The sequence below is a fragment of the Triplophysa dalaica genome, chromosome 7, assembly GCF_015846415.1.
Source record: "Triplophysa dalaica isolate WHDGS20190420 chromosome 7, ASM1584641v1, whole genome shotgun sequence".
In the NCBI taxonomy this organism is placed as follows: domain Eukaryota; kingdom Metazoa; phylum Chordata; class Actinopteri; order Cypriniformes; family Nemacheilidae; genus Triplophysa; species Triplophysa dalaica.
In genome coordinates this window covers 18809246-19041700 of record NC_079548.1, presented here as the reverse complement: position 1 = coordinate 19041700, position 232455 = coordinate 18809246, and the positions used below count along the sequence as shown (strand labels likewise).

General features: G+C 39.5%; 9 protein-coding genes across 22 annotated transcripts; 3 read left to right on the top strand and 6 right to left on the bottom strand.

Annotated features, from left to right (window-relative positions):
• The first annotated feature begins 8523 nt into the window (after positions 1-8523).
• Positions 8524-25136, top strand: elavl3 (ELAV like neuron-specific RNA binding protein 3). Of its 8 annotated transcripts, none has more exons than XM_056752680.1 (7): positions 8524-9020; positions 14635-14851; positions 14939-15042; positions 17695-17848; positions 18936-19161; positions 19595-19633; positions 20257-25136. In XM_056752680.1, exons 1-7 carry the CDS (start codon positions 9012-9014, stop codon positions 20600-20602), a joined length of 1095 nt encoding a protein of 364 aa, XP_056608658.1. In that variant the 5' UTR covers positions 8524-9011; the 3' UTR covers positions 20603-25136. The 8 variants fall into 8 exon arrangements, with proteins under 8 accessions (XP_056608658.1, XP_056608657.1, XP_056608662.1 ...); XM_056752679.1 differs by having other exon boundaries at positions 18933-19161; XM_056752682.1 differs by having other exon boundaries at positions 8527-9020; positions 20275-25136.
• An 81-nt stretch (positions 25137-25217) lies between these two features.
• Positions 25218-86252, bottom strand: LOC130425875 (cAMP-specific 3',5'-cyclic phosphodiesterase 4A-like). Its single transcript, XM_056752299.1, has 33 exons — positions 85029-86252; positions 52108-52293; positions 51664-51700; positions 51449-51522; positions 50576-50625; positions 48989-49101; positions 41623-41716; positions 41355-41518; positions 40777-40875; positions 37950-38114; positions 37733-37832; positions 36051-36205; positions 35826-35948; positions 35528-35710; positions 34953-35422; positions 32997-33049; positions 30554-30652; positions 29468-29584; positions 29183-29278; positions 29036-29093; positions 28659-28776; positions 28444-28573; positions 28207-28291; positions 28043-28121; positions 27863-27946; positions 27489-27644; positions 26964-27054; positions 26775-26844; positions 26585-26674; positions 26409-26483; positions 26140-26239; positions 25884-26057; positions 25218-25503 (listed from the first exon to the last, which is right to left on the bottom strand). Exons 1-32 carry the CDS (start codon positions 85322-85324, stop codon positions 25911-25913), a joined length of 3957 nt encoding a protein of 1318 aa, XP_056608277.1. The 5' UTR covers positions 85325-86252; the 3' UTR covers positions 25218-25503; positions 25884-25910.
• A 9603-nt stretch (positions 86253-95855) lies between these two features.
• On the bottom strand, positions 95856-110759 carry raver1 (ribonucleoprotein, PTB-binding 1). Of its 2 annotated transcripts, none has more exons than XM_056754040.1 (14): positions 110217-110759; positions 108531-108597; positions 106757-107226; positions 104107-104298; positions 103278-103398; positions 102981-103075; positions 102553-102631; positions 100424-100626; positions 100232-100316; positions 100020-100162; positions 99865-99936; positions 99669-99779; positions 97768-97833; positions 95856-97641 (listed from the first exon to the last, which is right to left on the bottom strand). In XM_056754040.1, the coding sequence occupies exons 1-14, from the start codon at positions 110517-110519 to the stop codon at positions 97495-97497; spliced, it is 2154 nt and encodes a 717-aa protein (XP_056610018.1). In that variant the 5' UTR covers positions 110520-110759; the 3' UTR covers positions 95856-97494. The 2 variants fall into 2 exon arrangements, with proteins under 2 accessions (XP_056610018.1, XP_056610017.1); XM_056754039.1 differs by having other exon boundaries at positions 99669-99782; positions 110217-110757.
• A 1591-nt stretch (positions 110760-112350) lies between these two features.
• On the bottom strand, positions 112351-129813 carry tyk2 (tyrosine kinase 2). Its single transcript, XM_056754038.1, has 24 exons — positions 129017-129813; positions 128407-128600; positions 128194-128317; positions 127972-128110; positions 123545-123708; positions 122915-123269; positions 122669-122818; positions 121356-121513; positions 121160-121274; positions 120581-120764; positions 120303-120421; positions 119928-120095; positions 119754-119841; positions 119482-119609; positions 118774-118909; positions 117380-117531; positions 117157-117307; positions 116921-117015; positions 116642-116834; positions 116432-116550; positions 115456-115628; positions 114497-114614; positions 114037-114147; positions 112351-113954 (listed from the first exon to the last, which is right to left on the bottom strand). The coding sequence occupies exons 2-24, from the start codon at positions 128582-128584 to the stop codon at positions 113811-113813; spliced, it is 3462 nt and encodes a 1153-aa protein (XP_056610016.1). The 5' UTR covers positions 128585-128600; positions 129017-129813; the 3' UTR covers positions 112351-113810.
• A 1626-nt stretch (positions 129814-131439) lies between these two features.
• On the bottom strand, positions 131440-142399 carry LOC130425874 (vascular cell adhesion protein 1-like). The gene is made up of 12 exons (XM_056752298.1): positions 142133-142399; positions 141716-142045; positions 141020-141256; positions 139657-139672; positions 138397-138527; positions 137854-138120; positions 137437-137766; positions 136743-136979; positions 133534-133800; positions 132975-133307; positions 132649-132897; positions 131440-131834 (listed from the first exon to the last, which is right to left on the bottom strand). The coding sequence occupies exons 1-12, from the start codon at positions 142191-142193 to the stop codon at positions 131827-131829; spliced, it is 2466 nt and encodes an 821-aa protein (XP_056608276.1). The 5' UTR covers positions 142194-142399; the 3' UTR covers positions 131440-131826.
• Positions 142400-145327: 2928 nt separating this feature from the next.
• cdip1 (cell death-inducing p53 target 1) lies at positions 145328-152505 on the top strand. Of its 2 annotated transcripts, none has more exons than XM_056753243.1 (5): positions 145328-146673; positions 148081-148219; positions 149185-149358; positions 149460-149730; positions 150130-152505. In XM_056753243.1, exons 2-5 carry the CDS (start codon positions 148135-148137, stop codon positions 150239-150241), a joined length of 642 nt encoding a protein of 213 aa, XP_056609221.1. In that variant the 5' UTR covers positions 145328-146673; positions 148081-148134; the 3' UTR covers positions 150242-152505. The 2 variants fall into 2 exon arrangements, with proteins under 2 accessions (XP_056609221.1, XP_056609220.1); XM_056753242.1 differs by having other exon boundaries at positions 145340-146535.
• Positions 152506-152507: 2 nt separating this feature from the next.
• On the bottom strand, positions 152508-154190 carry polr3k (polymerase (RNA) III (DNA directed) polypeptide K). Its single transcript, XM_056753247.1, has 3 exons — positions 153980-154190; positions 152989-153076; positions 152508-152853 (listed from the first exon to the last, which is right to left on the bottom strand). Exons 1-3 carry the CDS (start codon positions 154088-154090, stop codon positions 152726-152728), a joined length of 327 nt encoding a protein of 108 aa, XP_056609225.1. The 5' UTR covers positions 154091-154190; the 3' UTR covers positions 152508-152725.
• Positions 154191-154378: 188 nt separating this feature from the next.
• Positions 154379-158949, top strand: snrnp25 (small nuclear ribonucleoprotein 25). Of its 3 annotated transcripts, XR_008907184.1 has the most exons (10): positions 154379-154917; positions 155038-155128; positions 155283-155388; positions 155481-155555; positions 155664-156339; positions 156563-156791; positions 157114-157236; positions 157362-157412; positions 157607-157754; positions 157854-158949. XR_008907184.1 is itself a non-coding variant. In XM_056753244.1 (6 exons), exons 2-6 carry the CDS (start codon positions 156647-156649, stop codon positions 157960-157962), a joined length of 576 nt encoding a protein of 191 aa, XP_056609222.1. In that variant the 5' UTR covers positions 155721-156339; positions 156563-156646; the 3' UTR covers positions 157963-158949. The 3 variants fall into 3 exon arrangements, 2 of the variants coding, with proteins under 2 accessions (XP_056609223.1, XP_056609222.1); XM_056753244.1 differs by lacking the exons at positions 154379-154917; positions 155038-155128; positions 155283-155388; positions 155481-155555 and having other exon boundaries at positions 155721-156339; XM_056753245.1 differs by lacking the exons at positions 156563-156791; positions 157114-157236; positions 157362-157412; positions 157607-157754; positions 157854-158949 and having other exon boundaries at positions 155664-156547.
• A 78-nt stretch (positions 158950-159027) lies between these two features.
• Positions 159028-189588, bottom strand: mrtfbb (myocardin related transcription factor Bb). 3 transcript variants are annotated; one of them, XM_056753239.1, is made up of 17 exons: positions 189449-189588; positions 182306-182372; positions 180249-180467; positions 173340-173405; positions 172045-172100; positions 170950-171025; positions 170657-170818; positions 170367-170533; positions 170014-170151; positions 168023-168270; positions 166072-166240; positions 165333-165989; positions 165116-165247; positions 163541-163687; positions 162186-162317; positions 162013-162073; positions 159028-161927 (listed from the first exon to the last, which is right to left on the bottom strand). In XM_056753239.1, exons 3-17 carry the CDS (start codon positions 180391-180393, stop codon positions 161470-161472), a joined length of 2814 nt encoding a protein of 937 aa, XP_056609217.1. In that variant the 5' UTR covers positions 180394-180467; positions 182306-182372; positions 189449-189588; the 3' UTR covers positions 159028-161469. The 3 variants fall into 3 exon arrangements, with proteins under 3 accessions (XP_056609217.1, XP_056609218.1, XP_056609219.1); XM_056753240.1 differs by having other exon boundaries at positions 180249-180464; XM_056753241.1 differs by lacking the exons at positions 180249-180467; positions 182306-182372; positions 189449-189588 and adding an exon at positions 177043-177247.
• Positions 189589-232455: the final 42867 nt, after the last annotated feature.

Sequence of the window (232455 nt, the reverse complement as noted above, 5' to 3'; positions counted from 1 at the left end):
TTAATAAATGTAAGTATACTCTTAAAAATGAAGGTGGTTCACGATGCAATTGATATATCGGCCATCAATCTGTATCAGTCGAAAAAAGCCATTTTTCACACTATCGGATACAGCAGATGATCAGGGCCGATACTTCCTATCAATCAAACAAGGACAGTGTATATTACATGTTAAGGGATGGTTATACTCGACGCAATCGATAGTTCGCCTGGGTGCGCACGCCAAATATGACGTCATCGCGGTGTTCGCGAAGCTCGCTTTGGGTGAGCGTGAGCTCATTTCGTGTGGCGGCATGCACAACATTTTTTGTGACTCAAGCGAACAGTTCGCTCCGCAGTCAACATGAAGACTTTGAAGAGATTTTGGCTGAACAGGTTCGCCTGTGCAGACATCTTTTATGATTTATGTGTCTGTTTTATTTTGTATTCAGAATAAAACAATATTTATCAACATTGCTCTTTTGAACTGTTCATATATCTTCTCATTTTATATGATATAAAGACATCCAATGGGTTAATTTATGGCAATGTACATTTAGCAGTTCCTAACCAACAATATGTAGAAGTGTGTCTGCATTATGCACAGAAATGAAAGAGTGAACAAAAAGTTTGATTTAAAAATGTATTAAATCTACAAACAATATTTTGAAATGCATTTCTCCGCGAAGCGGAGCCAGGCTCGTGTATAAACAGGCCTTTAGGAGACATCACCAGTTTGACGTTCAATATTATTAGTCATTAAATTAATTATTAACATTCCGAAAGTTAAGAAATATTATTTTAACCTTTCAAATTGAATTATTATAACCACCAAACTAATCTCTAATAAAACTATACATAAAAACTACGCACACACAAAAAACAAGAAATCCATTTTGCATATGGCAGTAAAACTATAGAGTTTCGTTGCACTCATGGCAGCAGAATTATCCTCTTTCAACCTTCATTCCAGGACACGTGTAGTTGTTAGACCGTAAGACAAAAAGCAGTAAAGCGCTAAGAATTACTCTGATTTGCATAACTCAGATTTTTTACCCCCTGACCTGCAGGAAATCACCAACCCCCACAGCCTTGCTCACCATCCACGAGAGTTCAAGCAGTCAAATCAATAAGAAGAAAGAGAAGCGGGCCCCGTTCCTCCCTCTGCATCTGTCAAGGAGCCGGCGAGGGAGGGGTTCACTCACGGGATGGGGAAGGGAACAATATCACTCCATCTGTCAAAAACAGCCTCATCTCTGCTAAGATGAAATGTAGCCCCCATGAAAATCAAACAACGTGTTACTCCAGCGCACCGATCAAAGTCGCACGCTGTTCGATTTGAAGAGGCCTTGTGGTGACCGATCCACTTAAATGGCTGCCAGCCAGGGGCGAAACAGAGGCGGAAGGCCTCGGATGTATGGTTTGTTTGAGGAAGCATGCGCTTTGAACATTTAGGCATACGTCCTCACCTTGTTTTGCATTTTATATGATCAAACCTCACGCTTCGGATACACAGCACCATGTAACCAACTCCAGCCTGATGGTTTGTAAGTGGGATATTTACTGTCTCCCTTCCCCCTCCTAGGCCTCATCCTGCGCTCTCAGTGGCAGGTAGAGCCGCAATCTCAGTCATTCATATTTAATTCTAGCAGAGTTTCCGGCCAGACTAATGTGCTATTGATTGCAAGTCTCCCATTACTGTGGGGTGAGAGCAAAGCGGGAACGAAAAGAGAAAGAAAAAGATGAGCGAGTGAATACACGGGACTGCGTAGAGAAATATGAGGTGGTTTGGGACTGAAGATAAATCTGATACCGGTGGGGGTAGGAAGCAATCTGACATTTAAGAAATACGACCGTACTTTTAATAAATCGAAGAGGTTGTGTGTGTGTGTGTGTAACGTTTCAGAGTTTTTCGCTCGGTATGATTTCTACGATTCTCAAGCGCGATTATTTTTAGGCCGGGAACATTGTCGAGGAACTCGAATGCCATCAAGGACGTGAAGGGTTAGTGGAGCATGTGTTGAATACAAAACTATGCAAATGCATTTAAGTGTAATTAAAGGTAAGTACGCTGCTGACGTGCTGTCAGTATCTAGATGTGCTCATTTATGTGTTATGAGCCAGGGCTATAATGCTTGCGAGAGTATGCAAGATGGAAAGAAAGGAAGGAAGAAAGAAAGAAAGAAAGAAAGAAAGAAAGAAAAAAGAAAGAGGACATTTCGGAGGTTTGTGTATTTAAGGTTTTCTCCCTGGATACCGATGCAGACGAGTCTAGATAAAAGATTTATACCAGCATCTCTATATTTAACAAGACTGGGTGTAAAAAACACTCTCCATCAGACATGAGGTATCCACTCCCACCATCACATTAGCAGATCCTTGAGCATAAATGTGAGTGTTGTATAGGCGTAGAACTTGGAAATATCTGACGTGTTTATGCATGTGTTTATTGCGCCTCCCGTCGCATGCCAAAGAGCACAGCTATGCTCACCGAAAGCTGAAGGGAATCAATAAGTAAAAAGATGACAAGAAACGTCGGATTCCTCTTCCCACCAGCCTGTCTGCTCTAATAATAGCCCGAAGAAAACACAGCAAGGCAGAGAATGAAAAATAGAGTGAGGGGGAGAAAATGCCAAATAATGCATGCCGGGACGATTTAGGCCAATATCCATTAGCCTGAAAAGGCCTGGAACTACGTGGAGAACGGCTGTACCAACCCAACATGACTCTCCCGCCTATCCTCCCACAAGCCCTTGCGCCCAAGGGTCCGGCAGTGTTACCCTGGGGCTCAGAGCCCACTAAACGATGGGAGCACAGGCCTAGAGCATCTGTCTCTCACTGCTCTAATCCTATCAGACTTGTTCGCTCGCCTCCTCTCTCCAAAGCAAAATCAGATCAGACAGTGAAACATGCAACACTACTCCGCCCTGTGTAATGCATGTAGTTGGGATGTTTGTGTGTGTTAAATGGAATAAGGATTTTAGATAAAGGATTTGTGCATGGAAAACATGAACAATGTAGTTTATTATTACTTGCAATGTTTATTATGACCATCTAATCCTGTAAGCATTCTTATCACACTTTATCACAGACGTGCTAAAGTGCTCCGCTTAGACTAAGCCAACAAATATGTTCAAATCTTGTTTAGATTTTTTGAGCTCTTACTTGTGAAACTGGCAAATAATTGCGTTTGATCTAACGAGACCTTGGTTATTATTTTAAACGTTATATAATAGGATACAGTAGAGAGACAAAATACATCAGGTGTGACTCAAAGGCGTTTAATCCTGCTTAATTATGACTCCGTTTACATTACATACGCATATTCATTTGACAGCACTTTGACTAGTACATTGTGAACATTTTGCAGTTAATACAAGAACTTAAAAAATTAAAAGAGCCTTTGATAAGATCATGAGCAAGGTCCCTTAATGAAAGACTGTCAAAACAAATGGCAAACAGCGTATTGACTACGATTATATGAGCAGTCATGCTCTGCATAGCTGGTAATAAGATTCTTCTCCATTACGACCTGCGTTACAGTTTTCAGTATGTGATTAGAGCAGCAAATTTTGTGGATATGTTGTTCTCGAGTAGAGAAACTAATAATTCATGAGACGCTTGTAAAAGAAGCAGAATTGATGTTCAAAGAGAAAAAAACAATAAAATAGATTTTCGAGAATACTGAAGTTAAACTAATTCTACAGTGTTTGTGATATTGAAGTGAAGTATGTAAGAGCTAAGCAACTGAAAGATCAAATATGGTGGTTCTGAAGACATATAATAATCAGTTTAGGTTGATAAAAGCAATTTTTCACACTTCAAGCCAATGATCATGGGCCGATATATCCTGTCAACCAAAAGAGGACAGGAAAATGCAATGAATTTGTGCTATGTATATAAAGAAATGTTAAGAAACATCGCCAGTTTAATGTTTAATATTAACAGTTGTTTTATTGATTAATTACCTTCAGAAAGTTAAGAAATATTCATTTAATCTTCAGAATCAGCAGATATCACTCTGAATAATCGGGTGACGGAAAGCTTAGTATTGGAGCACACAACCAACGTCTGTTTACGGAAGTCGTGCAACCGGGTTTGCCATGTTTGCAATGCCTCTGGGCAACTGTTTATGTCATATGAAGTCTACAGTCCTATCTACTTGCATGGGGGAAGGTAGATATTTCTAAAATCGCTGGCGAAAATTTAATTACACATTTCCGATCAATAATAAAGCATAACATGAACGTTATCATATCTTGTGTTTGTTTAACTCTGGGCCATCTTTTGGATTTCCTCTTGAATTTGTCATACCCAATTTTACAAGCACACCATATTATATACATACAGTGGTGTAAATACCACATTTTGGTGTCAATTTTCATAAAACACTGCTGAAAGTGATAAACATTATTATACTGTATGTGATGTCAGTCCTATGAAAAGGTCTGTTTTTGAAAGTGTATTACTCTTGCAGACAATTGTTTGTGATTTCAATAGGTTTCAACAATTGAAATATATTTTTCTCTATCATGTGGTGTTCAATTATTGTTCTAAAGCAACTCAAGTGTCCTTTGTTCGTAATTTCCGCCTGAATTCGCCAAATTTAAACAGACCCCATTACCACATACAGTGGTATAAATGGAATATTTTTGTGTAAATTACAAGTAGCACAGCTGAAAGTGCATGCAACAAGCGAAACTTGGAGTTGAATTTGCTCGTGGTGAACACAAATAGCTACTTGTATTTGGTCCGCCTACCCTGTTACGCATTAACATATCTCAGCCTCTGATTCATCTATTTGGACAAATGAGGGGTCTACATAGAGGTCAGAATCATGCGTTTAATATGTATCTCATGTTGATAGATAGAGGTTCGTGTATTTTACTGAATTTTTATCTATCCTAGCTTTTATGTCCCGTTGCTGACGCAGCACGTTGATGGGAGACATTGGAAGCAGATATTCAACTTTTAAAACAAAACGAAAAAAGGTAGAAATTTATTTATTTTGTAGAAATCAATCTAACGAAAAAGATTATGTATCATTTGTAATGGTGGGATGCAGTTATTAGCGTAGATATTCGATGAATGTGTTGTTTGTTTACAAATATCAATTTCAATGATTCATTCGACTTCAATCTGTGATGAAATGTCAATAAATCCAACTGGAGATCTATATTCGGTAGCATAAGAGCTTTCATTTGATATATAACTCGAACATGTCGGACATATTTGAGTGTTATGAAAAATGTTCATGATCATAAACACACATGATTTTAAAGGGGCTACGACATGGCTAAATGATGAATTTCAGCCTAAATAAGTTATTTTATGTACGATAAATGCACAATTGGTGCACTTCTCCAGAAATTAGAGACTCTAAGCTTTCAAATGATGCCACATTTGATAGTTAGAGTTACAGAAATACATGTTAATATTAAGGGAATACATTTATGACGGAATTGTAGTTTAAAAGGTTTTAAATCGCGCTAAATCACCCTTTTCGAGATCGTCTCATCTACTGCGCCTGCGCGCCTCACGAGAGCCGCACCCCATAGAATTGTCATATTTTACTGATTGACGATTGGCTCATTTTACTGGAAGGCGGGACTTCCTTCGCTAGTGCATATTGAGCGTTGCATTCTTAGCCATTAATTGTAACGGCAGTGGGGCATCTTGTTAATATTAATATCTTTGATATAACACAGTACTTATAATTATTATAAAAGGACGATGTGTGTGTATCTGTTGTGCATATTTTTTAATTTTGCACACTTTAAAGTAACATTAGAATTACACTAGTAGACACATTGCAGATTGTAAATACTTAAAACACTGTAGAAAACCCAAGAGATATCTTCTTCAGCTCAGATCTTTGAGCGGTTATAATCTGAATAACACTAGCTGTAGCAATGGAACACATCTGTTTCACACAATCATATCTCCTGTGCCGGTGATAATAGATTCAGCGCGATCATAACATGCTTCCCATAAATGTAAATTCACGATTTGCGAATGTGAAACACACACTTTTTGTTATGAGATAACCAGTGGACAGCTTCCTGTTTTTGCACCACAAATCTAAACACAACGTCACATTTTGACGGCCAGAAAAAGTGTCTTAAATCAATAATCACTGAAAGAGCAAACAAGAGCCTTAGAGTCTCTTATGCCGAAATGGCATCCGGGACAAAGGCGTCCGTCTCTTAATCGGCTCTTCTAGTGGGGCTCCTGAACATTAAAAATCACCAGTGAAATTACTGAAAGAGCTTCAAGCAACTGCCATCCTTGATCCTCTGAATCAGGGTGGTAAATGGGTGCTTCAGATGCCCTCTTACCCACAGACTGGATTCAGCTGCCCCGCTGCCAGTGAAGACCCCTAATGAGCCTCTGCAATTAAACTGTTTTTTTCAAGTGAAGTGTGAACGGGGTGCGTGTGGAACTGTAGGCAGCCAACAGACCCGGGCTCTTTGTGGCACAAGTGCTGTCTTTATTCGCCTCACAAAGCACAAAACAACACCAGCACCTAATAGCTAAATCTTTCCCTCCTCCGTCTCCGTGACCGGCCTTTGCGCGCACGCAAACGCACATGCATGCAGTCTGAGGAAAGTCAGAACAGAGTGGGCGGGGTTAAGACAGATTGACAGCGGGGCCCATCTCTATCCTCTTATTAACGCTTAACGAGTGCCTTCCTCATGCAATATTCATCGCCGCTAATATCATCCAAGCTCCGAGCAGAGCCGGCTACTTATGTAAGGCAATTATGTAAAATATCAGACAGGGCCCACACTGACTGGGGTAGAGTTGCAGGACAAGGACCAAAAAGAAGAAGTAAAGGCGAAAGAGGGCGTGAGCAAGCAGTTTGACAGGTTGTCGTGCAGAATCTACAGTACGGCCAAGATGAGTCTACGCTCGACCTTCCATGTTAACCTGCATCCTTGAAATGTACAACAACCTTCATTCTGGAAATCGTCGGAAGGTTAATGAGTTTGAACGCAACCACCCACTCGCCCATCTCGGCTGATTTCCTAAGAACTCGGCAGGCAGAACACATATCATTGTGTATATTACCCACTGTAGACGCGCAGAAAAGATGCTGTTTTTCTGATCTGCATTACAGCGCATTTTCAGGCCAACGACAATATCGCCCACTCGGTAACTCTGACTCTTAACGCCTGATACCTGCGCTATGACTGTCTGTCTGCAATCTGCATCGTCGCTGGGGAACATCAGCTGAAGACACAACGGCAGTTGAGATTTCCACAAGGTCATCCAAGGCCAATGCAGATGTAGGAGAGCCACAGCAGCCGGCGGTCTCCGACGCTCACGTAAACACAAAAACAAACACATCTTTGCGAGCTGTAAGCGCGCATTTCCATATGCCTACACGTTCCAGAGCGCTGTCGTCCAACTTACTGGAGGAGACCCGTGTGCGTTCACCGCACACCGCTAACGTAAGAGCTGCCCTGGCCGCCACGCATGCTCCCTCAAGTCAAGGCCCTGTGGGGGTCTGCGCAGAAATAGGTCATTTGTCACACATCAAGTCCTGGGGCAGAAGATGCATTATAGATGAGACCAAACAGCCTGTCTCGATGAGCTCTACCCTCTTGCTGAGATTGGAGGGGGGAAGGGAGCTTAAGATAACAACCACTGCAATCAGCGTGTCGATGTTTAATAACAGCACCACACAATAAGGCCGCAGTCAATGCAACTCATCTACTGCCAAGTGTAATGTGTGTGCTGCATTTCTACCATTTCATGTGTTGCTTGACATTTTGTCATTGTGTGGGATTATGTAACAACAATAACGTGTGACTTCTATGTGACACCCAAGACTGTCTCTTCACAGTCACGGTATGTATTGAATATTGTGCGTTGACATACACTCGCATGCTTCTCCTTTCAGGTATTGCTAGAATATTATGTTATTATGTAATCTATGCTTCCCATCAATGTCTCTTAAGAATGCACCATATGCTCCTGACATCATTTATATCCAAAGAGTGAATAAGTACACACTTTTGTTGTCAGTCAACATATTGAAAGAGTGGGTTTCTTTGTGTCCATAAATGACCTTCACACATTTATGCCTTTGCACTGTCGTCTACACAGCCATTTTACCTTCTCAACGTGGAACAAACGCTGTGCTTCTTTACTCCATTTACTCAGCGTTCTTTACAACTCTTTAGAAAAGCAGCGCGCCACACTGGAGCACAGAATACGGGAGGAACGCAACAGATGAACACGAAAGAGCTGCAGGGGAAGGACAAATAATGTGAAATCAAGGGAAAAAAAGAGCCCCGAGTATGGGGGAAGATGAGAGAGGGGCAAACAGAAGAAGAAAGCATGGCTCCTGTCTTTTTCTGCATCCATCTGTTCTGAGTGCAGGTGGAGCTCTATTCACTCAGCTCTGCATGTGCGTCGAGGGGGCAGGAAGAAAGGGAGGGCAAAAGGAAGAGTGGAGAGACGGGTGGGGGTGCAGGGATGGGGGGGCTCTCGGTGATCTCTCCTGAAGGGGATAATGGGAGAAGAGCGCATTGCAATGGCTGCCATGTAGTACCCTCCCTGCACAATTAGCCAATCAGGAGCGAGCTCTGCCAGGCAGAAGGACACATAAGAGAAGAACATTGCAGCAGAGGCACAGAAGAAGCCTGCGAGGAGCTGGGAAATACACACACAACAGCAGAACCACAACACCCTCCCCTGGACACACCCTACTGGGGATCACTGCTTCTCTTTTTTTCTGTACCAACGCCCACGCCACACGGAGAGAAATCTCTCTCTCATCATCATCCTGAAGAAAACCCCCTTCTCCTCATTTTCACGCTGCTGAGGAAACCTACAATCGCACGGGCTGAGATTTCCTGACCAAGACTGTCTTTTTCCTTTTTCTTTTTTTTTCTTTTCCTTTGGAAATTGACATTTTCCTTTCTCGAGCCACAGCGCAAAAACGCCAGCCGTGTCATAACAGCGAGCCGGCCTGAGACCAGCACATTGAAGGACCTAGATCGCTATCATCTCCGTACGTCAAGAATGGTTACTGTACGTATACCTTTTCGTCTCTCTTACAAGACACTATAACAATGACACAAAATCAATTCGAGCATCTTCCACAATGTGTGGAGATGCTGAATACAGACAGCAAATATATAAGCAACACCATAGCATTTGCATATTTTCGTATTCATCCAAAACACAAGCTAGTTGAAAATGTTAATCTCGCATTAGGTCATAACGCACACGTACTTATAGCGGATTTTGTAAACAAGATTAACGATAAGCCCTGGGTGTAAGTAATGTGATACAGGCATCGCTTAAGCCCAGCTCGCTTCTTCGACGTTTTAAGTGAAGAATCAAAACATTGCTTCCTTCTGCCATTTTAACAGCTCGTCAAAATGCATGCGCCAAAGCATTCGGCATCGGCAATGTACCTCTATTTTTAGCCGAGTCAAAATATAAATACATTCTAGCGGTAATTCGGCATCAAAGCGAGACAGAGAGCCGAGGAATTCCACATCAATAGCTGAGGTGCTGTTAAAGCAGAAGGGCGTAAGAGGACACATGCTTCTGCCCCTCTCTCCTCCTTGCGCAGCAAAAAGGATGCTCAAGACGAATCTCTGAGACAAAACACGATGCCTCGGAGGCTGAGAGCACAGGCAAAGAAAAAAGGTCGAGTCACTCGGAGGGGGAGGGGAGATCATATGCATTGGTTAGGATTGAATCAGACAGGACGACATTCGTAAAGCTCGCGACGAGACATTAGAGATCGCGGCGCAAAGTCTAGGTATAAACATTGCAAATGCAAGAATTTGAGTTACAAATATGTGGAAGATTCAGAGGCCTGATGTCAATCGATTTGGGCGTGTCTTCTCGACAAGACAGCGATGGCACGCGCTCATCACATTCACGTGGAGACGCGATATTTTCTGACAGAACAACGACAAAAGAGCACGTTTAAATATTAACACGTGCTTACAATTTGCGGATGAATATTTAAGACGTCGGGTTCACTTCTGACGTGTAATTCTCCAGGCCTGCTGTGTGCAGGGTGTTGCCAGCTAATCGTCTTTGTCCTTTCAAGAATCAAACTCTCGCAAATATTAGACGCTATATTCGCTTTAATGGCGACCCACATTGTAATTTATCCGTTTAATAATAATTATACGCAAGATAATTACACGTGGCCTGGAAGTCATGTTGACATTTTGCGTTTGAGTTTAGATGTTTTAGGACCTGAAAAATAAGTCACCGGTACCACGAAACGATGCGGTGAAGGACAGCCTGCCTTGGTTTACGGTGGCTTCAAACCAAAGCGTTTCTATCATATTAATTCTCATCAGATTGTGTGACGGGTCTGTGAGATTTGATGAATGAAGGCCCGTCGGCATGTTGTTCCGCAGTCCTCCGTGAGCACGAGCCTCTACCGCAGTGCCAAGCACATAAAACCGTTGAGTCAGATAACCTTCTCCAGGCGCTTTCACGATTCAAGGACAAGGACATCACAACCGATACACAACACGGTCTTCTTTCTGTACGAACACCTCATTATTCGGTGTGCAAACTGAGGAAGTCGCGTCATTTAAAAAGCTTTATAATTGATAGCATCAGCAGGCCTCGTCTATAGCGAATTAAAACGCTTTAAACGAACTATTTTCACAGACAAATGCAACGACTGTGGAAATATTGTGGAGGAATAATATAATGCATTTTAACAGTAACAAATACAAACACAACATTTTAAATATATAAAAAGTATGAGAGAAAGATGTTTTGTGTCATGCAAAAAATAATAGAACCCAATTCACACACTTCTGTTGTTTTTAAACCCTTTTTTTATTTTTTGTACATATTTTTTCCTTCTAAATTATAACTATTATTATCATGAGCTGCAGAATAGAGAGAAAGCGAAGGCAGAAGCAATGCTCATTGTTCCCGGAGAGTCCCGCATGCATCCTCTGGCCTCGACACAAAGCGCTACTGTTTACATTAATATTCATAGTGCTGCCATGGTCTCTGTAGAGGAGGAACGGGTGGCTCTTTTGTTCGCTTGTGTCAATACGTTTATTCAGCAAAAAGGAGCTCGGATTTATGAATGCCCAAAGAGCACACGCGTACTTGTCCAATCAAAGGACGAGGGGATAACGATTTTAAACGACGCGTAATCGGCTGGGCCAAGAGAACGAGTTTATTTATAAAGTCGTCATCAAGAGTTTAATGTGCACTCGATAAAATTGACCCCGCGGCAAAGAAAGATATTTTGAAGTCCGGTTTCATTATTCCACAGAATGAAAGCAAATGCGCCGATTTCAAACGGGATCCCCTCTGAGCCACTCCCGACTTCAGCACTCTGGATAGCGACCAAACCTCAATACTGCTTTTCAAAAAAGCCTTTCGTTTTGCGTAAGCGTTCTTGCAAAAATTATAATTAAATTTTTACCGATACATTTTTAAAAAGGGGGTTGAGACAATGATATAGAAATTTGCGCGATAAACTGATTATCCTTTGCGCTCACCATTTCTGAAGCAAAATTAACCCAAGTTATTTTCCCATAGGCACGGACGAAAATAAATAACAAAGAGGAAGGGTTTATCCGTTCAATGTGCGCTTGTGAATATTGGGCTTTGACTTGTGTCCTGTTGTTTTACAGCTGCCACAGTGATCCTTTAAGCTGCAGTGAGAGTGTAGCTAATGCCTTTTGTTTAGGTTAATCCTGTAATCTGTGTTACTGAAACGCCTTTTTGGCAATCCAGCATTCACATTTCAGACAGGAGCCTGTCTAAGCACTTACATTTACAAATGACGAATTAAAAATTGCAAAATGAAGGTCCACATTAGGCATGTGAGACATGTTACTTGCACAGATTTTGTTACTTTATGAAGAACATTCAGAATATAAAGCAATGTCTGTCCTTACAGATTGAAAAAGTAAGGTTGACGTGTTGCATACAGTTGTAGATTGGATCTGCTTTATGCTTTATTTGTTTACCTCCCCTGATGCTGTGTGAGCCTGTGTTTATTTTAAGAAAATGGCTCCCTTACAACACAGGGACATCAAGGAAGTGACGTGAGGCCGGCCGATTGTCTTTATAACACGCTGCTATCAGGCCTGTCTATATTCAGAATTCTCTGCATAGATTTTAGCGTAATGAAATAAATGAATGAATAATGAAAACTATTTTTTAAAAACATTTGTAAGGTTTATTGCTAAACCACATTCTTAAATGTGTATCCTTTTTATATTTCTCTCAAAAAAGAAAACCGGCTATTTAAATTTCTAAATGCTTTGAGGTTTTACTACACAGCTTTTAGGTATTTTTCTTTTTATTCATTTTTAAATTGTGCAAACCGCAAACACATCTATTTTTAAAAATCAACCTTCAATCCTCCATTTCCCCAACAGTTGACGGTTATTCGCTCCGACTCTAATTGCACAATCACTAAGAGGAATCTTTGCAGTCATTTATCTTTATGAGTGCGGTGGTGGGGAGGTAATAGGTTTTGCGTATGAGATGCAGCGCTCTTGTTTGCGTGCGAGTCTGGGTCCTTGTGTAGGCGATGCTGATGCAGTGCATTAAATATTGAGGGAGAACTCTTCCAGAAATAGAAAAAGGACATGCTGGGACAGGACTGTCCACCCTTCCTACCAAAGCCATGATTTTACTTTTGAGCCTTTTGTTTCATAAGCAGTATTTTTAAAAGTATAAATTCAGGTGTGTGATGTCGAAGGAGCGACAGTGAAAAGAAACGTAGCGCTAAGCAGGCTCTCAGCTGTCTTTGTGAGTCATGTATTTTGAAACTAAGTTCTCCTCCACCTCTGCCAGGCTAGCTTCGGTTTCAGAGCAGTGAGATAGTCTGTGTCGTCCAAAGAGCCTGCGCGTTGTGTAACTCGTTACATTCGTCGCTGAGGATGGGTGGCTTGCCATAGGGTGGTTTACTTCAGTTCATGCATCACATTTGCCCTGATCCTGTCACTTTGTGTAAAGACTTGCTCGGTTTGTGTCAACGCATGGGCAGTTCCTGTCTAACTTGGGTTTACATGCTAAACCCAAGATATTTCTTAAACTGCAGGCTGAGAGACATTTCCAAAGAACAAAGCAAAGGGGCCAGATGCCATTTTATGACAATTTGTGTTGAAAGAAAGCCAAGCTCTTGGCCAAGCATTCTTGTTCAGATGATAGTGAAATTGGTTATAGCCAGCAGTGTTGCCTAAATCCATGTTTTGCAATGCTTTAGTAACTCACTCATCTCTGTCTTTCCGAGTTTTCTCCTTGTCAGTTTCAATTTGGCTGAGATTCCCTATACATTCTGCCGTTAGCGTATTTTATTAATGCTAAACAAAAGCGGTGATAACTGAGAACTAGCTTACATTGTGTTTTTCGCTAACATTGTTCCATCTTATATAAACACACACGCATTCGACATGCACACATACATGCAAGGTTTGCTAAAAGTCAAGAAGCCAGCCAATAGCAACAGTCGTCAAGCTGCTGTTACCTGGGCAACCTGGTTTGAGGTAAGGCTCAAGGCAGGAATAAATCATTCCACTGAAGAGCCAGCGTGTTAGAGAGAGATGAGGCGCAGAGGCGATACTGAAAAGAGAACAAAGAAAAGAAAATCCACAGAACTAAAAAAATGCACCTGTTTACGCTCAAATGGAACTATTGATTTGTGTTTTTAATAATGTGTATAAATTGAAAAATACTTAATTTTAATTACATTTCCAGCTTGATCACAATTTTTATTTATTCGTAAAAACGTATCGTGGCACTTGTGGCATACGACTCTGCCTGTTGATAGTGTGGATCCAACAGAAAGATCACGGATGCATTCTTAATTAAGTTGGTGAGACACCCTGTTCCACCCCAGGGGCCCGTTCAAGGGAAAGAGCCCGTTCAAGAAGGATGACTAATACAGGAACGTACTAACGCATGCCAATTCGTGAATCGTGGAACATATCCAGCAAAAAACATAAAAAATCTACTGCATCATTTTTCAAAAAAATGATAAAAAGCTTATTGTGTAATCCTTTGCGCTGGTTTATGGAAGTTGCGCAAGCCGCTGGAAGATGGCAACGAAAGGGACCATTGAACAAGGTAGTCGAAAGTTGCGTTTACAACCTGCATACAGCTGTTGTTTGAAAATCCCCTATAGGCCAAATTAAGCCTCATGCTGTTCTCCACACAAGCACAGATGAACCAAAGACCCAGACACACACTCACAATTTTCACATATATGAGGTGCCAATAAGAACTTGTCATTTCTAGTTGTCAAGAGCACATTTTTTTGTGTTAGCAGGTGGAAATGAAAACATAATTTATTTATGTGTCTGTCCTCTCCCAACCTCTCAGAGCCTCTAGCAGTGATGTAATGCCGTTTCACCCCACATAGAGAAAATGGGGGCAGGGAAAAAGAGAAAGTACTATGACATCTGTAGACCCAGGGGGAAATCAAAAGAGTTGAAGTGAGGGAGAAAGCGGTCAGATGAGGAGGGGAGGTGGGACATTGTTCTCCTCCAGTGCTCTGGCCCTCAGACACATTGATTTCCAACCTCTCAAAGACGGCGACGTAGCGTGTGTGGTGGAAGATCTTGGATTACACAAATGACGCTTTTGCAACCCAAACACACAGTCTAATTGGACATTTTTCCACCTGCAGATAATTAGCACCATGGAAACTCAGGTGTCCAATGGTCCGAGCGGAACCAGCATGCCCAATGGCCCCGTTATCAGCACCAACGGAGCCACAGACGACAGCAAAACTAACCTGATCGTCAACTACCTGCCTCAGAACATGACCCAGGAAGAGTTCAAGAGCCTCTTCGGCAGCATCGGCGAGATCGAGTCCTGCAAATTAGTCAGAGACAAGATCACAGGTAACACCATTCATTTGACATACGAAATGCAAACTTTAGCATCAAAGCAGAAACGCGTCAAGTGTATTTTCATTTATGTTATTGCAGGTCAGAGTTTGGGCTATGGCTTCGTAAACTACGTTGATCCCAACGATGCAGACAAGGCCATCAACACGCTCAACGGTCTCAAACTGCAGACCAAAACAATCAAGGTAAGAGATGCTCGACCCCACACTCTTCAATCACGCAATGGGGAGGATGTGGGGAATAAAGCAGAAGAGAGGGAGGGACAGGCAGCCCAAGACAGACACGACAGCCGGCGAGGTGGAGAAAAGGGGAAGAGACAGTAGAGTGAACAAAAGGGGCGAAAGAAAAGAAAGAGTTGAGGTCAGAAAGCAAGGGGTTGTGTGCAGAGGTGATTGTGATGGAAATGTAATTAGGGGGACGCAATGTGAGGCTAGGAGGTCAGCAGAGAGAGAGCCCCATCTGCCTCCCATCTTGGCTAATTAGGGCCTTCTTTGTCCCGAATTCAGCTGGGCTGAGGGGTGGAGAAATGTCTGACTGGGATTCTGAAAGCCAGAGATTAAACAGTCCGGTCTGTTCCCCCACCTGATCACCATACATCAAAGACGAACACAAGGCCAAGGCGAGAATCTACGGTTAAGCTGGCTTCCATAGATTTAGCGTGTTTGAGCACACGTGTATTGTGGCTGTGTGTAAATCGCATCAGAGGCAAGGATGATGTTTATGTCAACATTTGAAGAAGTTTTCTACTGTTTTTATAGAAACACTGCCAAGCTACAGTTTAGGTACAGGCCTTTTAGACGGGACTGACTCAACCATGCTCCGATTCAGAGAAAACAGAGATTGTAAATAGCCGTAACTACAAAACAAACTAAAAATAAATAACTCCTAAGCTATTTTTCTCAATCTTGGCATGGTTAATGCATTGTACCGAGGAGAACAAAAGAGTCCACAACATAAATCTAAAAGCACTTTTATTTAGAGCATCCCGAAGCACTGCGATTCTGTAAATAATGACTACAGGCCAGAGACAATCTGCAGAATGACATCACAGGCACAGCTTTTTAAACAACACTGAGTCTTATTGCTATTGTCCTTAATATCCTGTTTGTTTAAAGCGTTCAGTCACTATCACCACTGTTCTGACATTCAGGGTTCGTGTGCCCGCTGCCCTCAGATCCTTAAACCGGGCAAATGTCATAGTTTCCATGTCAATAAGGCATTGTTAGAAAGGTAGAAAGCGGAGAGGGAGACGGGGTGCAGGAGCAAAGGCTAGAATGGAGACGAATGCCAATGACAGGATTAGGGCCATATGGGCTGCAGGGACCATCTGCACTGTGGGAGAGTCAGGGAGAGGGTTAATTATGGGGCAGCATCTCCCCCTCCCATCCCAGTCCCTGCTGTACACTCACCCACCCACAGCACAATTACACCCCTACCTCAACAATACAGCTGCTTAGTCATAGTTGCCTTTGACACGCAAACACACATATGGTGGAAAAACACGCTTGATTATTCCAAGTTCTCACGGCAAAACATAATCTGATTGGGCGGCTTAAAATATCTAGAGCACATTTAAAACATGTTATTTAGGATTAAACATACTTTCTTAATCTTATTATTCATATATTTATGTCAACGGATTGTAATACATCTGTCAATGCTATGAACGACATATTATGTAAGAATAAAATTATAGAAATGATTGAAAAGCTTTAAAAAAGAAGAATTATGAGAGGAGTACTAGTTGTGCAATATATGTTTTGTGTGGAAATGACAAAGAAGGCATTAAAATGTATAAAAAAGCTAAACGTGCAACTACAATATTTATTCTTTAATAAAATTATTTGTAATTGAATGTAAAAGAAAATTATTTAGGTAGTTAAATATTGGGAAAAATATATCACATTATTTTATATAATATATCCGTTTAAATTTAAAAACAAATTTAAAAATAGTTTAAAAGAAAATTCTGTGTTATTTTTTGGGTGCTGCAGAGCATGCTGGGAGTTGTCAGGGACGCTGGGCATCTTGTAATCTGTTTACTTGGTTTGCCGGTTGCCAGAGAAGCAGTTTTCCCTTGAGAAAGAAAACAAAAGAAAGCTGGAGGAGTGTGTGTGTGGGGGGGAGCAATCGCTCTATCTCAAAAAACCACATGCACACTCGCTGACACCATCAATCAAAGTCACTCTCAACCAGAAACTCATAAATATACATATTTTATGAGAGAAATCTGTTCAAATCTCAAACACGAGCAAATAGGCGCGGTGGGGAACTCGAAGGGAATACCGAGGTGATATCAAAATTAGATGCATATTTTAACGTCAAAACAAATGCTTAATTGGACTTGATAATTCATGACACGTCCCAAATGCGTAACAGGCTCTAAATGCTGCTGTCTTCTGGAAAATCACTGGTTAGAATAACAGCCCATGATATCAAATTTTCCTCGCTGCTCCCTTAGGGAGCCGGTCTGAAATCAGTGCAGAGGGTGTCGATATATCTATGGGGTGAGTGTGAATGCGAGAGTGGGCTTGTGTTTCTGCTGTCAGGAGCACTGTGAAGCTGAAGCAGTGTTTAATAAGGGAACCGGGCTTGGTTGGAGCGCATGTAAGAGTGAAGTGCATGTAAGAGATGTGGATTTCAAGGAAGGAGGAATGAGAGCGAGTGGGCGGATGTCTCGCCTTTGAGCGTGGCAGTGCTGTGACATATCTGCTCCGACTACACTTGAAAGTTTGTACTGCTGGGAGTTTTAGTGCTGTCATAGCTGTCTTGATGCATGCTTCTTAATATTTCTATTAAAAGTAACTCTCGACTGTGTGTGTGTGTGTGTGTAATAGGTGTCCTATGCCAGACCCAGCTCGGCTTCCATCCGTGATGCCAACCTCTATGTGAGCGGGCTGCCCAAAACCATGGGTCAGAAGGACATGGAGCAGTTGTTTTCCCAGTATGGAAGGATCATCACCTCACGCATCCTGGTCGACCAGGTCACAGGTAAACCTCACATCACAATCTCACTCACACCATAGACCGCCTGGGGGAGGATTAGAAATCTAATTAAAGATTTGGATGTAATGCTAAAACATGCCATATGCTTGATCATTTCCCCGGGTTTGCTTTATAACACAGATTGTAAAAGAATACAGAGAGTACCGCCACATATAGCTTGATTTAACCCTGTGAACACATGACTTATCTGCTATTTTATTGAACTAACATTGCACTGCAAGATCATATGATCAAAAAATATATCTTTTTTGTTTTAAACATTAAAGATATAAATTGATACCCAGTTAAAGTATTACACTGTCAAATGTGGTAGTTTGATCTGCTCCAACCCCCCAAAATCTTGAATTTAGTGAAACATAATGTTTTTAGGATTCATTTATTCGTTGAAAAAAGTGTATTTAGATGTTAGGGCTTTATTTAACCATGTGAACACATGACATATCTGCCATTTTATTGAACTAACATTCCACTGTAAGATCATATGATCAAAAATATATATTTTTTGTTTTAAACATAAAAGATATAAAGTGATACCCAGTTAAAGTATTACACTGTCAAATGTGGTAACATGCCATTGTTAGCTTTGTTTTGATCTGCTCCAACCCCCCAAAAATATAGAATTTAGAGAAACATGTTTTTAGGATTAATTCATTCGTTGAAAAAAGTGTATTTAGATGTTAGAATTTATAGTTACAAGAATTTTGTTACATTATTTTCTGTCCGTAAAACATTTTTTTTAAACGTTTACATAGTGATACCCAACCAAAATAGACACCTTTAAGCAACCATGGTTATTTTTACTAAAATAAAAGTGTAACAAAAAAATTACAGAGTATTTTAGATTCATAACCCTTTGTATAATCTTAATATCATAAATTAAAATGATTGTGACAGACCACAGTCAATTTGTAGTAAAACGGTTCTTGCTTTTTCTATCCGATTTAACCAAAAATCTATTTTTGAAGAAACATTCTGGTAAATTTGATGATATGAAAGAATATCTTGGCATAATTTAAAGTGTATCACGTCATTTTGAGGGTGCTTACATTGCGTCGCTGTCTGTCCGGAGCAGGTATATCGCGAGGGGTGGGTTTCATTCGGTTCGACAAACGCAACGAAGCTGAGGAGGCCATCAAAGGGCTTAACGGACAGAAGCCCCTGGGCGCCGCCGAACCCATCACCGTCAAGTTCGCCAACAACCCCAGTCAGAAGACGGGACAAGCCCTCTTAACACAGCTCTACCAGACAGCCGCTCGGCGCTACACCGGTCCTCTGCACCACCAGACCCAGCGCTTCAGGTACTGCCCCCGACCGCGGCTCTCAGCGCCGCTGTTTCCTCTGTCTGTGTTCCTCTGCCGGTCTTTCCTTTAAACCGCAGCGCATTCACGGCACCAGGGGGATTTGATGAATCATTACGGGTCCGGAGCTAATTGGGGCGATGTGTAAATTTGCCACAAAGCTCCTTTAACCCATTCATACAGAGTGATTTAAAACAACGGTCTAAAAAGACCTTCTATGAATCAGTCACGGCAGCGACGCTTTCATCGCAGTACTCACAATCCATCGCCTGAGGGCTCTGTGCGCACTGCGTCGTCTGATTGGTGAACGCCGGGCCCGGTAAAGGGCTCCCCCTGGTGGCCGAATGCATGGCTGCGTGCAAACGCTTTTCTCTGGTTGTTGGTTCTTGCGACTAATATCTTCACCTTCGTTACTCTCCCTCTTGCATTGCAGACTCGACAATTTACTAAACGCCAGCTACGGAGTCAAGAGGTAATTTCTAAAAAAGGTGTCCATTTAATATAGCATCCATGCCAAAACAAAGTGACCGGAATACCACCTGCTGACTATAGGCTATAATAGGCTATATAATATGCATTAAAGCTAGATCGACAAAACGCATCATTTATGCACACAGTTTCAGCTCCTTGCAGCAGGACATTCTGGCATGGCTTTGTTTAACCTTTTTATTTTTTATTTTGGTTGATTCCTTGATTGAACTGATTTGTATGTATTTCTGTATTGAACTAACATTATCATTTTTTTCAGTTTTGGTTGCTTTAATGTCCTTTTTTCCACCAGCATGGACATACAAGATTCCGTTTGCGTCTCCTCTGTTTGTTCCAATTTTCCGTTGATTTTTGCCTTCATCCCTATCTAGGTTTCTATGTTTTGCTAAATATTGTGATTTTGTTGGACGTCGTTGTGTTATTTCTGCAGCGGTCGGCAGGGAATTTCACTAGTTCATATAATTAGTTTGGTTGTTATCTGCCCGTTCTTTTATCTGCTTACGGCTGTGGGGATCACTCGAGGGTTTCCAGTCACGTATCAAAATGGCAGGAACGTGTGATGATGTTGAACAAATGTATGGAACTTCAGAATGACACCCATAGTAGCTCTCCTTTCCTCCCCAGATTCTCGCCGATAACCATTGACAGCATGACCAGTCTAGCTGGAGTCAACCTGACCGGGCCCACAGGCGCTGGCTGGTGTATCTTCGTCTACAACCTGTCCCCGGAAGCTGACGAAAGCGTCCTGTGGCAGCTCTTCGGACCGTTCGGTGCCGTCACGAACGTCAAGGTCATCCGTGACTTCACCACCAACAAATGTAAGGGCTTTGGCTTTGTCACCATGACCAACTACGACGAGGCGGCCATGGCCATCGCCAGCCTGAATGGCTATCGCCTGGGCGACCGCGTGTTGCAGGTCTCCTTCAAGACCAGCAAGCAGCACAAAGCTTAAAGGATGGCCTGGTCACTATCGCTCTTTAACATGCAGGGGGAGCCACCGAGCTCCCTGTACATCCACTCTACATGGGCCTGGACTGAGTCTCTCTCTAACACACACACACATTTAGTTTCAAACAAAATTCACAAGTAGAGTTTTTTTTCCTTTTCTCTTTACACAACATGCTAGTCCTTCCCAACATTTGCCTGTATTGAATTAGCAGAAGTGTGAGGAGGGGCTGGGATTGACATGAGGGGAATCCGTGAGGAGGGACAGTCTAATGAATGTGACAGAGAATGTCTGCCGAGAGCTTCGATTTAATTCAGGCAAAATAAGAGAACTGGTCAAGGAAATAGTGCGAGACGAACAAAAAATCGAACATGTGCAATTTTACCCCAAATCTTGCCCAGTAACACTTCTGTCTGGCTTCAGAAGATGTAGTCACTTTTTTACGCTTGGGCATTTTGAATCAGTGATTTTTTAGAGAAAAAGGATCAAAACAGTGTTCTCTTATATATATTATGATATAACTATATATTCAACATTTAAGGTGGTTATAATAGCCAAATATGTAAGCATTTTCTAGAACTTTGATTACGGTTTCCTGGCTCTACATTAGGTTGCAACCTTGCCTTATGGCATCACACACTTTACCTGAGGTCCAACCCGACAGCCGCAGAACAAACGGTGTAGTCGCGAAACGAGAGGTCACCCAGGGTCATCACAATCACCTCAGCACACCCAAAGACAACAGCCATCGCAGAGACACTCGCACACATATGCACACACATGCGAACCTCCACACGAGGACATGAATACATCACGAATAAGGCCACCTTGAATCTCCTCGCATCTTTCCGCTCTGAGTTTTAGAGTTAGAATCGATTCCACCACATGCAGTTGTCTGTGTAACTAGGAGCATTTTCACAGTGTTCCCATGGTGATAGCGTTCGTAATTCTTTCCAACCAATAATGAAGGTCAACAGCGAAATCAAGATGTACGTTCATCATATTGAGCAGGTTTATACGTACGAGTGCTTCTGAAGTTGGAAGGCCTTTCTTGTTAACCTCTCAAGTACACTTTGAGCTATCCGTAAGACGCAGAGAGCAGTTATGGAGGTCAGAGGTCTCCAGGGTCGGTCACCACCAGTTACCCTTGCTCTTCATAACCTCTCTCAGATGCATTTAGCTCCATTCACTAAAGAAGACTTAAACTGACCTCTAAAATCAGTTTTAGAGCCCCCGCATATCCAAAAGTAGCTAACATAAAACCCAGTTTCGTATTCTCATGGCCCTTTCCTGCAGGTCACATGACAGTCAAGAAGCGTATCTCAAAATACTGATCTCACCAACAACATCAAGTTAGGTACAAGCCGTCCATAGCCCTCGAGTGAGTAAACATAAACAAAACTGTTCCATGGGGGGAGACATTGCTGTAAAACTGCAAAGCTTCACGATGTACGAAGAAAAGAACAGAAAGATGTAAATGTGTGTTCAAATCAAGTGACATTTTGCTTTTCTAAATAACGCTGTGTTAGCCAAAGAGGACAATGATCTCTTTGAAAGGATTACATTAGAGATTAATATATTTTTATATCTACAAGAAAAAAAACAAGACCTTGTGCAACATTTTTACAGATTCTTAATCGTGGAAATCTTTGGACACACCGCATGGCTTTTATTTTCAGAGTTTTCAACTTTGGGTAGAGAGAGCCAGTCTGCGGTGTTCGGGAGGGGATTTGGAGGGTTGGGGACTAAGATTTACATGCAGTGAAACCATTTCATTTTCAAAAATGCAAAACGAACAAAAAAAAGAGAAACATACGAAACAGGTTTTTAAAAAAGAATCAGCAGACAGGTAAATGTATGCATTCAGCTTAAAAACTCGAACGTTTCTCTAAAGTGAAACCAAGCGTTGCTTCAGACGGTGCAGTGAAGCTCTGCGGCCTCAAATTGAACATCATCGACTGAGGCGCACGACACCCAAAACAGTGTAACGAGTACACCTTAAGCATGTTCAGCGCACCAAAATAATAGTTAAAAATTGACATAAAATGATGTAGCTGCACTTATCAATGTAATCTAACATTTACACACAATAATCCATAGTAGTGAATTATATTCGCCATTACGTCATCACACAAGGCAAACGTCGATCATTATACTTTTTCTCTCCTTTTGGACATGCACCAGTTTTTCTTTCTGTTGAATTTTTGCTCCGCATGTTACCTGTATACACAGTCAGTTCATATCGTTGACATCTGATTTTGCTTCTTTGCACAAGCACTAACCAACCAAGGGATCTTAGCTTTGTCATTGATGAAGGAAAAAAGTTTAGCAATCGTGTGACCACATACACACACATACACACTTACACAAACACACACACTCACACACACTTCATAGCACATATCAAAGTGTCTCTGAACCCCTCCACATTATACCTGTTGTATCCAAACTGTAATACACCTTAAATTAACCCCCTCAGCTTATACAACCGTAACATTGCAAAACATACAAGCTTTTTCTTTCGCTTGCGCAAATCATCCTGCAACTTCTCGGTGGTGTGCCCTAAAGAGGTTGAAATTCGTATATGTATGTCCACCCTCAAATTTTAGCAACAGGGGGACACCTGGCAACAAGAGGGATATTAAAGTCCCCTTTAGCTCCAGCACATCTAGAGACCTCCCAGCAACTCATACCCTCATAGAGCCAAGGACAATGGCAAGAAAGCAAGACATACTGCACCGCTTGAGCAACAATACAATAATAATCATTAAAAAAAGACAAAAAAACTTTCCTATGGAACAGTAAGTGCAATGTGCTTCGTTTTTATATTGACTGAGAACAAAAGATATATATATTTTTTAAAAAAGAAATTAAACGTCACACTGAAATGGTTTGCAGAATAGTGAAGGATCAAACGTAACGAAACAACGACAAAAAAAGTGTTAACCAACAGATTCATTAAAAGAATCAAACAAGCACCGAGAGCTCTGATCTCTAAAAATGTCCATTATCCTTTCCTCCGCCCCCTATTAGTGCTCTGACCATGCAAGCTAAAACAAACAGGCGTCTATGGTAGAGAAAAGAGCTATTTTTCGAAGACCGTGAAAGGAATACTGTCTAAAATATCATCGGTTTTAGCCCATGTTGATTTCCGAATATCATTTTTCCTGTAATTTATTGATTTACTTTACATATCAGAATCACGATGTTAACTTAGCGTATTTGTGTTGTTGATGTTGCCATAGAGGACACACGTGGGTCGAATATTTCGTTGGTTCCTTTTATCGGGTGCGATTTCTTATATTTGTTTCCATTATTTATGATTAGTTGCTGTTCCTACAGTGTATGCAGGTTTTAGAATTAGTTAGAATTATTTCTTTTCAATCAAAATGTGTTTAATTGTGTTCGTAAAAGTCTGTGGTAGCTTTCGTTGCAACATAAATAATTTAAACTGAAAAAATTTCAATATAGCGCCAATGAACTTGTATTATTTGGGCGACTTTAAGCTTGTAGTTTTAACTTATTGTTAACTTAAAAACTATTTATTATCATTATTATGATTATTATTATTGCCTCGTATGAAAGTATGTTTTGTGTATATTTATGGTTTATTTCATTATATTTGCAAGTTTAAATGCTTTTTATTTTGCCAAAATGTGGTTACACCATTTTGTTTTTCTTTAAAGGGAACAAATAGATTTAAAAAAGAATAAAAAACAGAACAAAAAAACTGCTTTAGAATTACGATTTGGAAAAGTTCTCCATAGGCAAAGAATGCACTGCTATATTAAACTAATTGAAGTGTATAAACATACATGCTGTGTGCTAGATGTTATGCCTTTAATGCCTGTGTTTTGTTTGTCTTGTTAAATGAAAACCTTTTGATTATTTAATCTATTCACAGTCTTGTTTTTCCAGCCACGTTCAGAACCCCATAGTGTGTCAGGGCCCGGGGCAGTGGGGGTGGGCCGAGGTCTACTGGACCTGCAGACAGGCCTGAGGCTCAGTGCACTCGCCAAATACCCTGCTGCCGTCCAACCATGTATCAGACTGAGAGAACATTCAGGAAAATAATAGGGGGTTCAGGGCATAATTATAAGCCGACACTGGCCAAAAAAACCAGGCAGCGGGCGGAAACGGGCGAGGCACTGAGCTGTAGAAAAGGGGTTAGTGGTCACTCTGTTTCTCAACCAGTTGTATTTTGTGTCAATATTAAGTTAGGAGGGACACAGATTTACCTAGAAACGTTCTTCTGAAACCATTTTCCAAGAACAACAGAACATTAAAAGAAACGAACAAAACAAAAAACGATCAAAAGCAGATCTTCTGATCTCAGTGTCTGTGTGTCACGAATAAAAATCTCATACTTCCAAACATGAACAAAGACAACGCATAACAAAAGGGGAAAAAATAAACCTTTCCGTTGAGTTTAGGATATTTATTACTGGGATTTCAGCTGAAGACGCTTGAGGACTTTTTCATGGAATTGTTTAATTATTTGTACTTTACATGCCAGAAAAAATAAAAGATATGAATCTCAGTGTTTCCCTTGTGCTTGTTATTTTTTTCAGTGGGGAATTTTGCATCACACTCACAAAGCACATGACTGAATAAAACACAATAAGGTTAAACTGTTTAATGTTTAACAAGTCACTTTCTACAACAAGCATTTAAGAACGTTACAGTTCATAGTCCAGTGTAAAACATTAACTATCATGTTTTTGCTGAACAAAATCCCAACGCAACAATTCTTCAATGCAAAGCTGAATTTATTTGAACATTATCCACAGAATGTAAGGCAAAATGATTGTACTACATCAATAAAAACAAACATTACAGTAGACCCTAAACTAATGGAGGCGGTTCCTTAACAGCTACCTGGAACTTAAGTGTTCCCACACACCAACCTAAAGATGAAAGAGAAAAACAAGAATGTAATAATATAACAATGCACTTTGTGGGTATAAACTGATGATACGGCACTATGTGTGTCAGTTCATAAACTAATGTTGCTATAGCGACAGGTGGAGGAATGTTACATCGACCTAATGTACAGGTATGAATTCACAATTATATGTATATTGCATAATGCACTCAAAGACACACTGAATCTTTAAACATTCAGCAGGCAGTCTGGCAGAGACCTAATAACCCATCAAAATTGAAAAATGTGTCACATTCCAGGTATTTAGTTAAAAGTCATGTTTTTCTTTAATAGTAATCTAATATGTGTTGAATTTTTTTAGAGACTTTTAAAGACAACATCTGTATGCATCTCATTGCATACCATGCACTGATGAGCAGTAGGTGGAATCTAAAGCTCCACATGAGTGTGTGTCGAGGGGTCAATGTTGGATGTCTCTTGGCACGCTGCAGGTGTGATGAATTCCATTAGGTATTCACAGCGGCTCGGCTCTGAAGTTGAGGTAACCACGGTCTCCTTCCCACAAGTCAGCTTCACCTGACACACAACACCAAACTTTAGCAGACAACATCCAAGTATGAATAACACAGTGGAAGTAATGAAAGACACTGTCACTTACTGTAGTTGATCGGTTTGGACCCTGCCAGCACCCGGTGCCATGTTCGTATTTCATCGTCAAGTATTTATTATTTTCAGGCCCTGACCAAGATCCCCATGTCCTGCGAACATGTGCATCTCCCATTAAGGATGGTCCAAAACATTTACATAATCATATTACACTTAACAGAAAAACTTTCCGTGCTTAACATTTTTGAAAAGAAAAAACATTGATGAATCATCGCGAAAATCAGTCTATGAAAAACAGAGCAGCCAGACTTGGCCTCTTACCCAAGGTTGGTCTCTGAGCCTCCATACTTGGGTTTCTGTGAAACCCGATTGAAAGGACACAGTCTGTAGATGTACCTGAGGCAAACACAGCATACTTGATGAAAAGAAACAACAAACAGCATAGAAACGGTATTAACAACAAAACTATCTCCAAATCCAATGTCATTCTCACTTACTCGCTAGTGGAAAGCTCATAGCACTGGCTGTACATGTAAGTGAACTCAGCATCAGGGCCGAAATCAAAGGACAGCTCCTTCTCAATATTTCTGTGATGCAATAAGAGAGTAACTCAAAACTGTGCTCATCACTACACACCAGAGTTTACACAACGACAGAGAACGCGGCAGATTCACAGATTTTACCAACCCGATCTGATCATCCGCCTCCTTGAGAGCTTTCTCAGCCTCATTAAAGTCATCTCTAGCCATCTGAGCAGCTGTGAACCAAAGAAGCAGTCAGTAAACAAAAAACATTTGAAACTGACTAATAAAAATCCTATTTCTATGCAGCATGTGGTTTAATGGGCTTTCTGTCTGAAATGTCAGTGGAACCAACCATCGATAAGAGCCTGAGTTTCAGCATCATAAGGAGGCATGGCTTCTTCATCCTCCTGACTCTTCTCAGGAGTCCTAATAATGGGCGGAGCCTGAAAACACAGAACAACTCGTATGTAAAGACATATATTCAACGTCTCCACAACATGCCTGACACAAAGATACAATGTTGCAAGCCTTTGTCTTGGTGCCTTATTTAAAGGGACAGTTCGCCCCAAAATGAACATTCTGTCATCATTTTCTCACCCTATTGTCATTTCAAACCTGTATGGCTATCTTTCTTCTGCAGAACAAATTAAGATATTTTGAATAATGTTGGTAACCGAACAACAGCGGTACCATTGACTTGCATTGGTTTTGTGTCCATACAATAGAAGTGAATGGGTACTGCCATTGTTTCGGTTACCACTTTTTTCCATATTTCTAAATGATGACAGAATTTTCATTTTTGGGAGAACTATCCTTTTTTTTTAAGAACACACTTTCTAAAGCGTCATTAGGTTTATTATATAAAACAGACTCTCACTTTATCATCCTCTTCATGATAATCATCTTCATCCTCCTCCTCATCGTCTTCCTCAGAGATGTCTTCCTCTGGATATGGCTCAGAGTCGTTGTCTCCGACTGGCTCCTTCACTTCTTCCACGGGTGTCTCCACTGGGGCAGATTCCACAGGCTGAGACTGGAAGAAATACACATGTTTAAATATTCTTCTTGAAGAATAGGAAATGGCTCTTTAATAAAATAGGCCTTGGAAAAAGAAAAATTAAAAAAATTAAATAAGAGACATGGTCAGAGTAAGTAGGTTCGACTAGCAAAGGACTATAAAATTAAGTACTTTAAATGAAAGTCTATCGCAATCGGAAAACAACACGTTTTGTCTGTTTCTTGTCTACTGACCTCTGATTTGTACTTGTCTTTAATGTTGGTCCAAACACTTTCAAATGCTGATGTGTCCAACTGGTCGGCGCCTCCCATGAGTCCCTGAGTAAAACAAGTCAGTGAACATTTGTCTCAAACAGTGACAAACCGAGGTTTTATATCGAACGCGTGCGTTATTTTAACTTTATGGTTAAGTACCTGAGCCTCAGTTTCACTTAGTGTGCCATCAGCATCTGGGTCCAATTCTGCATGAGACTGAAGCTCAGAAACAGACACCCTGACAGAGAGACAACACAGCATTAGTTCATTCACTCTACATATAAAGAATCAGAGAGATACACATGCCCAAATGCAACACTTACACGCCATCTGCATTGTCATCCAGTTCCAAGAAGGCTTCTGCCATTTTGGCCTTATCTTTCTCTAGACGAATAGCTGCCATTTGCTCTGAAATTGAGAAAATATATACAAGAATTGCACAATAAGCTTTCTAAATATAAAATGTTAATTCTGTTGCTATTATGCAGTGAATATTACTGCAGGAAACATTGAAAAACAGGACATTTGATGTCATAGTAAATGTAAACAGCTGCACCAACCTTCCCAAGCCTTGAGGTGGCGCTCCTTAGCTTCCTTCTCGGGCTGCTCTGCTGTTTCTTTAACTGTCCTCATCGCTTCAACTTTCTCATCTAGCTGTTTCTTGTTGTCCTGCATTCCGGTTAGTTTATCCTTCAGAATAAAATCAAGGCGTATAAGCAAACTCGAACACAATGAGACTCAATATTTTTCAATCATCCGTCTCATCATCTGTTACCTGTTTTTCTTGTTTGCCTTTCTTGGCCTCCTCAATGAGCTGCCGTTTCAGCAAAAAACCCTCTCTGGTGATCTCAGCCATCTTCTGAAGAACCTCCCTTTCTTTACGTCCCAAATCCCTGAGAAGAAATTGCACCCAATTCAGTGTGTTTCCTTATTTTATCCTCTGTGATCGAGAGTAAAACTCAAAGGTGATATATTCATCGCTGTGTTGTTTATCTGCCGGCATAATTTGCGTCACATACTCCATATGAGCTGTGGTCTGGAACATTTATTTATACGTAAGTGAACATTTTCCAGTTTTTCACAGAACATGGCTGTAAAAAGAACGTTATAAGCTTTCCCCTGGTAAGCCATTTCATTAGAATCACTACTCACTTGCAGGTGTTTTCACATTTGGCTCCGCTGTTGTACTCATCAGTAGTGTCGCAGCAATCTGGAAGGAAAACAAGATTTCAAATGCAAAGCCATTTTTAAATCATTGAACACTCCTGAGGAAAATACACAGATGCTTAGTCATCTTACCACAGATGCCATCATTAATACGGGAGGATGGGATAAAGGTGGGCCTGTATCCAGCATTAGTGCAATGAAAGCTACCGTTTGGACAAGCAGGTGTGCCTGGGGACAGACATAAGCAGAAAGTAATATAAATAAACCCTACAGTTTCACACTACACTTCATCACCATATGACCGTTGCCAAGCCTGTGCTGTCGCTAGTTTGTTATAACTACCAGAAAATAACCTTTTGATGTAGATTTTAGATTTATTCATGTTATTTGAGATTACTGATGAGGTGAATTGTGTACCTGGCTCATCAGAACCATCTTTGCAGTCACAGTAGTCATCATTCACTCGGTCAAAAGGAATCGTCTTAGATCCATCTAAACAAGTGAAGGGCTTGTTCTCCTCATAAAACTGCCTCTCTTAATAAAAGACATGAAGAAAACTCAAATTAGATGCGTTTATAACGACTCAAAGCAGATATTTAATATATTATTTAATAAAGGGATAGCGTAAATAAAAATAAATGATAATTAAGAGATAATGATGATTCTTTCATTCATCGTATACACCCTCATGTCATTCTAAACCTGTGTGACTTTATTCTGCAGACCAAAAAAGATGTTTCGAAGAACCAAACAACATTGGACCCGTTGAGATCTTATCACACAAAACCACATTTATCAAAAAATCTTCTTTTGTTTTACACAGAAAAAAAGAGATAAACAGGTTTTAAACCATATGAGAGTGAATAATTGTAAAGGGCTTGAGTGATTTTCAATTGCGAGTGAACTTTCCCTTTAACCTCCGCCCCTAATTTTAATTTTTAATTAATTTTATTAAATCGCAATAACAAGTTCAGAAAATAAATGCAGAGTGTTGTAGCTTTCAAGTGATGCATAGTTTGTGATAGTTGACTTAATAATAATCTAAAACAAAGGTAATCAATATTCAGACACGATATAATACGCTTTTTCAATGGGCTCTGTTCATGTTAAAGGAATAGTTGACCTTCAAATTGAACATTCTGATATTATTTACACACCCTCTTGTCATTTCAATCCTGAATGACTTACTTCTGAATCTGCAGAACGCAAAAGAAGATATTTTGAAAATTGTATGTAACCGAAAACTGTTGGTTCCCTTTGACTTTGGTTCTGTGTCCATTCCATTAGAAGTCAATGGAGACCGACATTTTTCAAAATATCTTTTTTTTGTGTTCTGGAGAAGAAAGAAAGTCACACGTTAAATGGAAACAGAAATTTCATTTTGAAGGTGAACTATTCCTTAGGGGGTTAACAAGATTATTCAGAATCAGAATTAAATGTGTTTTGCCAAGTGTGCTTGCACATCTAAAAATGTTTCTTATGCAATAACTGCTTTTAGTTTACTTGTCAATGGCACTCCTCGAGGCCGATGAATCTCCACAGGTGTTCCCAGGCTGACAGTAAAGACTAAAGTCAATAGCAGATGCACACAAGTCATGATGCCTCAGGTCAATGCAGACTCCCAACACAGGCGGGCGACCTTGGGGCGCAATGAATTCACAATGCTTTGTTAAATTGAGCAGGAATATCGATAAGGTTGACTGAAATAAAACAGATCATATGAATACAAATAAGAGTTGATCAAATACACAAATGCAAAGCTAGTCGATGGTACAACACGCTCTTAAAATGTCTCAAGACACATCATCCTGATTAATTCAATCTGAAATGGCTTCCGCAAAGTCAACTCACTATACTGCTTAAAAAGACACCGATCTTGTACAATGCACAATTAAAACCATTCAGTATCGCGCCAGTAAGTTTACATGTTTCAAAAAAATGCCAAGAAAACAAAATGTGCGATTATTAAAAATGACAAAAACGTAATTAAAAAGGAGCTCGGTACCTACTTCCGCAGTGCGATTGGCAGAGTGTGTGACGTCAGCCAGCAGGCAGACCGGTGTTCTCATATTATTGGAGGATTCAAGTGGTGATATGTGGCTTTGTGGGTAATGTATTTTATGGGAGTAAAACGTATACTTTCATGCAGACATATCAAAGGAGAGTGAAATGAAGGCATGTAAACAGATTGGGAGAGAAGGGGAACCATAAAGATAAGTAATATACAGTTAAACCAAATACTGGATAGTAAGTGTATGATTTACCTCACGGTCGCTTAAACCTGTCATATGTGTTTTTAAGCCGTTATTTCAACCCGAAAATACACTTTCTGTGATAGTTAATTCACTCATTTACTCTGATCATCATCACGCATATATCTAATAGTCTTTTTTTATACAAAAGTCCAAGAAAAACTCACTTTTGATACACAATATACACTTGAATATTGTAAAAACGGATATTTGTCGATATACATTCGGACTGTAGGGGTCAGTAAAGCATCACTGTTTGATCAAACAGTAGACTATATATTTCAAGCATTGCAGTGAAGTTTTTGGTATATGTGATATATGCTTATTATTCTATATGGATTTTCAGATACTGTAACGTATAAAGCCATACGTTTGTGTCAAACTACTCAAAGTAGCGTCATTGCATGCAACACTTTAACACTTAGCGTATACTGCAACACTAGGCTGCATGTGAAAATAAGACCGATACGCATGTATTAGAAAAATCATCCTTTATTTGTATTTTCAACACACTTTACAGTACTGAACAGCGAAAGAAAAAAAATATACTGGTATATATATATCTATATATATATTTGTTTTTTATATATAGCTGTTTGCTTATTAAATGCATTTTATTCACAAAATGACAACTCAGTTCTCTCAGAGGAAAACCTTCCATAAAAATAATATAATATAAAATAACTTGGACACATTATACACATTACAGCAATATAATGTACAAATATTACAATCATTTTCCTGTGTTTTCTTTTCGACTTATATTATTACCATAACTTGTGAACAAGTAACATATTATTTAAAGCCCAGAGAATAACTTCATTGGAGTCTCATGAGGCATGACATTAAAATATAAAGAAAAACGGTTCCCGGATTAAGCCACGTCATCTTTCTGTCTGTCAATTGGTCATTAACCTCACAGAAGCATTAAAAAATCCTATTAAAAGCCATTCCAGTGCAGATTATTAACACAGAGTAGCTGATGTTGCTTAGCAGAAAATGGCATTTAGGACCAAAATAAAGTCGTGCGGACCGAGCCATTTATAGTTTCCACCCTGTTCCACACTATACAGTTCCCTCCAATACAGAAGTCAGTATATACCATACCATCTATACCATATGCGCCCTGATATCAGCCATCTCACAACCTACAGAAAAATAAAGTGCTGGTTAAGACAAGTTTCAGAAATGATGATGAATGATTAGTCTGTTTTCCAGTACAGTTCAAATATACACATTTAACGTAGTTGGGACTGTTACTAAAATACCCCCAAAAGAATGACAGGAGAAAGAAAGACGTGAGTATGAAATTCCACAATTCATCTACAATTCATTTCAACTAAAAGTGACATTGTTTGATTCTGAGTGATTTCAAATTTACAATTCAACATTACATTATATACAAAACAAGCAGTGATTAGTCTACTATCTATATAAGATAGTAGTTTGAACCATCAAACCAGAATGATACAAAAATAAAAACTGTACACAAACTGTTCAAAGAAAACATTTGTTTTTCCTTTTGATATCCAAAAAGAATGGCAGCAAGGAATTAATCGTAATAATCTCTTAATAAGAAACAATTGCTACAGTGTCGTGTTAAAATGGCAAATATTATTTGTTAGCTTAGCGCTCACAAAGTTAACGAAAAGTCTCACAACGAAGCATTTTTAACGTAAAACAGGCGAACGTACATGGGAATATCATCAATTCACACCGATCGATCACGTGACCCCGGTCATCCCTTCTACGACATACAGACAAGTACGGTTTTCACATACACACCGGTATGACCACAAGTTTCTGCTCTCACAGGCACAGGCTTGTGTAAAGCTAAGCTACTGACCAGCAGAAACTAGCTTTGTCATGTTTCAACATGGATGCTCGCCACTGCTGCCCGAAATACAGCAACAAACAGTTCATTCCACTGAAATGAAATCAAACCGAACTTCCGAGAGGTGAGAGAAGAGGCGATATTGCAGTCCTAACCTGAGAACTCGATCTCACTTTCCTCATTTCTCAACGGGCTCCTCTCTCTCCCATTGAAACGCTGACACTTGTGAAAAAAGACAACAATAAAAGATGCTTGACATTAAATACATTAGAGCAACAGTTTCATTTAACAGCATGATCTGCTTGTTCTTTCTCATCTTACAAGACAAATCCATACCTCCACATGCAGATGGTGCTATTGTGAAAGAATGAACATCAATCAAGGCATATAGACATGAAACAAACACTATAATGGGATATAATGTCAACATTAAACCCTGCAGTTGACATTAAGGCAAAAAAGCATTGAACTCAATATGGCTGCGAGTGACTCCCTGCACTTCCAAAATCTTCCTGTCACAGACACTGTTCTTTCTATTCCTTTCTCTGCTCCACCACTTATTGCCTCTCCAACTTATCGTCTCATTCCTTTGGCAAAACTTAACGTAGTGTTTTTGTGGAGTACACCGAGGACGTATTACCGGCGCGAGTGGGTGAAGGTGAGAGAGTCTGTGCGTGCTGCAATTGAGGAGGCTGTGTTGCAAATCTGGCAGGAATGGATTTAACGAAACCGAAAGAAGGCAGAACATATGTTTCCAAGCGTCACATGGCTTATCCTCAGAAAGTGACTATCATTAATTATTCACATGGAAAGTGAGGGCAGTCTGCGAGCTGTGACGGTGATAAATCCTAATCTAGGCCCCAAATGCTCGGTCAGCGTGAAAGCGGCCGAGGAAGACTGACGGATGAGAAGGAATTATCACCACGACGACGGCAAGCATAAACGATGGAGATTGCTTAAAAAGAGACAATCAAAAATGAAGACAAAAGCAGACACTCCTGTCCCACGATGCATTGCTTCACAACAGCTCCAGAGTTGAAGCTGGTGGTTCAGAAAGGCACACGGCCATCTTGCACTGGCAGCACTCCAGGGTAAAGGGTAAGAGGGGGTGGGACCCACAAACAAATCATGCCACCCGTGTCTCCTGCTTTTTTCAGATGCCCTAGTTCCTCAACCGTCCTGGACAGCATCTCTTTGCTTTCTGCAGGTGTGTTCTTTTTATGAACGAAACGTCTCTCAGATTCCACCAATCATGGGATTTTTGAGGATTTAAGTCCCTGTTAAGAATGCTTTTAAACCCATTATTGACAATCCATGTTGAGATGGCTTTTTCCAAAGAAATTTCTTTCAGATCAAAGCCCCCTGAACACATACACAGACGCACAGCTTTGTTTTTGCATGGACGGTGCGGTGTACTTATTTTAGGTTAAAATCTAGATGTGAATAATAAAGTGTGTACTTATTGATTGATGTGTGTGTGTTTGTGATTGTGTGATAATTCCAGAGTGCTACGCTGACTCAATGGCCCATTACAAACCCCGCCGTATATCTGTTTCCCCTTAAAGGCTCGCCCTCTCTTCTGGATAGACTCCAGCATCCACTCGAAATCTACAGTTGCTGTGTTAAATACTTCTCTAATATTGTTTTGTTCCCTTTTTGAAAAATCAAATAAAGTGTCTTATTGGATTGGTACACAAGACTTCTGTTCAAGGTTTAGATATCAGAAACAGAAGAGTCCTGTGTGAATGGTAAAGAGAGTTTTTGAAGTATGGCCCCGTTCTTGGCCCTTTGGGCCAGAAAGTTCCTTGAGTCTTACGTATCATCGGTTGGAGAGGACATTTTCTCTTCCTCCTCCACTGGACTCTCGTCAGACTGTCTCTCATCCTCCTCCTCAACTACTGACTGAACCTGCAGTCGCCTCCGTCCCGACCTCTCTGTCACCTCCTCTCCCTCCTCCATGTTTTCTTCCACCTCCTCAACGTCATCCCCATTCGTCTTTTCCTCGTTGTCGATGTGGTTCTGACTGGCAGGCCCGTGGTTCTGACTGGCAGGCCCATCCTCCTGTCCTGTCTCTCCCTCTAGGGTGAGCTCAAACTGGAATTTGTTTGTGCAGGATTCCACTTCATTGTCTGGGCCATCGGGAGGCGGCGATGGGCTCTGGGGGATGGTGCTCTGGTACCAGTCCCGGTTGTCCTCGAGGGTGTCCAAAATTTCCTGAGCGTCAGGGTGGACCAGGTCCCCCCAGGTCTCCCACAGCGGATGCACAATGTAATCGATAAAACCCACCTGCATGAACAAACCAGACAGTTTAGGAGCTGTCTGTTGGAAATGTCATGAATGCCTGAGAATTGATATCTTTACGATTGTCCGTGTGGGTGTTTGCATGTGTACCTGACTCTTCTCCACAGATGCAGTGTGTTTGTCACACATGGGGCTTATTTCCATCCCACGCTCTCGTTCTTTATCGCCTTGCCGGAAGAACTCCTCCATAATGCGCTCGGTCCACTGTCTATACACCGCCAGAGGCTTGGTTGGGTTACTAAGGTCAGCACAATGCACCATGTTCCTAAGGACCTACACACATTTGTGAATAAGTTTTATCCTTTATTCTGGTCTGATCTTTGGTAATTCGCTGCAATTTCTATTAGGTTAAAATGTTTAGCACACATTCCGGTTTGTTGGTACATACCTGTATCCTGTCATTATAATGATCCAACATCAAAACTCCAGAGCTGGTCACCTTCTTGGTCTCCACCATTGTCTTTAGATCAGCCAGCAAGCTCATGTGCTTTGACATGTCAGTTGCCAAAACCTAAGGAGTCAAGTGGGATGATTTACACTGGAGAAAAGATGCAGGCCTTCCCAAATAAAAATATGAGGTTAGGGGCATAAAACAACGTGTACAGCAGCTCACCATGTCGATGACCAGTTTGCGCAGATTCTGCCGCTGTCGTTTGGTGAGGTTCTGAAAGATGTCACAGTTCTCCTCATGCAGAAGCTTAAAGCCTACAGCCAGGTGATGGTTCTCCAGCACGGACTCATCGTTGTACATCAATGCCAGTTCTGAGTCTGTAAAACACAGCAGATGAGACTCTGTTCTTCTCTCTACCTTTTTTCAAGGTGCACACCAAGCCCAAACAGCACAGGTATGTTTGTAAGATGTCTTCTAAAGATGTGGAAAACATCTGCTGTGTAAAAACATCTGATAAACATCTTAGAAATGTCAGTTTTACATCCATTCTAAATCATAAACATCTTACAGATATCTTCTATTGCAGATGAGCAAACAATCCAAAAATACGTGTTGCAAATGTAAATGCAGACATAGAATAGACGTTTTCCAGATGTATGTGTGCTATCACCGGATTCCAGTGTAGAGAAAGTCTGAACAATAAGTATCAAGCAAAAAATACACATTCTCCAAAAGGCATGCCTGTCAACAATTACACTTTCGTGGGAGCCTCGAAAGTTTCACTTTCCCATCGGCTGCCACCCTCCTGTTTTGTTATTTCTGTGGTGAAACTCCTGTTTTTCCATTATTTCTCCCGGTAGATTCCTGTTAATACAATGACCGCCATTGCTAACCTAAAAGAGTCGGACAAAGAGTGTGATCACGAACGAATGGAGTGGGATGCTTACAGGTCTCCCGGATATTGGTACTGAAATGTTGACAGGTATGCCAAAAGGGGACATGAACTATAAATAAAAATGCTCTGAAAAGCACCCTGCTTCACTCCTTATGAAGGCATAATTTAGATGAAAGACCCCAGGAAGGGCTCACACTCTTTAGTGGGCAGAATATCGCTCAATATTGTGCCGATGAAACCACTCTCAAGCATTTCAAATGATACCAGGCAAGCACGAATGTAAAGATCTGCCGCAATTTTTGGTCTAAGTGAAGAGGATACTGCAACCGCGTCATATTCAATACAAACAGGAAAAGTTTGCCTGAACTGGTCAACAAGAAATCAACAATAAAGCTCTCTGAATTCACCATGTTATTCTACAAAACAGATGTATAAACGTCATTATTTTAATCTCGGTTTTGACAAACATGGGGATCAATCATCTGATTTTTCAAACCAGCAAAACATGACAAGAAACCCTTATTTTAAAGCGGTCAGTTCTGGTCCTTGATTCTGATTTGTTGAGCCGAGTTTTAAGCCATTATAAAATACCTAGATTTATAACCACATAACATAGTCTAAATATCATTTTATTTTATGAAACCTTGCTACTCATTTGGAATAACTGTTTTATAAAAGCAATAAGCCCCTCGAAGCAGTGGGTTAAGTGCAGATTATAACAGCTAAGGGGGTTTTAAGCACTCCGCTTGCGTCGTGCAACAACGCCCTTAGCTGTTATAAAATGCACTGTAACCCACTGCTTAGCGGGGCTTCTTGCTTTAATTAACAGTGAAATTATTTTAGCGTTAGTCTTTATAGACCTCCGGATCAATCTCATTATTTTATCAAACCAGTAAAACATTACAAGAAACCTAATCATTATTCACAAGCTTAACCACATCTGAAAAGACTGCTTTCAAATAAACAGGGACTCCGTGATCAATATAATGATGATCCAGCATAGACTTACTGGTGTTGATGAGGAACTGGTTGGAAACTCCAGGATGATCAACATCATGGATGGCAGCAGCAAACAATGCAGCCAAGATTTCCAGATCAGTAAAAACAGCCTGTTGGGCAGATTGTACAGTATGATAATTATGTTAGAAGTTCAGTGCTGATTTTGCATTTGTGAACTGTTACCACATATGCTCTTTGCTTTTAAACGAGTTAACATATGTACTCACGTCCAGTGCTGATGTGGAGAGAAGGACATGTGTGGACTGTGTGACGTCGGCGGCATGCAGGCTGTTGTGATAGGCCACGTTGGCATGGTAGTGATCTTCCAGTGTCATCACATAGGTGATAAAGGTGTCCACGGGGATACTAAAGGTCTTCATTAGATCCCGTTCCTTTACAACATCATAGAGCGTTTAAGAAAATGATTCAAAACATTATAAATGACACAGACGTTTGCTGTTGTACTAGTAGAAATAAAACTATAAAAATCAACAAGTTAAAAAGTTGAACGATGTTTTGAGGATGTCTTTATCGGCATTTTGATGGGATTCATTCAAAATCCCATCTCAGATTCTTTGTTGATGTAATTCTACAATAAATATTTTGAACTTATTTAGTGATATTAAAACCAAAACACATACAGTTGAAAGAAAAAGTATGTGAACCCTTTGGGCTTACTTGGATTTCTTCATAAATTGGTCATAAAATGTGTTCTGATCTTCATCTAAGTCACAACAATAGAGAAACACAGTCTGCTTAAACTAATACCACACAAACATTATACGTTTTCATGTTTTTATTGAACACAAAATGTAAACATTCATAGTGCAGGGTGGAAAAAGTTTGTGAACCTTTGGGTTTAATAACTGGTTGACGCTCCTTTGGCAGCAATAACCTCAACCAAACGTTTCCTATAGTTGCAGATCAGACCTGCACAACGGTCAGGAGAAATTTTGGACCATTCCTCTTTACAAAAGTGTTTCAGTTCAGCAATATTCTTGGGATGTCTGGTGTGAATCGCTCTCTTGATGTCATGCCACACCATCTCAATCGGGTTGAGGTCAGGACTCTGACTGGACAACTCCAGAAGGCGTATTTTCTTCTGTTGAAGCCCTTCTGTTGTTGATTTACTTCTATGCTTTGGGTCGTTGTCCTGTTGCATCGTCCATCCTCTGTTAAGCTTCAGTTGGCAGACAGATGGTCTTAAGTTTTCCTGCAAAATGTCTTGATAAACTTTGGAATTCATTTTTCCATCGATGACAGTAATCCGTCCAGGGCCTGAGGCAGCAAAGCAGCCCCAAACCATGATGCCCCCTCCACCATATTTCACAGTTGGGATGAGGTTTTGATGTTGGTGTGCTGTGCCTTTTGTTCTTTCCAAACAACTCAATTTTGGTTTCATCTGTCCACAGAATGTTTTGCCAGTAGTGCTGTGGAACATCCAGGTGCTCTTTTGTAAACTTCAAACGTGCTGCAATGGTTTTTTTTGGACAGCAGTGGCTTTCTCCGTGGTGTCCTCCCATGAAGTCCATTCTTGTTTAATGTTTTCCTTATTGTAGATTTGTCAACAAAAATGTTAGCATGTGTCAGAGATTTCTGTAAGTGTTTAGCTGACACTCTAGGATTCTTCTTCACCTCATTGAGCATTCTGCGCTGTGCTCTTGCAGTCATCTTTACAGGACGACCACGCCTAGGGAGTGTAGCAACAGTGCTGAACTTTCTCCATTTGTAGACAATCTGTCTTACCGTGGACACATGGACATCAAGGCTTTTAGATATACTTTTGTAGCCCTTTCCAGCTTTATGTAAGTCAACAATTCTTGATCGTAGGTCTTCTGAGAGCTCTTTTGTGCGAGGCATGGTTCACATCAGACAACGCTTCTTCAGAACAGCAACCTCAAAACTGGTGTGTGTTTTTTATTGGACAGGCCAGCTTTAATCAACACATCCAATCTCATCACATTGATTGGACCCCAGGTTGGCTGACTCCTGGCTCCAATTAGCTCTTGGAGAAGTCATTAGCCTAGGGTTTCACATACTTTTTCCACCCTGAACTATGAATGTTTACATGTTGTGTTCAATAAAAACATGAAAACGTATAATGTTTGTGCGGTATTAGTTTAAGCAGACTGTGTTTCTCTATTGTTGTGACTTAGATGAAGATCAGAACACATTTTATGACCAATTTATGAAGAAATCCAAGTAAGCCCAAAGGCTTCACATACTTTTTCTTTCAACTGTATGGTCGCTTAAATCATATAACGTTGGGAACTTCAACTCTCATTGGCTCTTGTGTGACATGTGATATTTTGTCATGAAGTATGCAAGAACCGATGAGATTTGAAATGATGAATGTTTCTGATGTTATAACTGGTAGGCCTATGTGTTTGTTTTGGTTTTTAATATTGCTGAATAAGCCCAAAATAATATTTCTCACACACACCTATTGATGTACTTTAGAAAACATTTATAAACACATTGAAAGTTGTTTGGATTACATTAATGACAGATGATGGGATTTTGGGGGATTCAACATTTTGGATTCAATAAAAGAGGATAAAATGATGTCATCCAATTTAATCAATTTATGATTTGTTCGTATACATCAGGGATGGCGTGGTGGTGAGTACATTTTCATTTTTGGGTGAACTATTTCATTAGCATCTTTGCAGGCGGATTGTTTCAAGAATCTTGGAGATGTTGCCACCATTTTTATGGTTTTAGGTTATCTCAGTATTTCCGTCTATTCATGTAACTTCATACTGATTGAAAGATGGTGAGATAAGATCTCTGTGTGGGCCATATTGTACTCTTTATACAAAAATCTCACTTGATTATTAGTTAAAGCAAAGAAAATGTTGCCACATTGACCTTGATACACAATACACCAAAAAAGAAACTTGTTAGGCACATTATGTGCAGTATATAAAACACCCTGTCCATTCTGCATGCAAAACAACAAAACCCCTCTGACATTTTACATAAATCCCCGTTTCCACTTGATGTTTCTCAAGAACACAGCGACATTTATAGCAAAACAAAGAGACCAGGTACCTGGAAGATGGCAAACATGATGCAACTCAGAGGTCTGTTATTGGAGACCTCTGCCACACGGAAGATATTAAGGCCCCACTTGTTTAAGTCATTCAGCTCCTGTAAAGATACAATAAATTATAACAAATTCATTCCAAAAACCGCCATTTCTGACACAAGTAATCTGTGACGGTGGGGGAGTGGATGCTGGGAAAATATGGTTGTAGTGAGTAGGCGGGGCGAGACCGTGGTTGAATCACGTAGGAGACCGGGAGCATATAAGAGAACGAGCGACCAGGCCGTCGAAGAGAGAGGACCAGCCAGAACATGTTTGTATTTGTATTTATTGTTTTGTTCGCCGGCGGTCGGCTGTGAGGGGCCCGCCGGCTGTTATTACTTTATTAAATGTTTAAATGTCCTCCGGTTCCCGTCTCCTTCCTACCTTTTAATGAACCTTGTTACAATGGTGTTAATGTGTGACCTTTTTATTTTGTTATCAGCAGACTGGAGATTGTACTGTATGTGTGCAGCATTTTCTACTTCATTATAAATTCTTTTAGCTGAAGCGCTGAGTAAGTTGTGTGTTACTGATGCCCTACCCTGGCCAGCGCGTCTTCTTCCTCGGTCTTGACCCCAAAGCGTGGCAGAGCTGCACTGGTTAGGCTGGAGCTGTGTGTGAGCTTCTTGACACCACTGATGTGAGACATCGGTTTCTCTCGCTCCCGCAGTGTAGGGGATGGAATATCAACTTCGTTCTGCTTGTCTTGAAGACAACAGATATGTGAACATCAACAGATGATGGGAAACCACTGCATCAGTGGAACTGTGGTTCTGCACTTCTGAAAATAGAAATGCTGGTTCACTTACCTAGGAAAGTAGTGGAGATGTATTCAGACACCTGATTCCCAGAGCGACTCATCTCGGATAGATGAGACAGTTCCCTGTTTAACATCCTCTTGAACTAGAGATCATAAAGGGAAAGATGGAGATAGACAGACAGGGGAAAGAAGAGAGGGATGAGTGTTCGAATACACGGATTACGATTAAGGAACGCACTCATTTTGATCTACATGTACAGTATGTGCAAAAAATCATATGTTCTTGTAAACCTTTCACATGTTTGTATTAAAGTGTTTACTTTAATATCACAACTTAAAACAGACATGCAATGCAGGTCTGCACTTTTAACTAAAATGTTATAGTTTGTGTTGCTGCACTATTCTGAAAGATTTCTGCATGACATTCAAACTCACCAAAGGACAGAATCTGTTTCATTGTATATTTGTAGTTTTAATCTAATATGGTGGACCGCTCTCTGAAAAACGTTGCTTTAATGAAATGGAGATTGTGATACAAACGCAAGATGCATCAAATATTTGCCTCGAATGAACAAAGTTGTGCAACTTCAGCATTTAACACAAGCACACAGCACGACGCCGCCAAGACCCCTGGTTTGTCCCACTGACTGGTCCTTCACACGTTACAATCTCCATGGTAACCAGCAGGTTTCCTTAGCAACTGCCTCCTCACAGTCCCTCCTGCAGCACGATGGGAGCGAGGCGATGGGTTGGGTGCCAATCTGAGAGAGTAGGCAGGTGTCTGTCTGTGACCTCCTCCAAGGTCAACACTCTCTGTATCACTCTCCATCTCTACTCCATTCTGTCTTTATCTGTCTCTGTATGCCTGCATTGTCTCTCTTGCTTTCCTTCACATTCCCTTCATATTCTGCTGCTACGTATGTTGCGTCTTTTTCAATCACTTGCATTTTTATTTTTTCTCTTATATTACTTTGACATGCATATCAAACAGATAAGTTAAAAAGATCAGCTTGTTTTATAGCAATGTAACATGAAGACAAAATGTACCATGTTATATAATTAAGCACACGTTCAAATCAGCTAGTCGATCTCCTTTGACATATATTAATCTCCACACTGAATTTACCAACAAGGATCAAAACGGCATGTCTATCTCTCTCCTACAGTCATGTTTGGAGTTTATATAAAGCTTAATTTGCATAATTCCTTTGCATGTGTGTGTTACACACTGTACCAAGTCTCTGTTCACAATGTGCTGAGTCATTATTAAAACGTTCACTGGGTGCCAACTGTTTGGAGCATGTATCCTCTAGAGGACCAGGCTGCTGCCAGACCTTGTGAGGAAAAATGAATACAAATATGTGTTACTAGGAGACCACGATACTATCCATTTCCTTTATTTACTAAGACTGAGCTAGCAGGATGTGTCCATCAAAAATGGCAGGAGCATCACATTTAAATGATTCATTTTATTTGCAATTTTATACAATACTATTGAAACATTGAATATATTATCAATATAATTAATGAATGTAATATAATGAATTATAATACTGTGATATATCTTGGATTTGGTAAAACTAAATGTTGTAATACTGCATTTTAATTAGGGCAAGTCTACAGATCCATTAAAGAGATAGTTCATGCCACAAAAATATTCGGTCATCAACTTGATAACCCTCATATCGTTCAAAACCTGCATACGACTCTTTCTTTCAGAAGATATTTTAAGAAATGTCTCAGTGGTTTTTTGCCATATAATGGAAGTGTTGTTTTGATTCCCAACATTCATCAAAATATCTTTTGAAGCAAAACGTCGCACAGGTTTGGAATGACATGAGGTTGAGTAATTGATGAAAACATTTTCATTTTTCCCCTTCAAGCAACACAGATAAACACATCTATAAATCAGCACTTTACTATAAGCAAATGTATGCATACATCACAGTTCTCTGAAACCACAGAGGAATGCTATCATCACTACCTAAACTTAAGCCTTGTTATTACTGACTGGAATTATACACCTTATTTTTGAACGCTGAAGTAAACAATGTGACGTAGTTCCGTTTTGTATTGAGACTTTCGTTTTATTAGTCGGCTGGTGGAAAACAATGGAAGACATGTTATGGGAGCACGTTCAAAACACTATTGAAACCGCTCTGGTAAATATTTTTTCAGTGGGAGGATGAAGTGGCCTGATATATCATATGAAGTTTTATTCAATTACTTAACTACTTATGTATATTCTCTCGATTGACGGGTCTTCAATGCGTAATTATAAAAGCACAGAGATGTAAGGTTAAGTTACCAGTAACGTTAATGCACAGTGGGAAAGTTGGTCGAAATTTGTACACTACATACACCACGAATTGGTGTTTTTATAAGCAGATGTGAACTTTCTAAAAACAACTTGAAACATACTAAGACAATAACTGTCTGTTTTTATGTCTATTAAATTCATTCATTCTCACCCTTGTTTACTTCAGCTTTAATCCTCATAGTCATATTACCTGGTAAACTAGCTTATCAGTACTGTATAGCGTGTTGACAAAATGTTAAATGTGATTTGCATAAAAGCCAAATTAATTAAAATGTAATGTCCTGTAACTGTTAACTTAGTCATGCAGCTGCGATCCCCTGGCAGGAAGGTTCGCTTTAGTCTGTTTAAACTGCTAAATACATATAAACATGCTTACAGCTCAATCTGAACTGCTGCTGATATTATTATACCACTTTGCATTCTGTTTATTTAGAGGTGCAAAATGTGTTTTGTTTATATATAATCTATGACAGTGTTTCCCAACCCTGGTCCTAGGGGCACACCTTCCAGAATATGATCTATGATATATACAGTAATAATGGTATTTTTCTACATTTAGTGTCACTCTCGCCATAAATGCCTGCCCTTGAACAATCTTTATTAGTTATTGTTGTCAAGTAGGTAAATTGTCCAGAAGAAAGGGCATCCAGTTGGCTAAAATAATAAATTATGGATGCAGATCATAGGGTAAGACATCCAGATTCAGCGCTGGTGCGTGGATTTATGTCAAAACAAATGTTTTATAGATTTTTTGCGTTTGTACCGGCTATTATGGCAAACTAGCCAGTCAAAACTGCACACTCGTCTCACTCGCAATACCACTGCCATTAGCTACAGTGGCTCACAGGAAGTCTAAACACAAACAGCTCAAAGATGGCGGCTCCCACATTTACGTCAAAATTAAAGTGGATACAGGACACATATTAACATCAATGTCAAACAAAAGCACATATGTTAAGGAACTTAAAACCTGGCCCTGCACTAGCACACAATAACCAGATGGAGTATGAGACAAAGCACGGAGCAGTGGAATTTAGTAGGCAGAATATTGCTCAACATTGTGCCGATGAAACCATGCTCAAAGCATTTCAAATGATACCAAGCACTAATGTAAAGTTTTGCTGCAGTTTTGGTTTCTGTGAAGTGGAGACTACAACAGGCTCATACTCAATTCAAAGAGCAAAAGTTTGTCTGAACTGGTCAACAAGAAATCAACAATAAAGCTCCCTGAATTCACTGTGTAATACAAGACAGATGTTTAAATGTAATTATTTTAATCTCAGTTTTGACAAACATTGGGATCAATCATCTGATTTATCAATGGAAAGTGCTGGAGGGAAGGATAGGTGTGGGAGAAAGAGAAAGGTGTCTTGTGACTCAAGCCCAATGTGCCACAGGTTCACTATCCTTCAACACTGAGACAACATAAGCCATGTGCAACAGCGGCTGACATTTTCTTCCTGCTTGTCAAAGTGATCCCAAACAAAGTTGAAAGCTAAGGTGTAAAACCACAATTCATACTCAACAATTACAGGTAATTTAACTCCTTTCTCTATCCTAGTTCTCAATTTGATCATCACGCAGAGCACACAGCCTTCCTATTTATGTTTTGAAATAGAGATTAAATAAACTTTTCATGCGGCCCTACCTGGTCCCACCAGCCAATGAGCCAAGGTTTTGAGCAGGTCTCACAGAACAGATCCATGAAGGGGGTCCTATGTTCAGTGCCCTGACCACCCCCGTCCAGCACTCCATCAGCCGCTGCCCCGAGCTCCAGCTCCAGCTCTGACCCAACCCTCCCCTGCAGGGGGCTGTAGCTGGAGGAGTGAGCCAGCCGGAAGCCTCCGGGCACAGGTGAGGGGCAAGATGAAGGTGACGGGTCAATGGCCTCCATGACGCCCATGCTGAGGGTGACGGATGGCGCGGGCCTTTGGCAAAGGCAAGAGGCGCGAAAGTGCACGGGGGCAGAAGCGCGGCGGGCGCCCCAGCGGCATGTGGGCGTGGTCAGGGTGTGGGCAGAGAGGCCGCAGCCTAGGAGGCCAGGGGTGCTCCAGAGTGGCGGCTGCCCCCGAGAGGAGGGGAGCAAGCGGGGCGGAAGTCCAGCGTCTAGCGCTCGCAAAAGCTGTCTCTCTACATGCAGCGAGCCTTCCCAGAACCGGGCCCTCCTGAAAACAACCCAGTGGGCTCCACGGCGAACTTCTCGCAAGTGTCCCCTGTGAACGGCCCGCCAGGAGCCGTCCAAATCCACAGGCCAGAGGGACTACATCTCATCCCACCAGCTGACCCGGAAAGCGGCGAGAGGTGCGTTGGACAAAGATGGAGGGTCAGAGTCTGAAGGGCACGAAAAGGATGCAGTGGGAACGAGGACACAGACAAACCACGGGAGGTAAGATGGAGGCAGTCAGACAGCTAGCAGAGTGACAGAAACGGAGGGATGACAGGAAGAGGACAACAACAATAGTCAGACAGGTAACAGCAGGAGGAACAGAGAGACAGACAGAAATGTCAACGAGAGACGGCCTGCAGCCACAAGTCAAACTACAAAGAGCGGTGGTCTGGAAAAACATCCTCTTGCTCTGTGTCTCTGCGACGACACCCCTCCCCCACCACACAGCTCCAGGACCGGGGCCCAGCATTCCCAGCAAGTTGTGTTCAGAGCGCACAGTCCATGGTACACAATACTGGTCTTGTCAGCGCAACGTGGCTCTCTTCTTCACCCCTGATGTTTAATCCACACACAGATGCGGCGATGCGGCTCGGCCGATGCTCTGCCTTTTGCTCTGTCTCCCTGGATGCTGTAGACAGTTCTCGCAAGCTAATCAGTCGCTGTGGCAGGAGGCGCGTGCTTGTGGCGTGTGTGTGTGTACACGCGCTCTGAGTGCGCATGTGCAGCAGACGGCATGTACGAGTGTAGAAAAATTGAGAACCGTCTGTGTGTGTGTGTACATATATGTGTGTCTATATAATAGTCTGGGAAGAAGGAGGGGAGGGAATATAGGCTTGTTGCATCAACGCTTATCTCTGCATGAAAGCCTGTGCGTGTGTGTGTGCGTAAGGGTGTCAATGTGTGTGTGTGTGTGTGTTGATGTGTGTCATCTGCATCAGCATACAAGCAAGTACCTCTGCCATCTATTCACACATGGTTGTGTCTCCATTAAGACACTTCTTGTTACACACACTGAAACAAAAGCATGAGTGGGAAACAAGCATACAAAAATACGCATCCACTGGATGCACTTGCAGGGTAAAGAAAAAGGTACTGTCTCTTTAAATGGGGATGCTATGGAAGGGAGCAACCCATTTTTCATTGGCCAGTGTTTAAATCACATGCTTTATGGCCACAGTGAAGAGCCAATGGTTTAACCGGCTGGCTAGACCTTGCTGCTGCTCGATAGCAACCAAGGTTACAGCAGAAACACTGGCATCAGGACCAAACCTCACAACCGCAACCCACCCCCCCTTCCCTATTTTATGCCGTCCCCATCCACAAACCCTCTGCTTTACAATCTGCCCTCTTTTCTTGCTCACTCAACCCTGTTCTCTCTTCTACACCTCACAAACCATTGCAAAACATATATGATCATTAGACATGATTCACTTGAGATACTGGCAAACAAAATGTGTATTTACAAAGTCTAGATGTATAGCCCTTTATGAATGACAACCAGCACAGACAAAGGCAAATCCTCTCATTGGCATCTTTTTGGATTTTATTTTGGTGTGATACATATATTATGTAGTGTGGGTACAGTATAATAGCTTCAATGCAGACTGCATGAACATATAGTATAGTTCGATAAAATATTTGGTATAATAGAGGCCTTTTTGGCACCTGATATTAGGATCCATATTGGGTGGTCAGGTCAGACACAACACTGTTTAAACCTGGCAGTGATGTGTCTACTGTACACCTGTGTTTGGATGATGAAAATGACTGATTTTATAACTGAATACATCATTCAATGCATTATGTTACTGCATATAAAGTGCAAAAGTAGTTTTGTTTGAATTATAGCTCCAAATGTAATGTTTATAGCAGAATTCTCACTACAAGTATTAAGTGTAACTTCATGTGTGTTTTTAGATAATCCGTCACATCAGTGTTTACAACGAAAATCCATTGTGGGCATTGTGGCGTTTTTAGCACATATATAGTTAGGACACATAACATCCATGGTCACAACTGGGAAAACAAAGCTTTGCCTTTGAGTTTTGAATAAACATTTAACATTTAAGTTTTATCCAAAGCTGATTTATAGAGTATTTATAGAGTTGGCGGGGACAATAGACATCATTGTGCATATAAATCTCACAAATAATGAAACATGGGCACAAATCTCTAAAAACGTTGTTGGGGATTCATTCACGGAGTAGTTACCAGGTAACATGTTTTTAATAAAGTTTGAAAGAGTTGTTGGAGGTTTGGAGGGGTGGGACGTTGATATCGAGCGACGATAGTGTACTCTGTTTATAGCATCGTGTTAGCTTTTTACTTCTGCTGATTGTATTTAGGCTTCAAAAAATTTAATAATGTTCTCATGGTTTCGTCCATGTACATTTTATTTAAAATATATATACATAATAGCATGACTTCTACATTATATTATATATTTCATAACTTATTTTTTTTACTTTTGTCGCTATTATTTTTATTTATATGTATTTACTGTAAAACGGCTGTGTGACAATTTAAACTGGTGAAAAGCGGTACCGAAATAAATCTGAACGGAAATTTAAAGTGTTGAACTTGATCCAATTTATGTCAAATATAAATCTTTATTCTAGGTTTAATATTTCCCCCCCACAAACGCCTATTAATAACGTTTAATAAAATATTTAAGTTAAAACATTGTTTGCTGTTTTCTTTTGGGTCTTATTCTTCACTGAGCAACCTGTAAAGTGATTTTCGCTATTCTTTATAACTCCATTTTTTTCCATTCTGACTGTTCATGATGTAAAAATACACATTCATGATTTGCTGAAGAAGGGTTGGGCCGAAATGGGTTAATATCAGATGGAAACAGGACCAGAGAGAGTGAAAACTACTACAGGAAAGAAGCAGACAGCACAGATGCATAAGTGATTTAAGAAACACCTTGTTGGAGGCCATCTCGCCAACAGAGCGGTGGGTCTGAATGGTCTCCAGCTGGTCCAAACACCAGTCGAGTTCCTCCAGAGTCTCCCGGGCCAGCTGCTGGTATGTCTCCTCTACCCGGGACAAGAGACACAGCCATCAGCACCTCATCACATACAGCTGATCTAACACTCACTGTGTGGCGCAGTGTGAACTTTCATTGTGAACAGTGGGATGTGCTTCACTGGCATGAGGAAACAAGCAACTGCCTGAGTGATGTCATGACAGGGAAACTTCCAGGCATGAATATTTCAAGAGCTACATATGGAGAGATCAAATGCCTCATGCATAATGGATTTTCTCTCATTGCAAGATTTCTATTTTCTTAACCCAACAATAATAAGATGACGCATGAGCTAAGATTGAGACGGTCACGTGTATGAAGTGTGACAGGAGTTACACCGATGGGTCTATTTCAAGTAACATAAGGAGATCTGCTAGTGACATTGCAACTGAGAAATTCAATATAAATCATGCAAGAGGTGAGAACATCTGGATGCGAGAGCAAACGATCTGGATCTCAAATGTAAACATATGGTCCAGTATCTATAGATCTCTGAAGCGTGTGAGCAAGCTGGCTAAGTGTCTGAACATTATATGAGTGATGACAACATTCTTTCTAGCTAAAGGCCTATATAATAAACATTTTTCAAAGTTTTATAAATCAGCTTTATTTTATCGTGAAGCATGTTCAACGGTTCACTTTTCTAGCTTCCAAGTGGCAATTTTGGCTGCTTAAGGAATCTAGAAAGCATTCTGTCCCCACAGTCCATATGGCGCCACTATTTCTGATGCTGTAATGCATTTCACTGGCAACAGTGCTTACAACAGGAAGCGTGTGCACAAATGTGAGAGACGCTGTGTGGGAGACAGAGAGCTCACCAATGACTAAGGCCCCGTTTACAATTCTGATTTGTTGCCTATATGGCTTTTTTTCCACCGTCCGTTTACATGTACTTTCAATTGGGACACATATCCGATTTACGTGCTTACACTTGCTAAACCATTTGAAACATCGCGCATACGTGAACGCATGTTATTGAGCCAAGAATACTCTCTAGCCATGATGGACGTACGCGAAATGTGCCTTTGATTTTAGATTTGCGATATATGACAAGTTTGCCAAACATTAAATAGATTTTGAGGCGGAGGGGGGGGGGAAGAGCCATCGCAGGCTGAGCATATGCTTTGATTGTTTAATCGAATTGTTTAATATCTTTGATTAAACCGCATCCACACGTTCTTCCTCCTGATCATACATCATAAAACTGCGGAAAACCAAATCGTCGCCGTTTTAATTACGCTCAGAAAATCCGATCTGCCTTTTTTATGACAGTCACATATCTGATTTATATCTGATCTACCTCCACATATGAATGAGGCCTGAAACTGATCTTGAATATCCAAATCCATGCGTTTTTTTTCCAGTTTACACTATGGTGGGTCATATCCAACCTGTGTCACGTTGGAGGAAAAAATCGAAATTGGGTCACATTTAACTGGCAGTGTAAACGGGCTCTAAGTCACAGTAGCCTACAGTAAACATACCTGAGAGGGTTGCTGGGGGAACGGTGGGTTGGCTTATCACTGGTGACCTCCTGTGGACAAAAAGAGAATTGCATCAGAAGACCTGGTGGAGGTCGCCCTCTTCTGGCGTGAATGCTGATGTTCACATGAATAAATCCTAGTGACATAAGATAAATATGCATAAAGTTTAATATTACGTTACATTGTAGAGTGATTGTGGATGTGATGGTGGGGGAGGTTTGTGAGAAAACGTCACGGAGAGTTCACCCAAAAGTGCTAGTTCTGTCATCATTTACGTTCCCTCTTGTCATTTCAAACGTGCGTGAAAGAAGATATTTTGAAGAATGTTCTGCAGAAGATCATACAGGTCTGAAAAGCCAAGTGGGGGTGTAATTGATGACAGAATTTTCAATTTTGGGTGAAATATCACTTTAATTTAGTCACGCATGAACTCATGACAACCTCAGCCAGACGTTTTTTGTGTGTTTGTGCATATTTTCAAATAGATTTTCAGCTTGTTCGATTATTCAGCTTGTTTTGATTGAGGAACACTTTTTACTGTAGCTGTGCACATTAGTGACGTCTATGTGTGAAAGGGTTTATTAATTTACTTCACAAAATAATACACATTAATTTATTGCATAAATAATGAAAATGTACATTTTTAAAAATGAAAATGTTTTTTATTTACATTTAATTGAAGTCCCCAACATCTTGGTACAGTTTTTTCCGGTACAGGAAAAAATTGTGTCAAATTTTATTCATGAAGTTTGCTTATTTAACACAACATACTTTGACTTGTAAATGCAAAAACATTACAGAAAAAGACACGCTGCTGTCAGAGCACAGCAGAAAAAGAAACAGTTGCACTGAAGCTGAAGGAAGTAAACTGACTTGTTTGTTGTGGGAGTCGTGACATTGGCGAGAATGGTGAAGTTGCTTCTGACAGTTCGTAGACTAGCCAACACCTGGGTGGAGGAGGAGGAAGAGAGAGAGAGAAAGAGCGAGCAGGTGAACAGCAGGACATCAGTCAACTCCACCTCTGCAAGTCATGACAAGCAATTAACACTCATTATATACTGTTTGCCAGTCACAACAGAGGGTCTTACCTGAGCAAAGGGGGTGACTATGAGATCTTCAGCATGACTGCAGAATGAAAGATAAAAGAGCACTTGCAATAAATAGAAAGTAAAAAAACATATTACTTTGGTCAAATTGATTTTATTTGTATACTTCATTTCGGAAATATGAAACAAACTTTGACAACGCTGAGGGAGGGCAATAAATCAGCCGTAAAGGTGTAAGGAAATAGATTCAGCACAACATCAAAAACTGTCATTTTTCATAGCCGTAATCCAGGGGCGACAGTGGCGGCGGTCACTGCTGGGTTTCTGGGAGTGTAACAGTATTATATTGAGGGGCGTAAAGAGGGATTTAGTTGATGTGCTTAATGCTGCACGGTGATTCGGGGATAAAAGAACTTCCTTTAAGGCTTTTAAGATGTGAAGAGTAAAGACGGTAAACAGTAAAGGGGAGTGAGGGAGACGGCTTACCCCTCGCTGTTGACCGAGGAATTTCGGGACATGGTCTTGGGGGACATTTCATAGTCAGAGTCTGATCGGTACAGGAAAGATTCCCTCCTTTGGCTCTGAGGAAATGAGGGATGGACCACCAGCCCCGGACTCGCCTGCGAATCCATAGGGCTGCGGCCAGGAGAGGGCCCATTCTCCCCATCATAGCTGCGGAGAGAGAGGAAGAGAGAGAGAAAGTAAAAACGCATGCCTTGTCATTTAGTTCAAACACAATTACATACGATTTCCGATCTTTGGCCTGCACAGCACAAACAAAGGTGTGCAACACAAACAATCGCGATTGCCTCTTAGTGGAAAGAGAGAAATACTCTCTGAATGATTAAAGAGATGATGAACACTGTGTCGCGCTGAACAGCCATAAAGAAAATCAACCAGTCTAATCACAGAGGAATCCTCAGCCGCCACTTCACAATTTAGATTCTATGGGCGCATTGTGGTTTAAAGGAATAGTTCCTCTAAAAATTTTAATTATGTCATTGCTCACCTAATTTTCTCTCAAACATAAAAGTAGATTTTGCTAAATCTCTTTCATACATGGACATATTTCTCACTCAGGAAAGGAGAAATGAAAAACACTATGAAAATAGTCTAAATATCAGTTAAGATTCACTGGTAGCCTGTTAACAGTCACCCGTTCCGTATACGGGACGCCTAAGTTTGCGTCAATATTATGCATGTAATATCTAATCGGATCATGACAAACTATATATCATTGGAAAGTTCTAAGAGTCTAGAATACAGATTTATTTCTTGTTTTTTTAAATAATTTATGTAGGGAGAGTAATTGATTCTTTTTTATAAAGAATGTGCTTTGATGTTTTGTAATCCTTGTGCGACCCGTATTTTTTAAAAGTAATTTTTAATCAAAGAAAAACATGTTTTTTATTTATTTTTCACAATTTTTTTTGTGTGTGTGTGTGATTCTTTCTTGTTGCAATAATCAGCTACTGGCAGCTGGCAGCTGGGGCGCCAGTAAAATACCGTAAAATAACATTCTTACGTACAATTACATGTTTTTCATGTAATTAGATATAATTTGAAAAATCTGTGAAAAAATCTGTACAATGTTTGAATGTAAACTGCAAATGTAAATTGCAGTTATCTGAAAAGTGTATTATGTGCTTTCAATAGCATAATGTAAAGCATCATGAACATAATTTATGTTTTCAAAGTTTGATTCCCATCTACATTAGGACAAAAAATTCTACATGAAAAATGATTTATATTTTAATTGTAATTTAGGACTATTCCTTTAAGTTTAACACTGAACACTGACATGTGCGGAAGGGCTAATCCATACAGTTTTAGCATTAAACATGTGACTAGTGGAAAAGTACCAGATACAGTGTGTGACCCCATCTGGGGTTATAATACATACTGTATTTGTTTAGTTATCACGGCTCTGTGATAATGAATGAAGACTAGTCATCCGGAGAGCCTAATGACCGCAGAGCTGAAAGTGAGCATGAAGCCGATTGCAGGCCACCCGGCGATAATAAACAAGAGACATAATGCCACCAAATCTGACTGACAGATTGCGTAATAAAGGCCTGAAGACAAGCAGTAAGGGGTGTAAAGTGCACAGATAATCTTTGCCAGATACACACCCATTAACAATCTTGTAACCAGAGGTCAAAATCAAGTCAGAAGAAGTTGCTAGGCTCATGGGCATATTGACAGGGATGTCGCATAGTTCCCACAGCCAGCTCTGGTTCCAGCCTTCTCTGAGTCATCCTAGAAATTATGGGTACGCTGCACCAGCAAAACCTCAAACCAAAGCCTACACTTCAGAGCGAAGCGTCAGAACAAGGTGCCTGCCAAGACTTCAGTCTCTCTCTTTCGCTGTCAGTCACTCGTCCTCCCCCTCACTCCCTCTCTTTCGCAGACAAAATACTAAAACCCCTCTTCCCACACGTAGCCCATGAGGCATTTCAGCTCGTCTCATGCCCCTAACTGCAGAACCCACAGTAGTTTAAGCGTCTGGGTATAGAGAGCTCCTGTCTCTGTGCCGCTGCCGAGAGAGATCACGATTCATTGTGAGAGCTATTCAATATATTTGATAACTGTTAAATCAACCTGCAGTGTTAGTGTAAGTGGGTAGATTCAAACACACGAAATGAATGAATGAAATGATCAAAATTAGCATTTTAAATTGTAAGGTTGACTGCATTTGTCAAGCTGGACTTCACCCCTGATACCCAAATTATTGCTACCCAAATTCCAAACTAATATTTGTGACCCTGTCTGTGAAATCCAGGCTAAAATCTCAAAATCGTATTACGTGATTAGGAGTATCAAAGCAGATTTAAAATATTTTTATTTTAAAAATAAAATAAAGGTTAAGTGTGTTTATTGATGTCAAATTTTCATTGTCAATATGATGAAGACCGAAGTCAATAATTTTAAGGACACTATGTGAATTATTTTTTACAAAATTACTTTAGCTCTTTTTAGTTTTTTTCAGGGTCACATTTATCTTACCTTTTTGCAGAATTTTTTCAGGAAAATTTCAAAATTTTGATAATTTATTATAATCATAACTGGATAGCCCCTAGTAAAAAGATGCATTTTCAACCCTGTTACTTGCAACACTGCCAGCCATTCCGAAATTTCCCAAATATCATGTAACAGGGTTACAAAGAAAATGTATAGAAAATACAACCCAGTCTCAAGGCAGTTGCATAGAAAATATACGAATAATACGAAATATGGAATGTATTATTTCGAGTTCAATGACATGAATTCCCCCATTTTTTCGTGTCACTCAGCACGACTTTCTTTTCGTGTCACTCAGCACGACTTTCTTTTCGTGTCACTCAGCATGACTTTCAATACACAGCTGGCTTGTGTATTCATATTCATATATTAATAACCTGATATCAAAAGTCATACATAATTTAGGATGTGGTTATCCAACACCACACCCCAAACCATAAAATCACAGGCAAATTTTGCTAAAGCAAACGATAAACGGTTACCCTGACCCCGCCCCTTAATCCAACGTCACAGGGGAAAAATCAATTCACAAAAAGTCAGGAATTCACACGAATGAGCCACCTTGAAAAATAGGTATGAATTCCCATCAGATAGTGCTGATATATATCTATAGATATGGAAGATATGGTATAATAACATATGTATCGAATGTCGTGCTGGATAACACGAAAAAAGGGGGAAATTCGTGTCAGTGAACAGGAATGAATAAATTAAAGTTTCTGACAATGTCACGCATTCCCATGAGACATAAAATACCCCAAATATTAAATGTAGTTTGACCTCCTGACATGTTTAGAGGTAATGTGTGTCTATTCATGTTAATGATATATGATACTGTAGCTTACGAGATACAGTACTCAAATTCTCTTTTATAATATGATAGATATTGAGGTTAATAATTTTATGGACACTGTTTTATCATTTTGTGGCAAAAGTATGAAAAGTTGGATTCCAAAACATAGATTTTCATATTTTTAGAAAACGTATCACGAAAATGTAAATATTGAAAAATGTAAAAAAAAAAATGTTACTTGGAACACTGCCACCCATTCAGATCATTCACATCACCCAATATCATGCAACAGGGTTATAAATAATCTACAAGAAAAGGTATAGGAAATAAAATATTATATTATATAGTTTGCAGTGCCGATCCTAGATGTCTGGGGGCCCTATAATAAAGCTGAGACTCACATTAACACTTTATAGTTTTGTGACGGTGTGTCATTCCCTGTAATTGCTATTGGGCTTTAAATAATTGTATATTTTGTGTATGAACCCATTCAGTAGAAATGACGATATTTACATGTCATTTAACAATTTATTGTTATAAATATCTAAAAGGTGTGCATTACAGCTGACACCCACATGAACACTGTACAGTTGGTTGTTGCCTAAGTCATTCCCTTAAAATGCTATTAAAGTAAGAAACATGTATAATAATGTGTATGTAACTTTTGGAGACGGTCCATAAATTAACGATTACAAAACGTCCAACATCAAACCATTTGGCAGAACTAAATAAGACTTTGAAATAGAAAAAAAACACATGCCTTCTTGTTCATTTGCTTCACGTTGTTATAAAAAGTTATAAAAACAGCGTCTGGTTTACATTATAGTGTTTTTGATTCGCTGCTCAAGGGGGCCCCCCAGTGATGCAGGGGCCCTACGCAACTTGCATAGTTTGCGAATAGGAAGGCTCATGTAGTTTGACCTCCTGACATTTCTAAAGGTAAAACTTGTGTTGAAAAAAGTTTCTTTTGTACTGAGCAAAGTTCCAGCTAGGATCAGATCTGTCTTTATGTCCGTTATGAAGGGTGTCTTTATCGCACAGTCCATAGAGTGTTGTAGCACTTCAAACATCCCTGAGCCATCTCTCTCTCCGGCATCTGCTGTCTCCTCTCTCTGGAGATGTTGAGTGATGTGATTCCACAGTAAACAGCCCCTGTCTGTCCTCTCTACAGCCCCCTCAGGACAAACACAGCCCCTGGCACTTGACCTGCGCTTCGCTCCCTCTCCATCTCTCTCTCCTTACAGTCTATCAGTCTGCTTTCCATCTCCGCTAGTCCTTTAGGATGCTTCCCATCCCTTTAACACTTACTCTGCTTGCACTCTATTCTTTTCTTTTCTCTGGCTCCTTATCTCACAGCTAACAGAGTTCCTCTTCCACCAAAAGGAAGAGCATGCAATGTGAGCCACGGATCAGAGCTCTGAAGAAGATGAAGTGCTTGAATACTTGAACACGAGAGAGAAGAGAGCAAAAAGATGAAGGAGGAAAGAAAGAGCAAGAGGGGTGTGACTCATGGCCTATCTAAATATTTACATGCCCTCGGCGCCTGGAGAACGCACGGTTTCTTCAGAAACGTTTTATGTTTCTGGCAACAACTGCAACATGAAAGCATGTTGCTGACCTCAAAGTCACTGTGAACCGCAAGTCACGACCGAGTTAAGTATTTTGGCGTATTTTAAAGTGAAACAGAATATCGAATGAGAAAAATAGAGGGTGTGGATTGTGTTTTTTTTCACTGCGATTTGATTGGATGCGTAAACAAGTAGCTGTTTTATTTAGAAATGGATGTTCCGCTCAAGCTGTCAAACTGATGTCAACAAATTTTCCATTTTCAGATATTAAACAATGGATTTTTAAGGGATAGTTCACCCCAAAATGAAAGTTCTGTCATCGTTTACTCACACTCTTGTCATTTCAAACCTGTGACTTTCTTCTGCAGAACTCAAAAGAAGATATTGTGAAGAATGTTGTTAACCAAACAGTCTGTGCATTGGTTTTGTGTCCATACAATAGAAGTTAATGGGTGAATGGGTCGCTGTTCAGATGCCAAAATATCTTTTTGTGTTTTGTGGAAGAAAAAATCATTCAATTCTGAAATGAAGAGAGCAAATAAATGACAGAATTTTACTATTCCCGTAAAATGCAAAAAAATGTTATTTACTGTTCATAAATAATAAATGAACAACCCCTATTGACAAGATCAGCGTGAAGTTCCAGGTTCTGTGGTGGTCTGCCGGTGGACCAGCACCGTTATAGGATTTACCTTCCAAATTTAATTGGTGAAGCCGGTCAGCCACAGAACAACATATTGAGACTACGAGCCTGATGGGGAAACCAGCATCCAAAACACAACATATGCTGTTTTTCAGCACGCTATCATCACAAGTACAGCAGTCGGTCTTAACTACACAGTTTTCGGTAAATTCATTTCCTATTTTCATGAAGAACAAGCTCATTTTTTCAACATTAACACTGCGCCTTCCCTCAGAGCGTGTTGCTTTTCTTGCACTGTATTCATGTCTTTAGAGGTAGTTTGTGTGTGTGTGTGTGATAGAGAGAGAGAGAGAGTGAGAGAGAGAGAGAGTGTGTGGGCGCCCACGAATGCTCCTGCTTTTCTGTCTGTGCCTTACTTTAATGCCTCCTGTAGTCATGTGACATTTCTGCTACTCAGAGAGCATCCACAAAAGAATCGACAATAAGAAAGGAGACTCCTTGTCAACCAGTTTCCCCCTTCAACCCCCTCTTCTTCTGGTTCACCCTCCATCCATCCCCTTCTTCCCCTCTCTGGCTTTCCACCAGACCCTGTCTTCTGTCTCTCAAACATCTCTTCCTTTCACTGCCTCCTCTGTAATTTGTGTCTGTGGCTGTGACTCAGCCCAGAATGAAAGCGAGCAGAATGCATGCTGGGATATTGGAGTTCTCATTTGTTTATAAGGCACGAGAGACACACTCGCTATAGCCCTCATAGACACACAATCAAAGGGCGATTGTGTGTGCGTGCAAAACTGTCAAGCGTTGCATTGCCAACTCTCAGAAATTCGAACTGAGCTCCAAAAACTAAAAGAATCAGATCTTCACAGTTTAAGAGTTCTTATAAATAGCATTTCCATAAACACGTGTACTCAGTAAAATTTTCAATGTGCAAATGCAGTGTGTTATTAAGCACGCGCACGCGAAAAGCAATGAAGAAGAAGCAATTATCATGCTTCAGTAATCAATGAGGGTGGAAAAATGCATGAAGCTTTCATTTGGAGATAATGTACACGCAAAACGCACTCTCTCGCATGCTGTGATTGCAGGATATAACATTGGGTGCTTTCGTTTTCATTCGGTGATAACAGATTCCCCGGAGAGCATGCGCTTCGGACAATGACACGATGATCACAGGGGGCACAGAGGAAAGGATTTGTGCCAGCTGGGTGATTCTTTCCTATAACAGATAACACGCTAACGTCAGAGCCTCTTGTGCTTTGAAAAAAGACCATGGCGTATTGATTTGGCCATTTATGTATCATCCCTGTCTCTCCAAACGACCTTGGAATAACGGTAAAAATGTTGTAACCTGACAATGATTCCAAGAGACAAGAAAAACAATTACTGGTTCGAAGTCCAAAGGTGCTCCAACTAAGGTCTAAAAATAAAAGAAACGGTTACATGATAAAAGTCCAGGGGGAGGAATTAAAATCCATAACAGCTCAGACGTGTGTCGCCTGAAGGCTTCACACGATGTAGAAAATCTTTCTAACGTCCAAGAGGTTTCCTGCGTGTGACAGCACAATTAAAGTCATTTGATGAACTCTGAACCGTCCTCTAAAAGGTGCAGGACATCAGGAGCGCCCGCATCACTGCCAGGTTTTCGAGGTGGCAGTTTTGAAATTAATTGAATATAAATCTGGCCCTATGAGTAATACAGCGTGTAATTCTCTAAAAGAAGTAGCGTTGAGTCATGGGGATTTGGACTAAAATGCGACTCACTGAATCAAAGTGAACATTAATACTACCATCCACCATTTTCTCAGAGATGGCATTTGTAAGCAGGGGCGTCGTGCGTTCAGAGGGGGCACCAGCTGGCTTGTATATTTTTTCCCTAGGCGAGAGAAGATGTCGATTTTTTACTTTTGTTGGTATGACTTTGGAGCCAAAGGGGAGTAGCTGGGATTAGCACAATCTAAAACTTAGACATGTTTTATTTAACGTACACTGCAATGTAAAAAACGGCTAGTAGGATTCACTTAATTTCTTGTGTTTTTTTTTGCACAAGTTTTGCACCAATCTTTTACAGTAAATTATGATTACAATTTTTTTCAGTTATTTTAGTAAAGTTAACAAATGTGTTCTTGTACAAATAACTTGTACAAATAACACAAAACATTAAGTAGATCCTACTAGTTGTTTTTATAGTCTGTTTGCTGTCTTAAATTAAGTCAATTCAACTTAATATTTTACACTTTGGCCAGTTGTGAGTTGCTGTAACATAAATAAAAATAGGTTGAAATTGCGCAGTTTATTTGATTGACTTGAAAAAATAAATGAAATGAAATTGAATTGAACTGGATTGGATAGAACTGAGTTGAGTTTAATTGAATTTTTACTTCAAGTCATACAAATAAGTTGCGCAATTGAATTAAATATTATTTTAGAAATAAACCATTTAAAATATAAAGCTTTATTATCAATAATATATTTTAAAAAATTGCAAGGAACTTAACACACTACAAATTTGTTTTTATTACGCTCAAAATCTACTTCCACACTCAAAAGTTGGAAAGGTCAACCCACTTGAGCAGAAAAATGAGAGTGGAAACTTTTTCCCTCACGAACGGTTCTGTCTTTATCGCAACCTATTTTATTGCATCCTATTTGTACAACTGATGTCTCATGTCCCGCCTAAAATGCACACGACAGCACTTGCTCCCCATCTGCCGCTATACAAAAGTGCTCGGGCAGCTCATTCTGAACGTTCTCACTTACAGGGTAAAAAGAAAAGAAATTTGATTACGTTCCATTAATACCCAGACTTCTAAAAGGCTTTGAAGTTTGAGTCAAGAAGATGATTGAATTAATTAAAACTTGGTGTATTCGAGGCGCAGCAGAGTAGCTTTACAGGCCGACTCCATCCACTGACCTCCTCATTGATTATTTACTACCAGTAAACACAAGCCTGGATTGTCTGAACTACAATCTCCCGCTGCAAAGGGCTGCGATCCATCAGGACGGTGGAGTGGATTCTTTTTGTGGGAGTCGCAATTTACAAAAAAAACTTCAATCGCTCCCTTCCAGTTAATGATTAACGCCTCCCCGACCCCCGACCGCCACCGCGTTGCCTGAATGGAGATTGACAGTTATTTCCTGCCTCCACTTTCTCCTCTGCCAAGCGCAGATGCTTGTTGCTCGAGCGCCGCACACACACCAACGCCCCCGACAACTGCCTCCCCCCTTCCTCTGTGAGCGGCGCGCCTCAACCGGGCATTTAGCACCTGGTTGATTGCTGCACGTGGGTAGGGGGTCAGAGAAGATGTTGGGGAGTGGGGGCTAATCAAAAAGTCAGCGGAGACGGCATATGATGCTCTCACATGGCCGGCTCTTTCATCAGCGGCTGATGATGTGATGGTGCTTTCTTAGTAGCGCTCCATCCCTCCGGAATCGCATTACGGAAACTGTGATTCATCTGAGATATTTAAAAGTGCATGGTGAGGACACCTCACAACCCCCCCGATGACAGGTGGGTGACCTGTTTCCAGAGTGCAGGTGAGGGCGGGAAGTCGGTTCAGGGTACTGTACAGGCAGCTCAGGCTGAAAGTGGCAGGCTGAGCTTCTCGGCTTGCCGGACACCGCTCTCTCCGGCTGGATGAGTGAGATGGGATTAGAGCAGATTATCTGAGAGACAGGATCAGAAGCATCCTATTGAAAGTGTCCCAACAGTGAGAGTTCTACTATTACATCTGCCCTCATCTTTAAAGCTCCGTTGCATTGATTCAGCCGCACAATCATTTCTCTGAGAGCCATCGACAAGATTGCTTTTACTATCTCTAATATAGCTGGATGCATTTTCAAATTCCATATAAGACTCAGCTTGCGCAAGGAGACACTTACAGGATGTCAGAGTCCCGAGGAGACATGATAGGATGCCACTCACAATGTCATTTCGCCGTCATCCTGTCTTTATCCTGCCGCATCAGTCATGCGAGCTGTTAGTTGTTTTTTATTATCATGCAAATACACATCTGGATACCCATCGGTTTATATTAGGCAATATCTGGAACGCACTGTCAAACCACTCGAGCAGCACCCCGTCTCTGTCTTCTCTATAAATATATCCCAGATCTTTCAAAGGCTTCGCTTGAAATAACATCGCTGTTTTAAATGAAATGTTAAAGGAACAGCTAGAAATGAAAATGTAGTTGCAAACCTGAATGCTGGAATCTGGTTTCCAATGGATTACAGAAAATGTTAAAGGGATGGTTCAGCCCAAAACAAATATTCTATAGCAAAAATGTTGGTAACCGAACTGGCACCCAATGACCTGCATTGGTTTCGTGTCCATACAATAGAAGCGAACGGGTACCGCTGTTGTTCGGTTGCCAACATTCTTCCAAAGATCTTCCATTTGTGTTTTGAGGAAGAAAGAAAGTCATACAGGTTTAAAATGACAAAACGTTGAGTTGACAACGTTCATTTTTGGGTGAACTATCACTTTAAGCTCCTTTTCAACCACTGCGGTTAAAAAGTTATAAAAGTGACCATTTGACTCATGTACAGTGAATTAGGATATTAGTTTGTTTTATACAGAAAAAAACAACGTCTTCAGATTTGGAAAACAAATAAAAGTGACTAAATACTGATAACATTTTTATTTTGGGCGAAACTGTGTCATAAAGATGCCCGGCGGTGCTCTCCTCTGAATTCCGTCCTGCATGGCTGCTACCTCATTACAGCAAAATTCACCCATTGCCCTCCTGATGTGCCACACTAACCAACGTTCAGCAACATTACTCAGTGATGCTGGCGCTGTCCAAGCCAAGCAGCCAACAGCGTGCCGGCTCTCTCCTTAAATACTCAAATCTGACTAATGCCTACTGAGTACAGCCATCAGCGCGCTCTCCTCGACTCTGTGTTCGCTACACTCGCCGTTTTCAGCGCCCGCTAACCTTTCATATGGAAATCGGTCCTGTGAGTCCAGGGGCCATGCGGAGTAATGGGAAACTATTAAAAATCTGGTTTCCAGCATTGGCATCTTTTAACATGCTTTAGTAAGCTGAAATGTCAGGGGGAGCCCTGAACAAGTGTTTGTTTTAATGAGGGTTGCTCGCGATCAGCGTTCAACAACACGCAGGGTCTGTGCTTTGAGATTGAAAGCACGCTTCCATCCTCACCGCCTTGTTTATTTTTGGGTCTTGCAGCCTTTTTGTTTTATAGAACAGTAGAGGCAGAGAAGAAACTGAGGAGGAGAAGGGATAAGGATATGACCCAGGATTTTGCATACAGGCTCATATACAGGCCAACAGCTCATGTATACAGTACTAAAATAGATAAACTACATTGTTAAAGAGATCCACCCCAACAATGTCAAACTCGTATTACTTTCTTTCCTTTACAAAAGGAGATATTTTGAATGATGTTGGTGACCAAACAACTCTGACCCCCCATTGACGGAATACAAAAGACATTCCTCAAAATATCGTCTTTTGTATTCAACATAAGAAAGAGTCACCCACAGGTTTTGAATGAAATAAGGAAGAAGAGAAGATGACAGATTTTTTGGGGGGTGAACTATCCCTTTAAAACTAAAGATAATATTAAGGGTTCATCTTCGGTTCCCCAACAAACCTTTGAGTCAGTGATTCCTAAAAGGGTCATTTCCTTCTTACCTTTTTATAGTCTGAACAATAAAAACCCTTTTATGCAAACTGAAGTCCTCTGTGGCCTTTAATGGTTCTTTATGGAACCATAAAACTTGAGAAGGAACATTTTATAGACATTTACTTTTAAGAGTCGAAGAAAAGAAAAAACGAGTAGGAATATTTTCATTCGGATCTGTGCTTAATTCTCTTGAAAATGCCATGATCTGAGCTCTATTTACATCTAACGCCAGCCAAAATAACCCTATTAGGCGTGCCGTGATGCTCCATTTCACTGAATGACGACGTATTGATTTGTTAATAGCACCAATCGAACATCATTTCCTGGTGTAATGACCGAGACAAAGAAGTTATCGAGGGAAGGAATGCCATAATCAAGAGAACGGTGGTCGGTTGGCACTTTAACAAAAGTCCTCAAGAGACACCATTAGAGTCACCGCTGTTGAACTGGAAACACAATTAACACACACTGATCTCTATGGTGCGCGTCTCGGGGATTTTGACGTCGGCTCATGTCCAGTAAAGGCATAGAGCCCGTCTGTTCAGACAGCGCACAAAAAGTCTGATGCTTCTCACACCAGATCTGAAATGTACAAACCAGCTTCCAGAGCTGCACCCCCGCCCTGATCTCCTACTTCAGCCCACACACGGAGGGGTATTTTTAGCGTATCACCCTGTCTCTGAGATGGAAAGCATAACTCCCCCTCTGCAGGCTGGGACTGCTGGGGCTCTGTTATTTTAATCCAGACTGGAAAGAGAGAGAGAAATAGAAAAAAAGAAGGGAGTGAGTCATCGAGAGCTACCTTTGTGTCACTTTAGAGTCTTCACCACCACCATCCATCTATCTATATGTCTGTCTATTTGTGCTCTCTATCTTCTTTGTGAAAGACAATTTATAAATGAGATTTTATCTAATATGGCAACCTTCACAATTGATTTGTCACGCAAAATTTAGGAGACACACTGATATGAAAAACATTACGAATGCTGACTGGTGTAATGGGAGAAAATTAAATGATGATTCTAATTGAAGGAAACCGGATAGGAAGGTTAGCAATGTTTTACAGCAATTAGGTGATTTTGCTTTATTATTTAGTGACGTACTTTAAAAATCAATAGTCAGGTTACATTGCATGACCTTGCGGAGCGACCCTGACAAACAAACAGCTGGCTTGTGATGTCCACCAGTGGAAAGCAATAAAAGACAAAAGACAAACAAAAACGGGCCAAAGTCTACGAGGGAATATTCACTTACCTAAAATATACAAAGGTCTGTGGGGCTATATTCCTTCCTACATAAGATGAGGGAAATTACATTTACCACACCATACAGTGTAACATTTAATTGTAACATTGTACATTGTAACAAAAAATATTTTGGCAAGATAAGTGAGATTTATCAGGTATTGTTATTAGTATATTTAAAGGTGCTGTGTGTCATTTTTATGGAGAATCTATTGACAAACATGGAATTTAATATACATAACTATGTCTTAAGATGTGTACAAAGACCTTAAATAATGAAGCGTTATGTTTTTATGACCCTAGAATGAGTTATTTCTATCTACATATAGCACGGGTACCCTCACATGGAATTTGCCATGTTTCTACAGTGCCCTAAATGGACAAACTTTTTGTAAAAAAGTTTTCCCCCTCAGGAAAGGGAAAAACATCTTAGTTCTGTGTCAGCCACCATAGTGCTTCGAAGGGGAGGGTTAGGGGTGGAGTAACCCCTTAGTTGCAATTCGCAACCACACCACTAGATTTCGCTAAATGTCATGAACTGGACCTTTAAGGAGTCAATATTACTTGACTTTAAAGGTCTTATTTTGGTTTATGTAGTGTCCAACAACACGTTTACGTACATACAAGCTGTAAAAACACTATTATTTGGTTTTAATAGGCAGTTTTCTTAGCTTGCTTCTTGACTGACTCTCAAATTATTCATTCTGCAAATAAACGGTCTAATCCCCTCCTTGTCGCCACCGAGGTCCAGATTGTGTGTATTATGGTCAAAACAAATCTTTTGTAGACTTTTTTTGCATTTGTACTGGCTATTATGGCAACCTCAAACTGCACACATTATGCTTATACCTTTGGGTTCCATAATAAATATTAACTAGCCAGTCAAAACAGCACACTAGTCTAACTCGCAATACCACTGCCATTAGCTACAGTGGCTCACCGGAAGTTCACAAACAGAATTAAAACAGCTCAAAGATGGCGGCGCTCACATTTACGCCAAAAATAAGCTGGATGGTAGGCAAAAAACAGTAGTCGAACAAATAGTATGTCCGAATTGTTAGTATTCACAAAACAGTAGGCAAAATTTTGACGTACGTATACTTATGTTGCGTCCAAATAAGCCTACTTAACTACTTTGTAGTAGGAGAAAAAAATAGTTGAACAGAGAAGTATGTGTCCGAATCGTCAGTATTCATAAAAGAGTAGGCGAGAAATTCCCTGATGGCGTACTGGTTACGCCCAGATTCTGAAGCACTCAGCATGGATAATTGAGATGGTTCTATATCCCATGAGCCCACGGGACAGAATACCTTGCGCATACCTTGCGCAGTCGCAGCCAACTTCCATGTACAATTAAACATGTTGTTAATTATTGTAAAGCTAATGTAACATTAACATTGACCTTGCTCTGTTCTTAAATTGACCGTGTTTTATATTGTGCATAGATTTAATTCATAGAATTTAAATATAAGGCATTGATATTGACATCAGTTTATTTACGTTTGTGTTTTGTATGTATATTTGCCCTTTACAATATTGTATATTGCTTAAATGATTCTTTAACTCGCAGATATAACAACATACATGATATTAAAAGGGTGATTATTCACAAGGTCATTTTAATCAGGTGGATTTAAAAGATACACTTTTTGCGCAATTCGACTTTTTAATCCTCTTTAAACGAATAATTACAAAATATAAATCCAAACGAAAAATGAAGAGACATGTTAAATGTTGTAGTTTTTTGGACAAGGAAACAAAAGAACAGATGAGGAGAAAGTAAAATTAATACAACAGCGTGGTCGGACGACATTTGGATAGGGTCCATGTTAAAACATACTAAGCACATAAATAAATCTTTTTTTTTCTTAGGTTATTTTTATGATCCTACAATAGAATGCATATTAGAGCAACATGGGTGTATCTACATGAGAGACATCGACCAATAGGCAGAATACAGACAAAACAATAACAAGGAGCAGTTTACAGTCCATAAACATTTTTCTGTTACAGAAAAAACATTCCATTGGCATAATCATTCTTCAAAATGTAAAATGTAAATGGACGTGTTACTGCAGAAATTTTACAGAGAAAACACATCGCAAAATCACAAAAATGTATTCCTTTTAATTTTTTACTTTTATCAATAGCATACAGCTCTACAATAACTTAAGTTGTTGCGCTTGTCATTACATCACATGACTAATCTCTGGCCCACACTCCAGTACAGTAGGTAGCGTGTATGCACCTCAAACGTAAGTTGCAACCCGCAATTAAAGAGGAAAAGAAGAAGAATTACGTCACAAGATCACGTCAATATGGCGGACGAAAGCCGATCGCATTTATACTACACCCATTCTGGCAAAACAGCACGTACCCATTTAGTCCTTGTTAAGTAAGCACTTACTGAAATGAAGTACATACTCATTGAAAATGCCATTTCGGATGCAGCCAAAGTTTTTGGGGTGAAGAGTGAAGTTTTCGTGGGCAGTCCTACAGAAAAGTATGCGGGGACCATATGTAGTGACGTAAATTTGCAGCGGTTAGCGAATCGGACTAGGGCAGGACATGTTTGCGTGGTTCAGATTCGACTCCCTTTTTTCCAAGCCAATAACTTTTGTTATTCATTCACATGCTTACTTTCAAACACTACAACATTACACACAGCATGAAATGTAATTTACATGATCTCATAATATGTACTCTTTAAAGCGGCCGTGCAACGGTGTTTCATGCATTCTTACTTCTTTACAATGTTAAACGTGCTGTCTTCTCATGCTTAACATGATGGATATAATGAACGGTTGATATAATGCTGGATTTGGAGATCATTTGAAACTGATATATGGAGCCGTCCCAGCGCTAAAAGATGCCGGACATGAACCACATGCGGTGAGTGAAACTGATGTCTGTATTTTGTTGACAATGGGTGCGCACGTGCTTTGGTTCAGCCTACCCCTCCCCCCCCCGCACACGCCATATGTTTTCGGAAACAATCATAAAGTATCTATCGTTTATAAATATGATCAAACTAAATACTCTTCGAAGATACGAAGTATGCAATACTATTCTATAGGTACTCAAGATTAATATGAGATTGGCAGGAACCCTGTGTGTCACGCCTGCTTTAAGATAATATACAAAAGAAAATAAGAGCAAACAATTTAATTGGGCAAAACCCAAAAGTAGATTGCAGAAACAAAAACTGCAATAGATTGCAATAGATTACAGTTTTGAAGAACTATTCATCAAACATAAGGAATCATTATTTTATTGCATTGTGGCCATAAATCGACATAATATAGTGGCAGTAGGTGCCTGCTCACTTTCACACTTAGTCCTACATAGGAATTACACCTATATTTCAATGGCTGAATTAACTTAACCTGAGAGGATAATAATTACGCTATTGCTAGGAAAGGCAAAAGCAAAAGCATTCATTAGTAAGAAAGACATTTATTCCATCAAGCGTTTTGTGTTTAAAGTGCATGAACTTCATTTCACCTTACGCTACAAGCTAGTCACGTTGTGTTGTTTTTTAGAAGTCTTTCTGTCAAATCCAAAAAGTCTCAAACGATTTGAGACAGAAAAATATTCAAATCAAGACTTTTTGTAGGATGCGTCAGACCGTTCCTCACAATAGCGAGACGCCGCTGGATGTCTGTCTGTAGGTGAATACGCAGCGCCCGTCCAGCTGTGAAGCCCCCTCTAAATACATTTTCTCTGAATGTTGCAGCCTTGACTTCTTTCTGCAAATAGGCATCAGTGGTCGACACGACTAGCTTTTGCTGGGTAAAGTGACACAGACTCTCTCGCTCGGAGACGCAAGATGTTTCTTATTGAATTCCACTGCTTTTTATTTATAGTGTTTTCAAGCACTTTTATAGTCCGTGTGATTTGATTGCAGTTGACGTGACGGTAGTTTGAGGCAATGGCCCGCATCATGGTGAGAAAGAGGTTTATATGAGTTTGTCATTTTATGTTTAATGATAAAAGTGGCAAGATTATTTCAGACACTCGGGTTCAGGACTGGTAGCACCGAGAGGTTCATTTATGCTGTGCATCTAGACGTATACATTATTCATCATGAACAGCATCTTTGTTTCTGATGCTGCATTTCTCTCTCTCTCTCTCTCTCTTGCTCGCTCTTACTCACACACGCTCTCACTTGCTAACAAACCAAATCACTCTCTTTTAGCTCATCTTACCTTTTCTCGCGTATCTCTTGCTTAATCTTTAACAATTTATTATGTCACTGCTCAATAGACAGAGAGTAAATTTACCTGTCCACATCTGAACACCCTCTGATAGATGACCTTCAGTCAGCGCCCAGCCAACCAATACATTAATGCATGTTCAAACTGATATTTGTAATGGGCAGAGAGCGCAAGACACAAATGGAGAAGAGAGGTTATATACTGTATACTGGGAGCAATTTTCAGATCTGCATCGGGAGGCTGTTATTGATGGAGAGATGAAAAAATATGCCTAGGTGGTAGAAATGTATCAACCGGAATAGATTTCACTTTTCTGTTTATTGTGGTAGATACATTGACGACTGTTACTTCCAAGAGAAATAAAAATCACAAATGAGTTCTCTTCAAATGTTTCTATTCGACAATGAGATCAAATGCTGAATTTTTGCATAAAAGTCTATCGCAACTCACATTCTTCTACTGACAAATGGTGTGAGTCACCCATTGAACAAAGGCTTCGAATGTGGTTCATCCAATTAGAATTTAGAGATTGAGCTACAGACTTCATCTTATAATATTAGTTTTCCTCTTATGAGTCTTGTCTTGTCTGTTTTTAACTGTTACATAATGGCAAGCTGTTTGTGCACTGATGCCAGACGTATTCATATGTTATGAATAATAATCTTCTGGTTTAGATCTATTAAGGTTCAAATGAATAGAGAGAATAAAAAACCTACCTCTGAGTACTTACTGTAATCTGTGCACTAGGTTGTACACAAATTGCGTTCACCATATGTTAATTGAATATATAAACAATTTTGAAGGATTCACAGGAAAAAAATATATATAAGAGAAGACTATACATTTTCATTTAACAGCATTTCTAGATTCCAGAGCCATTCCAGTCCAGTGTCTGTTGAATTCCTATAACATCAAATAAAAAAGTGATAAAAATCTAGATTATTGCATGAAAAAATAATTTTGAACTTCTCCTAAATACATGTAGAAATATAACTGTTGCCTAAATGTGAATATGAACTTGTTTCTTTGCAGTATTAGAGGTCTGAAAAGATCCAGAGCATCTTTTCTGTTTTTTCACATATTTCTTCAATTTATATTTTCTGCAAATAAATGCAAATAGAAAGAATATTTTTATTTGACATTTGGGAGAAATATTGTAAGTAGTTCACAAAATGAAAACAAAGATAATTTTACCTAAACACATACCTATAAATAGTCAAATTTATTTCGAACGGGTCCCTATTTATTGCGGCTGTATATACACAATCTCACAGGAATTTGTACATATTTTGATATTACAGTAGTTGTACATTTTAGTATGATTTGCCGTTTTCCCTGTCACTTTAGAGTTAAAGGCTGATTTCAAATCACCAAAACAGACACACCCCACCCCCATCTTTCGCTTCCGTTCCTGTGCACCTCACTGCTGATTGGCTACAATGTAGTTTTGATACTCGGCCCGACTTTGTCTAAACAAACGTAATTCGGAAATCGGACACCCCGTATTTAAGGGGAGCGTAAGGGGTGGGCCTTCAATATCTGTATTAAAAGTCATGCTGAGTGACACTGAATCAAAAGCGGAAACTTGTGTCCATAAAAACACCAATCAACAGAATATACATTTTGTGACTGGCTTATTTTATCTTAAAATTACTCATACAGCATAATTTCGGTCGTAAAAAAGGCCTGTATGTCACAAACAAAGACCCCAGATGACGCTCTTGGAAGTCTCTTCTACAGCATATGGCAGAGAGCATGTATGGGCTGTCGACCAGCAGTATGGTCAAACAGACTGGTCGTCTCCCACTCTGTCCACAGACACATGTAAAAACTCACTGTGCTCGCACATGGGGACGTATACTCACAAACATGTGACACGTGCTTTTCGCGTCCAAATACATTTCCCTCATGTTATGAGAAGAATCCGCAAATATTGTGGATTCTATACACTGAGTGTATATAGACTACAGAAAGAAACGTGAAAAAGCCAGCATGACAAGCTAATGGCGGCTATTACAGTAAAACATAGGTTACTGAAGGATTTTAAAGGAACTCTGGTGTTAAGTGCAATGCCCTGATAAGGAAGTGATGCCACACCCTTTGGAGAGGTATTGTGAGATAGCACGCATAAACATAATGCTTTTCATGTGCGTTAACATTGACACTTTGGTACACAAACAATTTGGAGGTCACAAAACGTTAGCTGCAGAAAGGTAATGGGTTCAATTTCCGAATGCATTCATGCAAATGTGTGACGTGCACATGGCACTAGATGGACCTCTACCATTTTTGTTGTGTGTGTGATGTGAAATAAAAAAAGCTCAATGTTTTTTTGGACTTAAACTTAGGTTCCTGGAGGCAATACCAATGGCTTTCCAATTCGAAACTGACTTGCCTTAAAGGGACTTTGACACGGTTCGCATGCCTTACCATCCAATTTTTTCTTTTCAAAGCAAAATTCAGAAGTGATGTTCCATTCACACCAGATTCCGATGCGAGTTGGATTTAATCGTATTATAAGTGGAGCCCGAGGCCTCCTATTTATAGCTTTCGCAAAGAGGCGGGCTGGACCCGCGGGGTCATGTTGCTGTGGCCTGAAACATGGGCCAATCACAGCTGGAGCCAACCTCCAATTCGATTCGGCCAAATGGAAAACCGGTGTGAATCTGTTATGACAGCGGCCATCGCTGGCATCACTACTCCTCTCATCTGCCCAACCTTTCCACTCTTTCTCCTGCCCCCGTCGCTCACCCTCATCCATTTTTCCCCTCTGTGTTCTCTGCCTGTTCCTTTCTTCGGTCCACCTGTCTCTCTCTACAAAATGCCCAGACTTCGCGTCGGCTCCCATCACCACAACAGGATTTAAACACAGACGACGACAAGTGCCCTAATCTGTCACGGGCGATAAGCATCTCGGGAGCAGAAGGAGAGGGGGCGGGGCAGAGCACGTCCATGTGTGTGTCAACATCACATTCCACGGAGATCCATTAATTCACGTTGTTTATCATTCGCTTGGCATTCTGTGTCTGCGAGCATAACATAAGTTACACAAATACACAGCTGGGATGAGTTTAGTAGCGTTAGAGGGCCATACAAGGCCTGACCACCAGCACGGCTCACACACGCCCAGACAGACACGTAAACATGAGCAAAAGAGACGGGAGAATTGGGGAAAAGTAGGGCATGCGAGCAAAAGAGCCGACTGCGATAATCTGAATTTAAGAGGGAAAAACAAGGTCTCGCTGTGCTCACTGTTGATGGTAATGAATTACCCTTGTAGGACTTATCATTGGCTCTCAGCCCGTTTCCTATATCACAGGAAAATTTAATTCCTTCTCTTTTCCAGATGTCCAGACCCCAGGTGCCTGTCACAGAGTGGTGGAGCACGGCACTGCCGGTGAAATCTCTCCCCGCCTGCTGCTTCTAACCCGAGAATCCATCCAGAAGAAGAGAAAGAGATCACGGATATAGGGAGAATAAATTCAACCCCCGCATTTAAAGGAAGGCACATGAGGCATTTTAGGCCTTTAAATGCTATGAGCACTGAGATTTCATCCCATCACTATTCCTGTTTGGGACAGGACTGACAGATCAAGCACTAGCTGTGTCAATCCCTGGTATAAAAATGAAGAGACGATTTTAAAATTATTTCAGTTTTTCTGAATTTACGTTATATACTGGACATGCACTGATACTAAATTTCTCCACCGATACCGATAGCCAAACTTTTAGAGCGATGTCTGTAGAATAATTAATTTTAATTTGCATGACCTAAATTCTGAAGATTAAAACAATATTTCTTAACTTTCTGAATGTTATTAATTCATATAATGACTATTAATGTTGAACTTGAAACTGGTGATGTTTCTTAACATTTTCTATGCACAGAGCACAAATTCATTGTATTTTCCTGTCTTCTTTTGCTTGACCGGATATACTGCTCTGATCATCACCTGTTTTTGAACTATTGGTCAAATGCTGTTATTGGTCAATACCGATTACTGGCCGATATAACGGTGCATCTCTAAATGTACATTTATGTGTTTAAGTAAAATTATCATTTTTGTTTCATTCTGTGAAGTATTGAGAACATACTTTCCAAATTCCAAATTAAATATGTTGTTTATATTGTGACCCTGGGCAAAAAAACAGTCTTTTGGGTCAATTTTCAGAAATTTGGATTTTTACGTCATCTGAAAGTTGAATAAACATGCTTTCTTTTGATGTATGGTTTGTTAGGATAGGAGAATATCTGGCAGAGATACAGCCGTTTAAAACTCTTGAATCTGAGCGTGCACAAACATCTAAATATTGAGAAAATTGCTGTGGAAGTTGTTATTCAGAGGCACTGTAGCAAGCCATCCCCTCACAAAAATAAAGTTTTTATATATTTATGGTAGGAAATTTACTGAATATCTTCATGGAATATAATCTTTACTTAATATACTAACGATTTTTTGGAATAAAAGAAAAATCGATATTTTTTTCCTGTGCTACTTAAAGCGGCCCTGCAACGACTTGTCATGCATTCTGACTTCTTTACAGTGTTAAACGTGCCGCCTTCTCATGCTTAACATGGTTGTATTATGTAGTATTTTTGTTTTCGATACACTCCCCCAGCGATCGTACAGGTTTCGGAAAAGTTTTTTTCGAACATATAAAAGTGTTTCGCAACAACTTTTCTTAGTCCCTTATTGGACAATTCTCCCAGAAAAGCGCATTGCCACAGGAGAGCAGGAAAAGGAGCTTGCGCTGACATCACTTTCACTTGTGTTCAGGAGAGAGAGAGAGAGAGAGAGAGAGAGAGAGAGAGAGAGAAAGAGTGAGAGCATACGTTCGCGAAGTTCAGGTGTTTGTTTGTTCACTACATTTGAGTGATGAATGTTCTATAAACGGTGGATATAACGCTGGATTTGGATATTAAAAATTGCCGGAAAGGAACCACATGCGGTGAGTGAACCTGATGTCTGTGTTTTGTTGACAATAGGTGCGCACGTGCTTTGGTTCAGCCTACCCCTCCCCCCCGCACGCGCCATATGTTTTCAGAAACAATCATAAAGCTCATATTTATGCTTTAAAAACATGTAAAACATTGTATTGTGTTTGAGTTAAAAATGAATAAAGGACGAAATAATGCCTTGTTTTATTATTAAATGTGTCTTTGAATTCTTTCAGGCTTTGCTGTCGGATGCCTTTACAGTATGTCATTCTTGAGGTTTGATTTTGTTAAGATTCCACAGACAATGGACTTGAATTACTACAACACATGGAGAAATGGTCTTTTCATTTTTGTAGCTGTAGTATATCATTTTTATCCCCTGCTTAAAACGAATAAATACTTTTAGAGCGCAGACCTTTTCTCTCTAAAGTATATTGGAAATCTAGTTAAAACAACTATATAAAGCAGTGTTTCCATGCATTAAAGTAAATAACACTGTCACTTCGGGGGAAATTGTGACACAATATCAATGGGAATGGAAGCCGTAGCCACTGTTGTTTAGTGCCATAAATTACTTGCTGTTTAGGGCGTGCAGACACAATGACTTATGTCTGGGAGCGACATCATGTCAGGGCGGTAATAACAGCCGATCATTTTTATGACCAGTATTAGCTTTGGCATTTCAAATGACCAGAATTATTCATTGTTACATTGTTACATCGTTCATTATTAAATTATTGATGTAAATGAGTCACGTGGTATTCGTGTTTGTGAATTTGTATCGTAAATCTGTTTCCATCAAGATTTATTCTATTATTGGCGTTTTTATGTGATGGAATTCACATTAAAAATATATGCAGATGTAAACTCATCTACTGAGGTCAAGAGATGAGTAAACGCTCGGGACACTCCAGAGGGAACTAAACAGTGTCCATTACTGTAACTCAGCCCTGTGATGTACTGAACAGATGAGGGTGACATGTCGATAGAAACAGTGCTCCTGCATCAATAATGCAGTGGCTTTCTAAGTTTGTCGTGATTTATCCTCTGTGGTGGGTTTTGTAAGCAACACTTCAGTTGTATTTAAAGCTCAATGGCGATGCAGCATTGTTTTGACTGCGGATGCAAGTACCATTATGAGTATCTCTGGTACCACCCCGAATCTATATTTTTCAGTACAAAATGTTTGTTGTCTGCTGGTTATGTAATGCGAGTGACTCAGAAACAGCCATTTCCGGTTCAGTTCACACACACGACCAGACCACAGTTAACTCCAGCCGAGCAGACCAACACATCTTCTCGGTTTTTCTTTATATAAAATTCATTTTCATTGTTTCGTAGCCAGTTGAAATCTCTTAAACGTGACACGATGGGCCAGGAAATATTAAAAAGAATAAATCCACCAACAAAGCTTTAATTCTATGCGCTTTGTTGTATGGAGCTGTAATGTTGTCTAGATGACTAATGGTTAACATTATCAACTGGACACATACATTTGCAAGCTAATTTGTTGCATGTTAGCAAAAATTAATGTAATATCATCTTGGATCGTGCTTCGGTACGACAGTCAGAGCCATATTCAGCTGATAGTGCAGCCATCTGTGCTTCCCCGGTGAGCAGGATTGCCACTTTCTCATAATTACCCAGTGGGTTGAAGCCAGTCTATCTCCGGCCAGTGCTTCACAAAGTTGACACAGCGACCCGCTTTGCATGTTTAGAATGCAGCAGGATACATATGAAAGGTAGCTAACCTAATAATGGACAAAATGGGATTAGTCTGACTTGTTGATGAAATGTTAACCTTTTTGCTATTTAGATTTGATGGCTGTCACAAAGTGTTTGTCGCATCAGCTCAGGTTATGACTACATATATCAATAACAGCAGCAGGTCCAATTTTCATAAAAGGGATCTAGTACTCTGCTAATGTGAAATTGTTATTAGTTTAGTGACATGAGTCTTTTGTGAGTCCTTTGGTCAATTTGCATGCTGTGAGTTTTTGAGCACAGAACACACATGGGACTCTGCTTAAACAAAATGTTCTTCTGTGTAACTTTTATTTTATTAATATACTATTTTTGTTTGGTTTACCTCCCTTGCATGTAATTCATTTGTTCTGTGTCACTTATTACTAATGCATACATTTTGGACACTGGGTTGTTTACTATCGTTTCCAGATTGGCAAATACTCAAAAGCGCTGACATAACACTAAAAAGTGTCAGTTTTGAGCGATCTTAAACCTGATTGGCAGATTAAACAAAAAAGCGAAGTTTTAGTGAAAGAATGTAATTTAATTAACATTTCATACGGTAGAAATGTTTTAATTTATTTCAGGTTGACAATATTATCATGGTATCTATTTTACTGTTTCTAATGCTACCAGTCAAATTGATCTTCAGCTTTGTTTATTTTGCATTTTTCATACTTGATCAAAGAATTACACTCAAATTAGAAGTGCAAGCAGAGAGAGAGAGAAAGAGAGAGAGAGAGAGAGAGAGAGAGAGAGAGAGAGAGAGAGTGTTTGTATCCATTGTGTCCCCAGGCAAAATGTTGACAGGTGCTAAGTTATTTGTTATAATACTGTCATATGGCTAGAATTAACACAATATTGATACTCTTTCCTTATAAAATAACGATTGTAGTCCATATCGCTATAACGTGACACCCCTGACATGTGTATTGAAAACATTGCTCCATCACATTTTTTCAGCCGAAGCTGTTCTTACATTCTCACAATAGATTTAGTTTGAACCTGATCTAAAGCATACAAGTCCCTTGCGACATTATCAGGTAGATGTCATGATCCTTCATGTGGTTGTTTTTCTAGTTTGGACTGACAGGATCATAACAATCCCGTGTCTTGTGTTTGTAAGCATTGTTTGATTCTATGTGCCATGTGTACTCCTGTCTTGCGTCTTAGCCCCGACCCCTCTTTTCCATATTCATTATTCCATTATCAGTTCATGCCCTCTTCCCTCGTCATGCCTATTTTGTTCCTCTCCTATTTAATGCCCTTGTGTTTTTTGTACTGTGCTGGATCGTTTGTCTTCATCCCCGTCTTGTCCTGTTGCCCGTGGTCTGTTTGTAAGTTAAGTATAAGTAGCGTTTTATTTTGTTAAAGCATGTTTTCCCCCTCAAGGGATTTTGAGTTATCCTCTGTCTTCATGTCTAATAAAGTGTTTTTGTTGAGAGCTGTCTGCATTTGGGATCTGTTTCATGTCAGTTTCATGACAGTGAATCAACATAAGGGAGCGATTCCAAACACATTGAACTCGGGGACTCTTTTCATATCCCTCCATGTTAGCCAATCTCAAACCCCAGGTGTGCTAATGCACTCAGTTGTGCTTTGATTTGTGTGCGGTCCCCAGTCTGATCTAGCCTCTCCCCTGTGTGCTTTCTCCCGCCAGCTTACCCCTCCATTGCTTTGACAACTGTCTTTGTGATGTCCCTGGCGTTGTTATGCGTGTACAATGCAAATGCACATTTTTACGTGAGATCTGTGCGAGTGACATCTTATAGACACAGGTGTCTTTTCTCTCTCAGAACCGCAGCCCACCGAGACCACAGTCCAGAGCACTTACGCACATACACACGCATTCAGACATGCTTACATGCCCCGAAAGAGGGTCCAACATCCCTTGACGGATGTCACTACACAGCTTATCATCAAAAAGTGCGAATGGGACTGAAGGCTGCCGCTGTGGAACAGGTTGATTCGGGTTGTCTGTCTGATAACAGGCTGAATTCAGGACTCTTCACACCTCCGCGCATATCCGACAGGCCCCTTGCGGAATACTGCTGTGCCAACGTATAGCAGAGGCGAAGAGTACTGTGATAACTGACCTCTTTCAGACTACCGGCATGGGAATTGAAAACGCCTCTATAGATTAAGTACATGTATCAATATATAAACTGTTGGAAAGATGTTATGGTTGTACGTTCTCGTATTACAATAGAGGGTATTACACAGTGTAAGAGCACATATTAATGCTGGGCACTTTGTTAATTATATTGGAAGCTATTTAGTGTTTGGTGCTTGTGTCTGGTCTAAACACGATGGGAGTGGTTGTTTTTTAGGGTTGACAACTGACCAGGTGCATTAATTAAATAATAAGCAGATGTGTAGTCAAAGATGTGCATATAATGCCTATTTTAAAATGTCTTTGAATGTGCACACTGCAAAAATGAATTTCTTACTGAGCATTTTGTGTTGTTTTCTATAAAAATTATCTACAAAATTCTTAAATCAAGAGATTTTGTTTTGTTTGATGAAAGAAACTTGCTTATTTTAAACATAAACTTGCTTAAAGTGAAAGTTGCTTATGGTGATAGTTCCCTATAACAAGAAGGAAAGTCACACAGTTTGAAATGACAAGAGGGTGAGTAAATGATGACAGAATTTGTACTTTTGGGTGAACTGTCCCTGTAATTGGTATTATTTCTTCCGTGAAACAAGACTAAATGTGTTAGATCATTTCCTTGTCAAGTCCATGCATCTTGATTTAAGAATCTGTTGACCAAAATGCTTAGAAATAAATTCATTTTTTGAAGTCCAGGAGATTGCTATTTTAAGTCTTTGTTTTTCATTAGTGTTACTTAAAGGAAAGCATGCTATTTTTGCACTACTGTCAGGCTGGTTATTTTCTTAAGATGAATGGTGTTATCGTTTTCTTTGTAAAAATTTTTTTATAAAATAAGTACCTTTTATTTATCAAATATTTAGTTCACAGGATTGTCATTAAACCCCACCGGGCAAAAAAAACAATACAGTGACAAGTACTGTGATATAAAAGTACTCCTGATACATCCTGAAATTAAAGTTTTTTTATGATAAATAGTGAAAATAACGGTTTAATTCACACCACATTTGATTGGTTTCTACACATTAATTCCAATCTTTGACTTTATGAAGATTTAAAGATCATCACCTTTACATTATGTAGGATGATTAGTGTCAAAAATACTAGCTTTAGCAGGAATGTCACAGACTGGCTCGCATATAATACTACTTATCAAAACAAAGTCAATTTGTCTCAATGCAATTATGAAACTACAGTATAAACACAGGCAATTTTGAATACTCTATAAGAAACCGGCGCATTTACTTTAGACTTGAATTCAATCCTTTAATCATATCTGTCACAGTGGCCGTTGTGTGCTGTGGAAAACTCTGGTTTCTCAATCCTCCAGGCTTTAGGAACAGCGATACGGGCAGGTCAAAACAGGGTGAGTGTTTTGCAGCTAAACAGATGTCACTAACCATAATGTCACGTGCCCAAACCTGAGGGCCGACCTTATTCATGATGCTGCAGTGCATGCTTTATATTATAAACTGGATGCATCTTAAGCTTTTTCAACAGTAGGTTGCACCACCGATTTACCAGGTCGACTCCTTTTCACGTTATATCATATCTGAATTTAATTCTATAGCAGTTTATTTGTGAAGATTTGAGATGCATTGTCAACAGGCCTATTATTTAATTGCTTGATTATCAAGTGCATATTGTGAATTGTGACTCCAACCACTCCAAGTTTATCCACTTGTGCAAATTTGCATTTGTAATACAATGAGAGATTGCCAAGCAATAGCTTTTTGCAGGAATTATAATGTGTTCTCCAGGTGATTTTTTGCACAGAAAGATCTGGGCAAGGTCAGTCAGACAAGGTCTCACCCCGCAAGCAAGGAATAATCCCATTAATGATATGTCCCTAGGCTTTAACTTGCTAATGATTGTGTAGATTCCAGATAGCCACGCTAATAACAGGCAGCCAGAGGTGGGTAGTAACGAGTTACATTTACTCCGTTACATTTACTTGAGTAAGTTTTTGAAAAAATTATACTTCTAGGAGTAGTTTTAAATCACTATACTTTTTACTTTTACTTGAGTAGATTTGTGAAGAAGAAACTGTACTCTTACTCCGCTACATTAGGCTACAATAAGCTCGTTACTTTTCTTTTGACCTCTTTAAAATTCTACGCGTCATTGTTTTATTTTGACAGAGAGTGAGACTTCTGCCAAAGGCTCTACCATGTGACTGTGTTTCACCAATCAAACGTAGTTGCGCAGTCTCGTCACGTGACCATACTCAATCTCAGCGGTGTTCGGCGGGACGGGTTAGTTTACAGTCGTAGCAAAACTAAAATGTCACAATCAACCATCGGCAATGCAGACACAGCCGAGGAGGAACACCCCTGTCCTCATATTGAAAGCATGTTTACTTTAATAAAAAGTGCGAAACAGCAGCTACATTATGCGGTGTCTTCTGTGTCTCCCAAAACAAACGGACATTTCAGCATTCAAAAACTCAACATCTAATTTGAGGAAACATGTAGCGGTTTGTGTTCTAAAATCGTTTTTTTTTTTGCTGTGGATAGACGAATGTTTGTCTTTTAGGTAACATATGTTTTAAACATTTCCTATATATATTATGTGTGGAACGGTACATGTATTTGCATTGAACCGAAATGGTATGGGCGTCACGGTTCGGTGCATACATTTAACTTACACAGAAAATAACTTACACGGTATAAAAATAAATAAAACTCGCGTGCAAATTAATTAATATAATGCAGAACTACTGTTAGATACGTGGGTTCTTTAGGGACACTTAATCTGTAGTCCCGCTTTAGCTCTGAAGCGGGCTGCGTTTGCATTGCAATGCTTTAGTATGTTGTGTGAGAGAGAGAGAGAATGACGTGGGCGCTATCGAAAAGTCACAAAGTGTTTAGGCTACTTATATCTGTGTGTGTGTATGAGGCGTGGGCAATATCGAACAGTGGAAACATAAACATTTTCCATCATTTTGTTTATGCAGGACATCATTCAAACTGCAAAGTGTTGAAGTTACTGTTAAATAAAATTTTAAGGAAAACAAATATATTAATCTGAAATGTAGCAAATTAACTTTCAAATTAATTGTTATTTTAATTTAATTTAGACTTTTCAGTCATCAAGGACTCCTGTTCACTGAAAAACGATCACAGCTTCACAGCAAGAACCTTGAGAACCAACTACTGTTGAAGCTTAATAGTGACATCACTGAGTAATTCTTTTGTGAAGTTGTTTGTTTCTGCATTTTTTGTCACAAACACACACACACACACTCTCTCTCTCTCTCTCTCTCTCTCTCTCTCTCTCTCTCTCTCTCTCTCTCTCTCTCTCACACACACACACACACACTGTATTTGTGTCTGTCTGATTGAATGCTTGTTAAAAAATAAATCAGACGTTACTCAACAGTTACTCAGTACTTGAGTAGTTTTTTAACCAAGCACTTTTTTACTCTTACTCAAGTAATTATTTGGATGACTACTTTTTACTTTTACTTGAGTCAAATTATTCTGAAGTAACAGTACTTTTACTTGAGTACAATTTTGGGCTACTCTACCCACCTCTGCAGGCAGCAGAGATGAAGCAACGGAAGCCGCAGGTATCTTGAGAGCCGCCGAACACGTCCGGCATGATCCGAGAGGAGGGTGAGCTAGTGTAAAGCGTGATGGGGAACTGATGGATGACGGCGAGAATGGAAGGGCTTCGGTATCATTTACAGGGCTGTACCCGCAGGGACCGGGAGAAGTAATAAATGATGGCACAAAGTCTCATGGCAGGGGCCTTCATTCAGCCACCGGGGAACGGGACGCATGGGTGAGACCAGTCTGCCCTTGCGCTGAGGATCTCTGCGGACATCCACGAGAGTGGGATGAAATTATAGATTTAAAGATAGCCCGGCAGTGTGATTAACTCGGCGATAGCGCGAGCGAGGGGCACGTGGGCACGGGAGAAGAGAGACGCGCAATGGGGGGGCCTAAAAAGGCAAGCCTGGAAAAGACAAAGCCAAACTCAGATGATAAGGAGGAGAGAAAAGCAGACAGCTGAGATCGAAGTCAGTAATTACCGCACACAAAGAGTCATACGGACTGCGAAAAAAGAGAAACGCAGAGCTGGTGAATGCACATGTGTTCTCAAAGCCAGATGTATTAGAGAGAGACACTCATCTGTCAAAAGAGAAAGGAGGGGCCGGAGACGCCAGACAATAACACAGATACTCAAGCGTCGTGAGCTTCAATAAATCAGAGAGGGATTGGCGGGGCAACAAAGATGACATTTCAAAGAAACAGAAAAAAACACTCAAACACATGATGCGCTGCATGTTAAGTGCTTTGAAGAATAGAAATTAAGAGATTCAAGAGGCAAGCTCGGGCAAATAAATATGGAACCCAGGTAAGCAATAGGCAAGAGCAAAGATTGATTTTATTCATGTATAATGGAGATGCGGTGAGATAAGCAATTATCTAAGATGCTGATCGGAATGTTTGTATTAATTTACAACATCATACAGTTTGACTATAAACTCGAGTATAGGTGAGAGACAAAGCAGACAGAGAAGAGCAAAACAAAAAAATGAACAGGCAAATGAAAGGTGGCCGGTAACCAAATATAAATACTCATAAACAATACAAATACTCATAAATAACAACTAAGAGCAATGTGACGTATGGGAAATCTTTACCATATCACTTTTGGGTTCTCAGAGGTGGCAGGTTATTGAAAGTGTAAATCCACGACGCATTTATCAGCAATAAAGCATTCCCCTCAGCGTAATAAACCAACACAGTGCGCATTACAGAATTAAAGAACTTCCTTTAGCCTTTTTGGGTGAAATGTATCTATTTTACACAACCACAAAATGTAACCATAGCAACAGAACTGCAGGATGAGCTGTTCTTCTGCTCAGCGTCGGTCATTCTCTCCTCAGTGGTAGCATCCAAGAATGCGCCGGGGAAAGGGACGCGTTCAATAACACTACACGAAGGTAAGGTTGTAGAAGGTGCGTATATCGGAGAAGTAATTTCACATGAAGGAAATAAGACCTGCCAAATACTTCGCCATCTGAGGAACCGGCCTCCTATCACGTTTTAATGACTCCTGTGTTTGGGAATACAAGTGACAGACCAAGTTTGATATTTCAGTGGGAGTTATGAGTTAAAAAGCGAACGAGTAAAACAAGCGCCAGCTGGGAGGAAATAAACAGAAGGGTGTGATTAAATCAGGTAAAAAAATACTGACACGGAAATGAACATTTGAGTATGATCAATCATCAGATGGGTTCTGTTATAGCGCTTCATATAAATCTGTCATCACGAGTGGGAAATAAAAGTATAAAAGTATCAAAAGTATTGTCATGGGAGGGTACTGCACGATGGGTTTTTCTTTCCCTCAGAGATTTAGTTTCACTCCCTGAAACAATGTCTGCAGATCCACAGAGAACGAATGACTTCTCTGCTTGGCGAGATTGGTCACATCGGCTCTGGTAATTGAACTGAGGGCAGATACCCCCCTATGGGTTTACTTTCTATTTAACTTACCCTCTTCTTCTGGGAATTCACAGATAAGACTGCACCAACAAACAACAGGCAGTATCCCCAAAAATAACCCAATATCACAGATCACTTACTGTAGGGGTGGATATCTGAGCAGCTGATGTAAGCTTGGCATGAAGGGACATGAACTCATAAGTATTGCGAAACAACATTAATGCAGCGTTGGGAATGCAGCTGTGTATGAGGTTGATATGAGTCTAGCCTCAGGCCCAGAGAAACAGATGACATGAGGGACTCAAACAGAATATTACTTGGTCTCAGTAAGTGCACAGAGGGGGCGAGTGACCCAGCTAACATTACACATTAAACGGCTGACAGGGCGAAGACACGAGATCACCTTAATAAACAAAATAAATATAAAGATTTTTTACCGAGAGCCCACCAAACACACACTTCTGTGATGTGACGGCGCAGGCATATAGTTCATTATCATTCATATCTTCTAAGCCTCCGGCAAACATATCCAGACACACAGGCATGCATCACACGCATAGGGAGACAAACATATTGAATATACATATAGACACACAATAGCTGTTGTCAGGCAGGAATATAGTCTGAGGAATCACTTCCTGTGAATTTAAGCAATGGCACACAGAGGAAGATGCTTTGGTTGCACCACTGGCAGATACAACACACAAAACACATGAGCATTATCAAATTACTGGCGCGAGGAGCGAGACTATCCCAAAAGCCATTGACAGATCATTCTGCTTGTTGTGACATCACACATAAGGGCAACGCACACTGTCCCACCATTTCTCAATCACTCACGCCGTTACGCCCACAACTGAAGCTCAGTCAGTGCAGCTGAACTAATTCTTGGACTGGCTGTGAGCGTGTCCTGGGGATTGGAATACAAATCAGCTTTTACAATACAGTCAGGCTGAGCTGGCCTCTGTCCCGGTTGCCTGCTGCGTAGGCCGTCTGTGACCCAGGCAATACTTGACAGGAAGGAAACCGGGCCTCTGCTTTCGGCCTCCCCCGGGGCTCGTGGCCCTCACTTCACCGGTTTATCACAGTAATAATCACCTAGTTCAATGAGGTGCTACTCAGCTTACATTTCTCTTTTCCAGCGCTCCAGCATCAGTCTGTGTGCACATCTACATACAAGAAGAGCGAGCAACACCCACACTCATCCTTGAGGGTAAAAGCACTGTATTCTACGCAGACCAATGTGGGCTTCAGTGTAAACTAATTCAAGTAGATTATTCATATCTGTGCTACATAGCAAGTGCTTTGTTCGGGTAATTCAAAACCCCTAGGAATACGGTTTGTGTTTTTTTTCTCTGGATGCGTTGGCTTTCGACAGCTCATGTTGACATTTTTGGATGCTTATATTAAGTCAGAAGTGGGAGAGATGGCATTACAAAAAAATGTAAGGACATTTTATTTGTCTGCTGTGGGTCCCAATCATGTAAGTGCACGATTTCTAGATCAAGCAGATTGTCATTGACATGCACATATGGTGTATGCATGTGCCAAGAGCAAGATAGAGCATATGCCATGATCTTAAATTACTGTCTTATTCCCATGTAGTCATTTTTAATACCACTTTAATTAATTAAATGACGCGTAGGATGCGCAACCTGTGGTTTACGCTTTGAACAAAAAAACGGTTATATCACCACAATCGTTAATTTACGCAACTTTACGCATCATTTTCAACCCACTGCGTTTGAACGCAGGCATGGCTTATTAAGACTGTTGGTTGTGGTGGGATGGGTCAACTGGTCATGTTTGGATTAAGGTCACTTTGTAGGGTCACGACATTCAAACGCACGCTCTCGGAGAGAAACATGGCCAGTTACGCATAACGCATCATAGGATGATGCCCACGCGTCCCGCCTCTCCGCACAGAGCATCACTAAACCATCCAACATCAATATCAAAAACCTAACCGAGAAGGAAATAGCTCGTTTGCGTTTGCCCAAACAGCTACTTCTCAATCTTACCGCTTATTCCCAGCACAGTTGCCCATGGGTGCGCTAGGGGTTCCTTGGAGCGACGATGGCCAGGACATGCGGGACTTTTTAAGCCCCGGCCGGTCACTTGTGTCCATGGCATTTGAGCGCTCTATCTGTCGGTGGTGATGCCGGTCGGTGTCAGAGTAGCCGCGATGTTTGATTTTGATGGGGGTCCTTGGCTGTCTCCAAAGATGCTGCGGAGGCTTAAGGGTCGCCTGACCCTCCCGGGGAACCGGCAACGAAAGAGACAGACTCTTTTTCGTGCAAGGTGGTGGTTCCATCATAGTGCAAAATTAAGAGATCTATCGAAAGCGACGTATTAAGAGCAATTAAAAACGATATGGCTATGTATTCTTGCGCGTTAAAAAATAAAACCGTCTGCTGTCCCTGACTGACTGATCTCCATGTTTAACACTGGAATGTATTGAAAACCAGGTCCAAAGGCAATAAAGATTCTGTGCTTTTGTGAAAACTAATCACAGTGTTCATAAAACAGGTGATGGCGTGATGTCGTCCTGTCTTCTTCTCATCTCTCCAGTTATGTCGATAATAAATCCAAAAAGTTCATGTGGATCAGACGGCGTCTTTCGCACGCACTTTAAAACCTTACGAGGCGTTGTAACATCCGCACGGGGTGAGAGACGCTCGCCGGTGATGCTTTCCTCCTGAAGTTTCTCATAACGGGTCACTTACGTTCAGAACGGGTTTATTGCTTTTGTCAACCGCGTGTTGTAGAAATCCACTTTGGTTTCCTGACCGGTGTTGGTATTATTGCTGCTGGAGACCGCACATGTCCCTCAAAGCTCGCCGAAAAGCGCTGGCGTCTCCAACAGGAGCCGAGAACTCTCCGATGAGGAAAAATGTTGGTGTACATCCGGAACTAAAGGCGACTAAAACTCAAACTCGCAGTCAGGAGATTCGCCTTCCACCTCCATTAAAACCTCCAAGCGGACAGTTTCATTACGCGAATAATGTTGAATTTCGCCCGGGGAGCATCGCGCGTGGGATGATGGATGTATCTGAGATCCATACACGCGGGTTTTTCGCGTCCTTGCTTTCTCGAAGCGTTCATTCAGTGTCGCCAAATCATCACTGTAAATCAAAGTTCATCTCCATGTTGTGCTTCGGGTTTATCGTCATAGCTCATTCCTATCATTCACTTGCTGGTAGATGTTAAATTATGGCATTTCAGAAACACTCTAACGCTTCACTCACTCTCTACCATCTCTCTCTCTCTCTCGCTCTCTCTCTCTCTCTCTCGCTCTCTCTATCTCTCAGTATGTGTGCGTGTTAATTTCAGGAGCACGCGTCTCAATGCAGTTTTTTTGCCTTTCAGTTGAAAATAGAAACACCAGAACCGCTCCAACTGTCCCTATTCCTCAATCCTGTTTTAACTCATTTTCGGTTAACAACACAACGCATTATAATTAAACTCTATACATGTGTAACTATTGTCAAACTGTGCGATTGGGGGTTTGTCAGTGTTCTGTGTGAGTATTTCCCTTGATGCTTTCACCATAACTGCTTTTTAAACTGTCAAGGTTGAAACCACCACATTATTCTCAAGAAAATATGTCTTGCCTGAAAGCACAAATGTTGAGCTTTCACATTTGCACAATTTATGGATGCCCTAAGTCATCATGGGCTGGTTAATGTAGCAGGCTAATGGCATGGTAATATCTCCTAGGTCGTGATTTCATTATTTGTTTATTTTATTATTTCCACGCGTTAGATTCGCACTCTCTTATGTATTACAGTGACGAAATGCTTTGCTTTCGTCTCCGCATTGATCCTGCTTACATTAACCCACTGCTGTGATAATGTAATGCTTTTCTTTCTGTTGAACATCTTTAAAGGTGGCACATCTCCCGGCACTGCTGGATACACAAAGGGCTTTATGTGTACATTATGTACGGCCTATACAACAGACCGAGCAGTGTATTATGCAAGTGGGGTGTGTGGGTATATGTATGTCTTTGTTTTGAATTGAATTTGAAGGTCCAACGGTGATAAATATTCCAGAGAACTGAACTGCTGAGGACAAACGGCCCCGCGCATTTATGCACCTTAATTGAAATGTCAAGCACTTTGAATTTATTCCGCCGATTCTAAAGCGGAAAGACAAATATATGGCTCACTAACTCTTCCCTTTCTTGTCTACCCTATAACTCGGACCGAAATATCCCAGCACACACTTGCATGCAGTAATGTATCTTAGTCAAAATAATAAGGCCAGCAACCGGAGTGATCTGACTGCCAGTGTGGAACATCTTCAATAAGCAGTTTGTCTGCTCCAATTTTCACTTTGCAATGAGCGTATGCTACTCCTCAGCCCACTCGTAAGCACACATACGCAGACGAGCGCCGAATCACAAAAGGCAAATTCTAATGTAATGCCAAGAAAAGCTTTCGGTCTGGCCAGTGTCCCAAACTGTAGTCTTATCGTCTGGGATTGGCGCTTCGACGCATTTGGGAGCAGGCCATACAAAATTAATTTCAGCCCCTGTGGAATGGACAAATGGTGGTGAGTGAAGTGATCATGCGTGTTTGTGCGAACGTTCATGCATATGCAGCATCGCGGCAAATTCGCGAATGCACTTTGGCTTGAATGACGCGTTACCGCCTCCTACACCAGGATATGTGGTATATTTTGCAGCTTGGCTCCTGAAGAACCTGAAAATGAATCCGAGGCATGGCTATTCTCAGCCGTCATGCAGTGCTGCACAAGGAAGGAGCACTTAGTTATTGTTGTTTACCACCCTGTTACCTGAGTCTGCCCACTTCCTTAAACATCCGCCTCCCTTGGATTCCCTGCGTGCGTGACCATGATGTGGGGAAAATTCTGAGCTTCAAAACACCAGGAGATGATTTGGAGATATAGTAACGGGCAGATGTTATCAGGAGATGCGAGCGCATTGTGGTTTTCGGGAAGAATGAGCTAAGTACTCTGCATCCCCCTAATTGCACTATAAGTGAATAACTGGTGGAAGCCGGGGAGTGTCAAGATGGGCCCGGAGACAGGGCTGATTGTCATTTAGAGCTCACCGCCGGCCACGGTACCCTCACGCTTAAAGTTCACCGTGAACCGTTAACATCCGTTCTAATTACCTAGAAGTCCATCATCTCAGACACAAGCAGGGAAGGCTAAATTGTCAGCGTTAATATAGCATTGGTAGTCGCACACAAGATTTTTCCATTCCAGCTACTGAGAGGACAACATGTCAAGCCTCGCCAGGTGATTCATTGCTACCCCTACCCCCTTAAAAACACTCATTCCACCAATTCACATCTATTTGGCACAGCTAGAGTTAATGCGACACCATCGCCTCCCGCACGTTGTATTATCCTCGCCTTTCTTCCGTTCAGCATTTTGGGAAATCACAGGTTTCCACAGCACAGTCCACACCAACAGTGCAGGGGGACCGTCTGTGTGGGCGGAAAAATGAAAGGCAGAATTCGAAATGCGCTTGACATATCGTCCACTCTGCGGCTAGGCTTCCCTCCGAGCGCTCTGAGGTAGACGACTCGCAGTCCTGGAAGAATAAGAGACCTTTATAGAAAATGGAAATCGGAGCATAAGTGCACGTACGTCAGAACATAATAACAGGGATCGCTTAAGCACTGTTCCCTATTAACATCTGCAATGACATCATGTATGAAGCGGGGGGATTCGTATAGTTAGAACGTGCTTATTAAAACATGCCGCCGACCATTTGTCGTATCGATCTGCAATATAACAGCATGTTGTCAGTTGCATTAGATCTTCCATTACAGATGTAATTTTGCCTTTTGAAATGCCCTGTGGGTTCTTGAGTGTGTTCAGCTCATTTAAAAGGGCTTGGCATCCCGCAATCTCTAGCTCGGTGCCAAGAAGGCACTTGCATGTAGAACCCAACGGAGAGCCAATCACAGAAGCCTTTAAACCTAATTATTGGGACAGGATCCCAAAGTGGCTTTTGTCCTCCTAGAGCGGTCTAAGGGGTTGAAGGGCACACAAACAAAAGAGACCTCTGAGCATCCAACTAGGTCTTTGGAAAGGAGACAGGAGAGTAAACACAGCACTCTGTTGCTTCCGTGCACCGGGCCAAATACTGTAACTTTTCGACTATTCATTTGAGACGGGAAGCTTGACATTAACTCGCCACAAAGGGAGGAAAAGGTTGACATTCTCATTTCGAAATGATAATGTCAAGCCACCCAATGAGTAGCTGCTTCTCCACAAACCCAATTTAGAGTCTCCCGGTACAGCCGGTTGGAGTTCTCTATTGACATTTCTGCACTCTATGGAGATATAAATCAAGAGATTGTTTGTGTTTATTGATGAGGAATCTTGATCCGTAAATCTTAACCTTTGGTGTTGACAGACTGGGTGCGGAGTGACTTTTTAAGGCAGCCAGGTCCAGCGAAGACGGCCTTTTTCAGCAGCCAAATACAACTCCAGCCTCAGCAGACTGCACAACTACACAGGGCTTTTATTTGATGTGCTTCATTGTTAAAAAATGCCTCCATATCAATATCCTTGGCTTTTTTGAGATTAAAAAAGTAAATTTAACATGAATTAGTGACTATTACAATGTGCAAGTGTGCAAAATAATGGAATCCAAATGACATACATAATATACACTGTACAATCCAATATACATTTATTATGTATATTACTTATTGCTCTTCATTATCAAGTGAGAAAAGAATTTCAGAACTTGAAAATTTTAGTGTATTTTATTTCCTCTCCTGAAAGAACACTTTCTGTAATCCAGGTTCTGCCTAATGGCAATTGCTGCATGGAGGATGATGGGGTGCATTTATTTATATATTTATTTATTATGATATATTTCATTATTATGTGCTTACCAGGAGACATTAGACATGTTTTAAAATTATATAATTATATAACAACTACGTTTCTTGAGCAATTAAAACAAATATCTATTAATTTTACTGTCATTTTTAAAACAAAAACGAGTTTTATATCCATAAAAATGGCAGTCGGTAGATAAATCAACAATATTGCACATGAATGTCTAGCAAGCTGACAGATGCAGCAATAACAAATCATTGCACACTCCGTGCCGCAGTACCTTTACATTTTCGTTCTAGGCAGACACTTTGATGACTTGCATTAAAGTGAACAAATCGAACTTATCAAAATTACCTGACAATTAGCTGAAAATGTGCAATGCATACCAAACTAGGCCCAAAGGGAAAGGTGAGGTGATGGCAAGACAGACAAATCCTTGAAGACAGCTTGAGACAATCAACACAGGGTTTTTGAAGTGGAGGGGGTTATTTAATTTGTAAAAATTAGACTTCCCCTTGAATCAATTTTTGGCAGATTCACAGTGTGGAGATATGAGCAGAGGTGTATCAAGAGAAGGTTAAACAGATTGAGTAACAGCAAAGATGTGCCAAGGGCAAACATTAGTGCGCCAATTAAAACTTGAACAGAGCAGTAGTTGACAAAGGGCTTTATTTCCATCATGTTGTAGAAAATGAAGTGGCAGGACGGTGCTGCCATAATGAGTGCTAGGAGACCTCGTAATCAAGGATGGGAAGTCATTTCTCAAACCAGAATAAGATCTGCTGCATATTGTTGCTTAGCGTGGCCCAGAACTGCCCATTTCACAGAACGGAGCCTCACAGACAGGGAAAAAGACAAATCGCAAATGCTTTTGAGATCACTAATACATTGAGTGATTTCCATGCAGGTAATAAAAAATGTATGCTAACATAATAATAGCTAGATGATGTGCAACAAGGTGGTATTATTCAAATAATAACAGAGCGCTCTGGAACAGCACTCTCTTGTTTCAACTTTAAAAAGCTGAATATTATTAGCACAAAAGAGAAAGAACAACAAATAAAACATACATAAGTAAGCCTATCAAATAGAACAGATTCAAGGCATTGAAATTACATTTCGAGTTTTTAGCTTTCTTCATTTCCTCTTATGTTTTAATGCAAAAGTTCCAAATGTAGTTGTATTATTTTACCACCTGATAACTGTAAATATTTACCAAAAACAAAACATACATTAATTTTGTATTCTATCTATACATCAATTCCATGTATTCTATTCTGTTAGATTCTATCATGGAAGAGCAATAACATCAGCAGTCTCTTTTTATTTGGCAGAGAAATAATTCAATACAAATACAGCTCTGGACAAATTAAGAGACCACTCCAAATTTGCATTTAATCATTTCATTTCAATGTCGGTTGATTTCCAAAAGCACACAGAGGAGTAACAAAAATGTCACCCAACAGTAATATGGAGACTGAGACCATGCTAAGACACATGAACGCTTTCAGTGTTATAACATTTATGTTTTCTACAAAAATAGATTATTCTGTGGTGAAAATCATTTTTTTTAATGTTGTTTATAATTTATGTGGTGTTCTTAATATGCATTAAGACAGACCATGTGCATTTTTTTTTATTTTAAACCATTGCTGAGTATTTTCTCCATAAAACTGTGGTTTTTCAAAGACAGTTAAAAAAATCCAGTTAAAGATGTCAAAAACCTGTAACCAATCACATCGACTTATTTGACCCCTGTGGATAAGCAGTGAGGCATAAATACACAAAGATGGCGTATAGACTTCATTCACACTGCCAGTCTTCAAATTCAGATTTGTTTGCTCAGATCAGATTTTTATGTTTGGCTGTTCACACTATTTTTAAAATGTGGCCAATATCAGATTCCATTGTGAACTCATGAAGGTTAGAAACCGAATTGCATGCGCAAAACAACAATAACGAATAATATGCTGCACGCTGTCATACAGAAATACATGTAAGCAAGGGTCAATTCAGCGGGTGTGTTTGACTTCATGCTTTGCTGAGCAGACCGTTCTCGACGTATCCAGTAGTGAAATGTATTATTATAATGGATTCTATAGTCATTTGTTGCATCGCATCGTGCAGTGTAGACAGTGCAAGGGCAATGTTTATAATCTCATGCTTAATGTTTGGCAACTGAGCTTTAAGGTGCACTTCCGTCATTCTTATTTGATTTCTATTGATGTATGAGTTGTTAGAATATGACAAAATCTGGCTGAGATACAACCATTTAAAACCCAGGAATCTGAGAGTGCTAAAAAATCTAAATATTGTGAAAATGCCTTTGAAGTTGTTTGTGGCAGGACTTCCACTCACAAAAATAAAGTTTTCACATAGTCACGGTGAGCAGTTTACAAAATATCTTAATGGAACGTGTATATTCAAATGATTTTTGGCATAAAATAAAAATCGATAATTTTGCCCCATACAACCTATTTTTGTCTTTTACTAAAAATGTTCCCGTGCTACTTAAGACTGGTTTCGTGATCCAGGGTCACATATGAGCAAAACATGTGATTTGGTGGCAGTGTGAACGTCATATATTCGGGGTAAATGATCAATGCACTACTGTGTCAGCTCTTCAGTTTTAGCAGGATTTTGGAACTCCCAGTGCGATTGAGTGGAGGCGGAGCTAATTTGCATATTCATCTTTATGCCTATACGCAAAGAAGCTGAGGTGTAGAGGTACCTTCAAGCTATTTCAAGAAAGGAAAATTATTTTTCAAAGGAAAGCGTGTTTAAATGTGTAATTTTGATTGTCAAAGATTAGTTTTAAAGGATACAATTATCGACCACAGGAGGACTTTAATTATTATTAAACCGCTTTTTGTTATTTTGACAAGCTTGTCCAATTTATTTTCTGCTAATAATTGCAAATACACCATTTGGGAGAAATAATTGTTTACAGAATGAAACAAAAATTAAAACGCATACATAAACCCAAATAATAAATTCATAGTTTATATTTCAAAGCTTTATGTTTATAAAAAATAAATCATACTTTCAGCACCGGTGTTACAAATCACAAATAAGTAAGGCATAATGTACAGGTAGCTGGTTGTTACCGCAGAAATAAGCCCCGACAGTCATCACACAGTATCACACTGAATTATCACACTGTTTTGCAATAACAGCGGGCTGCTTGTACATTATCCTGCTTATAACATGGCTACTTGGCACATGAGAAAAAAATGGACATGAAATGTGAATTTTAAATATTTAATAAGCTCATTTTACCGATTACAGACCATCTGTGAGGAAAAGCCATTCACTTCAAGGTAGGAAACCACGTTCAAATGTCTGGAAAAGGCAATTTTCTTTGTAAATCAAATCTCATATGTTATTAAAAGACATATTTAACTGGTCAAAATGATTTGCTGCATCCGGGTTACCATCTGTTATATAACGAACCTGCAGATGTCGCAAACTGGCCAATCAGAATCAAGCATTGAAAATGTGTAATAATGTCTTAAATCTTTAAATCTCTGTGAAATGTGCAAAGTTGTAAAGGGTATTTAGACATTGGAGACAGAGCTTCTATATAAGTATCTATAAGTCCTGATCAGTGACCTCTACACACCACAAACAATGTGACAACTTACAGTGGTGTCCTTTACTTGGATCTTCTAAATGACTATGAAGCAAAACCTGAATAAATTTTAAACCTTGATGCCATAACCCTCACATGCTTTCACAAATGCATTTCCTCCTCTGAAGCTTGTTTGTGAACAAAACTTTTTTCAGAATGCTAATGAAAAACTACACCCCCGAACGTCTCATAGCAACCAGGCAACGGTGGATTCCCCCAGTTGACCCATCAAACCATATATTATGCATCAGTAGTTCTGTGAGGCCATCTGAAGCTGAGACTGTTTGACACTAAAACACTTTCACGTAGCTGGAGACAACTGTCGTGTGACCTTCAACTAAGATAGACATTTGGTGAGAGAGGTCATGGCCGGAAGGAAGTGGAGCTCTGCCTTATCACGATCAAGCTTGAGGGGATGGCTGGGCATCCAGTTCAAAATGTCAAAGAGGTGTGCAGAGATATTTCTTCTTATAAAGAAAGATAATGAGTCATTCATTTTTAATGAGATTTAATGGGAGTTTTAACAGTGATGTTCTGTCTGAAACTGTTGAAGGCTGTAGTTTGGTATAACCACACTAGCAGCTGGGAGACTCTGCGACCTTCAGACTCTAAACTGTGAACCACAATACTGAGGTTCCAAAAGAAGATCTGGGTGAAATTGCAAACACCGACTCAGAAAAATGAACAGGCTTGATTCAAAAATGGTTCCTCTTGAATCCATGTAGGGAAGCAATAAAATTTGCAAGGACACTTTCTTGAAAACAATATAAAGTATTTCTAAATGTACCCTCCAGAAATAGGACAGCCAAAGAGAAGGACACTAGATTTAGAAGGCCAGGGGGATCAATCTTAATATCAAAAAGACCAAATGTAAAAGCATATTGATAATTCTGAATTTGGGGGTTTATTGATAATGCAATGAAATCTGCGGCTATAAAGTATTCAGGGACTGAAATTCAAAAGAGGGAGGCATTGTTCTGACAGATTAGACAGAACTGTGACCTAATGGATAACTCTTTTGAACTCCGAAAACATTTTAACAAATATAATGATCACACCAAGTCTAAACATGTGAAGAGATTAAGAGACTGTAGAGACTGAACATGGATTGAAGGTACCAGGACAGATGGGAAGATACACATTGTTTAAAACCACAAATTTGTCTCCATTACACAAAGAGTTGGAAATAATGTTTGTACAACCTGTGCCCTATTTTCTATTGATTACAGAACTGTCAATAAGACTGCCACCCTCTTTGTAAGAAAAACAGCTAACACTAAAAAAAGATTTCATGAGGCTCAGTAAATGTATCAGAACCATAAATTGTTATATGATGGAGGAACATACAATTATTAAAAACCTAACAATTAAAAACGTACATATTTTGAAAAAATAGCAATTTTACTAAATTACATTAACTCATTTTTTATAATTTTGTTGAATCGTTATAGAAATTGTAAATTATTTCACTTAAATCACAAATTCTCTTGATAATGGTTATTCAAAACTAAATTTATAAAAGAAAAAAATGAGGTCGAGTGTGATTTGTGGGTGAATATTCAGGTGGATTATTTGAAACTATGGTGTCTTCTCTTGACCGTCCATAAATAAAGTGGCAAAATGTTTGTTGGCATTGGTTGTGGTGTCTTCAGGGCTCATCCATTTCGATTAGACCCAAGATGAGATGTTTTGGCACAGGCACCTCACTTTTCATCCACCGTGGACTATCAGTTCCAAGACCTCTAATAGAGATCTATTGATGTGTTATAGGATATGAAGTCTGACAGATGTCTTTGGCAGTGATGAACTCTGCTCTGCTGACAATTCGTGGTTCCTTGTTTCCAATGTAAACACAACGGTTCTTAAAGGGACAGTAGACCTAGAACAGTTCACCCATGTCTTTCCAAAGCTGTATGATTTCTATTCTGCTGAACACAAAAGGTTCTTCTGAGAAACGTTGGTAACTAACATAATCAGTCTCCAATGACTTCCATAGTTCATTTTTATTTATTTATATCTTGTATTGTACAGAAGTCGCCATATTCTGGTTTGAATAACATGACCGCAAAATGTTTTGGGGTAAACAATTCATTTAAGTTCCATGAAAAGACATGGTTTGAACCAACAAATAAATATCGGCACAACTTTAATATTATTAATTTCTTCGAAATGTCATTCCAGGATCTACAGCTGTAGAAAAACAATTACTATAAAAATATTACCTCATGAAATTTCCCTTTAAATGAACAGATGCATGAGCCTCTAATCTGTTCAGTTTGGACTATTTGGCAAGTGCTTATGAATTCATTTTAAGAGCATGTTGGCATGCGGTTTTCATGTTCAGTGTAGCATGTGCGCATCTGATTGACCACAAGACTCAAGAGAATGAACTTAAATAACATTTACTTGTTCAAATGTCACAAAACAGAGCAGTAGAGCAAAGGAAAGAATGATTGAAGAGGTCATTTAACAGGTGAATAATCAGAAAGGTCGAGTTCATTTACACAGCAGCAGCACATGCCACGTGTCGCACATGAAAAATCGATTACAAGACACCGCGCAATCTCACTCAGATATACACAAAATGTAAAGCAGCATCGTCGACATCATCGCAGACTAATTGTAACGAGTTCGGGACTCCAGAAAAAAAATAGAAATCAAGCATGAACACAGCAAAATAAAGGTAAATGTTTTTGAGGCTCACAGTGAAGAGAGATTACAGTAAACACAGCCTTGTGCACACGACTAACTCCGGGTACCGTTGTAAGCCGCTGTACGAAGTCAGAGGTAATGCGTTATCACAAATCAAAATGATCAACCAGATAATAATAAAGTTCTACAACAACTAAATCACAAGCTAAATCACATTTCAGTCTGCAGAAGCCGTTCGTCCTCTGGGGCGAGTGGAACTGTAGTCACAATTACTACAGTGAAATGAATGTCACGCTGGGGCACAGGTCCGGCCTGCTTCAGACTGTCGGCTCTCGTTTCATTAAAAAGGAAAAAAAATGGGCGGTCAAGTCTTCAATCATCATGAAGCAGTTTCACCTTAAAAGCGAACTGGCTCCCTCTGTTGGTCCGCAGAGGAAAGGCACTGAAGAATAAACCTGGCATCCTGTGGGGAGTACAGAAGCAACAGCAGGCATACTGTGCTTTCAGCAGTTCACTGCCTGGAGCATGATGTGTGGAGGATACACCCCCCCACACGCCGTCGCCAACCAGCTGGGGCTTCACGTGTGACAGCAGAAATACTAACTCAAGTGAGGTGGGAAAGCAGGCGCAAAAAACAAAAACAGGTGTGAAACCATTAAGAGGTGAGGAACGGACAGGTTATGGAGGATGGATGACGTATATCCTCCAAGTGCAACACTAAACATTCAGCTCGGGAAACCCTGACTCTGTATTAAGATGGAGGGATGGAAAATAGTGAAACAAGAATGGTGCATTGTGGGGGGGGGAATCTTTTGAGACAAGACTAAAACCAACCCGGCATAAGAGCTCCCCATGAACACACAGGTAACGCGTCAATCGTATTTGGGTTGGCACTGGTTTGTGAGTGGAAACGTTTGTAGTGGTGGGGGAGCTATGCTAGACATTGAACAACTATATACACAACTTTCGAGAAGTATCGCTGAAAAAAATTACCGCCCTGCTTAAATCAAATTAAAAACGCTACAAAACAGGACTTTTTAGACCAACAGGGGGGAAGGAGTCCTTACCTTTCATTATCTGTTGCATCTATGGGTGATCAAAAACAAAACTTAAAATAAAATTTAAAAAGCAAATAACATAAAACTATGTACATACACATTGAAATAACACACAAAAAAAACAACCATCCAATCGCTGACATGACTGATCTGAGCTCCAGGGTCTTCCACTTGTTTGCATTTTTTTGCCCAGGTGACCCACTCTCATACCGCCCTCTCTCACACACACACACACACACACACTTAAAAGGTAGTATTAAGTAGGTGCCATCCTCTTTGAAAGCTGGTGTTTTAGAGGAAGTCCCCGATCGATGGTTAAAAGATGCGCTTGCGTTTCAGGTAGGAGTCAGCGTAGTGTCCGCCGAGACCCTGAGAGTGCTGACCGACATAACCGCCCTCCGGACTCGGCTCTGGAGACGGGATGAGACGGGAGAGCAGACGCTTATGCCCTCCTATGGGAGTCTAGAGGGAGAAAAATCGAAAGAGTCGCACTAAGAATACCTGTTGAAAGGTTCCTGGCACACTAATACAATAATTGACAAGGAGTAAATATAGACGCAGCAGACATCAGAGCTGAAGATGGCCTACCTTCATTCCAGCACCAGGTGCAGCAGAAAATAGGCTGGAATGAGTCACTGGAGGCATTCCGACGGCCTGAAGAACCACAAAATGCACTTTAGGAAACTTTCAGGACCATCTTGTGCTTATTCGGTCCAAACAAACACAAAAAGGGTACGAGGATGAACATTGTGTACTGTTGAAAACCTCAGAAGACACTTGGATCATTTCTGAAAATTGAATCAGAGTATTGAAAAATGATCCATGTAAGTGATTCTTGGGCTTATTTCCAGCTGTGGTATAAGGAGTAAGGCTTGTTTGGATCACAGTGCGTTGAAAGGCTTTACAAGATAAACGGCCAATCAATGTGTAGCGTTGAAAACACTTTACACTGGTGGTCTCAATCAAGCTTCCGAAGATTAAAATGTTCAGATACAGCGATACATCAGGCAAAAATTATTTAAATATTAGCACATAGCGCTGTGGGAATTATTGCTTTCACAAGCGACAGCGGTGAATTTTTACTGAGGTCATGGAAAAAGTTAACGTAAAACATGCTAAATGTACCGTCTTTGGCTGCACAGACGGACACAAATCCTTATTTAGTCACAACCTCGGAGGAGGATTTTTAGTTGAAATCCCTCAGAAACCATAAGTAAAACCTGCTTGTTTGCCCAAATTACTTCAAGCCGGAGTGCTTTATCAACCTGGGACATTACATGCAGGATTAGCTTCAAAGTTGTTTCTCAAGAGGGATTGAGACCTACTGAAAGAGACAAAGCTGAACTGGCGTAAATGTACAGGAGGATAACATTAGCATATGATAGCGAAGGGAGCCAAGTCAGTCACAGGCTAAACAGAACATTCAAAGCCACTGTTTAACTTACACAGTGTCTACACCGGACGTGACTCGACAAACTGCTTATTCTTAATGGGTTTGTCGCATCTCGCCAATTTTTTTTTATAATGGGTTCTAATGTCTTTTGTCGTGTCGCGCCTGGACACGTAGACACTGTGTTACTATTTATATGGAGTACTTTGAGTTTGGCTGCATGCATGTTAATAACTTGTGCGTTAATATGTTTAGATGCGGATAGCTGTCACTAGTGTTTCGCTAATTCATCGGGGCGAACACGCAAGTCCGCTGAGATCTGCAGATTCCGTGGATTTTAGGCAAGTATACAGGCACAGCGTAAGCACATTACTAGAATGCGCAGTGACAGAAGTTTTTTTTAGTCTGAGGAATGATTTGAGATGTTTAAAATTAAACTAACCACCGTACTACACGTGAGTTATGTTGAACGCCAGACGGAAAGAGGATGGGATGCGCTCATTATCAATTAAACAGACATGCACCAAAACGGGTTGCTGTGAGCATAGCAAAAAGGGTTTTGTTGACAAAGCCATTGAGTGTTTTTCAAGCAAAATATAGACATTTCATGAAGACCCAAATAAATTATACTAACTTATTAAAAGTGCTTATCCGATGAACCCTTTAAGAATCATCACCAGTTTGATGTTCATTATATAAATTAAAATCATTCAGAAAGTTAAAGAGGCAATTTGTAAAATCCACTGCTTGGGAGCGCACATTGTTCTCACGATTTACAAGTAATTGGAAACATTTGAGATATTGTAAGTACTCAACTGAAGAAAATGTATAAAATGGCCTAGTGGTTATTGGATATTTTATTGCAAAAAGGTTACAATCTGCACCTGGAAGGAAATATTAAATGTTATCTTCAGAATTTGAGTAGTGCAAGTTAATATAACCAAATATTCGGCATAACTATTGCCACTGTAGAGAAATTTAGTAGCACTGATTCTCCAATTCATGGCCCGGAGATCAAATTTTGAATCTACAACAACTTAAACTGTAAAAAGACTCTGAACAAACATCTGGTCAAAAACATTGAGCAAATTGTGATTACCTTATTGAGCTGTGTGGAGGGGACGTTTACAGGAGCTCCAAAACCAAAATAAGATGAGTGAGGAGGGCAGTTGAAAGGAGATCCTGATTCACTGAAACCTGCATGTCTGGACTGCTGCAGGAAAAAATATAATTTCACATGCGTCCAATTTCTAAACTGTCTCTAACTGATGCTTTCGATGGTGGTGATGTCATACCTGCACTCCATAGCTAGAAATTGCTGCATTCTCCAAAGCCTCCTGCTGCTCATACAGGTGAGACAAAGGGTCCTTTGGGTAAGAGGGAGGACAAAGGCATTGGTTGGCAAGGCAGTGACATGGAGTTAAAGGTGGCGATTAAAACACGAGCCTACCTGGTGCAGAGGAGGATACTCTGGCGTGTAGGAGTCCTGGAAGCGCAGGCTGTAATTTGAGTGGATGCTGTGGTTCGCGCGCTGGTTGGATGCGTTGCCAGGCCCTGTCCTCTTCTTGTAGGGATGAGCTCTGGTATTGGCACCTAAAAAAGAAAGTGACTGAGTAACAAGATATTGTGATTTGGCCTAATAAGTGTGACAAGTAGACTCACCTGAAGATGGGAATATGCTGGCAGCAGTGAGAAAGGGGTTCTGGGATACACCAATTTCTTTAGGAGGGTCACCCAATATAGAAACCTTAACAAGAACAGGAAAGTGTAATGAATATACCTGCTTTATGCAGATTTAACAGAGAAAATATGACAAGAGATCACGTGACTATACAGGAAGGTTATCTATCTCACCCCTGGAAGAACCTGCCCGTCTGCTCCTAACATGCCCCTATTGGGTGGTATGTTCATTCCCTGCAAGGAAGGAGAGGGCGTTGGAGGAAAACCAATGGGGGTGGCTGGGGTCTCGGTTTCTCTTCCCAATGTTCGGCCCAGGGATGGTTGTTTGATGGGTCCAATAGGCTCATTCGGCAAGCCCAAACTTGAAGAAATACCACCTGAAATTAAGTGTTCCAACTTTTTTTTTACCAATGTGTGTATTTTGGGGTGTCAGGTTATGGCAATAGTTGATATTTAGCAGATTGAAAGGGACAGTTCACAAAAAAAGTTTCTTCTGTAGAACACCTCCATTCACTGACATCTCACAAAATATTTTATTTTGCCACAGAGTAGCTCGTCATTTACAGGTTTTGAATGACATGAGGGTGAACAAATGACAATTCTCGTTTTTGGTTGAACTGTAGTACACAAATGCACAAATGCCCAAACTTAAAGGGATAGTTCTCCCAAAAATAATTCTGTCATTTACTTTGTGTAATCTTTATACATTTCATTATGCTGAACTCAGAGAAAGATGTTTGGAAGACTGCTTGTAACCAAACAATTCTTGGACTCTATATATATATATATATATATTAGTGGTGGGCCGTTAACGGCGTTAACACCGTTAACGCAGTGAGACTCTTATCGCGCGATAAAAAAAATGTCGGCGTTAATCTATTCTCAAAGTTGGGTTGGGAGCTGGGTCTATACTACGCAAGCTATGATGACTTTCACCTTGATATTTTAGCGCGGATGTATACCAGCTTAACTGCACTGTACGGGGCGAGAACGAGATTTTTCAACTCGCGTGATTCGCGTCATTCGCGGAAGCAGAAGCCGCCTCATCATCTCATAAGCAGGGCTTCATTCGCGCGATTAACGCAGCAAGTAGGTCTATTGGCTCTTTGCATTAACATATAAATCACTCGCGCTTGACACGCCATTCGCGTTTGGTCTGAACACAACATAACGTTACTGTGAAATTACCGCATCAAACGTGACGTGCTAACATGGATGCAGCTATGAAGCCGCCGGGTTTGCTTCAGGGAATATTAATTTTTAAGAAGCTTCCCAATAGAAACATCGACAAGACTAAGGTTGTTTGCACCTTGTGCAATGCGGATTTGGTTTAAAAAAAACACTTTCTCTCAACAGGTAGTGGTCTAGCTTTAGTTGAAACCAGTAACTTTGTATTGAGATCTAATGTATTATGGCTCCTGTATGACATATCGCTTGTTGCTCCCTCTATCTTTGTAAATCGCTTTGGATAAAAGCGTCTGCTAAATGACTAAATGTAAATGTACTGTAGGAGCTCTTCCAGTCTCAAGAACCATCTAAACGCAAATCATCCCTTAGCTAATGCGGAAGTAAACACAAGTTCATCTTATTGAACATAATTTAATTTTCATCACCAATTATCATAGTAGAACAGCTTTCTCAATCAGTTTGTGATGCATTTTGGAAACAGGAGATGAGCCCCTGGTCTAATGCGCCACCTGGCTTGAGAAACCCGTTCTCAAAGACTTACTTTTAGTCATTATTTGAGTAGCACACATATTCTTAATGCCTTCGGCAGAATTCAAATGAGCCATTTTAATCTAGATTAATCTTGGAATTAATCTAGATTAAAAAAAAATAATCTATGCCCACCCCTAATATATATATATATAAATTTCTTTATAATTTCTTTGTTCTGTTGAACACGAAAAACAAACAGTTGTGGGGCACATTTGGCAACCATTGCAAATTATTCCCACTATTGTAGTCAATGTGGTGCGAGAACTTTTTGGTTACAAGCAATGTCCAAATATCATTCTCTGTGTTCAACCAAACAAAGAAATGTAAACCGGCTTGGAACAACTAGAGAGCAAGTAAACCATGACAGAATTTAATCAGTACACTTTCAATGCAATCTGTAGGTAGATGTTTTTTTGCAAAATTTCAAGCCATTGATCTTCCTGTCATTGACAGTTTTACAAATCAGCAAAGAAAGCGAACTTTGAACACGAGTACTTCCCAACTAAGACAACAGGTGCATAACAACAAACTCGGAATGAGATTATTTCCCAAAAAACAAACAACAGGTGTAAACTATGTGATACCTTGATGTTGGTCTCCCAGCAGGTTAATGCCTTGTTGGAGGGAAAGCGAGGCGAGAGGACTGTCACTGAGTAATCCAGCCTGCGGACAAACAGTACCATATTATTACAAAACCCACTTCATACCTTGATAGGTTTGATTTACCAAAAATAAACGGCAAACCCAACGACCCAGATAAATATTCCTTCTTATAACGACAGGGAAACTACCAACCACACAAGTCAATTATTTCTACACAAGCACACACGGCATCTCAAACCCACACTTCTGATCCACTCACACAAGGGAGGAGACTGAACTCTATACTGTGAAGAAGCTGGGCCAATAGAAGAGGGTTCCCTAAAAGTACTTGCTAGGATGGGAAAGAGAGAAAGTGAGGCTGGAAACACATGCAGCTGGGATGTTGGCAGGTATATGGGGTTAATTGTACCTGTTGGACTTGGTTCTGTAGCAGGATCTGCATGAGGGCAGCAGAGAGGGCGGGGTTACCCAGCAGCGGTACGGAGGGTGCGGCTCCCAAAAGACCTACATATTGAGTCAAGAGTGAATTTACATTATGGTTAAACACAACAAATGTGTTAGAGCAGTCCATTTGTTATCTGAAATCAAACTGGTGGTGTTGTTTACGTCATGCTATACTTCAATGACAGGAACAGTGACATTCCCTACCAGTGAACACAAACAATTCACAATTCTTTGCTATTGAAAAACAATGTGGTAGAAGCACCTTGTTTATGTCCAGGGTTGAGAGACGCCAGTAGCATCTTTACGGTTGCAGGGTTACTGAGGCCGGTAAGAATCTGCATAGCATTGGGTTCAGGAAGAAGACCTTTCCCTCTGTTCAAAGCCTGCAGACACACAAGACAGCAGTTTCTACACAGAATACCTGTGAAGTGAGATTCTTCAAGGAGCGCACGTTTCTGTTTGATCCTCGTTGCGATAAAATTTTCAATCTCAGTTTCATTGCATGGGGTGCAAACCTTTCGCTATAAAACATGGCGCAACATCGGATGATGTAAATAACTAGGTTTTTCTGAAAGCAACGTTCCGCCCTTCCCCGAGGGTCGGGTGTTTGAAACAGACAGAAACAAGAACAGGCTGGTGTTCCTTTAGCTCCAGGTAGAAATGGTCAATGATTTTGAACGCCAGTCGCGTTTGTGTCAGTGCCAAATTTATATATGTGCTTCGATGCAAAACCATAAGAACATATTAAAATGCATTTGTCAGTTTCCATTCCAGCCTTAAAACGAAAATTATGTGATTTACACACTAACTTGTCTTCCCAAAACAGTGCAACTTTCTTCTGCAGAACACAAGAGGATATTTTGAAGAATGAACAACAGCGGTACCAATTCAGTTCTATTTTGTGGAAATAAAAAAACAACTGCATGCCAATGGGTGCAGTCATTGTTCCACTACAAACTCAAAGCCACACCCGTTTGAAATCAGTAAATGACAGAGTTTTTGGGTGAACCTTGCCTTTATAAAACCAGATCTATGAACAAAAGGCAGAAATCAATGAATCATGAAAAGAAAGACAGGGTTGAAACGTTTACCATGGTCTGGGCAGCGATGAGTGCCGCTAGCATACTTCTTCCTGGTGGTCCAGGGGCACAGAAGGACACCCGTATGTGCATGCCACCCAAAACTCTTCCGTCGGTCAGACGATGGGCTTCCTCTGCCATCTCGGGTGTGGAGAACTCCAGCATTGCAAACCGGCGAAAACTAGCATCCTGGCCCTGAGCAAGCTTTGACGAGAGAAAATGAAATCGTGTTCATCAGTAGCTGTGACAGTACTGTAATGAGCTCACTCAAAGACACCAGATCAAAAACAATGCAAGCACGGTATTGCACTGAAACACATCCTAACAGCTCTGCCAAAAAAAGTCCATGACTAGGCTAATCTATGGAGAACACATGCATACTTAAACAAAAGGAAGAGAATTGCTTGACATCACCATTAATAACAGTTCCAGTGTTAAAATTCAGCAAATCAAGCTAATAAAGACTACCCATCTCAACATCAGTCTAACTCTAAACCCTGAAAAGGGACCAGAATAGTTTTAAACTCGCCTGACACCTTTCTCAATTCCATAGAGAAGGGATGTGTGATTCCCAACAATGGATTACAGCCAATGGTGCGTGAGGTTAGTGTTTAACACGAAAAAGTCAGGCGCTCATTCCAAAATGACCTGCTGACTGACAGCCCCTGGGGCCAGCCAGATGCTAGTCACCATAGAAACCAAAGCACTCCGCTATGGAGCTCTCAGCATGGCCCCATAGAAAGCAGGTCAAAGGTGAAAGAGCCAAACATTAAAAACAAGGAGCAGGGAAAATTCTACCATCATAAAATTTAAACTCAAATTATTAGTCATCATAGTGTATTGGTCACATTTTCATACAGAATTATGAAATGTCATTCGTTTATGGAAATACAGGTCAGCTTAAAGTCCCAGTGAACAGGAAGGTGTATTTGTCCACATAAATTAGAAATAACAAAAGTATGCAACAGTATAGTAAACTGCAGTTAAATTCCTAGACACACTAGTGTTTACTAACATTTATAAAATTTACTTCAAGGGTAGTTTCCTTTAGCGAATACTATAGTACGCTGCAGTATTTTTTCGGTGAGTGTTCAAGTTAACGGGACTTTTATTTTGACGGGTCCTCAGGATGACGCTTGAGTTTTAGTGTGTTTGACAATAGCTTCCCTCAAACAGTAAAAAGCTTGTAAAATAAACTCTCAGAGCAACTCTGGAGATGAAGTTCACGCGTTTTATATCCTAATACAGTGCAGACGCAGACAAAGTAACGAACATCACTCTTGTAGTATGTTAAACTGTGCTCCACATTCACATTCACAGCCAGATGACGCATTTTTCTAAAATCTCCTTCGGCAAAGAGGCGAAAAAGTGACAACATCTTAGTTCTGTGTCTTCCACCGTAGTACTTGAAAGGGAGATGGAGTGTGCAATTGGTAACCATTCGCAAACTCATCGCGAAATACCGCTTAATTTCATACAGTGGACCTTTAAAGGATAATGTAACTAAAATAAATAAAGGAAAAAGATCAAGATGTTAAAATTGATTTTCTACTGAAGTGCAGAACAACAACCAAGCTGCGGTATTTACCTGCTGCAGTGAATAAATGTCAGTGAGGCAGTAAATAAATGTCAAGTGAAACAATCTTTATAAACAGTGTTGGTGGTGAGAGATTTACCTAAACCAGAGGTTTCTAAAACAACAGAGCAATGAAAGTCTGCATAATCCCTTATGTACAATGATCACTGTCAAGAGCAAGATGTAGGAGCTAAAACACTTATGTACTTCGCAGGGAACAAAAAAACCTACGCAAAAGCATGTTAAGGACTTTAGTAAGCCCAAATCGTAAAATAGAATAACATTTAACTAAAATCACAATGACCGCACACAGATTTTCTAAAAGATGTCCATACATCACACATTTGCCCAGATATTGGTACATCTTGTGCCTCATTAATGAGTTTAAAATAAAATATGAGCAACAGTACGTGATGCCCGCCTTTACAAGGAATGTTTTTTCCACCTCAGTATGTATCTTGCTCGCCCCGATTATAAAGAGCTGGAAACATATTGCACCCTTGGCTGATCAGCCACATTAGCACAATATTGCCAGCAGTTTTTGATTAACTATATTCACAAGTGCTTTAGATTTCATCATCCTGATATTGTAGGAGGCAGATAATGTTCCAGCATATAATGAGGTAAATAAGCATGACCGAAGCATCCAAAAAGAAAAAAATCCTGAAGGGTTGTAAATTAAACATCAAATTAGAATTCAAGCATTAGAGGAATAATTAAACAGACTGTTGATTAAAATCTCACCACTATCACAAACAGGAAATGAAAGTTGACCACGTACATGCACATTCTAATAATAAATGTATCTTTTATAAAAAGGTGGCATTTCTTAAATGACATTTTGAATAAAAGCAACTATAATCCTTAAATATTAAATAGATGGCAATTACAATAAGGGTCCGGCTGCATATCAGTACAGAACGGACTTCATGATTCAACCAAATGGCCACATTTAATCCACTTCATGCCCCGTTGCACTTGAAAAGGTCACTTCACAACTCAAAGCATTGTGAAAGCCATATTAATTTAAATGCAAAGTGAATAAACTGATTAAGAGTTCTCAACTTGGGTCAAGAGTGTACCAACCTGGCAGAAAATGGGCACGTGCGTGTCAGCTAGCAAGTTGCGGAGATCCTGAGCGTTGAGGATGGTTTGAGGTAGACGGTCGACACAGAGACAGCGCGCGTGCAGCATGGGGTAAGTGAGAGAGCCAACTTCAGTCCAGTGAACATATAGCATGCGTGACCCAAGCTGTTTCCCCAGCAGCTCCGACTTGGCCCTCGCGGCAGAGTCCTTCTTCATGTATTCCACAAAGCCATAGCCCTTGGAGTGGCCTGTGGTGGCACTGTGCACCAGGAAGCATCGCTCGATGTTTCCGAAGGGCCGGACGAGCTCTTCGAACTGTTGCTGGGTGAAAGCCCTGGGTAGGTTGGCGATGCATAGCAAAGCGTCCGTCGGCTGCAGCTGTACAGAGATCTCGCGGTCACGGAGCACATATTGATGAAATTCCTTAATCGCGAACTGGGCCTGCTCGCCATTCAGCAGCGTCACAAAGGCTTGAATAGAAAAACAATGTTAACAAACAGATAAGAAACCGCTTAAAGCAACAATGTTATCTTAAAGGGGCCGTATGACACGGCCAAAACAAATATTATCATTTGTTTTAGATCTAATGCAATGTGTATAAACAATTTAAGGTTAAAAACGCAGTATTTTTCACATGCCGTCGAGGTTTGCATCTCCTCTTTGCCCTGCCTCTCTGAAACGTGTGGAATCTTTACAAAGCTAATCACTCTGTGGTGCGTTTCCCAAACATAACATAACATAACTCGCTAGTTGAACACCATAGTACGATGGATTATTTAGGAAATTAAAGATATAGTTACAACTGTTTCCCGAAACCGTATTAACTCTGTCGGGGATCAACAGTTTGAACCAAGTTGGTTCAGTAATCTAGGTGGTGGTGGTGGAGTAATGACATCTACTAATAAATACATTTAAATCGATGATGATGTCAAATTCTTGCCGTTTCAATTGATCGTTGGAAAGATGGTTTTGGGAAACACTTAAATCGTTGAAATATGCTGGAACAACGGAACTTGCGACCATAGTTGTCTAACGATGCTTTTGGGAAACACACCCCTGAAAAGCGAGCTGTGCTATGATTGGACAGTTAACCAGTACGTAGTGATTGGTCGAATACTGCAAGCGTGTGACGGAAATGTAACACTCTTACCATATTTGGAACATCAGGTTCCAAAGCAATTGTACTGACAGGTACAAACACCTTACTTGGGAATACATTTGGGCGGTCTTAATCATATCATGCCACAAACTGATGATTTATGAGGGTGTGGTTACACAAGGCGTTTGAGGCAGGTCTGTGTGAGCATTCGCTTTTAGATAAAATGCATCTTTTGATCGACACGAATTTTTGCAATTTTACGTGTATTATACATGCATAAGCAACTTGTAACACGTATTCGCACCATATGACCCCTTCAAAGATTTTATTAAAGTTTGGAAAAACATGACAAAACTCCTGTTAGATCAATTCAAATGGGTTCAATTCCCTGGAAAACGTCAAATAAAATGGTCAAATGTACAATTGTAATCCCACAAAGAATGTGTCTGCAAAGTGCCAAAAGCATAAGTGTCTTCATTTTTGGTTGAACTATGTTTGCAAAAATAAAATATATAGCCCACACATATTTAAAGTACACAGATTACATTGTAAAACTTGCTATCTGTAAATAAAGTGGTTTCACCCTGCCATCCAAAACTTCTTCAGTTATTGCATTAAATTTATCAAAATAATAAAAAAACTAATTCATATGATAATGTAATGAGTCATACACACCTGTCCCTTTGTACTTGTCCACAAAGCAGTACTTCAAATCATAATTGCTTAACAGCTCATGGACTTCCTAAAGAAAAAATAAATAAACAAAATGTCTAAATATGGAAACAATTATTTATTAATCATATTCATTATAGAAGAAAAAAAAAAATCACAGGGCTGAAAAATCAAAGTAAGAGAGACATGACTTAATTTTAGGGATGCATGATAAATTAACAGCCACATCGGTATCGGCCAATGAATAGCCATTTGTAATGTTATCGGCCGATAATAATAAAAAATGCCTGATAATATAGCCGATAAATCAAATTATTTCCTCTGGATAAACTTCTTCAGCTTCATGCTCCAGTTAAAATCCAGTACAGTACTGGCTTTCTGTCGTGATCATTCGCTTACTGCTCTTAGCAAAACATTGTTGATGTAGATACAGTATGTAGATGAAGTATCAAGGAATGTGTAAATTATAGGAACAGAAAGCAATTTGTTTGAATAAGACTGCTGTCTGTCTTGAGACCTGTAGCTATAAGAAGATTTATCTGTGTCCCTCCGGTAGAACATCCATTATTTGCTCATTAAATTAAAAAGGTTGATGGTTAATGGACCATAAAGTAGACTTGGTAGATTTTCAAAAAAAAAAAAAAAAGAGAACTAATGGTTACCTTGTTTGCGCAGTCAATGTTTTCATCTAAAAGCAGTTGTACACATTTTTTCTTTTGATTCAGTCCTATGGAATTTTATATTAATATTTAGATTCTGTATATCGGATATCGCATTCCAATGTTCAAGAATGGTCGGTTAACGTTATTGGCCAAAATCTACAAATCAGTGCATCTCTAACGTTACTTAATTTGGGAAGCAAAGTAGGCAAAAAACATCGCATTATGCATTCAAGCTAACATTACGTCACCATAATATGAACCAGCACTTTCTTTTGGTGTCAGTGAAAGCAAAATGTTTTGTTTGAGCGCCTTCGGCCTTTTGTCATCCTCGCGGCTCCCATACAATACCAGAGCACACACACACACACACACACACACACACACACACCTGTTTTCCCCACGAATCAAGCATTTTCCTAAGTAAACCACATCAACAAAGAGTCATCTGACCCCTGAACTTATCACAATACAATGAAAGAGCCCGCAAATCTAGATTACAACCCCACGTGACAAACAGGTGATTTCAGTAAACGTCCACCGCTTTTCAAAACATCTACTAAAATCTAGACGTAAAGGACGGAAGTTACGTTAATTATTTAACGCGAAATCAATAGACTTCAAGATGCATCGTGTTGAGGATTATTTGACATTTCCACATTGTTTGCAAACTTTTTGGATGACCGTACAGTGATAAAGATATAGAATCTTTTTTTTTTTAATGTGGGATTTTGAACTGAAGCCCCCATTTAAAATGACTAAAACATAGTTATATCACATGATATAAGCATCCGGATTGATCAAATGAATGGGCAAATGGCCTCCCTCCCACATGAACAACTCAAATCCGTCTACGTTCATTTATGATCAAATGAGTCTGACAAACTATTAAATAATGTAGTGAAATTAAAAATAAATAAAAGGCTGTCATTATCTAAAACTAAAACACCACATATCGTGGCCGCGCTTTACATGTTTGAGGCGCGTGTAAAGTTGACCTGGTTTAACGGATATGAAGTTTTGTACTCACCTGGTTGCTAATATCGGCGGGGAGGTTCTTGATGATGATTTTGCGGCGATTGTAGAACTCTCTTCTGGTTCTTTCCAAACGGCTCGCGATCTCTTCTGGAGTGAGGGCCGTCTCCTCATCATCAGCCCGTCGCACGGAGTCGCTACCTGTCGGTGAACCCACGTCGCCGGTGTCCCCATCGAAACAGTTTTCAGGTTCGGCTACTTGCTCGTAACTTTTGAAGAGCGGATTTCTGACGAAATGAGCACCAGTGTAAGGTTTGTCGTCTCTAGCAGCTGAGCTATCGGACACTGCGGCCGCCATGTCTCGTGTCGAAGTTGGTGCGCTCGGAGTGCTCGTTTGCTTTGGCCAGTTTAAACAATACACACATGCGAGAAACTCGCCCGCTGATTGGTCGAGAGGAAATGCGCTTTTCTTTTTGGCATGAGAGGCGGGGCCAACGAGACTCAAATTTGAACACGCAGCACGTTAGTTGCCAGGTATCATCATAACTACACAAAACGATAAATAAACGGCGCGATTATTGTTTGGGGTTTATTTAACTGGTTTATTTGTAGACGATGAACGGAAGAATTGTCGCGGTGTTGTTATTATACACAAACTTCTATTATTTTTAGTTGCGAGATAACAGTTTCTGTACAATACAAATATGACTGTTGTTTGAAAACTTATATTATATACCTATATATACTATAAACTATAAATCAAAACATTTAGTGTTACCAAAAATATGGAAGCAAATAAAAGACATAATGTTTTGAAATTTAACAGCCTATGAATACTTGATTTTGAATTATTTTACTTTGGAAACCATGTATCTGAATTTATTTCTTTCGAATTTACCTCTATGAAATTTAAATATGAAAATTCTTGATTTCCAATTTAAAAACCTGAATTTAATGCTCACAAATTCAGATACAAAAAAAATCAACTTACAGAATTTCAGATAAAATACATTCAGATTGATCAAATTTGATTGCTCTTATTCAGATCTCAAATTTCAAGTTAATACTTTTCAAATACATATGTCTAATTCGACTGCTCAAATTCAGATCGAAAAATTCAAGTTAAAGATTCACATGATAACATCCGGGCTACCCAGGATAGGAAAAACAGTTGAGCCCAGAGCCCGTCTGCAATTGAACCGAACCAATGAACCGAACCAATGAACCGAACCATTGAACCGAACCAATGAACCGAACCAATGAACCGAACCGACGTCGGTCGAAAAATAATAATAATAATAGTTCCAAAAAATAATTAGCAACAACATACTTTTGTTCTGTAGAGTCTGGTTGTACATAAACAGCAAACTTACCGAGCGCCTTCGTTTTCCCTAGAAGTCATCTTCTTAACAGGTTTAATATCCGTGCCTTGGCCTCTTCTTGGATCATGACAGACAGTCAGGTTGTTGTGCTCTGATAGGCCGCCCGACGTCGGTTCATTGGTTCGGTTCAATGGTTCGGTTCAATTGCAGACGGGCTCTGGGCTCAACTGTTTTTCCTATCCTGGGTAGCCCGGATGTTATCATGTGAATATCTAACTTGATTTTTTCAAGTTAATTCGAATCAAATAAATTCAGATACATGGTTTCCAAAGTAAAATAATTCAAAATCAAGTTTTCATAGGCTGTTAAATTTCAAAACATTATGTCTCCTATTTGCTTCCATACAAAAACCGTTTCATTTCAATTTCATTCGAGTTTTAATTTTGGGGCGTTCTATAAAAAATATATTTAGCTCAAAACTTCCTTTATTTAGCTCAATACTTGATATCAATACTCAATACTTGATATCAATACTCAATATCATTAATTAAACGACGTCTGTCTATTGCATTCATCTTGTTTTAAAACCAACTCTGTCCCTTTAAATTCAGACCAAGGTTGCCAGATTGAATGCCAAATGACGTCACGGTTAAATGTCCTGGGGTCAACAAAGCTTTCGCAAAAGTGCTGTGAGTTTCGCTGTCTTTATAAAACTAATCATGAAGAAGTTATGCATGTTTGTGCTATACATGTTCTTAATTACTGCATGTCTTTTGTTTACCATTATCTTAAAAATGGGAAGAAGGGTATTTTCTATAAAACTAGTTACTACCAATCCATAAAGTTCACATACATTCAAACACTTCATTTAACACACTTTCAATAGTCACATTTATTAAAAGTTTATATTGATACATTCAGTGTGACATTATGGCTGTAGAATTTCATGTAAGTTGTTGTACAAATGCCCATAAAACAAAGAAAGAATTGCACGGTTTACAAAAAAAAGAGGGAAAATAAATAAAAAGCAACATTCAAATCAGACTGTACACATCTAAATCTCATAGTCTTAAGGCTTTCATTTCACAGTAATGAGGCTCTGTTTACACTTGACATTTACATGCGATCACGGTGATCCCATCAAAGGGGATCCTCAACCAATCGGAACACAGCATGTTTACATCGGTCTGCATGAAGTAGCGTCTGTACCCAGATAACTAATTGCAGCTCTTTTTTCTGCATAATATTAAAATTACGTCAGCATCAGTGGAACAAATCGCGCAGATGCAAAGCAAACCTTTATGTAAACTGCCGACTTCTTTTGTACCAATCTAAAAAGTCTAAATATACATCGTAGGCAAATAAAGTTTTGCTTAAAAAACCACATTGCTTCCCTGACTGCCTATTAGGACAAGTTACCGTTTGATCTGTGTTTGGTTATAATAGAACCTTTTATTTTATATAAATATTTAATAGTATATTAATTGTATTTAAATGAAAGCGTCTCAATTATTGATACTTTGCGAGGTCTACCAGAAGTTAAGTTTGGGCCACATAACATGTGTTTTTGTTGTTGCCGGTGAAATCATCTATAGACAACATTTCAGATTCTGGTCCCACATAAATACAAAGTGTAAACAAGTTCTTAAACTCCCAATAAGTACCAGTAGGCTTGGGTAAAGTGTAAGTAAACACAAAACCAAACGCACCTGAAAGTATTTACATACAAAATGTTGGGAAATACATATTTACCATGTATATATACAATGAATGAATAGAGTCCACAGCTGAGCGTTCTTCTGTTATTATGGTTTTAACAGTAAGACACTTGACTTCAGGTTACATGAACCCCTTTTTCACCGACAGAGTGCCTGTGCTAAATCCATAACAGTGTGTTCCAAAACTGGGGATCCAGAACAACGGCCAGGCCCCTGAAACCTCTTCCGAATCATGAATCCGTAACCATGAACGACTAACATCAAAAGCCATGGCATAATAATATCCTCACTATGTACAGTTTTCAAAACAACAACTTAAAACAAACGTAAACATTCCAAAACATTCCAGCCGTTATCAAGGAATATATTACAAGGCACTATGAATTTAAAAGTGGTGCTGGATGTTTGTTAGCATGTTATGTAGTAACACCGTCACAGAGAGAAGTTCACGGGAAAACCAGCTCTCATTAGCACCAGCACTGTTTCAGCAGTTAAAGGCTAAGTGGCTTCACTAGCACATTTAAAAACACACACCTGTGGTCGCACTCAAAACAAAGAGTTTTGTGGTTGGACTCTGTGAGAAGAACAGAGAGAGAGAGAGAGAGCATGTCAGCGATGGTTGATCTGAGCGAGCTGCACAGACGGTTGCTGTTCGTAAGTTCGCCGGAAGTCCATCAAGTCCTTAGCTAACGAACTGAAAGATGGACGCTGTTGAGGGTTTAAATCCCAGCACTGCTCCATCAGCGAATACACCTGTGGAGAGATGAATCAGGCGATGAATCTGCCATCTATGAGATGTGTAAATAAGCAAATGTGAATACGTGTGCAACACTACCTCAGGAGGACAGTCTCCCGGGCGGGGCAGTCTTCTGTTTTCCTCCAGGAGTTTAATGAGTTTGACCACAGTCATCTGACCCTGAACCATTCCAATCATGTCAAATAATTTCTAAGGAACACAAAGTGATATATCCATTACCATACATGAGAAGTTTACCCAAAAATGTAAATTCTGTCGTCATTTATTCACCCTCGTGTCATTCAAAACCTGTCAACCACAAAAGAAGATCTGTGTCTCTGTGATTGTGTTTTTATAAAATAGAAGTTATTGGGGACAGTGTTGTTCGGTTACCAACGTTCTTCAAAATATCATCATTTATGTTGTGCAGAAGAGAGAAAGTCATGCAGGTCTGAGGCGAGTAATTCAAGATTTTTATGTGTCACATACACAGTTATATAAAGAATATACAACCAGCAGTGAAATGTATGTGAATGACAAAAGGATTGTTTAGACTTACTGAAGGTGGGCTCTTGTTATGGTTACAGTGGGTCAAAATCTCATACAGTGTCACAGCAAAGGACCAAACATCAGAAGAAAAGGAAAACTTGCTATCCTTCAGGCACTCTATAGCATACCTAAAAAAAACATAAATTTGTTAGTAAGCCAGAGATAATAATAAAGCAAAATTGAATTTTTATAAGCTTTTCAACGAAGCCTTTATTTGTAATGGAATATTTTTTATTTCTACGCAATCATTAGATTATATCAACGTTTCCTAAATCAATCAACATTAAACAGATTTATGCTTTCAACAGCCCACTTAAATCCAATTATGGTCCATAAATCCATTAAAGAGTACATTACATGAGATCGTGATAATTACATCTCATGCAGTGTGTAATGTTGTCGTGTTTGAAAGTAAGCAGTCTGCCAAATTGTAAATCCGAACGGGGATGAATATCAAAGTTATTGGCTTGGAAAAAGGGAGTCGACTCTAAATCACGCAAACGGGTCGTCCGATTCGCGAACCGCCACTGATTTATGTCACTATATATAGTCCCCGACTATGTTTTGCTAGGACTGCACGCGAAAACTTCACTCTTCTCCCCCAAAGACTGTAGCTCGTGAGCCTCATTCGCGGTAGACAATTCACAGCAGACTAGACCATCTGACCAATCACATCAGACTAGGCTAGCGGAAAGGAGGGGACCAGAAAGATGAATCGCGGAACGAATCATTTGAGAGTCAGTCAAGAAGTAAGGTAAGAATAACTGCCTTTTGTTACAAAATAATCATGTTTTTACACTTTCTATGTACATAAACTTGTTGTCGGACACTCCCATAAACCAAAGTAGGACCCTAAAAATCCCTAGTTATATACTCTTTAACAAACATGAAAGGGTTCAGGTTTTACTCATGTAAGCATACTCAGTGCAGAATATCATCAACATGTCATGTCTCCATCAGTAAACTTACCAGAACACAGGGCTATCTCCATCCTCACGCACACGGTAGTAGATATCTCCTTCAGGAATGTACTTTGTCAGGCCAAAGTCACCGATTTTAACAACGTTTTCATTCTCCACCAAAACATTCCTTGCAGCCAAATCCCTGTGGATGTACCGTTTGGAGTGCAGATAATCCATCCCCTACGGTGCAATGAAACACATGAAGTACCCGATTAGGGACTATTAGATTTGATCACACATTACTGCATTTGCAAAGTGCGTTCATTTGGACGAATTAGGTCCATAACTCCAATGTGTTAAATAAAAAGGTTGAATATTGCTGTAGGTTTTGTTTGCACATATTTTGGGATTTTCGCAATGACTCATTGTCATTATGCAAATTTGATCTGTTTGTTCAGACAGTTTAGTCCATAATTTGTATATCTAAAATGGTTGCTATAGTAACACTGAGTGTCAGCGTCAGCCCAAAGGACTGAGCTTGCATTTGGGGAAATTTTGCTTGTATTTATCTTATCACAGCTCATGAGATCTGTGAAAACCACAAGCAAGAGGCATTTAAAGGACTCTTGTTTGATTTTTCTAGCGGCATCTAGAGGTGAGGTTGCGAATTGCAACCAACGGCTCACTCCACCCCTCCTCCCTTTCGAAGCACTATGGTGGCTGACACAGAACTAAGCTGTTTTCGCAGCAGTTCGTCCGTTTAGGGCTACTGTAGAAACAACATGGTAATTTCCATGTAAGGGGACTTGTGGTGTATTTTGATAGAAAAAGCTAATTCTAAGGTCATAAAACATAACGCTTCATTATGTAAGGTCTTTACACACCTCTGAACACATAGTTATGTATATTATATTTCATTTCTATTTATAGATCATCCAAAAAAATTACAAACTGGACCCTTAACACATTTCCTGTCCAAAATCACATAGTGAACGTCACATAGTTCCTCATATGGGGGAATAGTGAGTGACACGTGAACTCACCATACAGATCTGCTCTGCGAATAGGAGACTTTGTGCAATTCCCAAGCGATGTTTAGGCAGGTAGTCTCTGAGGCTTCCCAGCGGAAGGTATTCCATGATTAACTGAACCACCTGTCCACCTGACACGACACAACATATGCTCATATGAAAGACTTGTTAAACAGATTCAATTTGATTTCATGGTGCCTAAGAAAAAGCAGTTCTGCTTACCCAGCTCAGTACAGCACCCCTTGTACTTGACGATATTTGTGTGGTAAAGTGATTTCAGTATTTCAATCTCCTTCAGCCAGGAATCATGTAGGTTACCACTGCCCTCCTGTTTCAGCGCCTTAATTGCCACATACTCTCCGGTTCCATCATTGTCAGGATCATACACATACAGCATTACTTTTCCAAAGTGCCCCTAAACACAGTATGAGAACTATGAAATGGACATATGAGTGAGCGAGATACCCAAACACAGTCTTTTAAGCAAAATGGAAAACTGACCTCTCCCAGATCTCTGATCTTCTTCAGGTAACGTTTGTAAAAGATACTAGGATCTTTGTGTGAAAGTGACTCGCAATCAGGCAAAATATCTGGATCTTTGAGCAAAGACAAAAACAGTATAAATTTCTCACTGATATAATCACGCTATATAGGCATTTCAAGTCTATCAATTTCTAAAAATGTAGATAGACAAAAACACAGTCATAAACTGGCTTCGTGCATTATAAAGGACACACTTTTTATCTGAATGTCTGTCAGCTCTCTCAGAATCGTCCGGAAGGATGGTCTGGCAGCAGAGTCGTACGTCAGACACCGGCTGATAAAGGTTGCCAGCTCTTGAGACGAGGGCACAGCCAATCGACTCTGTGTCTCATAGAAACGTTCTTTCTGTAAAGAGAGAGGACAGTGAGAGTGTGCAAGCCCACACACACAGACGGAGAGCTGGGGGGGCAGTAGTACCTCTGGTAGCGTGCTGCCACTGATGGGCAGATCTCCGTTGTTGCAGATTTCCAGGAGAGTGGCACCAAAGCTCCACTGGTCGGCAGCAATTCCTAAATGCGCCACATCGGCGATGCACTCAGGAGCGATCCACGGGATGCGCTCTACACGTTCTTCATGTAAAACACCAGCAAAACATGATTTCAAAATATGTTCTGGGAGGTTGCTCTGAAAAAATTAAGTGCTTCTGGACACAGAATGCCTTGGTTTTTTTCATAAGTTTTGAAGCACTACATATGTCGTGTTAGTAGACGTTGCAGGCGAAACGTAGCAAGTTATGTCAACCCCCAGCTTTCCATTCTGTGGAAACGCAGATAACTGAGATAAGTTCCGCTGGGCTGCCGAGCACAATTTTGTTAAAAAAAGTGGCATTTGATATTAGTTGACTCCTTCAGTCTAAGTCCAAGAGTTTTCTCACTCCTTTTATCGTTCAATGCGCAACATATCATCATACAAATAAAGTAACAGGACAGCTTTTTAACAAACGTCACAATTTAAGCGTAATTTATTTGCAATTCTTATGAATTTAGGCTCAAATTTTGTAACAATGTATTCTGGACACCAGCCTCGGGGTTGTCAATAACATTCTCCTGACTTTTATAAATGTACTCGACAGAAGCCATCCTCACCATAAGGAAGTGGTTAGTTCTGCACTTCCTGTTCTATCATGAGAGAATATGATGTAAGTAAACAGTGGTGATGAGTGAAGTGAAGTAAACAGAGTACTGACACAGATAGAGAGGTACAGTACAGGGTGTGCTCTGTAACACCTGTATCATAAACATGATGTAAATCAGGACAGACAGGACGATCAGGAATTTGGGTATATTTAAATTGAAATATATACCACATTTTTGCTGTTCGTGCACAATACTTGTTGTGTAGTGAACCGGCTGGATGTGCATTATCCCACTTATTACATTAATACTTGCCACATGATAATTGACAGCTTGAGAAACAATTACAGCAGCACTGGTCAAAGTATCTCACAGTACTGTATAATGGTCGCATATCCATTTTAGTGGCTGTTTTTTTCACTACATGTGACCCTGGACCACAAAACCAGTTGTAGCACAGGTATATCTATAGCGAAAGCCAACAATATTTTGTAGTTGTTTTTCTTTTATGCTAAAACATTAGGTTAATATGTAAAGATCATCTTCCATGAAGATATTTTGTAAATTTCAGGTTTTCAAATTCAAATTGACCCTTATGACCGGTGTTGTGGTCCAGGGTCACAAATCTCACAGCTGACCAAAAAGAATCAAGCACTCTAGTGAGCTGTGTTGTTCCTTATACTACAGTCACATATATTGTGTACGAGTAAAAAAAAGCAATACAGAGTTCAAAGTTACCTGCGCGAGAAAGAGCCGTGATAGAAATACCCGGGTCACTAAGCTTCACGAAAGGGGACTTCCCGTCTTCCAAACCCTTCCTGACCACTAGAATGTTCTTGCCACAGACATTACCGTGTACCAAACTCTTGGTCTCCTGTGTAGATAAAGAAATGAGGCGTGAATGGGTGAGGCACATAAAGAAATGTTGGTAACATTTTCCTTGAAGCATGTATGTATAATGCATTATAAAGGTAGTTTTAAAGCATTGTAATGCACCATATAATGCATTGTTATGTCTTATGAATAATTGTTATTAGAGTTAATAAATTGTTACAATACACATTTTAATTGGTTTGTTTAAATTGGATCTGTAATATCGTTTTTTGTTCATAACTTTTCTTTGAGATTGAGTTATCCAATGTCAAAACTCTTTATAAATGATATGCGCAATAAAAAGTAAGTTTACTTTACAAATGCATATTACGCAATTATTTGTTTAATCATTTACATAATTGTTTGCTTAATAATTACTACAACATCTCACACACTTCCTTTTTTTTTATTGCATAACATAATTTCTTGTTTTGGTAATAATAACCCTAGAAATAAATTAAAACAACAGTTTTCATAACATATTCTCTCAAATGCAGATAAACGAGACAGAATGAGAGGAGCATCAATAGATTTTTGGACTGATGTAAATGGATGTATTCTTTATTCACTCACAAGATAGCCGAGAGCGCTGGCCAGCTGTTTAGCAACAGTAAATTTCCACGGAGGAGTGACACGAGCTTTCTCTCTGTGCAGGAACTCATCTAAAGGGCCAAACTCCACAAACTCCTCCACCATGATGTCTGTTCAGAAAACCAGCCACAACAGATACATAACCCGTCTGACGTGTCACAAATAGAACATTTTGTGCTTAAAAGGTGAAAAAAACACCGAACAGCTTTGATAACACTCGTGGCCTTTAAAAGAGGAAGTCAAAGGGCACTCACTCTCAGATCCCTTGACTGAAACTCCATGCACAAACACCAGATGACAGTGAGACACCTGACTCATGAGACTCGCCGTCTCAAAGAACGCCTAAAGAAAAATAATCGAGACAGTGAGATTTTGTAAAATACACCAGAACAAGCAATAATCCATAAAGGAGAGAATGTGTAACTCACAAGCGCTATATCCTTGTGGCTCTGGTCGAGAATTTTAAGAACAACTCGGATGACGTTCTTTTCGCTGTGATTGTTATTTGCCTCCTCATTGTCGTCTTCAGTAATGCTTTGGACGTTCAGCCAGCCCGCATAGATGTTAGTCCTGGTGCCACGTCCCAGGTGCTGTTCCTACATGCACCAAAAACATGTCAACACGTTTGAAAAATGACATACTAACATGCATTGTGATTTCGCTTTATCTTATCAGCGCAACCAATCTAGTAAAACCGATCCATATCGATATTTAAAATTTCACCTGATGATGTTGATTGAGTTTGACAAGTTTATCTTGTTTAGGAACCATACAGTATTCCCAATAAGCACACTATCTCCTACCTTTGTAAACTCCTTGTCTTTAATCTGATGGAACCTCAGCTGGCTCAAGTTGAGGGTTTCAGAGATGGGTTTAACACCACTGTTGGCACCTTTTCTCAACACTAGAAGGTTGGACAGCTCTGCAATACAAGCGTAAAATGTTTGAGGGATTAGTCACCGATTGATGTGCATCACAAGCTTTTCAGTGGAATCTGCCATTATCTAAGACAGCTCAGGGTGACTCAGAGGCGTTATTGTGAAAGTCTGCCAAGTGGAAAACACACAAACACAGTGATCACCTCCTGGTCTGGGCAAGCAGCACCTCTTCACAGTGAAACTGTCATCTCCAGACTTCAGTACGAAGGTCTTCAGACTGTCGGTGAGCTGCTTTATGCTGGTGAACTCTTTCCCCCAGCCCTCCAGTATGAACACAAAGCCCTTCTGTGTAATTCTGAACTGCTTGTGTACTGGACTTTCGCCATCCTGCCAAGTCAATTAGCAAACATACTTCAGCAAGATACTTGTAAAATCACTTTTACTCCTTGAGGTGTAAAAATGCATCGATTTGACTCTCATAATTCTAGCCATGCATTTTCTAATGCAATATTCCCCCCCTGAGTCCCCATGATTTGATGTTCTCTCGTTCTTTAATGTCTAACATCAATAATCTGATTGCTTGAAAGAAAAAAAACAGAACCCATTATCTACCGAAACCACAAGTCATTTACTGATGTACACACATCATGTACTTATGAACTACGGTAAAAGCAAGCACCATAAAAATACTGCACGCATTACACATCCAGTTCTTCCTCCAGTCAAACAAACTCATTATCAGTACACATGTTAACAGCCCTACAGCAGAACTAAAGCAGTACCTTTGTCCTACTCAGAGCTGCGAGGATTATGCGATGGTAATCTAACAGACTCCAGCGCACGATAAACGTTCCTTCATCTGCCTCTTTCTTTAGTTTCTGAAGCACAAAATCGTCCCTAAAAGTAGCGAAAAGAGCAAACATATTAGTAAGACCAGAAGAACCATCAGAGTATGAAAATGCAAGTCCGTGCACGTACAGAATGGGACCGTGCAGGCCGTTGACCTCGCTGAGAACCAATCTAGGCGGGGCAACATCACAACACAGATAATGATGTGCGTCGGCTGTAAGTCGAAAGTATCCGTCAAGCAGCGAGACCAGAGAGTGAGCCTCTAGACTGGAGCCCAAGCATACGTCCTGAAAAACACCAGTGTTTGTGAGTCGGTGACATATCAAAACACCAAAGTTGAAATACAAAGCTTTGCGCAAGTATTGTTTAAACCGCTTATACAGGAAGATGAAAACTATTCATTTATACGTTCCTATGAGTGAAGTACTTGTGTTGTGGTGTCTGTGACATGCACAAAAAATGCATGTGCTTCAAAAGATGTTAGAGGAATTGCTTGTGCGAGTGAAAGCTGATATCCAACGTATTTCTCTATCAGCAAATAGTGACATCACCACTTCTACTTAGATCACAAATATGTACTTGTATGGTGAGGGTGGCAGCTCCGCCTGCCACAAATATGTCAACGAACGACTCAAGTGCAACACTAGACAAAAGACTTTTAGGGGAGTGCTGCGTCAACTTCACATGTTTTCTTGTAATCGTATCGTCGCTGTCCTTCCGAAACCTTGTTTGTCCATCATCAACAGTTTTTTTAAATGATCTAATATGGTGTTCTGAAAGTTGACAAGCTCTTTTAATTGATATTTGCAAAATATAGTAACAAACAGAAAGAGTGATTAACTCATTCGACGCCAGCCTTTAAAAAAAAAAGCCTACGCCAGCGTTTTTTGACATTTTCATCCAATTTTAATGGCTCACAGTAAATTTTCTGTAAAGAATATATGGACAAACAATATGTCAAATGAAAGAACTGAGTCTCAGCTTTTAAACAAAAGAAACCGTATTCTGCTATCTTCATTTGTTCGTTTTTATCACTCCGTAGATGTGGGTAGGTTTCTTCAAAACGGCATCACTTTGATTAAACAGCCGAGATAATTTACGTTTTTTGTCAAAGATTCCGCCCAGATTCCACTCTGAACAATCATTAAAAACTGCTAAAACATATACGTTCTAGGTTCTGGGATTCTGTACTTTTTCCCAAAGGTGTGTAATAGCGCCACCTGCTGTACAACAGTTACTGTAGAGTTACTGATTGGCGTAATAACTCGTCTATGGCGGGGAGGCATTTTTTTTAATTGACGAGATAACTCGTCAATGGCAGTGAATGAGTTAATAATAATGATTCATGGCGAAGAATAAAAGACAAAATATGGAGATACAAGGTTTCAGAAGAAAAGCAGCCTATAAACGTACGTGGATGCCCAAATTGAGACAATTCTTACCATTAACATGTTGTCCTGCCGACTAATACAGACATTGACGCCTGTGATGGCAATATGAGAGATCGCCGGGAAGTCACAGAAGGATTTCCAAGTGTCAACACCCTGCTCATCAACCTGTGCATCATTCCTCTGATTGGCAATGTAGTGGTCCTAGAAATTCAACAACGACAATCAAAATGGGAAAAATCTGAGCGCACACTTCAAAACATACAGACACGAGGTCAAATATCAAATCCAGCACCATACCCGAGTCAGCTTCCTCCACCATATCCCCGTCGACCCGGACACCCTGATCTCATGAGTACTTCCGCTGTTCACTGGCTCCTCTGGTATCTTGATGTGGGGCTCACTGTCATCTCCATCGTTTCTTATGTAAAGATGCGACACAGAGAAAGTCTCGATTCCAAACTCGGGTGCCAAGCGTTCCAGAGTGGACAGATACTTGTATAGGACATCCTGCGATCCAAGCTTCCCTAAGCTGACCGTGTGCTGCTGGAAGCGGCGCACAAATTTTGCAAAGACTCTGTGAATCCGGAACTTCGTCAGGACGTTGTTTCGGGCGATGTGTTGGGAAAACGATCGGGGAATGCAACGGAGAAAGCTGAAAGATGGCACACAAGATCTGTCAGTATGCTTGTTGGAATGATCTAATGAAATTAGTTAGGACAATTATGTCCCCTGTGTGCAGATATTTGTCTTAAGGTACTTTGAAGCATTCTTTTCATTCCAAGGGCCGTATAAATGATCATTAAGACAAACTAATAATGCCTAAGCTTACTGAAAAAATGAACAATATGCAAGCATTTTATTTTTCACTTCCCCTTTTAGAAAGTACTCTCTTACACCTTCTCCAGTGAAGGAAGCTAAATTCTGCACCTGGTCTGTTTGGCCACATCCTGTAGAGAGCAGCCAGTCTGCAGGGCCGTATGAGAGAGATGAAGAACTGCCATACCCAGACATTCATTCTTAAAGCGACTGATCTCTTCTTCTCCCCTCACTTTATCCAAACACGCAAAGTCATTCACAAAATCCTGTTTAGCCTGGTGACAGAACAAATATATTAGATTGAATCGTTTTAAATGAACAATTTCAAGACTTTTTGTAATATTATTTATTTTTGAACACTTTCATTTCGGTTAAAACATCTTTTTTATATTAAAATATACTGATATTGATTCTACGTCGATCTTCACACTTCACTTAAACAACAAGTTGTCAATAATACATCAGCATGGTCTTTGTGTAAGCTAGATATCTGAAAAGCAATGCCATAGTGAGTCTTTAACACAGAGCTTAAATGATATGATGACCGGAACATCACTTAGATGCCTAGGCGAAATTGTTCATTTTCTAGTCAATGTTTACTTTGACCATGCGCTGTCATTTTAAATGAGCAGCTCAGTAAATATTCGCCTTTGAACCAAATCAAAAGCATGTTTAGACCATGTACTGTATAGCCTACTTCAAGTCTAGCTTAAGTAAAGGATCAACTTTATTATAAAAAAACTTCATTCTCTCCTGCACCGTTTCATTGAGTGAATCTTACGTATCTCATCCTTTGGAACAACAGATAACGTGCAAGATCTTCTGTGTGTAACTCACACTACAAGACCACAAACAATGAAAACAATGCGGACAAAACAAATAAACGTTTTGATAGCAAAATAAGCCTCTTCATGACTTGTTTTGCTCCTAAATAAATGAAGCCTTTAATGATTTTATGGTTTTGTTGCTCAGCCAATGTTTGTAGGTCTAGTGGACCCAAAGCAGTATCACTTGGGTTGAGATCTGGTGACTGTGGGGGCCATTTTAGTACGGTGAACTCATTCTTATGTTCATGAAACCAATTTGAAATTATTCGAGCTTTGTGTCATGGTGCATTATCCTGCTGGAAGTAGCCATCAGAGTATGGGTACATAGTGTTCATAAAGGTATGGACATGGTCAGAAACAATGCTCAGGTAGGCCGTGGCATTTAAACGATGCCCAATTGGCACTAAGGGGCCTAAAGTGTGCCAAGAAAGCATCCCCCACACCGTTACACCACCACCATAATTACATTAATGTGAAATTGAACAGGTGTTCCTAATAATCCTTTAAGGTGAGTGTATATATGAAGAGTTTGGTTCCAAAATAAGATAACTCCGTTTTTAAAGTTTTTCAAAAATCATGTTCATAAAATATCAATCAAACTGCATGTGGTTTGTTCTGATTTAAGCCATAATAACCAAAAAATACATTTAACTAACACTGTGTCTACACCGAACGTGCCCGGCACCATGCGATACTACAAAAGATATAAGAAACGCATTTGAACACAAATCCAATTTAAATTTTGTCCACACCGGATGTCACGTTGCGCCTGTCGCGTTCGGTGTAGACACGGTGTGACAAAATAAAAACATGAGTTTTGAATTAAAAAAAACAGAGTTATCTCATTTTGGAACATATATATAAAACATATAAAATATGTAGTGTTTCCCTGGTTTTTAAACAGTTGTCTTTGTTGGTAAACCACAAATGTATACTTCACAATAAGAGCCCAACAGCAGAGCTTATCTATGTGGCACTCAAAACGGGATTGAATGCGGTAATATTGCACACCGCGCTAATGAGCCACACAAAATTACTGCACTATCATTAGCCCTAACACTGTCAAACCATTTCCAATACTAAATATTGCAATACCAAACGGGTGCATCCACAACATTTATCAAACCAATACATAAGAGAGTCATCAGGAGTTGCAGGGATCACTTTTGTGTTGCCTGTATCTGTGTTTTGTACTTTCAAAGACGTGGCACCTGCCAAATTGCATTTAATAAATCACCAAGGACCACACTTTGCACTTTTGTTTGAACAAGAAAATATCCAAACATCACAGTTTGTTAAAAAAACACAAACTTTCTTGTACATGGCAGTATTGAAGGGACATTTCAGCCAAGGAACAAAATGTTCCCATGTTTTACTCACCCTCAAGGCATCCTAACTGAATATGACTTCTTGAAGAATATTACAGTCGGAGTTAGAGTATCTCACAGAAGTACACACCTCATATTTTTGTAAATATCTTTTCATGTGACAACACTGAAGAAATGAGTGTAGAGCTTGTATAACAGTGTTTATTTGCTGTCCCCTCAAAATAACTCAACACACAGCATTAATGTATAAACTGCTGGCAACAAAGCGAGTACACCGCTTAGTGAAAATGTCCAAATTGGGCTCAATACACCCTTTTCACAATGTCGTAACTTAACTTCCGCCTTTTCGAAAAGCAGTGTATCATAAAATCCTTCTTACGACAAACAAGGATTTTGCCGTCTCGTGGAATTTAACAACAATGAAAACAAAACTGACAGAACACGTATTCAAGTACTTATCGTAGCACCTTCGCTAACACAAATAGAAAACAAAACACTTACCTTTGTAATCAAACAGGTACTGTTCGACAAATAATTTTTATCCTTTATCTACCTTTGATATTGTCGTAAGCGAAGATTTGTCTGCAAGATGTTGTACATCCTCTAGCCGTATTTGGGGCAGATGTGCGAGGGACTTCGTAAAGTCCATTCTGAGGCGCTAGCGGAAGTAACGCTACACGGCTTCACGGCGGAACGGAAGATGCGTGACGTCATGTGAAAAAGGCCTATTAGCCATTTTCCCTCCCCGGTGTCATGTGATTTGTTAGTGTTAAAAGGTCTCAGGTGTGAATGGGGAGCAGGTGTGTTAAATTTGGTGTTATTGCTCTCACTCTATCATACGGCTCACTGGAAGTTCAACATGGCAAAGAACTCTCTGAGGATCTAAAAAAAATGAATTGTTGCTCTACATAAAGATGGCTTAGGCTCACTGAGCTGCAGCACGGTCACCATGACCATGCAGCGGTTTAGCCGGACAGGTTCCACTCAGAACAGATGATAACAATCCGAAACACAGCTCTAAGACGACCACTGCCGTGCTAAAGAAGCTGAGGGTAAAGGTGAAGACCTAAACCCTATTGAGCCTCTATGGGGCATCAAACGGAAGGTGGAGGAGCGCAAGGTCTCTAATCCACCAGCTCTGTGATGTCGTCATGGAGGAGTTGAAGAGGACTCCAGTGGCATCCTGTGAAGCTCTGGTGAACTCAATGCCCAAGAGGGTTAAGGCAGTGCTGAAAAATAATGATGGCCACACAAAATATTGACAATATTGAAATATTTGGCCCCAATTTGGACATTTTCACTAAGTGTACTCAATTTTGTTGCCAGCAGTTTTGACATTAATGGCTGTGTTTTGAGTTATTTTAAGGGGACAGCAAATAAACACTGTTATACAAGCTGTGCACTCACTACTTGACATTGAAGCAAACGGTCATTTCTTCAGTGCTGTCACATGAAAAGATATAATAAAATATTGCTATAATAAAGCTATGACGATACAGGCATTTTTCCTTTTGTTCCAATAGGAAACCGTCTCCTTTGTGTAAAAAACATATTGACCGGAAAAACACATTCAGTAAGGATGACTTGAGGGTGAGTAAAACATGGGTAAACTTTGTTTCTCGGCTGATATATCCCTTTAAGATAAAATTGAAATAGTCTGAAAATTCAAGAACTAATTTTGGATAATTGAACCTTCGCGTGGAATTTGATTGGTATTTTTAGGTGAAAAGTTTTTGGTATTCATATCTTTTATTATACCCAGTGTTTACAAAAACAATGCAAACTTCAAATGCATTTTCAGAAGACCACTAAAATCTTATCAAATGCATCTCAGATTTAACCAATTGGAGGTAGTTTTTTCTATATCTTGAGACATGACATGTAGATAATTTTACATACAATGTGCATTTTGTTATGTTTTGTCTGATATAGCGAAAACATGTTAATAGTAAATAACTTAACAAAAAAACGACTTTAATCGTTATATTCAAAAACGGAATGCGCATGTTTCGCAGTGCCCTCGTAAACGCGCAACATATACTGAGAAGACAGGGGAGTCAAAGTAAAGTCGATATTTTGGATTGTTTTTCCAACATAAAGTATTGTCATCACTTCAACAAAATTCAATTGAGGCACTATGAGCGGATGGTCCAATTTAATGATGGATGTCACCTAAAATATCTTTATTAGTGTTCCAAAGCCGCCGGGAGGTCTTAAAACATGTTGAACTTCATGTGGGCGAGTAAAAATTTTGATTTTGAGGTGAACTTTTCCTTCAATGCATAATCGTGTCTGCCAAAATGTTGTGCACAGGTGTCGAATAAAGTGGGAATAAATGGCCGTTTGGATTATCATTGGAAAATGAGAGCTCCTTGAAAATCACCTGGGCGAACAGGTACTCCAGAGAGGTCATCTCCAGCAGAGGAGATGTTATCTGTTCCGCCCCATTTCCAGTCCTCAGGGCATGACGCGTCACAGTTGGCTCATTTTCTCCCAAGCCGTGCCAGTTACGGAAGTAAAATCTACAAGAGATAATATCCACAAACATAAGCTGTTTTAACAGTTGAATGTATCTCTACACGAACACACTCACAAACACACTCACCTCATACGAAAATGCAGCAACAGGCTCGACTGGTTTTCTGTGTTAAATCTGTGATTGGGGCTGTACCAACATAAGGAAACGGGGTCGTACAGCGCAAACAAGGCATGACAGACCGGAGTGATATCTGAGAAAAAGAGAAAACACTTCAAACCACTGCCACGAAACAAAAAAATCTAAACAAAAGCATGCATTCTCACTGACACCCAGACCTACCCACAGCTTTTGCTGCATCGATGGTGATATCTTCAGCCGTCACCTCGCCCTCTTGGTAAGACAGGTAGCGCTCGCCTTCTTTGGTCCAGAACAGATATACATGGATGCCAGGACCTTCATGCAGTCCTGTGGACGTCCCTGATTTGGATCTTCTTGAACGTGATCGTCTAGACATCATCCATTGAGTCCCGCACCTACCAAAGTGTGATAAAATAGGGGTTTTCCAGTCCATTTTTGTCCACTTACAGTAACAAGACACTCTTCCTGTTCCCGTCTTTACATTTTTGAGATGTTTGGGAGACTTGTCATGCAAACTATCCACATGAATAACACGCAATGACAGTGAACTACAACATTTGAAATCATTATTATTGACATCCCAATTCTCGGACTACAAAACAAACGAATAAAGTCGACAATAACTGTATCCCATAACACGGATATGCCCACTAATATGCCCAATCATGCGATGTGTAAGTAAACATACCCTGGCGTCCAAACAATACATACTGTATATAAGCTACTTCCTGTTTTTACCACTTGATCGCACGCAAAGATGAAAACGTATTGGTATAAAGTTATGAAAACACATTTTAGGGTCAGTATTTACCTACAAATCGATGAATTGTGCTGTTTATCTCCGACAGTGTTTCGTTGTCCTCTTTTTTTCAGAATAGTTTACATCTCCACTCGTTTAACTGACATTGCGTGTGTCCACACTCGTTACGTGCAGAGTTCCCAGTAGGGAAAAGACAGCATCAGTCTTAAAACCTAGTTCACTCCCTACTTAGACAACACTGTGAGCGCAACTGACGCGCTGTTCTGAACGCGCATGACCTGGTGTCTTGATAGGAAACTGACAAAGTTTGACGCAGGATCGTTCATAGTCAGGTGCTTTCAAATTAAGAGTCCTTAAACGTTTTAGTTTCCCTAAACATGCTGTACAAGGTACAAGATTAAATGAATTACGACTTTAATGTTAGTACACGGTATTACGATCTAATCTTCTGGTAAATTCACGGTATTACGATCTTATCTTCTGTTATATTCACGGTATTACGATCTAATCATCTGTTTAAAGCTGTACACTGTTTTCTTTTATTATGTAAGTTACGTAAAGCCAATTCGTTTAATATAACTTTAATGAAACGAACGTTGTTTTAAGGACGTTTTGGCATTCATGAAAATCCAAAGTATATGTCTGATTTATGTGAAGATACAATAAATAAATATACAGTTTGGCCTAGCTAACTGAGATCTAACGTTTGAAATAAAAATGTACTACGATTCATCAAATAAAAAAAATTTGGACATTCAACATGTTTAGGGTTTATATAGCGCAACACCCATTAGAGTTAAATTACCATTTTCAAAATAGTTCAACATTTAACACTGCCTTTTTACTTCAACGCTTAAAGGATTCAGAAATAACACTGCTCATACTATTAATGTCACCGAACGGCGCTCTTTTAATGTTAACAGATGCTTCTAATGTTTTAATGTACTGAATCATTAGTAGCATGAATGTTTAAAAGTTACTAAATAAATGTTTTTATTTATTTATTTTTATTTCTAAATAAATGTTACTAAATACTTTACTTCCGTGTTTGTGGTAGGAAACATCCCATTTCCGAGGTCTCTTGAACGCAGCCTTTACCTTCCTTGATAATTAGCTTACAAGCAATGATTTATAAAGTTAAATAAAATACAATTATAATGCTATATTATATTACATAAGTACGCAGCTCATATTAACGAATCGACAAGAATTGTTGATTTTTTAAGTACAGCGCCACCTGCAGGATGTTAACGTTGAATTTCATTTTACGAGGTTTTTTGGTAGCAAAATTAACATTTACAAGTCATTTAGCAGACGCTTTTATCCAAAGCGACTTTCAAGTTGGGTAAATAATGGAAGCAATTGTATCAAACATTAGGACAACAAAAAGCATTAGAGCAATAAAAACATGTCTCACAAAGCCTACTGCGGTGAACAGAGCCAAGTTTAGTTGATCTAATCTTAAATAAGCATGTAAATAAATTAAATAAGCATTTTTTTATGCAGCAAAACAGTCTGTTGCACTGACTATTTATTTATTAAAACTGTATTCGTGATTTCCTATCTATATTACTACAATGTAACTGTCTTTGAACGGAATTTTGTTTTATTTTCACATACTGAATGCTGTAAAAGTGTAATGTTAAATAACATAAATAAACTGGGTTGAGTATACTAAAATATACTAAAACTTCCCTTTTTTTAGGCCAACTGTTTTTTCACAAGATTTTTGTTACAGTGTATTCCAAGAGTAGAAAAATGCCCTTTATAATTGTAATGATCGGATACTTATTGATCTTCCTTTTTCGCTACAGTAATTTCTGAGGTAATTTAACTATTGGTATAATCTGTGAATGATTTTTTTAGACACCCTGGGCTCATGTCATGAAACATTAAGTCAAGTTCAGACACCCACTAGATGGAGCCGTCAAATAACCATGCAATAGCTAAAAAGAAGGCCGCCAGGTGGTGCCAAAGTTAAGCACACGTGAAGTGCAAAAGAAAGATAACAGATGCTTCAGTGCTACACTTTATTCAAATCAACACTTTATCTGATCTTGTTGTGCAAAACTTAAAAAAAGAATTGGTACTGTCAGCACGTGAATTTCCTGTAGATAATAGAAGTGTCTGTTCATCATTACTTTAAAAAGATTTATCATTTGACGGGCTATTTTCAGGCAGAAGTGGTATGTTGTAAAGTGTAGCTTTCAGAGATTTAATTCTTCTTTCTTACAGAAGCCCTTGAACTCCGGTTGCTTTTAAAGCTCTAGCTTGCGTACTATGTTAAAACAATCAGTTGTTATTACATAAATTCTGTACTGTATAAAGTGTACAATTTTGGTGGATTCAATCACATGTGAATATGATAAATATAAGTGTATACTAGATATCCTATTTTCTCTAAAAGGATTAGGATTTTGTTCTAGAAATTGCTCTTACTAGTTTTCAAGAACAAATAACACAGTACCCAAGAGTGTAAAATTAAATGTTTATTGGCATTCAGGAACAAAAATTCAGAATCATACTATGTTCATTATATTATTTTATTATTATGTGAATTAATATCTATAAAACAAACATACAATGTTTAAATCATCACAGTTGAAACTGTTAAAATAGCTCTTTCTAGGAAAACTGTTTTTACACCTTACAAATATACTGTATAGGATTGACTCTCACATTTTACAAAACCCCTGAAAAAAGAGAGTCCTAAACATAACGTAAATGTAAATAAGGCATCAGGCAAATAAAAACCTTCTATGTTCTAAAGTCAAGCTAGATTTTGAACCTCCGTGTTCAGAAAGTCCTGAGCACACCGGGTGAATTTGTGCATCTTCCATTTGTTCTGACGGTCTATAGACTTAAACACCTGTGATAAAAACATATTCATGGTCAATGGCAGATATGTAAAGCAAAACTGTCAACTGGTTTACGAAAAGTGATTATGGCCTGTTCTCTTGCAACAGAGGAGGCACCACAGGCCAACTGTTTCATTACAGGAATTCCTGTTCTTCACACATTTTGTTCCTGTTTACACGTTCTGTAATGAAAGTGTGATGCACATCCTATGATCAGCTAATGCTGGTTGATTGTTTTTTTATTTGTGATAGTAATATTATTGGTTAACCAAGACAAGAAGTTATGAACACAAGCTTACAACATGTAATGTGAGAAAAATGAAGTGCTGCCCATTCGAACCCTGTGTGAAGCTTTTTAGACTTTCAATATGTCTACATTTGCAAGATTTGATGGGAATGGGTGAAGAAAAGGAATGTGAATAAATGTTCACAAGGAAAACGAGAAACTTGTTTTGTTGGAATAAGAAATGTGTGGAACGTCTTATCTTCTTGTAGGAGTATCAGTACGATAAGAGCGCCAAACAGCACTCATCTCATTGGATGGTATTTTATTCGCCTGTTAAATCCTGATAAAAGCTCAATTCCATCATTTGATGGGAGTTTCCACAAACTATTGACCACTTTAGCATTTCTACATACCGAGATTTCTGTTAATTCCTGATAAAAGCTAAATCCGATAATTTCAAGGGAGTGTCCACAAACTGTTGACCAATTTCACCCCTTACGCAATTCCACATACTGAGATTCTTTTGTGCAGTCATAGCGATGCTGTTTCCACGAAATTTCTATTTGAGAAAAACAAAAAATGTAATGCACCTTTCTCACCTTTGGATTTGTGCTTGATGATAAATTCTTTGCTCTTTTTCCCGAGGATATTGGATGCGGTGCATGTATAAGCCCCGGGGCCTAAAGTTGTCGCCGTCAAAACTTGTTGATCATGAACCTCCTGAAGGTTTGAGGAGGTCCAGGTGTACTCAGGAGAGGGGTTGCCCACAGCAACACAATTCAGCACTGCTTCTCCACCATCACTGATGTCCAGTATCTCCTCGCCAGGGTTGGGGAAGTCAGGGGGATCTGAGTGAAAGAAAACACGGATGACCTCAAACTTTTTGGACTGAAGCTTTGGTTTATTGTTGCAGATATTCACTCACATTGAACATTAATGCTGAGAACTTCTGATGTCACTGTGGGAGGAGGTTTAGGTCCTTCTGCTCCCAGTTCCAGCTCTGCTTCACATCTGTACTGAACTCCATCTTCACCTCTTGTTGGGACTATCAGTAGGGTGGATGAGACTTGCACTGGTGTAGCAGGTGTTAACTCTGAGAAGGAGTGGTTGTAAACCTCAGTTTGTCCTCTGTACCAGCGTAAAGCAAGGTACTGGACAGGGGCAACGTTGTGCACCTCACACTGTAGCTGGTACTCTCTTCCTTCCACCACTGGACTGGTGTGATTCACTAAACTTATAGAGACGCTGTCTGGTTTCTCTGCGCGGAAATAAAAAATCCACCATCAACTTTTTACCCTTGTGTCATTCAAAACCTGTATAGGACTCATCCACCGTGGAACACAAAAGAAAATATTTAGAGAAATGTCTCATTGGTTTTGTGTCCGTACAATGGAAGTCAATGGTGGCCAGTGCTGTTTGGTAACCAACATTTTTAAAAATATATATTTCATAGAAGAATGCAATAAACAAAGTAATGTACTTACTGTATAGAACGAGGTTTAGTTTTTCTTCACACTGTCTAGGTGCAGTGAAGAACACGCCATAGCAGATCGGTTCCTCAATCCAGTCATTCAAACTATCAACCCGCCACTGAACGCTCTGGTCATGTTGTGTATGCGATGCACCAATGACTGACTCCCATCCCAGCACGCGTACCGGACGAGAAGCCACACAACTCACTGACACTGGATCCCCATATCTCACAACTACTCTCGAGGGAGATATCTCTAGAGAGCAACTGTCACCGGACACTGAAGAAACCCATCATAATATCATCAATATACGACTCATCAAATGTCGTTTTCTATATTATACAAATGTCATATATACACCTAGTAATAATTCAACATATAAACATACATTTGCAAAAGTTCATTTGCAAAAGCAGACAATAGATTTTTTTAAATCATGCTTTTATTGTCTTATCTGCTGAACTCTTCAAATGCATACAATAAATAAATATATAATACATTTTGATACAATTTAGGCATTTTACAAAAATGCTTTGTATAGTTATCCAAAATGGTATTTTTAAACGAACGCATTGATCTTTAACTCTTTTTGGTTCAGAAACCTAGCATCTACTGTAAAATGCCTATTCTTAATAAGAATAATTAATCAAAATGTTTCCAGCTAATCCAGCTAATATCTTAAACAGATAAACAGTACATTGATCATTTAAACTTGAATAGTTTTTTCTCCCAGCTCAAACCAAAATGTTAGACAACAACTTAACATCACATGATTGCCAAAACATTTTACCTGTTTCGAAAATGAACATACCAAGAAACCACACAAGAATGTTTTTCATTTTGTTCGAAATGGTTGAAATCTGCTGTAGTCCAGGCACAGAGGCAAGAGGAATTCCAAGTCAAGTCTTGCTTGGCAACTAAAAACAGTGAACTGTGTCTGCTAACAAAAGCCTTCCCCTGTATTGAAGGGTCCGGAGGGGGGATTGAAACACTGGGCCTCATTAAAATCAGCTTTCCCTTTGCCTGCACTTTAATATTTATTTTCATGAGAATTGATTTGTTTATAAAATAGCTAGGTGATAATGTATGATTGTTTGTTTGTTTGAGTGGACTACATTTATTGTGTAAAACCAATTCTGTGGAAAATAGATCTTGTAGAAAATGTTTGCAACTGTTTGTAGACATTACCAGCGCATAGCATCCTTTAGCCGCTTTATTCTGTTAATTTCATATTGTTTATTTAAACAATTTGCTAATATTTGTTCTTTTATCCCGTTATTGTATGTTTCTATTCCCATATCACGTGTGTTTTTGTGTTCTATATATTTTTCAATACATTTATCTTGGTCAAGAGCTACTGAGTTCCAGCGCAAGCTGTCTTGAAATGCCTCACAGCAGAGAGGTTGCTATGACAACACTCTGTGCTCAGTCACAAATTTCTGGCAGGGGGAAGTCTCACAGGTCACTGTGTTAAACGCACACAAAAGAGACACATAAAGACTTCATTTAAAAATCATTACACTTAATGTTTACCTCTAACGTTTAGTTCTTACAAGAAACATGCACAATGCAGCCTGTTTTCAAAAACTGCAGTAACTTTGAAACCCAACTGCGATGGATTTATAACTCTGTTAATCCAGATTCTCATCTTGTTGAGGTAATGAATGAGTAAAAAAATGACATTGAAAGCTTGAATACATTTTTATTGATTGTTAAACAGCATACCGGATGAAAGATCCAAAAGACTCACAGACTCATTCTGATAAAGTGACCTGATCTACAGGAAATGATAAGTGTGAAAATCAAACATCATTAACACTTTGTATGTGTGATTTGAAACTAGTTGTCAAAGATAAAAAGAGTTTGCACAAGAACATTCACTCCAACAAAAAACAAACACACACACACTAAACATACTGTAAATACGCAATTCAAAATAAAAAGACAATGTTTATTATTCTGCACAAGCATGTAAGCTTTAAAAAAAATCCCTCACATTTATATGTGCAGTGCATATTCAACAACTTCAATCTATGTCACATCACTAAATAAAGACGAGCCTTGAAAGTGTGGCGGCAGAAAAACAGGATTAAAGATGCTACAAATATAAACAATATACAAAGTTTTCTCTTTAGTCCAGTTAATAACATAACTCCATTTAAATCAATCAACAGTGTTTTTTATGTAAATGAAGATCTTATCATAGAGCTTTGTAAGATGTCAAGCAAAAACACTTCCCACAAAGTCTAAATTTGACATAATTAAATTCTAAACATGTTTATTTAACATTCTGATTCAAAATCAAAAGTTATGATGAGTAACATATTTTAATTTTTTCAGAAACTCCACAGACGTTTTCTTTCTGTAGAAACCGTTTACAATGTAAATCAGTGTTCATAAATCAATTGATCAACATCATTCATAATCTTATACGTTTAAATTTTTCCAGCTTTTCACATGCAATGAAGTGCATTGTTACAAAGCAGTTATAAAAAAATCAAAAGCTTAAAAAACAGAAAAAAGAAAAACTATGCAACACATATTGGCTCACAATGTTAAACAATAAGGAGATTTCAACAAGCGACTGTCAGATATTAACATGAATCTTTATCATAAAACCTGCCTCGCGCCATCCAAACAAAACATTTATATCAAACCCATGAGTTACAAAATAATCCATAACAGGTTTTATCAATTTTAAAGAGAGTCACTTTTAAAAACGAAGAGGAATGATAATTCTGGATACATGCTTTTGCATCTTGATTAAAGGCGGGGGTCTGATTTCCAAATTACACTTGTTTAGACAAAGTCAGGCCGAGTACCAAAACAACCTTGTAGCCAATCAGCAGTAAGGTGCACAGTCTACAGGATGGAGATTAGTCGAGCGAAAGATGGGGGTAGGGGTGTGTCTGTTTTGGTGATTTGAACATCAACAACAGCTATGAGAAATCGGCCTTTAAATGATGATCCTTAACGCAACCAGCAGCCAAAGGACCAAAATATAAACTACAACTGTGGAACGGTCACCTGTGGAACAAAAACAAGAAGTGATGATACAGTACAAATATAAACAATCCACAATGCATGTCTACAGCAATATCATGATATCAGCTTCAATGCTTTCAGCTGATGAATGCAATGTGAAAAATGACCAATGATCTTTTAAATATATTAAAGAAACCAAACGTTTATATTTTTTCAGAGATGTTTTAATAACTCACCTGCAGAATTGATGATAAACACTTTACTAGAGTCTCCTAGAAGGTTTTTGGCAGTGCACGTGTAGTTTCCTGGACTCAATGTAGAGGATGAGAGCACTGATGAGGTTCTCGTCTCTTTCAGATGTTTTGAGTTCCAGGTGTATGTAGCAGACGGGTTTGCAGCCACTGAACAATTCAGACTAACCTCTCCATCCTTTTTTTCGATGGTCTGCACTAAACTGTTGTGTTGTGGTGGGTCTGAGGAGGGCAAAAATGAACATCTTGATAAAAAACACCCAGTCATAGAATGAAATTAGCAACTTTTACTGATAAAATACAAGAAATATAAGGTAACTGTTTACAGATGGTAATCATGTGATGGTGAACCAGGCATCCCATTATGATCGTCAGGGCCCTTCTATCAATAACAATTGCAATACTTTTTTCACGACTGGAGTGAATAACATTCGTTTATCATATTCACAGGGTGTGCTTTAGCTGTGTGCTGTAAAGCTCCACAAAAAACAACTGTCAGGCCCTTTTACTCATTAAAAATGACACATTAGTGCAAGCAACCAAAAGGTTGAGGGTTTGATTCCAGGGAACACACATGACGATAAAAGACATGCATGCACTAAATGCACTGTACAGTTACTTTGGATAAAAGCATCTGCCAAATGCATAAATGAAAATGTAAATAATAAATCAGACTTACACATTACTGTCATCTGAATATGTTCTGATGTCACTGCTGGAGGAGGTTGAGGTCCTTCTGCTCCCAGTTCCAGCTCTGCTTCACATCTGTACTGAACTCCATCATCACTTCTGTCTGAAGTGATCTGAAGTATAGATGTTTTATTCACTGGTGTCTTGATGGGGTCTGTGAAGGTCTCATTATGCATCAGAGTTTCTCCTTTATACCATTTCACAATGAGATTCTGAACAGGAGCCACATTCACAACATCACACTGAAGTTTATATGTGAAGCCTTCAGTCATCGGTCCTGTGTGATCAGCTGTGTTGATGGATACGCTATCTGGAGTCTCTGTGAAGCAAGATTTGAACCACAAGTCATGTAGATATTATATTCTGAGAATTAAATCCCATTAATAACAATGACTAGAAAACTTACTGTAAATAGTGATATGAAGATCTCTTTCACATTGTGATCTGTCATAGTTCATATAGCACATTGCTGTTGTGTCCCATCGTGTCAGGCTTGCCACTCTCCAGGTGATCACATTCCGGTCTGTCTTCATGGGCACTGATCCCACACTGGCTTCCCACCCGATCCCATTATGTGTGATATTAGTGCTACAGTTCACTGAAACAGAGCTGCCGTACTTCACAACAACTCGCTGTGGATGGAGCTCGACAGGACATTTAGCATTTGTACCTGCTAAATATGAAGAACAGTAAGCATGGAAAACATCAATCAAATATCAGATAAAAACCAAAAATAAACCTTGCACTGGTCTGCAGGGCCACGCTCTATTTATAGTGCTGTACCAGTGCCATAAACATTTAAGTTATTGAGAATGTTCTTTGCTTGACATTTGGATTAAATAAACATGTTACATTGATCATGAAATAATCTTCAAAACAAATAATTCATGGGTACAACTAGCTGTTAAATGGCATTAGAGAGAATAAATAGGAATTAAAGTCAACATACCTGTTAGACTCACTAAAAGACCAAAGGCTGGGAGACAAAAAAGTCCAAAAAAACATTGAAACATGTTGTATGCGTTCAGAAAACATGTAACAGACGACAATTTTAAAGAAAATAGATCCCTCAACTGATCTCTTCAAGTCTGCACACTTTTATTCTACTGAGATCCGTGAGCTTTACACAAACGAACCCCAACCATATATGGTTTGAGCTTCTTTGACTGCAAGGGGTGTCTTCCACTGAAGTGTCTTGCAATAATTGTACAGTAGCTACAGACAGAGGAAGGGAAACCAAGCTAGCTCAAAAGTAACTAGAAATGAAACAATTATATTGCATTAGGTCTATAGGTAAAAAATTAACCAAAGGCTACGTCATACAAAACTATTGTAAAACCAAACAAGAAATATTGTGTAACATTTTAATTTACTTTTTATCTACAATAAAAAACGAATTTCCTGTTGGTAACCACAGGAAAATAGAGCTGACAATAGAACAATATATGGCAAAAAACTGTACTTTGCTGCACAAGATTAAAGTTGAGACCAATTGTTTCAAAGTTAAAAGATATTGAGAGTTATTGTCTCATTAAATCTAGAAAACATTTCACATTAATGCCTTCTTTGCCTTGGTTATCTCAAAATGATTATGGCTAAATATGCTCAATATGCGGCGCACTGGCGACATCATCTGGTCACTGGGTGTAAAAGCAACGAAAACGATGCAATAACGTCTAATATCTATTCTGTACAAAGTAGACATAATCATCAATATAAACCACTCACCCGATGTACTTTTAAATATGTTTATATAAATATATCACCATCATATGATATAAATAGTAGTGGTAGTACATAAGGGGCTAGGATTAGGCAATCTTTTTATCTGACTTTAACTTTTAGATCATTTGGGATAAGAACATATGTAAACAAAGCAAAGGCCATGGGGTTGATTTCAGGGATCATCAGGGCGCCGGCAGGAATTTTGCGCCCCATGTCAAAAAATCGAATTGAACACGCAGAAAGAGACACATAAAGACTTCATTTAAAAATCATAACAATTAATGTTTTCCTCTAACGTTTAGATCTTACAAGATACATGCACAATGCAGCCTGTTTTCTATAACTGCAGTAACTTTGAAACCCGACTGCCATGAATTTATAACTCTGTTAATCCAGATTCTCATCTTGTTGAAGTAATGAATGAGGAAAAATTACATTAAAAGCTTGAATACATTTTTTATTGATTGTTAAACAGCATACTTACACAGTCTGGCGGCTGCCTTGGGCAAAAAAACAGGATTAAAGATGCTACAAACATAAACAATGTACAAAGTTTTCTCTATAGTCCAGATAATAATATAACTCCATTTAAAAAAAAAAAGGGGTTTTTACATTTTTCTTTGTAAATGAAGATCTCATCATAGAGCTTTGTAAGATGTCAAGCAAAAACACTTCCCACAAAGTCTAAATTTGACATAATTCAATTCTAAACATGTTTATTTAACATTCTGATTCAGTTCTAAATGTTATGTTGGTTGTTGTGTTTGTTGTTGCTGTGTTTAAAATGGAAGTGCTTCTGGACCAGATATGTTTACCTCTTAAAATAGTCTACAGTTTTCTTAAAGCATAACTAATCACTCCACTCCACAATTTTGAAAAAGAAACATCACAAATGTATTAGGTGACAAACATCAAAACCCAAAGTTATGATGAGTAACATATTCTTCATTTTTCAGAAACCCCACAGACGTTTTCTTTCTGTAAAAACCATTTGCAATGTAAATCAGTGTTAACAAATAAATGAAAAATTATTCTTAAGCTTATACGTTTACATTTTTTCCACCTTTTTACATGCAATGAAGTGCATTGTTATAAAGCAGTCGTGATACATCAAAAGCTTTCAAAACAGAATAAAGGAAAACTATGCAACACATATTGGCTCACAATGTTAAACAATAAGGAGATTTCCACAAGCGACTGTCAGATATTAACATGAATTTTTATCATAAAACCTGCCTCGGGCCATCCAGAAAACATTCATATCCAACCCATGAGTTACAAAATAATCCATAACAGTTTTTATCAATTTTAAAGAGAGTCACTTTTAAAAACGAAGAGGAATGATAATTCTGGGTTCATGCTTTTGCATCTTGATTAAAGGCGGGGGTCCTATTTTATTCTGAACAAGTCTGCTTGTTTAGACAAAGTCGGGCCGAGTACCAAAACAACCTTGTAGCCAATCAGCAGTAAGGCACACAGTCTACAGGATGGAGATTAGTCGAGCGAAAGATGAGGGTAGGGGTGTGTCTGTTTTGGTGATTTGAACATCAACAACAGCTATAAGAAATCGGACACCCCGCCTTTAACTGATGATCCTTAACGCAACCAGCAGCCAAAGGACCAAAATATAAACTACAACTGTGGAACGGTCACCTGTGGAACTAAAACACGAAGTGATGATACAGTACAAATATAAACAATCCACAATGCATGTCTACAGCAATATCATGATATCAGCTTCAATGCTTTCAGCTGATGAATGCAATGTGAAAAATGACCAATGATCTTTTAAATATATTAAAGAAACAAAACGTTCATATTTTTTCAGAGATGTTTTAATAACTCACCTGCAGAATTGATGATAAACACTTTACTAGAGTTTCCTAGAAAGTTTCTGGCAGTGCACGTGTAGTTTCCTGTACTCAATGTAGAGGATGAGAGCACTGATGAGGTTCTCGTCTCTTTCAGATGTTTTGAGTTCCAGGTGTATGTAGCAGACGGGTTTGCAGCCACTGAACAATTCAGACTAACCTCTCCATCTTTTTTTTCGATGGTCTGCACTAAACTGATGTGTTCTGGTGAGTCTGATGAGGACAAAAATGAACATCTTAATAAAAAACACCCAGTCATAGAATGAAATTAGCAACTTTTACTAATAAAATACAAGAAATATAAGGTAACTGTCTACAGATGGTAATCATGTGATGGTGAACCAGGCATCCCATTATGATCATCAGGGCCCTTCTATCAATAACAATTGCAATACTTTTTTCACGACTGGAGTGAATAACATTCGTTTTTTATATACACAGGGTGTGCTTTAGCTGTGTGCTGTAAAGCTCCACAAAAAACAACTGTCAGGCCCTTTTACTCATTAAAGATGACACATTAGTGCAAGCAACCCAAAGGTCCAGGGTTTGATTCCAGGGGGAACACACATGACGATAAAAGACATGCATGCACTAAATGCACTGTACAGTTACTTTGGATAAAAGCATCTGCCAAATACATGAATGAAAATGTAAATAATAAATCAGACTTACATATTACTGCCGTCTGAATATGTTCTGATGTCACTGCTGGAGGAGGTTGAGGTCCTTCTGCCCCCAGTTCCAGCTCTGCTTCACATCTGTACTGAACTCCATCATCACTTCTGTCTGCAGTGATCTGAAGTATAGATGTTTTATTCACTGGTGTCTTGATGGGGTCTGTGAAGGTCTCATTATGCATCAGAGTTTCTCCTTTATACCATTTCACAATGAGATTCTGAACAGGAGCCACATTCACAACATCACACTGAAGTTTATATCTGGAGCCTTCAGTCATCGGTCCTGTGTGATCAGCTGTGTTGATGGATACGCTATCTGGAGTCTCTGTGAAGCAAGATTTGAACCACAAGTCATGTAGATATTATATTCTGAGAATTAAATCCCATTATGAACAATGACTAGAAAACTTACTGTAAATAGTGATATGAAGATATCTTTCACATTGTGATCTGTCATAGTTCATATAGCACATTGGCTGTATGTCCCATCGTGTCAGGCTCGGCACTCTCCAGGTGATCAGATTCTGGTCTCTCTTCTTGGACACTGATCCCTCACTGGCTTCCCACCCGATCCTATTATGTGCGACATGAGTGCTACAGTCCACTGAAACAGAGCTGCCGTACTTCACAACAGCTCGCTGTGGGTTGAGCTCAACAAGGCATTTAGCATTTGTACCTGCTAAATATGAAGAACAGTAGAGCATGGAAAACATTAGTCAAAAATCAGAATACAACCAAACACAAAAATAAACCTTGTGATACATTGTAACTGACCACTGGTCTGCAGGGCCACGCTCTATTTATAGTGCTGTACCAGTGCCATTAACATTTAAGTTACCGAGAATGTTCTTTGCTTGACATTTGGAGTAATCTTCAAAACAAAATTTTCACGGATACAACTAGCTGTTAAATGGCATAAAACAGAATCAAAAGGAATTTAAGTTCTAAGTTTTAAACCAAAGGTCGAGGGTTTGAATTCAGGAAACACACATGACGATAAAAGACATGCATGCACTAAATGCACTGTACAGATCGTCTTGGTTACGTATGTAACCTCAGTTCCCTGATGGAGGGAACGAGACGTTGTGTCGAGAACGACAGATGGGGTTCGCCCTTAAGAACCAATCAACTCTGACTACTATAGAAAAGGCTAATGAAATTTGGCGAATTAAATTTGCATGCTGGTCTCCGCCCCGGATGTCCGGTATAAAAGGAAGCCGGCGTGCAGCATTCATTTACCTCTTGTTCTGAAGAGCCTGAGAGCCTCTCACGACTGCAGCAGCATACGATACGTGTTTGTGGCATAAGGGACACAACATCTCGTTCCCTTCATCAGGGAACTTAGGTTGCGTACGTAACCAAGACGTTCCCTTTCTGTCGGTCTCTCAACGTTGTGACAGATGGGATTGCCTATGGAAAACGCCACAATGCTGTATCGCGTCACAATCTCAGCGAAGCGACGGTAAAAAGCCTGGGCGTGTCAGCTCGAAGCTTCCGTGAAACTGTAACCTTCCAGTGTGGTGGTCGGGGGGGTCCCAGAGCTTTCTTGGAGAAAGATGGGTACAGCCCTGACCGGTAATCTTTCACGGACGGGGCCTTAGCTCTCGACTGGCGAGAGGCCGTCCGGCTCGGGTTTACACCAGGTGAGCGCAACTTTTAATCAGAGAAGCGCTGCAGAGGCCACCTCCTACCCATGGGGAGGAATATGGTAGATATAAGTATGGTCTCGTCCTTGGAGGAGAACGCATGGAACGAGCGGACAAGGTAGTTAACCGCAAGGTGGCGGCCCACCTGGGGAAGCTCATGGGTTACCATGTGTGGGAACCGTTGCCATGAGGATATATCAGACGGAACAGCCCACGGGGAGGTGTTACTGCGTCTGATAGCACAAGGTCCGGTAAGAGCTATCTGTGATAGTTCATATGGTATCCCGGCCTAAGGGGGAAGGCTGCTCTGCCCAGCCAACCCCCGGGGGTGCTTGCTTAGTGATGGATGGAATGTCTGTTCTTAACCAGTGTCTGGGTAAGAAGGAAGGTTGGTGAGGTACCAGTTTCTTAACCATGTGTTTGGGTAAGAAGAAAGGTAGATAGCACACTGACCCAACCTCTTGGAGGGTGGGAAGGTGCTTTCGCAGGCATACGCCCCCCCGGATGCCAGTCCTACGTGTTGCCACGCAGGTCGTGGGCTGACACCGGGTTTACGCCAAGGTTGTTAACCCTTGCGAAGGTGTCTGCGCGTGGTCCAGGACACAACACGGATGGGGTTGGGTCTTCCTCCCCAATGGGGAGGGCCTGCAAGTTCACCACTTGGTCCCGAAAGGGAGTAGTGGGAACTTTGGGCACGTATCCGGGCCTGGGTCTCAGGATAACGTGAGAGTTACCAGGGCCGAATTTAAGGCAATCCGGGGACACAGAGAATGCTCGGAGGTCCCCTACCCTCTTGAGCGCCAACAGGGGGGCCGTCTTACTCAGGTTAGGAAGATCGGAACCTCCGAAGGGATCTTGGATCCACGTTAGGGTCCAAGAGGGTATGGAGCGGAGATGAGGCGGATTCCGCCCTCTCGCGCTCCTTAGGAACCTGGTGACCAGCTTGTGTTGCCCTAGAAACTTTCCATCGACTAAGTCGTGATGAGTGGTGATAACGACTCAGCTTCCGCCCGTCAGCTGAGCGCCAGGGCATCCGTGCCGAGGGGGGCCTTGGTCAGGGAGTACCAGAACAGACAATGGGTGGCGTCGCGGGAGGCAAAGAGTTCTATATGTGCCTGTCCGAACAGCACCAAAATGAGCTGGACCGGGGGTGGAGTCGCCACTCTCCGCTAGGCGTATACTGACGAGATAGCGCGGCGGCTGTCTGGTTCAGTTTGCCTGGGATGTGTGTGGCCCGCAAGCAGCGGATCACCTGCTAACTTCACAGGAGGAGGCGTAGGGCAAGTTGTGTTAGCTGCCGTGAGCGTACGCCACCCTGGCGATGTACGCTACGGCTGTCGTGCTGTCCCGGAGGACCAACACGTGCTGGCCCTGCGCTAGAGGCCGTAGCCTTCTCATCGCAAGCCGCACAGCCCACAACTCTAGGCAATTGCATGCCAGCGCAGACGGGGGCCCGTCCAGTGCCCTGCTACTGCATGCCCGTTGCACACTGCACCCCACTTCTGCAGCGAAGCGTCCGTCGTCACCACAACGTGCCTCATAAAACTTCTATAGGTAAAAAATACACCAAAGGCAAAAAAACATACTTTTTGTTTCACAAGCTTAAAGTTGAGACCAATTGTTTCAAAGTTAAAAGATATTGAGAGTTACTGTCTCATTAAATCTAGAAAACATTTCACAACAATGCCTTCTTTGCCTTGGTTATCTCAAAATGATTATGGCTAAATATGCTCAATATGCGGCGCACTGGCGACATCATCTGGTCACAGGGGTGTAAAAGCAACGAAAACGATGCAACCACGTCTAATATCTGTTCTGTACAAAGTAGACATAATCATCAATATAAACCACTCACCCGATGTACTTTTAAATATGTTTATATAAATATATCACCATCATATGATATATATAGTAGTGGTTGTACATAAGGGGTAAGGATTAAGCAATCTTTTTATCTGACTTTAACTTTTAGATCATTTGGGATAAGAACATATGTAAACAACGTAAAGGCCATGGGGTTGATTTAAGGGATCATACTGATAAAATAAAAGGTATAGCTTGTTTGCCTAAAGCTTCTACCAAATGGATACATGTAACCACTTAATGACACGTGGGTATTTCATGTAAAAACAGCATCATGGGGACCACGCCCTGTCATTGTAGAAACAAAAACCATAACAACAGACTTTCTTAGGTTTTAACCATTGTGATCAATTTTGTGTTGCCTCATATTTTCTTGACAGGAAGCCATGACTGGACAATTTCTATACATACTTTGTGACATGAGAAATGTAAATAGGAATGGTATATAAGTGAAATAATTTACTAATCATTTAATACATCGTTACTTCCCATCACTTTCAAGTGGTATACTTCAGTGAAACATTAGATTTTGTGAATTCTTTTAAAGGCGAAGATTACTCAAATTTATAGTTAGGAAATTGTAATTTCTTATAATAAAACTAAACGTTTTTGGATGGTTTACCACTTGTATAGCCGCGGTTTACTACAAATACCACGTTAAACTATTGTTACTGTAATAAAACGATTTCTGTATATGCTATATTAAATCCTTGTATAATTTTCGCAAGTCTTGTCCTCAGTGACAAATCGTGGTAGTCCCTAAAACATTTAGTGTTATCGTCTCAGTAGCATGTTAAATTAAACACTCCACACGCGCCTATAAATTATTTATCGTGTGACTGATACCCACTTTCTCCTGCATTTAGAGATTTAAATGAAAACAAAATACTACTTCACAAATTATTGATAAAATATATTAAACCCTTTGCTCGCACGTTGGCATTTGTGATAAACCACCAAACATTCAAATAAGTCTCACAATTACAATATGCACCCGAGCATCACGAAATTGCCCCACTACCACGAAGGCGTAGCTCATGAATATTAATTACGCAACCACGTCTTTGCTGAAACATCGACTCACGTAACGTAATTAATGTTTATGAACCAATCCCTGGCCATAGTAGGAAACGTGTTATCCACAAATGTGTGCCTCATTCGCCTCCCATCTTCCATGTTTACGTCAAATCCTACCCAGCCAGCAGCGGATGTTAATGGGAAAGTGGGGCCACAAACGCTAACGTATGGTCTGAAAACACTGGAAGAGTTCTTCGACCCGACATCTTTATCAACTTAAGGGATAGAGGTAACGACGCTTTCCCTCCGTGGTCATTACGCGTTTTATAGCGTTGTCGTGGTAACGCTATTGGAGCCATCGGTGTGTTTTTGACTGAGGCCTGTGTTAGAATCAGTGATGTGAGCCAAGGGATTTTTATTGCTTACGGTATTGATCTTTCTATACATATTTCAACCTGTATGATGTACACTCTGACTGCTATATAGCTTTAGATTGGTCATACTTCTGTTATTGTCTTAATGTGCCTAAAAAGCAGTGAACTGTGTAAGCTAATCAGGCTCTTTTACTGGGTTTTACTGGGATGAATGGTGATCGCAACAAAGCGATAGAGACGGTCACACACTACACTTGCGTGCTATATTTGGGCGCAGTGTAGAAGCGTGGGCGTATTTTTAGGTGAACTCCACCCCCAAAGTATGATATATGACAAAGCCAACTATTTATGACACTTAAAGCAATTTAAGTTACGTAAAGGTTGTTCACACACACATAAAGTGACGTAATAGTGACAGTACAGAGTACAGAGAAGTTATGTAACCCGTGCTGCTATCTGGGATGAATCTGAGGTTAGATAATCGCTGCACACCACTCTAGAAAAGACGAGAACAAACACCTCAAATGCCCCAGTGACACACTCGTGTATGAGATGAGATGACGTCAACAACCAAAGCATTATAGATAACGTTAGCTGCCAATCTTGGTTATCGTAAACAACAGAGCTCGTTTATTGGGAATACATGTTACACTCAACACATAAACTGATACGACAGAAGCCACATTTATATGATCTAGATATAGTTGCAATCACGTGCCTGCATTTTTGCATTTCCTGCTTTTTATTGGCTATTGAGGATTATTTTAGTTTAATTACATGCAAATTACATGAAGATGTAATGACACTCGTTCATGTGAGTTGTGAAGGGGTCACACCTATAAATATTAACTTCAGTCTTTTACTAAATTAAAATGACTCTATATATGGGTTGGATGTGTTTTCTTAACTGCTTATGTACACATATATGATTTTACTGTAGTTAAGGATTAATTATTGTCTATGTCAATAAAGTGACAGACTTCTTAGTTATTGTAAAAATAAAGACATACTTTAATTTGGCGTCCAAATAAGATTATCCAGTTTCCTTCACCACCTTGTTTGTTTCTGTCTTTCTTTCTTTCTTTCTTTCTTTTTTTTCTCCCTCCCTCCCTCCCTCCCTCCCTCCCTCCCTCCCTCCCTCCCATCTTTCTTTCTTCCTTCCTTCCTTATTTCCTTCCTTCCTTTCTTTCTGATATGGGTCGAATTATGTACACAGTACATTGTCTGTGGTCTACTGACTCATTTCTGTAGCTGAGAGCCATATGGCTTTCGCCGGTGAAAATTATTTTTTTTAAGTGCAAAGCAAACATGTCATTCATTATTCATTATTAGTGGGCTCAGAAAATGAGGGTGTTGTGTGCATCTGCTCAGTGATATCTGACTGTGCCAGTAGTCATATATGGAGCTCAGGTTACACTGTATGGATACTGAACCATCCGTCATGTTTGTGTTCACCACAGAAACAGGCAGTTTGAGCAGAGCTCTCTTCTCTAGCACCCGTCAAGGGAACTAACATGTCCAGTGACCCCCCTCCTCCTTATCCAGGGGGCCCAAATGCCCCTCTTCTCGAGGAGAAAAATGGACAACCTCCAGTTTCTGGTAAATTCCTACAGTATTTTTCCTCATCTGTTTGGTCTTTTGAAATAATTTTCTTTAATAGTATAGTATACAGTATATACGTATGTTTTCCCATCAACCGTTTCAAAAATGAAGGTATATTGCTTTGAAGAAAACCATTGTGACTATAAAATCCCTCTATTCACATCCTTTCTATAGAGAAGAAATGCATTTTCTTTTAAAGAGCACTCTAATTTCTACTTGCTCACAACATGGCACTGTCAAATGTTGTTGCCAGACTATAATGTATTAACGAAACTGCAGTGTGTAAAATGCTGTTAGACTTAAAGTGGGATGCAAAAGTCTGAGACCAAAGAAAATCTACAATGTTTTCAGTTAAACATGGAAAAAATATTTTCATGGAGCTTGAAGAATGTTTACAATAAACAATATTTAAAGGGACAGTCACCCAAAAATGGAAATTCTGTCATGCTTCAATAACCCTTTTCATTTTAAACCTGTATGACCTTTTTCTGAAGAGCATAAAAGATATTTTGAAGAACGTCGGCAACCAAACTTTCACTTCTGTTCTAAGTCAATGGGTACTACTGTTGCTCAGTTACCAACATTCTTTAAAATATCTTCTTTTGTGTTGTGCAGAAGAAAGAAAGTCATACAGGTTTGAAATGACAAGAGGGTGAGTAAACGCTATTTTTTTAGGTTACAAAATCAATTGCAGCTTTGTGATATTGATCATTTTAACTCATTTACAAAGGCGGACATACTGGTATAACATGGTTTATAAACTTAGAAACAATATTTTATAGACTTTATCGAAAAAAAAATACTTTCTGCTGGGTAAACGAAGTATATACTTAATATTTTGTTTAGAAAATAGAATAGATTGCAAAATATAAGCATTCTCACTAGTGGTCCCTGATTCAGGGTGGGATTCTGGATGTCTGTGATTTCTTTCATTAATTTTGACACATCATGTTTTTCATCAGGAGCCAGTGCTCCAGTAATGACAGGACCGCCGCAGGGCCACCCCCTGCCTCCAGAATACGGACCTCCACCTTATGAAGCCATTCTACAGCCTGGGTTTGTTCCACCGCATGTGCCAGGCGAGAGCGCAACGCCTAAGCCTATGGCTGTACCAATGCACATGCAGCATCCCTATGGTGGGTTTACCTTTCACCTTTTCGTTATTCCAAAGGACAGTTGTTTTCAGCATATATTTTGTGCTTAGAAATTTATTATCGCTATATCTTCCACGCTGCAGGTGGTTACTACGCTCCCCCTGGGCATTTTCCTCATACAGTGGGAGTGGAGCACTATGGTCCGGGGCCCAGTCACTTTGCTCCGGGTCACACAGCCACGGTTCTCACCTCTCCTGGCGCAGCCACCACTGTGACCGTTATGCAGGGGGAGATGTTTCAGTCAGCTCCAGTGGAAACCCTGTGTCCGCACTGCCAGCAGCCCATCGTCACCCGCATCACCCATGACATTGGCCTCATGAATACCCTCTTCTGTCTGTTCTGCTTCTTTGTCGGGTAAGTGTGAATAGAGCGGCAAGGGTATGATTTGATGAACGTCCGTCTTTGTCTCTTTGAGAGAATATGATGTCAGTGTGACATTCTGTAGAATTGAAGGCGATGCGTGCTATTCAATGTTAAAATACTTTCTCTTATCTCAGCTTATTTAGTTCCGTTTTATTTATGTTGGGCTTTGCACAATGTGCATTGTTGGAAATAAGCTGTAAAGAAATTATCTATAAAAATAAAAAATTTGAACAAAATATGCAAAAATATCATCATTTAAATGAGCTGCATTGTCGAAGGGGCTAATCCAAATGCGATTTCTATTCTTTTTTTGTAATGCTATTGGCTAAGAAATTCACCATTTGGATCTCTCACAATTGACAGCATGTTGTTTATTTCTTTGTTTTGCAGTTGTGATCTGGGCTGTTGCTTGATCCCCTGCATGATTGACGAGCTCAAGGATGTGACACATACTTGCCCGAACTGCAAGGGCTATATTTACACATACAAGCGAATATGCTAACATTTATATGCTGACAACAATCGTCCTGTGACCTCAGTCTGGTGGGTTTACAACTTACTTTCTTTTCCGTCCAATACCCATATTTTTCTTTTCCGGCCCATATTTCTTGTCACTTCTCACTTTATATAACTATCAAATCTCACTCTTAATGTACTGAGACTACAATGTAGTTTGAGGCTAAAATCTGTCAAATGAAGCAGCTCTGTCTAGCAGATGATAAAGGAAGGAATGAGAAACATATTATATGCAAAATGATAACATTGAGTCATTAAAGGACTATTATGTTTTTTATTTTAGCAACAAAGTCTACGAGTTTAGAGAATATGTGAAATGATAACTTTTAACAAGCTCGTATGTCAATATTACAGAGTAGTAAAACTGAATTTCACTTCAGGTCAGTATTGTTTTATTGTTACTGTAGGAGCTGTTGTTTTTATGCATTATTTTAACATGTAAAAATGGAGGTCTTTGAATGAGACTATTATTAAAGTCCTAGAGTAACGTTGCTTTTTCCTGTGAAAATAAGTTTTCTCTGTATTTGTCATCTTATGCAAATGTGAACGTTTTTTTCTTTAACCTTTGTTTGTTGGTAATATTTGTTTCCAGTTCACTTGATGTAATATGCATTATTGTGTAGATCTGGTTCATTTAAAACATAGGGTTTCTTTTACTCAATGAGCTTCATTGATAGATCAGTAAAGCTTATAGTGTGTTAATACAATGTAGTTCATGTTAGGGTCAAATACACATTTCCTTTTAAACTGTGAATCAAAATTATAGCTTCAGTGGTTCTTCTTGAACCACTATACTCGCTGTCTGCGTTGTCACTAAGCAACAGAAGATGAAAGCTGTGAGACTTGCAGATAAGCATCATTTGTAATGTTAATTTTGGTCAGGACCGCTGAGGTTTGTTTTTTGCTTTACTTGAACCTAGTGAAGTTGTTTCCTCAAAAGAGAGAGGACGTCTTGGTACAGGTTATTTAAATCTGCTTGCTGTTGGAATTCTCCAGCATGTTGAAGACCGCTGCATGACATCACTGTAATCTTTCACAGTGTTTCATTGGGCCATATGTCCCTCCAGTGCTCTAAGCTCAACGCATCACGCTGTGCTGCCTGCTACACTGAGATTCAGAACTCAAAAGAGATTTACTGTTCACTGTGTGCAACAGGCCACAGGGATATAAAGAGATGATTGTCCCATTTCTCTGGAATGATCGGAATGTTTCATCTTTGGGATTTATCCTTGTCATTTCTGCCAAGTTGTTTCTTATGTGGAAATGTTTTGAAGATGAATATTTTGGGATCATCCAAAAAGTGCTGACCTACACTCTTAGGTGCTTCCTGATGCCATGGCTTTACCATCCATGAAATGGTTCTTCCATGGCATAGCTGTGTAGAACCTTTTGTAGCACCTTTATTTTAAAAGTGCATCAGCTCGATTCACAATAACTGTTTGTCCTGGATGCAGAATACAGTTAAAAATTACAAATATTCCGTCCTGTCTAAAAGATGTTATTCATGGCATTGTTTTTCAAAAGAATCTACATCAGCAGTGCTGAGACACTATATATCTGAATATTGTATTAATGAATGTTGTGTACTGCTTTCAACACGGAGATTCAGACAAGGTCATATTCTGTTTCTCTATCAGACAATCTGACTATTAAAACATCAGACTTCTCCTGTAGTCTTAATCATAAAGAAAAAATAGAGTTCTTTCTGTGTAAATGTGCACAAACCCACTGTGTGACCATATATGATTGTTTTCTTGAACCAGATCTGTTGAGTCAACACCGAATCTTTCAATAGTGTTTAAACCTTTACATATAAACATGTACCTTTGTATGTTTTTTTACCTCATTTTTACTTGCTTCATAGCAACTCTAACCGTAACTAACCCTCAACCTGCAAGCCATGAGCCATAATTTCATAACAGATACATGATCTCTACCTTCTACTTCTACGTCTGATTATTGTAGAATAATCTCCAGTAAATATGTATGCATGTTCATAGGGTTTACTTGCACAATCCAGGCCGGCTCCCTTTAATATGCTCTTGACTAGGTCTACATGCTTTGTGACTTGATGCTGTGCCAGACAGAGTTAATGTCAAGCTTGTGTTACCAGAATGAAGCAACTGTAGATAGATGCCTTGAGAATAATCTGTGGCACATGCAATGCTAAACTGAAATCTCCAATGTATATGTAAAACTAAATATACTGACTGATTATTATTTGAGGAAATAAATGGACAAACTTGACAATCGTGAGTTCTCTTTTTATTTACACACACACACTCACAAAAGCCTCACTGGGTCAGAGCAAACAGTCTGTAAACAATATAGAGACCACAAAACTGATCTATTTTAGGAAACAAATGGCAAAAGCATGTGAAAAGATAACTTGTGTTTTAAGGATCCCAACCTTTATTACAGTATATGGAAACAGAATGCATCGTATTGGATGTATATTCCAAAATCTGATTTAGTCCCTCCACCTATGCCCACATTGTGGACTACAGCACTTGTAGAAAGTTGTCATTGGTTCATCTGCAGATCTGGTTTGTATCTGCATGAAATAAGCCCTTGCATGCCCACATTTTGGACAAGGTTCTAGGAAACATAAAATGAGAACATACATTATGGCTCAAAAACCCAAAAAGTATAGACACAAAGTAGTTTCAAGCTATCATAAAGTATATTACATAAAAACGAACTCTGACATGGCTGTATATTTGGATGCTTTACCTGCTGTGGAATCTACGTTTTCCCAAGCGGCAGAGCCTCCGAGAACATCATCGACCTCTTTCAGTTTGGGATACTTTCTATTGTTTACCTGAGAAATGTTTTTCACAGAATGTTATTTCCATAGATTATGAAAACTGTCATTTAAATGTTGAAACCAAATTGGGAGTGTCGACAAAGTCTTGGGAAACATTTGAATCTAAAAAAGTTTGCTTTATGTACATTTAGGCATTTGGCAGACGCTTTTAACCAAAGCGACTTACATTGCATTAACCTGGGATCGAAATCACAACCCAACACAACTTAACACTGAGCTACAGGGAAGCTTATGAAATGATACTTCAACCAAAAATGAAAATTCTGTCATTATTCACTCGTTCCAAATCAGTTTAAATTTATTTGTTCTGATGAACACAGAAAGATATTTGGAAGAATGGTTATAACCAGACAAATTTTGCCCCCATTGTGTACCATAAAAGTAAAAAATACAATTGTAGTCAAAAGTGCCCCAGAACTGTTCTCTGTCCTACATTCTTCAAAATGTCTTCTTTTGTGTTCAACAAAACTTATGAAGACATTTCGAAGGTGAGTAAACGATGAAAGAATTTTCATTTTAGGGTGAAGTAAAATGTTAAACACACATAAAGCACACATAAGATTTCCTGTAGTTCAGTGTTAAGAGCATTTAAACCAGCGATTTGACACAAGCATGCGTAAATTAATCGAACGATTCAAACCAGAAATGCTCGATTCAATCACACGCGATTTTAAGCTCAGAATTCGAATGATGTGTGTACTGTTACTGTTACTGTGTGTGTTCGAATCACACGCTCGACTTATCTCACGTGTGTATGAAACGAGCGATTAGAAAATGTAATGAATCTTGATTCAGTTAATTTACACACATTTCTTATTAACACATACTTCTAAACGCGCCAACAATACAGTTAACTCAATACTTTTGGAATTGTAACGTCAGTGATCTTCACATTACCTTCCTCGTGATGTTGTGTACATATGGACAAGTATTACACGCGAATCTGTAGCATCTTTGACCCTCTTCAACGATCAGCACATTTCCACACGTTGGACAAAACAAAAGCATTTTCCAACCCGTAAATAAAACAAACGGGAATAAACCTGATCGGTTATTTTCGGCCTTTACTTGACACACATGACAGTCAGTGTGTCACACTGTTTTTGGCTCGGCATGAAACCAAACATAAATACGAATTAAAGTTAGTAATAATGGGCAGAATGTTGCCAACACGGGATAAACCTGGTAGAATATTAACTATTCATTATTAACATGTTAACTATATTTATAATCACAAATAGACTGAAAAAGAAACGGACATCTTTAACACGCGGAACTAAATATTGGTGCATCACCAAAATGTGTCGACAGAGTGTTTGTTGTCAAATGCTTCAGCAGCACAACGCAATTGTTCGTGCTGCAGTTTTATCAGACAAATTATTCACACTTATATCGTGATACTGCGCCCTTTATGAAGTTGTTGTTTTAGTTGAAGGTGTAGTTTCATCTACTGGATTAACTAACGCCGGAAGGCCAGAAAGAATATCGACGCGGAACGTTATCGTTTCTTGACGATACTAACGTTACCGTACAGTAAGTTAGTGACGTAGAGAAAATATCCACATTAACGGTTCTATGGGTTTACAGTCAAAGAGAGTACAGATTTACTTTGTCAGAATATAAGTCTTAAAATGGATGAATGTCCAGATCTACTGAATGTGGAAAAAGGAGAATTGGAGGTGAAAAGTGTCGTAGATGATATTAAAACAGAGGAGGAGGAGGAGGAGGAGGAAGAGGACGAGGAGGCAATGCCACATTCAGAATTTCTCGACATCTTTGAGGAAGGGCTTGCTCTGATGGTGCAGGACCCTTTACTTTGTGACCTGCCGATTCAGGTGTGTCATCAAAAACAGAGTTCATTTTGCTCATTTATTCATTTGTGACATTGGAAATCACAAAACATGGCTTTGATCTTTTAAAGATGTAGGATTGAAGTTTATTATCAAACTGTATAGGTGACATTGGAAGAGGTGAACTCTCAGGTGGCTCTGGAATATGGTCAAGCCATGACTGTTCGAGTTTGTAAGGGCGATGGAGAAGTCATGCGTATGTTTTTACTACAATCATTGCTTATGTTTGTTTTTAGTATTTTGTTATAAATAAAGATGTAAGCTGTTCAAATTAAGTCCATTTTAATTGATCAATGATTGATTGATTTATTATTATGCATTCATTTATTGCAAAACAAATGTACCCGCAGCTATTGTGGTTGTGCAATCTGCCACGGTGCTGGATCTGAAGAAGGCCATTCGTAGATATATAGAGCTCAAACAACAGCGAGAGGGTGGTGTCAAACACATCGGCTGGTGAGACACGACAAATGTGACTTTGAATATACGATAAACTTCATTTATGTTAACATATTTTTCCTCCTGATCAATCCCCTTTATCTCTCAAGGAAATACGTGTGGAGAACATTTCATCTGGTTTTCAATGGAGAAAAATTAGAAGATGACAATGGAAAGCTCAAGGAGTAAGTTCAGATAATAAGTGTCCTTTATAGAAAAGAGTGAAAAGTTACATATTATGTTAGATTATGATTGACCTAATGAAATGTCATTGTGTTCCTCACATTTTTCAGTTATGGAATCAGAAACAGAGATGAAGTGACGTTCTTCAAGACACTGAGGAAGAAATGAGAAGGGACTTGACATTCAATGTCTCGTTTTGTTGAAGGAATTTCTCGTCAAAACTGGAACAATCTATTAAAATAATCTAGAAAGTTGTTGTTAGTTCCCAGGTTATATTTTTATAATATTCAAATCAACTTCAGCCTTTGTTTTCTCTGAAAAGATGCAAATATATGACATGAAAGCATAATTCATGTAATCAACACAAGCACTAATGAAGTATATTAAACATTGTGAACTATTGTTTAAATATTTGTGGAATTTAATGTTGATTTTATCAGATATCAGATAATAAAATCTGGACATAATGAAAATATTGAGTTCCTGCCCATAACGAATGAAATAATAATAGAAAACGAAACAATATAAAACTAAATTTATTTTATTATGGGTCCAGCAGATCTGACAAAGCCTCAACAAGATATTTGTTTAGAAACATTCTCGTGACATGAACTTTTCATGGCTTGCGCTCTGGAAGTAAGAAAATAGTCATACCACATACTTTAAATATTGTAAATATCTTCCTCATTCTGTAACATTTCAGTATGACTAGCCTATTATTTCCTTACCGCTGCATTGTAAATATTGGAACAGTAAGGCTAAATGCACCGACAACGGCAAACACAGGTAACTGTCCTCTTTTATCTTCAATTTTTAATGTGACTTTGTTCACTTTATTATGTCACACTGCAATTTGAAAGTCTTATTTATGTAGAATTATGATCTGGTTTCTTATTATTGTCTAACTTGATGCATTTTAACAGTGTTGTAATTTATGACAATGTTAAATGTTATATTGTATTTAAGTTTCTTTAAATAAACTATGTTATTACCTGTCCTGAAATCACAGTGATATCACGATACCCAAGCATCACTTCAGACATAAGCATGGGCTCTTGGAAGACTTAGAACAAGTGAGCTGTGAATTGTCAACATGCCTGGACAATCTCATGAACAGGAATTGAACATCGCAGAGGAGCTCAACCGGCTGTCCTTAAGCAGAGAGCAGCTCATCGACAGACGCAATGTCGTGGCTTTGCTTATCGATTTCAAGCGAAGTAATGGCCAAAATGAACAACGTTAGTACAATATGTTAATAGCATTAGAAATAAATAGGGACCAATGGTATTCTGTTACCAACCTTTTTAAAAATATCTTCTTTTGTGATCAGGAGAAGAAAGAAAATCTCACAGGTTTAAATCACAAAGGATGAGTAAATAATGACAACTTTTTCAGAATTGAACTTATCCTTTAAACCAAACACATAGAGGAAATTAAGAATAAAGTAAAATTCTGGTTTCTCACATTGCAATTTTTTATATAAATAATAACGTATGTACTTTGTTTTATCTTATATGAGATTAATGTTTGTTAGTTTTTTATCATTGTTGTGACCAAAAGAGTATTGCAGAGAGACTGCAGAACTTCAAGAAATTGATAAGGAGCTCAAAGCTCTGTCTCAGAGGAAGATTCAACTGCAGATGGGACAAGACCGGATAGAAGGAACGCATAACATATTAATTGGTAAAGGAACTTAAAACTTTAGTACATTTTAATCCTAGATACAACCCTAATACACTTTTCATTTGAACTGAAAATTTGACATAAATTTGGGGATATTTTATATATTTTATACATCTTCATCACAGACACATCTGTATCTTCTGCTGTTCTTGTGGGGGATCCACCATCCTTTTCAGGTTAGTGAGTCATGTTTTAACATTACTGTAACTCATCATCATAAACTATTCGAACTTTTCACTAGTTGAGATTGGAAATAATGATTATACTTTCAATTGTAAGGCAGCAGTTTTTTACAATGTATGTGATGTGTACTTAAAAACAACCACACATAAATTTAGCTTCCTGCAAGTAGCTCATTTGTTTATTTCAGCTCCGCAGATTATTCTGGATGTTCAGGAACTTCCTAGACACGCATCCCAGACGCAGTGTCCATTCTGTCACGAATATATAACCACAGACGTCACAAAGACCACCAGCAGTACCTCGTATCTTATGTGTTTTGTTTTCATTATGTTTTGGTAAGTTTGGATGCTGTTTGGATGTTAAACAGTTGTTTCCATGAAAAAGGCACTATTTGTATGGGTAACATAAATTGTTCTCATTTGTTTCTGTTGTAGTTGTGTAGCTGGCTGCTGTCTGTTCCCATTCTGCCTGGATACCTGCAAAGATGTTGTTCATAAGTGTCCAAGATGTCGGAGTCACATACACACGTGCAAAAAGCTCTGAGGGGTGGAACATGTCGAGTGAATTTAACTGAAAGATCAAAAGAGATATCACAGTATCTGTGCTACAGGAAATTTGAGAATATTCATTTCTTTCTTTGATTATATTTCACCTGACTGGGTCATTGGAATGCCTGAAGCACCCTGGGAGTCTGAGACTTGTTTAATGGTGATAGCTCACGGATAGCTGTTTGTGGGGTATGAACCAGCAACCTTCTGGTTATCAGCTCTGAGCTTTCGTCACAACACAGTGAATGGAATATAAGGTTTCAATGTGACCGTCTTGGTCATTTGCTTTGAACGTTCAAAGCTAAAGTTCATATGCATACTTTGAAACTGTTGAATACCTGTACGTCCTAAAGCAGGAAACACTTTTAGGGTGTCCTGGAAGAAAAAATATGGATAGATGGAACACTGTGGTTGAAGTATTGAGGACAGGAATGATAGGTTTCCAAAGTAATTTAATTTAATAACAGTTTGTTTTAGTGTATTTAAGGATTTTAAAGGTGAAAAATATGAGAGTTAGAAATGTCAAATGTAATTTATACATTGGGTTCTGGTTTTTAATGCCGATTTGTGAGTAGCCATGGTTAAATCATGTTTGAACACATCCATGACTTATTTAATGAGCAGCACTTATGGCGTTTTGATGTATAAAAATATTAAGTTACTAGTCAGAGATTATATAGGCCTATTCTTATAGAGATAAATTGCATTTAATACTTATTTGATGTTTAATACATTAATTGGATATGTTTGTTCACTTTGTCTTTATTGTGTGGTAACTTTTTTAAAGTCACTTTGTCGCCTTGTAATTATAATACTATATCTGACATTTTTGTCACAATTTAATTATTCACATATTCTGTGAAGTTTTTTCTTTATGTTGTGTATATTTTGAAAGTCAAAAGGAATTTAAAACTTTGAAGGTCCAAAAATTCTCACCATTTCTTGAATCCCAATAGAACCTTATATATTAAAGGCGATGACTTATAGCTATTCTGAGCCTTTTTCTTTAAAAGAGGTTAGGAGCTGCTGTTGTAAAATGCCACACACGTCATTTTTAAAGTTTCAAATACAGAACCATTTTAATGATAAAAGGCTGTATATACAATAAAGATATGTACAAAGACAACCGCAAAACATTATTTACAGTTGCACAAATATGTCTGTATAAAATGTATAATGTAAAACTATATACACTGTGCAAATATGAGGCATACGATCACTCTCCAAAAGTTCAGTAAGATTTAAAATGTTTTCTTTCTTCATAATCTTCAAAAGACTTGTTCTGCATTACAGATAATTCATTTGCTGAACATGTTGGAAAAGTTACACACCTCTTTATAAATTCATACATTTTGTCAACCATAACCTATGAATACAGATATAGGTCTCCTCCCCTCACACTGAAAAATATATATTCATGCAATTAAAATACACGTGAGCACTGCACAAATGCAGTGAATGGTCTGTTTACATAATCAGGAGCTTTGGATCTCTGGTAGAGACAAAGGTAAATATCCCTTCAGAAATTACGTTTCTAAATATAGAAATACATTCTTTCGTTTTGAAGTTGTGTTTGGATAAGGAACTGATAGTCAATGAGTTAATGTTCCATCCAAAGTCAAGTAAGTGCACTAGTTTTTGGCATGTTTTTACAGAAGGCTGCGATTAAATCTGCCAAACAATGCAGAAAAAAATTCATGAATAAAATGTTACATTTTGAAAGAGTGCAGAAAACAAATTCATGAATAAAATGTTACATCTTAAAAGAGTGCTGTAAAGAAATTCACTCGGCTGTTTGTTTTAACATTTTCCAGCGGGTGGCGCTTCATCTTCATATTTTACAGAAAACAAACTAAACCGACAATCTGACTGAAAACTCATTTCAATCTCACAAATAAACGGTGCTTAGGTTAGTGAGTAAAGTACATTTGGAAAGAATTTAGCCTGTTGCTATTTCAGTGGTTATAAATTAATCTCTAATGCTGTGAGATATTGTAACTTTCGGTTTGAAGAGTTTATATAAGCTACTATGACAACAAATGTAAGTCACACCACAGAGTCTGATATCTATGGTCTGATCAATCAAACTTAACTGATGTCATTCTGGCCCGTATGATAAAGGGACAATTCACCCAAAAATACAAATTCTGTCATCAATTACTAACCCTTGAGTTATTCCAAATGTGTATTCATTTCCTACATCCTTAAAAATATCTTCTTTTGTGTGCAACGGAACAAAGAAATTTATAAAGCAATTTTTCCTACTATGGTAGCCGGTGGTGGCCAAGAACTGTTTGGCTACAAACATTCTCAGTGTTCATCTGAACAAAGAAAAGATTTGGAAAACTTGAGGGCGAATAAATAAAGACAGAATTTTGTGTGAACTGTCCCTTTAAGTTTAACCCGTCTCTCTTGTTCACTATAATAATGGCCACTCTAGCGTTTACACAGGTCATAGAGTTAGTGCCTCTCCCTCTCATTTGCTTTCTGTTTGGCCACCACGCTGGGTTTTGGTAAACAAACTCGCTCCGAGCGTCCACACGCCAGTCATCTGACGAGGATGAATTTGAATGTTTTACAAATCGAGGACAATATGTTTCTAAAGATCACTTCTTAGTCCTCCATGTTATTTAGCTGCCAAATTGAACAGAGTACCCCAAGGAAATTGCTACTTGACCAAATCTAAATGAGCCGCTAGACAGGTTCCTTCAATAAAGATTACATAAGAAACGTTACAATTACCATGGCACCATATTTCCCTCACAAATGTCTGACATTTGAAAACTTCAATCCGTGTTAAAATCTAAAACTAGGTACTGAGCAAGGTAAATGTAAAAACAACAACAATTGTGTGTGTCTTGCTTTCCTAAAATTGTGTGATGAGTCTATAATAAATCTAAAATTATAAAGAGCGGAATTCGTAATATACATTCTATATAACACAGTTCATGTTTTACAGCTTTCGAATATGACAAGCATATGGTGAAAATGACATTTCTTTTTCTTGACAGAGATGTATTCACGTCCCAGATAGCACAGGTACATCTGTAAGATGTCTGCTAAAGATCTGCTAAACATCTTAGAAAGAGCTCTTGTACATTTATTCTAAATCATTCACATCTTACTGACATCTTCTAGAGGTCTATATGAAGCAGATGTCTCTATATGAAAGCAGATGTCTCAGAGATGTAGCTCAGATGAGTAAGCATGATCTGCCAGAAGTCTTGCATTTACACATCTGCATTTATAAGCACAGATGAGTCAGCCGACACGGATCTATCAGTGGTCTCTATATATTTAAATTGAAGTCACACACCGAACGACACCAGATCCTTCGCATCCGAAAAGCTCAGCAAAATCTGAGCAACAAAATTAACAGAATCACTTCTCAAAGTTTTGGAACTGTGCATCACTCATGACCACCACAAATGGTCGCCTCACGGCTAACAAATCCTCTCAGATTCTCCGTAGTCACAGCGATCTCCCTGTCCTTGCATCATCCTCAATCCCAATGTAATTGTAGATCGGACGAGTCCAGAAAATCTGAAGAAAACACAGTAGGAGAGGAAATACCAGCAGTTCCAGGCATGGTCAGGTCTAACCACTCCATGTTGTCGAGGCCGGTGTCCTGCAGATGCAGGGCGGAGGTCGGCGTGTCGGTGAAGGTCAGATCTGTGGTGTCCATTGGAGAGTTTGGCTGATCCAGTAGCTGATTTTTAAGCTCCTCCATCAGTCGCAGGGTCCGTGGTTCGGCTTCCCCCAGCAGGGCCTCCAGCTGGTTATCTGAAGCCAGGGCAACCAGACGTGGTGGAGGCACTTGGGGCTGGTTGAGTGGGCGGGCGACGTGTATCTGTGGCGGAGGGCGTGACAGCACCGTGTTGATGGGTAAGGTGGTGACGTTGGCTGTAACTTGGAGTTGTCTGTCCAGAGATGGATCCTGCCTGGTCAGAGGGGATATTTCTGTGCAAGAAAATGTGCAACGTTATGTAAATACATGTCAGGATCCATTCTTTCCAAACGCAGTACGGTTATTGATTGTTCATACCTCCACTCTCGATCAAAATGTCAAACAAATCATCCATGTGCTGACTTGTAGCAGTGGGAACCTTGGGAAGAAATGTACATTTGGTTAACTGCAAAATGAGAAACAGCCATAAGGAAAGGAGGCACTGTTTTAGCTTTTTGCATATTTTCATGATAGATTTTGCTTGAAATTACCTGCATTGTGGCTTGTAGGCCGCGGGTCTGTTTTACGGCCTCCTCATAGCGGGGCGGGTCTTTACTCTTTGGGCTGTGATGATTGGGGAATGACGGCTGGAGGATATTGTTGAGCTGACAGGGTGAGGGGGGCTGATATAAAATATATGTAACATTAACTGTGTGGATGAGCAAACAGATGCAATAAACAAACATATGTTGTGATGGAGAACTAGACAGACAACAAATCAAAGAATATAAGAATATTAATGACATCGGACACATACCCTACACAAAAACTAACTGCTCACACCAAGTATATGACACTATTAAGCCAAAATTTAAAAGAATAGTGTTGTAACTATTTTGATAACCATTGGGAACGTTTTTACCAGCTTGGACAGTAAAACATTAACTGCAACAAGAACTTCAGAACAGAACAGTTCACCCAAAAATTGATACCCCAAAAAAGGTTTATACGCTGGAATAAAAATGACTTTGGTCAAGTCAATGGGGACCATTTTTGGGTGAACTACTCCTTTAAAATATAAAACTGCAGCACAAGAGCTTAGAACAAAAATATGTGCCCCTTGTGGCAATGCTAAGAACTGCATTATGAATTTCACATAATCCATTTGAACTCTTTGGACCCAGCATTTTGTAAGCGCTAGACTTTTCGATCATTTTCACAAAACTATGATGGCCATCAGAATATTTTCTATTAATATATTAACAAACTACATATTAGATGAAATAACAAGCCTATGCTTTAAAAAAAAAAAAACACCTCTCGAATGTGGGTAGGTTTTTAAAAAATCTGAGATTTACATGGATCGCATCGGATTTGGAAAGCTAATCAAAGAAGTATATATATTTGCTATCCTTCCGAAACCTATGATGTCCACATTCGCTGTTTTTCAGAAGATTCAAAAACAATGTGCTTTTAAAATGATTTCATACAGTACTTTCTTGTCAAAACACTTTTTATTGGTTAGATATTTGCAAAACCCAGTGACAAACACATAGGGTGACTAATAATAATAATAATTAATGGCAATCAAAAAAAAATGGATACGAGGTTTCAGAAGGACAGCAGCAATATGTAGTTTTTGGATCCATAGATGATGTACCCTCTCAGAACAGCAATAATACCGTATTACTGTAAAATAATACTGTATACTGTACATATTCACGGACTGCCGAAAATTCCTGTCAATGGCAGGAAAGCTTGTCTCATAAATTACTAAATATTCAGTTAGTGGATGGGGGAAAATAAATAAAAATGCAAATGTAGAGGTCTGAGCATCAGCCAAACACATTCATGATCCTACATGAAGTATGTTTCAAGCCTTACAGAATTATATAATCTGGCTTACTTTGTTAACGGGTCCATTTGGGGTCGTGTGTCTGGGCGAGACTCTGGGTGAAGTGCTCAGGAAGCACTGGGGCATTTCCACCATGGACTGGTTGTGATTCTGCCTGTACTCAAATCCAGAGCTAGAGCTTCCACATAGAGGAACTGTCTGTGAACACATGAAGCAGATGCTAATATCACTCAAGTGCACTGTGTGTGTAAACAGCAGTCTCTTTCTGACAAATTTTCTTTGACTTCTCTACTTTTGTCAGCTATTTACTCATATCTGCGTTTGATGTTGTCGAGAGGATAATTCATCACCTCAACTGTTATTGCCTTGGCAACATCTGATATGTATAGAACAAACCGCAGGACCTCGCAGAGGCTTTCCATTTGCGCCAAATCCGAGGGATATGCATCTGGGGCTTGTCATCGCAATAGTAAACTGGATTAGATTCATGCGGTGCGTTAACATTCAGAGAGAGTGGAAAGGTCAAGATAAAATCTTCAAGCACTCTAAAACATACCTGAGTAAAAACACACACAGACAGCTCACAGTTTTTATTTCTTTCCAACTGCAAATATTGTTTACGGAGTTAACCGCTTGAGCTGTACGATCACGTATCTGTAACGGGCAAAGCTGCCACCCACAGTGTACAATCCTACATTTGTCCCCAGCTGCTGACAGAGATGCACTGAATTGGCAGTTTTTTATCTAATCAGATTTTTTTTAACACACATTGGGCCTCATTACGCTCACAAATGAGCGTAAAAACAGGCAGAGAAATCTTATAAGGAGGTTACGTGTTATTCATGAAACTCACATTCTGCCAATTCCATCGTACGAAAGATCGTACGTTAATAAGTGTCCATTAATCAATACAGCGCTGTTTTCGGATCTGTAGATAATGTACGATTTCATCAGATGGGTATCAGCGCCCCCTAATGTATAACATTCAAAACATGCATTGGCGGGAATTGACAGAAAAGCTTGTCTCATAAGTCTTTCAATGACGTAATGCCGTTGCATGCTATTTGGAGCAAGGACACTGAACATAAAATGATCTTAAATAACATGTTTGTAATGTATTTTATATAAGAAAATATATTTAAATCTTTTAAAAAAATATTGTAGTATAATCTATTTTGTACTTTATTAAAAAGTGTAGTAAAATACTAGATCCTATAGTGCTTTTTAAACTTACCATAGGAAATATTGAAGTAAACTACAGTATTTTTCATGTGAGGAAATAGGAGAGATGCGCAGAAAACTACATTTCTGCTCTCACAACTAAACAAAAAATCTAGCCTTATTTCTCTTTCTCAATATTTCTTCCAGATGCGATATCAAAACATGAACTCCAAAACAGATTATGAAATGAAATCTGAACATAGGCACCGCTTACGTCCATAGACAAACGGCAAGTTCTGCATGAAAACAACTGTATATCCATTTTGTTTCGTAACGAGTCCCATAGTCTTTATTCATGTCATAGACACCCAAACAATCACAATAGATAGCATATGATACCTATTCTTGTTTAAAATTCTGTAAAAAAAAAGGAAACTAGTAGCACTTATTAAGTTGTCTGCTCACTTGAGGTGCAGACTGCGTCTGGTTGGAGTTTTGTTGTAGAAGTGTACTGTCAGACATCCGTGTTTGCAGAAGTGGAGTTTGTAGGAGGCTTTGATTCACTCTGGGCATCGCTGACTGGAGAATGGTCTGCGCCTGCAAAGCATACAGAAAAAACAAAGTAAGACAAAAAAATCGATTACACATTTCCCCAAAGTGCATTTCCAGAATCCTTAGAGACCTGTGTGGTGATGCAGTTACTGGGCAGTGATATGGGCAGCAGGATCTGTGCAGCAGTCTGAGTTTTGATGTAAAACTGTTGGACTGGGGTGTGGTGCATCTGAACAAGAGACTCTTCCTGTTTCACCCCTACGGTTTGTCGCATGGGACTATGCTTAAAGTTGCAACTGGAGGCGGCGCCGTTTTCCTCTTTGACGTGGATCGGCGAATCAGGTTCGGGCTGTTGACCTCCGCCCTGCTGACCCCTCTTCTCCACCTCCAGCTGCATCTTGAGCTCCTCCACCAGACGCTGCTCCTGCTCCAGCTTCCGCATGAGCTCCTCAATCTGACGCTCCTTGTCGTGGAGGCGCTGGTCTTTCTCTGAAACTTTGTTCCCTGTGATCACTTCTTCAGATTTGAGGGCTGAGGTGCCGAATGCTTTGGTCAGGCTTTCCTTATTTTCCTCCATAGTCTTGCTAGATGCCTCCAATCGTTCGGGTGACACGGGGGGAGTTGTGCTCATGTTGTCAGGTTGCAGGGCACTTTTGGAGACGTTAGTGTCTACGACTGTAATGGGTTGAGAGGTCTCTTGGTGGGCTTTGAGTCGTTCTATGAGGTCTGTTTTAGTGCCAGACACGGGTCGTCCACGCTGTTTCAGCTCCATCTTAAGCTCGGCCACCTAAACGAGAAAGAGTCGTCTTGAATTATTCAATTTTATAGGTATTTTTGACGAGCTGGAAATGGATGGGCATAGTACACACCTTCATCTCATCTAGGTTGGCAGGCAGAGACCCCGGTTTCCAACAGGTCGCATTATTGTTGGGACGTGAAGGGGTTGCGTTTGCCAAAGACACCACAATAGAAGCGGGCAGACTTGAGCTGCTGCTCAGGGCTATGTTAGGGCAGCTGTTCTGACTCTCAGCCGCTGGCCTGCAGAGGAGTACAGGGGATTGTAAATGCAATGAGAACTTCCTGTTCCCTCATCATTCATACCTCTTTCACACACAATAGAAACAGACGTATATCTCACAGAATCAAAAGCCAAAACGAATAAGAATGGGAGGAACAGCCGTGCTAAGGCTGGAGTGTTGACAGGTTTGTTAAACAAGATTAATAGTCAACAACACTATTTAAAGGATATCATTCATTGCACACAATGCCTCCATTCCTCACTTTTTAACAAGGCTCTCTTGCCAAGCAATTAGGTTGATATTAAATTCGTTCAACTGATATAGCAAAGTCGTGAGCAGTTTGTACAGGGCTGAAATCAGTTGAATGTGTGAACAGAATTTGCATTATGTAAGGGTGGAATTCCTTTTCTGAATATTAACAATCATTGTAACAAGTCATGTATCATTGCATATGTATTTCCGGCCAAAATTAAAAGGATGGAAAAGAACTGACCCTGTGCAAACTGAGGTAAAGAGACCATATGAACTCAGAACATACAATATATACATACAACGCAAATTAAAGCGATAGTTCACCAAAAAAGAAAAATTCTGTCATCCTTTATTCACCCTCATGTTGTATAAGGGGCTGTGTCCACTGAGGCGCATTTACGAGGCTAAAAAGGTCGTTGGACGTTCTAATCGAGCAGTTTTCAACTCAGGGTGCCCGGTCGAACGCCGGCGCTGATCGTTGGAAAAAAACGTCAACTGATGGCTTTTTTTTAAAAGCGTGCTGTTACCGTTGAAAACGATTGAAATATGTTCCAATGTTGTTTGGTGGTCAACAATCCATAAAAGATCTTCTATTGCGTTTTGCAGAAGAAAAAAGTAATTCAGGTTTGAAATGAGATGAGATGACTTATCCAAAGCAACTTGCAGTCAATTCATTATGCTTTTTATTCATTTTTCATTCATTTTTAGTGAAATTTGTATTAATATTTAATTCAGTATGCAAGTTCCATTTTCATTAACATTTAGTCAATTAGCTGATGCTTCTGAATGAATGATTTATGTTGTAAGTGTTATCAAACTGGTCTCAGTTAGCCTAACACAGTACACAAAGCTACATTATATACTGTAAATAAATTTTTTAAGGATAGACAAAAATGTGCGAAAGAATTATTGGGTCTGGTGTTGAGGAAAAAGTCTTAAAGTTGGCACATTTCCGAGTGAAAAGGAATTTCAGAAGAGAAAATGATCCGTGGGCATAGCATGCGTTTTTCACTGCGAATTGATTGGATGTGTAAAAACAGCTGTTGCATTTTGAAATGAAACTGGCAGCAGGCTGAAAGTTAAAGGGGAGGAGTTAACGGATACTCCACCCAAACAGTCTAATTTACGTCATTTAAGATGGATAGTCATTTCAGGGCGGAAGTGCATTTTCAGATGCAGATGCAGTATGAGTATGAGGGTACATGAATTTAAAAAAGAAAATGACCCACATTGATAACCATTTACCATAAACGCTGCAGTCTTTCATGAAAAAATAAGAATTGTCATTTTTAATTTCACTGGGAGTTCTACTGCAATACATTCGAGAATCACCAACCCACAGTGAGTTTAAAAGCCATCTTAAAACATATTTTTGTATGATAGCGTTTGATCAAAGATAAGTTTGGAGGTTTTTATTGTTGCATGTGGCTTTTTGTTCTTAGTTAAGATATATATTTTTGTAATATACTGTTGAATGTTTTTCTTAAAATTTGTTATTGTTTGCACGGCTAACACAATGCTCTACCAGTTGAGCTACAGAAACACGTACTTGATGGGCGCCGGCAATATTGCCTGGTAATTGTAGTGCTGTTGCTGTTGGCTGAGGATCTGGAGCTGCAGGAACTGCTGCTGTTGTTGAAGAAGTCTGGCGTACGACGAGTCCATGAGGGCTTCACTGAGTTCTTGCTTCTGGTCTGGTGGGATGTACTGGTGATATTTCAGCTTCCTAACTCTCGGTTTGGGTTCTTTACTCTTCTTGCTACGGCTCTTGTCGTTGGCCTGTTTGTGTTGGCTTTGCTGCATGAAAAGAAGGGCGAGAATCGAGATCATGGGGTCAGATCATTAAAAGTGTCACGTAAATCACACAGCGAACTGTGATTTCAGGAGACTCCCACAATCCTCCCTGTTACAGAGAATACAGCGAATCTGGAGGATTATGGGAGCCCCTCGAAATGAAACATCAGCACTGTGACTAAACCACAAGGTGAAAGATTTGTAGACGAAACGGTCAGCTTGCAACTGTGAATAGGTGTGACATGCTTGCACATCTACCTAAATGGCAGGAAGAGGAAACAGGACATGGAGAGGGCATGACCCTAATTGTTTGAACGTCCAGAGTCACAGGATATATGTGAAATGGTTTGGCTTCTGAGGGAGGGAGTTGAAAGCCATCAGGATGTAATAACACCGTTTTCAAGATGGCTTCAGATTCCCAAAGTTCACGCCCTTCTGTATGATCTCAGCTGGAGGAGAACAACAGTGACCTTCTGTTATGAAGTAAATATGTGGAGTATGCTTTGAAGATTGTGATAAACGCACCAACTATTGCCTGACCCCTGTTTCTTAGTCATCAGTTTTTTTCAGTTTGTTCTTCTCCACATGATGAGGTTAAGTATTTCATTTGACCCTCAACTGTAGACAGAAGGTGCTGCTGGTGTCTTAAACTCTGCATCTGCAGCTCTTTTAAAACGCTTTCGCCTTAAACACCCTTGACAAGTTGTTCTAAACAAACAGTTTAAAATGACAAAGCCCAGCTCTATCTGCTGCTCTCCATTTGTGCACCGTGAGCAGTATTACGTCGGTTCAATCTGGTTTATGCAGGTTAAAGCCATGTTGTTCACCAGAAAGAAAATGCTGATCATACAGGAGGACTGAGAAAGAGAAAGGAGCTGGTTAAACTGGTTAAACGGATAGTTCACCCCAAAATGAACATTCTGTCATCATTCACTAATGCGGTACACAAAACAGATATTTTGAAGAATGTTGGTATTCGAACAACTGTGGTACCCATTCATTTCTATTGTATGGACACAAAACCAATGGGAGGCAATGTTGTTCGGACATTCTTCAAAATATCTTCTGTTGTGCTCTGCAGATAAAACCGTACAGGTTTGAAATGACATGAAGGGGAATAAATGACATTATCGGTTCCAAAGTTTAAGTTAAGCATTATCCTAAACTTGATCTCAGACACTAAAGGTAATGTAGGAAAAAAAGTGGTTCTTTGGGGAGCTCCTTCATGGTTCTTCAGCGGTTCTATATAGCATCTCAGTCATCCCAAAGAACCGCTCAAAAACCAAGATATGGTTCTTTATAGCACTAAAAGTGGTTCCCCAATGATTGTGAGCAAAGAACCTCTTTTGGTGCCATATAGCACTATTTATTTTTAGAGTGTTTGTTGCCTGATGGTATTCTAGCTTCTTGAACGGATGGCCGTGTTTGCATGTTCTCTGAAGGCAAACAACTTGTATGGCATCAGCCCACTGGTCGGTTCTTAGCTAAGTTCTGGGCTTTCTGTGAAATTCTCTGTGAACCACACAGTGACGTGTTGAGAAAAGAGGAAATTCTTTTTATATTCTCTTCTATGAGGGTGTATTTAATGCATTTTATTCTTGGTTCAGTTTTGGCTGGTGAACTTTATCAGAGTTGCTCTTGAGAAATCAGCAAGAGAAATGCAGTGAGTCACTGACCGCTATCTATGATGAGAAAATAAACACAGGCAGGAAATGACATCATGGGGATAGGGCTGTATGGTTTTACCTTCACGAGGGCGGGTGCGGGTTTAATGGGGGCAGCAGCAGCGACTGGCTGAGCGACTGTCACTTCGCGAGTGTTTGTTTGATCATCTACCGATGCTCTGCTGAGGAAGCCTGTGCACTGGTTTGTAGGTGGACAAAACTGAGATAAAAAAAGATCAAAAGTCATATGGCCGTGGTGTTAAGAGAATGAAGAAAAGGCCGGATGTCTGGATGATTTAAAAAAAGTATGTGTCACACTTGGCAAATACATGTTTATATCAAACCTTGCTTTATTAATAGCAAGTGAACAAAGTTTCATGTTGAATTATTAGTCACTATAATGGATGTGAATGGAGGGCTGGCTGAGGGGCTGACCTGCACGCTGGAGCTGGCTGGAGGTGATACAGAGGAAACATCTGACAATCTGACTTCTATAGGGGATGATGCAGAAAATTGAGACTCATGACTAGCCGGCTGCTCTGGAGAAAGAGCATCACTACTGTCTTCATCAAACTTATAAACATCCATTGGGCAGTTCTCGTCTGTATTGTCAAAAAGGCAAAAACAGGACATAACAAAAAACAAAGATTAGGCCAGTGATGTATTTCCCCCCAATTCCAGTAAAGTTGATGATTAACCATGTCATTTCCCTTTTTTTTGTTTACCAGTAATAACTTCATTAACAGTGGGGTCGACAGGCAGGATGTTCTTCTCCACCAGTTCCATTGGTCCAGGCCTCTGTGCAATCTTCTCATTGAGGTCATCAGCCAGACGAGCCCGCTTCAGTTTCAACTGAGTGGCATGTAAAGACGGCTCAGCCAGGGTTTCTGAAATACAAACAGAGAAAATGTCAGAATAGAGAAAAGCTACACTTGTTTCAAAATAAAGTGTGTTGCTCCACAAGACTTTGTCATGAAGTGCTCTCAACTTCACACCGTCCAATTGGTCGGGCACTTGCCTTGTAGAATGTGCATACGGACAAGTTCGGCTCGATCAGGTCTGCTACGAATTTTATGCTTCAGGAAATTCTCGGTCTGTACATAATGGGAAAATGCAAATGTATACTGTGAATTTTAGATATTACACCAGAGCATATTAATGTACTCTAAAAATGGTTGTGTTCAAGACAAAACATTGCTGTGTTTAAAACATCTCTGTGTGTAGGAAATATTAACCTGTTTTGTGTTACTTTAAAGTCAACCTCAGGTTGTCCCTTTTATTTATTTAAAACAGAATCAACACAAAATGACTCATAATGTGTTAAAATCACAAAGTGCTAAGATTCCATATTTTTTTATTCTTATTACTTTACACATCCTTTCTGAGTTTGAGCAGAATTATCAGGTAATGCTAAAAATCTCAAGATGGCCACACACAGTGTAAAAACACACACGACTTTTAAAGGGAAAGTTCATCTAAAAATGATTTTTTTTTTTAATATGCTTGTAACCATACAGTTCTTGGCCACCGTTGACTACCATGGAAGGAAAAATGACAACGGTAGTCAAAAGTGCCCCAGAACTGTTTGCTTTACATTCTTCTAAATATCTTATTTTGTGTTCAACAGAACAAAAAAATTATAAAGCAATTTTGTCTACAATGGTAGTCAATGGGGTCCAAGAACTGTTTTCTTTCAAACATTCTTCCAAATATCTTTCTCTGTGTTCATCTGAAAAAAGAAGTCTATAGTTTTGGATCAACCTTAAACATTCACAGAAACTTTTTGTTTTACACAAAGTTCTTTATAGTGGAAAATGGTTCTTTAGATTATATAATGGTGAGAAAGAAATGGTCTCTACAAGAACCTTTGACTGAATGTTTTTTTGAGGAATAAAAATGGCACTGCTGTGTAGAAACTTTTGTAACACCTTTATTTTTTAGAGTGACTGTGTTAGTCTGGCAGATACACTGATCTATCACATCTATCCAATATGAAGTCATTAGTCTGAACCTTATGTAATCTTACATCCTTAAACCAAAGTAGAACCGTTACAAAATTAAAATACAAAAATCATGGAAAGTGTACGAAAATATCTGAGAAGTGTATATTTACCCGTGCCCTCTCCAGACTTCTGACCTGCCCGTGAAAAACTGCCGGAGTCTTCAATGCTGGAAAGGCAAATAAATTCAAAGCCTTCGTTTAAAAACCAGTTAGGTGACATGCTATCTTAAATCAAAATCTTATATTTCTGTCCAATAAATCTATAATCAATTAAAGCGACATGTATGATTTTAAAGAAATATGTTGACCCACTTCAGAGGCCCAGTTAAAAAAACCCAGACAGGAACAAATATGAGTATTTCTGTGGGTGTTGAGCTGTGATCTATGTGAATGGTCAACAGGAAATGAGAGTTTAACTCATGCACTTACAAACAACGTGGCTTGATTAGCAAATATATTTTTCACTTTTCTTTGATTAGTCATATTAGGAACCACAACTCTCCTCTGCTGTACAAACTACACAAAAGCAATCTTTAAACATCTTTAACGCCCCAATCCTCACATTAGCACTAGGTAATAATTTGTCTCGAGATTTAGAGCCATGGAGCATTGACCATAAAGCCTGGGAGGTAATCGCAGATCTTGCTGACTAGAAGTGCAGGCTCAGTCGCTGACTCACTCTTGGACTTTGGACCGTGACATCAAGGGCTTGTGCAGACGGCCTGTAGTGAGAGTGCACGGCAGCTCCTGCTGTTCCAGACAAACATCAGCCACACCATTGTTCTATCGCTCCCTTCTTATCAGCTTATATCCTCAACAGACTCCTTTTATTAGAACTGCCCTCCTTACCAACACTCATAAGTTAGTTCACACCCACCCCTCTTCCAAAGGAGCAATCTACAAAATAATGGTGCCTGGTGGTCAGTGTATTTCACTTTTAGAATTAGCATTTGATCTGGATTTAGATATGATGAATTGAGGGGATGATTCAACCAAAATTTTTATTTAGTCATTGTTTATTTCTCCTCAAAGCCTGTGTGTGACTTGTTTTTCTGTGGAACACAACAGAAGATGTTTTGAACGGTTTTGTGTTCAAACAATGAAAGTCATTCGGGATCAACGATGTTTGGTTGCTAACAATCCTGAAAATATCTTCTTTTGTGTTCTGCAGAAAGAAGAAAGTCACACACGCTTGAAATGACATGAGAGTGAATAAATGATTTTTCATTTTTGGGTGAACTTTTCCTTGAAGTGATAGTGAATTTGGAGCTATATCAAAGAGACTTTTGGCCGATTTGACTTACATAACGCCATGAAAGTTCATTTTAGGGCAGGAAAAATTTGCCTACACATCGACACAGTTACAATTTAACCATCCTGTTCTTAGGTGAAGCATGGATACTCACGTGGCATAATGCCTTGGTCTATGAGCTGTTCACGCGTGCGCCTCTGCTGTAGTCTTAACTGCAACACTGTAGAAACAAGAAACAGAACACTGTCATTTTTTTACTAAATGTGTTTAAACTACTGACACCAAAGAAAAATCCCATGCACATCGTGACCAACCACAACTAAACAGAAAATCCAAATACCAGATTCTTCATTCAGGGTTCAACCAATGTCACAAGTGGTTGTCAATAACTATCCTAAATATGTGGTTACAGCAAAACAATTTCTGTCATTATTAACACTGTGACATAAATAAAATTATACTTTTATAGTATCTCATAATTCTGGTTTTCCTTTAAAGGGGTCATATGGCGTGAAAACAGGTTTTTCTTGTGTCTTTGGTGTGTTTTATGAGTTGCCCATGCCTGTATTAGACACGCAAAATTGCAAAAATTAAAGTGTCGGAACAAAAGATGCATTTTATCTAAAAGCAAATGCTCACCCATACCTGCCTGAAACGCCACACCCCCACAAATCTACGTCAGTTTGTGGTATGATTTGACTTAGACCGCCCAAATGTATACTCAAGTAAGGTGGGAGTACCTGTCAGTACAATTGCTTTGGAACCTGATTGTCCAAATATAGTAAGAGGCGTTACATTTCTGTCACACGCTTGCAGTATTCGACCAATCACTACGCACTGGTTAACTGGCAAATCATAGCACACCTCGCTTTTCAGAGTGATGAGCTTCGTAAAAATCGGTGCGTTTCAGAGTATCGGGGCAAAGAGGAGATACAAACATGCACGTTATGTGGATAATAATGCATTATTTACCTTTAATCATATATACACATTGCATTACATCTAAAACAAACGATAATATTCGTTTAGGCAGTGTCATATGACCCCTTAAATAAATCACACAGTAACCAAAAAATACCAATAACCCATGAGATTTGTCAATTTAAACCCTGGTCCATTTAAATGCTATGTCCTGAGATTCAGCCTTAATTTTTTATTTGTTGGAATGTAATAAAAGTATCAAAAGGGACCAAAGATTGATAGCATTGACCTCAAAAGCAAACATATAAAAAAGCTGTTTATAATAGAGATCAACAACAGAACAGCCTCCAAAGTTCTAGCGAAAATAATAAACACTGCAGTGGTCCTATCAACCTCTGGAGATGATGTCATCTAAAGTGTTGGCCAAACAGTCTCCTCTGCGTGTGCTGACCATAAAAAGCGAGATGGTTTGTGTTTTGATTTGGTTTAGGAAGCTCTGGTCCATTAAAACCAAGAACACCAAACAGACAACAAATCCAGTGAAATAGTGAAATGTGGGGTACTATGTACTACACCTCAGTCAGTGCTGCTTTACTGTAATAAACTACAGATGGGACTCTGTGTACACATTTATAAACAAACAAGCATGGGCATGTATATTCACGAGAAAACATGACATCTAGAAAAAAAGGGCTGTGAAAAATGACATGGCGCAACGCCGAACATACTCCGTGGACTTAAACCCCCCGTCCCACCATCATCAGCGCTGGGAGCACAGACCGAATCTGATTGGCTGCAGAATGAGGCCTAGCACACCCAGTCCCGTGGAGCTCCCAGGAGAGTGACCACTCTTGTCTGACTCACCCTGTCTAAAATAAACTGAAGCGATGTGAGAACAAGGCCTGGGAAACCGAATGTTTTAGAAATGGCATGGGGGGGGAGGTGGGGGTTAGAGTCGAACAGAACACATCCATTCTTCATACAGCAGATCGAGCCGACTAACGGCAGGCTGGGTGCATGCTCAGCGCCCTCCCAAAACCCAAAAAGCTTGGAACACTCTGTACCGGCTCATGTTTTCCATTGTGTCTTTGTGCCAGAAGGTTATCTAGTGGGTTTCGATAGTAAAACAGTTATCCATCACAAATCCCCTCCTGTGCCACGAGCAAGAAGCTCTTTTTTAAAACGTTGCGAATGAAACTTGATAGAAGAGGGGCATTTCATGTATTGAGAATAATCACAACCATCATTACTTCAGTACTGCGGTACATGACACGCGTGAAGTCATCCCAATGTTTGTTGAGATGACGTCGACCCTGATGATCTGTGGTGAACCGCGACTGACCTCTTCAAGCCCATCTTCAATTTGTACAATAAACAAAAGCGAGCTTAAATCCTTTCAGCTACAGTTCTCTTATATCCTTATAAAGTGATCGAGTGATAAAGTGATTCACTCCAAAATGAAAAGGCTGTCATTACTTATCCCAGATTGTTAAAAACCTGTATACATTTATTTTCTTATGCTAAACACAATGGAAGAGTTTCGTAGAATGTCAGTAACCAAACAGATCTCATCCCCCATTGACTCCCATAGTATTTATTTCCCCTACTATGGCAGTAAATTTGGAGATGAGATCTGTGTGGCTATAAGCAATCTTTCAAATATCTTTCTCTGTGTTCATCAGAACAAATAAATGTGTACAGATTTAAAACAACCTGAGGTTGAGTAAATGATGACAGAATTTTAATTTTTGGGTGAACTTACGCTTTAAGATTTAATCTTAAAGGAACAGTGCGAGTGCACGCTAAATATCTGAATTTCAAAAAGTACAATTCCGTCAACATTTCTCAAATTCTGTCAATGTTCCTCATGCCCTGCAAAACCGGTAGGACATCTGTGTAAATTTTTTAGTGTCCCCTGGAAGAATGTTGACTGACTGATAGCGACATCAACCAGTTGGCACAATCATGTCGAGCTAGTCCCCATTCACTTTAATAGTAAAAAAGACAAGCATTAACATTCTTCAAAATGTCCTTGTCTTCAACGGAAAAAAGTCATACGCTCGAATAAGACACTTGGACGGATGAGTAAATGACATCATCATTTGTGTTTTTGGAGGGTGAAATACACCCTCGACTTCTCAAACCCAGATGCTTACAAGACAAATTTTGTTATGGCTACCGAGTCCCTTACTAAACTGTTTAAAAAACACTTCAACGCTGACTTGTCTTCTGTTAACATTACGGTTTAAAAATATACATCACCAGCTACACACTTCACTGTATCTGTAGCACTGGAAGAACACTGGAGATGAATGCATGTTAGCTCAGGTTTGGGCTTTGATAAATGAACACACTATTTGGTTCACGTATCATTGATGGGCGCTATCTCGACAATCAATAACTCATCCTTAAAACTATAGCCATACATCAAATAGCACAGCGGGCTGCTCAGATATCCTTCATGTGTCTTCCTGCCGAGTAAACGTGTAAAGGTGTTACTCCCACAGGGCTTTAAAAGCAGATACACTTCCTGAAGTGGGACGATAAAGAAGCCAAATAATCAACAGAATGGTGAGGTAATGTTTGGGTGTGAATTTGAATGAAAACATGGGTGTCATTTCAAATGTGATAACTAATATCAGACATCAGAAATTTGCCGTTATTGCGACATTTTAACATGTATCTTCATGTCAGAAAGTGTCCCAACCTGAATTCACCCTTTGTTAAACCACCACCAACCATACAACCATTACAAGACACAAATCTTTACATTTATTTAATGACATTCATAAGTAATAATCTGAAGTTGCTGTAATGTTCTCACAACCCGATTTAATGTCATTCACTCAGGTTTTCTATCAATGAAATACTGTTTACAAGGACGCTGTTACTTCTCTAAATCCACATTGACAATACTTTGAATCGTTTGACTTTACCCCTGCAGACATTCAAGGTCTCCACTTCGAGGCAGGCCATGGAGCTGAGAAACGGATCGTGCCGTGTCTGTGTCTGGAGTCCCATGGATTGCGGCAGGAATTTAGGAGCGCGGCAAAACAGCGAGAAAATCCCCAGCCAGGAGTATCCGACAAGTTTCCTTCGGCAGCTCTGTCTCTAGACGGTTGGTGTGAGCATTTGTGGGTGTGTGTGTGCTCTCTCTGCAGTAGTTCAGCTCTTGCTGTGTTAGTGACTGTCAGGAGGGGCGGGGCTAAGGATCGAAGCTGTTAACCCTCAGAGGCACTGGGTAAATAAATACTGCACTTCATAAGTCAACTTGATTTGTAAACAAACTTCATTTAATTCAAACTAGCTTGATTATAGCTGCAAGAAAAAATATTTTGGGCAAAAGCAGAACATGCTGTCACGGAACAAAAATGACAAAAACAACCTCTGGGATATTTCTGTTAGTGTTTGTAGCTCGCTGTGTGGCAATAAACAGATAAAATCTAGAGTTTACATGAGATTTAACATTTCACTGTTATTTATGTTTAAATGAATGGCTCTAATAAAGCACCACACGTCTCATGTGGTTAAAGGCAAAAATGCCATTCAATTTGATCTTATCTACATTTGGTGTGGTCTCTGTCATAATAACTGGAGATTAATATTGCTAAGAGGAAAAGGAAACATTTAAAAACAAATTCTGATGGAGCTAATAAAAACAACTGGAGCGCCTGTGTGTGTGTGGACTCATCAGCTGAGGCTAATATAAATATGAATAAAAGGCGTTCAGACCTCAAATAAATATGTGTAAAGATTCAACCACCGTTATTATTTTCAATAGGGGAATTTATTGAAACCGCACAATAAGTTTCAATACGGCCAGACTGATTCAGAAGAGAAAGCATGGTATTGTCATGGTAATGCAGTAAAAGCGCAACAAACCCACTCAGAGATCAAAATATCTTAAGGCAAAGGGAGCAGGACTCAATTAGGAGAACACTATTGGCCCCAAAGTAATCCATCCGAAACATATTTTTGGTCGCTCTTTAAATACGCAAGACATGTGTGTTTCTTTATGGGTATTAATTGGTGCAATTGTTCTGGTAAATGACATTTACTCAATGCAGAACTTCTATATAGAATACTTGTCAGTTGTGATTATTCTCTCAACAGGTATCGGCCCAGCTTTAGTTGAAACCAGTAACTTTGTATTGGCACCCAATGTATTATTGCTCCTGTATGACATATCGCTTTTTGCTCCCTAAACTCTTTGTAAGTCGCTTCGGATAAAAGCGTCTGCTAAATGACTAAATATTAATATATTTATGAAAGCTGATAAAGAGGCAAAATCATTTCTTGTTTTGGGACTCATTATTTACGAGTGGGTCTCTTTTATCACTGGATATTTATGAATCGGTTTCTTGTACATTATGTTCTTATTATGACAATGTGCACCAGCGCCATAATCGAATTCATTTTAAACCAAACATAAATTAAAATCTTGCTGTAATATTTTTGGTCTTAATACAGTACCATGCAAGTCCTATACACATCACCAAAAACTTTAGTCATTTACAAACCAAGTTAAACATTTATAGTCATTTACTGTAATAATTAAAGGGTGCAATGTGCAATTTTTTGGAGGATCAGTTGACAGAAATGCAATATAATATACATTTTTCTTTAAGGGTGTATAAAGACTTAACATTTTGAAGCGTTATTTTTTTATTATCTTAGAACGAGCTTTTTCTATCTACATACACCGCGGATCCCCTCACATGGAATTCACCATGTTGTTTCTACAGTAACCCTAAATGGACAAACTGCTCTACAGAGCACATTTCGTAAATACGTTACCTCCTTCGGCAAAGAAACAAAAACGTGACGACATCTTAGTTCTGTGTCAGCCACCGTAATGCTTAAAAAGGGAGGGGTGGAGTGAGACGTTGGTTGCACCATTAGAGGCTGCTAAATTTCACACGCAGTACATCCAAGTAAAACTTATTTAGTCCAGAGAGATTTTTGATCTTCTGGATTTCTTCCGGATTCAGTTTTTCCTGTAATCTCAGACTGAATCGATGATGGTTAAATCAAACAGTTTGTTGTTTACGCTATAGAGCACATTGTTCATCCAAAAATCTCTTTTTACCATTAAAGTTAATCATAAACAATGTTTATAAATAATATATATTTATATTGTATATAATATATATATTCAATATATATATTGTTTTTTCCTCCTGACACACTAAAGTCTTGCATAAGGCTTTATAAGTACAATACAGAGTATCATTTATACCAGAACTCAAAATATCTTGTATAGTTGTTGCAAACAGTAATCACAGAAATAAAATAAAAAATATTAGGGTCAGCAGACAAACGGGGTAAATCCGAGGTCATATTAAATATGAAAGTCTCAGAATCGAAACTGTGACTCACTCAAGATAACCTGTCTGAGAGAACTGCTGATTAATTCAGAAAGTAAAGACGGTTGTATTGTGGGCGCTAAAGTACAAACATGTCTGCTGGTGTCTCGGTTTCCTTCCTTTGTACATTAAATTGCCCAGTGCCCCAGGACACGCTGACATTCTCAAAGGCAGAGATGTCCATGGGGAGTTAGATGAACTCAGACTGTAACAGGACGGATGTAAACGGGTTGTTCGGGAAGGTTCAGTCCCAACTGCCCACATGACCACTCCTTTTGTGCCTTCTCATAAGCATTTACATACCAGTAAAACATTCTCAGACTGAATCTTTTGGCTTTGTTTGTGAGAGCCAGACATATCGACCAGTGAAGGTTAAGGCAAGATGATAAAATCACGAAAATCAGCGGTCGACGTTTATCTGAACCGCTGAGTTCCGACAACAGCAGCAACACAAACCTGAACCTTCCACAGTATCGGACACTTTCGTCAATTATATTTGACGCACAAATTAGTTTACCAGTTGTGTACTCTAAATGTGAGCCAAGAACACTTTGGAAAAGAGTTAAAGAGCGCGTGTAAGCCGTGATTATACGTTGGCTCTCAACATTCAATTCCTGCGTAATTCCCCACATCTTACCACAAACAAATTTCTCAACAGTCTGGCAGTCCTTATTTTCTCAGTGTCAAACTCGGGCGGCAGCTTAATGGATGAGGAGGAAATAGGAGCTTGGGAGCGAAGCTCTGACCTGAGGGCACGACCGATCGGGCTCACTCACCGTTCTTGCGCTCTTTAAGGGGTGGAAGACTCTGAGTGGGCAGCAGGGACAGCTCCTTCATGTCATGGGTCACAGCATCACTCCGTGGGCTTGGCACCAGGACGCCCGAATCCCCCTCCACTCCCAGACTCTCCCGGGGTTCCATATCTCTATGGGGGAGAGTGTCTGTCCCTGGAAACTTCCACGGCGGTACAGGCAACTGGCTGGGACCTCGGTCTGCTAGAAAGAAACAAAAGGCATTAAGTGTTTTGGCAGCTTTTATAAACACAAGAAAGTTGTTGTTGTCGGGGCGTGGTGGCGAATCAAATGTACGTGTAAGGAGACCGACTGTTCATCAACTGGGCTTAGCGGTTCGTGTCTCATATTGCCAAGATCCCAAACAAATCATTTGATAAACCCACAAGAGAAGGATGAAAGCTGGGGATGTAAACCCAAGAAATGCTCTTGTTTCAGAGCTTCCTCGAAACGCTAGACACGAAATGTTGCCAGTCAATCTCCCCCCAATCTTTTCATACTCCCATGTTTTTAATCATATAAGTTTGATGGTACTTCCAGTAATCCCCATGAAAAAAAAAATAAACTACGGCCAATGTTTAAAGTGCAAGTAAGTCGAGATGTGGCTATAATCCAATACACAGTATATGGGAGTATATCCAAGCAGCAAGTCCGGCCAGCTGTTTAATGTGTTATTCTGACAGATGCTCCCTGCGCAATGTGATCTACATTGTGTTGCCGAAGGACCACTTAGGATGCATGGAAGTAATATCTATACGGTCTTATTTAGCAATAAAAATATACACTTAATGGTGAGGCGCTATAAAACGTACTTTGAATGAACAAATGGGTCTATATCATAAATTTGCAAAAAATAATGGCAAGTTTTAAATATCGTATAATCGACAAATCAGGAATGTAGTGATGGTAAGTGGCCATAACTGAAATTGAAAAACCGCCCTGCTGCAATTTACCATTCAGACAGACGCTTCTACATACAATATCAAGTTGCAGACAGCTTCCAAAACAAACACTGAAACATTCTCATAAAACAAATACTCTGTATCATGCGTGATGTTCGTTTCGAAACGAAACTTGGTTCTTCTTCCAGAAGACTGGAATTCAAAACAGAAGACAGATTGACTAATGGAAGAGAGGCAACAGGTATCCTGCAATGCGAGCGCTACTGTCAAAGACAAATCCTGCACTTGGCTGCTTCTCCCTCCATGCCAAGCTGAAGACAAAGTGGATTTGGCTTGGCAAAACCACAGATATGAGCCTGTCTGGAGAGCTTCACAGGGAGGATTTTCTCTTTGTGGAAGGATGGAGATTTGCCTGTGTGCGGCGTGATGGACTGGCCAAATAAAAGGGATTTTACAAAATGTTTTAAATGAATCATATGAATAACCCTGTAGCAATTTCATCTTGTTCTTACTAACTTACAAAAAATAAACATTCCAAACAACATTGGTAACTATTGTTATGAACCTACAATAAAGTGCAAGACAAGTAGCTGTTTTGGTCTTCAGATGGGCTTTAAACGACACGAGAACTAACACAGATACATCCCTTTGGGCCCGTGTTTATATTTTGAGCTGTGTTTCACAATCACAAGCGTTCAAAAACATCTGCCGCCCACTGTTGTAGCTAAGAAAAACTAGCTTCTATATTACTCTCTGTTTATAAATGCTCTCCTTTTACTTCTACATCATTGTAAAATTCAATGCTTACGAATACAAAACATGTTTTATAAGACCAAGTAGTTGAAGAGTTACAGCAATCCTTCAGAAGATGGCGATCTGGTCCTCATTCACGTTAATGATGTGCCTTTGAAACATGCCTGATAATATTCTTAATCTTATTGATAAAAAACAAGTTGGACCATGTATCTGTAAGCATTATGATAACACTCCCTTGGAATTTAATTTTCCTTTTGCTTTCCTTTAAAAAAATCTTGAAGAATCTGTCAACAAGATTAAGCCGATAAAATGCTATCCAACAAATATGAACAAAATGTCTACAGTTGCTGAAACAAAATAACTTTTATTATGATTTGTTTGTACCTGTCAGAGCAGTGCGTCAGGGAGGGCTCGCTGTCTTCCTGTTGAATATCACTAGGTCATGGTGTCTCTAAAAAACAGAGGAAAAGTGTGACTTTAATTAAATTCAACTATATGAGCATTCCCATTTTTACAATTATCCATGGGTGAGAGAAGAATCGTTCATCCTCATACGGCTGTGAAACCGCAGTGAAGCAGGCACGCGAAGGACAGGCTAGTTTGCATCTAATCAATGCAGTTGCTGTGGAAACAGTAATCTGCTTGTGTACTGTTTAATGGCTGAACAATAGCATGAAAGATATTTATGGATGTGTGCCACTCTACAGAAGAGACCATCAAGAGATATTGAAAACAACCTCATGAGGGATCTGATCCCTAGCATTCATATCAATGAAGCACATGACAAATATTTACCTGGTGTCCCTCTCTTCTAAACATCTAAAACACTGTGCGTATCTTTATTTATAGTTTTTGTAAAACCGAGCTACACAATTTAAAAGCTGAAAATGCTGCTTAAAAGCTTGTACGACTTTCTAATGGAACGCATGGAAAATGATGCTGGACGAGAATTTAGGGATCGATACATTCCCCAGGGATCGTACAGTTTTTTTTCCAACATATAAAACTATTTTGTAACAACTTTTCTAAGTCATTATTGGACAATTCTCCCGAAAAAGCATGCTTTGGTTCAGCCTACCCCTCCCCCCTGGACGCATGGTATGTTTTCAGAAACAATCGTAAGGCTGTATCTATCTTTTATAAATGTGTTCAAACTAAATACTCTTCGAAGATACGACGTATGCAATACTACTCTCTATAGGTACTCAAGATTAATATGAGATTGCCAGAAACCCTGTGTGTTACACCCGGTTTAAAGAAATATCAACATATCGACGTCTTCCAAGATAGCAGTAAACACAGCAGCCCCTGCTGATCAAAACATGTATCGCGATTCAATTAAAATCTCAACGAACTTGAATCATCACATATTATAATCGATTTTCAGCAACTGTGAATCATTACTTCCCTACCATGGACAAAAAACCACAGCATCAACAGAATTTGTAACTATTTTATGAGCTGGCTGATTTGTAAGACCGTTTTCATAGGATTTGTTTTCGTACCAGTGACGTTAGGCTTAGGGGTGGGGCTTCAGTATTTTTCTAATAGTATGTTTTTGTATAATGGACTATGCATGATCACTCCGCCGTTTAGCTCTCCTCATGAATCAATAGTTTCTTGTTTTTCACTGACATATCTTTTAAGCGTTGAGGACTAGTGCTGCTTTGAGCCTAAATTATTCAATATAAGTAAAATACTCAAGTACTGCTAAAAGTAGATACACTAAGACTTTTATGACTTGTAACTTGTAATGGAACAATTTTCACTGCAAGGTCTCTGTAGTTTTACTCAAGTATGGATTTCAGGTACTCTTCACACCTCTGACGTTGTGTCCAAATGGATGACGTGTTCACTCAAGATGCACCTTGGATTATGTTCAACGACTAAGTCAAATTATCCACACACTTCATCCTATAACAACAGGGGAAAGGCTTCAACCTATACGTTTCAAGCTACATTGACAAATATAAAAAAAATCTAAGTATACATACTCGAGGCTTGATCACAGAGACACTCAACAATGCTCTGCAGTAGTGCTGTTGGTTGGGTGAAATTCGACCATACCATACATTGCTTGATCAGAAATGACCTCAGTGCCAAGAGAGCCGAAGTGGCTTAGCTGGTTAAGATTTTTGCGGGCATTCGTCACCACACTGTGTGCATATAGTTTATTCACACCATTCAAATTGATATGAATTTATAAGAGATCAGATTTCAAAAATCATGGCTGTCAACTTTTTACATTTTTAGACAGACACTGAATCTGACAATACAAAAGCACCACCAAAAAATGTAAAACTCCAAAAAAGGGCAAAACATTAGAAAGGAATGTGTTTTGTAGTTTTAGTCGTACAAAATTCTTATTTATCCCTTTACGAAATGGACCACATAGACTTCAATTCTTTGGACACAAAACCACAAAGACATTTCTCAAAATATCTTCTTTTGTGTTCCACAGAGGAAAGAGTCATACACAGGTTCTGACCCAACTTCCCAACTTCCTCATTCATTAGAAAATCATTACCGCAGACCCCTTTGCTTATCAAGCCATTTCACAGGGTCTTTAAGTCTTTCACCATCTCCCACATCCACGACTGCTTTTAATTTCCAATAGGAATGGATACAATATGCTACTAAATAACTGAACTAGAAAACTTTATGTTTAATGAGTTAGGCAAAAACCATTTTCTATGGAAAGCATGACAAGCAGATTAAGTGACTCAGTAAGCACTGTGATGTTGTTATCTTCTGCAAATTAAAAACAACAGGCTGATGAATGTCTTGACTCTTCCAGGCACACAAGCCTCCATGACTGACTTAAGCCTTGGATTGCTTTCTTAGCTGCTCGAATTCCCTGCTTTCAATCTTATTCGACAGAGTTTAAAGACTTTCGGCTGTTCTCGCTGAAGATCACCATTAAGCCCCTCTCAGTGACACTGGAAGAATTCATCTTAGTCCAGCACTGTTTCGAAACCTCAAACAGAATTACGTTCACGATTCTGCGAAGGGAAACTTGGGCCAGTCGGGGACACCATCGGAGCGCCTGCTGCAGCTTGACCTGTGTTCATACACACATCATCGCTAGTAGGTACTTTGCGTTGGGACAAATTTACACTCCACCTAGAACAGGAAGTGTAGCTATGCATGATTGACCACTTAGTACAAACAACTTACGTCTCCCTCAGGAAATGGACTGTGACTGCAGGGTTAGGCTCGCAAACATGCACAATCACACATTGTAATACACTTTCAGTTTCAACCCGATCTGAACCACAAATTGCTTAACATGCAGCATTCGACAGTTACGTTAAATGGAAAAATCCCTTGTGTTTGTTTGACTAGTTTGCAATTGTTCCGTAAAGACCAAACGGCGTTTAGAAGAACACATAATAGCCGTATTACAGCATTACTACACAATGAAAACTTCAACCCACACAAACAGTGAATGACTCATCCACTGTGAACTGGAGGGGGTCAGCTGTGCTGCTAAATTTAGCTGTGAGACCAGCCAGAATAAGCATCTGGGATAAAAATGAAACCGCTCCGATGCTTTTCCATGTATTTGCAGAGAGCTCAAGCATCAGGCGTCAGCAGAAAGAAAACACCAGCTTGAGTGAGGAGAGGAGAGAAAGGGGGAAAATTCCTTTGCCATTCCCCAAAATGATCCCACATTTTAACTTTCCCAGAGAGCCAACTGATTCCCAGGGGACCGTCCCGGAGCGGACTGCACAGGCCCTTTGCCCCTCATCCAACTAGCCCAGCAAAATACTCAGCGGGGAGTCAGTATTGAGCACATCACCTAAACCATAAACCAAAACAGCCTATAAGAATCAGCTAGATTTCATTTAAACTAAAGACAAATTCGGAGATATTGAAAAATCACTGATTAATAAATCGCATCCAGAATAAAAGTTTATGTTTACATTATATTTAGATCTATGCATATTTACTTTGTATTCATAAACACATACATGTTTATATTTAGGACATATTTGCATGTATATATCGTATGGCTGTCCAACGATTAATCGCGATTAACTGCATCCAGAAAAGGTTTGCGTTTACATATACACTCACCTAAAGGATTATTAGGAACACCTGTTCAATTTCTCATTAATGCAATTATGGTGGTAGTGTAACGGTGTGGGGGATGTTTTCTTGGCACACTTTAGGCCCCTTAGTGCCAATTGGGCATCGTTTAAATGCCACGGCCTACCTGAGCATTGTTTCTGACCATGTCCATCCCTTTATGAACACTATGTACCCATCCTCTGATGGCTACTTCCAGCAGGATAATGCACCATGTCACAAAGCTCGAATTCGTTTCTTGAACATGACAATGAGTTCACTGTACTAAAATGGCCCCCACAGTCACCAGATCTCAACCCAATAGAGCATCTTTGGGATGTGGTGGAACGGGAGCTTTATGAATCCCACAAATCTCCATCAACTACAAGATGCTATCCTATCAATATGGGCCAACATTTCTAAAGAATGCTTTCAGCACCTTGTTAAATCAATGCCACGTAGAATTAAGGCAGTTCTGAAGGGTGAAAGGGGGTCAAACACAGTATATGGTGTTCCTTATAATCCTTTAGGTGAGTGTATATGTCTGTGTACAGTGCATATAAATGTTGAATGATAAAACATACACATACATGCACATATTTAAGACTGAAAAATGATTCAACATTTAAATAGATAATTAAATATAATAAAAAAACATCCTGTTTATTATTCAAGTAAATAAATATATATTATTAAATTAAATAAATATATATATTAAGGAAATACATGTATATAATTATATGTTTTTCTTTATATATACAAAATGAATATCCACAGTGCACAGACATATATTATGCAAACAGACTTTATTCTTGATGCGATTAATCACGTTTAACCGTTGAATGACACATCTGAGGTATTATTCATTTTAAACACTGCCGTCTCATTTCCTTGCCTATATGCGATTACTTCTCCAAATCAACTTCATGCTTTCACAACAACATAATTCAGCGTGCATTGTGTTTTTAAATAAATTACATTTCCAAGAAACTTGCTATTTAAAAAAAAAAGATTTGCCAGGACAAGAATTTTTTGTAAGTATGATTCATGATCCCATATCATTTTCATGAGGCAACAATGGGGCAAACAATGACCTAAACTTGTTGATCATTTCAAACAATAGCCAAAGTGAAGAAATAAGTGCTTTCATAGTGTTCTCTTTTGTATTGGGATAAATAAAAGAATATTGGAACCAGACGTCAGTGCCACAGAGTTCCTACTCTGGAACAATGACAGCTACTGACATTAAATTCATACCGGCTGGAACTTCAGTCCCATTCTCTAATACACTGAGGAAGATTTAGAAAACTGAGAATATGATCTTGTAAAAGGACCAATGTGCAGCTTCCTAGTACACAAATTTGTTGACTATTAAATCCGGTCGACATGCATCAAGGCCTGTGAGGTCACAACGAATGACGTCTCAGTGGAATGTGACTATGTATGAGCAGTGTAGAATTGTAACCCTTACCAGAAAGTTGTTTAAAACTTTAGAGAGTTTAACGGAAAAGCGATAACAAAAAAAGCAATGATTTCATTCCTGTTTTCGAACTTTCCGAACTTCAGTTCAAATGCACAAAATAACATTTACCCAGTGATTACAGGTAACGATAACAATGTTAAAGACTCAAGCTTTAAATCAAACAGGCGACGCAGCAGACTAAGAAAACAATGTCCAGACCTCCAGGGACTATGCTTAAAGTCACTATAAATACCAGGACCTCAACCTCTCAAGTCCTGCTTGAGCACAGCTGCGGTCTAAAGGTCCTCTCAAAAAAAATTCAACTGTAGAAATGCACTATGGAAGGCAACATCAAAAATACTACATGAAGGTCAAAATTTCATAGATTTTGACTCGCAGAGAACCAGCTCTGATCATTCATCTTTTAAGAATGTACCGGTTGATGTACTGAAATATACGGCAGACATCTGTGGTGAGTAGAACACAGTCTGTCACCAGTAAAGAATGCTTTAGTTTTCCATTCAATATCTAATAATATATGCACTACAGACATTCTGTGAGCTACATTTAGTTAAAACAGACCATTTATCGGACAATACAAAAAGCAGTGTGGTAATTCTCTGAAACTGTATGTCAGTATTATGTTATTAAAACAACCCTAAATCCTGTAAACATGATGTCTTTATAAACGGAGACGCCCAGAGCCTTAGGTGAGAAAACATTACGTTGGCAATTGATGCTATGCAGGCAAACTGGCACAGATAAACAGAGTTAAAACACATGGCTCTGCCCTTTAAAAGATGCATTCAAACATTATACTTCACCATAACATACATTCACTATCTTGGATGGGTTTGTCTGGCACATTATAGTGGAGTTCATTTATAAGAAAATGTGCCAAACTTAAATAATAACAATCGGGTTCCTTCAGCCCCGGGTAGGTGACAGTGTACGTACTTCTTTGGGTGTTACGATGACATATTACAAATGCAGTAAGAAATACAATAACAACACACAGCACGAGTAAAGTGACTTTATAAGCCAATGGAACAAAACCCTATTCAACTGATTTACATAAACCTTGAAGGTATTAAATAGGAAGGTTTTTCATATTGAAAGAAAGACTGGCTCAAGTTCCGACCTTCAGCCAACCATAATAATGCTGCTCTGTATGGTATATAATAATGAGGCAGGCCTCTGGCGGTGAACACAAGCGTGTTTCAACCTTCACAGCATGCCAAAATCACATCAACACCAAAGGTCGCTGCATGGGAGCGCTAAACAATGTTGCCTTGCAGACACACCCGTACTGCCATGTGTGTGTGCATAGTTAACAACATTTTACTGAACTAAAGACCATTTCAGAAGTTCATGCCAACAAAGGACAAGCTCCAACCCAACACCCTCACACCTGTGAATTGAGTGAAGCACAGAATATGCATTCATTACACTGAACTCAAGTCGCTTTTATCCAAAATAATTAACAATAGTATGTTATTAAGGTGTTTATCTTGTTTATGCACTTATAGACAAATATAATCAATACATGTTGCCCTTAGCTGTATATATAGGATATCTTAAACTTGGCGTTTGTAGTGAATTAGAAAAAGTTAACATTATCAAAAGAGTTCCCAGCAGTCCTGTTCAGTCCTTACAACTACAGAAGTATCCACATTATTCTTGAAAATCATTATTATTCATGAAAAACAACTTTCACGGTAAACTTTGATGAAGTCATTAATACTAGTTTACAACACCGGTAATAGTCATCCATACGACGTCGCTAAATATGACGCTAAATTACTAACAGTTGTGAATCTGACATAATAAATCGTGAAATGAATTATCGTTGGGTAAGACTACAGTTTATGACTCATTCTTCTGAATTACAGCGCAGGTATGAAGACTACAATGTATCATTCACTCAATCGCGCGGATTCACGTTCGCTGTACGCTGCACGCACCGGAGAAAACTCAAGATGAGGAAATCTTACCGCTGTTTTTGGCTCCCGAACTAAACGCGTTCACGCGAATGACACATACACAATGATGAAATGAAATTCCGACATTGCAGTTGTTGTGTAAAGATGGCCGCTCTTTATTGTGTTTCGCTGGAGACGATGATGTAATGAAGTTGTGTTAACCCTTCCCAACTTCCTAAATCAGCTGCGGCTGGCATCACAACAACACCGCTGAACTTAAACAATCGATTACTTCTTCATTAAAATAAACTTTTCTTCAAATCAACTTCAATGATTCAAAACGAGATGTCAAGCTACAGAAAAGCAGACACGCACACACTGGCATGTCATGTGATTATTCAAGGTAGACTCTTTGGAATATTTAAATGAGCTATAATGTACACAAACCGTATATGTTGATATTAAACTATGTATATACTGTAACTTATTTGAACGAAGTCATAAATTCATCGAGATAACCTGAGGCATTATAAGCTGATTTTGTCTTACACTGCCATCTGGTGTGCACTGAAAAGCAGTTCATAAAGCAACGAAGAATATTCAAATATACTTAAATACAATAATATTATAAAGAATATATATTATAATAAGTATTATCCTTATTTACTCACACGAAGAAAAAGACTAAAGCCCTTTATTGGCTCTAAACAGATACACGGAGATTGTTGTTATTACTTTAACATTATCATTTGTGTATAAGTGAAAGGGAATGTTTTTAGTTGCTTTGACTCATTTTAAATTAATTTTAAATGGTCCAATAAAACGACAAAAAAAATGTAATTACACGTGGCCGTAAATGTGTATGCATGATACTTATAAAATACTTAAAAATTATCTTCGATAGATCTTTAAAATAACTTTCCAAAAGCATGTGACATCAGCTACCAAAGACAAACAGAAAGCTGAGTATTTAAGTCTTTCAGATATAGGCGATATATTCACAATATCTATGACTAATTTAATACGCAAAAGCCTAGGTGTACATGTGACACTACAGTATGGACAGCCTTTTTATCATGACCTGTGGTCCCTCAATGTAAAGAAAATAACCGAGTAACAAAGTTTGCAAGTAATTCCTTGCAAAATGTTGACACAAACATATATTTGCCATAGAGAGTACCACTTGATTAATCCAAATGTTTACATACAGCACACCAAACTAATGTATGGCCCATGTGTGTGCCCCCTACAACTACATCACACATAATCTGTTAGAATCAGACCAGAGCCAGCAAAACAACGCACTGAAATAAAAAAAGCGTGAGTCATGAAAAAGGCTGCGCTCCTTTCCCCTCTCTTTCTTCTGTTTCTCATGTGTACTCCCACTCGGCTCTCGATGATCATGTCCCACATTGCCCACACTTCTCTGCTGGTGGAGGTGTGAGGCTTAATCATGTCCCAGAATAGTGTATGGTTTAGGGAGGAAAGGGGGGAAGCAGGCTGAAGGCCGCATGCCAGCCGTATCTCTGAGAGTGCTGGCGTGAGATGTGACTCATTGTAGTGCTGTGTGTCTTTATGCTTCACACACAGAGAGATGAGGGCCATGATGGAGCCCCAGCTGCCTGAGAGACTTGGGGGCTCCAACAACTGATTGGTTATTAATTTAGATTAAAACTTGTTTATGGAGCCACAATGCAATCAAACGGCAGAATAAAATCAATGAAACTTGACAGCACTGTATTATTTTGTAATGAAGTTTATATTGTTTGTGTGTGTATTAGCATTGTACGGTGCAGCTGAGGCCTCATGGTCAGTGTACATGCAGTAATGTGGTGTTGGATTTCTGTTTAAATTACTTGTCTTTTATTATTTACCTTTTATCCCCGTAATTTATTGTCTCCTAATTAAACAGCAATTTAATTGCCAAAATACATGTCCAATGTTTTGATAATTTTGAAGAATTGTAATTGCCTTAGCATGTATTTCAAGCATTCCTATATTTTGTAAGTCTAAGTTTGAAATGTTTTTTGTTAAGTGTATTGTGCACTGCTATGTTAATTGTACAAATAATGGGGAAAAAACGATTTGGCTCATTCTAAAAGATGTGTTATTTGGGAATTGGGTGTCACAGAGAGCTGTTAAGTAGTTTGAAAACCTGTTAGCAATACTTCTTGAGTCTAGTGGCTCTTTAGACAATGATAAGATTGAGATTCTGTGTGCATCATTTGGTACTGAATCCCTCGGTGAGAACACAGAAACAGTAATACGCAAAGCAGGTTTCAGTATACAGATAACAAAGCCAAAAAGTAAGATACCTTTAAGCATAATTATTGTTAAACATTTAAATAAAAAGAAGCAATACTTTTCGGACTATAGGCCACTTAAATGCATGACGTCACATAGTAGTTGAGTTGCATTTAATCACATAAAATGTCATACGATAATTGTAAATTGACTATATTTATTTATTTATTTTAACCACAAAGTCTTCTGTGAATACAGAACGTCGTTATCTCAAAGAAAACAATTGTTTGTCTAAGAGTTTATAATATTTTGTTTACTGCTGAAAATGACTTCCGTTTCCACTTACATAAGGCCGCGCGAGCACTTGGTGTTTTGCAACCGTACATGCGGTATGGCTCCAGTCAGGTAGACTTATGTAAGATCTTCTAAACCTTTTACGATCCAAACAATTCTTGAAACCACAGTAAAAGAAACAGGTTGCAGTTTTTAAACCAAAGGTCTGGAGGAACGCGTTAAATTAATTTATTTAGCGGCCTATTTAAGATGTCATGTTAAACACAGCCGCAACTCACTTCCGGTATCGCTTCCCACCGGTAAGTTACGCTTTTATCTAGTTTTAGGTTTAAAAACCTCTGGAATCTACTTAACCCCCATGTTGGGATGTGTACCTCTGATTGGGATTTTTCACACGCACGGCCAGTAGGGGGCAATATGGCATTTCTGTGTTATCACAAACTGGATTATTTATTTGATTTATCTTTTGGGGGGGACATCACAGAATTAGAAATTTTGTTTTGATCCATTAAACCAGAGCAAAATGATTTCTCGAGGAGAATGCATGTCTCACTGCTCAAAGGGGAAATGAAAGGGGAGTGTGGAGACCTTATTTTCTGAGAGAATTACAAACTGCTTGAACATTTCACATTGTGCTCACATTTCGCTCAACACAAAGCATCGGCCGCAAATGACAAATTAGTCTGCATGATGTCTTCTTCTAAATAAAAAGAGTTCTGTAGTCTCATGTCATCATCATAAATCAGCATAATTTAAGGTGAAATGAAGCAGTAATTTCCTATGAGACAATGAGTTTATTATGCCGGCAGTGACCCCTGTTATAAATAGATCATGCTAAATTAAATAGGCCTATATACACACATAGGTGAGCACAACGTATGCAAGAGTGCACATGCACTGGTCTATTTCACTAAGTTTATAAGGATGCCTCATAGACTTCCACTGTTGTACGCTAATGATATTTTCTATTCTCTAAATCTATCCCTTAGACAAACCTGTTGACATGTATATCTTACTATGTTCATATTTTGAAACATTTAGCCAAATCTACAAACATCGAGACTCACAGACGGACACGCACTTATTGTTGTAAGCCTGACAGCTTACATTAGCAGAAAGAGCATCAGTACAGTGAGTATAGGGGAGCTTTTTTTGGCGTGTAATGAAACCCTTTTCAATAGTTGAATGCCGAACGCTGAACATCTGCATCTAATTTAGTGCCCCTCCTATGATGACGTGAGCACGCATCCGTTTATAGCTGGACTGATTGTGGCACCCGTGCATTCTCACACCGCAACAGTTAAAGTCATGCCAGGCTTCAGAATTCACCCTGCATTTTACAAGTGTCCATAATAACATCCCATGGTGAAGCAAAATGTCGCATTGTTAATTGACATTCAGAAGGCCGGGTGTCCCTCATGCCAACCAGACCGGAGGGTACGACCTTGAAGTGAGAGCAGAAATATGACCCGGCCTTTCAAAAGCTTATTTTGGTTTAAATCGTAAAGCATTTTGGTTTTATCAGCATAGATTTAAAGGCAAGATTTTTGTATAACCTGATTGTTTTTCATACCGTACCTTACTGTGAGATCTTGAAAAGAACCATCAGGCAAGTCATTTAAAATGAAAGTCATTGAGTTACACAAAAATGAACATAACAAAGATAATTGAGTTCTACATCATGCAATAAGAGAAATGTTTGAATTATTTTGTATTTTATTGAATTTGCTGCTGGAAATCACATTACCGTAACACATCCAGCTATGGCTGGATAAAATGAAAATATTCTGATAAAAAATTGGATGTTCTAGGAGATATTCTCAAATTACAAAAAATGAAAAAACACAGATGGAATATTTGTGTATTATACAAATGAAGAAATAGTCGGAAAAAGAGGCGTCCATGACCACGCTTATGTTCTGTCAGGACCACTGTCGACAAATATTTTAACAATAGCAATATTTAAGGTTGGTGGAATAAAACTGTTCTGGGCAAACTCTCCGAATGTCCATGCAGCCTTGCACTGACAGAGCGGAGGAGCAGCAATACATGTCCCCCCGCCTGTGGGAAATAGTACAGTTTATGATGCTAAACAGGATTCAAGTTATCCGACAGATACAGGCAGATATGGAGGAGATAGGGATGGAGGTGGGTTTTTTTGTGCGGCATGATTTAGCAGCTGATAAGGAGCAGAGAAAGGCGACTAAAACAGAACGCAGTCTAGTATGTGTTGCATGACTATTTGTTAACGTTGATTAGCTGCACCTGACGTGATTGGCTGATGCAAGCTAGACCTGCCAGTACATGTGTACATGACAAAATTGAACAACATAACCAAAACATTTATAATCTTCTATAAATATATGCTTTACGAATAATGTTTAATGAATATAAATTTACTTGAGTATAATGGCTTCTCTTTTTTAGCAAAAAATTGCTATTCTTTTGACGACATTTTAAATTATTTTTTGAAAAAAGTGTTCAACAACGTGGAAACCAAGATCTCGCTTAGACCTGCATGAGTTTTCATGTTGTTCCAGGCTGGTTTTTCTTGTTAAGTCCTGGTTTGGATCGTTATCTGACTGGTGTACCAGTGTGATGCTGGTTGTTTCCGGCCACGCTGGTTGACTGAGGAAGCGTTGCTGTGTTTAACTGTGTTTTAGACAAATTTCAAACATTTACTTAACACTTATGGGCTTTTTGCCTTCATACAGACACAATTTTGGACCAATGTATTTGGCGAGCTAAAAAAACTTTGCCATTGGGATTGGGAAATTACAGAAATAAGATTCGGTCACATAAAAAGGCATCACTTCACAGTATAAATGGCACGGTCACTAACCCCCAGTGCACAGCTCCAACTAATTCTGAACTTATTTTCCAAAGCAGAGCTCAAAAAGATGAGATCTGAGACCAAGGTGTCCTCAGTGTAGAGGAAAGTAATCACCAGTAAAGATCACATCACAATGTGTGGACCAGTGGCACAGTTTCCAACAGACTATATAAGTCTTTGAATAGTACTATTGTAACAAAATATACTTTTTGATTTGCCTTTTCTTTTTAAATAAGGGAAGGCAAACATAACATATCGGTGTCTGATCATTGTTTAAACGTTTGATTAAACCGCACACTCTCTTCCTTTTTTAGCTGGTTATTTACAAAGTAGCTGAACGTCAAGTATTTATGTGTTTATACAAACTTTTTAAAACACACTTTTAAAGCAAAATAACCAGCTGTACAGTTGATAAATAAAATGTTTAAAAAGGAAGAGACTTCAGTTGAGTGCGATTTTATGTTTTTTTTACTGCTTTGGTAAACATCAGATCAGTTTTTGCAGTCATGTCTTCTTTCAATAATACGTTTAAAAAGCATTACAATATGATATAAAAATTAAAATGGCAAACTAGACACAAGCTTTCCCAATGCTTGACAAGCGATTCAGAGAGATAAATAAAAAGGTTCAGATATAGTGTAACTTGTAAGGCAGGTGAAGTTTGATATTCACGTGTTATAAGTCACAGAGGACTGTTTTCAGCATTTCAGTTATTTGCTATCTTCTCAGAATATAAAAATAATGAACAGAATGCAAGTTTGTTTGTTTCAAATGTTGTGTGAAGTAATACTCAATAACAGGTTTAAATTTGTGCTGTCACTGTATACTTTCCGCACAGAGTAATTTTCTTTTTGACAAGCAGCTGTTAAGGCTCAGAAATGTGTTAAATGGAGCTAAGAGTACTGGACACCAGCTAGCTAAAAGCATAATCAGTTAGCCTGAAATATTAACTAAATTATGTAAAAAAATACACCATGATGAGGATGATTGTTTTTATGCATCATCTCTGCAGGTACAGCTTCATTGCCTTATCCCAGGGCCAGGTGGGACTGGGCGGAAGAGGGGTCTTTTAAGGTCCTAATAGAATAGCCTACCTACTGGGGCTAGAGGAAAGCCCACCTCCGCATAAGCCTCCATGAAAATGAGCAATACTGTATATGCACCAGCAGCTGTAAAATTGAACAGGATCTAAATGGGGTTAAGCACCTTCCTCAATGGCACAGTGGTGATAATGCAGGATTGTGATTTTAAGAGACTCTGGGTCACTCCTGTTTGGAACTGCATGTCCAAGTTTTGTATTAGAACTTAGTGGAGTTTCAATAGGTGCCTGGGGTGCTGTGGGCCTCTGGCTGAAGTAAGCAGACAAGAATTGGCAATAATGAGTGAATAATGCAGCCATCATTCAAATCATTTACATGGTGGTTGCACATTTCTATCTATTAATGGAAGATGGAAGCTCCGCCCCCAGTTAGCTCCGCGGTCTGTTAGAACCATAGCTGAATAAACATTAGGCTGCTGTGACAAAAAAATTACATTGAGGAATGTATAGCAAAGCCTAGTTACAACTGTTGTCCATAGCGTTCCTGTTTTTCATCCTGAAAATGCAAATTTGAATAATTTATTTTCAGATAAACAAACCTCGCACCTGCAATCTTTCATCTGCCATAAAATACACAGTAAGAAAATTCGGTTGTGAATTTAGTTCGTCTCTGAGGTATACGCTGTGGTGTAACAAGCTTGTCAAGTTCGATTCTGCGGAGAAGTCCGGGGCAATAAAACCTCCGAAATATTGGTTGCGGGCAGATTAAGGGAGATATACGACTTGAGAAAGTAAATTTACACAGAGCACATAAAAAGGGGAACACAACAAATAGACTTCTGTGCTGAGATGAAATAGTGCAATAGGTATTTCAGTAGAGACAAGAGTGTGAGAAGAAACTGTTGGAGAAATAAATGGTAATGTCTGGCAGTATTGAGACAGATGGGAAATATTTGAGGGTGCTGACAAACGATGACAGAAGCACTGCTTTGAAATGTAACGCTGGTGTCACAGTCTCATTAAAATAACCCTGATACATCAAGCGTGATGAAATGGGTGCATGTTTTATGCGAATTTCTAAAGTAAACTTTTGACTCCTGATCTTTTGGAACGCATGCTGTAAAGTATGCAGATATAATAAAGCTGGAAATTGATAGACAGTCAGGTCATGTCTATTGCTCTTAAAGGGATAGTTTACCCAAAAATGAAAAATTTGGTCTTTATTTACTCGCCTTTAAAGGAATACTTCACCCAAAAATGAAAATTCTGTCATCATTTACTCTCCTTTGATTTGCTCCAAATCTGTATGCATTTCTTTGTTCTGATGAACACAAAGTAAGATATTTGGAATAATGCTTATAACAAAACAGATCTCAACCCGCATTAACTCCCATAATAGGAAAAAAATAATATAATAGTAATGTACATAATAATGGTAGTCAAAAGTGCCCATGAACTGTTTGCTGTTCTACATTCTTTCAAATATCTTCTTTTGTGTTCAACAGAACAAAAACATGATAAGTCAATGGGGGGCAAGATCTGTTTGATTATAAGCAGCATTATTCCAAATATCTTTCTCTGTGTTCATCAGAACAAAGAAATGTAAACAACTCGAAAGTGAGTAAATGAGGACAGAATTTTCATTTTTGGGTGAAGTATCACTTTAAGCTGTGCAGTGTACATTTCTTTGTTCTGATGACCACAGAGAAAGATATTTGGATGAATGCTTATAACCAAACAGTTCTTGGCCACCATTGACTACCATAGTAGGTAAAAATGCATTGTAAATTTCTTTGTTTGGTTGAACACAAAAGAAGATATTTAAAAGTATATTAATATAGGAAAGCAAACAGTTCTGGAGCATGTTTGACTACCATTGTCATTCTTCCTATAAGCAATTTATTAACTGTTTCCATTTTTATACAAACTCCCCAATTGGTTCTGAAGGAATAATGTTGAGACAGGCTGTAAATAGAAGGGCAGACCGAAGTCATTGTGATTCGTATTACACAGTGAGACCGAGAGCCTTGTGCTCTGTTAGGCAAGTCTTTCCCTTTGATGCCCTCTGAGGATCTCAAGTGTGCTCAGATATCACACACCTGACCTCATTGAGTGCAGCTGTTGAGCTGTTGGTTTGTTTTTATCCGAAAGCACAGGAAAAAGTGTTATGCTTCTGGCCCAAGTAGCGATGCACATGTTATATTAGTATAATAATAATGATCATACATATTTTAAGATGGACTTAAAATAATAAAATTAGTTGATTATTACAACGATTATTACACAGTACAAACATTTGAACCCTTTTTATAGTGTTCATTGAGAGAGTTCAGTGTTAGGCTCCCGTTCGTAAAGCTCCGCTCTCATGACTCATGCCTGCCCGGATAAGTCCCATCGACCTGTCCTGAATGTCAGCACTGTTTTCCATCCACTCTCTCTTTCCTCTCCAACTCTGCTGTCAGACTACACCTGAGGACACTCTTCTCACCTCGACACTGTCATAGTATTTTGAGGGTAGACTGCCATAACAGAGCTTTTTTAGACCTGGGTTACAGCTGTGATGGACATAAACTGTTTAATGCTATCAGCTTTTTGCTGAATTGGGTTGCAAGCTCATTGCGTTATTTATAGAGAATCCTGGCAAATTATAAAGTAATAAAACATAACTATTGGTGGTTTCTGTGTGGGCAGTGAGATACACTTTACTACTGTATGTTGTTCTTTATTTTGCTGCTTTGGGAAAAGGTTTCTGCTAAATTAATACATTTAAGTTAAATTAACATGTTTATGCACTGGGACTGGATATTTTAATGCCATATTCAATGAATTATTAGATAATGGTACTGGACTATGTAATTTATGTGCCACTAACACCAAACATTATTGCATGATAAAGACTTTCTTCCCTTTGAACACACTATGGTCAATCTGCTGTTAAACAGTCTTACCGAGTGGGTCAATTTAACAAAAAGCTTGCAGTTCCATAGGGTGCCACTGGTAATAACACTTAAACAAACATTTCGCACATGAATGAAAATTCTGTCTTCATTTACTCACCCTTGAGTTGTTTCAAATTTATAGACACTTATTTGTTGTGATGAACACAGAGAAAGATATTTGCAAGAATGCTTGTAACCAAACATGTCTTGGCCACCATTGACTAGTAGGAAAAATGACGGTGATGGTAGTCAAATGTGCCCCAGAACTGTTTCCTTTCCTACATTCTTTGCAAATATCTTTCTCGGTGTTCCTCGGAAAACAAAGAAATTTATAAAGATTTGGAATAACTCGAGGGTGAGCGAATGATGACAGAATTTTCGTATTCTTGGGCAAAATAAGAAGTTTATTTAATGCTTTTCATTTAGAGACCTGTCCTAAGTGACATCTGAGAGCTACCAAAAAAAATGTAATCTAATGATGAATTATAAGATTATAACAGGTTAACAGGAAGCATACGGGCAGATCCTCACACAGATTGAGTCTGTAAATGTTACAGCAGGGCTCTGTCGAATAGGAAAACGTGTGTTATATATTCAATTCTGAAGCTGCTGTAAAACAGAAGGTGGAATCCAACAGCTGAGACTTTCTAGGAAATGTCCAGTATAGTCATGATTTATTTACAAAGTTTCAGTTCTGGAACAACACACACCAAAGTTATGGTACAGGATTAATATAAATCAACATTATGTGGTGTCATCTCTGGCTTGTATTGGAATTTAATGGAATACTGAGTTTATCAGATACACAGATGTATTACGGATGGCCTATGTCTTAGATTTAAATGTTACTTGTTGCCCCAGTGTCTTGATTACTCTTGATTTCTCTTGCTGCTGTACGAAAATGAAAAGTGCAAATATGATTCTGAAGCCCTGAAGTGAATATATTGTGATTGGTAACCGCAGCAGGGGAAAAGCAAATCCAGACAAATTTGAATCTTACTTCTCATTTCTTATTCCTAAAACCGATCAAAGTAGCATTATAGCAATACTTTTATAATTAAAAAAACAAAGTTGCAACCGTTAGATTAATATAGTAATTGTGTAATGCCTGTTTGAATTGTAAAAAAGAATCTTAGAAATGAATGGCTATGTTTTGACATTTCATTAAGCCATTTAAGCCCGTGTTCACACTTGACTTCTTTTTTGAAGCTTCTAGCTTCCGTTTTGTATTATAATCCTATTGAGTAAACCGTGTTTTCAAAAAAGACCTGAGCGTTTTATTAAACACCAGTCTCTTGAGGTTGAAAAAAGTTTGCCCTACGTTAAGGACCTTTTTCAAAGCTAGCCAATGACAGAGACCTGTCGTTTCCATAACGACATGCGAGGAACGTGATTAGTTGAGAAGGCTTAAGCTAAAAAAAAAAAAAAATGGCCGCCGAAACACCCGATGGAGCATAGTTTTGTATAAATGTAAGTTTAATATGCACTTTGATTAACTTCTGATTGCATTTCTAGTGAGAGATTAATATTGTACTTTTTAAACATGATTGGTTATTGCAATGAAATATCTACAGTATTGTTCAAAATAATAGCAGTACAATGTGACTAACCAGAATAATCAAGGTTTTTAGTATATTTTTTATTGCTACGTGGCAAACAAGTTACCAGTAGGTTCAGCAGATTCTCAGAAAACAAACAAGACCCAGCATTCATGATATGCACGCTCTTAAGGCTGTGCAATTGGGCAATTAGTTGAAAGGGGTGTGTTCAAAAAAATAGCAGTGTCTACCTTTGACTGTACAAACTCAAAACTATTTTGTACAAACATTTTTTTTCTTCTGGGATTTAGCAATCCTGTGAATCACTTAACTAATATTTAGTTGTATGACCACAGTTTTTTAAAACTGCTTGACATCTGTGTGGCATGGAGTCAACCAACTTGTGGCACCTCTCAGCTGTTATTCCACTCCATGATTCTTTAACAACATTCCACAATTCATTCACATTTCTTGGTTTTGCTTCAGAAACAGCATTTTTGATATCACCCCACAAGTTCTCAATTGGATTAAGGTCTGGAGATTGGGCTGGCCACTCCATAACATTAATTTTGTTGGTTTGGAACCAAGACTTTGCCCGTTTACTAGTGTGTTTTGGGTCATTGTCTTGTTGAAACAACCATTTCAAGGGCATGTCCTCTTCAGCATAGGGCAACATGACCTCTTCAAGTATTTTAACATATGCAAACTGATCCATGATCCCTGGTATGTGATAAATAGGCCCAACACCATAGTAGGAGAAACATGCCCATATCATGATGCTTGCACCTCCATGCTTCACTGTCTTCACTGTGTACTGTGGCTTGAATTCAGAGTTTGGGGGTCGTCTCACAAACTGCCTGTGGCCCTTGGACCCAAAAAGAACAATTTTACTCTCATCAGTCCACAAAATGTTCCTCCATTTCTCTTTAGGCCAGTTGATGTGTTCTTTGGCAAATTGTAACCTCTTCTGCACATGCCTTTTTTTTAACAGAGGGACTTTGCGGGGGATTATTGAAAATAGATTAGCTTCACACAGACGTCTTCTAACTGTCACAGTACTAACAGGTAACTCCAGACTGTCTTTGATCATCCTGGAGGTGATCATTGGCTGAGCCTTTGCCATTCTGGTTATTCTTCTATCCATTTTGATGGTTGTCTTCCGTTTTCTTCCACGTCTCTCTGGTTTTGCTCTCCATTTTAAGGCATTGGAGATCATTTTAGCTGAACAGCCTATCATTTTTTGCACCTCTTTATAGGTTTTCCCATCTCCAATCAACTTTTTAATCAAAGTACGCTGTTCTTCTGAACAATGTCTTGAACGACCCATTTTCCTCAGCTTTCAAATGCATGTTCAACAAGTGTTGGCTTCATTCTTAAATAGGGGCCACCTGATTCACACCTGTTTCTTCACAAAATTGATGACCTCAGTGATTGAATGCCACACTGCTATTTTTTTGAACACACCCCTTTCAACTAATTCAACTAATTGCCCAATTGCACAGCCTTAAGAGCGTGCATATCATGAATGCTGGGTCTCATTTGTTTTCTGAGAATCTACTGAACCTACTGGTAACTTGTTTGCCACGTAGCAATAAAAAATATACTAAAAACCTTGATTATTCTGGTTAGTCACATTGTACTGCTATTATTTTGAACAATACTGTATAATTCAAATTGAATTCCGTTGCGCTGCTTATGAAATATGTCTTTGTGCACAAATGCTATCTGTGAACATTGCCGGCTGCTATTTGCAAGCACAATTTTTACTAAAAAAGCACCATTGTCAAATTTTTCTTGTCAAAATTAAGTTGAGTCTGAACATAGCCTAACACGCCTTTATCAAAAGCAACCTATAAATCATGAACATCAAGCAATTAGAAAAACAAGACCTACAATATATTTTCACACCAATATACGAAGAGTCTGGAGTAAATAATGTTTATGGTGAGTAAAGGTTGTAACTAAGTGCAAATAAAAGAGATGAGTTTTTTGTTCTTTCCTGACCAATGCTATTCCAGCACAGAGGAAGTGAGAAATTAAATGATCTGTGTAGAGACTTTGTGCCTCGCTCACAAAGACGCCGCTCGCTCTGAAAACGGAAGGGAACACGGCTCTGTTGAAGTGCTGATCCAGTGGCTGTCTTGAAGGCCAGAGTCAAAGCCGTCAATTCACATGAAAGTCATCCCTCAGAGTCAGAGTTTTAACTTTCAGTGTTACACTTCACCAAAAAGCTTTTAAACCTAACATCTTTGACATATTAAGACACCAGAAGCCCCACAGCATGCCAAGTGCTGCGTTTCCATTCGGCCCTGATGATTGGAAATCAATTCAGATGCCTGAATACAGGCTTTGGAATGAAAATGGAAAATTGAGAATGGTTTACATCTTTATTGTGATGAGAAGAGATTCATTCATGTCACTTCTGTCTTCAATCCCCTAAAGCACAATTAGGCCATGGAAACCGTCAGAATCAACAGTGTTAGATTAGCTCGACTGCAACTACACATCAGAAGTCTTTTGGCTCTGTTGCTACAAGGCAATACCTTGTTTAGTCTTTTAATAGCATCTTTGTTGAGAACAACTCAAGGGGAATGTGAGTACTTGTGGCAGAAACAAATCTTTACTTCTGTTTTAACAGGCTACCTCTGTAATGATGATTATATCACTTCTGTGACCTTCGAAACGACTGCTTACAGTTCTGTCAGAGCTTTCGAGTGCAAATGAGGACCAACATACATATACACAAATACAACCAGATGGATGACATTTTCAAAATAATGACTGTAAATACATTTAGATTTCAAAGAGGTTCAGTTCATTCACATTAACCAGTATGTGCATAGGTTCAACTCCCTGGAATTCGAACTTGCGATGTTGACCTTGGTGTTTTTTCAAAGAGTCTTCGAGGGTGTGGTCAGATAATGCAGTGTGTCAGGTCAAAGGGGGCATCACATAATGGACTATCTTAATCAGCACCTTTCATTAATGGTCATCTAGTGTGTTTTTCAGCTGTTGTCATGACAACCTCCTTTTTTCTCCTCCTGCATTCTGAGTGTGCCAAATAGCGATATGAAAGGACAAAAAATGGCTTGTCAGCCCATCTGCAGACACCCTACTTCCAATTCCTCTCATTGGAAACAACTCCAATTTGGCAATTTCATGGAAAAAGCATTAGAAAGCCAGAACATCTTGCAGCCCGTCTATTTGGGGGTCTTAGATTGGAAATTCAACCGACGTTTTTGAAGCACTTTGAAACAGCATTGTCATGATTCCACTATCATGTCATGTTTATTCTTGTTGTTTGAGTGGAGTCATGGCATAACCTATGGTTTTGTGTGAGATTGAGTGATCTTTCTCGTGTCTCGTCATTGTTCCCTACATCTCGTTCCTCGTCAGCCTCTCCTTAGTGCTAATCCCCAGCACCTGTTGCTCGTTTCGATCCTCTGTTGTTTCCCCTATAAAGAGTCCTCATGTTTCTTTGTCTCGTTGCTCGTGCATTAATTGCTGTACATGTTCCTGTCTCTGTACCTGTGATTTGCTGTTCCTGAATGTTCTTGTTGTCGTGTCAAAAGTAAGTGTTAGTTTAGTGTTGTTACCAGTGTTTGTTTTATAGTTTAGTTAGTCAGTGTTCTTGTCCTTGTTATATTTATATATATTCCTGTCTTGTTTTACCCCACCGTGGGTCTTTGTTTTGCATTTCTTGTTTAGTGTTTATTTGTTAAATAAATATCTGTTCCATCACTACCGTCTGTGTCTGCCTGCACTTGGGTTCTCACGCCATGTCTCAATCCGAGATTCCTGACAGAATGCACGAGCCCACCACAGAACCCAGTAGGCAGCATGGACGGTACGACGTTGTCCTTGCGGTCTCGCCAGGCCCACTTGATGCTTGGATTCCGCCAGGGGAATTATGGTGACCAGGAGTTCGCCAGGGCATTCTCGGCGGTGGCGGAGGTGACCGAGTTTGGTGAGGCGGAGTTGAAGACGATCTTCAACTGCTGCCTCACCCGGCGCCTCACACCGTCAGAGAAGAGGCTGCTGGCTCCCTTGGGGTTTGCGGACATGGTCAGGTACGTGGCCAACCGTAGCGATCCCGGGGGTGAGGTTCCACATGGGACTTTCACCCCACGGTCGAGCGCTGCGGAGGGTATCGTCCTGGCCGCCGCTGCCCTTGGGGAGTCAGTACCCTCTGGCTCGAGCTCCACGGTCGCCAGCCCTTCTGGTGGAGTCCAGGATGAGTGGGTGGCTAGAGACTCGAGGACAACGTCGCGGGAGACCTCCAACCCAGTACTCCCTCGGTCCCCCACTGGCCCGGCTGAGTCAGCCATGGACCAGACCGACCGTAGAGGGAGGAGAATGTCCTGTGGAGGACGTCCCAGGCCGAAATTGCTGTCCTGTCGCCCAGTTCAGCAACCGGCAACAGTTCCGGGTTCCCCGAGTCCTGTGGTCCCGAGTCCGGTGGTGTCAAACCCCAAATATTTTTTGGGGGGGCGCTGTGGGAAGGTGACGGTCCGTCCGGCACCGAGCCCGGCCCAGCAGCCGCCGGAGGTCGCTGCCCAGCCGCCGTCAGAGAGCGCTGCCCAGCCGCCGTCAGAGAGCGCTGCCCAGCCGCCGTCAGAGAGCGCTGCCCAGCCGCCGTCAGAGAGCGCTGCCCAGCCGCCGTCAGAGAGCGCTGCCCAGCCGCCGTCAGAGAGCGCTGCCCAGCCGCCGTCAGAGAGCGCTGCCCAGCCGCCGTCAGAGAGCGCTGCCCAGCCGCCGTCAGAGAGCGCTGCCCAGCCGCCGTCAGAGAGCGCTGCCCAGCCGCCGTCAGAGAGCGCTGCCCAGCCGCCGTCAGAGAGCGCTGCCCAGCCGCCGTCAGAGAGCGCTGCCCAGCCGCCGTCAGAGAGCGCTGCCCAGCCGCCGTCAGAGAGCGCTGCCCAGCCGCCGTCAGAGAGCGCTGCCCAGCCGCCGTCAGAGAGCGCTGCCCAGCCGCCGTCAGAGAGCGCTGCCCAGCCGCCGTCAGAGAGCGCTGCCCAGCCGCCGCCAGCACCAAGCCCTGTCCAGCCGACGATCCAGTCGGCCTTCCAGCCCTGGTCCAGCCCGGCATTCCAGCCGAGGACTAGCCCAGCAGTCCTGCAGGGGACTAGGACAGTTCCCCCCAGGACTACCCCTGTCAAGCCTCCTGGGGCCCCGCGCCCTGGCGCGTCCCCAAGGGCTGGAACTTCCCCACCCAGCCCTACCCCTTCTGGACTTCCCACGTTTTCTTGTCTGCCACCACCCCCGCTCCCTTGTTTGCTATTTTTGTTGTCTCACCCCAACCCCTTTGTAATCATATCTTGTATGCCCCTTGTCATGTTCACCTTGTCTGTCTGGTTTTTGTCTGTTTCCCAGTCGGTCTTGTCTTGTTAGTTACCCCTTGATGAACACCTGGAGGTGCTCATTAAAGGGGGGGCTTATGTCATGATTCCACTATCATGTCATGTTTATTCTTGTTGTTTGAGTGGAGTCATGGCATAACCTATGGTTTTGTGTGAGATTGAGTGATCTTTCTCGTGTCTCGTCATTGTTCCCTACATCTCGTTCCTCGTCAGCCTCTCCTTAGTGCTAATCCCCAGCACCTGTTGCTCGTTTCGATCCTCTGTTGTTTCCCCTATAAAGAGTCCTCATGTTTCTTTGTCTCGTTGCTCGTGCATTAATTGCTGTACATGTTCCTGTCTCTGTACCTGTGATTTGCTGTTCCTGAATGTTCTTGTTGTCGTGTCAAAAGTAAGTGTTAGTTTAGTGTTGTTACCAGTGTTTGTTTTATAGTTTAGTTAGTCAGTGTTCTTGTCCTTGTTATATTTATATATATTCCTGTCTTGTTTTACCCCACCGTGGGTCTTTCTTTTGCATTTCTTGTTTAGTGTTTATTTGTTAAATAAATATCTGTTCCATCACTACCGTCTGTGTCTGCCTGCACTTGGGTTCTCACGCCATGTCTCAATCCGAGATTCCTGACAGCATAGGTGCCGTTACGGCACTGCCGTAGGTTCAACTGATGTCGACATCAGTTGACACACATCAAAACACAACTTTCTGTAATTTTGCTTTTCCTCATTATTTCTCATGTCATTTCATTCAATTGATAAAATCAACTTTATAGTAAAGAGTCGATTATTTAATTAAAATTCATTCAAATTTGTGTAGCTTCAGTAAACTTATCCCCTCCCTCAATAGATACATCGATTAAAATCTCATTTTGAATCCTATTCAGGATGAATTTTATGCACATATTTAAAAAATGAGCAAAATGCCACATTCTACCCTTTTCTGTGTTTTTCTTTTTGTTTTCTTCCCATAATGCTGCTTTGAAAATCATTTTAAAATGCGCTATGTGAATAAAATTGTAATCGTCACGTAAAATCTACAAATACCAGACTCAACACCAAGCAACTTGTCATTTGCAATACCACCGAAGCCTTTGAAAAAAATATTAACACAATGTTTTTCCCAAAGAGCCTGGTACTTGGAATAACAAAAGCCTGTTGCAGGCTCTCCAATCGTTTTGCCATGTGGGCTGAACACCCACTCCTGTCCAAAATGTGTCATACGTGCTGAACTCTCATCCCTCATCATCACATAAATATTTCAAACAGTCGTCACTGCAACACATTTGCCAGTGTTTCACACATGCACGTCATGCGTTCCAATGCACGCAAAACACATTAAAAAAGGCATCACTGCTTGAAAATGAATATTGACTGCATGGAGACGTAAAAGGAAAAAATATAACATCATATATTCAATACAGTGTAGTCACAGAAGACGAATTCACATTATGTGGTAAGTGGGAATGTCTTAACCTGAGAATTAGAAAGACTTCAATTCAAAGGGAAGCAGTCCCGTCTTTATATTAAGACAGAGGCATTTATAATAAAGCTTTGCAGCTGGCGTTATGTCAGAGATATATGGTGCTTCAAAAGGTGCATGTGGATGAGTACAATAGTGACTTGACACATTCAATCATCCACAGGCCATAGAAAGGTTGAATTATCATTACATATAAAGGATGCTAGTATTTTCCCCCCAAGTGTATTAACTCTAAAATCGAATATGGAGAGAACTACTTCACAAATGGCACATGTGACTCACTAGAAGCAAGCAGTAGAAAGAACTAATGAAAATTCAACATACCCGTCCATATTTTTCACGAAAGGGTGTTGAAAAACCTTTTATTTATTTGCTCTACAATCCAGATTGGTTCATTGCTTGAAAAAAAGGTCTCACAGATAAATCTTCATCAAAATCCAGATGAGCGGGCCGTAGAAGAAAATACACTACACTACTATTATTTCACGTATGATCAGTGAATAATCAAGCAGAAAAAGTGTGTCACTGAGATCTGTGTCAATCTGTGATTCTAGTCTTAGCAAATGACTGCATTACCGTTAACAGTGATGATGTAAATGACACATAATCAAGCTGTTATTATCATCGTCAATTCATTATTTTAATTCAGTGTAATTATCATCACAGCATAGATGCCAATCATTGATCTGAATGTGTCCTTCTAATAACCAATGATATGCATCCCAGTAATATTCCTTATGTGTAATTATCATTAAGCTCTCGAATCTGGCTTTGGTTTAGTTTTTTTTAATGTATGCCTATTCCTGGGAAATTCCATGCAAATCTCAACATTAAGATGAAAAAAGTTTTTGACCATATTTTCAGTATTTGGTGGTTTAAATATTAAATATATCCTAGTTTTTTGTTTTTAAAGCATAGTGTCGTGGTAGAGTCACATTCATAACAATCCATATTGCTAATAAATGTGCACATGAAAAGAAACTGCTTAATGTTCTAGGAAGATTAATCCCTTCTCCATTTGTTGAGGATTTACACTGGTTTACACATTTTAATTCACAGAAATCCTACAAAATACGTTGTCTCTTTTTTTTGTCACGTCATAACATATTACTTTTTTCTCTCATGTAGAGACTGATATTTTTCTGATGTCTATTATCTGGGTTTAAACAAATATAACAGATGATTCAATATACTGGTAATACAGTAAACACATTCTCTGATTTTTTTTTACTGAATTTTTATTTCACGTTTTTACTGAAATTGTCAAATTCATATTTTACACTTGAAAAACAGTAGCAGCTGTGCGTTCATAAATGTCATTGCTTGTCACTTTCTGTCAAGAGGTCTTGGGCTATCAATCACTATAGGTCTCTAGGAACAAAAATATTTTGCCCACTAACCCTGAAATTATAAAAGTGCTACATAAGACTGAAAAAACCCTCCAGGGAAAACAAAAGCAGTTGAGGTGTTATGTTTAAAATTGAAGAAAAAAATACTAAACGAGGTACAAAGATTTTCCCAATAAAGGTATTTTTCCTGAAAACAATGATGTGTTGTTTTGTAGAGTGCGTCCATGTTTTATGCTTATTAAACACATAAGTTTAGCAGTAAAAGGTTCAATTTAGCTATGTATTTTTCTGTGTCTTTGGTGTGTTATATGTTGCCCATGCATGTTATTAGACACGTAAAATTGCAAAAATTTAAGTATCGGGGAAAAAAAGATACCCTAGATTATCTAAGATTTTAGATAGATACCCTATCTAAAATGGAATGCTAACCCAGATCTGCCTGAAACGTCTCTTGTAACCACACCCCCACAAGTCTACGTCAGTTCGTGGTATGATTTGACTAAGACCGCCCAAATGTATACGCAAGTAAGTTGGGCTGCCTGTCAGTACAATTGCTTTTGAACCTGATGTTCCAAATATGGTAAGAGGCGTTACATTTTCGTCACACGCTTGCAGTTTTCGACCTGTCAGTACGCACTGGTTAACTGGCCAATCATACCACACCTCGCTTTTCAGAGAGATGAGTTAAAAAAAAACGTTTGATTCAGAGAGGCTGAGTAAAGAGGAGATACAAACATATGTGGAAAATAAAGTGTTTTTGAACCTTAAATCGTGTAAAGACATTGCATTACATCTAAAACAAACAAGAATATTTGTTTTAGCAGTGTCATATGACCCCTTTAAATACGTTGTTTATTCTAGTTTGAAATTTGACATACATACAAAAGCAACAGGGGAGATTTCAGGCAAAGTATGAATAACCTCATTGGGCCAGGGAGATGGCTTTGAATGCTTTGTCGAAATTGCGCCATAAATATTATGAAAAGGCAGAGGCTCTCTCCAAAAAACAACACAGATATAATAAACTTCTGGATGGTGAAATACAGCTCATTTGAAACTGAGCCAGAGATAAGAAAGTCCAATGAAGCCGCTGAAATAAGAGAGAAAAAAAACAATTTCAAAAGAGAGAAATGGAATGAGAATAGATGACCAAGGGTGAGAATAATTCCAGTACCCCCTGTGATAAGAGACACCATAGTGAACTGAAATGGTCGCCTCCGGGGCTCAATGCAGCGTGCGGATGCGCCTACTACAGCAGGCTTTTTAAAACAGATCCCTTCTGTCATAGGATCAAATCTCATGGTGGAAAATTAAATCTGAGGCTTTCATTACAGCGAGAAAATGATCTCAGCGGGGCTTATTCCAGATTCACATCCCAATGTCCCCAATGCTCAACGTCGGCAATCTGCTACTGTGTTGCAATGGCAGCAAATGTCCGTAAGGAACAGGTTTTTACCGGGTGAGTTTTCTGATTGATGTGCCCGATTTGAGTGTGAAAAGGCAGAGGCCACTCCTTGTGAGAAAGAAAATCCATCAATGTCTCCTGCCGTTAATATAATCTGTCACGAAGCAAAAGTCCCGCGATGGGTTTGGGAAGCCGCGTGCTGAATAGGAGGTGTCACCAGGCAGCTCTTCTCCTCTGAGTCCTGCACATTGGCCGACAAGATAGGTTCATTGTCACAGACTGAGGAGCTTGAAAGGTCAGCAAATACGAGCGGCGAGAGCGATAGAGGGTAACAGAGACTGAGAAGGATGGAAGATGAAGTCACAGAAAGGGAACCATAAGCCATGTGTACAGACGGATAAAGACGTCATGAACTTTGCTGAGAACTTATATGAAATGTGGCACGAAATTTTCGAGATGTTAAAAGTGTCCATCTCTAACATAAAGCTAGGATTCGACCAGGATGTGACGCTTGAATACGAACAGAAGATTGACAAAAAGTGCTTCGGGCCGAATGCTTGATTGATGTGCCTATCTAGGATGTGTTTTGCTTGGGATAAAGTGGGATTAGCATTCAAGCCTTTCAGCGGGAATGCCTTGAAGGTCTGGAATTGAAAAGTCGAAAACTCAAGGTGTGCTGTCGCATCCACCGTCCGGTCCCCCGTGGGCTCGCTGATCCTGCTCAGAAGCAAAACTCAATATGGGAGAGTGAAGTTAAGGTGCGAAACACAGCAATTGTGGGTATTACAGATTATTGGCTGCATGTCAACAAGAAGGGATTTACAATGTGTGGAAGTCAGACAATACTAAATCAAAGCTTAAGCATTAGTTAAAGCACTGGAAAAAGAAGCAACTGTATTAAAACTCATTTTCTGACAGGAATTGTGAAGAAAAATCGGTTTGCTTTCAACGCTAGACATGGTTGATTTCCTCAGGACAACATATTTTGTTAACCTAAGGACAACATTTTCATAAATAAAACCTTAACCCACACCAAATCCCTAACCATAACTTACCTCTAAAATCAGAGGAAAATGATAAGTGAAAAACAATGGTCTAGAAGCACATTATCCTGATTGGAAGATTAAACTTAAAATAAACTGTAAATTTATTTCTTAAATCTGATTGCTTGATTTAAATGTTGTCCCAGGGTCAACATGATGTTGTCCTAAGGATATCAACCACTTTGCCAAAAACAGGAGAGCCTGCTTTCATCAGTGACCTCTGTTGTACACAGCGCACGTAACAGACATGCAATATATAATAATATGCAAATCATATTACAATGCACTGTTAAGGCATCGTAATCACGAGGAGATGAAATAATCACTTGACATGGCTCCAGTGCCTCTAAGTGCACACGCATTTCACACGTTTGCCAAACCCGGCAAAGCTCCTATCGACGTTTCCAGCCCAGCTATCAAAGAAACAGACAAGAATTCCTGGAACAAAAGCTGAAGATTTGAAAGATACAAAAAATCGACAGTGACTAAATGTGTTGCCGTCATTTCAGTTCAAGAATACATCGACATATGATTTACCAGAGGCATTTAAAAAATCTGATTAAACAAGAGATGGACTCTGCCAAATGACAATGTAGCTCAGTGGTAAGAGCATTGCATTAACAATGCAAGGTTGTGGGTTCGATCACAGGAGATTGCACATACCTATGTATAAAAATGTATAGGTTATTGCAATGTAAGTCACTTTGGATAAAAGCGTCTGCCAAATGTATAAATGTAAATGAATAAAGAAAGAGAGTTTAGTAATTGTGTGGTGATTTTTAAAGGTGAGTTGGAATTGAAATAGTGGAGGAGATTTATAGTGTATGAATTTTGATTTACAACTGATTGTCTCGGACACACAAACACTGGGGGCTTTGAGTAACCCACTTCTGCTTTGCTTTTCGCATTCCTGCAACAAAGTGGTGAAGAGTATTGAAGTTAGTTGCTTGTGAACACACCTCATCAATCCACATTACGTTTAAATGCTGTGGATTGAATGCAAGTAGATAAGGTGAAATAAAAGTTTGACTTTGATGTCATATGAAGTGCTCAAACAGATCATTTCCACTAAAATGGTGTCACCTAAATCATTTAGATTGAAAACATTTTCATACAAATTATTCTGTATATGGCAATTCATAAGCTTTTCGAGGCACGTCTCGATTTCTGCAGTGTAGGACACAATTTCAGGTGGATGGCCCACTGGAATTGAAATGATCATAAAATCCTTATCGTGCTTGAAAACATGCCGTCTCTGTAGAATACTGTGGGGAAAAGTCTTCGGAAAGTAGCACATCCCTTACCAAACTTTCCTTTTCACAGCTTATGTTTCTGTGCCTTTTCAATTAGTTTATGTAAAATGAATAAAACGTTATTAAGCCTGATGATTACTTCTGAGTTCTGCTTTAACTGAACAAGTTAGGATGGGATACAATTTTATTAAGCGAGAAGCTTTTCCAATCGTTTTGTTTATTTTATTACCCGGCCACTAGAAAATCGCTAGCGTCAGAAATGAAACCGCACGTTCTGATGTAATACAAGAGAAATTCTTGACCGTGAGAGATGGCTGGTCTTTTTCCACTGATTGTGTGAGGATGTAATGATTTTTCTCAGAGATGCGTTTATACAGTGTACGGGCTTGTTTTACACAGAGTTTTCGGAGATTGCATTAGACTTAGACTTTGGCCGTATCCTTTAAGTAAATGAAAGCTCATGTTTTATAGAGAACAGCTGAAAGGAAGAATCAATCTATAGTTTTCCGCTCATGAAAGACATCTGTTTTCAAGATCACCTTGACACTCAAACCTCATTTACATCTGCTGTCAGGAATCCCACAGTGACCATCATCAATCAGATTTAAAAAAAGAAAAGTGCTGTTATGATGCTGCAACGCACAGACCAGTTCTTGGCTATTTTTGAAATACTTTATCATTTTCCAAGCAGGTCATCTGATGGCTTTTTAGTTATCTGTAACATGTCATTTTGATTCAAGGGGGATGCCGGGTAGTGACCAAGGTGAAGATGATCTTTAGGGTTTCATACCTGTTAGTATTTGTCAGTAGTTAGTAGTGTGGTAGTCGAGACCACCAAAACCGAGACCAGAGGTTGTAGAGACCAAGATAAGACCAAGTCAGGCCTAGACCAGGTCGAGACCCAGACTGTGCAGGGGCGTGTCCAGGATTTTATACATGGGGTGGTTTTTTGCAACATAAAAAATGCAGAGGTATTAGGTGATGATTATGATGATTTTTTATGACTTATTTCTTTGAACAATACTAAAGGAATAAATGTTGTTCACATAAAATTTGTTTAAGGAAAAGATGAATTCTACCCTTAGAGGACTTGTACATGTTGTTTCAAAGCAGTTTGACAAGTGACAAAATTGCCAGTAAACATGTCATAGACTATGTGAAACATTATAATCCTTCTCTCAGATCTGATTCCCAGCACAATTCAATCCAAACTTGTGTGCCAATTTTATTGTTGTTTCTGAAAGACAACTTCAGCTTGTTCTAACTACATAGTTCATTGCTGGATAGTTGTTTAAACAGTTTTGATAAGTGAATGTGATCTGAAATTATTATTTATCTTCCAGGCTTCACCTGTCCTATGCGGCGGTAGCGTGTAAGACACGGGCTGACACTGGTTCCACTCTGAGGTTGTAAAACCTTGCGAAGGTACTGGGCGTAGCCAAACCCGCAGCATTACATCTGTCTGCCAGAGAGGCGCCTTGAGCCAGTGCCCACGAGGAGGCCATGCTCCGAGTGGAGTGGACTCTCACTGCCAGTGGGCGATCTTGGGACTGGTATGGAAAAGTAATGGCACCCACAATGCAATGCGCCAACCTCTTTTTGGAGACAGCCCTCCCCTGGTGCTAAGCTGCTAAGAGTTTCTAAGGCTCTGTGTGCGGTCCAAGAAGAGGCGCATTGCGAGTTCTGGACACATCACAATAGAGGTTAGGACTTCCTCCCCAAAGGGGAGCGCCTGCAGGTTCACCACCTGGTCCCGGAAGGGAGTGTCGGGAACCTTGGGCACATAACTGGGCGGGTGTCTTAGAATAACGTGAGAGTTACCACAAATTCTATGCACCCATGGGACATGAAGAATGCTGGAGGTCCCTTACCCTCTTGGTAGGAATGAGCGCCATCAAGAGCATGGTCTTCATCATCAGATGAGGAGACTGGAGTCTCTGAGGGGCTCGAAAGGGGCCGTACCAACAGGTCCATCTGCGCATGGCCGAACCACTCTCATCTAAGCTGGACTGTGTGGGGATGGAGTCACCATTCTCCGCGGGGCATCCCCTCACTAGAGAGCGCACCGGCTGTCACCTGCTATCAGGATTTTGTCACCTGCTGACTCTATAGGAGGAAGCGCCGGGCGAGTTGTGACATCTGCCATGAGCGTATGCCGCCTTGATTGATGTGCTCTTCTGAGGTCGGAGCCTCCTCAGTGCCAAAAGGACAGCCAACAACTCTAGGCAATTGATATGCCACCCCAGTTGAGAACCCGTCCACTGTCCCGATACTGCGTGCCCGTTGCACACTGCACCCCACCTGTGCAGGGAGACAGCTGTCGTCACCACGACGCGCCTAGAACCTGCCCGAGCAGGCTGTAATCCCCCTGGTGCCGTTGTGCCTTGCCGTCCAAGGAACCCGACACTGAAGCAGTGCTGAAGTGACCGCCTGGGCATCAACCCGAGAGGGACTGCCCCTGTCGAGGAAGCCATGTGCCCCAGGAGCCTCTGAAAATGTTTCAGCAGAACCTTTGGAGTCCGTCTGATCAATTTCAGACAGTTCAGCACCGACTGCGCACGCTCGTAGGTGACATGTGCTGACATAAGGACAGAGTCTAGTTCCATACCGAGATAAGAGGAACTCTGTGCTGGGGAGAGGTCGCTCTTTTCCCAGTTGACCGGTAGGCTCAGAGGGTCTAGGTGCCGAAGCACGACGTCCCTGTGAAACACATCGAGCCGAAGCTGGCGGAGTGACATCAATGGGAATCCTCGATCCCCGCCGGCACCTAAATCGACAAGCCGTGCCACTGCATGCTGGAACCCCAAAGTGTAGTACGGGTGTCGTGCCCGTCAGACTCGAGGATGAGTCTGTCAAACCCAAGAACACAGCTGAACACTGCCCGAAGACAGTACAAACTGTGAGAGGAAATTTTTCTATTTTAGAAATATCTGCTGCTCGCTGCCAAGACACCCAGGGGAAGTCCGCCACCGAGAGGGGAAAGTCCGCCACCGAGAGGGGAAAGTCCGCCACCGAGAGGGGAAAGTCCGCCACCGAGAGGGGAAAGTCAGCCACCGAGAGGGGAAAGTCCTCTATACACACGTCTGTATTTGAATATTAGCAATTTGCGATTCTCCATAAACCTAATCCAAAAACTATATGTACATTACATTAGGACCGAAGTCATGACAGTTTGGTCAGCGTTGGGGTGGCAACTGAGGTGGCAAAGTTCCTTTTTATGGTGGCAACTGCCACCCGGTGTCGCACCTCTGGACACGTATTCTATTTAGTTGTGTATTTAATTGTGTTTAAAACATAATTCACTTATTAAATCAAGGTTTATTAAATACTCATACAAAATCAATATCACGTCAGATGTTGTAAATAAAAAAACAAGATCTCATGCTAGTACCTTATTTTTAAACACAACATAAAGATATTGGATATTCGGATATATTGTGCATATGTGTTTGTATTCATTTTGTTGACAGATTTCTTTAAGACAATCCCCCATTCATCTCTTACCAGCAGTGAGAGTAGCAAAATTAAAAGAAGAATCAAATATGGAAAAAGTGGTGAATGCTTTTAAAGCCATCATTCCCATAGTTGTGGTCTCGACCGGTCTTGAAATAAAATCCTGAGACCACTTAGTCCGAGACCAAGACAAGGCCGAGACCGAGACAAGACCAAGACCAAGACCATCAAAAAATTGTCTTGAGACAGGTATCGAGACCAAGTCTGGTCTTGAGTACTTCGACATTAGTAGTTAGTATACACAAAATGAAAAGTTTTACTATTTTAAAGCTTACATACAATAGCTTTGAATCAGAAATAGACCAGCAGTTGTTTAACAGTCTGGAGCTTTCATATAAAGAAATAAGGAACTGAACTTACATGTTTTAGTCAATTATCCCTTTAAAGCCCAAGATTTTAAGTAACTGGACTGTTGCTGGTTTGGTCTCAGCATGAAGTAAACCCACGAGCCATCACAATTCCCTTTGAGCAAAAACTTTTCCGAATAGACAAGTCGTCGGTTAAGTTATTCATCATTCAACATAAACTGCATCTTTAATGATTATTTGGTAGTGTATTATTTTCTATTTTTACTATCACTTCAGGCGTTCAAAACCCTCTTTCATCTCTTCATTTAGGACTCGATCCCAGCTTTGAGCAGCAGGAAGTCAGCCTCAGTTCTTCCAACGACATCCCCAGGGACAGATTGCAGCATTTTACACATTGATTCGAGTTTGAATAGAGAGGTGGAATAATAGCTGCACAGCAAGAGCAAGAAAAAATCTGAATTACAGGTTGAATTGCAAATGGTTTTAGGTATCCAGATAAGTAATTGAGCAGTTAAAGGTTCATTGGTTAGTTTATCTTTACAGTCTGGTGTTGATGAAGTGTGTCCAAATCCCTATTGCCAGTTTTCATGCGTGCATTGTTATTAATAGTACAGATTTGATTTTAAATTGATTTGCAAGAATTTGGGATTGTGTATGTGAACACTTTGTGTGATCTTCTGATGTGAGACACGTCACTTTAGTTTTTCTTCAGTTTTTCATAATTGCCATTATATGAAAATGAAATGAAAGAAATAGTGATATTTGCATAGGTTCTTTCCTCTCACATGCACATAATTTCTGATTTAACTTTAAGGAAATTCACCCCAAATTTATTTTAATCCACATTTAATCCACATCTCATACCTTGGTGTATCTGATTTTCTTACTTCAGACAGACACAATTTGATAAGAAATGTATAGATGAAAAAACTACACGTGTTATGGAAGCTCGTTGGCTTGTTTGCGTAGGTCTCAAGATCGTTGTTGAGATGCGTGAAAATGGCTTGATGCCATCACACATGTAGTTTAATCTATACACGTTTAACGTGACCTTATTTTGATAAATAGGCTAAAAAGTTATTATTCCGAAACGTATTGTTGTGCTTCATAAGACTCTCATTAACCTCTGAAGGCATATAAATAAGTTATATGGTGAATATTCGCTTTTGGAGTTTCAAAAAATGCGGCACTCTCCAATACCATTACTAATCTGGGAAGAGCCAGGACATCTTTCAAAAATTACACAATTTCTGCCCGGCTGAAAAAGAACGTAATATAAACCGAAAATGGTATGAGATTGAGGAAATTATTTATTAATATAAATTTTTGGATGAACTATCCCTTTAAGAACTTTCCTTTAAGAATCAAATACTGATAAATCCATCATACTTTATTGTAGCAGCTGAAGGACTAGCTCATAAATCTTTAAAGATCCTTAAAAAATTGAGGGTTTGTTCAAGTAGAATTTGAAGCTTTATTAAAATGGTGGGCCAACAACACACTAAAGATGAAAGAATACCTGCTCTCCAGTGAACATTATGGACCATGACTGTGTGTTCACCCTAAAGACACAGAACTCCTCAAAACAAGCAACCAGCTTTAATCCAACTAGCTTTACTGTGAGTAAAGTGTGACCGAATCCTGGGCTATGAATACCTGCTTATCAGCTCTGGACCATGTGTCCATGAAGTCATGGTCTGTGGTTCACAACCATGAGAAAATATTCATGAACGGGAGTTTTATACCTACATTTTCCAGCATGGTACAATGAGGTACTCTGTTGAGGTTCAGGTCCTTAAATGAAGAAGGCATTATGTTATATACATGACTGTGGAGATATATTGAAAAATGTAAATATAAATTAAATGGTGAGTAAATATGTATAAATATGCACAGCATGTATAAATTGTGAAATGCTACACTACACTCAGTAGAGATTTTGCATTGTTAAGAGATCTCACTTGGCTCTTGATAGAAATGGTCCTTTTATCTGGTATTTTCAGTGGACTTTGCTCTGAAGCACCTGCCAGAGAAAAGACGTTCCAATAGTTTGCGCCTGAAGCGTGTGAGGTCATTTTTGATTGTGCCTTTTTGTTTTCTCATTTGGCAGACCGTACGAGTTCTTAAGGGTAGACATTTGCCCTTTTAACTCCTCACAGGCACGACAAACTTTCTCTGAGTGACAGTAATTGTGAAATATTCCACTCTCACGATGCCTAATGAAACAGCCATGAAGTTGGCCACAAGCCACAATATCCTGCGGTTCCCACCGATCAACGGCAGTCTGGAAAGATAGGCAGAGTGTAATGAGAAAACACAAAGTGAAATATTACTCTGATTAAAGAAAAGTGAGGTATTGTGAGAGGAGAGCATCTGGCCTCTTGGCACGTCCGCTTCAGAGCTTAAACTGATGACTCAGGAGATGGTGATGACCTCAGATATCCTCAAGAGAACCGAGCTCATGCTGCCAACATTTTCATTCCTGAATGTGAAGCCTCACAAAAATGACTGTGATGAGCGTCTCAACAGAATTTATCTCAAGCTATTTACACACGATTGAAATCACATTTACATTTAGTCATTTAGCAGACGCTTTTATCCAAAGCGACTTTCAGTTTAGGGAGCAATAAGCGATGTGTTAAACAGGAGCCATAATACATTAAGTGCCAATACAAAGTTACTGGTTTCAACAAAAGCTAGACCACTACCTGTTCAGAGAAAGAGAGAGGGTTGGTGTTTTCCACTTGTCTATCAAGTATTAACAGAAGAGATGGGTTTTAAGTCGTTTTTTGAATGTTGTGAGATGTGGTTGACCGGACCGAGTTAGGATAAATGTTCCACCAGAAAGGAGTTGTGAATGAGAAAGAGTGCGAAACCGATTTACTGCCCTTATAGGAAGGCAATACAAGACACCGCAGGTTTGCTGAACGCTTGGATCTTGAAGGGGTTTAGGAGTGTTTGAAAGTATGCCGGTGCAGATCCAGTGATAGTCCTGTAGGCAAACATTAGTGACTTGAATCTGATATGGCTTCAACCGGTTAAAGACATCCAAATTAAAGACAGTTCATTTAAATTACAAGGGAATGGGGGCTGAAGTTGTCATCTTGAGGCTGAATATTTCAACATTTGCTTTTGGCGCTCAGGGCAAAGCTTGAAAACTAGTTAATTAAATAAAATCTTATTTTTAACTGAATGATGATGACACATTCGTGTTACTACAGTCAACAAACTGCCATCATATTTCTTGATGTAAAGCCATGATCATATAACAAAGTGAAGAAAATATTTGTCATGAGCAATATGTATCAGTTGGGTCAACACCCAATAGTTTACAACCCAGTCTCAAGGCACTTGTTGCATGGACACGAAATTTGGAATATATAAATTTGTGTCAATGAACACAAATATCCCCATATCCCTGCATATCACAGGCAGTTTCTGCCAATCTCATATTAATCTTGAATGCATATACAGTAGTGTTGCATACGTTGTATCTTCGAGTTTATTTAGTTTGAACAAATTTATAAAAGAGATAAAGGTGGATCATTATTTCTGAAAAAACATGAGCTGCTAGATGTGGGACTAGTGGGGAGGGTGGGGTAGAACTACAGCACGAGCAAGCAACACCTCATCACATTAATCCCTTTGTGTTTTTTATATTACGCATGTACACAACGAATGCCGACAAAACGCATAAGAATTACTTAGTTTGACTTTCGCGTGCAGTACATGTCTGACATCTTTTGCATTGGGGCCGTGCTATCTACAAATTTTATCCACTGTTTATATAACATCCATGACTGAAATACCGTGAACAAACAGACAAACACTATCGCAAGAGTAACGAGCTGCAGCGCAGCCCATCTTGACGCAATTTCTTGAAGGTAAGCGGGTATCGCTTGTCGATTGGCTTGCTGGCGGACTCTTTCTTTCGCCTTGCCGTGCTTTTCCAGGAGAATGAACAATTATAGGAACCCTTTTACGACACAAAATCCGGAATAAAAGAAAACTTTCTGAAACAAGTTGGAGTGCTGGGGGAATGTGTCATGTTCAGAAATATTAAGTCATAGGTCCAACTCGTTTTTTAACAAGTTGACCATGGTAAGCATGAGAAGCCAGCACTTTCAACTGTGTAAAGAAGTCAGAATGCATGACATAGATAGCATGATACCTGATCTTTAATGTCACTAAGCAAGACTTTCTTTTCGTGTCACTCAGCACGACTTTCAATACACAGACTGAGTGTGTATTTACATTTACTGTATATATTTATAACTTGATATCAAAAGAAGTTGTACATCTTTTAGGATGCCGCTAACCAACACCTCATTTCACCCCAAACCTTAAAGTCACAGGCTAATTTTGCTAAAAACGTGAGTTTCACGAGGTGGCAAAACATTGATAAATGGCTTCCCAAATCACGCCCCTAAATCTAACGTCACAGGGGAAAAGTCATAACAAAACATACCAATGAGATCGTAGGAAATATGAATTCACACGAATGAGCCACCGTAAAATAGGTATGAATTCCCATCAGATTGCATTGATACATATTCACACATATGAAAGATATCGCATAATAAAATACATTAGATTGAAAGTCATGCTGGGTGACACAAAAAAAGTTGTTCTGACTGACATGAAAAAGGGGGAAATTCGTGTCAGTAAACACGAATGAATAGATTACAGTTTGTGACAATGTCACAAATTCCCGTGAGACTGTGTTGGTATTTATGAGCCCATCTGTGAGAAAATAGGACATACATTAAGGTCAGGCTCGAGGTCAGGGCTGATAGGATTCTCCAGGAATTATTTTGAGTCTAACACGTTCAATCCGGAATGAATCATGTAGAGTGGGTTGCTTGAAAATGGTTTGCCAAAGCACAACATCGCACCTTTTTTCCAGTTTCAGTGTGCATACAGTAAAATGCGTCATCTGCTTTGGATAAAAGTGCAAGCGAAATTACAAGGTTGAATCAAATGGCGTGTTTTAAATGATAATTAAGGAATGAAGAGCTTAAGGAGATTATATCACATTTGACATGAAAGCAATTGAGATTCAGACCAAAAATAAATATTGGCACTGGCTTCCCTTTCGAAGTGGCTGTGTTTGAAGTCCTCTTAGCAGTGATTAAAATGCCACTAGTCAGTTGAGACACCTGGATCTTTCACTCTGTGTGCGAGACTGATTTATTCACCTTATCTCCTGATGCCAGGATAAAACCTAGATGTCAGGGTTTGTCTGCTTAGTTTCAGAAGTTAGACTCTATATATCATGACTACATTTATTTCTTATGATTAATTGTGTTTATATATCAATAAAGGAATCAATTTAGAACATTAAACATGAACGTAACCTTTAGCGTTCCACATACTTTTTGTTTTAGACAGGAACCCTTTCAGTTTTATATCAGTGAGCTGTTGGCATACAGGGACTGTGGAGAATCTATCAGAATGCTGTTCATGTTTTTGTCTCTTTTGAGGGTGAAATGTCAGGTTTAGACCGGCAGTCAAGCGGATGTAACAGAAGTCTTTCTCTGAACACAGTATTATATTGTCTATCATATGCAGTACACTCTAATAAAACTGCAGGCTTGCTTGTCAACAGCTTGCTAACGTCACAGTCCTCACAAAGAAAAGCGTTCAAGTCTTATTTCAAAGTTTCTCAATCCATTTAAGTGACTTTCACCCAGGTGATGGAATTCTCAAATCCAACCCTCTGTGAGACCGACTGCGAATCAATGCCGCAAATGGCTAAAAATCACATTGATTCGTATTACTTTAACGACAGAAGAATCAATGTGCAACTTACTATGTACAAAATCACAGTTTTGTTCACTAAACACCATAAGGCATGCCTGTTTTTGCAAATCATGGGAACCATACAAAGGGGCATTATCAGCAGCATCTCAACAAAAGGCATCTTTCACCTAGGATAATGGATGTGATGAAAGTGGGACACACGACTCATGAGATGTCTCTATGATATAGGCATGGAAAGGTAAGTATGCTAGGTATTTCTATAATCATTTATCCCTCAAACACAGAGGATGCCTACCAGACGAAGCCAGTGAAACCTCAGACCTACTTACCTCTATTCATATTCTTGACTGCATCCCCCTGTCATGCATAAGGCCTGGGAAATGTCCTATTGGACAATTCAACTGTCCTGAAATAGTGGGATTATAACACCTAGTCCTATTAAGGGAATCTGTGCTTCTGAAACCTTGTATCTCCATATTTTCGAATACTTCTTCATAGACGACCGTTGAGATTGAACTGTTAACATGTCAGAGTCTACCTGTGGTTCTGGAAACTGTTTGTAATCTGTTCTACTGATGTCCAGAATAACCTTGAAAAGTAACAAGTTACTGAAAAGTACCTCAAACTACATTTTTGAGGAAAAAGCTATTTAACATTTGGTGTCATAAATTTACACTTTGGCTTGACTGAGAAAGAAGCAGTTATCATCCTGGCATCCTGTATGGAAAACTTTATTTTTACACATTAAAAATAAGTACACAGTACATTTAACCCAATGTACTAACACAGAATGAACCAACACACCCTAAATCCTGAACATTACACTGCTACCAGCCAACCAGATCGATCTTGCCATTACCGTGTGTAATATGCATCAGATGGTAATCTGTAATCCATCTGTGGGTGTGCTGCCTGAGGCTTAGACTACATACTAGTGGTTTGGATGGATGGCTGTAGCCACGGGTCCATTTTTTATGAATCGAGAGTGTTTGCTCATGGTAGCTCAAGTTGCTGCAATATAGGGTTGAGAAATCTGGCCAGTTACTTGGTTCAGACATTTCAAAGGTCCATTAAACTGCGGCTGTCAAGCATGACAAAATGATGACATGTTTTTGAAAATCTGTCCATGAGATGGAAGCCTTGTGCGGATGGCATGTCTGTTATAAAGCACTGCAAAGAGCAAAGAGACTAGGAATGATAGTAAGTTATTCTGGGAGACATTGCCTGGATCACTTGTGTACACACAGCACTGCCATTTACATAGGTTGACATGTCCTTGTTTAGAGAAGACCACCGAAACGTATTTATAAACCGGGTGTGTTTTCCCCCAATGGCCAAAAGCAATTGGGCTAAAGGAAGTGTCAAGTTGCTTTTTCCCCAAATTTATTGTAAAATGTGTATTCATATTTTTCATGTGTGTTGCAAAGTTGTGTTTGGCGTGTAAACTTAAACTCAGCTTTGAGAGAAATTTACGGAGTCCTGACAAAAAATAACACAAAACAAGACCCAAGAGACTGTCTGCTGTTGTCAAAAACACCAAAGGATCAACACAATATTAATAATTGATGAAACTGTATGTTTGTTTTTCCGCTTGTTTGTATATTTTTAATAAAGCCTGTGTTGTCTGAAAGTTGATTATTCGCCTTTTTGCTAAATCATTTTGTAAAATAAAATCCTTAAACGTTTAGCTTTATTGTCCATGTTGTACCATAAACCTCATGTTTTGATGGTTTAATCAAAATTGAGGTATAAAAAATATATTGCTGTATCCATATTTCATGATCTTTATTTCAGTCATTATTATTAATCACTCTTTATTTCTGTCACTGGGATTTGCATAACCAATAAAAAGTAATAAAAAGTGCTTGTCAACTTTGTTGTATGTAATCATATAAAAAGTACAGTGTTTTTTTCCCATTTCCTGAAAAAACCCAAATTTGGATAGTTCAGAATTTGGTTTCAGAAGGACAGCGATGATTTAAGAAATGTATTAATGGTGGGCTTATGTGTTTAAAGAAGCTAGATAAACAATATTAGTATATTAAGGTTTGTATGGGGGTTGATGGAAGAATAGTTTTTGATTAGAACTGAGCTCTCATCCACTGGACAGAATGACAGCTTTGATTTTTATTGGAATGCGCTGCATGTTATTATTCATCCAAAATGAAGATTAAGCTCATACTTACTTGCAATCCTATTGCTCGAAACCCATATTACTTTCTTCTGTCGGACATAAAAGGTTATGAAGAATGGTCACACTTATCTATTGCTTACAACAAAGGCAGGCCCTGTCGAGCTCCAAAGAAAAGGAAGAAAGCTCTATACAACTAACAGAAAGTGGTTTTATGTGTCTATGTGTGAGGAACAGACCAACATTTAAGTTGTTAAGTAAGAAGAGAACTCTCTGCTGTAGTTCATGTTGACATTTGGGATATTTAAACAGTTTCCATAACTGATCATGCCTCCCCAATCTTGAATATTTGGATTAGTGTAGGGATTTCAAAAACAAATTTTCATGTACAGGTAAATGCATTTGACAGACTCTTTTATCCAAAACAATATTGTAGTCCCCATTTGACCATTTGTGCAATATCTAGGTATTGAACCCATGGTATTACTACTGCCATGCTTTAACTCTTGTGCTACAGAAGAGCTGGAAAGTAATTTTCGAAAATGAAAATTTTGTCTGTTGTATGAGTATGTTGAGTAAAGAGTCTTATACATAATCTTTGTTTCTTTTAAATTCTTAGTGGAGCTTGGCAGCCTTTGTTTTAGAACAACACAAGGTTGAGGAATCAATGACAGAATGTCATGTTTTGGGTGAATTATCCCTTTTTCTCTGAAACGGATTTAATGGCCAAGAGATTTTTGTTGTAAATGGCATGGTTTCATTCAGTAGGTGTCAATTTGTGTGAAAAGGAAACACAGGGGAGCAATTTGGCTGGACTATCTTGTGTTTTCAGGTCTCTGAAGAGACTGTGTGCCCAGAGTGCTCATGGGAACAATATGTCTGCAATTAGTCATTTTGGATAAAAAATTATAATTACTAAAAGAAACTCTGTCATTTTTTTTCAAAACCATATGCTTAGGTTGAACTTCCATCCATCCATCCATTTTCTACCGCTTATCCGAACTACCTCGGGTCACGGGGAGCCTGTGCCTATCTCAGGAGTCATCGGGCATCAAGGCAGGATACACCCTGGATGGAGTGCCAACCCATCACAGGGCACACACACTCACTCATTCACTCACACACTCACACCCTACGGACAATTTTTCCAGAGATGCCAATCAACCTACCATGCATGTCTTTGGACCAGGGGAGGAAACCGGAGTACCCGGAGGAAACCCCCGAGGCACGGGGAGAACATGCAAACTCCACACACACAAGTCGGAAGCGGGAATCGATCCCCCAACTCTGGAGGTGTGAGGCGAACGTGCTAACCACTAAGCCACCGTGCCCCCCTCAGGTTGAACTTAACACTGTAAAATAATAATTTTATAGACATTTTGTGTTTTTTTTTTACAGATTTTCCACCTATAAATTTTACAGAATTAAAAAAAAAGAAAAAAGAAAAAAAAGAACATTTAAAAAAAATGGGATTTTTTTTTACGGGGAAAACTGTTATTTTACAGTTTATTTCTAATGCTCCAGCTGCCTTACAATTTTAGATTTGTTTATTTTTTTTTAAAACGGTCAAAAAACTTTTTTTACACAAAAAGGGCGAAACTTTTAATTTTCAGGTTATTTCTGATGCCCCAGCTGGCAGAAGATTTCTGTTTTTGTACATAATTTTTTACAGCATTACCGCCACAATTTTACAGCAATACTCTTCAATCTCTCTGTATCTGTCCGGTAAACAAAATGTGAAGATATTGTGATGTCTCCTAGATATTTTGTGCCTTCTTTACGCCATCATTCCAAAAAAAATTCCATCCTTCTATTCATTCCCTTGTTTATTTTTTATTTTTTTAAATTGACATCAGGACCAGCCCTTGGGTGAATCAATGGACCCATGCAGAGCAGGTAACTCATTCATTTCCTCTTTCAATTACCGGTGAAGTGGCAGAGGAGAAACGGCCAGTTCTGATGCTGATGTTTGGCTGCTCAATCACAGTTCACTGCACCAGCAGCATGACAGATGAAACATAGTAATGACTTATCAAATGCTGCGACTAAATCCAAGAAACGGAGAAAGAAAACCGGACAACTTGTTTTGTGCTTTTTTCTATTGGGAAGGAGATTTGGGGAAGACAGATACATGTAATAGGAAATGAAAGACAGATGCGGAAAGGATAGAAAGAGAGCGAAATAGAGAGAAAGCCTGCATGAAATTGTCGGACGAAACAAATTGAAGCTTTGACACTCACAGTACATCTCTGACAGTTTACTCATTATTACAGAGATGTAGCCAGCGAGTATTATAGCGCTGTCACTCAGAAACCATGTTAATCAGAAGCATTAATAAAACATTACTGCGTGTTAGGATTTACGCATGTTGCTCTGTGACATGATATAATGCAAAACCAGTCCGGTGTCATTGTATTACAGAATGCGTTAAGCACAACAGAAAGGAGTTGAAATATGTGGTTTATATGTATGTATACGACATCACATTAAGCTAATCTGAATGGTATAAACTCGTTCTCACATTTAACTATGTATCATTTAGGAACATTGTATAAGAAGTAACACATCACATAAAAAGCTTTGAGTGGAATAATGTTGTCATGGGAAACTAAAGGAAGAATTTGAACCGTTGCTAATGTGCAATTTATCAGCGGAGAGATGTTATCTAAATGAATTTCAGACAATACACGTAAGACATGATTTTCATGAGAACCTGTATTCACAAAGCCCAGACTGTAAAACATTTCAGACCTTTACAGCTCGAAGCTTTCAAGTGATGTGCAGCAAAGAAATAGTTTCATTTGGCTTAATTAAAGTTCAGTATATTGAAATCTTTGTGGTGTCCAATTCTAAAAACTGGATCAATAAGAAATGTGTTGTGCCCACCATAGACATAGATGCCACATCGACCACTGAATCCTACATCAATAAAGGTGCCATATTGGACTGGGCAAGACTTTGATATCAACAAACATGCAACAAACAGACAAGTTTCTGGATAAACAGCATGTCAATTTTTTTGGCGTGTGAAAGTGCTTAGCTTTCATGAAAGATTTCAGTTTTATAAGTATTGTGATCCCCTAGTAGAGCTCATATCGCAAATTGTCATACAGTACCCAAAAAGTTGCCTCAAAACATTTTCAGACGAACAAAACACAAAGATTAAACTTGTAATTTAGTTTATGTAAAAATACTTTTTCATACTTTTACATTTGGTCGGTCAATGGTTAATGATCTACAAGTACGAATACATTCTGTCTCCACTTAATTAATCTCGGCACTTAGACATCACTGTGTCTACACCAGATGCAACACGGCACGCAACATTAAAAAACAACAACTGTTATTAATGTAGAATCCATTACAGCTTGTCACCATCATGACTGTGGACAAAAACTCTAAAGAACATGGAAAGCATATTTTTTTTACATTTTCATCTCATCACGTTTGACGTAAACACTGTTAGGATCTTGTTCATGTACATTAAATTCTACTTTAGAGACGTCTCCATAAGTAGTAAATACAAAAAAGGAAAATCAATGCTTGCCAAGAGTTAGTTTTCACAATTTCTTATGACAATGAATAACTGTCCAACTGTGAAGATAACTGCAAACATTTTCTACTCCATGTAGATTACAGTGAAGTCTTTTAAGAAATGTAAATGTTATTGTGCTTCTTACACAGAAAAGACAAAGCTCCCCATATACTTTTTATATACTGTTTATATCGCAGTTTTGCCCAGCAAATATGGTATAGACTCATCACAACAGCAGGATGAAGCACTTAATGCTGCGTCTGAATTTATATCCATGGTGATAAAAATGTTCCAAACACCAAACTATTAATCCAACAACATGCTTTGAGTTGTACTAGCTACTCTTCTATTGGAGAGACTCCTCTAATCCCCGAATATAAACAATACATTTATTACAGCAAGTATATTACACAGGGCTCTGCTAGACAAAGGCTCACATCTTGAAGAAAATTGCCGTTTCAGCTTGAGTCTCATTGAACACGGAAAAGTTTTGTCAACTTTTCCCTCCAGAGATCCTAATTCTGACATCAATATAGCAAGCAGTCGACTCATGAGCCCAAAACAATGAGAAAATCACATCACTTAGCAGCAAATAACATTTTTCTTGGCACAAAAACCTAATGTGCACAACAACACACAGTACAAGGGAAGAAGAGCAGACTAACACGTTTATAAGACATGGCACATATATTGAATCAACTGGTCCAAACAAGCTTTAAAGGAATGGTTCACCTTTAAAATTAAATTATGTCATCATTTACTCACCCTGTTGTCATTTTAAACCTGTGTGATTTTATTTCTTCTGCAAAACAAAAGAAGATATTTGGAAAAATACTCAAAAAAACGTTGGTCCCCATTGACTTTATTGTATGGACACGGAACCAATGCAAGTCAATAGGGACCAACGGTTTTCAGTTACCAACATTCTTCAAAATATCTTCTTTTGTGTTCCGCAGAAGACAGAAAGTCATATAGGTTTGAAAGAACCAGAGGGTGAGTAAATGAAGACAGAATTTCCATTTTGATGGTGAAGTTTCCCTGAAAATTGATATACCGAATATGCATTTTTAAACACAAACAGATTTGCTTTATTGAATGGCAACACCTGGTTATACAGAATGAGTATACAATACAGATGGTACTCCGTCAGAGTGAATGTATGCAGTCTGTTTTGTGTTGCAACACGGTCAAAATGTTAACACATTTAGGAAAAATTTAGCATTAGAGTGCAAAAGTAAGAGAAAGTATTTTTTGAGTTTTGCTAGTGTCTAAATACTTTTTGGTGCAACTTTTTGGGTAAACTGTATGTGGGGCAGCTTGCTTTGAGCTCTATTAGGATCACAATATTTTTAGAACTGAAGGAAATCTTTCATGAGAGCTAAGCGCTTTGGCACGGCAAAAATCTTTGGTCTGTTTACTAGAGGGGCATTACAAGCTTTTTGAAATGTTCAAATACGGTTTGTTTTATCTTGAAAAGCCAGCTGCTAAAGCAAGCTTTGGTATGGGAATTGAGAAACAAATGCAATTTGCCGATTTATTTTCTCCTCTGTGACACAATCCTCTTCAATGTCACTGTCATTTCGCACGGTGCAGGCAGTTATGTGTATTGTTATAAACAACCGAAAAATCCATTCTTTCATGAGATCATGCAATTGAAATTGGTCTTTGAGCTTTGTCAAGTGCAAACCCTTACAGAATTGAAATCAATATAAAAGTACAGTATAAGCGGAATTCCTTTAAATAATATATTTTTCTTAAACGTGAAGTGCTTTAATTTTTCCTTGTGCAAAAACTATAAGCCATTCGAAGATTCACTTCAGTGAATGCTTTGGTGACTTCAAAAGGTTTTTTGGGCGCTCCATCATGTTATCTTACACTTAGCCAATGGTATGAATTTAGGGTGGGGCTATCTCTTTTTTTGAATGACAGAAAAGTAAAAGAAACGGAAACATCTTTCAAATTGTAATCAGCAATGTTTGGATATGTTGGCAAATGTTTGTCTGAAAAGTTTTGGCTACATGAGGCTACCGAATAGTACTCAGCTTATCATGGGATCTCAACATGGCCGCCCCATGTGACCCACTCCATGTAAAGTAAAACAGCTTTCATTATGCGATCGATAAATCTATACTCGTAATCATATGTGTTTGGTCATATTACGTCATGAGAAGACTATATGCACCAGATTGATTTCTCCACATGACGTTGAGCCCTTGCGATGCGGTCACAGATGATGTAGACAGAGAATCCCAACCATTCCTTCACACATATTTCTCATTGAAAATACTCCTCCATGGGATGCTGTTGAACGTATCGAAATTATATTATCAACATCAGCGGACTGCCTGGTTGCTCCACACAAGGGAGCGTCACGTGAACGTGGTGCTATTTTCTACCAAGCAGCGAGTGATCAAGGGCTCACGTCACACTCCACATGGCCAAGACAGAGATCAGTCGGGCCTGACAGAAGGTTGGGGGAGTAAAGGGCTCACCTCTCTTCAGACTATCACCACACATGGCGTCTGTTAGAAATAATAGTCGTGGATGAAAAGTGTGGGATGGGTGTTGCGTGTTTGAATGTGTGTTTATGGACTTTAATTAAAGGTATAGTTCTCCCAAAAATGAAAATGCTGTCATGATTTACTTACCCTCTTATAATATTAAACCTGTATAAATGTCTTTGTTTTGCTGAGAAAGAAAGATATTTGCAAGAATGTTTGCACATTCAGATCTCTTTCCCCTTTTTCTGCCATAGTAGGGAAATAAATACTATGGGAGTCAATGAGGGATGAGATCTGTTTGGTTACTGACATTCTTCCAGATATCTTCCTTTGTTTTCAGCAAATTTACATAAGTTTGGAACAACCTGTGGGTGAGTAAATGATGACAGAAATTTCATTTTTGGCTAAACTATCCCGTTAATGATTAACATAAATTAAACTGGACATTTTACGATAACCAAAACTTTTTTTCTTTTATGTTTGCTAACAGGCCACAAAGTTTTGTGTTACTTTCAAATGTCCTATAAATGGAGATATGTTTTAATACAAACCTTACAAATAGGCATCAAGAGGCTGAAATGTTAACGGTACTCTGAAATGACATGAAATCACTAAAGGCTATAATTTCTGTGCAGTATTTTCGAAAGTTGAGTAAGATTTGGTTTTATATATCAGGTGACCTTTTCACTGGACCGCAAAGCAGCCAGAATCCATAAATCCTACCGCATCCATTTATTCCAGATATACAGCCGCATCCAAAACAGTCTGGCCAAGAAAGCAAATAAAATATTGACACGTTCAATTGAGCGCGATGTTTCATTGCTTCACAGTTGCTATTCTTCCTGAATGACGCAGCTCCTTTCAATGTGACGGTCGGATCAGGGGCTGCCAGCTGTGCTCTCCGACATGCTTCTGCAGAGTTTTGTCTTTCTAAACAAACTTTACAAGACGAATCCCTGAGGAACCACTGAATTATTTACAGCAATCTTTAAAAGATACAAAGAGAAGGAGCCACGATTCCCTTGACAGGCAATTGCAAATAAAGAAGCTTTCTGTGGCTCGGACTAACATCAAACGCAAATAAGCGAGATTTCTCAGGTGGCAGATGGTGCTTTCAAAAACACTGTTAATATTCCAGATTAAGATCAGCTCCAAAAATAAAGGATATATGGCAAACTTTGAGCGGGTTCATGCATGATCAAGACCCCTTATTGTGATATTGATAACAAGAGGCTTAAATAAATGAATATTATAGCTAAAGATGCATGTGATTTGTCTGGAGTGGGTCTGAGAAATAACTTTTTAAGGCACTAGCTTTAAATAAAAAGAAACCGAAACAAAAAAATTGTAGATTCATTGCATTGTATATTAAAATCTTTACAAAATATTAAAGTCACTTTTAAGTAATAGTTTAAACATGCATGTGTTTATTCAACATTCCTTTAAAAGAAATGCAGTTGTTAATGCCTTTATTTTCCGAAAATGAACACATAAAAGATATAGGTAAGACTAAGGTTGTTATACAGGTTTATATGTCACAAGTTAATTTTCACTAATTTGATGTTGAGATTAAATGGGTCATATGACACGGCTAAAACTTGTAATATAATACACGATTAAAGGTTAAAAAACACTGTTTTTCACATACCGTGCATGTTTGTATTCTCTTTACTCCGCCTCTCGGAAATGATGATTGGCCTGTTAACCAGTACGTAGTGATTGGTTTAATATTGCAAGCGTGTGACAGAAATGTAACGCCTCTTACCATATTTGGAACATCAGGTTCCAAATCAATTGAAATGACAGGTCGCCCACTTTACTTGCATATATATTTGGGTGGTCTTAGTCAAATCATACCACAAACTGAAGAAGATTTCTGGGGGTGTGGTTACAAAAGGCGTTTCAGGCAGGTCTGGGTGAGCATTCACTTAGATAGAATGCATCTTTTGTTCCGACACTTTAATTTTTGCAATTTTACATGTCTAATACATGCCCGGGCAATTTATAAAACACCAACGACACAGATAAGAACGTATTCTCACCATATGACCCCTTTAAGACAATTGTCCACACAAATGTGTGATTAGTGGTTTTGTATGTTGGTTTCACACACATGGTAAGTGAAATAAAGTCATACATTCAGGAAAGGGGCAGTATAAGAAAGGTATATTTGAACCATTTGTGCTCTTGGGGCAAGGTTATATTTTAAAAATCTCAGGTTGAGACAAGATTTTCATTGGGGCAAGTTGTCACATGTCAAAATGTATGCTATTTTTATTACAATATTTAGCTATTTTGCATGGTTCTACAGTACTGAAAAGTTTGATTTTGTGTCCGGATTCTTTGTGAGAACATGAACATCAAACAGATCTGGAAAATCTATACGTCTGTATAGGTATTTGAAAGATATTTGCATATGATCTTCATAAAGAGAGAAACTGCCGTGATGCACAGCAGAAAAAAGGGCGAAATCGCTATGTATTGACCTTTAAACGATGGGGTATGTCTTTTGCGCAAACCGCCATTCAGCTTTGCTTGTTCTCTATTCCATTGTAGGCATGAT

Bases quoted from the DNA above. Each gene is read 5' to 3' on its own strand.
- raver1 (XM_056754039.1), bottom strand. From the start codon at position 110,519: ATGGCGGCCGCAGTGTCCGATAGCTCAGCTGCTAGAGACGACAAACCT. The intron at 104,299-106,756 runs GTTGGTACACTC...CTCTCGTCAAAG, and splicing joins ACGTGCCCATTTTCTGCCAG to CTTGCTCAGGGCCAGGATGC. The intron at 103,399-104,106 runs GTAAACGTTTCA...GTGTGTCTGCAG, and splicing joins TCATCGCTGCCCAGACCATG to GCTTTGAACAGAGGGAAAGG.
- tyk2 (XM_056754038.1), bottom strand. From the start codon at position 128,584: ATGATGTCTAGACGATCACGTTCAAGAAGATCCAAATCAGGGACGTCC. The intron at 117,532-118,773 runs GTAACTTTGAAC...TTTTACATGAAG, and splicing joins CACGGCTCTTTCTCGCGCAG to AACGTGTAGAGCGCATCCCG. The intron at 116,835-116,920 runs GTCAGTTTTCCA...TACTGTGTTTAG, and splicing joins AGATCAGAGATCTGGGAGAG to GGGCACTTTGGAAAAGTAAT.
- cdip1 (XM_056753243.1), top strand. From the start codon at position 148,135: ATGTCCAGTGACCCCCCTCCTCCTTATCCAGGGGGCCCAAATGCCCCT. The intron at 149,359-149,459 runs GTGGGTTTACCT...TCCACGCTGCAG, and splicing joins GCACATGCAGCATCCCTATG to GTGGTTACTACGCTCCCCCT. The intron at 149,731-150,129 runs GTAAGTGTGAAT...TTTGTTTTGCAG, and splicing joins CTGTTCTGCTTCTTTGTCGG to TTGTGATCTGGGCTGTTGCT.
- elavl3 (XM_056752679.1), top strand. The intron at 17,849-18,932 runs GTAAACCTCACA...GTCTGTCCGGAG, and splicing joins CCTGGTCGACCAGGTCACAG to CAGGTATATCGCGAGGGGTG. The intron at 19,634-20,256 runs GTAATTTCTAAA...CACCCATAGTAG, and splicing joins GCCAGCTACGGAGTCAAGAG to CTCTCCTTTCCTCCCCAGAT.
- LOC130425875 (XM_056752299.1), bottom strand. From the start codon at position 85,324: ATGATGGAACCACCACCTTGCACGAAAAAGAGTCTGTCTCTTTCGTTG. The intron at 37,833-37,949 runs GTGAGTACATAT...TCTGCCCAACAG, and splicing joins TCTCCACATCAGCACTGGAC to GCTGTTTTTACTGATCTGGA. The intron at 29,585-30,553 runs GTAAACTAAAAG...TCTTTTATTAAG, and splicing joins TCGAGGAGTGCCATTGACAA to AGAGGCAGTTTTATGAGGAG.
- mrtfbb (XM_056753239.1), bottom strand. From the start codon at position 180,393: ATGGAACCCCGGGAGAGTCTGGGAGTGGAGGGGGATTCGGGCGTCCTG. The intron at 165,248-165,332 runs GTCTCTAAGGAT...TATGCTTTGCAG, and splicing joins GTAACTGCATCACCACACAG to GCGCAGACCATTCTCCAGTC. The intron at 162,318-163,540 runs GTAAGCCAGATT...ATTTTATATCAG, and splicing joins CAAATGGACCCGTTAACAAA to CCCCCCTCACCCTGTCAGCT.
- polr3k (XM_056753247.1), bottom strand. From the start codon at position 154,090: ATGCTTTTGTTTTGTCCAACGTGTGGAAATGTGCTGATCGTTGAAGAG. The intron at 153,077-153,979 runs GTAATGTGAAGA...AACATTTCTCAG, and splicing joins TACACAACATCACGAGGAAG to GTAAACAATAGAAAGTATCC. The intron at 152,854-152,988 runs GTAAAGCATCCA...TATGTTTCCTAG, and splicing joins AAACGTAGATTCCACAGCAG to AACCTTGTCCAAAATGTGGG.
- snrnp25 (XM_056753244.1), top strand. From the start codon at position 156,647: ATGCCTGGACAATCTCATGAACAGGAATTGAACATCGCAGAGGAGCTC. The intron at 157,237-157,361 runs GTAAAGGAACTT...TCTTCATCACAG, and splicing joins AACGCATAACATATTAATTG to ACACATCTGTATCTTCTGCT. The intron at 157,413-157,606 runs GTTAGTGAGTCA...TGTTTATTTCAG, and splicing joins GGATCCACCATCCTTTTCAG to CTCCGCAGATTATTCTGGAT.
- LOC130425874 (XM_056752298.1), bottom strand. From the start codon at position 142,193: ATGTGCTATATGAACTATGACAGATCACAATGTGAAAGATATCTTCAT. The intron at 137,767-137,853 runs GTAAGTTTTCTA...CTTGCTTCACAG, and splicing joins TCTTCATATCACTATTTACA to AGACTCCAGATAGCGTATCC. The intron at 133,308-133,533 runs GTAAGTACATTA...ATTTCCGCGCAG, and splicing joins ACTAAACCTCGTTCTATACA to AGAAACCAGACAGCGTCTCT.